Genomic DNA, 243,352 nt, shown 5'->3' on the forward strand with positions numbered 1-243,352 from the left:
GACATTTTCATAAGGCTACTGACACCCCCCAATTATCCCCTAAGCAATGCTCCAAAAACTATCAGTAAATTAGGTCAGCTCCAGAGTGCAGAGAAATGGGAACTCTCAAATAGTGTGATGACAGTATAAATTGGGAAAAAAACAACTTAGTAGATGGCAGCTTGGCTTTTAAAATATCTGAAGGAAGGTAATTCTCCATCCATATTCCCATTTCCACATTCCCTAAACATCTTAATCATCCTTTGCCTCTGAAAGGTTGCAAACCACCAGGGGCATTACACTTACTCTGGTGTAATAACTATGTGTTGTGTGTCTCCCTTGTGTTGACATGGTGCTGGAAGCCATGGGATCCAAACATCCTGCAGTGTATGTCCCTGCCCATCAGTTCTTATAATCTGGTCAAGGAGAAAATACACACCCGCTGAACAGTCGGTGACAGTATTGGGCACATAAGACTATCTATTGACTGCCAAAGTACAGAAATACGAGTACAGGAAAACCTTTCTTTCTTCCTTCCCTACCTCTAGCCATTTAACAAACATCTATTGAGCAATTACCATGTGCCAAGTTCTGTACTAAGTCCTGGGGAAAAAAAGTTAGCAAAAACCCTGGCATTCAATTATGTTGATGTAGATTGGGGAGACAGATGAAATAATCATACAAATAAATATGAAATTATATAAAGTGAGGAAGAAAAACAACATGGTGCTTTGAAAATACATAACAATATGTATGGATGATAACATGATGTAGTAGAATGACTATGGGCTTTGCAGCCTGGAAGACCTGGCTTAAATCATTATTTCTCTACCTGGGGCAAAGGGCCATTTTTGTTCCCTGGGGACACTGGGCAATGTTGGGTACAGTTTTGATCATCTCAATTGGAGTTTGGGGTGGGGTGGGGGGATGCTACCAACATCTATTGGGATGCTGCTAAACATCCTACAAGGCATACAATGCTGTACTCCCTAACAAATATTATCTGTCCCAAAACGTCAATAGTGCTCAGATTGAGAAACCTTGGTTTAGACCCTTGAATATGAGATTCAAGTCTAGTTTGACTCCAAATTCCCCGCTCCTCTTACCAACCACCCTTTGCCTCCTACTAAGTAGCCAAAAGATGATATTGCTCATCTTGCTTCTAGTATTTCCTTTACTTCCTTGAACCTGTTAGGCTAGGTCTGGATTTGCATCACAGTTGTCATTGCTGTGGTATAGCAGCATGAGGTCAGACTTCAGATTCCAAGAGCCCCTGTTTCAAACTTACTTTGTCACTTTCTGTCTCTGTAGTATTGGGCAAGTCATTAGACCTCTCTGAGCCTCAGGGTTCTCAACAGTAAGATGAAAATGATGGCACACGTCAAGCATGTGGGCATAATACACACGCAAGAAAGGGTTGCTGTTATGATTATTTACAGCAGAGAATGGCATTGCCTGTAAATATGGGCTCCTAGATCCAGGGAAATAGGATAGTTTGTCCAGAATTAGAACCATATCTGACATGTAAATTAGAGTTTTATACTTTCGTTCACAAAATCTTTTTGAGATATGAAATAAATGTTGTACGTTTGAAGAGAGAAAAGCATTGGACATATATATCTGTAAAAGAAAAAGACAGGACCTTTGGTGTTTGTGTATACAGAGCCTTGTTTTCTGTTGAAGGAATCTATCTGAGTAAGAAGCTTCCAGCTAAAGCACTTTAGCTGTAACTTTTGGCAGCAGTGGTGTTGGGACTCTTAAACACCCTGTGTTTCTGGAAAGCTGGAGTCAGGGCTTTTGTTCCTGGAAGCAACATTAAATTGTCCATTTACATCCAGTAAGTCTATTAACCACTGATTGTAATGCATCCCAGCACTTTGGAGATATTTGGGCATCAATTCTATCGTATTCTTTCCTCCTGGCTACCACCTTTTTTGACACTTTATCCAGATGAGCAAGTTGTTGTCAATGGATCTGCATAACTCTGAGCAGCTCTGTGCAAGGAGGCCATGGAAGGGCAAGTGACCCCTCCAACTGAATGGTCAAGGGAGCCGTAGACCCCTCAAGCTGGAGGCTCAGAGGCACGTAAAGGATTGTGTTTGGACTAGTTTGTAATCCTGCTCAGCCACTCACTAGTGGTGCAACTTGAGTTCACCAACCTTTCTGAACTTTAGCCTCCTTATTTTGGTTTCCTGTGCCTGACCCATTGTGAGTACTTTTTAAAGTTTTAGGTATTACCACTGTGACATAAGTATTATTCTCCCAATTTTTATGTGGGAATATCGAGTGATATTCAGAAGAGTAAAGCTCAAAGCCATATATTTGGTTGGTGATGCAACCAGTATCTAAACCAAAGTTTCTCAATCTTGGCACTATTGACATTTTACACTGGAATGTCTCATTAATATATTTTCATTGGTTACATGTTGAAACAACAACATTTTAGGAACATGGTATAAAAGAAAATATGTTTTGGCTGGGCGGGGTGGCTCATGCCTATAATCCCAGCACTTTGGGAGACTGAGGCAGGTGGATCACCTGAGGTCAGGAGTTCGAGACCAGCCTGGCCAACATGGTGAAACCCTCATCTCTACTAATAATACAAAAATTAGCTGGGCATGGTGGCGCACACCTGTAATCCCAGCTACTTGGGAGGCTGAGGCAGGAGAATTGCTTGAACCTAGGAGGCGGAGATCGCAGTGAGCCAAGATTGCACCACTGCACTCCAGCCTGGGCAGCAAGAGTGAAACTCCATCTCCAATCCAAAATAAATAAATAAATAAATAAATAAATAAAAATAAAACCAAAAACCATAGTGAATACACAGATTCATTTTTATTTGATTGGGCCAAGGCCTCACTGACATGTCTTTGACACATTTTGAGCAGCCCTAGAAAGGTTTCCACACCAGCTCCCTCAGTCTAACTATACCCATGTCCCAACAAAACATCGCTTCATTCCTGAAAGAAGCCATGTGGGTCTTGCCATGAATACACAGCCAAGACTATAAAGAGGTCCTTGAAAGTGCACTGCTCAGTCTGCTCTTGAGAAAGAAAGAATGAAATTTGTTAATTCAGTGGGATTAGCATGTAGACAAGCCACAGTTGGAGTGTAGAGAAGAGGTGCAGAACAGATTTAATTGCAGGCCTAAGACGGCTGTCCTTAGAAAACGCCTGCTTGCAAGGTTAGCCCTAGGGTGGCATCTGGGAACTCAGATGTAGGGAGGATTCCCACAATTCCTTAACTGGTAAAAGTAGCCTGAAGTGTCTGCATAAACAGTGTGGTTGGTGCTGTACACCTGCCTTCCTCTGGAAGTCTGGTATTTTAGTATGTGTCAGGCAAAGGGTGCCTATGTCACCATCCCCCAACAAAAACTCTGAGCCCTTGGCCTTCTTGGTTGGTAGATCTTCACGTGTGTTGTCACAACTTGATGCTGGAGAAATCAAGTGTGTCCTGTATGACTCCACTGGGAGAGGACTCTTCGTTGTTTGTGCCTAGTTTCCTTGAGACATCATCACCCCATGTGTATTTTCTCTTTATTGGTTTTGCTTTGTGTTGTTTTGCTGAAATAAATCATACCCATGCAGATGACTATACACTGAGTCCTGTGATTCCTCCTAGAAAATCCTCCAACCTGGGGATGGTCTTGGAGATCCTTGATGCAGAAGAGCAGCTGTTAGCAGAAATAAAAGACCTTTTAAGCTAAATACTTACAAAAACTTGACACTTGACATCATTGGTACTTTTAAATTATTAAAGCAATAGCACTCCAGTTGAGATTACTATAGCATACAATTGAGTACATAAACAACAATTTTCTGGATTACAAGCAGCCCAAGGCAATCAAACATGTGGTAGGTTGTTTTTACCTTTTATATAAGACTCTCCTGAGAAAACCATGAGAGAGCTGGAAGCAGGGCCCAACCAGCTGAAAATTAATTAGAAACTTTTTTCTTCCTCCTAAACTGTTAAAAGTCACTCAATCTCAGGACATAACTTACTTGGAAAATTCAAATTTCTCTTGAAGATTTAGATTCAGCCCTTCTTTACTGGAGTAACAGCTACTGAAGAAATATGTACAAATGTTGTTATCTGAGGCTTGAATGCAGTCTCTGGAAAAAACTTTAGAGTAATGTCATCTTAAAGAACAGTCCAAAGCACTTTATGAAAGGGAAATAAAAATGAATAGTGAATAATGAGTATGCAGGAAACTGAGGATGACTGTCCTCAGGGAATTATTTACTGATTCTCTGATTTTTAATGTATGGTTCCCAGAGACTCTTTAGAATTGAGAGTTTCATCCAGCCTTGGTGTTTTAGGACTTGGAACTCTGCACCAAACCCTGGAATTTCTCAGTGCACCTTCTCACCAGTTAGATCATACTCAGAGCGCTTAGAAGGGATGCAGAAGCCAAATGGTCTGCAGTCAGATATGTTAATGGAGTGATCCACACTTCTCCGATTTCCTCTCTTCTGCGGGGAGAGCCACATGACAAAAAGCATGTCAGTTATAGGCACCAAGGATAATTCTCTACTGTCCAACTTTGGGCATAAAAAGTCCAGGATGTTTCTGGTGACTCTTGTGGAGCTGGAATACGTGACTGACAGTTTTTTGTGCCCCATTTGCTTTCTCTGGAGAACAGAGAGCTGTCTGGAGTTGCACTGGCTAGGAGAGCAGAGCCAACTGTAAGCAATGGGAACACATTGCTGAGAGCCTTTCATGTATACAGCATGACCTGGGGAAGCAGGAACTTGATGAAGATAGAGGAACCATTCTTGGCCTTAAAGCTGTGTGTAATCTGACATGTGTATCATACCAACAGGATAAAAGGAATTAATCAAGAAGCATGAACTCGTTATTGAAAGATTGGTTATCCAACAATCTCAACTTTCTGGAACCCAGATAAAACTTAGAAATTAAACACAAAATGGAGTCTGTTCCAAGATGGCCAAATAGGAACTGCTCTGGTCTGCAGTTCCCAGTGTGATCAATGCAGAAGATGGGTGATTTCTGCATTTCCAACTGAGGTACCTGGTTCATCTCATTGGGACTGGTTGGACAGTGGGTGCAGCCCATGAAGGGTGAGCTGAAGCATGGTGGGGCATCACCTCACCCTGGAAGTGCAAGGGGTCAGGGCATTTCGCTTTCCTAGCCAAGGGAAGCCATGACAGACTGTACCTGGAAAAACGGGACACTTTCGCCCAAATACTGCACTTTTCCCATGATCTTAGCAACTGGCAGACCAGGAGATTCTCTCCCGTGCCTGGCTCGGCAGGTCCTATGCCCACAGAGCCTTGCTCACTGCTAGCAATCTGAGATCAACCTATGAGGCTGCAGCCTGGCAGGCGGAGGGGCATCTGCCATTGATGAGGCTAGAGTAAGTAAACAAAGCAGCTGAGAAGCTCAAACTGCACAGAGCCCATCGCAGCTCAGCAAGGCCTACTGCCTCTACAGAATCCACCTCTGTGGGCAGGCCATAGCTGAACAAAAGGCAGCAGACAACTTCTGCAGACTTAAACGTCCCTGTCTGACATCTCTGAAGAGAGCAGTGGTTCTCCCAGCATGGTGTTTGAGCTCTGAGAACAGACAGACTGCCTCCTCAAGTGGGTCCCTGATCCCCATGTAGCCTAACTGGGAGACACCTCCCAGTAGGGGCCAACAGACACCTCATACAGGCAGGTGCCCCTCTGGGATGAAGCTTCCAGAGGAAGGATCAGGGCGCAATATTTGCTGTTCTGCAAAACTTGCTGTTCTGCAACCTCTGCTGGTGATACCCAGGCACACAGCATCTGGAGTGGACCTCCAGCAAACTCCAACAGACCTGCAGCTGAGGCTCCTGACTGTTAGAAGGAAAACTAACAAACAGAAAGGAATAGCATCAACATCAACAAAAAGGACATCCACACCAAAACCCCATCTGTAAGTCACCGACATCAAAGACCAAAGATAGATAAAACCACAAAGATGGGGAGAAACCAGAGCAGAAAAGCTGAAAATTCTAAAAACCGGAGTGCCTCTTCTCCTCCAAAGGATCACATCTCCTCACCAGCAACAGAGCAAAACTAGACAGAGAATGACTTTGACAAGCTGACAGAAGTAGGCTTCAGAAGGTTGGTAATAACAAACTTCTCCAAGCTAAAGGAGCATATTCTAACCCATTGCAAGGAAGCTAAAAACCTTGAAAAAAGGTCAGATGAATGGCTAACTAGAATAAACAGTGCAGAGAAGACATTAAATGACGTGATGGAGCTGAAAACCATGGCACAAGAACTTCGTGATGGAGGCACAAGCTTCAATAGCCTATTCGATCAAGTGGAAGAAAGGATATCAGTGATTGAAAAACAAATTGATGAAATAAAGCAAGAAGACAAGATTAGAGAAAAAAGAGTAAAAAGAAATGAACAAAGCCTCCAAGAAATATGGGATTATGTGAAAAGACCAAATCTACATTTGACTGGTATACCTGAAAGTGACAGGGAGAATGGAACCAGGTTAGAAAACACTCTTCAGGATATTATCCAGGAGAACTTCCCCAACCTAGCAAGGCAGGCCAACATTCAAATTCAGGAACTACAGAGAACACCACAAAGATACTCCTCGAGAAGAGCAACCCCAAGACACATAATTGTCAGATTCACCAAGGTTGAAATGAAGGAAACAGTGTTAAGGGGAGCCAGAGAGAAAGGTCGGGTTACCCACAAAGGGAAGCACATCAGACTAACAGCGGATTTCTTGGCAGAAACCCTATAAGCCAGAAGAGAGTGGGAGCCAATATTCAACATTCTTAAAGAAAATAATTTTCAATCCAGAATTTCATATCCAGCCAAACTAAGCTTCATAAATGAAGGAGAAATAAAATCCTTTACAGACAAGCAAATGCTGAGAGATTTTGTCATCACCAGGCCTGCCTTACAAGAGCTCCTGAAGGAAGCACTAAACATGGAAAGAAACAACCGGTACCAGCCACTGCAAAAACATGCCCAATTGTAAAGACCATCAACGCTATGAAGAAACTGCATCAGGCCGGGCGCGGTGGCTCAAGCCTGTAATCCCAGCACTTTGGGAGGCCGAGACGGGCAGATCACGAGGTCAGGAGATCGAGACCATCCTGGCTAACACGGTGAAACCCCGTCTCTACTAAAAATACAAAAAAAAAAAAAAAATACAAAAAAAAAAAAAAAAGAAACTGCATCAATTAATGGCAAAATAACCAGGTAACATCATAATGACAGGATTAAATTCATGCATAACAATATTAACCTTAAATGTAAATGGGCTAAATGCCCCAATTAAAAGACACAGACTGGCAAATTGGATAAAGAGTCAAGACCCATCAGTATGCTGTATTCAGGAGACCCATCTCACAGGCAGAGGCACACATAGCCTGAACTAAAGGGATGGAGGAAGATCTACCAAGCAAATGGAAAGCAAAAAAAAGCAGGGGTTGCAATCCTAGGCTGGGATAAAACAGACTTAAACCAACAAAGATCAAAAGAGACAAGGTCATTACATAATGGTAAAGGGATCAATTCAACAAGAAGAGCTAACTATCCTAAATATATATGCACCCAATACAGGAGCACCCAGATTCATAAAGCAAGTCCTTAGAGACTTACAAAGAGACTTAGACTCCCACACCATAATTATGGGAGACTTTAACACCCCACTGTCAATATCAGACAGATCAACGAGACAGAAAGTTAACAAGGATATCCAGGACTTGAACTCAGCTCTGCACCAAGTGGACCTAATAGACATCTACAGAACTCTCCACCCCAAATCAACAGAATATACATTCTTCTCAGCACCACATTGCACTTATTCTAAAATTGCCCACATAATTGGAAGTAAAGCACTCCCCAGCAAATGTAAAAGAACAGAAATCACAACAAACTGTCTCTCAGACCACAGTGCAATCAAATTAAAACTCAGGATTAAGAAACTCACTCGAAACTGCACAACTACATGGAAACTGAACAATCTGCTCCTGAATGACTACTGGGTACATAACGAAATGAAGGCAGAAATAAAGATGTTCTTTGAAACCAATGAGAACAAAGACACAATGTGCCAGAATCTCTGGAACTCATTTAAAGCAGTGTGTAGAGGGAAATTTATAGCACTAAAGGCCCACAAGAGAAAGCAGGAAAGATCTAAAATTGACACCCTAACATCACAATTAAAAGAACTAGAGAAGCAAGAGCAAACACATTAAAAAGCTAGCAGAAGGCAAGAAATAATTAAGATCAGAGCAGAACTGAAGGAGATGGAGACACAAAAAACCCTTCAAAAATTCAATGAATCCAGGAGTCGGTTGTTTGAAAAGATCAACAAAATTGATAGACCACTAGCAAGACTAATAAAGAAGAAAAGAGAGAAGAATCAAATAGACGCAATAAAAAATGATAAAGGGGATATCACCACCGACCCCACAGAAATACAAACTACCATCAGAGAATACTATAAACACCTCTATGCAAATAAAATAGAAAACCTAGAAGAAATGGATAAATTTCTGGACACATACACCCTCCCAAGACTAAACCAGGAAGAAGCTGAATCTCTAAATACACCAGTAACAGGCTTTGTGTAGGACCTAATGGGATCTCTCCTTATCTATTAAACCCCACCCAGCCCCGGAATGTCTACTTGACAGTGTCTTCTCTGCTTATACAATGGTTAGATTCCAAAAGTATTTATTAATCTAAAATTATACAACATCAGTAATTGCAATTCTTCCTGTAGAGTTCATGCATTTATTTATTATTTATTTATTATTTATTGAGGCAATAATTAATAGTCTACCAACCAAAAAAAGTCTAGGACCAGACAGATTCACAGCCAAATTCTACCAGAGGTATAAAGAAGAGCTTTTACCACTCCTTCTGAAACTATGCCAATCAATAGAAAAAGAGGGAATTCTCCCTAATTCATTTTATGAGGCCAGCATAATCCTGATACCAAAGCCTGGCAGAGAACCACTAAAATCAGAGAATTTTAGACCAATATCCCTGATGAACATCGATGCAAAAATCCTCAAAATACTGGCAAACTGAATCCAGCAGCACATCAAAAAGCTTATCCACCATGATCAAGTGGGCTTCATCCCTGGGATGCAAGGCTGGTTCAACATATGCAAATCAATAAATAATCCATTACATAAACAGAACCAATGAAAAAAACCACATGATTATCTCAACAGATGCAGAAAAGGCCTTCAACAAAATTCAACAGCCCTTCATGCTAACAACTCTCAATAAACTAGGTATAATAAGAGCTATTTATGACAAACCCATGGCCAATATCACACTGAATGGGCAAAAACTGGAAGCATTCCCTTTGACAACCAGTACAAGACAAGGATGCCCTCTCTCACCACTCCTATTCAACATAGTGTTGGAAGTTCTGGCCAGGTCAATCAGGCAAGAGAAAGAAATAAAGGGTATTCAATTAGGAAAAGAGGAAGTCAAATTGTCCCTGTTTGCAGATGACATGATTGTATATTTAGAAAACCCCATCATCTCACCCCAAAATCTCAAGCTGATAAGCAACTTCAGCAAAGTCTCAAGATACAAAATCAATGTGCAAAAATCACAAGTATTCCTATACATCAATAACAGACAGAGAGTCAAATCATGAGTGAACTCCCATTCACAATTGCTACAAAGAGAATAAAATACCTAGGAATTCAACTTACAAGGGATGTGAAGGACCTCTTCAAGCAGAACTACAAACCACTGCTCAACGAAATAAAAGAGGAAACAAACAAATGGAAGAGCATTCCATGCTCATGGATAGGAAGAATCAATATTGTGAAAATGCCCATACTGCCCAAGGTAATTTAAAATAGCCTGCATTGCGAAGACAATCCTAAGCCAAAAGAACAAAGCTGGAGGCATCACACTACCTGACTTCAAACTATACTACAAGGCTACAGTAACCAAAACAGCATGGTACTGGTACCAAAACAGATATATAGACCAATGGAACAGAACAGAGGCCTTAGAAATAACACCACACATCTACAACCATCTGATCTTTGACAAACCTGACAAAAACAAGAAATGAGGAAAGGATTCCCTGTTTAATAAATGGTTCTGGGAAAACTGGCTAGCCATATGGAGAAAGGTGAAACTTGATCCCTTCCTTACATCTTATACAAATATTAATTCAAGATAGAGTAAAGACTTAAATGTTAGACCTAAAACCATAAAAACCCTAGAAGAAAACCTAGGCAATACCATTCAGGACATAGGTATGGGCAAGGACTTCATACCAAAGTACCAAAAGCAATGGTAACAAAAGCCAAAATAGACAAATGGGATCTAATTAAACTAAAGAGTTTCTGCACAGCAAAAGAAACTACCATCAGAGTGAACAGGCAACCTACAGAATGGGAGAAAAATTTTGCAATCTACCCATCTGACAAAGGGCTAATATCCAGAATCTACAAAGAACTTAAACAAATTTACAAGAAAAAATCAAATAACCCCATCAAAAAGTGGCCAAAGGATATGAAGAGACAGTTTTCAAAAGAAGACATTTATGCAGCCAACAGACACATGAAAAAGTGCTCATCATCACTGGTCATCAGAGAAATGCAAATCAAAACCACAATGAAATACCATCTCATGCCAGTTAGAATGGCGATCATTAAAAAGTCAGGAAACAATAGGCTCTGGAGAGGATGTGGAGAAATAGGAATGCTTTTACACTGTTGGTGGGAGTGTAAATTAGTTCAACCATTGTGGAAGACAGTGTAGCGATTCCTCAAGGATCTAGAACTAGAAATACCATTTCACCCAGTGATCCCATTACTTGGTGTATACCCAAAGGATTATAAATTATGCTACTATAAAGACACATGCACACGTATGTTTATTGCGACACTATTCACAATAGCAAAGACTTGGAACCAACCCAAATGTCCATCAATGATAGACTGGATTAAGAAAATGTGGCACATATACACCATGGAATACTATGCAGCATAAAAAAGGATGAGTTCATGTCCTTTACCGGGGCATGGATGAAGCTGGAAACCATCATTCTGAGCAAACGATCACAAGACAGAAAACCAAGCACCCATGTTCTCGCTCATAGGTGGGAACTGAACAATGAGAACACTTGGACACAGGGTGGGGAACATCACAGACTGAGGCCTGTCGGGGTGAGGGACTGGGGGAGGCATAGCATTAGGAGAAATTCCTAATGCAAATGACGAGTTGATGGGTGCAGGAAACCAACATGGCACATGTACACATATGTAAGAAACGTGCACATTGTGCACATGTACCCTAGATCATAAAGTATAATAAAAAACAACAATGACAACAACAAAAAAACAAGGTATTATTTGGAAACCTTGTATTTTGGATATTAAAATTCTACTTTTACTCTATTTTTCAAGGTATGAAATACACTTAAAAACTTTCAGTTTATAAAATGGTATAGATAAGAGGAAATCTATACAAGTGACTTAAATGTATCAACTCTATGTGAAGATGTGCAATTACTGATATTGTATAATTTTAGATTGATAAACACTTTTGGAATCTAACCATTGTATAAGCAGAGAAGACACTGTCAAGTAGACATTCCGGGAATGGGTGGGGTTTAATAGATAAGGAGAGATCCCATTAGGTCCTACACAGTCAAATTTGAGAAAAGCACTTGCAATTAGGTTTTAGACTTGCCCTTCTTCTGTTAGCTTGTGTTTTTATTTTATTGAACTGCATCATAGAACCCAATCAAAAAGAGAATAGAGCCAAAGGAAATTCAATTCTTATTTGATAATTCATTTCTCAGAGAATTAAATCATGTCTTTTTAAGGCAGCTCAGATGAAACTGGAGGCCAGTATCTTAAGTGAAACAACTCAGAAACAGAAAACAAATACCACATGTTCTCACCTATAAGTGGAAGCTAAATAATGTGTACACAAGAACATAGAGTGTGGAATGATAGACACTAGACTCAGAAAGGTGAGGAGTGGGACTTAAGTGGAGGATGAGAAATTAATCGGTACAATTGTACTTCGTTCTGATAATAGATACCCTAAAAGCCCTGACTTTACCACTACACAATATATCTATGTAACAAAATTACATCTGTATCTCAGAAATTTATATAAGATGAAAACATGAAATTCATATGTAAGCATGATTTCTTATTTAAAAAAATGAGACAGCAAACAATATAAGGACTAAACAAGATAGAAAATTGAAAATATAAACAAAAGCAAAAAACTAAAAAGAGAAACATCTTTCTGAAGACTGAGAGTAGGAAAACACCTCATAAAATTATTTGATTCTTAAATTATGTGTCAGAATATATTATTTGAAAACTCTTCAGCAGTTCAAAGTAAGAAAGTATAAATTCAATAAAGTTAAACAATTTGAAGGCATTAACAACTGAGCTAAAATGTAGCCGGGTAAAATGTATAATGATACAAATGAGATAAATACATGATACAAAAAAAGCATTAAAGTACTTAATAGGGAAAACAGGATTGAGAGTAAAATAAGTCAAATGAAAATGTGAAGGTCAAGTTTATAAAGTTTTCTCAAAATATATAAGAAAATAACTAGATGAAAATACACAGATGTTACAATTTAAGAAACCAAATACAAAAATTTTTAAAAACCAATCATTAACATGTTCTGCAATATTTAAAAGTGAAACTATAAATTAAAAAATAATACAAACACCAAGTCAATTGATTAACATTGTTTTCCAAAGAATGCCATTTTAAAATTGTAATAAATCCAATCCACAAATATTTCTTTTCTTTACTGAAAACTTTTTGCTTACTTTATTTCCATTTTTTCTAATTTTCATGATTTATTGTAACATATTAAGAAAATCGAACATATTTATAATAGGTGCTTCTTATGTATCCTTGCTTCCTAACTCTAATTTTCTGTCATTTCTGGCTCTTTAAAAACACACATTTTTATAATTCTGGAACATAATTTCCTGTTTGGGAAAATGTGTGTTAATATTTTATTAGATGATAGAATTTGCTTTTACACATGGTTCAATGCAGAATTTTGCTATATTTTAAAAACGATGTTGGACATTCTTTTAATCACAACTTTCAGAGGACAGCCATAATCTAATGAAATTTTATGAAATCCTTATTGCGCAAGAGTACATAATAAAGCTGCTAGTTGTAAACTTTTACTTATTTTCAATGTTTTCATGTATTTTTAGGAGAACAATTAAAATCTTGTGTGGAAAAAAGAAGAAGTTAAACACAAAATACTTCTTAACAGTCAGAAAGAATGTCAAAAAGTTCATATTATTTCCTCAAAAGCGTTGCTGCTTTGGTCCTCACCTAGAGCACATTTATTCTTATTTTATGGGGGAAAAATCTGACTTCAGTCTCCACTAAAATTGCTGTAAGTGGACATCAGTGCCTTCCTTGAGAAAATAATGTGCTTTCACTTATGAACTGATTCTCTTGGCAGCATTTTTAATGTTGAATCCTTTCTCCTTTTCTTATGACTTTTAATCAATTAAATAATAGGATAGAGAAAATGTGGTACTGGTACATGTACACCACAGAATACTTACCTGCCATAAGAAAAGAATGAAATCATGTATTTTGCAGCAACACGGATGAAGCTGGAGGCCATTTTCCTAAGTGAACAAACTCAGAAAACAGAAAATCAAATACTGCATGGCCTCGCTTACACATGGGGGCTAAACAATGGGTACACATGGACATAAAGGTGGATATAATGGACACTGGGGATTCCAAAAGGCGAGAGGGTGGCAAGGGGGCAAGGGTTGAAAAATTACCTGTTGGGTACAAAGTTCACTGTTTGGGTGATGGGTATGCTAGGAGCCCAGACCTCACCATATCTCCATGTGATATATCCATGTAATAAACCTGCACATGTACCTTCTAAATCTACAATTTCTCAAAAGAAAAATGAATAATAAGTTAAAGTAAAATTTTAAAAATTAGGCCGGGCACAGTGGCTCATGCCTGTAATCCCAGCACTTTGGGAGGCCGAGGCAGGTGGATTGCCTGAGGTCAGGAGTTGGAGATCAGCCTGGCCAACAAGGTGAAACCCTGTCTCTACTAAAAATACAAAAATTAGCTGGGCGTGGTGGCACATGCCTGTAGTCCCAGCTACTCGGGAGGGTGAGGCAGGAGAATCACTTGAACCCAGGAGGCGGAGGTTGTGGTGAGTCAAGATAGTGCCACTGCACTCCAGCCTGGGTGACAGAGTGAGACTCCGTCTCAAAAAAACAAAAAACCAAAACAAAACAAAAAAATAAATTAACCATTTTAAAGTGTACAGTTCAGTGGCATTTAGAACATTCAATGTTGTGCAGTGACCACCTCTATCTAATTCTTAAACATTGCTGTCATTCCAAAGTAAAACCCTGAACCCATTATGCAGTTTCCCCCATTCTTAGCCCCACACAGTCACAAATCTCCACTTATCCCTATGGATTTATTTATTCTGGACATTTTCTATAAATGAAATCATACAGTATGTGGTCTTATGTATCTGGCTTCTTTCACTTAGCACAAAGTTTTAAGGTTCATCCATGTTGTAGCATGCATCAGTACTTCATTCCATTTTATGGCTATATTTTATGGAATAGTATTTATGCATAATGTTCCATTTTATGGATATGCCAAATTGTATTTATTCATTCTTCACTTGATGTACACGTGAGGTGTTCCCACTTTTTTGCTGTTACGAGCAATGCTGTTATGCACATTTGTGGTGTTCCTAACTTTTCCACCTCAGTTTTCTCATCTCTAAAACTGAGTTGATAATGGTAATTACCTCATGAAATTGTTAGGATTAAATGAGGCTTAAGCACTTAGAATCGTGCCCAGAACATGGGAAAGGCTCAGCAAATCTTTATTATTTTCTTAATACATAAGCACTCAAAAAGTATCAGAAGTTGGTTTGTGGTAGGACAAATGACTTTAAATATCTCAATTCTTGAAGTCATCATTATCTTACTTTAATAATTAATGTAAGAAATAGTGACCCTGAATTATACGTGAAAGGTTAACATTTCAACTATGGTCAGCATTTTTAGGAGGTAAAAAGGCAGGGATGAGTATGACACCATCTTGATGGATTTCCATCAAAACCTAGCGTTAGGGGAAATAAATAAGGCCTTACAGAGAGAGCCAAATGCCTTTTTAAAAGTAATAAGTTATGAGTTTGAAGAGGTAGCGTGAAGATTAGCTCAAAGGGCCTTTGAGTGCCATATCTCAAGGAGTAGAATTATGTGATGAAAATTATAAGTGAAGAAGAGCACCCTGGAACTTCTGAGCCCAGCAGATGTGAGATGTGAGTGGGAGTAGGAGGACCAGATGGATAGCTGTACAGAGGTTGGGGGACTGTCCTGGAGAGGTGACTGGGCATATGAAGAAGAAACAATGTACCCGAGAGCCACCTTGTATGAAAAATTGATAGAAAATGGGAAGAGACCAGCAGGAGAAGGGAAGATTCAGAACAAATGTTCTAAGCTTATGTGAGGGAAGGGCAGGAATGTCACATATGGGAATTAGAGAGTTGGAAAGGGCAGGAAGGACTGCTTTGATACCTGTCTTCCCACACGTTTTACTTTCTATTTAGGATTAAAAGGAGATAGAGCAACACTCTTGGCTGCATTCGTGAGATATCCATTTCCCATTTCCCCCTTGCTGTATCAGTCACAATGGGTTGAGGCCTCACTAACGCGGCTTAGCACCCTTTGAGCAGCCCTAGAAAGGTTTCCACACCAGTTCCCTCATTCGAACCTGCATTTCCTAATGAAACGTCATTTCATTTCCTAAAAGAAGCCGTGTGGGTCTTGCCAAGAATACACAGCCAAGACCGTGAAGAAATACTTGAAAATGCACTTGCTCAGCCTGCTCTTGAGAAGGAAAGAATGAAGTTCTTTCCTTCTTCAATGGGGCTCACGGAGCTTGGCTTGTGGACAAGCCACACTTCAAATGTAGAAATGTGCAGAAAAAAAATGAATGGCAGGCCTAAGACTGCTTCCTTAGAAAGGCCTGCTCGCAAGGCTGGCCCTTGACTGGCCTCTGGGAACCTAGATGTAGGGAGGGTTCCCACAATTCCTTAACTCGTAAGAATGGCGTGAAGTGTCTGTGCAAACTGTGTGGTTTATGCTGCACACCTGCCTTCCTTCTACATTTACTAATTGAACTCCAGTTTTTTGTTTTGTTTTTCAGGTATGAACCCTATGGTCTAAATCAGTCATGGCAGAAATTGTGTCTTGTCTAATGACTGCTTTCAGTATGGATGCGCATGGGCACCATTTCTGACCAATGATACACAAAGGTAACTCAGCTGGGGGCTTCTGGGAGAGGTTTTCATACTTATAGAATGTGCTCAAGGAAGGTATATTCTTTTCTGCCTCTGGACATGAGTATTTCTGGACATGATATTGATAACTGCTATGTACATCTAGGCTGAGGAGGAAATCTTTTACTGACATGTTTGAACTACTGAATGAACCCAGGCCGAAGTCACCATATCTCCAGACTTTTTGCTGTGTGATAATACATCTTGTTTAAGTGATCTTTAATTGAATTTCTCTTATTTGGAGCTAAAGTATCCTAGCAGACAATTAAAATATAATTCCACTACCTTGTTAAGTAGATTTAGATTGTAGTGTTTTGTTGTTGTTATTGTTTCGTAGAGAAGAGGCTCTTGCTATGTTGCCTAGGCTAATCTGAAACTCCTGGACTCAAGCAGTCCTCCTGCTTTGGCCTTCCAAAGTGCTGGGATTACAGGTGTGAGCCACTCCACTGCACCTGGCCTAGACTGTAGTTTTTGAACAAAACGTATTTACGTATTTGTTTAACCAACAGTTTATGGAATGTCTTTTGTGTGCTATGTGAATGGAGGACATCCAAGAAGGATAAGAAAAAGAGCTTACAATTCAGAAGGGAATATAAATTCCCACATTTATATTCCCTAATATAAATAAGTATATAATTGTTTACCCAAATAAATATATAATAAATATCATATGAGGCATCTTAAGTCACATGAGGTACTACAACATAATGCTGGTGTTATGTAAGTTGTTTCATACCAACATTGTTCTGAGTTCATGTTATTCAGGACACAAGTTATTCCAAAGCTCTGAGCAGAGCTATCTTCCTGTCTTGTTGTCCAGAATTGGGGCATAAGCCCATTCATGCTTACAGCAGTCACTGACAAGTAAATGCCCACCATGACAGATTGAGTCTCTGGGAGTGATCAGGACAGAACTTGTAAAGTTGAGGTCTTTTTGGTCTGCTTCCTCCGGTAAGAAGAGTACCCGCGTGAGGTACTCCCCTGGTTTCAAGCTCCTTAAAGTGACAGTTGCTTGTGGTTCAAGCACACACTAGCTAGCCTTCAGCTAAACACAAATGGTCAATCCAGCGAAGAATGTTCAGCCTCCCAGAGCTCAGGCTCCTTCATCGTATCGAGCTATTAGGATTTTCTATTTCTCTTAGTTGGGAAGAGGTTGCCCAGGTACGATCCTATTCAAGGGATACATGGTTCAGCTTACTGGATAAACAAGCAGTCTGACTCTTATTTGTTCAATGTATACTTATTGTCCACTTCCCTTAGAAATGTGGCTCTATAACGTGGGAGAGGATGGGGTGAGAGCGACAGGCTCCAGCATCGCCACAGCAACACCAGCTAGCACAGGCTTGAGGAAAGCAATTTTCAGAGCCATATTCATGGCACATCTTTTAACCCAGTAAATCCACTCTAGAAATTTCCCTAAGAAGGAACTAGTGGGCAAATAGGTACTTCATTATGACATGATTGAAAGAGAGATCAGTTAGGTTTCTTTGTGAAAGGAAGGTTTATTAAAAATGAAATTACTAAAAAATAAATTTTTATAAATATCTTCCTTTCCTTAAGGACCTATCTCAGCTGATTACGTTATTGCTTTCAATCCCTGTAATCAACTACGAGGCAACTATTAGGAACTTCATTTTTAAAATGAAGAGGCAAAAATGGAGAAGGGTTAAATTACTTGCCCAAGATGAAAGAACTACTAAATTGAAAAAGTAGTACTTAAATCTAGTTTTTTTGTATTCAAACCAGTTATTTCTGTTATGGTACAAGTTAAATTGATATTATACATATTTTTCAGGGCTTTTTATAGTCTTCATAATGATCATTTGAATGAATATATAATATTTTGTTGATAATCATGACATAACAATTAGGAAAACATACATAATATTAAATAAAAAATATAACTTGTGTGTATTTACCCTAAAAATACAACTACATGAAAAAATATTACAAGGAAACATTGAACAATAAAAACAGCTTTTTTTTTTTTTAAGGTAGCATTATAGGCAATTTTATTCATTTTCTTTAACTTCTATTACTATTATTATTAATATTATTTTAGAGACAGGGTCTTTTTATAATGCCCAGGCTTGTGTGTAGTGACTTTTCACAGGCATGATCATAGCCCACTATAGCCTTGAGCTTCTAGGCTCAAGTGCTCCTCCTACCTCACTCAGACTCCCAAGTAGTTGGGACTACAGGTATGTGCCACCATGCTTGTCTAACTTCTATTATTTTTTGTTTTTGCTATTCTTTTGATGTTATTTTGTACAGTTGCTTTTGCAAGAAATACTGGGGTAAAGCAAACACTGAAAGATCATTCTTTTGGAATCATCAGACTTTCTTCCCCATCTCATAGTCCCAGCAAGTTGCACTCACTTTGAGGAAGGAAAAAAAAAAGAATTATATAGGTATTGATATGTCTAATTCTAAGCATATACTCTTCATAGACAAGTTTATTTTTGGTTCCAGGAATTCAGTTTATTATCTTAACAGTCTGTAAGAGTAAGAGCAAGATAGTCACAGTTTCCTCCCTGAAGTACTAATTTCATCTGAGTGTGATATTCCAACTGCTGTGGATCAGTAGGGAATTGCGTGTAAGAAATAAGCATCAGGGAATAGGGCACTTTCTTTAGATGAAACCACAGGTTGAAAAAAGTTTTTCACCTTTGTGCTAGCCTTTTCATATCTCCACAGTGTTGTTTAACCAGCAATATATGAATGTCTTTTATGTGCTATGTGAAGAGAGGACACCCAAGAAGAATAAGAAAAAGAGCTTATAATTTAGAAAGAAATATAAAATGGGCACCCAAATAAATATATAATAAATATAATATGAGGCATCTTAAGTCACATGAGATACCACAACATAATGTGAAAACACAATTTTCACCTTTGTGAAATACTCTCAAGAGTTATCGTGAAATGACTTACACACAATTCCCTACTACTCCACAGCAATGGGAATATCATGCTCCACAGTATTGTGGAGTTGAGAAGAGGCTAACACAAAGGTGAAGAATGTACTTCAAGTAAAGGTAACACTATACACAGACATGGAGGATTCCTAGTTTTCATTTCTGTAAATGGGAAAGGTCTATGTGAATCCGGCTATGGCAGGACGGAGGCAGCCAAACTAAGCCTACTTCTGCCATTTCTTTTGATACATTTGGCAGAGTTGATGTGGACATTTTAAGGAATAGGGAAATATATTGAAGAGGAAAGGGATAAAATAAAAATCAGTTAACTTATGACCTTGGCAAAATAGCCACTTTAAAGGAGGCAGCATCTTTCTGTTGTCAAGTTGCTACAAAATCATCTCTATGACCTTAGCACGAGCATGTTATCTCCAATAACATCTCTGCTCACTGGGCCTGGGGTGGGCATCCCCCTCCCATCTCCCCAGCTCCAGCCACCATTCAAGTTTATTCTTTGGGATTCTGTTTATTCAACGAATATTTGAATGCTTACTAGGTGCTAGGTATTGAGACAGGCACTGAGAGTGTGAAAGTTGTCAGAATCAAAATGGAGTAATTTGTGTTAAAAACTCTGACAAATAGAGGTGGGGAAAGCCATGAAGGGAGAGTTCCCAGGCTTGTATGCTTGATACCCAGAACTATCCCCAAAGACTGCAGAAACCACAACCTTGCACAAAAAAATACTTCTGCAAGGGCGTCTACCCAGCAACTGCCTGTCCAACCTCAAACTGGCGCCACCTTTGTTATTGATCCTTGAAGCCAAGGATAATTATCTCAGAAACAATTAATGTAATTCTCTTCACTTTTCCCTTAAAAGCCTTTACCTCCCTGAATACACATATAGGTGACTATGGCACACATAGTCCCATTGGAATGCCCTGTCCACGAATAAATATCATTTTCTTTTAGAGAGCCTCTCTCTGTTTGTTATTTAGGTTGGCAGAAGATTAAACATATACATGATCTTTGACTTATGGAGCCTACAATCCAGCTAAAAGACAGAAATTAATCAGAAAAATCACAAAAAATAAACATAATTTCAACGGTGATAGGTGCTACCAAAACAAACAACTCCTCCTCACCACTCTAAAAAAACACACAACTTAGTTTCAACCAGAGCAATGATAGGCTGAGTTGACCTGATTGTGAACATCAAGGAGGACTTCCCTGAGGAACAGATGACTGAAGGAGCTCTGAGGGAAGTCTGCATTAACTAAATGGAGAGAAAGAAACAGCATATTCCAGCAGAGAGTGGGAAACGTCTGTCCAAGTGCCTCATGCCAGGAAGGAACAAAGTCCTGGAAGCAGATCAATGTGGAGAAAGGGAAAGGAAGAAGGGGCAAGTTGACACAGGATGAAGCTGGTTGGATGTCAGACCACATGGAACGTTGAAAACCATGTAAATAGTTTAGTCTTTATGCTAAGAGCAATGGGAGACTGTGGAGGATGTTCATGATCAGATTTGGGTTTTAAAAAAATCACTCTGGGCCAGGTATGGTGGCTTATTATCTGTAATCCCAGCATCTTGGGAGGCTGACGTGGGCTGACAGCTTGAGCCCTGGAGTTTGAGACCATTCTAAGCAACATGGTGAAACCCCATCTCTAGCAAAAAATGCAAAAATAAGCTGGGCATGGTGGTGTGTGCCTGTAGTCTCAGATACTCGGGAGGCTGAGGCATGAGTATTGCTTGAGCCTAGGAGTTTGAGGCTGCAGTGAGCCATGATTCTGCCTGCCATTTCACTCCAGCTTGGGAGGTGGAGTGAGACCCAGCTTCAAAAACAAACAAACAAACAAACAACAACAAAAAAAAACCCCAAAACTCTGGCTTCAGAGTAGAGAAGGGATTATAGTAAGAGCAATGGTGGCTCCTGGTCTGTTGTAATTTTCCAGGCAAGAAATGATGGTGGTTTATACTACAGTGGTGATGTTAGTGGATATGGAGATGGGAAATGAGGAGGAATTCACAAAGGTTTTCTGGGTTACTCAATAAAAAAGGAAACATACCACAAAGCATAACATATAAAACTTTTTCTGCCAACATATTTGTTGGAGATTTGGAGGAAAAGATGGTGAATGCTGGGGCTTGGATCACTCAAATTCTAACCCAATTTCCTTCTAATGTGCTTTTCTATAGTGGAGAGGCCAGAGAGAGAAAATTGCATTGCAAATCCCCTGCAGTTAGATTTGCAGATGTGGTTTAGAAGGTACTAACCCAATGCACTTACGTAAGACATGAATTCGGGAAAGAGGTAATAAGGGAAGAAGCAGGATTCAAGGCATACTTTTTGCTGGTGTGGCTTGTAACAGAAGGAGTAGGGTTCTGGCAATTCTGCCAAATCTTTCCGATTTGATAGGCGGCCTCCTAATGGTGGCAGGAGCTATGGCAATTGGCAGCCCAGTTTGGCAGTGCCTGGCACATAAATGCTTAAAACTCATGGGCTACTATTATTACACTTAGGATATACAGCAGATAATAATATAGGATGTCTATGTGCTACAGAGACAGAAACTAAAGGATAATTAAATGCCCACCCCAACTTCTGAGGTAGTTCAGTCCTGAAGGGAATATTGTTTCATGGTTTAATAAAGTGTATGACATTGGTGTCCCTAAGCCTGTGTTATATTCCTTTTTATAAGTAGCCTACGCGCCACAGTATAACATGCTAAAAAACCTGATTATGTCAAATGCTTGGAAGAAAGCTAGTCTGTTGAAACTAAAGGAGGGCTGGGGGCAGTAGCTCATGCCTGTAATCCCAGCACTTTGGGAAGGCAAGGCGGGCAGATTGCTTGAGCCATGGAGTTTGAGACTAGCCTGGGCAACATGGCGAAACCCCATCTCCACAAAAAATACAAAAGTTAGCCAGGTGTGGTTAGTGGTGGTGTGTGCCCATAGTGCCAGCTACTAGGGAGGCTGAGGCATGAGAATCACTTGAACCCAGGAGTCAGAGGTTGCGGCAAACTGAGATCACACTGTGGCAGGCCAGGTCTCACTCATGCAGGCCTCCATAACAACTGTGTCAGTACCGACTGAGTGGGTAAGTTCAATATTAAAAGCCAGTGTAAGAAAAGCCCACCAGGAGTTTTGCCTAGGCCTTTCTTCGGTCTTCAAGCATGACAAAATAATGAAGGAATTCTTAACAGCACTCATTTAGGATTAAACAAGTTTTATTGTGGGTCTGAAGAAACGCCCCAGGCTTCCACAAACAAGCTTATTGTGGGGGTTGGAAGGAACTCACCAAACCTCCATGATTTAGCAGGAGACAAGATAAGGGTAATCATTCCAGCACCTGGACCCATTCAGATTAAGTAAATTTACTTAGGCTCCAGAGGAAGGTCTTCAGGACTCAGACTTTAGTTATAGATTAAAAGAAGTTAATTACTTATGTCTTAGATGAATGTACACTTACATGTAGACATATAACTTAGAAAGTAGATAAGCTCTGGAAAACTTTGTAATTTGGAGTTGGTCTGGCGATGATTTCCAAGCCTTCTCCCTGTAACCAGTTGCAAAAATAAAAACTCTCTTCATCCTGAGTTCATCTGCATCTCACTATTGGGCCACGAGAAACAGCAGCCCAACACTTAGTTGGGCCTGGGAACAACACCACCACACTCCAGCCTGGGCAACAGTGACAGCTTGTCTCAAAAAAAAAAAAAAAAAAAAAAAAAGAAAGGAAACTAAAGGTGAGCAAGCCTCCTCTAGAATAGCCCAGAAATCCCAGAAATTGTAAACAGCTGATGAAAACCAATTTAGAATTAGAATAATCTGTGACTTTTAGTTGCACTGATCATGTTGACTTAAACTAAGCAGGAAATGTATCTGAACCAGGAAAACTAACAATGTTGCAACTTCCTCTACAAGGATAACTTTACTGTAATAAATAAGAATTTTTTTTTTTTCCAAAAGTTAAAAATGTTAACAAAGACATGCAGGAAATGGCTCTAGCTCCTAATTCCCAAAATAATTTCTCTCTTCTCTGAACACATTTTTGGTACCTCTCAGGACATTTTCCATTTTTTAGCTTGTGTTGTAGTTATTTATGTCCACATCTGATCTGCCCAATATAGAAAACTATAAAAGCACTGAAGGGACACTCACTGATTCATTTTTATTCACTTTGAAGTGCTTGCTAAGAATGATCTCTTATACAAAGCAGGCAATCTAATAAAGGAATTGGTGAATTTTTGAACAATCCTTGTCAAGAATTATACTAACAGTTGTAAAAGAATGCTTACAAGGTGTTCATATGCAACTAAATACTTTGATTCATTTTTCAGATGAAAGTGAAGGAGGAAGAAGATGAGTAGGGCTGTACAGGTTGGAGAGGATGGCAACTCAGATTTAGACAAGTGTTTTTCCCACTTTCCATAGGCGGTAGATGTGGCAAAAAGATGGCCGTTTAAGAGGGTTGGAGACAGCCTCTGACCACTCATAGACTGTATGATTATGGTCAAGACACTGGGAACTTTCTGGGCGTTGCTCCACCACCCCTTCATAAAAGAAGTTGATGAAGTGATAAACAATAGTTCCTCCTCACTTGTAATTGTATCAGAAAACTGAAGCTATTAGGGATCTTAAAGTTCATCTAGCCCCAGAATGGCAATTCAGCATTATCTTAGATACTGATCTTGGCCTATCAGTGGCAGCTTCTTGCAGTGTTGAGAAGGATTCTGAGGCTCTATTTGGACTCAGTGGAAAAGGCAACCTTGACTTAATAATGATGTCTGATACAAGGCAGGAGGAAAGTGGCAGCAAATAAGTCAAGATGTGTCATCCCCAATTTAGCCCAATGCCGTCTCTTCACAGGAAACAAATGAGACCAGAAGCTCATATTTTGAGTTTACCATGTGCCAGGCACTGTGCAAATTGCTTTTACATTCACAATTGTATTTAATCCTTAGACAACTTTAAGAAGTTAGCATTATTATCATTCCCATTTTACAGATGAGGCTTAAGGAAACAAAATTTGCCTGAGGTTCACACCTTAGAAACCCATATCCATAAGCATTTCCCTATATCGCCTCCTGTAGGCACTTACTATGTGTTATGCCAGTGGTTCTCATCGGGGGGATTTTGCTCTCCAGAGGACTTCTGGCAAAAGTCTGGAGATTTTTTGTTGTTACAACTGGGGAGGACAGGGTGTTCCTTGAATCTAGTAGGTGGAGGCCAGAAATGCTGCTAAATGCACAAGACAGCACCCCTCCCCACCCCTTACCTCCAGCAGGAAAGAATTATCTTTACCTAAAATGTTAATAGTGCTGAGGTTGAGAACTCTGTATGCAGGAACTGTTTGCAAATGGATGATCAAACTCTTCCTGTAGTCCAGCAGGTACTTAATTATCTCCATTTTACAGACAAGGAAAGGTGATCACAGAATGAGGTGGTCATCATAAGACAGGAACTGAGGTAGTCTGATTCTAGAGGTCCTCAGTTTCCTTTACTATCAAAACATGCAAACTCAGGTAGCACCCGCTTACCTATTACCGATTTCAGAAGCTAAGACCACTGTGCCAAATGTGAAAAATTCCCACTGTGGTGGGCGTGTCTCCAAAGAGAAAAAGTATTTGTTCAACAGTTCAAAGAAGAGGGTCTCTAGGAACTCTTAATATGGAACCACTGATCTTTATTAGACATTCAAATCGTTATTTTAAAATAAGACTGAGAAGAAAGCTAATTTTAGAACATTAACAAGCTTTTTCAAGAATAATTAGCTCCGCGTGGGTTTCAACTTTTTTTTTTTTTTTCCTTTAGATTTTAGGAGCTGGAGAGCCTGGAAGCTTATTTAGGAGTAGAAGAGGAAATGAAACTATGAAAAGCCACAGTACAATTCCTCCTTTACATGGGGACAAGGCACAATGTGAATAATTCTCTCATCCTGTCCAATTAACGCCTCAAGTACACACACACACACACACACACAAAGAGAGAGAATGTACACTCTATTATGATTTGATTTGGAAGACATTAATGAAAAAGCCCAGAACGGGATGCTAGTGTAAACAACAAAGCCCTATGCAAATAACTTCCTTTCCGATTGAAGGTTGGTCTCCTACAGAAAAACTAATGCTAAAGAAACAGGCGGAGAGGCTGAAGGTGGAGAGCAAAAGAAAAAGAAATAGCTTGAACGAGGAAGGGGATTGGCAGGAGGAGGGGAGAGCAAGCCTCTCTCAGAGAGGAATTATAGAAAAATGGAAGGAGGTTTAGGAAAACCCAGTCTAAGCTGCTCCGGCGGCGGGGCTGGGCGTGGGCAAGGTGCCTCCTTGGACTGTCCGCGCGCCTGCCAGACACGTCCTTCCACTACCCATCGAGCCACCTGGCGCTGGTCGGGCTTTGCGAGGTTGTTTAGGAACCGCGGAGTCATTCGATTTGAAATCTTCTCCAATAAGCTTTTCCGTGTGCCGACGCAGGCGGCATGACAGTCGGTTTGCTCGGCAGCATCTCTGGCGCCTCCCGCCCTCGCCCGCCGCCTGCCAGATCCGAAACAGACAGTCCCAGACATTTCGCGAGGGGGATGGTTCCAGAAAGCAGAGATCTGAACGTGGTGAATGAAATGTGAACAGAATAGCTCCGGAAAGAGTCTCAGAAACCTTGAATTGGGGTCAGTTTGGAGACTGGAAATGCGACGAGCGCCTCAGGTGGTGGTTGGCAGGGGGATTTAACACTGTGGAGCCCTTTGTGCCAGGCGCCGAGCCCAGCGAGCCACGCGCGGTGCCCAGCTGGGTGAGGTCGGTCATTTGGGTCTTCAGGGAGGCTAAATACCTTGTCTTTGCTATTCCCTTCGCCTGGAACGCTCTTAGCGAGACTGGGTGTGGCAGCTCCTTTCCCATGCTCAGGAATCTGGGTAAAAGTCACCCTCGCCTAGAGGCCCCTCAGGGTGAGCGCGCCATCACGCACTAAACCACTTTCGAAAGCTGGGCTTGGCTCTCCTCTCAGTACTAACAGTTCGTCAGCCTTTTATTTTGTGCATGGATATGTATATTCTCTTCTTTATTGTCTGCCTTTCCACAAAAATGCAAGACCCGTGAGTACAGGAGCCTGGTACGCCTTTCTCACAGTTGCAAGCTCGCAACTGCTCCTGGCACATATTAGGTGCTCAGTAAATGCTCACGCCCTTCCCACCCGCCACCTGCGGCACTCGACACATTTGCAGTCTGCAAACTGACCCCAAATCATCAGCTGCTTGCATTCATGCTAGGATCAAAGAAGGCCATTGGGCTAGTGGGAAGTCAAGTCGGGTAGACTTTCCCGTCTTTCAGGGAGATTTAATAGTAACGACGGTGCTCTCCCGACCCCCTACGCCCTTGCACATAAACTGCAGAGAACAAAATCACTCCGGCACGTATCTGCACGGCTGCCTCTGGAGGTAGGGTCACGGTCTCCGAGCCCCGGGTCTCACAATGATACTGTCCTTTGTCATCTCGTGCCTAGAGTGCTGCCTCCCCACGTATTTCCTCCGTTTTCGACGACTCTGCCTCAGTCTGACTTCCTCGGGAGGTAGAGTTCTCCTAGCCTGTGCGAACGCAAGGGTCCCCTGGAGCCTTCTTCGTAAACCTGCCCCTCCCACTCTGCCTTCACTTCTTCCTCCTTCCCTGGCCAGGAAGAGCCACTCGAGGAACATTTACCGAACGCCTACAGCTAGCAGGCACCCAGCTGGACCGCCGGGAGCCTCACTCCGTGCCACGCCGCAGCACTCGCCTACCTCCGCCCTCCCAACCCGTCCGAAATCCGGGATCCCTAGTCCCCCGGCTGCGTCATGGAATCCGCGGGCTTCTTCCGAGGGCATCGCCCCACCTCCTTCCCCAAAGGCGACTTATGATTGGTGGGAACGTGTGTCACTCTGCCGCCCTCCCGCCCCCTCGGGGCCCCGCCCCCGGGCCTTGCAGGCCCCTCCCCTGCGCTCCCGCCCCTGCGCCGCTCCTCTGGCTAATCGCCGGGCGGCGCGCGCCGAGAAGTTCTGGGCAAAGTACTCAGAACTGGCCGCGTGCTGGTGGCGCCCGCCAGCCGGCCCGGGAGAAGGGACCAGAGCGCGACGCGGCCGGTGCGCAGCGCGGCTCCGGCCCCGTCTGTCCGCGAGTGGCCATCCCCGCCCCCGACTCCTGCGGCCGGTGCGAGAGCTGTCAGCTGCACGTTGCGGGGAGACCGGAGAAGCCGGGTTGCCTTCTCCCGGGTCTGTGCGCTAACCCCCGAGCCCTGCACCGGGGAACTAGGGAGTGTCTCCGGCTGCACAGCGCTCAGGTGAGTGGCGGGGCGCCTGCCTAAATGGGGCCGAGGTGTCGGGGGGCCAGGCGGCGGCGCGGGCTCGGAAGGGCTGCGGTTTGGGGGGCGCCGCGGGTCTCTGCAGAACCGGGGTCTGCCCGTGTCGGCCGGGGAGGATCCGGCCCTGGGGCAGACCGAAGCTTGGGAGCTCGCCCTCGGTGCCGGCTGAAGCTCCCGGGGAGGGAGGACCCGGGTCTCACCCACCCTAGGGCTCCGTCCCTCGAGGGACGACTCAGAGGATTGACCGCCAGGAGGAACCGAGCGCAGGGGCTGGAGCGCAGGTGCGGGAGGACGCGGCGCGCGGAGCTGTCCTGGGCAGCGGGGAGGCTCTGCGCCGGGGCTGGAGGCTCAGGAAGCCTGGTTAATTGGGCGGAGCGCGACGCTTTACCACATCCGCGGGATGGGGCGCGCCGGTGAGACTGAGACAACGCTCTCGGGGCAGGCGCTCGGCTCGCCCGCCTTCCCAACCGCGGCTTGCCCAGATCCCCCGTGCCGGGCTGGAGGCCCAGGGCACGTTCCTTTCCTTTCTAAATTTACGTATTCATCAGCTTTCTGGCCCCTTCTGGAATTTTTTTCTTTTGACTTTCCAATTACTACTGGTCAGATCACCTTTAGGCTCACCCTAACTCTTATCTCAGTGTCTTTCACATTGGTCCTTTCCCGGAGGCCCTGCAGCAGAATCTTAGTTCAGGGTCTTAGGGACTTAATGTACTCTTTCTGAACATTGTCTGCAGTTGGGTTTTCCTATCTCTGTCTCTGTTTATTCCATGGTCAGGTAAATTCTTTAAGTACTGTCATCATAAGCCAGATACTCCCAGGCAGCCCCTTAGCACTGCCCAGCTTCCCGGGGAGCGTTCCTAGCCTCTGGAGTCGCTGATGGGCACTGTCGTAGGTCGTCCAGATACTTCTTAAGCCGGGGCGCGCCGCCCCTCCTTCGGCAACGCAACTTGCTTGCTGCCTCCTGCACACTTGTGCTTGTCCTTCTCCATCTCACAAGCCACCAGTCTCCTCAGACGGGACTCTTGGAGCTGAAGGGACTGTGAAGTTGTCGGTTTCCATGTGTCTGCGTACTGCGCAGAGGTGCTTGAGACCCTTCGGGGTTGCTCAGACCCTCAGAGTCTGAGTATTGGGATGAGGGCATTTAGAAATGTTTTAAACTACAGCTGCAAAAGAGATACTTCCACAGATAGGTGAAAGCGAAGGCCTGGTTTCTCATCATCTACACTGTACCCCGCAAGTATCATACAAGGTGAGGTTCTCCTGGCTAAAGGAGGTCAGGCAGGCCTGGGCTTGTATGCATCCAAGCTAAATGACCCTCCCGTCTAGCCAAGCCACGTCACCTGTTTGCTGTTGCTCATAGAACTTAAATTTCTCCCTGAAATTGTCTCCTTGGATTATTGTGTTCTCTCTCTTCCCTCATTAGGATGTAAGTACCAGGAACGCAGAGATCTTGTCTGTCTTGTTCATCACTTGATCCCCTGTGTCAAGAACACACAGTAGGTTTGCAATAAACATTTATAGAATGAATAAATGAAACCTTCTCTGTAAATATGAGGAATGAGGATTTCATAGCTGATTTTGATTTTCATCTTTATTCTTAATTTACTATTGGGAAAATTAACAAATAGCAATACTAGGAACTTTTGTAGATTACCTCATTAAATTTACAGAAGTCTGTTAGCTAGGTATATTTAACCAGATGGGAAATTGAGGGTCCAGCAGGTTAACCAGTGTTGCCAAGGTTATCCTGGCAGAACTAGGATTCCAGCTCATTTTGTCTCTTGTGCTGGACCTCTTCCAATAAACTAAAATGTGGTTTCCACCATTACAGCTAATAGACATTTAGCTTTATTTGTATCAAAAGCTATGGCTTAGCCAAAAGATTTACTGTTTTCTTATTGAGATATATTTTCAGTAATCGCTAATAGTTACATCATAAGCCACATATTCCCAGGCTGCTGCCATAAGCTGTAGTTTTCTTTCCTTCTCTCTTTCTTTTTTTTAAGACGGAGTCTTGCTCTGTCGCCCTGGCTAGAGTACAGTGGCATGATCTCGACTCACTGCAAGCTCCGCCTCCCGGGTTCACGCCGTTCTCTTGCCTTAGCCTCGTGAGTAGCTGGGACTACAGGCGCCCGCCACCACGCCCAGCTAGTTTTTTGTATTTTTTTTTTTTTTTTTTTGAGACGGAGTCTCGCTCTGCCGCCCAGGCTGGAGTGCAGTGGCCGGATCTCAGCTCACTGCAAGCTCCGCCTCCTGGGTTCACGCCATTCTCCTGCCTCAGCCTCCCGAGTAGCTGGGACTACAGGTGCCTGCCACCTCGCCCGGCTAGTTTTTTTTTTTTTGTATTTTTAAAGTAGAAACGGGGTTTCACGGTGTCAGCCAGGATGGTCTCGATCTCCTGACCTCGTGATCCGCCCGTCTCGGCCTCCCAAAGTGCTGGGATTACAGGCTTGAGCCACCGCGCCCGGCCGTTTTTTGTATTTTTAATAGAGACAGGGTTTCACTGTGTTAGCCAGAATGGTCTCCATCTCCTGACCTCGTGATCTGCCCGCCTTGGCCTCCCAAAGTGCTGGGATTACAGGTGTGAGCTACCGTGCCCTGCCGGTAAGCTGTAATTTTCACCATCTTGCTGGGCAGTATTGTGAGGTTATCTCCATTTTTCAGGTGAAGAATTGGAAACCGAGGTTTAGGAACTTGCCTAAGGTCACCAATAAATTGCTGAGCTAGATTTTTTAATAGTCTGACTTCAATTCTTGCCCCATTATTTAATTAGATGTTAACTCATGATAAAGTCCAATGATACAAATATTAAAACCATCTGAGATTGGGCTGTAAACTTTCTGGTGCCAATATCAAGTGTCTAGTTGTACTGTTTTCAGAATCCTTGAGACTCTTACTGCCATTGATTTTTGTGGTTGCGTTTATGGTTTGTGGGCTTGGTAGATCGGGGACTTTTAATCCAGAAGGAAAGGAAATCCTCCTTTCATCTATTCTAAAGAGATATCTGATTGGTTTTACTCACTGTGGTAAGTGAACTCTGAAGTAATGCTTTATACCTCTTAAAGAAAGTGCTGGGAAACCAGCTAGTTCCTCTGTTGTCTAATGCAGATTGGAGAGTTAGAAACTGCTACTAATTCCAAAAGCTTCTGCAGTAGGCTTTCAGTAAAACAACTACATTTCAACTCTCCACTCTTGCACTGACACTGAGGGTGAAAAGTTGGGGAGGAGTGGCATGGGTACCACCTAAAGGGCTCATGGCAAAATGGGATGGGGAAGGAATTAGTGATTCCTTCTTTCTTCTACTTTATTCCAGTTTGGGTGCTGGTGTAACATTTCCCCCGCATAAGGGTCTAGATAATGCAGTTTTATTTATAATGTAGTTCTCAGCAGTACTGTATTTTCCTATTTGTTAATTCTATTTCAAGAGTACTCCAGGAAGGGTTGGAGAACCCTGCAACCTAGAATGCCTGAGGAAGAGATTGAGGTGTAGGATACTAGGGAAGATGGAAACTGTTAGGTGGAAAAAGTCTTCCATGCATAATTGAGAGTTGTTTATGGTTCTCTGCACATTCCTTTCCTGTCTAAATTTACATATTTATCAGCTTTCTGGCCCCTTCTGGAAATTTTTTTGTTTTGTTTTGTTTTTTTTTTTTTTTTTCCAGTTACTACGGTTCAGATCACCTTCAGGCTCACCCTAACTGTTGTCTCAGTGTCTCTCACATTGGTCCTTTCCTGGAGGCCTTGTAGCATCTTAGTTCAGGATCTTAGGGACTTGTGCATTCTGTCCTAACATTGTCTACAGGTGGGTTTTCCTACCTCTGTTTTCCTGTCTCTGTTTTCTTTTTTTTTTTTTTTTTGAGATAGAGTCTCGCTCTGTCACCCAGGCTGGAGTGCAGTGGCCGGATCTCAGCTCACTGCAAGCTCCGCCTCCCGGGTTTACGCCATTCTCCTGCCTCAGCCTCCCGAGTAGCTGGAACTACAGGCGCCCGCCACCTCGCCCGGCTAATTTTTTGTATTTTTTTAGTAGAGACGGGGTTTCATCCTGTCTCTGTTTTCATGGTCAGGTAAATTCTTTAAGTACTGTAATTATGTTGTTAAAAATTATTGGGTGGCTTATATAGTGAATAACATTAATAATAGTAGTAACAGCTGCTGAACTTTTATGTGCTGGGTGCTGTCATACGTTCCTGTACGTGCATTATTGCATTTATTCCTCAGGGCAGCATCAAAGCAGGCATTGTTATTATACCTCCAGTCTCCAGATGAGGCTAGGAAAAGTTAAGTTCACAACTGCTTTGCAACTAACATATGGTGGATCTCAGACTCAATCCCCAAGTTATTTTCTCTACTTACTTGCACATAGATTCCTTAGCCGGAAGTCACGATCCAGCAGACTGGGCTCAGCTTTGGCCTCATCCCATCATTCCCCAACCCTGTGAACTGGTAGTCTGAGTTTTATTAATCAACAAAGGATTTTGCCTTTGTCCCTGCACTCCTGTTGCCTAGAAACCTCTCTGGTCTCTCCGTGTGAAAACCTAAGTCTTTCAAAGCTGGACTCATAAACTACTTTTGTCAGCATAATCTCTCTAAACCCAATTTCCCAGAGCATTTGTTTTTTTAAAATATGAGAAACTTCCCAGTTCAGTTTCTGATCACAAAGTATGTTGCTGGTGTCCTTCCTTCCTTCCTTCAGCACTTCTTACCTTTTATCTTCCTCTATTCCTCTCACCCTGTTGCCTCCTGTGCTAGTAATTTATTCAAACTTACTGCTTCCTTTACTAGATTTTAAATGCCTTGAAGGCAGGGTGAATGTGTGTTCCTTAGGTTTCTATTCCTCATGTCACTAAACATGGTGTCCTATCTATAGTAACTGTTCAATTGAAAAAAATATTAATTATATTTGCTTGCATTTTGTTAGAATATTCTGTGAAAAGGTAATTGGAATGTGACATTTTGTTTTCTAGTTTTCTAATTTGTTTTGATCCACAGTATTTTATGCCATCATCATTTTATGATGAAGCAATAGAATATGCCATCATCATTTTATGATGAAGTAATAGAATTTCTAGTTAAATCCATGAAAAGCACCTGTCCTGGTTGCTCTCATCTTTGGACCAAGGAGATATTGCAAGGAGATCTCAGATTCACACATATAATAATCATTGTCTGTAGAATAAATATTTTGCCTATGTTATGTACTATTTTTTCATATCTATGGTAATGCTGTTAATAAAAATGTACTAAAATTGTTATGGAATTCAAATGGAATTTTTGTGAATATTTTATGGATCAATGAATATTTCACATTTTAAAGCAGATTTGCAAGGCCCTCTCTGAATCAGCTCCTGCTTCCCTGTCTAGACTCATAGCTCACCACTCACTATTGAGACACAATTCACATATTATACAGTTCATCCGTTTAAAGGTACAACATTTAATGGATTTTAGTATATTCAGAGTTGTGCAACCATCACCATCATTTTAAAACATTTATCACCCGCTAAAAAACATTTGCACCCATTACCAGTCATTCCCCATACTGCCCGTCCATTCCCCCAGTCCCCACCCACTAATCTACTTTATGCCTGTATGGATTTGCCTATTCCGGACATTTCATATAAGGGGAGTCATATAGTATGTGGCCTTTTGTGTCTGGCTCCTTTCACCTGGTATGTTGTTTTCAAGGTTAATTTCTGTTGTAGTGTGTATCAGTACTTCATTCCTTTTGATTGCCTAGTAATACCCCATTATATGTATATACCATGGTTTTATTTATCTATTTGCTAGCTGATGGGACTGGCATTTCTAAAAAAAAGTTTGATTCTAATGCGACCCTAATGTGTAGTCCAGAAGTTCCTTCGAGCCCTGTTCGCTATTTTATCGTGGAGCTAGAACAGAACCTGGCACAAGATAGATGCGTAATAAACATTCAAATGACTGCAGCATTTTACTAAAAGTGTAACTCCTATTATGTTGCAGTCAGCAGAACGTCTCGTCGTTAAAAAGAGGTCCCCATAGTTGATTTTTTAGATACTGATTTGAACAAACCAACTGTTAAAAAGAGTCAAGGAACTTTGAACATGGCTGCAATGCTACAGTTTTTAGGATTTGCTTTGAAATAATCTGGGGGTGAGGAGGGGGAGTACGGAGGAAGCAAGGCTGTCCGTGAGCTGATATCAGATCAGTTGAGGCTGGGTGATGAATTCTCTATCTGTGGTGTCTGCTGAGCAGCCATTGGTCGCATGTGGCTATTCAGCCTTTAAAATGTGGCTAGTCCTTACTGAGAAGTGCTGTAAGTATAACACACACACTGAATTTCAAAGACTTAGTATGAAAAATAAAGTAAAAATACCTCAATTTTTAAACATCACATGTTGAAATAATATTTTGAATATATTGTAATAATGTGTAATTAAAACTAACTTGTTTTCTTTTACTCTTGGTCTACTTAAGAAATTAAAATTACATCTATGGCTCCTATTACATTTCAGCTGGGCAGTACAATGCTATACTTTTGTATATATTTGAAATTTTTCATAATAAAAAGTTTAGAAATATCAAAGGCATCTTTTAAAAGTCTAGAGTATAATATTTTTATAAAGAATTCCTCTGGTATGAAAGGATTGGAATATACTGATTTTTTTCAAAGATGCTTCTTTGCAGAAGCTTATAGCAGGCAGGCTATAGCCTTCCAATATCATTCCTGGACTTATTTAAGCTATGTGAACATTTAAAAATTCTTTTATAATAATAAATGGAATAGCAGTGTGACGAATTGCTTCTTTGGTTATTAATCTAAATGATTTTGTCGTGAAGTTGATGAAATATTTCCTTCATCTTGGAAAAATACAGAAGACTCAGTGGTGATTTCCTTGTTCTTAGTCACATTGTTTGTACCCCTGAAATTGAATTTTCTCTGGACTTGGTTTATAACCGCCTCTCCCTAAGTCTGTTGTTTGAGAGCTAGAATGTGGTTGTTTCTAGATGCTCCAAGGCCCCTTGAGTAAGAGTGGAATATGATTCTTAGGGAACAATAATAATCATGTGTGGGTTTAAAGCCAAGAAGCAAATTTCTTTCATAAAAATTTCTTTAGATGAAAATTATGTTGCTGTCTATATGTCTGTGTTTACTTATGAAAAAAATATCTGAGGTAATCAACCCAGTTCTCTGAGCAAGTGTGGGCTGGATGAACAATCTTAGCGGAATCCTCATCTGTGATTTCTTAGATTGCGTGAGAGTAGATCTGAGTTAAAAAATAGCTTAAATGTAAAGCAGAACAGAATCAAATTGCACTGAGCAATCCAGTGCGGGATTGGCAGAGGATCCCTGAACAGTTACTATAAATAAAGTTTGCTATTTTGTTTACCCTCTACAGTTAAAATACTAAAATCTTTATTTTTAGTATTCTGTGGGTCATATGCTTTCCTTAATGTAACATTTCTCCAAACATGTATTAAAATGTAATATTTGTAAAGATTTCCACCTCCACTTTTAAAGGTTTTCTGTCTTGATATAAAATATCGTAATGGTTACAAGAACTTTAAAATTATAGTTTACATCTTATAAAATATTTTTCCATGGCCGGGCGCGGTGGCTCAAGCCTGTAATCCCAGCACTTTGCGAGGCCGAGACGGGCGGATCACGAGGTCAGGAGATCGAGACCATCCTGGCTAACACGGTGAAACCCCGTCTCTACTAAAAAATACAAAAAACTAGCCGGGCGAGGTGGCGGGCGTCTGTGTTCCCAGCTACTCGGGAGGCTGAGGCAGGAGAATGGCGTGAACCCGGAAGGCGGAGCTTGCAGTGAGCTGAGATCCGGCCACTGCACTCCAGCCTGGGCCACAGAGCCAGACTCCTTCTCAAAAAAAAAAAAAAAAAAAAAAATTTTTCCCTCCCCAAGTAACTTGTGGTGGACAGTCATCTGAAATGTTTAGAAGCTAAAGCTAATATATATATTTTAATCTACATATATGTATACATATGTGTGTAGATATTTATGTATGTATATATATTTTAATCTCAGCAACTCCTATTAAATTTGAAACAGATGCCTCCCTAGAATTACAGCATGCACTAAGATTTTTGCTCATACATTTCACAAATATTTATTAAGCACATGCCATGTGCCAGACACCAGGCTAGGTGCAGGGGATGTGGTGATGAATTGAACAGATGTGGAAACCTCCCTTCAAGGAGCTTACAGACTAGAAGGGGGTGTAGACATTAAAGAGTTGCAGAGAGTTCATTAATTACAGTGGGGAGATGTGGCTCAAAGGGAGTGAGTCTGGCTTTTAATTGGGACCCTGGAGAGAAAAGTTTCATTGTTTTTGTAAGTTGTGATTCAGGCTGCTGAAGGAGGAGAAAAGAGAATGTGGCTGGGGAATCCTCAAAGGAGGATGAGAGGAGCAGAGTCCTGCCCTTTTGTGTCTGTCTGCCATTGCTAGAGGCCATGTAGAACTGAGTGGGAGGAGGCCTTAACTCCTCTTTTGAGGTTTTGAATTTCTCTCTCTGGTGCGACACACCGGTTTGTTTATTTGCTAATGGGAGTTGAATCCAAAGTTGAGTTTTTAACACCTTTGTAGCAGAAACAGAATGATACCTAACAACCTGCCCTCCAGCATAGCCCTGCATGTAGCTTAAAATAACTTGCCGGCTGGTTTCTAGTGTAGCTCAGTTGTCTGGCATCTGAGGCAAAGTGGGTTAGCGGTATGTGAAGCCTAAAAGAATACAGGGAAGCCCACTTGAGTTTTTCTCAGGTGTAGGGCTGCTTCGTGCAAATTCCTGGTGTATACAGAATTAACCGAGGTTTCCTTCAGAGCTTGTTGGAGTTATTAGGGAAGGGGAAACCATCCTTCCTTTGAAGATGGAGGTAATTATGAATAACAGTGATAACAGTGGCAGCCAGTAGCTGTTGGGCGCTCCCCATGTGCCAGGCTAAGTGCTTTACTTACACTACCTCTTTAGATCTTACAACTTGGGAGGTGGTTACTATCATTCCAATTTACCAGTGTTAAAACAGAGGCTGGGGAGCAGTCACTTGCTCTTTCATTTTTCCAACATCCCTTTACCCTTCCTGATTTCCATTCGATAAATCACTTCTTGCCTCTGGATATAGTCTGCTGGGACCAGAAGGAGGGGCCCCATTCCCCTCAGCTGTGGCCCTGTGAGCCAGGTCAGTCACATGCCTCTCTCTGGACTCTGGGTGTGGGAGGGTCATGGAGAGTCTGCTGCGAGATGTGTCATGGCCAGACCATCTGTGCATACAGCTTTGTTGTGGTGTAGCTTTCCATCCCACAGAGCTGTGCCCGGGCTTGCCTCTCCAGCCTCCTCTTAGTTCCTTGAACTGGTTTTTTTTCTAATACATGTTCTTTGGCTTCATTTACCAAATTGTTTTCTGTTGCTTCCACCCAAAGAACCCTGGCTATCCAGTCTTAAAGAGGGTGAAGTAGTTTTCCTGTGGTCACACAGAGAGCAAGCAGCAGAACTGGGGTACAGTTAGGTCATTCAGCCTCTACTGCCAAGCCCTTGACCAGAGACCTCCTCTGTGTGCTGAATAGCATTGGACTGGCAGTCTGAGGAACAGAGGATGGATGTAGTTCCTGTGATACCTGCCTCTGGGGCCTTGGGCCACTGCCTCTTTGAGCTGGACAGGGTAGATGGGATGAAATCTATACATATCTAAGTGACACCCAGTTTGAGAGGATTTTCCTGTCCATGAGACTTTTGGACACATTTTGTCCCGGTTTTCTAAAGGCTTTTACTTTGAGGTTTGAGGAACGGTCTAAGGCAGTGGTTTTCAAAGTATGACTCCAGGAGATGGATCAGTGTCACCTGGGAACTTGTTAGCAGAACTTAGGTGGGGCCCAAACCCATAGAATTGGAAACTCTGGGGGTGGAGTCCAGAAAACTGGTTTTAGCCCTTCAGGTGATTATGATGCACACTAATGTTTTAAGCCCCAGACATTTTCGTTTATTAAAAACAATTTGTTATGTACAAGGTGCTACCTAGAAGCAGGGAGCAGGCAAAGTTAATTAACCAACAGCCCCTGACCTCAAAGAATATTCACTTCAGTTCGGGGTATATACATTTATAGCACTCCTCCTTCTCCCTACAATTGTGTTTTTTATATTTACATATCTGTCTGTATCTCTATATATCGATCCATCTTTTCTCTACTTATATAAACAAGATACTAAAGTGCCATAGGAGCTCAGGAGGAGTTAGGGAGATACTTTTGCAGAGAAGTGAGTGTTTGAGACACGTCTTGAAGAGCACATAGAATTGAGATAAAGAAAGGGATGAAGGGGCCGAGTGCGATGGCTCATGCCTGTAATCCCAGTACTTTGAGAGGCTGAGGCAGGCAGATCACCTGAGGTCAGGAGTTTGAGACCAGCTTGCCAACATGGTGCAACCCGGTCTCCACTAAAAATACAAAAATTAGCTGGGCATGATGGTGGGCACCTGTAATCTCAGCTACTCGGGAGGCTGAGGCAGGAGGATCACTTGAACCTGGGAGGTGGAGGTTGCAGTCAGCCGAGATGGTGCCACTGCACTCCCTGGACGACAAGAGTGAGACTCCATCTCAAAAAAAAAAAGGATGAAGGGAAAGGTAGGAAGGATGTTCTAGGCAGAGGTGGTAGGTAGGATGAGCCAAGGCATAACATTTTGAGAGTTGATGGACTATCCAGTTTGATGAAGAGAAGGACTGTGTAATGGTGAAAAGTAAGAGCATACAGAAATGGAGAGGTAGATTAGGGCCCAACTGGTGTAAGTCCTAAATCCTATAGTAAGTCCAAAGACTATTCTGTAAACAGCGAACAAGGAGGTGACATGGTAAGAGCTATCTTAGTGGAAAGTGTTCTGGTGGTGACAGAGAAGGGCAGAGGCTGGGAGTACAGGCACAAAGTGATGAGACCTGAACTGGGATGGTCACAGTGAGAGGAGGAAAAAGACAGATAATATCAAAATACTGGAAAGTTACAATGATAGCCCCTAGAAACTAGGGGTTGGGAGTAGGGTTGAGGGAGAAAGCAAAGATGATTCCACAAGGGATAATAAGTGGTGTTGGTACAATCAGGCAAAAAATAAAATAAATTCCACATGGATCAAAACTTTAAAACAATTAGAAGTACGAAAAAATACAATACACGTTTAATAATAAGATGAAAAATCCTTTCTAGATAGGACACAAAATCCAGAAGCTATAAAATAAAAGATTGATTTATTTGATTACATATCATTTTTGCAGGGTCAGTTTTCAAAAATGATGTCAAAAGGCAATCAACACATTTAGGAAAGTAATTGCAATTCATATCACAAAGACCTACTTTTATCAGTATATAAAGAACTCCAACAAATCTGTACGAGAAAGGCCAGTTACTGTAAAGGCAAAGAGTTTGAACACATAGTTCACGAAATGGCATGCAGATGATTCTTAAACATATGAAAACTTTAACCTCACTCATAAAAAGAGAAAATGCAAATGAAAACTTCATTGAAATACTATTTTTCACCTATCGGGTTGGCAAACATCACAAAATGTGATAATAGTGTTGGCAAAGGTTTGAAGAAACAGGTATTCTGTATACATTGTGGATGGAAATGTAAGTCGGTCCAAACTAGCGAGCCATTGGCAGTATCTGTCAAAATTGCAAATGCATGCACTCTTTGACTCAGCAATAACAGTCCTAAGAACTTTATCCTACAGATATGCAAAATTCACAAAATGATATATATGCAAAATTGTTTCTTGCAGTATTTGAATAAATACCAGATTGCAAGTAACTTAATTTTCATCAGTAAGTACTGATTAAAAAATAATGGAGCTGTTAAAAATGAGGCAGCTCTACATTTTCTGATACGGAATGATATGTGAGATTTATTGTGAAGTTAAGAAAGTATAGAATATCCATATATATATTTTATATGTGTATATACATATACACATGGACATATATATTCATACATATATGCACACATAGCTAAAACTGGTGGGCTGAGGCTGGTACTGTGGCTCACACCTGTAATCCTAGCACTTTGGGAGGCCCAGGTGGGCAAATCAGCTGAGGTCAGGAGTTCAAGACCAGCCTGGCCAACATGGTGAAACGCTGTCTCTACTAAAGATACAGAAATTAGCTGGGCGTGTTGGTATGTGCCTGTAATCCCAGTTACCCCGGAAGTGGAGGCAGGAGAATCACTGGAACCCGGGAGGCAGTGTCTGCAGTGAGCCAAGATCATGCAACTGCACTCCAGTCTGGGTGACAGAGGGAGACTCCGACTCAAAAAAAGCAAAAAACCTGGTGTGCTGAAGCCAGTATACACCGGCATGTGGGAACCAACTGTACCTGACTTCCCAAGCCCTTGGCTGATTACTTCATGTTGGTAATTTGAAGCCAGCCACAGTGGGGTATTTACACCATGTAAATACAAGAAACGCAAGACATGAGAACATTTTTGTTTTTGTTTTTCCAGAGAGCTGGTTGATAAATGTTTAATTGTACTCACTGTATATATATAAATATAAAATATCTTTTGAAGGTTATAAAAGAGGTTGCTGTAACATCAGACTCTCCTAGGAAGGAGTAACGGAAGGCAGGATAGTTATGAAGTTGAACTTATACCTTTTGAATATTGTTCCATGTAAATGTGTTACTTACTTGGAAGTAAATGTATAAAGCAAACCAAAAAGTAACTGCAGAGTGTCAGGCCTATGTGACTGTGTTATTTCTGGTGCCATTGACTACTGCTGGGGAAAATAGGAAGATGAGTAGATCTTAGAGAAAGAGAATGCTTTTGGTTTTGAATATGCTGAGCTTTAAGTGTGTGGGTGGTATCAGTACAGACATGTCCAGCAATAGCTCAAGAGAGAGGGCAGAGCTGTTGATCAGTTCTAGGAGTCAGCAGTTTAGTTAAAATTGTGACACTTAAGGCAGCCCTTATCTGCAGAACCTTTGAGGCAGGTCCCAGGAGAGAAAGGGGGAAGCATGTGGTACCTTGGGGAAGGTAAACCAAGAGATAGGTAAGGAAAGGGTAACTAGTCACAAAGATTGGAGGACCATAAAATAATAATGGTAGTTTCTTAAATGAAGTATTTGCTGGAAGTGAGACACTATTCTCTGTACTTTTTGAAAGAACATCATCTGATTTAATTCTCACAATCATTCTGTGGGGTGGGTACTTTTTCCATGATAACCGTTGAGTTGGGGAGGGTAATTTCAAAGAATAAACCAGGAGACATATCATGGGAAGGGTGTTAATAGAGCAGGACCTTGAAGTGTGATACAATTTCAAAAGGTAGAGAAATGGGAGAGAAGGACATTTCAGGTAGAGGGGAGTGATGAGCAAAGGTGGAAACAGGGTTACCGCTTGCAGCTGTAGGGTAAGAATTCATGGGCACCCAAGGGTGGTACATGGCTACTTCATCCTGTGGTCATTGGAGAGCCACAGAATGTTTTGAGCAAGGTAGTATGTGTTAATCTATTCAACTGGTAGTCAAATACAAATGTTAAGTGTTGTATGATTGGAAGATTTCTGTGTGTACATTGTGGGAAGGAGGGATGATAGGAAACATGAAAAATTACCATAAAAATTTGAGATAATGTAGATGGCCTGTGAATATAGATTTAGACTGTCTGCGAACAGGCATTGTGATGGTCTCTCAAGCTGAATTTGCCTGTATGGCAGTGTATTGCTTATCTTATGTATTAGTCACTTAGGGGATGTTTTTCATATATTTTCCAGAAGACTGTGAATGGGGAATAAGCAAAGGGGCGGTAAATAAAGAAATGATTATTTGTTGACATACATTTGTATGTATGTGATTTATATATGAGTTTTGCCTGGGAAGTAATGATCAGCCTCATGAGGCACACACAAGCCCAACCTCTTTAGAGAGGCACTGTGTTTGTACTAGCAGTTCTTTTACCTTATAAACATACATATACACAAACATAGTGTAAAATTCCACCCTAATTAGGTTTTCAGCTTAGTCTTTCTCTGGGCCAATGTCTTCTTTAAGTTTGTTTTGTATATGTGTCATTAAGGAATGATACAAATAATAGGGTGTCAAAAAGGAAAGTCTTTGGCCTAAACATCGCTCAGAAAAACGATTGCCTGGCCTTCTTCATGCACACCTGCCAATGCATCATACTTCTGACTTGTAATTCCTGTTTTTCTAGTCTTTCATCCTGTGGGGCAAAATAGCATTCCAGCTTGTTTGTTACTTTCAGTTCTGCATCGTTTGTTCCTTGATTAAGGGCCTGGAAGCCCCGCTTGTTTGTGGCATCCAGAGGTCTTATTTTCCTGCGTGTGTCTAGTTAGGTGTAGATAGATCTTGATATTAGATGACTGCCTTTTCCGACCCACAGATAAGATGCCTTTGTCTGACGGATGCTAGGGGCCAGAAGGGCAGGATGTGGGAGTTTGGTTTCTTTTGTAAAATGTGCAGTGTGTGGTCTCCACAGGTGCTGGATTTCTCTTCGTGATTAAGAACTTCCCAGTCTGGGGAAAATACCCATGTTGTAGGAAGTGAGATCTGTGGGTCTTGCTGTAGCTAGTTAACTCAGGCTGAGGTTATAGCAAGTCATGGACCTCCCACATCCTTTTGAACAGTACTGTTTCTCCTTCTCTTTCTCAGAGGACTTGTGTGAGACTTAGCCAGGTGTCCATGGATGTGAAGGGGGTTTGGAGGAAACAAGGGCAAGGCAACATTCTGGCTGGGCAGGGAGCCAGCTAGAGGGGTGGGGCCACATGAATGGGACACACCATTGAGGGCAATGGTTCTGAACCTCAGCAGTGTCAGAGTGTCCTGGAGGGACTGTAAAACACTGAGTTGAGTCTGTCGCAGTGGCTCCTGCCTATAATCCCAATACTTTGGGAGGCTGAGGTGGGAAGATCGCTTGAGGTTAGGAGTTCAAAACCAGCCTGGTCAGAATAATGATACTCAGTCTCTACAAAAACAAACAAACAAATTAATTATTTAATAAAACAAATTGCTGGTCCCCACCCCCAACAGTTTCTGATTTAGTGGGTTTCTGATTTAGTGGGACCTGAGATTCTGCAATTCTAATAAGTTATTAGGAGATACTGACTCTGGTTCACGGACCCCTTAGCAAATCCAAGCATTGGTTCAGTAGGCAAAAGACCAAGTCTTAACCAGCCTGGAGTCCATTCTGATTCCGAGAAGAATGAGAGAATTCTGGTTATTAGATTGTCATAACCCCCTTATTTTATATAACACTTCCACAATTGTAAATCACTTTAATATATGTTGCTTCTCACAGCAAAATAACCTTTTGAGGTAGGCAGGGCAGGTATTAACCTTGTGGGATGACTAAGGAAAATCAGATTGAAGACAGATGACTGACTTACCCTGGGGGCAAAAATAGCTTAGCTCATACTTATATCTAGATTTTCTTACTGTAGATTTATTGCTCCTTCTACATTGTCTTTTTTCCTTGGAAAATACTACATTTTATTCAAATGATTTTTAGACAAAACAAAATTAGGGAGATGTAGAATCCTTTCCCTCATGCATTCACAGTAAATATTTTTTGAAGACATAATACAGAGCACATACTTATTGTTGAATAAATGAATGAATGGTTTCCATAACTCACTAACTCTACTTCTGAACTCATGCACTTTAATGGCCCAGTAGTATCAATTACAAGTAATAAGAAAAGCACAATAAATTAATTAATACAACATGCGTATTAAAAATACTTCCCAAAACATTGCCTTTAAAGCTAGTAAAAGCTTAGAGATCATCTGCTCAGGTATTGCTCAATGTTTGTCCAACTTTACTTGTTTTAATCACAGCCCCCAACACAAAACAACTTTTAAGTTTAGAATAGTTTTAGAGGTAGAGAAAAGATGGGAAGATAGTACAAAGAATTCCCATATGCCCCCAGTGGTTTTCCCATTGTCAACATCTTACCTTAGTATGATACTTTTGTCACAATCAATAGACCAGTACTGTTGCAGTATTAATAACTAAAGTCTATACTTTATTCAGATTTCCTTAGCTTTTCCTTTGTGTCCTTTTGCCGTTCCAGGACTCCATGTAGGGTTCTACGTTATCTTAGTTGCCATGTCTCCTTAGACTCCTCTTGGCTGTAATAGTTTCTCAGGCTTTCCTTGCGTTTGATGACCTCGAGAGCTTTGAGGAGTATGGTAAAGTATTCTGTAGAGTATGTCTCCATTGGAATTGGTCTGATGATTTTCTTGTATTGGACTGGGGCTATGGGTTTGGGGGAAGAAGATTACAGAGGTAAAATGCAATTCTCATCACATCATATCAAGAGTATATGTTTTCAGAATGATTTATAGTTTTGGTCATGTTGACCTTGCTCATCTGGCTGAGGTAGTGTCTGTCAGGCTTTACCATATGGTTATTTTTTTCTCCCCCTTTCCATACTATACTCTTTGGAAGTAAGTTGTTATGCATAGCTCATACCTAAGGAGTGGGGAGTTACACTGCACTTTCTTGAGGGCAGTGTAGCTACATAAATTATTTGGCATTCTTCTGTGAGTTGGATTTGTCTCTTCTCCATTAGTTTATTCAATCAGTTTTTTTAATCAGTGTGGATCCATTGATCTTTATTCTATACTTTGGATTATAATTTAGTAGTACTTTATTTTGTTGCTCAAGGTCATCCAGCTTTAGCTATTAGGAGTACTTTCGGTTGGCTCCTGTATCACTTTGACATAAGTCCATCATTGTGGATTTTTTTTAGCATGTCCTTACTTTTTGGCACTACAAGGTACTCAGGCTAATCTTGTATAGTCCTTGTCCCTCCTCTGCAATCATTTTTTTGTATGGGTAGTGTTGGTCTTGATCCACTAAATTGATTTCATCACCCACTACATGGTTTATTACCCACAGTGAAAAACACTGATCTGTTTCCACTCCTCACATGTTAAAGATAAGAAAATAGACACCTCAGAAGGTGAAATGGTTTATCTAAGGTTACGCCTCTTTGGTAGCAAATCCCAGGCTAGGACAAGGTCCTCTGAACTTGTAGTCCTGCCCCTTTTTTACCACTCCGTGCTGGCAGATTCCACCACTCAGAGTCTGATTCAGTGTACTTCCGTCTCACCCAGGTCATTTTGCATAGGCAGTCAGATGTGCACTCAGCTGGATGTGCTGCTGTCTGCCCTGGGCAGATATCAGCAAAAAGGGGAAAGTGGGCTGGCCGGATTCTTGGTGGAGGTTGCCATGGTGAGTCTGTGTTGCCTGGTTGGAATGGAGTTTTGTCATGGTGAAACAATTACAGACGCCCAGAGTGGCACTGCTGACATCAGCATTTTGCAGTTGTGGTTTGACCACATGACTGGCCTCTGTGTTCTGGGGAAGTTGGCAGAAGAGAGGCTTTTAGAATCCAACACCCGCTTCTTTGGGTTCTCTTCCTTTCCATGGGGGAGGATGAATTCAAGAAAGAAGTGAATTCAAGCAGCAAACCCCTCAGATTTCACTTTATCCTGTGAACTCCTGACATCCACAAAAATAGAACTAAGCAGACAGGTTTTTGGTGTTCTAAAAGCCCAAACAGTCTGGTATTAGGATCGGGTGTGAAACATCAGTTATGCCAAGAAGCTTATTTTCTTTTGTGAGCGGAAATAATTCAGTCATCAAAAAGTTCTGAAGATGCAGGGAATAATAAGGGACAACCTTAGTTCATATTCATTTCTCAGAGTGTTACATTTCAAAAATATTTAAAAACGTTTTATTATAATTGAGGGTGGGCACTCTGGCTGAAGAATTATTCCTATTAAGGGTTTTAAAAGAATTCAGCAATGGTGCTGTATTAGGGCATTTGTCTGCAAGTGACAGAAACTCATCCAGCATAAGGACAATGTAAAAGAAAATTTATTGGCTTATGTTGCTGAAACGTCCAAGAGTAGTGCTAACTTCAGGCACAGCTGGACCTAGGGGCTCAAGTCATGCCGTTAGAGCCCTGTTTCTTGCCATGTCTTAGCCTGTTTTCATGTGACTTCGTTCTCAAGCAGGCTTTCTCTGTGTGTCTCTTAGCAGCTACAGGCTTGTTTCCTATATGCCCAGCAACTCTTAATTCTACAGATGCTTCTTGGCTCTGGTTGTTTCCACCTGGGTCATGTGTCTGATCCTGAACCAGCTACTGGGGCCAGAGTTGTCAGGGCTGTTACTGGCCAGGCATGGGCCAAGCATTTTGTTTTGTTTTGTTTTGTTTTGTTTTCTCTTCTCTTTTCTTTTTCTTTTCTTTTTCCTTTCTTTTCTGTCTTTCTTGTCTTATCTTTCTTGTCTTTCTGTCTTTCTTTATTTCTGACAGAGTTTCACTCTTGTCGCCCAGGCTGGAGTATAATGGCATGATCTCGGCTCACTGCAACCTCCGCCTCCCAGGTTCAAGTGGTTCTCCTGCCTCAGCCTCCCAAGTAGCTGGGATTACAGGCATGCCCTACCACACCTGGCTAATTTTTTATAGTTAATAGAGATGGTGTTTCACCATGTTGGCCAGGCTGTTCTCAAACTCCTGACCTCAAGTATTCCACCCGCCTCAGCCTCCCAAAGTGCTGGGATTACAGGTGTGAGCCACCGAATGTCTGTTTGTTAAACAATAGAAAGGTTGATGTGCTGGTACCAAAATGGGGAGTTGGCTGGCCAGACAAAAATAATGTATGTCTGTCTTTTATGATGTTGTGAATAGTGAGGATAAATGCTTGATGAATGAGTAAATGGCCAGCTCAATGCTATCCATACATTTGTTTATTTAGTCCTTTACCAAGTTATACTCATATATTGTATGGACTTTTGAGCCCTTTTAGAGAGATCTCCTTGTTTAATGCACTATGCTGACTACCAGTCCTTGGTGGGCCCTGTCTTAGTGTGTTCAGACCGCTATAATAAAATGCCAGAAATGGGGAAGTTTATAAACAATAGAAATTTGTTTCATTCAGTTCTGGAGGCTGGGAAGTCCAGTATCAAGGCACCAGCAGATTTGGTGTCTGGAGAGGGCCTGCGTTCTCATAGATGGCACCTTCTAGTTATGTCCTCTAAATGGTGGATGGGGCAAGGCAGCTCTCTGGGAGCTTTTCTGTGGGAACGCTAATGCCATACAGGAGGACTCCATTCTTAAATCACCTCTCAAAGGCCACATCTCTGAATACCATCACCTTGGGGGTAAGAATCTTAACGTATGATTTTTGTGGCGTACATAGACATTCAGACCATAGCAGGACCTCAGCAAATGCTTCTTCTTGTTTATTTCAAGTAGACTTGGCTAGATCATGGTGAGCCTCTCTTCCTTGAACCTAGTCAGATACTGTTCTAATACTAACCAGGTCAGTATTAGACAGTTTATGATTGGTTTTGGCTGAATGGATAGCCAAAAGACCATCTTTATTTTTTTTTTTTTTTTTTTTTTTTTTTTTTTTTTTTTTTTTTTTTTTGAGACGGAGTCTCGCTCTGTTGCCCAGGCTGGAGTGCAGTGGCCAGATCTCAGCTCACTGCAAGCTCCGCCTCCCGGGTTCCCGCCATTCTCCTGCCTCAGCCTCCCGAGTAGCTGGGACCACAGGCGCCGCCACCTCGCCCGGCTAATTTTTTGTGTTTTTAGTAGAGACGGGGTTTCGCCGTGTTAGCCAGGATGGTCTCGATCTCCTGACCTTGTGATCCGCCCGTCTCGGCCTCCCAAAGTGCTGGGATTACAGGCTTGAGCCACCGCGCCCGGCCAAGACCATCTTTATTAAAGACATAGATGTCCTTAATACATCTGCTTTACTGTTGGGGGAAAGAAGGTATCTTCCTTTTTCCCTTCGTGCCATTCTTGGCTCAGATTATTAGTAGTTAATTCGAATCCTTCCTTTTGTAAGGGGGAGAAGAATTAAAAAAAAAAAATTACATGAACAAAGAATTGTTCCAGGTTTAAAAAAATTATTTCGAAGTTTAATTATTCAGATCCCTTGCTGGTTTTCCTTGTTGCTACCTGCCTTCTGCAAATTTCGCTGCTTATTAGTACCACTTCCCAAAGGTGGGCAAGGTAAGATTGAGGGGTGTAATTAAAACCTTGATAGCATCCTATCTTTTTTCTTATTTCTTTTTGGAGGGACTGTGTACTTGGTGATACTTCTGTGCAAAACCAGTCTTGTACATTGACCAAGATGAACTGTGATGGATTATCTGTGAAATTCAGTTAATTATCTTTTTGCGTTTCCTTTTACAACAGGAAGTTTAAAGTTGGCTGTGAAGTCACCCCTGGTGACTGGTGGTCACCTAGACTTCACATCTTTTTCCTTTTCTTTCCTTTTGAGTTTTGTTGGGATCAAATTAAAAATGAATTAATGCCAGGTTCAGAAGAGGGTAAGTGTTTGGGACTGTTCATCCGTCTCGGAGTGCCTCTTCTATATTTTACAGCCCAATAGAAAAGATTTTTAAAAATCTGCCTCCATTAGCACAGATAATTGAGTTTACTATATTTTGATTTTGTGTTGTCCAGCTTCCGCATTTATTTCTGCTCTACTTGACTAGCTTAGCACCATCAATTTTTTTTCCTGTTTTTAATCTCCAAAGTATTTGTATGTGGGTTGTGGTCAAGATTCATAAAAAACATTTTGATTAGGTTTCTCATTCATTTATATACCACACAAGCGGGGCATGCCTTTGTATTATGAGAATATTTTTAGAAGACTAATGAGGTGGAAGGATCTGTGTTTCATTTCCCTTAGTTTTCCTCTATCCAGACACCTGCAGTTGCCATTAATTACTCCTCCTGTGGTACTCTCACACTCTCTTTGTCTGTTGTGCAGTGTTTTAAAATAACATTGGGAGGGAAGCTGGGTGCTGAGGCATATATCTGCATTGGAATAAGTAATCGTTTTTTGTCTTAGTAGTTCAACAGAAGGTTCATTTAAGAGTAATAGCTATTTTGGTACTATTTAAGGAAATTCTTTTCTTTTATCTTTCTCTGCAATCTTTGCCTGCTCTCAGTAGCTGATCTCCGTTGGTCACCTCACTATATTCTTAATCAAAAAATTGTAATACCATTTGTGACTCATGCATTGTTTCGGAAATAGAAAAAAATTTTTTGTCCAAGTTCTCTTTTCAGTGATAGGCTCTTTGGTCAAACCAGTGCAAGTCAGTTGGGTTTTACAAGTGGCTGATAAGCATTTAGAAAAGCATTTATTCATGAAAGGTATTTTAAAAGGAATATATTTTCTTTTGGAAGTTTCACCTATTGATTTATTTTAGGAACATTTTTATTAAAGTATAATATGCCTGCAGAAAAGTGTACAAAGCATCAACATATAATCTAATGAGTTTTCAGAAGGTAAATAACCTGTGTAAGCAGCATCCAGAACAAGAAACAAATTATTACCAGCTCTTCCGAAGTCCCTTTAATATAGCCCCTAGTCCCTATCCCTACCCGCAATGGGTAATTTCCATCCTGATTTGTAACACCATAAGATTAGCTTTGCTTGTTTTTGTAACTTACGTAAATGAACCCATGTGGACGCTTTAGGTCTGTGAGAGTCACTTATATTTTGATAGGTGTTTTTAGTTTATTTATTCCCATTGCTGTTAGAATCGCATTGTGTTAATATGCCAAAATTTATTTATCCATTCTGTTATTGATAAACATTTGTTTTTTTTTTCTGTTTGGGGTTTTTATGATTAATGCTGCTAGGAATATTCTCATATATAACTTCTGGTGAACAAATGTGTGCATTTTTATTGAGTATATACCAAGGAGTAGAATTGCTGGGTCACAGTTAATATATGTTTAGCTTCAATTGATTCCCGCAAACAGTTTTCCAAAATGGTTGTGCCCATTTACGTTTCTTCCAGCTGTATATTCTAGTTGCTCTACGTCCGTACTTGTTCTTTTCTTTTTTATTTTAGCCATTCTAGTGAATGTTTAAAAATTAAAATTCATGGATTATAGAAGTCTGTAATCCCCTTTAATACTTTGATCTTAGTTATGTCCTTTAGTCATTCAAGTCACAGCCAGAATTTCAGTGTTAAAACAAACATTAAACAAAAAAAACTTAGAGAAAAGATGATCAGCATTTAAGTGGTGATATGGATGTCTAGGCCAAAGAAGAAGTCTGCGGATCTTCACTTTATTCTGTTATCCCCATCACTAGATTTACAACATTGGTTTGGAAGTTGAAAACCACATATGCAGTTAAAATGCAGTCTTTTTAATTCAGTCTTCCATGCCACATTGAGTGAATGTGCTGAATATCACAGGGAATGCTAAGATGAAGAATATAATCTGGACCTTCAAGAAGTTCATACGTGTACATGGCAGAGTGAAGTGATGCTATTATGAAGCGTTAAAAATGCTCCCTGGGCACTCTGAGGAAGGAGTGATTAAGTCCTATGAGAGGAATACAGGAACACTTCATAAACATTGAAATGCCTTTGAACTTGACTGTCAGTTTTGTAGGTGAAGTTGGAAGTAATGGGCATTTCCCAAAATGTAGCCCATTTGGGGCATAGCAGATAGCTCAGAGTAGTTGGATCATAGAATGTGCAGAGTAATACAAACGGAGAAAGTTAAAGGGCGTGAAATAATTTTTTTTAATATTCAAAGAGAGACTGTCAATAAAAAAAAAGCCAAAAAAAAAAAAACCTCATTAGAAAAAGCAATTAAAACACATGGAGATAGCATTTTTTACTATCCTATTGACTGAGATTTAACAACAGTGTTTGATGAGAGATTTATATTGATCAGCATGTGGAGAAATGGTCTTCATTTATGGCTGGCAGGGGAGCAAATTGCTCTAAACCTCTATGGTGGACAATCTGGCGGTCTTTTTGAAAATTGAAAACGTGTATACTTTTTGACCGAACAATTCTCCTTTTAGAAGTGTACCTTACAAATATGCTTATATGTGAGCAAAAGATTATGACAGTAAAAGACTGGAAATAACCTAAATGTGGGAGAATTTAAGTAAATAATGGCTTATATAGAGAATGGGGGAGCTTCCTCTTTATTGATATGGAACAGTCTCCAAAATTTATTGTTAAATGGAAAAAAGAATGTGTAAAACAGTATATGATGGCATTTATGCAAAAATTGGGAAATGAACATTTTTCTGAAAAAATAAGTATGGAATTGAGTATATTAATTGCTTCCTGAGAGAACAAGATCATGAGGACTTTGAATTCTAGTCTAACAGTTATATTTCTTTAGGTTTTATAAAATTCATCTAAGTGCAGTCCCTCTTTTTTGGTTACTGTTCTTACAGTAACCAAGTGAGGAAGCAGTTTTTATTTGTGTTTTACAGATGAGGAAGCTGAGACTCAGGAATTTAAGCAAAATAATTCAGTGGTTGATATTAGAGAACATTAAGTATATTATTTAAGAAATCACTTATATTTACTATATTTTGTTACTAAAAAGACAAAAAACAAAATACTAGAGTGTTTTTAGAATGAATGTGTACTGAATAACAGCAGTTGAAGCTTAGTGATTTGAGACATGTTTATTAGTAATTTTATCTGGATCCTTACCTGAGTACCCTATTACCATGATCAAATTTCAGCTGTTCAACCTAGATTAAAGCTTGGTTTCATACTCTCTATCCCTAGGTGGAAACGTTGGAATTCATTAGGAAGGAAGTAATTGAGGCCTTGGTAAGTTTTTGCTTAATGCAACCTGAGGATTTGTTTGTTAGGGGCATTTGGAACTGTAATCCTGTTTTTTGTTTTTTGCTTTTTTAATTGACCGGAAGGCAGGTTTTGGATTTGAGGGTGAGTTTTTTTTTTTTTTTTGGTCTTTTTTTTTTGTCTGTTCTGCCATGTCTCAGCAAAGTGTGGATTAATGTGACTTTAATAGTATTGGCCCCCTTCTTTTAGAGTATTAAATTCCTCTCTTATTAGAAGCAATGGGCCTATTCAATTACAGAGACTGAAACTTTCTAGAGTGGCTTAAATAGCAGTTCTACCTACTTAGTCTTACACCTGCATAGCACCAGGCAAGGCAGATAGCATGACTTATTCTAGTAATATTGATGAGCAGACAGAACTCATGGTTGTAAAGGGATGTGCCCAGAATCTTACCACTTTAATTGATGGAAGAGACAATGAATTAAAAAACTAGAAATTCAGTAAAACAAAGAGAAAGCATTTTAAAAAGGAATTTCAACGGACTAAAAAAACTTCATGAGAAGAAAGTAATAATGGTTGAAGAGTAAAAGCATTAAAAAAGGATAAAACTTGAATTTTTCTTATAAAGAAACAAAACAGTATATCTCCATTGAAAAATAAAATTGTATTAAGATAACACAAGTATCTAAAAGACAGATGAGAAAAACCACAAACTATAGAAAAAGGCCTGTTTTACAAGGAAGAATACAAAGAATCAAAAAGTTTTAGGTCTAACAGTGAGACTAACTTTATAAACAGAAAACCTTCCCTGATAAATGTATATATGCCTCATGTGCATAAGACAAAGGAAGATGGCCATTTGATAGTGAAAATATGAAAATGGTAATTCTAGTGCTTTACGTGTTTTACTCTTCAGTTCTTCATAACAACAAATACATGGAATGGGTAGGTGGGACATAAAGCCAGAGTAGAGAAAACTAATGCAAGATTGGTTTTTAAAAATTAGGTGTATTCTATTCTGAGTGCCCTCATTCCGTAATGAATAAAACAGTTCTATCCACTGGCATCCTTTGCACGTGTGGAAATATCTCAGAACAGGGAAGAGTTGGTTAACTGGGAGCCAGGTGGCACCTTTGAGGCTGAGTCAGGGGCAGGCTTTTCAGTATTTCAGTCACAGAGCAGTTTTATTGAAGCCTTCATGGCTAAGTGGGTTCATGCCTGATGGGAATCAGCACTGAGTTCACATCCAGATGTTGACTGTGGGTCACTTTCATCCTGGGAGAAGTCAGTGAGTATTTTCCTTGGAGACTGATCCAGGGCCTGATGGAAATGGGCATTTTCATTAGTGATATAGAATATAAAGTGGAAATTATACTCTTAGGGTTTGCATAATCTCATAGCTACAAATGCAGGGTTTTCTCAGCAGGACCAAGAACTAGTTTGAGTGAAAAAGATCTGAAAGATGAGTGACTAAACTGCACAGCAGTGGCTGTGCTGAAGAAGCTCAATGATTGTATGTTTTTAAAAAACATTCATTCTGTAGATATTTATTGAATGCCTACTAATGTGTCAGGCCCCCTTGTGGGTCCAGGGGATACAACAACAAAGTCTCTGTCCTCATGGAGTTTGCATCATAAGCAAATAAATATATATGTCAGGTGATAGTAAGTGCTGTGGAGAACAGTAAAGCAGGGATAAGTAGGTTAGAGTGTTTAGGGGACGGGGTGCTGCTATTTGATTTTACATAGAAATGGCTAAAGGCCTCTCTGATAAGGTGACATTTGAACAGAAACCTAAAGAAAGAGGGGAAGCACAGATTTCACAAACATCTACTTAGAGAAAACAGGAAGTGCAAACGCCCTGAGGCCACCCCAGTAGTCTCTCCTCCAAAAACAGCCAGGGAGAATCACTAGAATGGAAGCTCTATGAGGGCAGGAACAACATGTGTCTTGTCTACCGCTGTGTTCCCAGCACTGGAAAAATTCCCAGCACATTGTAAGTGCTCAGTATATTTTTGTTGTTGGGATAGATTAATTGCTAAATGACATGGTAGCCCCCAAACTCATTATGGGAAAAATTTGCTTTTTTCCTTATTGGTGGGGAATTAACTGGTAAATTAACCTGCTACAGGCTTTCAGCAAATTCATGAATGATTGAACTCTTAACAGTTTATTAATTCAAAAATAATTTTGTGGAATTCTGTTATGTGTCAGACACTGTTCAAGTGTTGGTAATATGTATAGTAGTGAACAAAATAAAATCTTTGCTTTCATGAAACTTGAAATAAGGCTAACTCCCTGGCAGAGTTGACAAATGGTCAGATATTGAGAATCAAGAAGTAACCAAGGCACATTATGGATCTTTGAGGCCATGATTATGGAGGGCATGTTCACATTTCCCTTGCCTGCCCTGTTGCCACACCCTCTACTCCATCCTTAGATCCATTCCTTTAGTACTGTTAGCAAGAACCCTTGGCCAAAAGGACCACTTATCAGACCCCATGGGATACTTTTTATGCTCTTTCCAAAAAACCTTTCAAAGTGTCTTCCACCTTTATAATTTCTAGGTAATGTAGTTTGGTCATCATATTCCTGCTAAAAATTTCCAGGTTTGAAATTAAAGAGAGGTTCAGTGCAAAATGACTTTTTTTGTTTGTTTGTTTAGGGTCCACATCTTTAATTCTTTTCAGTGTACTGTTGGAAGAACCTAAGTTTATTTGTAGGAGATGGGGTCAGGAGGATTGCAGACTTGCCTTTTTACATCTTGGCCCCCTCTGTCCCCCCACCTTTTTTTTTTCTGATTTGTGTGAGAATTGGCCAGGCAGCCCTGAGTAACATGGTTGGGATAGAGAGAGTGCTATTTGTCTAAACACTTTGTTTGCAGCAGAAATGCCAAGGTTAACTGGGTCTCTCGCGGATATGATTATATGAATTCAAGCAGTGTAGATGATTCTTGGCATGAGAGTAGCTGTAAAAATATTCATAATCATATAGAACTTTTAAAGCTATTTTGGTCTGATGCCTTACCTTGGGACTGAAAGATTTTGACATCCTTATGGAGAAAGGATTAAAAAGTAAGTCTCTCTTGGTGCAGAGAATAAATAACTTCATGTCTAAAAATATCTTAATGTGCAAAAAAAAATTAATCCAAAGTGTTTGGACAGACTTTGCAGCGCAGCCAGATGATTCCTGGTGCTCAGGAGAGTATTTTGGCTTGAGTGATTCTGTGTTTGGACATTATCACTACTTTGTTTGCCTACATGAAAACGGTAGTTTTGGGAGAAAGTAGAAGAATGGAATACCGTGAAAGAGGAAGGAAAGTCTTGGATGAAGAAGAGCTTTGCAGGGCCTGTTTGGAGCTGCCACTTCCAGTGTACCTAGACCCCTTTCTCTGAGTTTGTTCTAAGGTTCATCTGGTGACTGAGGAAGTGTTCCAGACTATTGATCATCATTGTGATGATTACCATGAAGATTATTTTCTTCATGAGTTGTTTTGTCTCGCATTTTGTAGCAAAAGCTATTCCTGGGATACATGCTGCCTCCTTCTAGTTCATGCCGTTGAACATTTAATGGAGAGTTAGACGGCATTGACCAATTATTAAATGGAGTTCCAGTTGTGCCTTGATCTAAGTGACTTGGAGTTCTATTTTCATTCATTTGTTCAGCATTTATTGGGCACCTACTGTACCAGGATCTGAAATAGCTAGTGGGTACAAATCTGCAGCTTCTGTTTAGAGTAAGCTTCCTTCCCTGGCTATGAACTCTTTGATCACTGATACAATCTGACTGCTTCCTAATGTGCCTAATTCTTTTTCTGATGATCTATTTAGTTTTCATACTGAGAATAATAAGGAATGCTCAATTAATAAACCATTTTTTAAGATGAATATTCAAGTTCGGTTGCAATTCAGCAGACATGTAATACTTTTCTTTTTTTTAACACAATACTTTTATGAGACACATTTAAACTCAACTTCTGAGCAGCCTTTCTGGCAGAGATAGGAAATTAGAACCTGCTGGTATAATTTTGTTTGAAAGAAACTCAAGGGAAGAGTTGCTTGGTTGGGAAAGATTGGGCTTACTCCTTGGCAGAGCTGACAAATGATGGCATATTGAGAATTGAGCTATAGATGGGTTGCCAGAATAATTAAAGTGATGAAGCAAAATTACTCAAGTGAAGGCTTTAATCTTTTAAGATAGTATTATTAGCAAAAGCCCAGAGTATGTATTTATTTACTTTTAGAGACATGGTCTCACTCTGTTGTCCAGGCTGGTACACAGTGGTGTGATCATGTCTCACTGCAACCTTGAAATCCTAGGCTCAAGTGACCCTCCTACCCCAGTCTCTCAAGTAGGTGGAACTACAAGCATGCACCACCATGCCTGGCTAATTTTTAGATATTTTGTAGAGACAGTGTCTTGCTGTATTGCCCAGGCTGGTCTTGAACTCCTGGTCTCCAGGGATCTTACCACCTCTGCCCCGCAAAGTGCTGAGATTACAGGCATTGGCCATCCCAGAGTTATTTTAAATGAGACTGGGGAGGGGGAGCAGGGTTGGTAGGGAATTGGATAGGGAACTATTTTAAATCTGGGAACCTTGATGGTACTCTTGTTTATAGATTCAGCGGATGGTTTGCATATTGGTAGAGCAGGCCTAGAATCCTGGAAATAACCTTACCATAATCCTATAGAGTTGATGTAATGCACAGTTAAGAATGTTGCAAGATTTTGCCTGTGAATATACATATGCCTGGCATGAACTGTACTGAGATACATGAAAAATTTGAGTACCTAGTCTCCAAAGGTGGCTCATATGAGGATCTTTCCATATTTATAGAGCGACATCTAAAATTTCATCCAGTTTTAGAATATTCCTTAAGGGCATTAAAAATAATATTTTAGACATGTTAGATTAGATCATATCTTCTGAGGTTTCTGAGGTTTCAGTTTGCTATAGGGCATTGTATTGAATGTCAGGAGACCTAGATAACCAGGTATATGATTAGTGATTACATGACATTGGGCAAAACTTGAGCCTTGTGGGCCTCAGTTTCTCTGTCCTTAAAAAGTTGGACTACTTATGTTCTGCTTAGCTTCTTAATTTTTTTCTTAATTCTGTTTCGATTACAGATCCTAACCCACATGAAGTATTAGCCTGTTGAACAGAATTTTGTGCATCATTTCAGTGTCTGGGTAGTTCAAGTGCCTCCTGCCTATTGCATTCGAAGACTAAGACTTAAAGTCTGAGCTCCTTTTCTGAAGCTTGAAAGAATGGCTGGTGGGGAGGCCCCTCTACATTCATCCCTGTCCTTCCTTTTAGTTATTAGATGTTATAATCCAGTTAATAATATCCCCAAGAAGTGTTGCTGTCAACAGTACTAGAGCTCTCTACAGTCTCATTCATGTTGGAATAAAATGATTCCTTTTTATGTTTTTAAAAAATGAAAACATTTGAGGTCTCACTGGAAGTGTTTATTCATTCGAGCTGAAAGATGTACCGTGGGTGTTATGATTTTGGAGAGCTTCTGCAGCAGTTTATGTCTAGAGTGTTTTGTCCCTGTTTGTGTTTGTTTAGACTGAAATTAATAGTTTTTCTTGCAAGCTATGAGGATCATTAATACAGGTTTCTCCCCCGTGGTGTGTTTGTCAGGCCTTACATGGAAGAGCAAAATGAAATAATATTTTTTCTTTTAAGCTCAAAGCTTATGTCTTTACCATTAAATTGGGGAACTTGGGAAAAAAAAAAATCCTGTGTGTGTGAGTAGGGGGAAAGGATTTGTGTGTATGCACAATAATAAAGTTTAAGTCATAAATACTAATAGTCTTCTGGCTTTTGTAAACCAGATTTCTTTCTTGGATCTAAAATTTTTTTATTTTTTGTGCCCACATCCGTAGTCATGGATTTGATGTATATATTTACAGTGATTTATTTTTTGGTTCACCTTTGTTTTTCATTTTTCCCCTTTCTTTTTACCAGAAGAAATATGAAGTTACATATCAATTCTATATAATTGAAAAAGTGATTTTGATTTACTTTTTACTTGAGCAAGGAGTTGCTTTTACTTAAAGACATTTCTATTTTTAAGAAATTTGAAAAAACCCCACTTAAGGATCCACTTACATTAGGCCACTAGCAAATATTTTTAGATAAGATTTTGATTGATTTCTTTCAGTCTAATTCCATAATCTCAAATTTCTTCATTTCTTTTCTCCTACTTTCCATCCTCTTGATGTTACAATAATCAATAATTTGATTTAGGAGATTCTTTCTTTTTGTTGGGGCTGGTGGTGGGGAAGGAGATTGTTGTTTTGAATATTAAATGATAATTTAATGGGGCTTTGATACAATATCATATAAATGCAACTTTAATCCATTAATTCAGATTTAAGGCTTAGCTTTATATAAATATGAAGCTTAATTTTTTTTTCAACTCAAGTTCGGTCTCCTCTGATTTTGTACCAGACTTCTAACTGTTGAGCATTGACTTTAAGACAGTCCTCTGTGGTGACTTGAGTTCCAAATTACAGAATGACTTTAATTCTGCACTGATTTGTTCTGAATGACCCTCTTTCTTTCATTTTACTCTTATCATCTTTGGCTAAGAAATTTTACACGTTTTGTGTATTGAACTAAATAGTTTCCCTTTTGAGAGCTTTGATAAGTTTAACTTTTTCTATATTTCTTGGATTTCAAGTTGTAAGCCCTAGTTATAAGGACTTAAATGAATATTGATACAGGCATTTCGATTCTCTAGAAATCTGCTTTCACCAATGTGTGTGTGTGTGTGTGTGTGTGTGTGTCTGTATTTTTGTATGTACATGTCAACGTGGATGGATATTTGCTCCTGGAGCCTTAATTGCATTACTAATGTTTTTTTCTGGTAAAGAAAGGCAGTATGGCAAAATGACATGTTTCCTTAGGAGCTTTTGTGCTGGCACTCCATGCTGCTACAAATACTTTTTATGACCTGGCTTGCGAATCTAATCATTTATAATAGCATTTCTGTGGGGAAAAAAAACGGATTGCAAATTCCAAGCAGTTGACATATAAATGTATTTTTGAAGCATGAAGTATCGGTAAATTGGAGACTGTTGAAGTAGGTCCATAAGGTCTGGGCTTAGTTTGGGTTCCCATGAAAGCAGAACCTGAAGCAAGGAGCTGGGTGCAAATAATTTATTTGGGAGGCGATCTTAGGAAGCGGCGCTGAGGGAGCAGGGAGAGAGGCAGGGAAGGAGGAAGTCAATAATAACAGAGTGTGTTATAGTTAGAGCATTTACACAGCCATCCCTGTACCCCTCTGCTTGAGGTTGTGCACTGGGCCATTTGTACTTCTGTTTTTCTGGATCACTCTTGCCTTCAGGCTGAGTTGATGCTGCCCAGCTTCAAAGAAGGCTCTGGGGACAAAAGAGACACTTACGCTGTCTTTAGTGGGAGGTGTCAGCTTGAGGCCACCCTACTCTGAACTCCCCACCATGGCGATGGCTGAAATCAGAGGTGGGCGGAGGGAATACGACAAGGGGACATCAGGAGTATCTGCTGCTGACATCTAAAATGGATTGATTATATACAGTTCAGCTAACCTACTTCATTGAATCAAAGACTGTGTCAATTGTAAGATCCCCCATTAATTTATGTACCACTAAGAAAGAAAATGTCCCACTGAGGAAAGAAACTATGCTGCCAGGTAAACTATGATGGCTGTTAAGTGTGAGACACACCCAATATCAGAGATATTAAAATATGAGAAAGAGTGTGTTCCAGAATTGGTGGAACACAGTATGTGATGAGTACTGTGAAGCTATGCTGTAGGTCTGTATGTCATATTATAGGAAGATGCAGGAATACATTGTTAAATGAAAATGGCAGGTTATACAATGTGTAAAATGTGGTTCCATTAATGTGAATAAGCAGATTGATAAATTCTAGGCGAATTTACACTGAACTACTAATATGAATTCTCCCCAGTGTGGTGAGATTACTCACTATGTTTTCATGGTGAGATGTGCATGGTGTGACATAGTTTACAAAGAAAAAATAAAGATGTAGAAGTCCAGAGAAATCATGATATGCAGACTCTTCTGGTAAATCATTAACATCATAAAAGCCAGATCTAAAACCTCCTCTTGGAAATTGTTTAATTAATTTCTGTTTCTGTTGACTAGGAGCAGTGTTGTCATTAGGAACAACTGATTTCCTGTGATGACTCATAACTCAGCCACATACTTTGTATCCACCCCTTGGAAGAGCTTGTCCTGAGAGAGCCCCATCTACCCTCTCAGTTAAGATACTTCGGATCTCTTTCTTCACTGTTGATGACAGAGGGCTTAGTGAGATTAGCTGGCTTCATATTAGCCTAGGTAGACAAATACCAAATCAAGATGTAAAATTGAGGATCCTGAGATCTTTAAAAGATGATTTGGGAATTATTTACTCAAAGAAAAGATGGAGACTTCCTCTTCCATAGAATGGATAATAGAATAGGGCTGGAGGAAGGTATCGTAATATCACTCATTCCAGTACACCATCTGATTCTGTAATCTACGCAACTTTGCTGATGGACATCATTTAGCCTCTGAAAGCTTTTGCATTGACTCAGTATCATTGCATGAAACCCATTCCAGCTGTGAGCTATCAAATTGTTAGAAGGGTCTTTTTTTTTTTTTTTTTTTAAAGATGAGGTAAATCTGCTTGCTTTGACTTCCACCCGTAAGCCGTAGGTCTGCCTTCTGAAGTATTAATAGAAAAGTCTAATGTCTTCTGTATGGAAGTACTTCAGCTATTTCCTCTGAAGTAGAATAAGTCTGATGTCTTCTGTACAACAATGCTTCAAATATTTGAAAATACCTATCTGTCTTTTAAGACTCTTTTTAGGCTATTGTTCCCAGACTTGAAACCACTTGGGAATCTTCTCTCTCTCTCTCTGTCTTCCGTAGCCAAGGGAGACTGTTTCTCTGTGATCTGTCCTTGTTAGCTCCAGCTCAAGGGATTTCTGTATAGGTCTGTGAGCTTGCTGTATGGCATATGATAGGTTGTCTTAGTTTGATTTTTTTATTTCTTGTAAAAGATTTAGAAATGAACATTGGATTTTAAAAAAATCATTCTTTAAGCTTAATCTGTGATATAATCTCTGCATCTTTGGGACACAGTGGATGGATGGAGCTCTCTGGGGACATTATATTGTCCCCCTGTACAGTGTCAAACCACCAACACTGATCACAGAATCTGGCACATGAGTAGTATGCAATGAATGTGTGTGTGTGTGTGTGTTGTGTGTGATTTAATTGGATATGTATGTATACATATATATATATACACATGCATATATTACTTGTGTTCAGATTATAGTTTAGTTTGTAGCATATTTCTAATGTTCAAATTTCAATAAATACTGTGCTCTCTACTCTGAAATAGTGATTCCTAGATATTTTTGGCAATATTTGGCTTCCTCCTTACCCACATAGATAAGTTGCTGGTATAGTGTTAGGGATTAAACATTATGCTAAAAATGTTACTTTGAAATTCATTTCTTGATAGGGACTGAGGAAAGGTAGTTTCTGTGAAATAAAGATATGCAGCTTTCAGGGGTAGTCACCAGGGGAGCAGAAGCAACAGTTGGGAGTGATGCTCTGGAGGTTTCTGGTGCCTGGGTAAAGCCAGGCTGCATACATGCTGTGGGCTGATTCCTTCTGTAGCCATTGAACTCTACCTGGAAGAGCTTTATTCAGAGAATTTCCTAGTTGTCTTTTTTCTATGTTAATACATTTTTGGCAGGAGGATAGTGAATAGTGACATCGCACACATTTATAGGAACTCAGTTTTGCTTTTATTTTCTAAATCCTTTGTTATGGAATTGTAAAGTCTTTCTTAGAAGGAACCTTGGAAACTTAGGACCTCCATCTGATGTTTTACTCCTCTCTACATCACCTTGACTTGACCATCATCAAGGATGGGGCACTCCTGACTTTCTTTTTTGTTTTTTTTGAGACGGAGTCTCGCTCTGTCACCCAGGCTGGAGTGCAGTGGCGCAGTCTCGGCTCACCGCAAGCTCCGCCTCCCGGGTTCATGCCATTCTCCTGCCTCAGCCTCTGGAGTAGCTGGGATTACAGGCGCCCGCCACCATGCCCGGCTAATTTTTTGTAGTTTTAGTAGAGACGGGGTTTCACCATGTTAGCCAGGATGGTCTTGATCTCCTGACCACGTGATCCGCCCGCCTTGGCTTCCCAAAGTCCTGGGATTACAGGAGTGAGCCACCGCGCCCGGCCCTGACTTTGTTTTTAGACAGCTCCACGCCTTGCTAGAACTCAGCAGTCCAGCCTCCTGTGGTACAGATTGTTTTCTTTGTTTTACAATTTAAAGACATGAAAGGGGCGAGAATAATGAACAATAATGCTTATCCTTTTCATTTTGAGCCCAAGTCAAACAGCAAACCTTTATTGGATGCCTGCTGGGTGTTGTGTTAGAAAAAGAGTTAAGGCTGTTCTTATCCTCACAAAGCAAATGATATAGATGGAGTCAATTTCTCTCTCTCTCCTCACTCTCCTCTTTCTCTTTCTCACACACATCCCTGCTACTTCAGCTTATGAATCCAGAGCATATGATAAAAAATGATGTGAGCCGAGGAGGGAGAAATGTTTGCCACATGGAGTGGATAAGGTGGACCTGAGCCTGCCCTTCTTAATGGCAGGACTCTGGTCGTGTGGCCTTTTGTTGCTTAAGAGTCCAAAGTCCAAAAGCAGCTCTATAACCCTCTTGTTAGTCTAATCATTCAGTTAAGCTTAGCGTATTCAACAAAACAAGATACTTGTACTGAGGAAAATAACAGATAATGTCTGTTATTTCCTGTTAATGTCTCATATCTAAAATATAATCTTCTACCTAAACACATTTATTAACTAATGGAAACTTACCCCTTTAAAGTACTGTGGAAGTTTTAAAAACTGACCAGAAGTTCTTTCATTGATAGGTGAGGTCTGTGTTCCCTTCTCTTAAATACGAGTTGGTTTGTGTCTGCTCCAACTAATAAAAGTACGGCAAAAATAACACTATATGACAACTTGGTAGTCGAGGTTGTAAAAGGCTGTGCAATTTCTCCTTACTTCTCTTGGGACATTAGTTCTGACCATGCTAACTGCCAAGTCGAAGTATGGCTACTCTGAGATTCCATGCTGGGGAAACCATGTGTAGGTGACCCAATCAGCAACCCCAGCTGAGCTCCCAGCTGACAGCCAGCATTGACTACCAGCCTTGGGAGGGAGCCTCCTAAGACACCTACCCAGCTGAGCCTTCAGATGACTCTCGCCCACCTAGCTCCAGCCCCACCTGGCATCTGATTGCCATCAAATGAGAGACCCTGAGCCAGAGCTGCCCAGCCCAGCCTTTCCCGAACTCTTCACCATTTAAATTATGAGCCAGATAAAATAGTGGTTTGAAGCTGCTAAGTTTTGGGGTACTTTGTTACTTAACAATACTAACTGGAACAAGTACTAAGAAATAAAAATGTTTAAAATCAACTGTTTATACATTGCTCTAAAATGTATTCTCCACTCTACTGTTTCTTTGAACAGAGCCTTGACATAATTCGAACCTCTTATGAACAATGAGCATCTTACCTCTTACATTGTGATTAATGTAGTTATATCCTCAAGGTATAAAATGAGTTGCAAAGGGACTCTAGACTGCTCATCTTTTCAGAGTCTTACGTGTAGTAGCTTTTCTTTTCCTTGCTGCCAGTAATCATTTCACCGTATCAGAGTGTGCCACTTTCAACATGTTGAACCACATTTGGAATCATTGTGTTCAAATTCAGATACTGCCCTTCATGCAGGATGTTTTCAACAAGTATTTAGTGAGTGCTTGCCTTGTGTCTGGCCTTGTTCTAGGTGCTAGATGAGATGTTAAGCTTTAAGATAGCAGTGATTTTTGTCACTGATACATTTCCAATTCCTAGAATAATATTAATACTTCATTTCACTAAGTCTTTGCTGAATGAATAAATATACAGGACACTGCTTTAGGTTGTCAGAGCACATACTCATGATGGATTCTGCCCTTAGAAGAATGAAAAGGATGGAGAAGGAACTGGAAACTGTTTTCTGAGAGAATAAATGAATTAAATGGAGATGTTTAGACTAGAAAAAAGAAGGGTTGATTGAAGGAGGGAAGTATTATGTGGAAGAGGAATGGTACTAGATTTGAAATAAAGTGTTTTTCTTTTTTATTTGTTCCTTTGTTATCAAGTGATAATATGATTTAATATAGGTGGTAAACTCCACCCAAGACTTGATACTCAAGTAATCAAATCTTGAATAGGGTTTGCCACCAAATGACGTGGCAGTGACAGTTCCGGTATAAGAATGCTGCTTTCTCAAATACGAGGAAAAATCTCATCATGGAATCCATTGGGAAAAGCAAGTCAGATGTTAACTCCATTGGGCCAGAATGATTGTTTCCTGTTTTCTGGTTTCTAAAGTATTTTTTGAGAATGATGTCATTGCTCATTCATTTAAAATGTCACTATTAAAGCAAATGAGAAGGGCGTTATAGAGGAGTTATGTACTTTGCTAGGTAAGAAAAATACAAATACTATATTGTGGTACAAGCCTTTGGATAAAATAGTGCATACAGGAGAACCTTTGGCATTCCTTTTCTTTTGAAAGAGGGAGGATGATTGGGTTTATTGAGATTTTATATTTTTAAACATCACCATGGCATTTTTTTTTTTCGGAGTCTCGCTCTGTCACCCAAGATGGAGTGCAGTGGCGCAATCTCAGCTTACTGCAACCTCCGCCTCCTGGGTTCAAGTGATTCTCCTGCCTCAGCCTCCTGAGTAGTTGGGATTACAGGTGCGTGCCACCATGACTAGCTAACATTTTTTGTATTTTTAGTAGAGACAGGGTTTCGCCATGTTGGTTGGGCTGGTCTCGAACTCCTGACCTCCTGATCAGCCCGCCTTGGCCTCCCAAAGTGCTGGGATTACAGGCGTGAGCCACTGCACCCGGCCACCGTGGCACTTTTAACATTTGGAGTTTCTTCTTATTAACATCACCACCATAGTCCCAGTAATGATCAGGTAAGTTTAATGCAAATGAGAAAGTAAAAGCCTTTGCTCAAAGTCTCACAATAACTTTAGGAGGTGTTACAGCCGCTGTTGTAACCAGACATCTTATTTTAGAGTACAAAGAATCCAGTAATCTCTTCAAGTCAAGATAACTTTTAATCTTTGGTTTCTCCCTAATAAAAATGTTTCCTTAAATATTTTTCTTTTATTTTAGACTGGAAAATTTTAAATTTATTCCTTGGTTTTTCTATGCCTGTGAAAGGAAATAATTGACTACTTATAGTCTCCTGTCCATGCTAGGAAGACAGATTAAGTAAAGGATTCTTAATTCAACTATTATTGTCTCTTTCAATTTGTGTTTAATATGAAACATAAGTAAATTTCACAAATTGACTTATCTGGTGGAGTACAATGATAAATATCAAGATTCAAAATGGAGCAACCAAAGGCACATCTGTTTATGATATTTACTCTGGATAATGACATCTTCAGCAGTCTGTCCCAATTTAGTCTTGTCATAGTGAAGATATAGTCCGCACCAGGGAACGTGAAAGCTTTTCTTAGAGTCACATTTCCATTTTAGTAAATTCCACTTGCTGATCTGTTTCAAAATTGAATCTGTTTCTTAGCGTGACTCTAATAGTATATGGGTTTCCTTGGAGATATGTAGAGATAACAGAGTTATAGTGTTAACTCTGATCTTATCTAGTTTAATGGAACTCTTCTTAGAAAGGTATGCTGTTATTTCAGTCATTAAAATATCCCACCAAAGCAAATATAGAAACTATGCAGGTAAGATTTGAGGTGATAAACTTCAGTTTATGAATATGGTGCTTGATTGCTTTTCATATTGCAATGAAATAACTAAATGAACAGACTGAAATGTGTTTTGTCCTTCCTTTAAGCCTCTAAGGTACAAGCACATATGTACAGGCTGCCTCATAGCTTGAGTATCCTTGTCTCAGTCACTGTGTCATGATTTGCTGTGGTGTGACCTAGACTATTGGAGAGTGAGAGAGTCAGATTTAAAAGTATGAATCTAGCCAGTGTGCTGGGCATGGCACTGCACCAGGGCAACCATAGAAGGGACATAAATTAGTGAATTCGTGAACCCCTGGGCTGCCATAGCCAGGAGAGACTATAGTACTTAATGATCTACAGCATAACGTGGGAAACCTTTCTGAGGCTCCGTTTGACCTGGGCATTTCTTCTAGCCCTGGGTTGGTGTTCTGTTTGGAGCCAGAGAGAGGACGGCCTTTGCAGGTCGGCATTGCCATAGCATCTTACCTTTGCAGAAGAAGCAATAGCACTGCTCAACTCCTTAAGTTCCAGCGTCACACAGTTGTTTGTAATGTAGTTTCTTAATCACAATTGTGAGATCTGAATAGTGACAGGTTTTGGGCTTTTTGTGGAGTTCATTTGATGGCATAGTCTGCCCTGCCCTGCCATGAGGCTATTCATGATCATTATCCCACTTAATAGGGATGTTCATACATGCAAAAATATCAGTGTTTCTGACTGTGAGGTGCTGCTGTAGGCCCTGCTGGAGGTGTTATAAAATACAAGACAGATGTATTGTGTTACCTTAAAGCCATTTTGAATATTCCTAGCCTTGAAGGTTTCAGAAAAGGAACTGAAGACTTGCACCTAACAGGAAGAAAAATGGCCATCACCATAGAAACACAGAAGCTTTCATACTTTGCATTTGTCCTAATATTTCAGGGACTCTAAATTCTGTATGGTTGAGTAGATGAGACCTGATAGCAGGATTCCCGATTCTGTTGGTGATCAGCGTGGAATGCATAGATTACCATGGGACAGAGAAGAGGCCTGTGAAGGATCTAAATCCAGGAAACAACGGAAGCAGTGTCTGGAAAGGCACCAGACAGACATGGCTTCAGGCACTCCTGGCTACAAGTGCACTTAGTGCTGTGGTTAGGCGTGGGGGCCCTTAGCTGTATTTAGAACTACAGGTTCATTATATTAGTTGTATAAAAGAATGCCTATGTTTAGATTGACTATTTAGTAAATTTGGTTTAGTTCATTCCATATTGTATGAATTTCATTCTTTTCAAATAGCCCCTTTGTTTTCTTAAAAAGTTCTGAGGTTAAAAAAAAAAAGCATCTTGAGATATTGTTAAGGGAAGGCTTCTTGAGTCAGTTGGACACAACATACATTTCTGGTGGTGCCCAAAGTACTTGGAGCAGATGGGCAACAAGCCTTACAGAACAAAGTTTATTCTTTTCTGTTGTGTTATGTGTTACAAAGAGAGATGTGAGCAAAACACAGCCCTGGGTCCTTGGAATGACACTGAAGTGTGGACACTGATATCTATACAGCTTGCCTGGCTTGCCTTGCATTTAGGATACGTGGAGTAAAATGTGAGTGATAAAGGGGGAAAGGAAGGTTGAGTTGGCGCTTGGGAGGCCTTCAGTACCACCACTGTACAGTTGGACTTCATTTTATACAACATTTGTTCACAAGTTTTGCATTTAGAATTCCATGCAATGATGTATTACACTTCAGATAACTAAATGTGTTACTTTATGCTAAATTAGAGAGCTCTTCTATTAGGTGTGATTATGGTCAGGTGGGAGAACAGATTGTCATTACTTGATTTTTGTGGTGGGAATACTGTGACCTGTCTTACGGGATGCAGGTGCTGTAAGAGCTTGAAAGCCAGTGTTCTGGGTGAAGAGGAGTCATTGCAGGTCTTTGCATAGAGAGGAGTATTCAAAGAGATGCTTTAGGAGAATTCGGTTGGCAATTCTATGTGGCATCATTTAGTGGGGAGAGCTCACTACACCTTGGAAAGCTACATAGGAGCTATTGTAGTCATGTAGGCAAGAGATGATAATTGCTACCTGAACCTGGCAGGTAGCAGCAGGAGTAGAAAGAGGGGAAATGTTGGGAGTAGAGACTTTAAGAAATATCCTAGATGCATCAGATTCATCTCCGCTTTTCTCATTTTATTCCTCCAGGGTTTTTCTAAATTGATAAGAAGAAAGAACCATTTAGGAGGAGTTATCTGATAATACACTGGAATCTTTAGGATTTTCCCAGGGTTCAGGGCAACATTTCTTATACATATGTGAAAGATCATCTACCTGAAACTATTGCTAAGGCAAATAGATTTCTCCTTAAAAGAAAGAAATGTTGGCCGGGAGCAGTGGTTCACACCTGTAATCCCAGCACTTTGGGAGGCCAAGACAGGCAGATCACAAGGTCAGGAGATTGAGACCATCCTGGCTAACATGGTGAAACCCCGTCTCTACTAAAAATACAAAAAATTAGCTGGATGTAGTGGCAGGAGCCTGTAGTCCCAGCTACTTGGGAGGCTGGGGCAGGAGAATGGCGTTTACCCGGGAGGTGGAGGTTACAGAGAGCTGAGATCGCGCCACCGTACACCAGCCTGGGCGACAGAGCGAGACTCCATCACAAAAAATAAAAAATAAAAAAAAGAAGAAAGAAATGTTAAGAAGAGCGATGTGGGAAGTGTGAGCTTTGGTTTGTAGCTGTCTCCTGTTTGCCTTTGAGCTCCTGTCCTGTTGTTATCCTCCGCTGTGCTTATATTGAGGACTTACCTGACATCTTCATTCACTATTCCTCTTCTCCTTGGTTTTAGAGACATCCCACACCACCTCAGCAGCCCACTCCAGTGGCCAAACCCTGCTGCTCTCACTTTGAGATGGTTATCTCTGAAATACCCTTTCCTCCATCACAGCCCCTGTCTTTCCTGTCTGCTTTCTGTCACTAAACCTTTTCTTCAGACTCATTGTGAATTTATTCCCTGATCTGCACCCTGTTTGTTCAGCCTGTCCGGTCTTTACTATTTCACACCCTTTACTTCTCCCCGGTGTACCTGGACTATATAGTCAACCCTTTTGATGATCTGTCATTGGTACCAGTAATTTCTACACCTCCTGATCTTCTATAGGATTTATTTCTTTCTCCAACTCTGATTCAACACAACAGTCTACTTCTGTCCTTGTACTCAGTTTACCACTCTGCTTATTGGCTTTCTTACAAATTTATGATTTTGATGTTAACAGAGCCTTTTGATATTTTGATCTGAATATATATTTTCAGATCCAAAGTTCACACCCTTTCCCCTTTTTTTTGTAGCAGCTATTCCAAACCTTTATTATTTTCTTCAAGAATACAACTTTCAGGCCGGGCGCGGTGGCTCAAGCCTGTAATCCCAGCACTTTGGGAGGCCGAGACGGGCGGATCACGAGGTCAGGAGATCGAGACCATCCTGGCTGACATGGTGAAACCCTGTCTCTACTTTAAAAAATACAAGAAACTAGCCGGGCGAGGTGGCGGTGCCTGTAGTCCCAGCTACTCGGGAGGCTGAGGCAGGAGAATGGCGTGAACCCGGGAGGCGGAGCTTGCAGTGAGCTGAGATCCCGCCACTGCACTCCAGCCTGGGCGGCAAAGCGAGACTCCGTCTCAAAAAAAAAAAAAAAAAAAAAAAAAAAAAGAATACAACTTTCTTTCACAATCTCATTCTCAGCATTTGACCTTGTTTTCATTTCATCTAAAAACAGAAGTCAATAGGAAGAAATTCTCCCAACTTTATTTTTATTTATTTATTTTTCTTTCTTTCTTTTAGTTCTGGGATACATGTACAGAACATGCAGGTTTGTTACATAGGTATACATGTGCCATGGTGATTTGCTGCACCTGTCAACCCGTCATCTAGGTTTTAAGCCCTGCATGCACTATGTATTTGTCCTAATGCTCTCCCTCCCCTTTTCCCCCACCCTCCTAACTTTAGTTATAGCCCCGTTACTGATTTTTTCCCCCTTCTCAGTGACTGAACTGGGCCATTCCATTCTAAATCTTCACTGTCTCCCAAGGCCTCTTGATAACATTTTGGCCTGTCTGTTAATGTTTGAAACTGTTGACTATTAGGATGATTTTGGCTGCAAGTAATGGAAAACCCAAATAGAAGAAACTACATTTAAAAAGCCTGAAATTAGGGCAGTTCCAAAGTTGCTTAATTCAGTGGGTTGACCGTGTCCTCAAGGACCCAGTTTCTTTGGTCTTTTCTTCCTGCGTGTTTAATTTTTTAAAATATGCAACATGTTAACTTTTTGTCTCCCATACTTTCCTTAGGGTTCCATTGGCCAGGATTGTTTCAGATGCACTTGCCTAAGCCAATCAATAGCAAGGGGAAATGGGATTACCTGATAGGTTTAGAATTGTCAGGGTTTACAGCTGGGGTTGGGGAGGAGCCCAAGCTCTCCTCAAGCACCTAGCTTCCTAATAGCTGAACAAAGTTGGAATTCTTATTCGTCACAAAGAAGCACAGGAGAGTGGCTGCTGGGCAGACAATTACCAGTAGCTTATACCTCCTCCATGCTCAAAGACCTTGGTCCTTTGGACTATGGACAGTGTTGTTCTTCCTTCTCTGAATGTTCTTGATGTCTTAGTTTTCTTCATTTATCTTTTCTCTTTCTTTCTCTTAAGTACTGCATTTCCTGGGATGCTTACCTCACTGTCTCTTCTTGCCCAATGCTGATTCCTTGGGCTATCTTAACTATTCCTATGATTTCATCTGATATCTCTATGCTAAAAATTCTTAAATCTTTATTTCTACACCAGTTCCTATCCCTTGTACTCTGTTTCCTTTCATTTGTTCTTGTGTTCTGCATCTTAATTAATCACATCATTTATTGTGTCAAATAATGTTGCCTTCCATTATATACTTTTCCTTAATAACAGAATCTTTTTTTTTTTTTTTCTTTTTTGGCCACATTAGTTCTGCTCTCAAAACAAAAACAAAAACACACACACACATCAAAACAAAACCTCATTATTCAGTTTTCCTTGCAGCTAGGTATGGCCGTGTGAGTATACCTAGGTATGGCCGTCTTGCCTGTGTATGTTATTTAGGAGTATTGTATGGGACTTCCAGGAAGCCTTAAAAAAACGAAAACAAAACTGTTCAGCTGGGAGGTATGCCCTTTTACCCATCAACTTTTCCTTCTTCTGGCCTTCTGGCCTTCAAATTTGAGTGATGACTAGAGTTTCAGAAGCCATCTTGGTCCCTAAGGAGACCTTGAAAATTGAAGCTGGGAGAGAAGATATTGGGTCATTATAACCATGAAGCTGCCATATCAGCTTTGGAATGCCTACCTGTGGATTTTTATGTGGCAATGTATTAGTTCAGGCTGCTATAACAAATACTATAAACTGGGTAATTTATAAACAGTAGAAATGGATTGCTTACAGTTCTGGAGACTGTGAAGTCCATGATCAAGGTGCTGGCAGATTCAGTGTCTGGTGAGGGCTGCCTGCATCATAGATGATGCCTTCTTTGTGTCCTCATGTGATGGAAGGCAAGACGGCTCTCTGGGCTCTCTTTCATAAGGGCATTAATCCCATGCAAGCGGGGAGCCCTCATGACCTAATCACCCCCCAAAGACTCCACCTCCTAATACCATCAGGTTGGTGATTAGGTTTCAACATACCAGTTTGGTCAGTACAAAAACATTCAGCCCATAGCAAATAAGCCCTTGTTTAGTTAGGCCAGCATTTGGAGATAAGGAGGAAGTATCTTGTTGGTTGCAATTAAATGTAGTTCCGAACAGATATTTCTACTTTTGTTACCCAAGCAGAACACTCCATAGTTTTCTTCTCTGTCCTTCACTGTCCTCATCCTAATTCATGGATTATACTTTGGAAATATCTTTTGATTCTGGAAGCATAATATAAAACCAGAAGAAGAATATCATTTCTACACTCACAAATTTGTTCAAATTAAATAGTTTGGCTATACCAAGTATGGGCAAAGATATGTGAGGTGGAAACTCATGTTTTATTAATGACAATATCATTTGGAACAACCAGCTTGGAGAATGCTTTGGTAATAAGTAATTAGTTAGGCTTAAGGTGTTTTATGTTTTATGCCTTATAGCACCATAAACCTCCAGTTTTACATATCTATTTCCAGATATGTAAAAGTGTGGCACATGTATTGGGACATCTTATGTATGCTCTGTCCACTGCTATATTGTTAGTTAGAACAAAACATTGGAAGCAACCTAAATGTCCATGAGTAAGATGGATGAATATAGTGGATTCAGTAAATTAAATTCTATAAAGCAGAAAGAACTAAAACTATATGTATCCTTATGGGTAGGTAAATCTCAAGAATAATGTTGAACCAAATATCAAATTGGGGATTATATACAGAATGAGGCCATTCATAATAGTTAAACAATTGAAATAAAAATTTACTGATATGGTTTGACTGTGTCCCCACGCAAAGCTGCTACAAAACTTGAATTGTAGTTCCCATAATCCCCACGTGTTGTGGGAGGGACCTGGTGGGAGAAAGTTGAATTATGGAGGAGGTTCCCCCGATCCTGTTCTCATGATAGTAAGTTAGTTCTCACTACATCTGATGGTTTTATAATCTAAGGGCCTTTTCCCCCTTTTGCTCGGCATTTCTCCTGCTGCCATGTGAAGAAGGACATGTTTGCTTCCCCTTCTGCCATGATTGTAAGTTTCCCGAGGCTTCCCCAGCCATGCTGAACTGTGAGTCAGTTAAACCTCTTTCCTTTATAAATTACCCAGTCTTGGGTATGTCTTTATTAGCAGCATGAGAATGGACTAATACAGTATCCTTTTCTATGACAACTGCTGTTGCTGCCCTAGTCAGGACCTCATTGCTTTTCACCTGGTATATAGTTTTAAGAGCTCAATAATTTTTCTTCCTATTCCATTCTCATTCCAACTCACTTTTGATACTGATACCAGTCTAGTCCTCTGTTTAAAAGCCTTTGAGTTTTCTACTGCATACAGGGTAATGCAGGCATACTTTTATCATAGTATTCACGATCATTTCCAGAATCATATCCCTTCACATCTTCCCTAACTTGTACATATCTGTTCTACAGCAGGCCCCCAAAATGTTCGTGCCTGCAGGCAGTCTCTGTGACTAGAGTGACTCTTTCCCCTATTTTCATTTTCTCTTTGCCACCTGGCAGAAGCCCAAGTAGAAGGTTTCAAGGCCCACAGCTAGGGTCCTTCCTTTCTCAGTCATTCTGCTTTCCCGCTCCTAGACAGAATTGGCTGTTTACTTCACCATATACTCCCAGCACTTTATTCTCATCGGTGGTGTAAGAACTTGGCCCATTGTGTTGCATTGCAGTTTTGACTTTCTCAGTCATTCTGCTTTCTCAGTCATTCTGCTTTCCCGCTCCTAGACAGAATTGGCTGTTTACTTCACCATATACTCCCAGCACTTTATTCTCATCGGTGGTGTAAGAACTTGGCCCATTGTGTTGCATTGCAGTTTTGACCTTGTTAAGAGCACAATCTTTGTCTTGTACATGTTGAGGTCTTGGATAACCTTTGCATAATTTCAGTACATATTCTGTGGTCATTAAAGGTTATATTGAAAGAATGTATTCATGTTTGTGGATTGTGAGAGGAAAAGTTAGCTCTAAGTAACAGCCTGTATTCAGTGTCTCAGTTTCCTTTGAAATTTTCACATATGTTCTTACATACTCACTGAGCTTCATGGGGAAGAACTTTTCAAGTTTATCTTTTACTGGAACCGGTAACTTAAGGCCCCTTCATTATGAAGTTGATAGAGGTTGTGTTTTAGGGGAGTGGTACAAAGGATGGTAGTTTTCAACCAGAAGAAATCTTAAGAATGAATTAAATGGTGATAAAAAAAGATTCCTTCTTCAAGAATATACAGTACATACCTTTTTTTTTTTGGTCTTTTTCTCTGCTTTATTAAAGCAACTCATACTCTCTGCAAAATAAATGCCAGAATACATAAAATAGAATTTGTAGAAGAAAATTAAATGTTGGTGTTCCCCCATCCCACCCCCAGGCACATAGAGACACATTATGTGAGAATTGAATCATATATAAACATTATTTTGTGACTTTTAAAAAAACCTAATGTGTCATCAATCAAAGAACTTTTCCTCATTCTTTTAAAGTATAATCATACTTTATAATCTAAATTGTATAAATCTGAAGTATATGGCCTAACCACCACCTAGGTCAAGATATAGACCCTTTCTATTACTGTAAAAAGTTGCCTTGTAGTTTTCTTTCTGGTGATGGACAATCTGTATCTTGTTTGTGGTGGCGATTACATAAATATAGATAACATTTTATGGAAATATATACAATACAGATATATACACATGCACACAAAGTGAGTACATGTAAAAATTGGTAAGTTTCTGAGTAAGTTCTGTAGCTTACCATAATCTGAGTAAACGGTGTAGCCTAATTGTATTGTGCCAATATTAATTTCCTGTTTTTGATTGTAGTTATATATAAGATGTTACCACTGGTGAGTGCCGAGTGAAGGGTACACTGGACCACTCTGCAGTATTTTTGCAACTTCTTGTGAATCTACAATTATTTCTTTTATTAAAAAGCCTCCCTCATGCCTGTTTTATCATTTTAATGGATGTCTTGCAGGTTATTATGTAGTTGTACTACAAATTATCCAATTTTCTATGCATTATTATGTTTGCCTTTTTTTTTTTTACTAGTACAAACAACCTTGTGATGAGCAACCCTGTCCATATTTTTTGAAAGGGGGCTTAAAGGAAAAGCCACTAAAGGTTCTTGTGAGTCATTTTCTTTTTTTTTTTTTTTTTTTTTTGAGACGGAGTCTCGCTCTGTCTCCAGGGCTGGAGTGCGGAGGCCAGATCTCAGCTCACTGCAAGCTCCGCCTCCCGGGTTCACACCATTCTTCTGCCTCAGCCTCCCGAGTAGCGGGGACTACAGGCGCCTGCCACCTCGCCCGGCTAGTTTTTTGTATTTTTTAGTAGAGACGGGGTTTCACCGTGTTAGCCAGGATGGTCTCGATCTCCTGACCTCGTGATCCACCCGTCTCGGCCTCCCAAAGTGCAGGGATTACAGGCTTGTGCCACCGCACCCGGCCCTTGTGAGTCATTTTCAATATCTGCATACAATTTTTAAGAAAATGCCTTATGTAAAATGAAACAAACCCATGCAGTAGAAATAATTAAGTCCTCTAGAAAGAAAGCATTTCATCAAAATTATAATTTCTGGCATTTCCATCTGCCTGTTGCCAAAAGTCCAAGAGTGTTGAATCCCAAGCCAAGGAATAGAAGACATAACTGAAAATTGGCCCAATTCAAACCTGTGTCATTACATTGCTTCTGAAGGCTGAAATATTTTCAGAAAAGATCCATTCAAAAGTAAGCTGTATGGCAAACTCTATTTTACAGTATTTATTTAAAGGATAAAGCCATCTAAGTAGTTATGCTGAGTTTCAGCCTGATATCTAAGCCGGTTTTGAGAAGATCAGCTTGCATGACAGACTTCTTGACACCCTAATGTATTTTGTGCTACTCCCTAGTGGTTGGGGACCAAAAGATAGATATGTTTTTGATAACACATACATTATATGAGGGTTGTTTTCCATTTGGGCACAGCAGGTACTCTATTACTCTAGCAGTAAATGAAGGTGTTTTGTTTGTGTTGTTGACAGTGTTCAATTCACTTATGTTCTATTCCTGGCTTTTACTGTGTCTTTGATCTGAGGAGCTTGGTTATCTGTCATTAAAGCTTAAAACTAAGACACAAGAAAGGATTATAATAAAAAGGTTATTGCTTCTGAGACATCCAGCAAAGCAGGCTTACACTTGTCAATAAGATCAGTGTTGAACATGCCATATCTGTGTAATATTTGAATAAAAATTTGTTGAGATGATTAATACTGGTGTTTTTTTTTGTTTTTGTTTTGTTTTTTTGTTTTTTTGAGACGGAGTCTTGCTCTGTCACCCAGGCTGGAGTGCAGTGGCCGGATCTCAGCTCACTGCAAGCTCCGCCTCCCGGGTTTACGCCGTTCTCCTGCCTCAGCCTCCCGAGTAGCTGGGACTACAGGCGCCCGCCACCTCGCCCGGCTAGTTTTTTTGTATTTTTTAGTAGAGACGGGGTTTCACCGTGTTAGCCGGGATCGTCTCTCGATCTCCTGGCCTCGTGATCCGCCTTAAAATGAGGCCTGTATTGAAGTGGTGAGATTTAATTTTTCACGTAAAAGACTGCTCCAATATGACCTTATTTTCCATCAGTTACAAGCTTTAACTCTTGGCTCCAGCTGAGAAAATTAACTTTCTCTGAGATTCCCATTTTAGAGCAGTTAAACACATGATCTATCTGCATTCTTAAGCTTTGCTTTTCTCTTGTCATCTATAAAGGTATTTATAGACTAAACTGATTTAATGCTAACAAATCTTAGTATTTGTTGTTTTACTCTATTTATGCTAAGTGGCATAGCTCTTGTGTATATATGTTTCACTGTATATTTGACTGAAATTCCAAATTTTGATAGCAAAAGCAGATAGTAACTTTGGGAAATACCCATTGGTTTGCTTTTCTCATAGCTAATTATTTAAATATCAACTAATTATTTAAATATCAACTTCTCATCAGAACTGAGAGCATAGGCAAATATTTGCCTCAACTGGAGTTTAAGATAAATAAATAATAGAAATGCAACATTTATTTTTTACACAAGCTTAAAGTTTGCTCAATTCCTAGTTTTTCTTGGGAATGGAAGCATAATCAGAAATATTAATGATTTGAGTGTTTTGCATGGTAGGGTGAATCTTGTTTGGATTTTAGACTAGCTTGTGACTATTAGTAAAGTTTTCTGGATGCTTTTCTGGATTTTTTTTGTTCTCCTGATGTTGGGCATCTTTTTAAATATTCATAAACTTAAGATATTTTTATGCACGTGAAATTATTCAGTGACAAATCAGAGTCCATTGAGAGAGAAAATGTTCTAAAGGGTCTATGTTGGCAAGGTTGCTTTTTACCTTCATGGGTTGGTTCTTTTTTTGACTCTAGAACAGTGTTAATAAATAGTCAAGCTGAAATGCCTCGTATTTGACTGCCTTTTTGGGAGTTTGCAGGTGGTACTAATGATCTTTTCTCCCTTGAACACGTGTAATTGAATGTCCCTGTCCTCTTTATCCCCCATTTAACCTTGAGCAATGAACCCCCCTCTCAACTGGGTCCCAGTTCTGCAGGCGTCTGAGTGCGTGGCCTGTTATTTACTCTCTGAATCACTGCTGGCCTTATTAAACTATTTTGGGCAGCAGCCCTTCCATTCTCCTCCTGTGAACGGTGAAGACTGGAGTTGCTGCAGCAGCATCAGGTTCAGTGTGGAATTTGAATATGGAGGAAAAACGGTTCACTGGTTTGTAACATGGCATTCTGCCTTACAGAACAGTGGGAGTCTGCCCATGGGGACCACTTTGAGTCTTGAAAGTTTTCGTTTGTTTTAAAAAGTGATCTTAGAAAGATCGTTCCTGAATGCCCAACTTTTAAAATGCTTGAATATAAGGCAGTTTGGTCTTTGCCCCTGTCTTAGTCCATTTGGGCTGCTCTAAGAAAATAGCATAAATCGAGTGGCTTATAAACATCAGAAATTTACTTCTCATAGTTCTGGAGGCTGGAAAATGCAAGATCGAAGTACTGTTGGATTTCGTGTCTTGGGAGGCTCGTGTTTTGGTTGGTAGACAGTGCCTTTTTGCTGTGTCCTCACAGGGTGGAAGGGACAATGCAGCTCTGTGGGGCCTCTTTAAAAGGGCACTAGTCCCATTCATGAGGGCTCTGCCTTCATGACCTACTCACCTCCCAAAGACCCCACATCCCAATGCCATCAAATTGGTGACTAGGTTTTAATGTATGAATTTCAGGGGAATATAAACATTCTCACCAGAGCACCCCCTTTTCCCTTTCATTTTCTCTAGGATGCTTATGATCGTGGTTTGTGTTGGTGGTGTTCTCTTGCCCTTGCATTCTAACCTATCTCAGACCCCTGGGCGCACAGCTTGAAACTTTACCAGAGAATGCTGCAAGTACACTGGATAAAAAGGCGATCTCCAGTCCAAAATGCCTGCATTCAAATTCCAGTGATGGTGGACAGATTTGACCTTGTTAAGCCTCAGTTGCTGAAGCTTTAAACTGGGACAGATGTGCCCATTCAATTCTTATTAATTAAATAAGACATGGTTTATGGGAACTGGTTTATGGGAAAACTGACCACTGGTTTGAGCTAGTCTGTAGGAAAAGCCCTCCGGCCTTTGTTAAGGAGAGGTTATCATTCATCTAGTCTACGTGTTTTGTTTTATAGATTAGTCACTGAGACGCGAAGGGGTTGTGCTTGTGCAGTGACACAGCCGTATGTGGGAGAGTGAGGACGAGAGCCCAGGTTTTTCCATTAAGCCCCAGCTTCCCCATATATATTGCTGGCTCAGGGCCACATTTGAGACAGTATCAGTCTTGTTGATGGAAGTGTTTGTTGTTTATCAGAAAATGCTTTTTCATATGCTGTTTCACACTTCTCTTTATTTCCTTACATCCCCTTCCTTTTTTTTTTTTCTTTTAGGAAAGACTGTATTGGTTGCCTATTACTGCTATAGCAAATTATGTTGCTTTAAGCTTAAGTTGTTTAAGTTTATGGCTTAAACCAACACAATTTTGTTTTCTTTCAGTTCTGGAGGTCAGAAAACTAAAATCAGGTGTCAACGGGCATTGTTCCTTTGGGAGGCTTTTGTGGAGAATTCACTTCCTTGCTTTTTCTGTCTTTTAGAGGCTGCTTGCGTTCCTTGGCTCATGGCTTCACATCACATCTCCTTCCTCTGTTTCCATCATCACATTGCCTTCTGCATCTCCTGACGCCCTCTTATAAGGGCACTTGTGTTTAGATCAGACCTCTCAGGACAATCCAGGATAATCTTCCCATCATATCTGCAAAGTCCCTTTTGCCATATAAGATACATTCAGTGCTTCTGGGGATTAGAACATGGACGTATTTGGGGACCATTATATTATTCTGCCTACCACAGACAGACACCTGCCTTATAACCCAGAGTTCCCAAATTATCTCTTTTCTTCTGAATTCTTTCCAAATTAAATAACATTTATCAGTTTGCTCACAAACATTTTTTCTAGCTATTCATACTCCTCCCTCTGTGCCCCACAGTGAATACCTTCTTCTAGAAAAAACCTGTTCTAGAAATGGAGGGAACTGACAGCACCCCTCAAATCACCGTTCAGACTTGTTGGCTTACCTTGATGTTCAGGAAGCAATGGTTGGGAAATGGATGTCGGGGAGCATCTGTCTTCCCACAGCTCACTTTTTGCCTCTGAACGTGTACTTCCTGTGAGAATGTTAAATAATTTTTGGCATTAAAAAAATCATCTTCACATTCTACCATGTATGTATTTGGCATTTGGATTGGAGAGAGGTTTGCCTTCTTGTTTTTGGATATAGGTCAAGTTTGAGTGACAAAATCTCACTGATGAATTCATTTAATCAGAAGTCCTTCATCTCAACCTAGGTTCTCAAACCCTTAAAGACTCCACAGAAGGCTTTCAGAGAGCCAGACCCTTTGGGACCGTGCAAAACCATGTAATCCTTTCTGGAAAGACTGGACCATAACTTTCATTCAACTTTTTAAGAGGTTAACCTGGAAAGGTTAATGACCAACTAATTGATGGCTTTATTCTTCATTTCCCCCTTAGGTAAGAGGCCGTTTGAAGTACACTGCATATGTATTTTTAATAAGTGATCTTTTGTTAGCTGCAACTCAGCATCCCCTGTTCATATTGAAATAGGCCTCCCACCGAAACCCATGTCTTTTTTGCTGTCAGCAATAAAAAGTTTACTTTCTTTTTTTTTTTTTTTTGGCATTTTTTGAGGTATCTTTAGAACAAGAGATGGGACACCTTTGTTAAGTGTAATCTTAATCTTGGATAGGTAATATGTAACTTGTTTAGATAGGAATTGATGATAAAAAGTGTTGAGTTTTTCCCCCATATTCCAACAAGCACCAGATATTTTATTTGCACATTTTTTTCTTTTAGTGCATATTTCCTTGGAACTGAAAAAACTAATTTCCTTCAGTTATGCCATGCATTTCTCCCTCACCTTTGATCATTAGTTACCCTTTCTTCTAACTGCTAAAGTTTCCTCATAAAGAATGTATGATGTTTTCCTTCCTTTATCATTAACAATGCCTTCACCTTTACTTTACCCTGACCTTGCTTTATGAGAACCCAGAGAGGTGAAGACTAACTTTAGGGATTTGGTTGGCTTTTTTTACATTGCTAGATATACAAGGCTGAACAATAGTAAAGAGATATTGTATAAGCATACGGCAGAATATCAGATGAAGTGCAAAGATTTGCCAGTTGATTCACTCCACTATTTAAAGCTTAGTGAGCAAAACATACATGACCAAGGATGATTACTTATGCTTTTTGAATCAGAAACGTTTTTAAAAACAGGTACAGTTTGGAATGAAGCTCAGATGACTGTGAAAAGGAATGCGTTAATGTTCACATGAAAGTTCATGATTTGGCAAATTAGCTTGGAAGCAGCAGGCAAGGAGGGAGCCTTCCATTGAATGGAACTCCTTTGTTGATTTATTCTTATTCCTTGAAACAAAGTGTGGTGTTTGGGAGATAATTATAGCATGAAATAGAATGTATTAATATACAAATTCTCTTTGAAAACTGTGGGACAGTCTGTAAAAAAAAGTGCTTAACTGTTATGAAAGTACTGTGATATTTTTGGTAAAACTTATTTATGTTCATTTTTACTTAGTGCAAGAATTTAAGCCTCATTTGGCCCAATTGACTATTTTATCAATAGGGGAAGAAATGAGGTGGGATAGATGGTCTTTATGGCGTTATGCAACTATTTAATGACAAAGTCGGTGATAAAATTTAGGACAACGATCCTGATCCAGCGACCTTTCAGTATACCACATTGCCTGTGTTCCTTAGAAAGAGGAAAAAGTTAAACACTGAATGAAACAGATTTCAGACCTTCTAAATTAAACTACAGTAAGGCACACCTGCACACCCATCAGCATGACTAAATGTAAAAGACTGACGATAGCAAATGTTGGCTGGGATGTGGAGCAACCAGGGCTGTCAGGCATGGCTGGTGGGAGTATAAAGAGGTGCAGCCACTTTGGAGAGCAGTTTGGCAAATCTAAAGCTAAACATGCTTACCCTCTGGCTCGTCATACTGCTTTTTATGTTTACCCAAGAGAAAGACCTGTAACACAAATGTTAAAAGCAGCTTGATCGTAACAGCTAAAAACTGGAAACAACTCAAATGTTCATCAGCTGGTGAACAGATAAATTGTGGTATATTTATACAACAAAATGCTGCTCAGCAGCAAAACAGAAGGGACCACTGATATTAGCAACAACATGGCTGAAACTCAGAAACATCATATTGAGGCAAGGAAGCCATAAAAGAAAAGAGCATATTCTGTATGATTCCATTAATACAAAGTCCTCGAACAGGTAAAACCAGATGGTAGTGATAGAAATCAGAGATATCAGGGTCAGACTTGACTGCAAAAGGGCATTAGGGAGCTCTTTGATTGAGGAAATGTTCTTTGAGGTGTTGATCGAAGTGATGTTTACATAGGCATATACATTTGCTCCAAACTCGTCAATCTGTACACTTAAAAGGGGAGCTGTATTATCCCGTTCTCTTACTGCTATAAAGAAATACCCTGAGACTGGGTAGTTTATAAAGAAAAGAGGTTTAATTGGCTCACGGTTCTGCAGTCTGTACAGGACGCATTGTTGGGGAGGCCTCAGGAAACTTACAATCATGGCAGAAGACAAAGGGGAAGCAGGCATGTCTTACATGGCCTGAGCAGGAGGAAGGGAGGGAGGAGGAGGTGCTACACACTTTTAAACAACAAGATCTCACAATAGTCACTATCATGAGAATAGCACCAAAGGGGAAATTTGTCTCCATGAGTCAATCACCTCCCACCAGGCCTCACCTCCAATGTTGGAGACTACAATTTGGCATGATATTTGAGCAGGGACACAGACCCAAACCATATCAAGTGCACATAAATGATACCTCAAGAAGCATTTTTTTCTTTACGAAAAGAGATAAGGTAGTGAGAAGCTCAGGTGTTGAACAGCAAAGCACAGTTGGTATAAAGTGTAAAATATTTTTATCATGCCAATGAATTTTCTGTGGTCCTATTTTCTCTCTCAAAATGGTAAACCTTATGTTATTATGCCCTTACCACTTGTCTGAGAATGCAGACATAACTGGAAGCAAGTGTATCACTGTGAAAAAAACTGAACAATCCACCCATACACATTTTCATCAGCAAGTTTCTTCTGTGCCTAAGGATATTTTGCCAACTTAAGCAGTAATCATGGGAATCATTGAGAGCTTCAGTTATTAATTCTTCTTTAGTCACCAAAATTTTACTAGCATAACTATATATGCAAGTAAAATAATACCCCAAGAAATGCCAAGTGCTATTCTGTTCTCTAGGAGGAAGTTTAGAGGATTTGTAGACTGAGTAGCTTGGAGTTATTGCCATATTCTCTGCTAAAAAGTCTAAAAATAAAAACGTTGGCATCACAGTTGGTGTTCTGAGTCATATTTTAAGGTCTGCAAGCTTGTAGCTTAGAAAAATGCTATTCAGAAAACTCTAGACTGCACATAAAATATATCTTCGTTTTTGTCAATTCCCCTGCTGGCTTCTTTCTTTTGGGTTTTCTTTCAGAGATATCTAGGACTAGAATTGAAGACATACAAATCTTCTTGAAATGAGTTCCAGACATACGATGGAAGCAGCACTGGTTCTAACTGAGTCAAAGATCCCCAAACGTTTTCTCTTGTGGCACGCTTGAGGATGATTAAGTAACTCTTGGAACCCAAAGCTCACTACAAAAAAATCTATTTGAATAAAAATTCGTGATTATATCCATTCAAATTTTCTTCTGTTCAATTCAAAATAATGCCAGCACTCTGTTTCTTACAACATTGACTACATTGGTTTTATTTGCATGGATGCAATTATTAGTTCATCGAAAATTTTTTGAGTACCTGTCATGTGACAGGTATTTTGCTAGGCAGCAGGACATAAGAATCACAGAGACCAGGTCCTCCAGGAGCTTACAGTTCAGGTAGGAGAGAAGCAGGTACATATCTTTATTGTAATAGTGTTGTATATACAAGGTATATGCAAGGGCAGCCTGGTGCATGCCAGCCTGCGAATGTTAGGCAGAAATGGACAAGAAGGCCTCATTTGAGCTACGACCTTATACAGTGGCCACTCTGCTGTGCCCACAGTAAGGGTGAGCATGGCTGCTACAAAGGTTCAGAGATAGTCTGTAGAGAACTGCAGGTAGATTTGCGTGGCTGGAAGGGGGAATGTCAGCTGAAAAGTGGTGGGAACTGAACCTTGTATGTAACACAGAGACTTCCTCTTGCAAGCCAGTAGTCCTCAATCCTGTACATTTCAATCATCTGGAAAACTTTTTTTAAAAAAATGTTTATACCTGGATCCTGGGACCATTGAATTAGAATCTTCAGGTAGAGCATGTCCTGAGCATGTATTTTTCTTTACATTGTTCGTGGATGATTCTGATTTGCAGCTAGATGACCTCTTATTTGTTGTAGGTAATGAATATCCACTGAAGAAACTTGATCAGGGGCGTGGCATGACCCTACACGTTCAAACTGAAAACTGGAAAACTTTGTATGAAACGGAGTCCATCTTATAAACACTACTTCTATAGGTGCAAATAGGTCACTATCATCCCTAGTTCAGTACACCTAAGGGGTAATTGTTCTAGACACAAAGAAATAATAGGATCCAATTACCATGGCATACCAAGCCCTGTTATGGGAACTGCCTGATAGTAGTGTCTGCCTCTTCATCACACCATTGCAAAACTGAAGGCTCATAAGATTTCAATCTCTAGCTATTTAAGGATCCTTTTAATGAAACTTTAGATTTCTAATTCCAGTTATATCATCTTGTCTTAATAGTGATCCGTGGAAACTAAAACTGATATTCTGTTCAACCTTTTCCATATCACAAATCTGGGTAAAATAAATATAGCTAGCCAGCCAACTCTCTTCACTCTAGCAACATTGAGATTTAAAGGAGAAAGCTTGCTTTAAATACACCATCAGTCAAACCTATGCCTATTCCTGCTTTTCTCTTGTATACAATTCAGTGATTCTGTCTGCTACAGTGATAGAGAAAAGCAGTGAAATGTTCCAATCATAATAGGAACTGCTGAATGCATGTTTAGCCCTGAAAAACTAGAGAATGCTCTTGCAGAGAAGGATTTATTCCTTAGGAGTTAAACTTGAAAGGAAAGCCATCTTTGTAGAATTCCTTTGAGACATTTCAGTGCCTCTTGCCTCAAGCAGGCCTGTCCACTGGCTGCTCAAAAGGAAGACAAATTTTATTATGAAATAAGAACTAGCAAGGAAAGATGGGGAAACTGTATTGGGTCTTTGAGTATTTGGGCTGGAATTGGGATATTTCTTTTCTTGAAAAGGCATCTGGCCACATTATAGGCAGACATCACCCCCAAGTGTTCCAAAAACTCAGACGACAATAACAAAGTCAGATGTACATGCCCATGTCAGCCCGGAAGGCTAACCACCCACCCTCTACATGTGCTTCTGGGGTTGATGTTGAAGGGGCTGAGGGAGGTTTGTTATCACAGCTGTAGGCCTGTAAACAGTCTACCAGGATAATTTCTGTTTCAGCTATTGGCTTTTTAAATCCAACTCTGTGCTAATATACATGGTATTTAAAACACCTAATTCTGTGGTCATGTCATTTAGAAATCTTTAGTAACATTTTTTGAATGTTAATTGTATGTATAGTTCCACTGTGCTCTTACAAAGAGCAGAAAGACATATAAAAATGATGAATTGCTATGCCTTCTCCGTTGTCTCTGTTGTGTATAAATACAAAAAAGAAATGAAAAAGAGTAACAGCTATATATCGTTGACTCTTATTCTCTCTAAAGAAGGGAAGACAGGCAGACCACCTGAGCTGGGACAAATCTGACTGCTAGGCAGAACTGTGAGCATCTATAGGTCCAAGTATCTCGAGAATAAGGGGAACTTGTTAGTCATCTAACAGCCTTCTGATTACTGTCAGATCGGTGAGCTGCTTATACAGGCCTCAGGGCACCTGATTAAGTTGGAGATAATCGATGTCACCCAAACATTTAAAAATGGAATTGGCTGTCTCAGAAAGAATGAGTAGTGAGTTGCCCATCAGAGTATCAGCAGCCGTTAAACTCAACCTTGTACAAAGTGGGAAGGCATTGAGGAAATGTTTACTAAGTTAAGGTTACCATAACGATACTGGGAAGAAGCTTAGCCAGATGATGGCCATTCTTAGAGCCAGTTCTGTGTAGGAATCCATACTGGGTATTGTAGCAATACAAAAGTCACAAGTACAAAAGTGTATCGGTGTTAGACTCTTACTACTTTTCCCCTTTTTATTTTAATTTTTTTACATAATTAAATATATCATTTTGAATATATTCTCGTTATAAAAATGTTGAAAATACAGACAACATATAGAGGAACAAAAAATCTCTTAGCATTGCCACCCAAATGTAGCCTCCTGTCATCTCCCTGGGTATTTTCTTGTGATCTTTATTTTCAATGTACATTTTTACATAGTTCTATGTACTTTTATATTCAACATTTTTCTCTTAACCATAAATATTTTTTTTTTTTTTTTTTTTTTTTTTTTTTTTTTTTGAGACGGAGTCTCGCTCTGTCGCCCAGGCTGGAGTGCAGTGGCCAGATCTCAGCTCACTGCAAGCTCCGCCTCCCGGGTTTACGCCATTCTCCTGCCTCAGCCTCCCGAGTAGCTGGGACTACAGGCGCCCGCCACCTCGCTCGGCTAGTTTTTTGTATTTTTTTAGTAGAGATGGGGTTTCATGGTGTTAGCCAGGATGGTCTCGATCTCCTGACCTCGTGATCCGCCCGTCTCGGCCTCCCAAAGTGCTGGGATTACAGGCTTGAGCCACCGCGCCCGGCCAACCATAAATATTTTTAAAGGTGATATTATTCACTGCATGAAATAAATGTATTCTAGTCTTAATTTGCTTAACTTTTCTTCTACTCTTGGGCATTGAGGTTATATACACTTTTTTCTATTATGAATATTTAGTTCAAAGGTATGAATATTTTATAGAATTTTATTAGTGATAGCTAAGTAGGTTTCCCAGATATTTTAACTTATTTATCCACAGCATGTGTCAAAATTGCCAATGCTGCTTCTCATTAGGTGTTGATATTTGAAATTGTTTTTCTAGCTTTCATAAGTGAGAAATAGACTGGATCAGGTAAGAGAAGGTTTATTGGAGTGGTGCAAGCGGGCAGCTCTCAGAGCCCCTGGCAGGCAGCAGGAAGCACTGCTGTGACGTGGGAGGGCCTCCCACTTGGTGGACAGAGCCCCATGAGGATCTCCCTTGTCCCCAACTGGCCGCCCGCCCTGCTGCAGCTGCCATCTTCCTGGTCTCCTTTGGGTTTCTGTTTGCCTGCCCCTGTGTCGTTGCATGCTCATGCTGTCTATCTGCCTGTCTCTGTGCCTCACACTCTGCATTTCTCTGGGACTCTTATCTGTCAGCCTCTCTTCTCTTTTAGTCTCTGCCTCCCTCTGTCTGCCCCACTGTCTCATAATCACCCCTGCTTGCTCCTCTCATGGTTAAAAATGCCCTGGCAGTCCTACTCATCTACTGAGTCCTACTCATGGCATGCCCTGGCAGTCCTACTCATCTACTGAGTTCAGTGGTCTTCAGAGTCTGCCTAGGTCACTGTGTGTCTAACTTCCAAATTCTTCCACGTTCTGAGGAAGGGAATCAGGTTGGCTCAGCTAGGTCAGCACAGTGGCTGCTCTTGGTTGAGGTCACTCTAGTGGCCAGGGAGACATGAGGCACAGACCCGGATACTGACTCACCCTGAGAGTGGAAGAGGCTGGTTTTAGGAGCAGGTTGCTGAGGAGTGGAGATGCTCCTTTAGCCCTGACTTCCCAGTCCTGAGGAGCTCCACTCTGTAGAGATAGGTCAGCAGGCGTTCTTGGGCTCCTCTGTGGGCCTAGTGATGGACCTTTCTAGATAGATAATCTATCTTGATTGATGGAAACTATCTTCTAGGATTAGATTTGCTGTTCTAAACTGAGGAAGATTTGCTTAATTGGTTCCACCTCTGATTCTGGGTGTGTGTTGGGGTGGGGGAGGTATGTGGTGGTTATAGTGTAGAGTATCTCTGATGGTCTTGTTTATATGTTTTTTTCTTTTTCTTATTCTTTTCCTTTTTTTCTTCGACTCCCAAAACTGTAAGCAAACTTGCTTTTTTGTTTGTTTGCTGCATCGACCCTAAGGTAATAAGCTTACTTTGGAATCAGAATTAGCCCTGTGGTTCTCCCTGAGAGGGTGGCCCATCATTTTCACCAAGAGGTTGGGTCGGGGGGACAGGGTTGGACAGAGATCCTTGACCTGAAAACCTGAAGCAGGACTGGGGGATTACAGAGTTCATAGCAAGACTGTGAGTCAGAAGCAGGTGGTCAGGCTAGAATGAGGTCAGACTGAGGACCAGGGCAGAGCTGGCAGTTCTGTGGAAGTCACAGGAGAACCAGGAGAGGGCATAAGGAAATGGGGGAAGGGCTAGGGAGATTAGCCTGCCATTTTACACACTTCCCTTGGGTTTTACTGTAACGATGAATCACATAGTGCATTTTATGTATTTAATTGTTTAATGAGAAAGTCATGTTTGTAGAACCAGACTCTAAAAGCACCACAGTATCCACTGAAAACTTAATTTCCCTCCCACCCTGGTCACTCAGCCATACAATTCCCTTGAGAGGGAATTGTTCCCTGGTTGAGAATATCAAGGCACAAGGAAGCAGATTTGCTCAAGGTCACATTGCTGGCAAGGACAAGCCACCTTTCTAACACCAAAGTTTGTGCTCTGCCCAGTCCACTTCACTGTGCCCTACTAGGACTTTTTGTAACACAGTCCAGACAGTACGGTGTTTGTAGATAGTTTGTATTTTTTAACCTTCTATTTTCTATTTCTCACCTAAATAATGTCTTTTCTGAGGCCAAGCCAATCCTGTTAATCCCCATTGCACTGTATGTAAATTACTTTGCAGTAGTTAAAAAGTAAATAGCATTCACAATACTAATGATGTTAGAAGTATAGAGATTCTGGCCAACTAGGTGGCTCACGCCTGTAATCCCAGCACTTTGGGAGGCCGGGGTGGGTAGATCACGAGGTCAGGAGATCGAGACCATCCTGGCTAACACCGTGAAACCCTGTCTCTACTAAAAGTAAAAAAAATTAGCCAGGCGTGGTGGTGGGCGCCTGTAGTCCCAGCTACTCGGGAGGCTGAGGCAGGAGAATGGCATGAACCTGGGAGGCAGAGCTTGCAGTGAGCCGAGATCGCACCACTGTACTCCGACCTGGGAGACGCGAGACTCATCTCAAAAAAAAAAAAAAGTGTAGAGATTCCATAAGCATTTTTGAGGTGGCTGCTATGTGCCAGCCTCTCAGCTGGGTGCGAGACATAGAGGTGGTGAAAAATTGAATCTGTATTGATCATAGATGTTGAGAAACTGCCAAAAGTCATGAATCTACTTTTACTAATCTACTTTTCATGTATCTTCCTTATAAAATACATTTTTGAAAAATCCAGCAATTTGGCTTTCTGTAAGAATGGCAAGTTCTTAAAAATTCCATAATGTGAACTCATGTTTGTTTTCATTTCCAAATTAGCAGAATTGTACTGAGGTTAGAACTCTGGGATAGTAGCTTAAGGAAGCCATAGGTCCTTCCTTCCCTCAGGCTTTAGAGATCCCTTGTGAAGGATTTGTATGTCTCAGTGGAAGTAGGATGGAATTCTCAATGTGGACCATGCCCTGTATTTGCTCCCCAGTTTAGGGTACCTGAGAGGTACCCTAGAGGGTACACTGTTTCTATTTCCTGCTGCTGCAGCCAGGATGCTTCCACTTTGGAGCCACATTCTGGAGTTGACCTTGGAAGGCGTGATTAGCTTGAAGTGCATTGCATAGGCCTCTCTGGGCTGGCCTAGGCACATGACCAAACATCTGTGAAAAAATGTGTTTTGAGTAGTGTCAAAGAGCTGATTTACAATTACCTTTTGGAGCTCAACCTCTCAAAAGTTGGGATTGTCTGTGCTTGCCCTGTTCATGTTGTTCATTTGACTGCAGACAGAGCAATTCAGGCTTTTCATTAGCCTGTGTCATTCTTTGGATTCGTGATGGGTTGATTTGTGTGAATATGGGTGTACATATGTGTATCTATTTTAGCCTACATCATGATATTTCTGAGAATTAGAGTTGTTGTAACTTTTTTTTAAAAATGTGGGCTTGAGTCACTACTAAATGTAAAGCAAGCATGTAGAGCAAAGATCAACCAATTGTTTCAGAGTTTGAAAGTCATTTTCATGTCACATCCAGATTAGACTTTTAGTCACTCTGTAAAGATTTTCATTAGACCTTGGATTACACATAAATAGATGCTCAGAGATCTAAGCTGGTGCTGCCTCCTGGGATAGAAGAAAGCCTTTGAGATCTTAGAAGACCCCAGGTACATTACTGGATATAGTTGTCAACAACTTCTCAGGTGAGTTCTAGGATGACTAATGTGGCAGCAGAATTGACAAGTCTTGTCATAATTTGTACAGGTGTTTCAATGTGTAGAGGTTGAATTTGACCTCTGACTTTTGCTATTTCATTCTTTCATTTCCATGAGTTCCTAGATGGTATAGATTTAATAGGCTTTATGTAGACTGATCCAAAATCACAGGGTTGATTTTATTTTATTTTGATTTTATTTGGTCATTTGTTTTCAACTGAGCTTGCTATCTTAAAGCAGTCTTGGTGGGGTTTTCATAACGTTCTTATTGGAGTTTTCAAGGGAGTTTTCCATTTAGATATAATTCACATACCACAAAATTTACTCTTCTGGAATATATGTTGGTAATTTTTTTAGTATATTCACAAAGTCTTGTTACCATCACCACTATGTAATGAATCTCTATCACTCAAAAAGAAACTCCATATTACTTTGTTTCCTTCAGCCTCTAGCCAGTCCCTGGCAAACATTAATCTATTTTCTGTCTCTATAGATTTGCTTATTCTGGACATTTTATATAAGTGGAATCATATAATATATGGCCTTTAAAAAAAATCTGTCCTCATTCACTTAGTGTAATGTTTTACATGTTCATACATGTTGTAGCATGACTCACTATTTAATTTCTTTTTATGAATTAAATAATATTTCATTGTGTGGATATTCTACTTTTTATTTATGCATTCAGTTAATAGACATTTAGCTTTTTCTACTTTTTGACTATTATAAATAATGCTACTGTGAACATTCCTGTGTAAGATGTCGTGTAGACATACATTTTCATATGTCTGGGTTTATACCCGGCAGTGGAATTGCTGGGTCACGTGGTAACTCCATGTTGAACTGCCAGAAGGTTTTCCAAAGTTTACGTTCCCATCAAACTGTATAAGGTCCCAGTTTCTCCACATCCTTGATAACACTTGTTATTGTCTGTTAATTAATTTTATATAAACATTTTAGTGGTATCTCATTTTGGTTTTGATTTGCATTTCCTTAATGGTTAATGACATTGAGCATCTTTTCATGTGCTTATTGGCCATTTTTTGTGGCTTCTTTGGAGGAGAAATATTTACTGTAGTTATTTGCCCATTTAAAATATTGGGTTATTTGTTTTTTTATTATTGAGTTGTAAGAGTTCTTTATTCTGCATATTAGACCTGTATCAGATGGTCAGCAAATATTATCTCTCATTCTGTGGATTGTCTTTTTATTTTCTTAATATTGCCCTTTGAAGTGCAAAATGTTTTAATTTTGATAAAGTCTAGTTTATCACTTTTTCCCCCCTTAGTTGCTTGTGTTTCAAGTGCCATATATCAGAAACCGTCACCTAATCTGAGGTCAGGAAGAGTTACCCCTGTGTTTTCTTCTTAGAGTTTTATAGATTTAGCTCTTGCATTTATGTCTTTGGTCCATTTTGAGTTAATTTTTGTACATAGTGTGAGGTAGAGGGCTCAGCTTTATGCTTTTGCATGTAGATATCAAGTTCCAGCACCAGCACCATTTGTTTTAAAGGCCTTTATTCCCCCTTTGGATTATCTAGGCCGTTTTGTCAAAAATGAATTGACCATAAATGTGAGGGTTTAATGTCTACATTCTCAATCTTATTCCACTGATCTGTATGTCTGTGTTTATGCTAGGACACGTTGTCTTGGTGCCTGTAGCTTTGTAGTAATTCCAAATCACAGTGTGACTCCTCCAACTTTGAAAATACTATTTTTTGATGTGTTGCTGATGTCTGTCCTTCTCCCACACGTATTTTGAGATATCTTTTCTTTGTCATCATGAAGTCATATTGGAAATGCTATTTGAAGTGGCCATGAATTCATTTTCAGATCTAACCTCGGTATTTATATAAAAGGTGTGGATTTGGATGGAATCAGACATACTCCAAAAATTTGGCCGCTGGCTCTGTTTCTTAACTATAAAATGAAACTCTACCAAATCAAAGGGTAATTCTGGGAATTAAATATGTGACATACGTAAGAGCATCTAGCATTGTACCTGGGAAATATGAGGTACAAAATTTGTGTCTGTTGCCTTTTCTAACCCCTTCTCATGGATGCAGAAGCTTTCTTGGTGCCTTGTAATACAATTCTAAATTCTTCCTTAAAATCATTCTTCTTCCATTTAGAAACTGTTTTCTCCAGGGTCATCATAGGAATTGGAATTACTGAATTTTCTAGTCTGTGCTGAAATATTTGTATAATGTTTCAGACTAAGTTCACTGCTTTATCTCCAGTGTCTAAAACTGTGCCTGACCAATAGTAAGTGATCAGTGAACATTTGTTAAGTGAATACTAAATGTTGATCCCATTTTCTTATTTGCTTGGATAAATATAAAGTTAATTGCTTGTATATATGTTTCTAAGTGAGCCCACATAACAGTTGTGTGAATGTTTAATTACTGAGGTATTTTCCACAAGATTTTTATGAGTAGTTTATCCAGCTGACCTAGTATTTTAACTTTCTTGAGTGGCACTTCTTTCTTCCAAATACTCACATGTTCCCATCTAGATATTTTCTCTGTGGGGTAATTCCAGACCAAAATAGGAAGGATTGAGTCTGGGTAGTAAAGTTTAAACAGCAAGTGGAGAGGGGAGTGGGATATTGGGGATGGTAAAGACATGTGGTCATGAGAACCAAGGAGGGAAACTTAGGGAGGATAGGGTCAAGTAGGAAAGCACACTGCCAGCTTCTGACCATTGCCATGTTGTTTATGTGACAGTCAGTTTCTCATGACTCTGTTGACCTCTCAGGTCTATACATGAAACTATAAACAGAGAGTTTCCAGTTATCATTACTGGCTGCTGTGAGCCTGATACACACTGAGAAATGGCACCTGTCTTGTTATTATGTGCATCGAGAATAAGCCAACCTTTATAGGTAAGAGTGCAAGTCATTTTGTGGGCTTGTAGGATCCTGTCTAGGATCAGCCTAGACAGGATCATCAGGCTGAAGGAATGTTGGTAAATGGGAAAGTGTTGCCTCAGAGAATGGATTCCATTATCAAATAGGTTTGGAATGAGTTCAACCAAGTTAACAGGTTTGGGTTTTGTTGTTGTTGTTTTTGTTGTTTAACTTCAGAATTTCTCAGAGCCAGTAATGTGCCAACATATGTTACATGGTGTCTTTAAGAGTGAATGTAAGAGCAGGACTTCCCAAAGATGACTAAAAGGCTCCCACAGAGAACCTTCGGGGACTGGTACTTGCCAGGGCATATTTTGCATAGTTATGGTTCAGGGTAATGCCTTTATTTCTCAGACATGAAGTCTTATTCTTTAGTCTTTTTCAGTTGCTGTTTCTAAGAACGGTCATGTCTGCTGATACATAACATAGAAGCTGACTGTGTCTGTTCTCTTACTAAGAACTGTCACAAAAATGAGAGCTTAAATTAGGAATTACAAAAAAATTGATGAAACTGTCTGTATAAGTGTATATATATAAGTTACAAAATATCCTATGCTCCAGGATATCAATATTTGGGTTTTTAAAATCTGTTACTTGTATTGCTCAGTCTGTGTGGTGCCTGATAATCCTTGATATAGCAAACTTGAAAATTCGATTTCTGTGAATTTTGTTCTAATGCACACTCCTTAAGATGGAGAACAAGGAAGAGGCAGGAGGACAAACTATGGAAAACATGACCACTGACTTCTGCTATAGAATAAACACAATATGGACCACTATCATGGTGCTGTGGTAGTAGATAAGCTTGTCACTGGAATGCATTCTTGGAGTTCTGTGGTAGAGCAAATTGTATATAGTTACAAACGTGGGTGCAGCCCTCTCTATTCCTAGGAATTCTTTTTCCTTCCCTCTCTCTACCCACACACTCATCCTTCCTTCCTTCTTCTAAGTCATCAAATAGGAGTTATTTATTTAATTCTCTAAAAAGAGAGAGAGAAATGGGAGAAAATGGAAGATGTCTTAGTGGCTGCTAGTAAACCTGGTTTGTGTGTGTTGGTGTGTGTCACCATTGTGGTGTAACAGCAGCACAGCTGGGAATCCCAGCATGGGTAATTTCCGTTGACATCTCTAGTGAAAATACCCAAACACCACGTTTTTCTTATCTGCATTGTCAGGGGGTTTCTACACTTCCCTACTAGATGATGGTGTTGGGAGGAGTGATATTAGGCAGATTCTTTCACCTGAGAGCATGGCACATAATGTATCTCCAACAATTGAGACACAGCCAGAGAAGAGGGTCAGGGAATGAAGAAGACTGATGGAGGTATATGAGTCAGAATCTGAGGTTGGGGAGTGTTGGGGGAAATGAGAGAAACACAGATCGGGTGAACAAATGGAAAAAGAACCATGCAAGCTAGAAAGGTAATTGCTGTTTTATTTTTACTTCAGTGATGTTTCCCTAATTTTAAAAAATTAGGCAAAAGAAAAAAAAAGTTCAAAGGAGAAAGTAAAAAAGCTCAAGCAGAAGATAACAAATGTTAACATTTATTTCAGCCATGCCTTTGTACAAACAGTGAGAGAGGAACAGAAGGATGGATAAATGATGGGCAGAAATAATTGTGTAAGACTGGGTTCAAACAAAACATGGCTTTAAAAGTAAAACATTCAATTTGATGTTACTTGAATTTAACAAAAGGGAAATAAATTGTCCATTTTCTGAAAAGTAATTCTGTAGCATAAGAGTATTTGTTCTCAGGTTCAGAAAAGAGATGAAAACCGTCACGAGGTTGGGAGTCAGGATGGATTGAGAATAACAGGAAAACATGATAAACATTGAGTGCCTTCTTCCTCCGTCCCTGCCTGGCTTTCTGATGTATGCTGCTTGTTTTATTTTTGTTTTGTTAGGCTTTATAGTTTTAACACTCTGTAGCTCTAATTTCCCCTGGGTATCCCTCTACCTATTTATTCCTAATCAATGTACTGTTAACCATTGGTCTTTTTACTATGGCTTTTCATTCTTAAAAATTTAATGGGCTGGGCATGGTGGCTTACGCCTGTAATCCTAGCACTTTGAGATGCCGAGGTGGGTGGAACGCTAGGTCAGGAGTTTGAGACCAGTCCGGCCAACATCATGGTGAAACCCCATCTCTACTAAAAATACAAAAATTAGCTGGGTGTGGTGGCAGGCGCCTGTAATCCTAGCTACTTGGGAGGCTGAAGCAGGAGAATAACTTGAACGCAGGAGGCAGAGGCTGCAATAAGCCGAGATCGCACCACTGCACTCCAGCCTGGGCAATGGAGCGAGACTCCGTCAAAAAAATTAAATAAATAAATAAAATTAGTGTTTGGTGAGCAACAGGGTGATTTTTTTTTTTTTTCCTTTCAGAAAGGGGTTTTGGGTGCCATATTCCTTGAATTTGGAAATATTTCATGTTTGAGGATTATTATGTTTGGAATAATCTGTTGCCTTTATTTTTGAAAGACAACTTTTCTATTGCCAAACTGTCTTCTAAAGAGGTTGCTCACATTTCTAGTCTACTAGCAATTTATGAGAATGCCTACTTTGCATGGGAGAACTTTAAAGACTTTGCCTGAAATGATAGAACTCTATTGGGTAGTGGCTGAAGTAAGTTCGAGTTGGTAAATCAGTGGCCAGATTATGGAAAAACTTACATGTTGGAGAATCAGCTATTTTCTTGGTGAGTTTCTCCTTTGTTTCACTGATTAACAACTTTCCAGCAGGTCAAATGAGAGCTATTGGGCAGCTTTGTGGAGCTGTTTACAGACTTTGTAAATTGTGTGGGAACTCTCTTAAAAGATTTCTCATTCTGTCTGCCTGCCCACTGTGGAAAGGCACCTCTCTGGCTGATGGTAGATTTTGGTTGCCATCTGAAGATAGTAGAAAGTGGTAAATAATTTCATCTACTAAAAAAATTGGCATCTGATTTTTTTTAACTGATAACTTTTTTGGTTATGAAGTATGGTCTTTTGCCTTGCCTGACAGCCTGTTGTCTTGATACTGAGCAGTCCTTATGAGCCATTGCTAAATGATTTCCATTTGAAGCTGTATAAGCTGGAGGGTCTGGGCCTGTAGGGCAACTCATCTCTTGTAGTGACACAGTTTGAAGTACCTGTAAGTTTACACTGGGCTTTTTACTAAAAAACCTTGCTGATCTCATGTAGAAAACCAATAGCCTGTTTCATCCTTTGTTTCATTTTATCCAGACAGTAGAGGAAATGGGAAAGAAAATTGCCCAGATGTGATTTCATACACTTAAGTTTTGGCCATCATACTTTGTGGTGACTCAGATGTACACCAGCCATTGACTTTTTTAGAGGAGGTGAGCAGGACACTCCTGGAAGATTTCAGGAGGCAGAAATGTGTCTAAGTTTGCCCATTTTGTGCTACAGAAAAAGGGGAGAAGATAGGTGGTTTGGAAGGGTATGGCCTAAAACTGGGCTCTCCAGTATGGTAGATGCCAGTCATCTGTGGCTATGCAAATTTCAATAATTTAAAATGAAATAAAATTTAAAATTTAGTTTCTTAGTTGCACTGGCCACATTTCATGCACTCACTGGGGCAAGTGGCTGGAAGCTACAATATTGGACAGCATCAAGTTCTACCGGCTAGTAGATGCTACTGGCTAGTAGAACCTGATGCTGTCCAATACTGGCTGTGCTGTCCAATGGCTGGCTCTGGTCTGCGTGCTGATCTTTTCTTTCCCTGATCCTGCGGGGTTCATTCCAGCCTTAAGAGTTGGGCTCTTGTCTCTTCTCCCTTGTTACCTCTACTTTCTATCTTGAGCTTACTCACATCGTGGTGGCTGAGTTGAAGGGCAACACCCTGAGACAACAGAACAAGCGTAAGTTACATTGCCATTTCTAATGCAACCTCAGAAGTCACGTAGCATCATTTCTGCCATAATTAGAAGCCACTCAAATTGGAAGGATGGGAATATAGAAGCCACCTGTTGATGAAGAAGTGTCACTGTCACTTTGTTAGAGGAGCATGTGGGATGGGATGTACATTGGTGTGGTCATCTTTGAAAAATACATCTTCCACACCCAGTAATGAATCAGAACTGGCATCAGCTTGCTGTAAGCCATAAATAAGCCTTGACGTCTGCCTTGGGTCTGGAGACTGGGTGCTTCTCATTTTCGGGAGCTATGATGGTCATTGTTCTGTGCTAGGGCTGTTCTGTCTTTGGGTGTGAGGATGGGAGAGTTGCCTTTTGCATAGTACTCGGAGTTCTTTCATGAAAAACGGTAAGCACAGAATGGTTTATTAGAATGCCCTTAATGTGCTAAACTCCCTAAATCAATGGATGTCTGCAATGAATCTGCAACATAGGGGAATATGCAAGGAAGATCAGGGCCCTGGTTGCTGGATTTGATTTTTAAAATTAATTTGATGGAAGCCAGCTTAGAGTTTTAACACATTACTTATATCCCACATTTTGACTTACATTTTCTTATTTGTAATTCCTATGAACTATTATTTTTTGGTAACATTCTCACTAGATGTAAACTCCTAAATAATTAAGATCCATCTTTCCACAAATTTTTAAAGTTTGATAAATGGATACTTGAGAATGTTTTCTTACTTCTGAGATAAAATAAGTTTAGTAAAATTCTTCTGGCAGCTAGTGTGAAGGAGAGGGAACACAGGTTATCAATTTGATAAACAAATAACGTGCCACCTACCGTGTCAATTAAGAAAAAACAAAAACAAGAATGGGACAGAGTCTTCAAATTGCTTTTAGTCTATACACTCTACTGAAGAGAATAAAATAGCCATGCCATTGTTAGCACTGGGAACAGAGGTGCTTTTAGATTTTTCTTGCCTTTTTAGCTCTAGTCTACCAGTAACCACCCCACCTTTTTAAAACCTGTTTTCTCTGCCTTTTCCTTTTATGTCTCTCTTTTTACCAGTTTGTACTAGTTTAAAAGTGTCTCAGGTTAAATTTTTTGCAGTAATCTTTCTTTCCCCTAGAAGTGAGTAAAACTTCCTGTATCCCTTTTTCTCCCTACCTACGTTCCCTAAATTAGTGATTCTCTTACAAGGAATTGCTTATTATTGCCCCTGCAGTTTTGGAAGAATATCTCCAAAATATATCTTGGGGACTTAGATTTATAGAATTTGGTTTAAGCTTAAATTCTCAGTCCCAGGGTTATTTTTAGTTAAGTGGACAAACAAACTTGAAGTGTGTACATCTCATACATGACCCACTAGGGTATTTTGTTTCTCGTTATTTGAGAGTGTTCAGTTAGCACTTATAGAGCATTGCCCATTGTTAGCTGGCTGTTTACATTTCTGAAAAGATGATAAGTAGATTTTTATAGGAAATAGGGAAGTTTTAAAACTTCACATTCACATTTCATAGTAACTCAATTGATAGTCTTTTTAGATAAGTAATGAAATGCTGTCTGTGGTTGCCAATTGTTAAAACTCTACCAAGCTTCCGCAAGCAGTTGTCAGTTAAGGGAGTGTAACAACACCCACTGATAAAATTCAAACCACCAGATGTTATTTTAAGTTCTTGGGTGGTGCTATCTTTTCTTACCCTTTAAACTGCTAAGTCACATCCTGCTTTGCATTTCAATTTGGTATAAATTGGATGCAGCAGACATAGGCCTGGCATAAGATGCTCAAACAAAATTAAATACCAAAATTAAAGAAGGCAGTTCTGTGGAGTTAATCTGTCATTTCTGGATGCAAGATTATGTTACAGCAGTGGCTTAACTCTTGCTGTTTATCCAAATCACCTGGGAGCGTCTCAGGATGCCCTTGCCCTGGCCTCATCCCCAATATCTGGACCAGTTGGTATGAAATGGCACCAGGCTTTGGGATTTTGTAGAAGCTTCCCAGGGTGATCCTGTCATGCAGCCAGGGTTGGGGTTGAGAAATGTTGTAGGAGGTGCCCCTCCCTGCCCAGCTCACAGCTTTGTCCTCCATGCTTCTCTCTACCTAGTCAAGCCCTAGCCACATCTTCATGGCTCCCTGCAGGCCACCTCTTCCCAAGCTTTTTCTCACAACTACAGCCCCACCGACCTCTTCCCTTGTGACTGCCCACAGCACCTACCAGATGGCCCACCGTGGGGTGTATTCTGGCTTATTTCATTTGTGACATCTTCTTGCTCTGATCACAGTGGTTTTCCTCCTTGGATTAAGCTTCTTTCACTTAGTTTCCGTCACTGAAGGGTTAGCACAGCAGTGGACACATAGTAGTTACTTTATAGGATGTATACTGAATTGAGTTTTCATCAGTGTGCCTGTCTTCTTTTGGCCACCTGTTTTTCCACTTGTAGCTTCCTTTATTAGCCCACATTTACTCATAAGTATTTCTTCCTTGTAAGGTGTGGAAGGACACATAAGAGTAACTAAACTACAGAAGGAGGAGGAAAACTCAGCCCATTTCTGATTTCTCCATTCAGGAATGGAGGAGTTGTCATAGGACCTATGGACTTATCTCTCTCCATTCAGAACATTGATTCATCCTGATCTGTAGTGACTCTTGGGACCACATGGGTGACAAATGCAACATGAAAGGGGCTGGTTTGCTGGAGAAGGTGAAAATTATTTGAGGATTGGATCTTTACCGTCTATCCTATTTTGAGAATTTGAGATTATTTTAGGCCAGGATAATATACACCTTCAAATTGAAAATAGTAGCTTTTGGCTGAGTGTGATGGCTCACACCTGTAGTCTCAGCACTTTGGGAGGCCGAGGCAGGTGGATCACCTGAAGTCAAGAGTTTGAGACCAGCCTGACTGACATAGCGAAACCCTGTCTCTACTAAAAAGTACAAAAGTTAGCCAGGCATGGTGGCATGCGCCTGTAATCCCGGCTACTCAGGAGGCTGAGGCAGAAGAATTGCTTGAACCCGGGAGGTGGAGGTTGCAGTGAGCTGAGATTGCATCACTGCGCTCCAGCCTGGGCGACCAAAGGGAGACTCCGTCTTAAAAAAGAAAAAGAAAAAGAAAGTAGTAGCTTTCCTTATTTTGTCAAACAATGAAAAGGATTCTTATTGCCAGAGGTTCCTGTTTCTGGCACAGAAAGCTGGCCAGGACAGAGGTGATTGGCAGCTTTCTGTGAAGACGTACAGAGGTGACCTAAAGTTCCTAATTTTAAGGCATGCCAGCTTCTTAGGGCCAACGTTATTTGTACTATACCTGTGTAACTGAGAGATCCAAAAATTAAGTGACTTTAACAAGATTAAAGTTTATTTCTGTCTCATGTAACTGTTCAGATATTGTTATTCCTTAGCTGGCATGGTGACACTACGGTCTTCAACTAGTGGCTTTCATTTCTGGGTCCAGCTATCAGCACCTCACAGCCCTCAGAAATGGGGAAAGGGCAGGGAACATGTGCATGTCTTTTAGGATCATGACCTGGAAGACAAACAGCTCTGCTCACATCTCATTGGCAGCCCTTAGTCACAAGCCCCCACCAAGCTGCAAAGAATGCTAGAAGTGTAAGCCTCTTATTAGATGCCCATGAACCAGACTAAAACTCGAGAGTTCTATTATTAAAGAAGGAGAGAGTGGATATTGCTGGATAATAAGCCATGGCATGCATGCTAACTTGCCAAAATATCGGATCTTATCAGTTATCACCCCTGTTCACTGGTAAAAATACACTAAATGTCAAAAGAAACCTCGAATGTATTAAGAGTTCTATGAAGTCATGGTAGGAAAGTAAAGAACTTGAGGGGGATGTGTGATATCTCTACCTTTTGGGGAAAGGTAGACCACGAGCTTGAAGAGGACGTGGAAAGTATACATGTAACTACAGCACAGATAGTGTTGACAAGCAGAGTTTGGTTTGTGGAGCAGGCTCTTGCCATCTTTTGAGGACAAGTGTGTTTGGCAAGAGATTTGCTAACCCGTTTAAGAGAGTTGAACTGAAATTTGATGGGAAGGAAAAATGTCAAAACTTGATTGGCTGGCCAGGTGTGGTGGCTCACGCCTATAATCCCAGCACTTTGGGAGGCTGAGGCGAGCGGATCACAAGGGCAGGAGATGGAGACCATCCTGGCTAACACAGTGAAACCCCATCTCTACTAAAAATACAAAAAATTAGCCGGGCGTAGTGGCGGGCGCCTGTAGACCCAGCTACTTGGGAGGCTGGGGCAGGAGAATGGCGTGAACCTGGGAGGCGGAGCTTGCAGTGAGCCAAGATAGTGCCATTGCACTCCAGCGTGGGCGATAGCGACACTGTGTCTCAAAAAACAACAACAAAAAAAACTTGATGGGCTGGAGAACAATAGGCAGAGCAAAGATAAGAAGACCAATAACAGGAGGAGAATGTCAGTAATTTCTTTTTTAAAAAGCCTGGGCAACTGGTTGGTTATAATACCTGCAGCTCTTTGCCATTGCGCAGCCTATGAGAATGAAGCAAAATAAACTTGAAACACTAAAACTTGAATATAGATAGCATCACTGGATCTGTCTCACCATGGTTAGCATGATTCTCATGACTAGAATATGATTTTAGAAGGGGATGTTTTACTGTAAAGAAGCAGTTTTCAGGAAATCTAGACCTTAATGATGAATCCCTGGGTAAGGGGGCATGGTAAGGAAGAAAGATTGTAATAGGATCAGTATTATGGATGGCCAGATGGAGTCTATGGAGGGCGCTCTCTTCTCAGAAACTGAAACTTTAGAATGAATACCACATGTGCTGATAAAAAGGAGATTCAGTCAGATAATCACCCACTGGATGTTTCATTCTGCTAACTTCTGATAAACTCTTGACTTGTTTTTCCGATTATTTAATTTTTAAGAAGACTGAAAAGATAATGCAGAGATTGATAGCTCTGGGTTTCTTTCTGAGCCAACAAAGAGGCATTAGCCAGTGATGGAAAGTGGCAGGAATCAGGAATTGAAATCACCAAAGAAGGATGCCTTGGGCATAACATCTCTATGATACTAGAAATATCTGAAACAAGTCAGAGAAAAGAGAGAAATGATGTCTCTTGTGGCCAAAGACTTAAACTGGCAAGGAGATCTCACAAGGAAGGAATAGCTAAAATATTCTGAGATACCTAAGTAATCCCAAGTGATTCCAGTGAACAGTAAAGACAGAAGGCTCCTATGGGAATAAATAAATGTGCTCACACAGAGAACTCTTTCCCTGGCTCAACAAAGATTGCTGCCAGTCTTTGTAAGTCACTTTTCCACAGACTGTAGAAATGTGAATAAAATCCAGTCCTTGAGTGAGATGTAGACCCAACATCTAGCAGTCAGGATATGAAGAGTGAGTCAGGGTACAGGAAACGTGACTAATACTTTCAGGTAGCACAAAAGTAAAGCAGAGTCCAAGAGGAAACAAACCCATTTGGAGTGGAAGAGAGGTTGAGAAAAGGCTTCATGGAGAAGGCAGTGCTGAAAGCCATCTTCAGAAGATGGAGGACTTTGCCACAGACAGAAGAGAGAAAGTGAGTTAGGAGGGTGCTCCGTGAAGAAGGACTCACTAGGACGAAGAGAGAGTACAGAATGCAGGGTTTGTATATGTGAGTTGTTAGAGATGAAGTTTGAGTAATAACAGCCAAAGTGTAACTGAGTGATGTCTGGCAAGGACTGTACTGAGTGTTTTACATGCATTATTTTAGTCAGTCTTCACAAAACCCTGTGAGGTTAGTACAGTTATTCATGCCTGCTTTTGCATGATGAAGCAACTCAGACATTTAGCCACAGAGTGAGTGAGAGGTAGAGCCAGAATCCAAAGCCAGTAAAATGCAACTGTATAGTGGAGGGTTTTGCCTGCCAGGCCTTGCTATTTTACTTAAGCCTGTAGGCATTGGGAATTTGGAGCAGGGGAGAGCCTGGAGATAAATTGAACTAGGGAGTGAATATAGGGATTGAAGTGCTGGGAGAGAAAATGTGGAGTCAACTGCAGGGCCTAATGGTGGTCTAAAATGGATCAGTTGTTTTGAGAATAGAAGAATATAAAACACATTGAGGGGTGATGAGGTCAGTGTCAGGGAGAGATAGAATCTACGCTACTGGGTGCTCTGGGAGAGGGAGTTTGGTTGGATTAGTAGAGGGTGGGTGTCTTAATCAGAGTCAGGAAAGCCAGTGGCAGGTGTTAATATCAGCATGAGGGAGTAATGAGCATAAGCTTGCTGTTCCAGTGATGAATCCAGGGCCAACACCAGGCTGGGGACTGGAGTGGGGGTAGCTGTGTAGAGACTTTACTAAAGTCGGGGGCCTGTAAGGTGATCAAGAGCTCAAGTGCATAGAGAGAAATGGATGAGGGACCAAACTTTGGTGAGTGCCCGTGGAACTGGGAGAGGAAAAGAGGAGCCAGTAAGCAATGCTTTAAAGACAAGAAGCATCAGCACTCGTATGTTCACAGAAGCACTGTTGATGATAGCCAAGATGTGGACACATCCTAAATGCCCATCAACAGATGAATGTGTGAAGACACTGTGGTAGGAACAGAGTGGTCAGTGGCCTGGAGAGCAACATGCCCATGTATGCTTGTGACTACTGCAATAAATACCTCACTCATGACTCTTCATCTGTGAAAAAGATATTCTACAGTGGTATCTACAAAGAGAATATGAAAGACTGCTGTCAGAATGGGGTGGAAGAGCAGGCTCAGAGCCTGATGGACGAAACATGGCTGCACTTCAACAAGGAAAGTTTCCTCCTACTCCATTCTCTGCCCCTCTCCAGCAGGGGCAATGATCCCACCTTCCCCCAAGTCTCCCTGCTCCTCTTTGCCCTGGTATGATGCCAGCACCTCCTATAAGGGGCCCTCTCGTGATGTCAATGATGGGTTCTCCTCCTCCTGGGATGATGACAGTGGGACCTGCTCCTGGAATGAGGCTGCCATGGGAGGTCATATGCCAATGATGCCTAGGCCCCCAGTGATGGAACCTCCCACCTGCTCCATGATGATGCCTGCTGAGCCCAGAATGACTCACTATGCAGATGAGAACAGCAGGGAGGCCTCTTTATATCAGTTTCCTGTTACTTCTTCTGCTTCACCAGGAGATCATGGTGCTGTGACTCTGGGTGATTTCTCTTTTTTTTGAGATAGACTCTGACCCAGGCTAGAGTACAGTGGCGCAATCTTGGCTCACGGCAACATCCGCCTCCCAGGTTCAAGCAATTCTCCTGCCTCGGCCTCCCAATAGCTGGGATTACAGGTCCCCGCCACCATGCTTGGCTAACTTTTGTATTTTTAGTAGAGACAGGGTTTCAACCATGTTGGCCACGCTAGTCTTGCACTCCTGACCTCAAGTGATCCGCTCACCTCGGCCTCCCAAAGTGCTGAGATTACAGGCATGAGCCACCGCACCTGGCCACTGGATGTTTTCTTAACAGCATGGCAAGGAAGACTTATGCCTTCTTCCTATCAAAGAGAGTAGTTTTGGAGCCCATACTCATCAGTATGGAGTCATGACTCTTAGCCCTGGACGCCTGTGAGAATGTCCTAAGGAGCTTATTCCGCCTCAGTCACGGACTCTGGGCTGGGGCCTGGGCCTCAGTATTTTGTAAAAGCTCTTCACTAGTTTGCAGCCAGGGTTGATAACAATTGGTCTAGACTTTTCTGAAATTTCCTTTCTGTTTCTAATAATCTTCACAGGATCTACCCAATTTTCATTTTCCGATACCTATCTCACTCTCCCTCATCCGGCATAGCTTACTGTCAAGTCCCATGAAGACTGAAGTCATTCAGTTCCTTCATCTGTTTGGGCTAAATTGGTATCCAGAACCCATTTAGCAGAGCTGGGTGCACATTTCCTATCTCTTCTCTGTCGTGGGTTTCAAGTTTGTCTTCTCTGTGGTTATTCTATTCTTTCCCGTTAGTACTTCTCCTTTAAGAAAAAAGATCGAAAACAAGTGGGATTGGAGCAATCCTCTTGGCCTCGGATGCTTTGTGCAGAGAGTTTCCCCACCCAGAAGCTTATCTTCTATTTGTGCATCTGGCTCTGGCTATGTGTCCACAAAGCCCTTTAGTTTTCACCACTGCTGTTTGCAAGCCTTGGCTTGCTCCTGATACCAGTCCTGCAGGCATTATTCCAGCATGGTTGTGCAATACTCTTGATTATGAGCCTGGCAGTACGCTGTTCTAGTTCCTCTTAACTTTACACACACACACACACACACACACACATGTTTATTATGATCAGAACACTTAACTGAAACTCTGTATCCATTAAACAATAACTGGCATTCTCCCTTCCCCCCAGCCCCTGACAGCCACCATTCTCCTTTCTGTTTCTATGAATTTGATTGTTTTAAATATCTCATTTCTTCTGGTATTACATCGATAGTATTACATTTGCATAAAAATCATTTGGAAATTATCTTTCCCTCCTTCTCCCAATCTGCCTGCAAGTGCCCTCTCCCAAGAATCCTACCAGCTTTGAATTGTCCATCGATGAACTTCAAAAGGCTAGTAGTAAGCAACAATGGCCACTTGGGTCTCTCTTGATCTCTTCCTTTCTTCACTGGCAAGTATCTTTGATATGTGGCTTTCTGATTCTGTGAGCTAGAGGCTATTATTTGTGTCTACTCTTTCCTCATTTTTCACTTGTTCTAAGGACATTTGTGGCCATAGGAACTGTCAAGTTGAGGCTGGGAGCCGTAGGGCTCACCCAGAAGATGAAATGGAAGGCATCTTAGTGTTGGAAGCCAAGTATTAGGTTAGTACACAAGTCATTGCGGTTTTTGCCAATGAGAAAACCACCAGTACCAGAACATCTTGCCAACAGCCCAGCAGCACCTTATCTTACTTTCTAACTTAAGAAAAAAAGGTAATTTATTTACACATTGTCATATTCCACAGAGTTTTCACTGCACATGGAAACCGTCCGTAGTTGAGAGAATTGGAGCACAGTGATGATAGAGGGAAGCCAAGCACAGAGAAATACTCATCTCTTGCTACTGAGGATTATCAGTGGTGAGCCATCAATTTGACCCTCTGTCCATCCTAGTGCCTCAGACAAAGAGGGACGTGCTCCGTTCACAGTCTCTGAAAGCCAAGAATAAGCCAGTCGTTTAGGCGTGGAATTCGAGAGTCCTTTCTTTATTATTATTATTTTTTCTTTTCTCTTGTAAATGACCATAGAAGAGACTTTTAAAAAAAAGAAGCCTCTGTACAGTGTTAGTTGGTGTGACCATTTTGAATAGCAATTTGGATTATCCAGTAAAACTAAAACTAGTCCTACCTTAAGATGCAGCAGTTCCACTTGCTTTAGAAAATTACCATCACAGCCTCACGGGGAGCAGATACAAGTTGTTCATTGCATCACCATTTTTAATAGGAGAGAGTCAGAAACATCTGAACGAGTAAGTTCAAGGCATAGTTATGTTGCAGGAGTGGAATAGAACGTGTGTTTTTGTGTGTGCAATAATTTTCAGTGAAAATAAGCCAGCTGCAGAAAGAAGTTAAGTTTAAGAAAACCCAGAAAAATGGTGAGTATGTATGTGTGGAGACCTATTAATTTTGGATGATAGTAATATGGATATTTGTATATATCCTTTGCGTTTTTCTGATTAAAAGAGTAAAATACCCATTGTGATGTTGTGCAGGATGGTGACCAGTACATCCTACACTACCTAACTTACAGCAACGTGATTGCCTTCTGCTAAATGGTCTTATATGGATTAGCTCATCTAATCACCTCAACAACCCCTTTCAGGGAGATCCTTTAATTATTCCCATTTTGCAAATGAAAAATTGAGATCTAGAGAGACTAAAAGCTTAACCTAAAGCAACTTAGTAAGGCTGGCCTTGAACCTGGGCAGTTAAAGTCCACAGCTTTTAGTCTTTATTATACTGCTCTACAAAATTTTCTAGTATCGTACAGTGGGTTGGTTATTTATTTATTGGCAGCAATCATCTCATTGTACGGGCATACTCCTAGAAGACAATGCAGGGAAAGCAGTTCTTAGAGATCAGAATAGGGTAGTTCCATTATCAGATGATATGGCTTGAGCTTGGTGCACACACTGTCTTGTCCTTTTGGATCATTTAATGGTGGCTCACAGCCCAGAAGCACCTTGTCAACCCTGGTCCTACACCAGAAATACCTGTGGAGGTTTAGGAATACCAAAGCCTGGCCCCACCAGAAATTTCAACATAATAGACCTAGGATAGGGTCTGTTTATTAGCATTTTTAAAAGTTTCTCACATAATTTTAGTATGCACTCCGAGTGTGATCCACTGAATGATACAGTCTGGACAGTACAGAGTTCAAAGTTATAATGTTTGGCAAGAACCTGGTGCATGGGTGTTTTGTGTTGAGGATCAAGGACAGGTCCATATGTGTTGATCTTGATGACCAGATTGCAGCTAATGTCCTGTGAAATCATGGCTCTTAATCAGGATAAGGCAATGCATCTTAGCAGGATAGATCTGTCTTACCAACTCGGTCTCTCTCTCTCTCTCTCTTTTTTTTTTTTCTTTTTTTTCCTAGATGTAGTCTTGCTCTGTCACCCAGGCTGGAGTACAGTGGCGCCATCATGGCTCACTGCAACCTCCACCTCCTGGGTTCAAGCAGTTCTCCTGCCTCAGCCTCCCAAGTAGCTGGGATTACAGGAGCCTGCCACCACACCCAGCTAATTTTTATATTTTTAGTAGAGACGGGGTTTCTCCATGTTGGCCAGGCTGTCTTGAACTCCTGACCTCGTGATCCGCCCACCTTAGCCTCCCAAAGCGCTGGGATTACAGGCATGAGCCACTGCACCTGGCCATCTCTCTCTATTTTTTTTTTTTTTTTGAGACAAGATCCGACTCTGTCGCCCAGGCTGGAATGCAGTGCAGTGGCAAAATCTCGGCTCACTGCAACCTCCGCTTCCCAGACTCAAGTCATCCTCCCACTTCAGCCTCCCCAGTAGCTGGTACTACAGATGTGTGCAAGCATGCCCAGCTAATTTTTGTATTAGGTTGGTGCCAATGGCAAAATCCGCACTTACTTTCACACCAACCTACTACTTTTTGTAAAGACGGGAGTTTCACCATGTTGCCCAGGCTGGTATTGAACTCGTGAGCTCAAGCGATATACCTACCTTGGCCTCCCAAAGTACTGGGAGTACAGGCATGAGCCACCATGCCCGGCTGGCCAACTCTGTCTTTTAGTTTTCTGGAGAGCTGTTTGAGGAATTTTGCCATGATGACGAAGTGTGGCAGTGGAGACTGGAAGCACATGTATCTGGTACTTGCTATCCCTTGATTAAGGAGTAGCTAAGCAGTCGGACAAAATTTTTGTCAGAAAAGAACTCAGGGTCTACTCCAATCACTGACAGATTTACAGTAAGTCCTCATGTATCTTCATTGATAAGTTCTTGGAAACTGTGACTTCAAGTGAAACAATATATATGAAGCTAATTTTACCATAGGCTAATTGATAAAAACAATGGCATATTTCCTGTGGCATATTTCTGGTCACAAAAAACATCACCAAACTTCTAAATAACAAAGTTAAATAAAGCAACATTACTCGAGGACCTTCTGTATACCAGAGGCCTAAACATTCTATGCCGTGGATGTAATATTAGCCTGTGGCAGTGGTTCTTGGACTTGTGCATTCAGGTCACCTGGAGAACTTGTGAAAAACAGATCCCTGGGTCCCACTCTCAGTTCCTGATTTTGTAGGTCTGTGGTAGGGTCGGAGATTTTGCATTCCTAACAAGGTCCCAGGTGATACTGATGCTGCAAGTCTGAGGACCACTCTTTAAAAACCACAGGACTACGATGATGATAATAAAAGAGGGTTTTAGCTTCCTACCCTCTGCCATATCACATGTACACAAATAGAAGGATTGGCTCGGAGTCAAATAAGATGGGTTGAAAGCTACAGGCTAAGTCAGTTATGTTCTCAAAGTTTAATGTAAGCAAAAAACACCCAGGGTATGTGTTAAACATGGAGATTATCAGGCCCGTCCCTAGATAGACATTCTGGTTCAACTCATCTAAAATGGAGCAAAATCTGCATTGTAAGTAAGATCCAGAAGACTTTGAAAAAGGTGGATCTGGACACTGAGAAATTGTAGGTGATTGTACAGTTATGGGTATTCACAGTGGGTTGGCAAATTCGTATGCAGAAATGCTAATTAACAAGCAAATTAATGTCAGGCTGCAGAGACCTCCATGTCCTTGGTGCTCTTCTTGTTAGTAAATCTCCAAGTATAATTTACTTGGGTGAGTATAGAATTCATATGCCTGTGCAATCTATGTATGCCATGACAAAGAAGTCAGCCAATGACCACTGGTCTCCAGAAATATCTTGACATGGGCCAAAATTAACATGAGATAATTTAGTAATGAATTATAATGTTGGTAATAATAATAGAACAGTCAAGTCCTGAATTTTAGTTAAAGGAAGTAGAGGAGTCCACTTCAGAAAGAAGGAAGCCCAACTTCTCAGAAATCCCTATGACCTAACAGTCCCAGTAAGAACACTGAGAGCTGGAAAGAGATGCAGGTTCCCCTAAAGCTAAGGCAAATCCAGCAGTATTAACAGTTGCAGTGTGGTTGAGGCCAGGAAGGTTGTCATTGCCTTCTCTTCTGCTCTGTCCAGACCACACCTGGAGCTTGTCTTTAAATCTGGGCATCATTGTGAGAGAAGCACAAATTGAAGGGTGATCAGAGTTGAACATCTGGGATCCCAAGGGTTCTTGATCCTTGTCCCATTAGAAATGGATGATGATGACAATGAGGCTGTTTAGTCAAGAGAAGAAAAGATTTGCTGGGTGGGATGTGGGGATGGTAGGTTATGGTTAAAAAAATGTTCTGTCTTGTTTTATGTAGTTACCAAGGGCAAATCTAGGAGCAGTGTGTGAAATTATAGTGAGTCATTATTTCAGCTCTAAATAATGACAAACTGTCTAGAATAGATTAAAAAAGAAAGAATGAAATGGAGTGCCTTGTTTCTGTCACAGAAAGTGGTCAAGCAGTGATGATCTCGCTGTGTTATAGGAGTTCTTGCTTTGTTTAAGCCAGAGGTTGGGCTAGAATTCATTGTTAGGCTCCATAATTCTGTCTAATGACTGATGTTATAGCGCTTGTTGTTTTGCTTACTCAGTGATGACAAATAAATGTTTCCAGCGTAAACTGACAGCCAGATACCATTATCCAGCTTTTTGTCTCATGGAAGCTGCACACTTCAAATATGCATCCAGGTGCATTTCATTTGCTGGATTGGGCTCTGAGCAATCTGATCTCCCCTGAAGAAGTAGATTGTGAAGGCCATGGATGGAGCAGGGAATAGAAATGGATACTCTGTTTGAATGTGCCAGAGTAAGCATTTGAGTCTTTAGGCCTCTTGACTCCTGTCTTGCCAAAAGTCAGAATAAGATACCAAAATAAAAAAAAAAAAAGGTTTGTGGAGGAATGTTTGACTTTAAGGAAGTGACTTGTGTGGACACTGAGCCTTAGTACTCATCTCCCAGAAACAGTCAGGTATTGGTGCCCTTGGATCAGACCAGCGGTTCAGATAGTTCGGACACACGGGCAGCACTTTAGAGGTCCAGGATCACCAATTGGTATCTGAAGTTGTTGTGATTAGAACCTGCTTCCAGAAACTTCTGATGCTGAATCTCTGGTCTGTTGTGCTTAAAGCCAAGTAACCAAAGCCCTGCTTTTGACCATGTAACATTTTTGAAATCAGGATGTTTCAGAGGGTACCATTTGTAAAAAGATGCATATCTAGGATTTGAATAATTTTATTTTACTGAAGACCAGAAATAGATATCTCACTTAAAAAATTCCTAGTATTAATTCAGGACATAATTTCTTTATATATTTTACTGGGAAATTGCAAACTATTTGGAATTACATGCCATCTGGCCTTCGTGAAAGTCGTTTCCAACTATGGAAGCAAAATCTGTTTCTCAAGCAAAACATGGCCAAGTGTCTGAGTGCAGGCCCCCAGGCCTAATGGATTAATAAGTAGCTGTGTTATATGCCCCTCTTTGCAATCTACCAGATAATATTGCTTTTTTGGAGAGCTAGTGGTGATGAATTCTGTGGCTTTTATCTTTCTGCATTTATGTCTTCTTCCAAAGTAAGCACACTGCTTTAATGATTTAACACTAGTCTGTTCACACTCGCGTTACGGATTTTGGGAGATGTTAATATGTTGAAGGACACACGTTTTAAGATTCTGTCATCTTTATTTGTTTGTAGTTGAAGGAGGGGTAGAGCTTCTTACCTTGTGCTGCACCTGCCACTTTCAGGAAGCCAGGAGAGAGGAGGCAATGAGCCTTTACATCTGCTGAGTGTCTATTCTATTCTAAAGCCAGACATTGTATCCTCATTTTCTTATTTAATCCTTCTAATTTTCCTTCCTTCTCTCCTTCCCTCCATCCCTTCCTTCCACCCTTCCCTCCTTTCCCTCTCTCCTCTCAGGCTGGAGTGCAGTGGTGCAATCTCAGTTCACTGCAACCTCTGCCTCCCAGGTTCAAGCAGTTCTCCTGCCTCAGCCTCCTGAGTAGCTGAGACTACAGGCATGCACCACCATGCTCTGCTAATTTTGGTATTTTTAGTAGAGATGGGGTTTTACCATGTTGGCCAGGCTGGTCTTGAACTCCTGACCTCAAGTAATCCAGTCGCGTCCATCTCCTAAATTGCTGCGATTATAGGTGTGAGCCACTGCATGTGGCCAAATCCTTCTAATTTTCTGAGGTGGCTATTATTATTCCTCATTTTATACAAGAAAAAATAGAAATCAGAGAGCTTAATACATTTGTCAAGGTGTACAGAGTTTGTAATAAGGAAAACCAATTCAAACCTAGGTCTGATTCCTTCCAGCGCACGTATATTGTATGTAATGTCACCTTTACGTCTTTTCCCAAATTGTGTCATCTTTTCTAAGTCAAACCTACTAACATGAGTCTTAAAATCAGCCTTTGTTGCCAAAATACTTGACAGTACATTGGTCATTTATTCTTCCCCATTCTGGGTAGAAATCAGAGTTCTCTTTTCCTAATGGAAGCCCCAGGACAGCTTATGTTTGCATGTCATATGTCCATTTGACTTTTCACCAAAACACTAGTGTTTCACACAGTCCTGACCCATCGGCTTCTCAAAGGTGGGTGTCAGTGGTGAGAGACGATGAAGCTCATCTCAGAGGCACAAACAGGGCATTTTTGAACTGACCCAAGTGCATCTGGTATTTGACACCTGTTGGATTTGGTGGCCTCTGTGATTTAGATGAAGGGGAGGGCCATAAGTTCTCTCCTCCTCAACCTCACCACCAGGTAGTTTGTTGAAACAAAAGCAGATCCCAGACTGAATTCTGTCACACATCAAATACTGACATTAGGCAGAATGTACCAAAGTAGCCATAAAACCTGTTCCTGTAAGCTGAGGAAGTCCTAGCTCTCCATCCTTAAGGTATGTTGACAAGTACTTGCAGGAGAGATTTACTCAGGGACAGCAGTCTGCAAAAAGATCAGCTCCAGGGGACCAAGAAGCCTTCTTGGCAGGCTGTAAATGTTCTATTTTTTTTTATCCAGCTGATGATTATTTGAGTATTTGCAAGCATAACATTCTGTATGTGCACTTAAGATTTGTGCCCTTTAGTATATCTGTTATTTCTCAATACAAAATAAAGTGGAAATAAATGTTTGCCCTTAAATTATTCACAGTCTGTGAGCAGGGAAATTATCATATATTGTTCAAACCCATAAACCCTTTGAATTAGAGGTTTTCCATGGAAGGGTCTCCCGGGGGGAGTGAAAGCACTCAGGGGTCTTTCATATGCACCGTCCTGCCGAGGCCTCCTCTCTGGTGACCCCAGCCCATCCCTGTGGTATCCCCTAGAGTGGACACAGTAGTTGCCTCCATTCAAGTGACCATCTTGGCACCTGGGATACTTTAGTCTTGGGCTACTGCTGCCTTCTTTCTTTATTCTTCCCTGTTTTAAGTAGAGTCATGCATCGCTTATGATAGGAAACACTGTGAGAAATGTGACAGGCAATTTCATCTTTGTTGTGGGAACATCATAGAGTATACCTAGCAAACCTGGATAGCAGAGCCTGCTACACACCTGGGCTATGTGGTACGGCTTACTGCTTCCAGGCTACAAACCTGTACAGCGTGATACTGTCCTGAATACTGCAGGCAGCAGTAATACAATCTAAGGACTTGTGTAATAAACATAGAGAAAGTACAGGGAATTATATTCTTACGGGACCACCAGCGTATATGTGGGCTGTCACTGACTGAAACCCTATGATGTGGTATGCGACTATATATCCTTCTCTTGGAATTTGACTTCTTTTACTTTTTAGGCCGCTTTTGGTGGCTTTAACCAAATTCCTGATGAGGCTAGGCAGGAAGGTTCTGGGGATGAAATAGATGTATTTCCCTGGGCAACAATCCCAGACTCCACCCTGGGGCAGGGCATGGGAGGGGCTGCGGGTCCCCTCTCTTTCTTTCCCAGAAGGGGAAAGGAGACAGGGGTAAGGATCACCAGGGGGTCGTGCTGGCAGAGCCCTTAGCTCTAAGTGCCAACTTTGATAACTATTGGATTTGGCCTAGTAAGCCCTGGCTGTTGCCTCCCAGGTAAAATTCTGCAGGACAAAGAGATAAAGATGACTCGGTATCAGCTGCCTCTAGGACAGGGTTGTGGTGTTTCTGCTTTGGCCGTTGTAGAATTCCTGTGACTTTCATTTATTGCCCACGTTTCTTTCCCTTTACATTGCACACACATCCCTCTCATCCCGGACTCTCGTTTAACAGAACCTCAGCCTTAAAGAAAAAACAAAAACAAAGCTTGTACACACACACACAAACCCTCCGCTAGTATTCCTAATCTACTGTGGAATCTGTTGCCATAGCAGCAGGGAGCGGCTGCCCCCTCCCCTCCCCAAGCACAGACACACACTTCATCATGGGGCTCCCATCACGTTTTTAATTTTTTTTCTCTTTCTCAAACAGCAACAGCCAACACTGCTTTTCCACAAACTATTAATATATCTTTATAGTACTCTCTTGGTACTTTTTAGACTGCATTTGCTTCTAACTTCAGGTACACCTAGTCATGCGCCCATAAGTAAGGCTAATTTTATGAAGAGGCTGGTGCTGGTTTGCTTTTAGTCTTACTTATTATTGGATCCAATACTAAATGAATAAAGAGCTTTTGGGAGTTATCTAAAAGTAACATGGAATTGAGCTCTATGGCTCTGGGCACCTTAATTTCATTTTCTGAGATTTTGTATTTTCATTGTTTTGATTTTAGCTTATTGCTTTAACATACTCTTTTTTATTTTTAAAGAACTAAGTGTTAATGAAGGCATAGGAAAGAGTATATGATAATTAGCCAAGTTTGATATCATAGTTAACTAGCAGGTTCCTAGACAAATATATGATACTCTTCTTTTTATAATTAGACCATGTGAACATTAATAACGGAATGGGTTGGATTTTTTTTTTTTAATGTTAACATGCTTAGGAAAGCTGTAGAATTTACTTGAACTTAGTGTGTTAAATAAAGTCCTGGTTTTCTGAAGCCAAAACCAAACATGTTAGTTACTCTTAACCCAGGGCTGTGGGAGAAGCCAGTGATTCTAGGCCCACATTTCTCCTCTTTGAGAACTAGAAACCCCTCCATCAGGGCAAGACTCCCAAAGAGCTGCAGGTGGCAGTCCAGCTGAGTGCTTGTAGAGGGCGCCCCCCCACCCCGCCCCCCACCACCCTGCACCCCACCACCCTTCTCAGTCTCCTTCCCCATCACAGACACTGTGCCATCTTGGAAATGGATACTGTGCTATAGGAGGGAATGAGATTTTTGCCTCTTCAGAGCTTGATACCTCCCTCCTGATTCTTTTTAGTCCAGCTCCCCAGGTCTCTTAGGTCTCAGAGATGGAGCAACAGCTGTTATCCTCAGACCTGGTCACCAGGGAGGGATGTGCTCATTTCCAGCAACGTAGTTAAGGGGCTGGGAAAAACTAATTAAGCCTCTTGGCAGCTATGTGATTGGGCAAGTTCCCTAACCTCTTAGAGACTCAGTTTTCTTCTCCATAAAATAGTGATGATACTCCACTTCCGTCAGGCTGTTGATTAAATGAGACAATGCTTGTGGGAATCCTTACTATAGTGCTGGGCAGTAATTTGTATATACTCAATGAATGATCATCCCTTTTCTTTAAATATGCTCATAGATGATATGGAAAATTCTACTTTACCCTCCACGGTTATTTGTCATATCATGTTGTAGTTTTTAAAGATTTTTTCCAAAAACCTTTGAGAGAACAAATCCTCTACCCCACTCCCAAAAAACCAGGAAGAACTTTTAAAAAGTTGTAATAAAATATACATAAAATTCACATTTTTAACCATCTTCAAATGTACAATTTAGTGACATTTAGTACATTCACAGTGTTGTACACCCATCACTGCTAGCTGGTTCCAGAACTTTCTTCTTCTTCTTTTTTTTTTCCTTTTGAGTCAAGAGTTCCTCTGTCACCCAGGCTGGAGTGGAGTGGCGTGATTTTCGCTTACTGCAGCCTCCACCCACCCAGGTTCAAGCGATTCTCCTACCTCAGCCTCCTGAGTAGCTGGGATTATAGGCACCCACTACCATGCCTGGCTAATTTTTGTATTTTTAATAGAGACAGAGTTTCGCCATGTTGGCCAGGCTGATTTCGAAATCCTGACCTCAGGTAATCCGCCCACCTCAGCCTCCCAAAGCGTTGGGATTACAGGCATGAGCCCCTGAGCCTGGCCTAGTTCCAGAACATTCTTATCACACCAAAAAGAAACTCTGTAGCCCTTAAGCAATCGCCCTACTCTCCCCCTAGTAACCACTAATTACTGGCCTTCTGTCTCTATGGATTTGCCAACTTTGGATATTTCATATGGAAACATACAATGTTTGTTTTTTTTGTGTCTGGGTTATTTGACTTAGCCTAATGTTGTCAAGGTTCATTGATGTTATAGCATGTATCAGTACTTCATTCCTTTTAATATCTGGATAATATTCCATTGTATGTATATACCAGATTTTGTTTATCCATTCATCAGTTGATGGACATTTGGGTTCTTTCCACCTTTGACTATCATGAATAACATTGCTATGAACATGGGTCTACAACTTTTTGAGCACCTGTTTTCACTTCTTTTGGATCTATACCTAGGATTGGAATTACTGGATCATATGATAATTCTGTGTTTAAATTTTTGAGAAATAGAACAGCTACCAAACTGTTTTCCACCATGGCTATGCCATTTTACATTTCCACCAGCAATGTCTGAGGGTTCCAATTTCTCCGCACTCTTTCCAACACTAGTTATTTCCCATTAAAAAAATTATTATTATAGCTATCACAGTGGGTGTGAACTGGTGTCTTACTGTGTTTTAAGATTTTTTTATAGTACTGATTTTGTATGTGTCTGGACTCAAATTTCTATATCGATGTTCTTAAGCCTGCCATATTGCAAAGCTACATGAAAAACCACCTATACAAAATTCCGAACAAGAGAATGGTGTAAAGCTTCTTTTCCTTCTTGGCCCCTGCTATAGCTAAACATCATGACTCTGTAATCTGTAGTATGTTTAAGCCACTTGCAGACAATTTGTGGCAAATTAGAGATGATATCTGATGCCTCTGACCTTCTTTCTAATTTCTCTTTTTTAGGTTTTAGGGTTTCCTTTGGGTCACCCGAAATGTTTTTTAAACACTTTGGATAAGAACTAAACCACCTGCCACTGGGGACTTCCATACTCTCGGCTCCCTTATCATCTGATGGCATTTTGACTGTCTTGAGGCCAAGTGACTTGCTGTCCATGATGAGTGATGAGAAGAACCTTGGTGTGTCCCAAAAGTTGGTGTCACCTTCAAGGAGCACAAGTAGCTGCTCTTCCAAGCAAGGAAGTCGACAGGTAAAGTTTAACTCATGCAAATTTTAATATGCAAATATAAGCCATCAAGTTTGCTGGTTAAAATGCACACATTTACTTGGGAAATCCTACTTCTCAGTTTAAGAGCATTTACTTTTGGTTATCTCTTGACTGTGTGAGGAGAGTAAATTCTGTATAATTTTAATAATGTGTGCCTACCAGGTGGGAAGAACTGCATTTGGTTCTTCGTATAATTTTGTTTAATTCTTGCAACTGTCCTCCAGTGTAGATATTAACATCTCCATTTTCCCCATGAGGAAGCTGACTCAGACTGACCAGGTTACTTGCCCAAGGACACACGGCTAGTAAGGAGCAAACAAAGAACCAAAGCTCAGTCTGTTTGGCTTCAGAGCCCACACTTTGCTTTATATCCTGCTAAGCAAAACAAAAAAACCATCCATCATTTTTCAAGTAATTATAATATCCACCCCAACTTTCTTCCCTTCATCACACCTTTTGTGGCAGCTTGTAACCACAGATTGCCCTGCTAGTAGCTTCGAGTCTCACTTGCTTTAATATCTGTAATGGATGAGGGAACCTAATCTACAGAAAAATTGTCCAAAGGAATTAAGTAGGAGGAAGAAAGAATTGAAACAAAGGACTGAATAATTAACTCCTAAATAACTGTTGGGTAATTATATATTGTTTCTTGGTTTCCTTTCTAATGAATCTTTGTTGGCAGAATTTGCTGGTTTTAGATCAGTGGCAGTAAATGCACATTAATCATTATAATTCTTCCCCCAGCAGTTAGGTGGTGAGAGAATGAGCTGTCAGAAAGCTGAATTTATGACCAAAGTGGTCTGTGAGCCTTTTCAGCACCTGCTGGCTCTGTTGGCATTTCCTTTTCCTCATGGGAAGTGCTGGCCTGAGAAATCACCCAGAGTCTTTGGTTCCAGAATTGGAAGCAACAATTAAATAACTCCCACCTCAGTCACATCTACACATTTGGGGTCTCTCAGACTGAGCGTTGCCTGGGATAAGGAGCTTTGCCACCCATGAATCTGTGATGCCAGGAAAATTAGATTTTGCCACAGGTCTGACATTTGGGAAGCCTTCCAGGATCTCCCCTGAGGGGTTAAGAAGGAGAATTTTGTCAGCACTGTCATCGGTTCCTTCTGGGATTAAAAAAAAAAAAAAGAAAAGACTAAAATTAGTCATTGGCTAATGCATCATGGCTCCCTGGAGTTCTGTTTCATGAGGTTCACTCTTTGTCAGCTTTCCACAGGAGTATTTTTCTCCCTAAGCCAAAACTCTGGTTGGGGTTAAAACAGCATGTGGTATATCCCCTACCTGTGCCATCTTCCTTACACCCAGGGATTGTTATGTCCTTCTTTGATAAAGGGGGAGAACATGATTCCTTTAAGTAGCAGGTGGTGATTACACCATAGGAATTGGAACAGTACAATGAAATTCTCAGATCAAATACTACGGAAACTTTTTTCAGTGTGTTATTTGGAATTGACTGGGTTTTCACAAAGCTTTTTTGGAAGTTACATCATAAAGGGTAAGAGGAATGTGCTTCATGCCTCAACTTTTTTCTGACTTGGAATGCTTGGTCAATCAGTCAGTCATTCATCAAATGGTCATCTTTTATATTTAGGGTCTCCTGCTTTAATATGCATATAATGTGGCTTTATAAATGGAGACACTTCTATTTCCTCTGTGGCAAAGAAGGTGGAGAATTTAATAAGTTTATTTCAACTTCAGCCTGTGGTTATAAAGCCCCTGTTTTATTTCCAGAGGTCATTTTCTTAGTCCATCTGCTTTCTCATCCTTCTGTCGAAGAAAGGTGTTCTGTCCCAGGGTATGCGTTTCCATTCATGTGGTCCACTTTGGCCCCCCATACCCACTCTGCCTTCGCAAACTGGCCCAAGATTGTGCTTCAGTCTTTAAAGGTGCTACAGAGGTGCAGGAACCTTTGAAGCTCTCCTCCCTTAGGGCACACAGCCATCTCTGATGGTCTGTCAGTTGCTAAATATAAGGATGACACTGTGTTTCTAGTCACGTCACTGAAGAGTACCAGTTAAACACTTAAAACTTCAAGATTTACATAGTAAGAAATTTAATTAGAGGAATAAGAAATATAACTAAAGATAATCTGTGCCAATACCTACTTGTATTTCAAACACTAGTTTAAAGTCATTTTCAAATTGCTCTCTTCCTTTCATCTTAAGGGGATACATCTGATGTTGATTTTATTGGTCATTTTTCTTAGTGCTAGTTTTTCTCATGTGCTTTGGAATTGCAGCTTAGAGCTTCATCTAGAGATTGCTTCCCGTGTATTCTTTCTCTGCGCTCACCCTGACCCATCTAGGGATTTGCTATTGCCAACTTTCCACCTCTCAGGACTCCAGTGCAGAGTCAAGTCTAATATTTGCAGCAGGGGCCTGCTGTTCCATGATGATGATGGAATACCTGGGACCCGGCACCAAGCCCCAGACAGCATAGCCCAGTGCCTGGCTGTGAGGCTATGTCTCCCTCCTCACCTCTCCCTGGGCAAGCAGAGTTTTAAAGCTCTCTTTCATTGTGGTGTGGGGGCTTCCCCCTCCACAGTTTCAGATTTCCAGCAGCGAGCCTGGCTCAAGTCCCAGCCTTTTCCTGATGACATTTTTCACCCCATTATAATGCCCACAGAAACAGGCTAATGGACACCTCTGTCTACAGTATACTTTACATTTCTGTTTGGTTCTGATCCATGGAGATACTTAATCTTTTTTTGCCACATTATTCTTTTTTTTCAGGTTTGTTGAGGTAATAAATGACAAATGAAAGTTGTATATATTTATGGTGTATAATGTGATGTTTTGATACATGTACGCATTCGGAAGTGATTACCCATTATCAAGCTAATTAATATACCCATCACCCCCCATAGTTATTTTTGTGTGTATGTGTGGTAAGAACATTTAAGATCTACTCTTATAGCCAATTTCAAGTAAATAATGCAGTATTATTAACTATAGTCACCATGGTGTTACATTAGATCCCCAGAACTTACCATTCTATCATCTGTTTCTATAAGTTTGACTTTTTTAGATTCCACATGTAAGTGAAATCATGCAGTATTTTTCTTTCTGTGCTTGGTTTATTTCACTTAGCATAATGTCCTCCGGGTTCATCCATGTGATTGCAAATGACAAGATTTCTTTCTTTTTTAAGGCTGAATAGTAGTCCACTGCATAAGTATATATACCACATTTTCTTTGGAAATATTTAATCTTGTTTTTTATCGCACAGACAAAAAAGAGCCCTACGTGTTTATAACTTTGTATATTTTTGCCATATTTGGAGTAAGGGTGGCATTTTGTATATTTTTGCCATATTTGGAGTGAGGGTGGCATTTTGTATGTTTTTGCCGTATTTGGAGAGTGGCAATAGGGAAGGGGCACTAAATGCATGAACTTAAAACACCATCTTAGCTGGAAGACATGGTTTTTTAAAGTCATTTTTACTTAAATTCTCATCCAGTATTGCCAGGTGACCTTGAGAGAGTCTGTACTCCAGCCACACTAGCTTGCTTTCTCTTTCTGGAGCTGAATTTTCTCTTGTCCTTGTTTCTTGAACTGAGCTTAAACTTGAACCTGGTCTTCCTATCTCAGACCTATTCATATAAAATCTCATGGAGCTATATGTTTATGTATTGATATTCTCCTACCTATATATCTATGTTGAAAGAGCTTGCTTCCTTGAAGGAGAAAATGATTGAGAACTAGGTGTTTTCATTTTTATATCTGACCTAAGACAAAATGTACAACTTAGGGCCATAAAAACCCTAGGAGGAGGGTTCTATCATCTTTTAACTTAAGTGTTGGGGCTCCTGAGATTTTAAAAACAGTAAGCCTCACTTTGCCAGTACGAAAACAACCTGTCAATAAAATCTCTTCAAGATAATTTGAGGAGAAAGGTATGCATAGTGATTAGAACATTAACTCTCCAATCTTGGGTCTACCCATTAATTGGTTCTATGACCTTAAACTCTCCAAGCCTCAGTTTTTTCATCAATAAAATTGGAATAATAATAGTTCTTTTCTCATAGCATTGTGGTAAGGATGAAAAATAAGTACTTATTCCAGGGTCAGACTCAGGATAGGTGCTGAGTAAATGTAAACGTTTGTATGTTTTTATCATTATAGTTAACATTAGTTTGACCTTCATTCTTATTTGTGAAAGTCCTAAATGCTCATAGTGAATAGTTCTAGCTTTTTTTCTCCCAGGAACTTTTACAGAATCATACATGTATCCACTCATACCTTTTTAGTGTTATACAAAAGCCCACTAAAATATACACTGTACATGTGAATATATACTTTTAAAATAAAAAGTGCCTTACTCCACGCATTAACAAAATGCTTTTGTGAAGAATACAATAGAATGTTTAATAATTGGGCTACATTTGACATCTTTAGGCATAACCTATACCTAAAACAAGTGAAAACAGTTGATGAATTCTTACCCCATTCTGCTAAGCCATGCCCTTGCTTGGGTGGTAAGTGATTTTCCCCTCTCGCCCCCTATGCCAGCGTCTATCTCTTGGTAGTAGCTGCACAGAGCATTGTGTTAAGAAGGACTTTGCAGCTGAGTCTGCATTCAGGGGAAAGATTACCATATTTTTAGCTGTGACTTCTGGGCATAAGGCAGGGAGAGCACAGCATGGGCCCTGTGTTTGTCACCCCTTAGTGACAGAGAAGAGTTGAAATCAAGAGCTCTCTGTTGCAATCTTTATAATGTGTTATTGGATGAACTTCAGGTAACCGTAGGTTGTCTCAGTTCTCCATTCATAAAAAGGAGGAAAAACTCTCCTCCCGCCTTTTCCCCTGGAATGCAGTAAGAGAACATTGAGTGTTTTCAGTGGCTAAAAGACATTGAAAGTCTTTGGAGAAAAGTCCTCTGTAAATTCAAGAAACTGGTATAATTACAGATAAGCTGCCTTTACTTTGGCCAGTTCTGGAAGCAGAACTCACATGACCTTGTTTTAAGAACCCTGACACTCTGCAGAATTGGTTCTTTTTGAAGTAGATCACTTTTCAGATATCATGCCTTCACTATAGAGGAATCTCCTTTTCTTGTAGGAACTAAAGGCACCCTGCTTATTTGAAAAAAAAAAAAAAAAAGGTTGTTGGTCCCTCCTGACTTTCTTAATCATACCCTATTATTTGTAGAGTTCTAAGTGGATCTTCAATGTTCTTCCTCATCCCAGGTTTTGGCTCCACTATTCCTTTAGCTAGAATGATCATATGAAACCTTACTACCCTTTTGAATTATGTCATTTCCTTAGCAATAATTTTTATTTATTGCTTTAAGATTTTTAAATGATTTTTATAAAAACAAGATTTGCTCATTGTAGATTATTTACAAAGTAAATGTGAATTGCTATGCTTTAATTAACTTATTTTTAAATGGCTGCTGATAGGTCACATAAAATGCCTGAAAATGACCGTGGTTTGTGGAAGTCATTGGTGTCATTGTCAGATGGTTTCCTTGCAGTCCTGGGGGTGAAAGGCTGATTAGTGTTGATTCATGAGAGACTAGGAACAGAGGAGTAGAACAGCCCAGTTCTACCAGGCCCCTCGACAGGATTTGAGAGAGGCCGTCACACATGTTCTGGTTTGGAACCTTGAGCTTGGCTAATACCATGCTTAACACTGCCATTGTCTCTCCTCTTTCAGTTGCTTCATTGGTTAAAAAAGTGTATGGTTCTTTAAGTACTGGGTCCTGTGTATACATCCTTTTATTTCTCATAGCACCTAGGACAGGGCTTTGCACGTAGAAGATACAAATCGTCGGACTGAATTTATTGAAAACCAGCAACAAATATCCTTTTATTGGGGCAGGTGAGAATGTATGGCCAGGTATACATGGAGAACATGCGGGAGCAAAAAGCCCACAGATTCTTAAGCTCCCTACTCCAGTGACAGTTGTGAGGATCTATAATAAAATAAAGAAGGGCTTCCCCATTGATTTTATTCTGGCAAATGATAGCATCCATAAATGTTCTTCTATACCTGCGGTCTGTGAAGGAACTACTCTATTGAACGTCTGGAACAAAAGTAAAGATGCTGGCTCTAGAAACTGATGCGTGTTCTCACCGGCTTTGCTTTTTGCCTGCTGGATAACCTTGCCATGTTTTTTAACACATTCTGGGTCTCAGCTTTTTAGCTGTTAAGTTTGGATAATTTTGCTTACTTTTGAGAACTAAATGAAACAGTAAATAAGCATCTAGACTAGCACATGGGAAACATTCAGTAAATGTAGATTAAATTAATGAATGAATTTAATCATTCATTCATGCAGTTGCTCAGTAGAATTAGGTTAGGGTTAGAATTAATCATTCATTCATGCAGTTGCTCAGGAGAAAGATTACCATTCACAAAGTCTTGTAGATACATTAAGTGGGTTAAGGAATATCTAAGTGGGAGAGAGAATTGCTATTTTAAAATGTGTAAAATATGAGTAGTTGCAATTTCCTCTTATCTTTTTCCCACTGCCCCCTTATATTTCCTTTCTAGAACTTTCAAAGTAACACATTCCAGAGACCAGATTAGCTTGATAAAGATGACTGAATATGCTTTGTCTTTATCAAAAGAGTCCTATAGCCTTGAATTTTATTTCTTCAACCAATATCTATTGAGAGCCTGTTACAAAAAGGCCCTGAGCAGGGATATATGAAGCTATGAAGGACAGGACAGCTGAACAGTTCAGCATAAATAAGAGATCAACTCTGACTGGAAAGACTATGGGTTGTAAAGAGAGCACAGCCTCTATTCATTTTTAAAGTGTATTGTTAGCATTTGGCATAGAAGTTAGCAGTAGAGAGTAAATCCTGTCAAAATAATTGACAAGTGCTTCACTCATGATTGCAGGGGTTTTGAAATGGAGAGATCTATTGCTAGGTAAGTTTCCATACAATTATGCAATTCACTCGTGTCACCCTGCTAATCTACAGTGACTTGAACTCTCCTAGGGTCACCCAATGAGAGCTTATTTATGCAGGGTATTAGATTATGCTGCACTCCAGGGAGCCCAGCCTGGCTGGGCTCAGGGCTGGAACTCATGAAACAGGTGAGTGGAATAGGGAAGAATTTGCCAAGGAGGGAAAAGAGAATTAACACTTTAATGTCCAGGTGTTATTTCAGCTGTCTGGGTATTAAAAATGCTTAGTCCCATTTCTTTCTCTTTTTTTGAGACGGAGAATACAGTGCCGCAATCTCGGCTCACTGCAACCTCTGCCTCCTGGGTTCAAGCGATTCTCCTGCCTCAGCCTCCTGAGTAACTGGGACTACAGGTGTGCTCCTGTAGTGCCACCATGCCTTCAGGTGATCCGCCCTCTTTGGCCTCCCAAAGTGCTAGGATTACAAGTGTGAGCTACTGCGCCCGGCCCCATTTATTTCTTTTAATTTCATAATGTCTTTAGAGATACTAAGATTTAGTATCTCTAAATTTATTTCAGTATTCAGTACAGGCTGAATAAACACCACAAGACAGTCCAGTCAAGGAGGAGGGACCTTGGAAGCATCGTGGTTGTCTCACATTGTTCTGTGATGATCATAGAAGAGGAGAGGCAGTGAGCATGAACTCTGGAGCCAGATGGCCAGTGTTTGAATCTCCAGCTGTTTATAAGCTGTTTGATCTCAAAGTTAATACCCTCTCTGTGCCTTGTTTTCTTATTAGGTGTAAATTGCTTAGTTTGAGGAGAGCATGTAGTAGGAAGTGCTATGTAAGTGTTTGACAAATAAACATAGCCTTTTGTGAGCAGTGGAGTCCTGGGAGCCCTTAGGCAGTGTCACAGCTGCTTCCCTGCTTCTTTCCAGCTGGGAGGCGGGTGGCACAGTACAGGGACAGGCAGCTTGGCTTGTGTCTAGGCTGCTCTCAGAGGAAGACTCAGCATGGGACACTCCAAGTGAAAACTCTCCGATAGCATCTTCACAGCTCATAATATCCTTTCATGCTACCCTTTGGAGTCTCAGCACAACTCAGTGAGGTCTGTAATGTTTCCCCCACTGTGGAAAGGAAATACGGCCCAGAGATATTAACTGATTTGTTTGGAGTCCCATGGCTAATAAATGGTAGGGGACCAGGCAACCAACTATTTGGAGAGCACTGGGTTTCTTTAGATGGTAGAAGGCTTCTTCAGAAGTTTATTCAAGTTCCATGCCTTATGTACAAATGGTTGTTATTTAAACAAGCCTCCATCAGCGCACATCTTTATGAATGCAGGGCCAAGAGGAACGTGGATGATTGAAGTAGCCTTAGGGTCGCCGTTTGCCTGGAGCTGTTTTGTTTTTTTTTTTTTCTTTTTCTTTTTCTAGTGGACCCCACTGAGAGAAATAATTAACTGTATATTTCTTATAGTTTTCTAGATTCTCATTTTCTGGGCCTTTTACTTCTCCTCCTTACTGCTGACCTTTTAGCCACCCCTATGGTTATGACATACCTCAAAGGTAGGAAGGCTGAAGAAATAAGACTGAGTTCTCAATATATTCCCACTCAGAGTAAGTCTTATAAGAAACAAACAAACATTTGATATCAGAAGAGGTTAAAGTATCAGCTCAAATGACATATTTGAGTTGTCAGGACTTCTTTGTTCCTCTCCACACCCACAGATGACAGACTGTCAGCTGCATTCCACACTCTGAAGATCACGAGAAACTGTACTCTTAAAACACTTCTGGAAAGTTGCTGAACCGTCTGTATTCTGCAATTCTGGAATAATCACAGCAAATATATTTGGGTGAGATTTAGAAATATTACTTTGATGAAAACTACATGGAATGCCTTAAGAAAATAAATATATTTATTCATGGTTGGGAGTGGGCACATTTAAGATGCAGGAAGGCAGAACCCTGGCCCACATGCTCCGGTTGAGAGCACGGCGTAGCAGCTGTACAAGGTAATGGAATGTTCTCAAGAAGCTGTTGATGCAAATGTAAACTAAACTGACCGATTCAACAGCTCTTTCCTGGGGAGGGGAAAGTCTACTTCAGTAATTTGATAGTATGAAAAAACTAAAGGTCCAGAAGTGACAGTGTGAGAAGTAGGACAGAGGCACAACAGAATACTTCGCTAGTGTCATCTGACATCGCTCTAAAACCTACACCCTGGCCCTACCATCGAGTTCAGCTGTGTTTTCCACTGCATCTGTACACAAGCCCACATCACCATCTAAATCACCTCCTCTCTGTTCCTACTTCAGATGAATCACATTCCTGGCACATCTTGGCCCAGTGGTCCCTGGTGCCCTGTGTAGTGAGTTGAATCATCAAAAAACATGTTCACTTCCTACTTAATTAAACTAAAGTTACTGCACAGCAAAAGAAATAATAAATAGTGAACAGACAACCTGCAAAATGGGAGAAAATATTTGCAAACTATGCATCCAACAGGGAACTAATATCCAAAATATACAAGAAACTCAAACAGCTCAACCACAACAACAAAAAACAAATAATCTCATTAAAAAACAAGCAAAGAACATGAGTAGACATTTTTCAAAAGAAGACATGCAAGTGGCCAACAGGTATATGAAAAAATGTTCAACATAATCATCAGGGAAATGCAAATCAAAACCACAATGAGATACTATCTTGTATCAGTCAAATGACTATTAATACAAAGACAAAGAACAGCATGGTGGTGAAGATGCAGAAGAAAGGGAATTCTTTCACATTGTCAATGGGAATGTAAATTAGTACAGCCTCATCAGAAAACAGTATGGAAATTTCTCAAAGAACTGAAAGAAGAACTACCATATGATCTACTGGGTATCTAACCAAAGGAAAAGAAATAAATATATCTAAAAGTTACCTGCACTCATATTTTTATTGTGGCAGTATTTACAATATCAGAGATATAAAATTAACCTGTTTCCATCAAGGATTGAATGGATAAGGAAAATATGATATGTACACACAATGGAATACTGTTGAGCCATCAAAAAGAGTGAAATCATGTATTTTGCAGCAACACGGATGGAACTGGACCAGGTCATTATCTTAAGTGAAGTAAGCCAGGCACAGAAAGACAAATATGACATGTTCTCATAAGTGCATGCTAAAAAATGTGTTTGGGCGGACATAGAAAGTGGAATGATCTAGATAACGGAGACGCAGAGGGTGAGGGTGGGGGAGGGAGGAGGAGGACGAGAAATTAGGTAATGAATACAATGTACATGGTGATGGATACCCTAAAAACCCTGACTTGACCACTATGCAAACTGTGTATGTAAGAAAATTGCACATATACCCTATAGATATGTACATTGTTTTAAAAGAACAAGATGTGTCCACATCCTAATGCTGGAACCTATGAATGTTACCACATTTGGAAAAAGGATCTTTACAGATGTAATTAATTTAAAGATTTGAGATGAGGAGGGCATCTCAGATTATCCAGGTGGGCCCTAAATTCACTGACAGATGTCATTATAAGAAACACGTTGGGGAGAAGACAGACATAGAGGAAAAGGTGATGTGATGGTGGAGGCAGAGATTGGAGTGATGCAGCTACAAGCCAAGGTATGCCATGGAATGCTGGCAGCCCCCAGAAACTGGGAGAGGCAAGGAATGAATGAATCCCCCTGAGATCCTCCAGAGGGAGCGTGGACCTGCCAACACTTTGATCTTGGACCTCTGGCCTCCAGAACTGCTAGAAAATAAATATCTGTTTATTTAAGCCACCAAAGTTTGTGACTGCTCATCAAGTTGGCCTCAAGAATCTAAGACACCCTGCTGCTTACTGTGTGTCAATTTTTCTGGGAGTCCCAGCTCAAGTAGATCTAGGCCTTGGAGATTATGTCTGTCTGAGCTCCTGCAGCAGGTTTGTGTGAATCTCCCATTTGACATTTACAAATTTTCAACATTGTGGTATCCCTTTTATTAACATTTGTAATGTAAGTTAGATTCTTGAGAGCCAGCACTTGATTTTACATCTTTGTATCTCTAGTTCCTGATAATGAGCTTTGGACCTTTGAGCAGGGACCACCCTATTAAAGAGAAGCTCCATTACAAACTGGACTATAACATACTTAGCACTAAAGTCATTCCTTCTTTGATTTGTAAAGTTCTCTGAGATCTTAGCATTGTCTCTAGGTTCTCATTATGAGAACCAGTTGTTGTGTAGCACTGTGAAAATAATACACTTCTGATTAGGATCAAGATAAAGAACAGTTTATTGTGCTAAACTTCTGCCACTTACTCCTGTGATTCTAAGTCATGTGTGTGTTGATTAGTCAGAATGTATCTCTACTTTGATTGCAAATTTCAGTTAGCTCTGAAAAAATAGTTTTGAGCACTCTGTGAGAGAGAACACTGTTCTCAGCTGGTGCTGTCCAGCAAAGCAGTGGGTCTTCTTGAAGAGTCATGAATGCCCTGTAGTTGGCATACAAAAGTATTATATCTGAGTGTAGAGTCTGTGATTCTCTTCTGTGCTCAGACACCAAAGGGCAGGGCTCTGTGACATGTCACTGAAAGTTTTTTTTTAATTAAAAGGTAATAAAGGTAAAATATTAAAACAGTCCTGGGTGATATAAAAGGGAAAAATGTCTCGCCTCTGGCCCCAGTCCCATTCACACAGAAGCCTGCTTTGGAGTTTTTCTCCCCTCCACACATGGTATGTGCTCATGAGTTGGAGTCAGAAGACCTGGGTCCTGGTCCTCAGAAGCCCCTCACTCATTTTTGTGGCCCCAAACAAATCACTCAGCGTAGATTTCTCATCTCTAAATGAAAGAGCTGGGTAAATGACTTCCTCATTCTTTGTCACACGCTGAGACTTAAATATTCCATGATGGTACAGGAAAGCCAATCGTCATGGTATACTCTGAAGGGAAGAGAAAAGCCCAGAAGAGACCCGTGAGTCACTTGGGTGGACAGAGCTATCTTGTCTTTATTGACTAAGCCGCAAGCATATGGAGGGCAGAAACATGCCCCTGGAGCAAAAGATAGACTCGTTCCGCTAGGGGAGAGAGTAGTGGGGGTGAGAGGCAGGAGTGGTAGGGGAGGGTCAGTAGGTGGCCCTGGATGGACTCAGCTAAGTGCTAGTGTGCTTCTAGGTGATCCTGTCCAAAGTGGACACTCAGCTGCGAGGTTCTGCGTGGGATCTCCAGACTCAGTCTGCAAATGGGTTCTGCCTCTTAATAGTTTGCGATCTTGCACAAACTAATTTGGAGTTTCAATTTTCTCGTCTGTGAAATGAGGATAATAATAGTTTCATTACAGAATCACCACAAGGTACATCATATTAAGAAAATAGTAGTTGTCACTTTTATAACTATAATCACTACCACAATAGCAACTATAAAAACCCCATCACCACCGCAGTGGGCTGCATGGCCAGAGAGGAATGACATTTATGGGCTGGGTGTTTTCATCTTTAATAGTCCAAGAGACCCTGCTTACCGAACAGAGCATTAGGAGGAGAGAAAAATGCATAGAAGATGCTGTTTGTAGCTTTAAGGGGCTTGATACAATTAGGGGAATATTTAACAAATATTAATGATTTCCAAATATATCTGAGGGGCCTAAAAACATGCCAAAGTAATTGTAGCCATAAATGCTGAGTGAGTGATCAACAGCGTGGAAAAAGTCATATGTGCACTGAAGTGTTTTTGTTAATGCTGTTTTAACTATAAATCCATCTGTGGTCAATACAGTTGGAACGCGTTTTTCTCTTTGGAAACTCAGGATGGGAAGGACCTCAGGTGGAGCCACTGACAGAACTGGCAGCCCACAGGGTTTTGTCTCCCTGTTGTCAGTATCAGCTGCTGGCAAGGACTGCTTTTCCTTCGCTTTCTCAAGGGTTCACCACAAAGACTGTGTGAATATTCTCCCATTATCCAAGTAATGAAGGCACCAGTGTTTTTGGTCTGTGGCTAGCCAGGTTATAAGACTCGAAACATTCTGGGGCCTGAATCATCTGGATATTCATTTCCCTAGCCCTGGCATGAGATTGGAGAGCTACATCTCTGTGTGAAGGGAAAGAAGGGACGGTGACAGTGGCAGGTAGTGACTGCTACTCCCAAGTAGCCGTCAGAACCCAAGTGGGAGCTTCATTGCTCTGTCTCCTGCTTTCTTTAATCTTCTCACTTAGATCCCAAAGTCAGGAATTGTACCCGAGGTTATAGGGCTAACGCAAATGCTGCTGTTTAGTCTGACATGAGTTTATGATAGAAGATTTAGAAAGGATCTCATAGCTCACTTGTTCTAAACTCCCTGCCAGTCTTGGAACCTTCTCTGCGGTGCCTCTGCCAAGTGGCCACAGCCTCTGACGGAACACTCCAGAGACTTTCATAGAGCAGCCATGGCGTTTTTGTTATTTTTCATAGCACTCATTAGATAGTAAGACAACCCATCCTTTTAGGCAGAGCTGGAATCCAGGGCTTTGTAGTTCCCACCCATTAGTCCTGGTTTTGCCCTCAGAGTCTATCAAGTCAAATCCCAATTCTTCGAGACAGCCTGGTGTCCTGGAATGTGGCTACTCAAGTTGGGCTTATGGTCCAGCAGCAGTGATAGCCTCAACTGTGCAAGTGCAGAATATCAGGCCTCCCCCAGACCTACTGAATTTAAATCTGCATTTTAAACAAGATCTCCAAGTGATTGACATGCAAATTACAGTTTGAGAAGCACTGAGTGAGAGCTCATACACTACCTTTCTCCCAACTAATTTTTTCTTTTCTTAAAAATTGCCATTGCTATCAGACCTGCTGGTGCTAAACAAATAAACAAACAACCATAGCTGAGAAACATCTAACAAGAAACAACAACTCCAGCTCTCAGTGATTGAAATGTGAGTACAGTTTTGGTCTAGCATCAGTTAAAGCTGTCATTCTATTAATTGAAAATCTATTGACAAGTATTGTCAGTGTTCATAAAACAATCATAAAAGGTAATACTGATGATCGTTAGCCTTTCTTAATAGGCTGTAGAAGATCCTGAATGCCTTTAAAATCATTAAAGACAGATTAAATTATATGATTTAAGGCTGGGTATTACCTTGTGATTTTTAAAAAATTGATAAACAGATTAAACAAGTAATCAGGACACCCATTTTCCAACCATGCCTGAGAGAGGCAACCACAAAACTTTCTTCCCCAACACTCTTCAGCTGCAAGAAGAATAAAAGTTTAAATTGTTTTCTATTTCTGACATCACTGCAAGGGTAGTGACTGAGGATTCAGCATTTGAAAGGTGCCTATGGAAACAGCTGTGCTGGAGGGAAGTGCTTTCAATTCGTGCACTCAGCAATATGGAAATTAACTTGGCCAGCACATGAGCATGAATAAACGCTTAGCTGCCTTTGCAATCACAAAGCAGCTTTCTATCTTTGGCACTTTTCAGACATTCAGTAAAACAGACTAAATTTAGTGCCAGATGACAGCGCCAGACTGCCTTCAGTGAAACTCAAGCAAAAACCTTAAGAGGCCACATCCCCCAACCCCTCCCAAGTTTCTCTCTCCATCTGGTCTTCATGGTGACCTTTAAGCTTGACACCCCACAGGACGAGACATCAGTGCAGCCATGTTGGGCTAAGTCAGCAGGGCCTTGATTTCCCCAAGGGCCCAAGTCTACCCTGTACTGTGTCTCAGGATATGCAGCTCAAGATGCGTGCCCTACTCTTGGGTCACCAGGAGACACTCCTAAGTCCTGGTTCCTTTAGCCAAAAGAAATCAACATCCCTCTTGTTTTCTGTCCTGAGTGCCAACTCACTCTAATCCAGCACACATTATTAAAGTCCCATGTCCTGAAGGTTCTCAGGGATTCTTTTGATACCCCCCTTGCTTTGCAGACTCATTCAGTAAATATTTATTTCGGCCCCTATTTCCCAGGTAGTAGTATTGTAATAAATAAGACACAGTCCCTGTCCTCACTGAACCCATGTTCTAGCTAGGGAGGCTGATAGTGCAAGGTGACTGTCATCCAGGGAGGAGGTTTGGGCCTAAATGAGAATTTACCAGGCTAAGAGGTAGATGGGGCAGGCTTTCCAGATATGAAAAAAATGAATGGCAAAGACTCGGCAGCCTTAAAATGCACAGGCTAGTTTCCCTTCCCTGTTTGGTGGGACTACAGAATAGGGAAAATGGTAGCTCTGAGCAGGGTTGAAGACCTAACTTGCCTCCATCCATACTGCACTGTTTCTTAACTCCTTCCAATTGTCTCAAGGTCTCGACCCTCCACTGTTCTTCTACCCAATGGGATTTACTCCTTTTTCTTCATCAGAATTTTCATATTTAAACTACAGTAAAAATGCAGTATGCTATAATACGATTTACTCCTTTTTCTTCATCAGAATTTTCATACTTAAACTACAGTAAAAATGCAGTATGCTATAATACTTAAAAATGTAAGTTCTGCAGTCAGGTGGCTTCATCATTTGGTTTTATAACATCAGGGAAGTTATCTAATTCTCTCTCCCTCAGTTTCCACATGCAAAAAAATAAAGAATAATAAATCCAATCTCAAAGGTTGTGCAGGAATTAAACATGATCATGTAAGTATGGTGTTTAGCACATTATCTGAAATATAGAAGATGCTTAATAAGTGTTAGCTATTGTAATTGCTCTATTCTTTCAACTTATTTATTAATATCTACTATGCACTATTTTAAGTAGTGAACAAGACAGAAAAGGTTCCTACTTTCGTGGAGCTAGAAAGTGTTCTCCAATTATTTTATATTATTATTGCTTATATTGTTATGTTTATGTATTATTTCAGCCGACCCCACTGTATATTTAAATGGCATGCTGTGCAGAATTGTGGATACAGCTTAATATTTCTTTGTAAGCCAGCTACTCAGTGCCATTTACTTGGTTTGAGAACTTATTTTCTCAGTTTGAGACCCCAACAATGAATAAACCAGGAGAAATATTTTAGTTCCTACTAAATATATACTTAGTACTTTACTAGGATTCTAAGCAGGTTGAAAAGATGGTCACTGCGATAGTGTGGGAAGAAAAGATGAAAGCACTGGAGATAAAAATGGAAGGGAAGAAAAAAAAACCTTACAAGTTAATTAATTGCTAAATTATTTGGTAATGGGCAGTAATAATAATGTGATTTATAGGAATATGTGACTGATGTGGTTTGGGTAATTTAGGAATTTCATGGAAGGAGATAGAAACCAAACTAAAATCCTGAAGAGTGAGTTTGGTTGGTAAAGATCAAGAGAAGATTCTGGGAGGCCAAAATATAAGTAAATCGCCAAAGTGGAAATAAAGACAACCATTTTGTCATACTTATTTTTATATTGCATGAAGGACAGGACACAACGAGGCCCCAGAAGTGGTTGTTGACTTTAGTACAAGTGAGGAATTAATGGAATGGATGAGAGCCGAGGTTAGGATGGTGGCTGGGGAATCGAGAGGAAGGAAGTAGAAAATACACATTTTGAAGATGGAACCAACAGGACTTACTTACAAGAAAATATTAAAGCCTTTACAATTTTCAAAGTGATTTCACATATGCTGTGTCCTGGCCTAGTATTCTTTCTTACAGCAGCACACAGAATTTGCACCAAGTTCATTAGTGGTTCTTACCCTGTCATCCACGTAACCAATGTCCTCTTATTATGACCAGTATTTTAATGATTGCTTTACTCTCCTATAAATTTGTGTGTGTGTGTATATATATAATTTGTAAATATATATAATGTATATAATTTTTATATATTAAGAATTACATATATATATACACACACACACACACACACACACATATATATATACACACACATTTTTTAAGAGACAAGGTCTCACTCTTTCACCCGGGCTGGAGTGCAGTGGTGTGCTCATAGCTCTCTGTAGCCTTACACTCTGGGGCTCAAGCGTTCGTCCTGCTTCAGCCTCCCAAAGTCCTGGGATTACAGGCATGCGCCACTATGTCCAGCTGAAATTCATTATTAATGTAACCTACTTGAATACATAATTTTGAAAATGTCAGCATCATGCTTTACTGTAATATAAAGCAAAATTCAACGAATGTGGTTAATGTTAAAACATACATTTCAATATGTAAAAGCCCAGGCATGACCACACCAGAAGACATAATGAAGTGATCAGATATACCTATACATAGAAAGGGACTGCTGCAAATGGAGAGGATACAGGTATGCTGTATTAATAACTCAAATAGCATGGCCTTCAGCAACGTCATTCTCTAAAATAGTGGGAGACACTTGGCAAAGTTCCAACAAGAACAAAATACAGTCTTCCCTCAGTTACTCAGCACTTACATCCCAAGAGTGCATGAAAACCATGCAAAAATACTTTGATGTATGTGTGAAACAGAGTTCGGCTCCATGCTCAAGTGATTTTAAGTCATTTCACCTACAGAAATGGCTAATGGCACTTTGGGAAGTCTTTGGGGTGTGGGACAGCGTTTTCATTGTGCAAGACCAAGGCATTGTGGGACATCTAACATTCCTGGCTCCTAGCCATTCCATGCCAGAGGCATCTCCTTATCATTGTCACAACCAAAAGTGGTTCCAGGATTCCACAGTGGTCCTGAGGGAGCACTCGCAACCTCATTGAGGACCACCAGGCTAGATGTTGGCCTCATGCATGGACGGTGACAGGCGAGTTGGCGGTGGGGCGGGGGGGCAGATTTGGATGTCGACTCCAGAAAAGGAGTTGGTTGCATTGCTTTTTTAGCCAAGGAGAGTCTTCACTTTCTTAAATATTTCAAATCTGGCTTTTCCAACCTGGTAACAGTTTCAAGTTCTGACCCTAAGTGGAAGATAAAATGAAGAAAGCACAATATTTTGTAGGAAAAAAAATCAACTCCTATTTTTGTTTGTTTATTTATGTTAAGGGCCAACAGATGTGCTTTAATTCCCTGCCCTCCTTGGTGGCTCACTGATAGGAATGCACTCTGTCTCAGGAGGAGGAACAATCCAGTTCTAACAGGAATTTTTGAAATAGTTCTCAGATTTAATTTTTGTTTTCCTTTAAACTTACAGGTATGATCTTATCTCCTCTGTTTTTTCAGTTTTGTAAAGGATGCCATAACGTCCGATTCCTCTTGGTATTTGCATTGTGCACAATCAAATGTTTTGAGCAGATGTGCATGATTGTTTAGTATTAGTGCTCTGCAGGTTGCTTCTGCCTGGGAGTCTTAAAATAAACAAATCAAAAGGACTTGATCCACTTAGAGTACTTCCAGAGGATTTTAAGTCTTGGATTTTTATTTAACAATGACAACAACACCCACACCCCCTTCTTTAACAAATGTGGATGCATTGTATCTCATTTGTAAATAGTCATTCGGCTCAAAGATACTGGGCATACTTCAAACGCATACTAATTTATGACATTCCAAGAAGATAAATCTGTTTGCAGACTTATTCCAAGACTAAGTTTATTCATTTGCCAATCAGGTGCATACTATTCACAGGACAGCAGGTTAGGCATTGTGGGGAAATCAGAAATACTCTGGACCCTTTATGCCCTCAAGGAGCCTACTGTCCAGCAGGGATGATAAAACCTCATGTACATACTATCATAAGTAAGTGGTGAACCTCTGGAAAAGTAAGATGGAGTCCTTATGGAGTCTCTAGGGATTAAATGATATTTTCCACCGGAGGGGGTGAAATTTGAGGTGGAAGTTTTAACTTGACAACCTTAAAGGTTCATTAACATTTAGACAGGTAAAGTGTGTTAAATTTTGAGGAATGACTTTCTGAGCTAAAATAAATTCAAGTAAGATTTTTTTTTGGTGTTTTTAAGTAATAGGAAATCTGACTTCCCATCACTTATTTGTATGCATTTATTGTCTGAGTGTAATTAAGTGACTTGGAATAATTGGTAATAATTGCTATGAAGAAATCTCATTCAACATTGCTACCTTCCTTAAAAAAAAATCATCTAATTTAAAAGCTGGATCTTTTTTCGAAGCTTTGCTTTTTTCCATTGAGGAAGTCTCTTTCACAACTCCAGATCTCGGGAATACCACTGTGATATTTTAAAACTCTGGAATGTACCTTTAATTGGATTCACAGTAAAGTGCCATCAGATAGGAGACAGACCCGTCACGATCGTGATGTAAAGAGTTCCGTTGCTAACGTAGGAAAGGGTTCTCATTACCAGGTGGGTCCCATGTATTGAACTTGAAGACAACACAGAAACTGAGCCAGAGCCACTCAGGACCCTGTGTGGTTTCTGTGCCCTCCCTATTAGACCACTTGTGTCCCAGGACTTGAATCTAACTGCCTCCTGCTCCCTGGTGCTGGTTCAGACTCACTGTCCATCTCCCAGTGCCCTTGGCTTCTGTCTGTAGCACCTGCTTGTGGGCTGGAGATTTGACTCAGAGCAAGTTAGTCCAGGTGAAATCTTGGCTGAAGTGTCATGCTTGTCAAAACTTAATTACTCTGTGTTGGAAATATTTTCTGTTGGATCTGGCTGGCAGTTACTAAGTATATGTATAAATGTATAAATTTATCAAGGCATACTCTTTAAGATTCGTGCATTTCATGTAAATTATATCCCAATAAAAAATTTTAAAAAAATAATAAAAATAAACTCTCCCAGTCACTGAACTATTGCCACTTTTGGTTTATCTTCAGGTGATTAGCAATGATGTATTCATTTTTAAGTATTTAAAAGTAAATTTTCAGAACTTTTAGTGTTTTTCTTTTTATTTCTTTTAAAATTCTTTTTCAATTAGTTGAAATAACCTAAATAGCCAATAGTGGAAGATTAGTTGTAAAAACTGTTTGTAATAATTGGCCAAAGAAAGAAAAGTTTTTGAAACAAAAAAAGATGGAAAAAACAAATTTCTGGGAAAAAAGAGTGAAAGTTCTTGTTGCAAAAATATACTTTTAATGCATCTAGATTTCCAGTACATTTAAATACCTAGAATTTGTGGATGCTGATTTTCAACAAAATAATTATTTCAACCAAGTTGTCATATTTACTGATTTGCATTGTCTCATACTTTTCAGCCAATTCTTAAACCAACTTCCTTCCCCCAACAACACACCACACACACACACTCTCTTTTGGTTAAAATTCAGACCGAAGTCTAGTGCTGAGCAAACAGTAATTGCATGGTAATGTCAAAGTGAACAAAAATAGAACTTACAGGAAAATCTTTACATTTAACTGTGCCTATTAAGGTTCAAACACCGAAAGAAACATTCTCTTCTCAAAAAAGAGCTTTAAAAAAACTGAAATTCGATGCCACTAAATTATAGAATTAAATCTATGAAGCCCAGGGACTGTATGGAAATTAAATTTGGATTTCTTCTCCCCAACAAACCCAGCCAGCCTCCCCATCTAGAATAAATTTACTGATAGGATGCAGTACTTTTTACCATTATTATTTTTCAAAAACGTAGACATTTAACATCAACTCTTTTGTTGGAACAGGACAGCTGGGAAGTGGTGGAAGGACTGAGGGGGGAGATGAATTACACCCAGGAGCCACCAGTTCAGAAAGGATTTTTGCTAAAAAAGAGGAAATGGCCCTTAAAAGGCTGGCACAAGGTAAGGTTGTTCTTGGCCTCCCCTTTATTTGCATTCACACTGCCCCACTCAGCACCTGGTTCTTAGGCACTCATATTTAATTTCTAGTTGTAATTTGAGACCAAGAAAAGGGCACCTAAATTGAATGTCTTAATTAATAATACTTTCTTCCCCACAGAGATTCTTCTATCTGGACAAAGGAATCTTGAAATATGCCAAGAGCCAAACCGATGTAAGTCTTTTCGTGGGCCCAGTGTGGTATTGGAGAATCCTAAAGGGGTAACCATCAGCTCAGAGATGAGAGTGCGTATAGTTGAGGATAGCTCTTCTCAGAACTGGAAATCATAGAGGGGAGTCACTTCTGTCTGAGCTCTGGGTTCCAGGCAGGCTCAGTTCCTCCACCAGGTCCAGGTGCAGGGGCTCCCCCAACACTCTCAGGGCATGCAAAGGTCTGTTCTGGTCTTAAGGTTGTGCTAAGGAGTTCCCCGGGTGGGAGAATACATCCTCGCAGCTAGATAACAGGAACAAAACATAGGGCGTCCCTCTTTCTTGTACTGTGACCAAGGGGTTCGGGGAGAAGGCCCTGGGTGAAGAAGTTCCTTTTCAAATTAATCCCAGGCAGTTGGTGTGTGAGGGCTCTGAATGACCATTTGTTCTGCCCCTTGAAGGAGTCCTGCTCTTCTCCCTTCTTCCTCTCCTGTCCTCTCAGCTTCCTGCTCTCACTTCTTTTATTAATACATCACTTCTAAATGAATGTAGACACCAGAAACTAATTCAGCGGGAGGCAGGGCAGTTGACAGGTGAATTCACTGCTATGGGAGTCAACCCACAGTGTTTACTCTTTTGCTTCCTCACATCCTGACTGTGTAAACTGCTTGTTACTTAACCCCTCTGTACCCCAGTTTCTTCATCTGTAAAATGGGGAGAGTACTTCCTACCTCAGAGATTCAGGAAGACAGTGCATGTCCAGCACGTAACTCAGCACTGGCTCACGCTAAGTGCTTGAGGAGTCGCAGTGGTTGTGATTTTACTGTCAGTGGGTGTGGAAGGGTGTGTCAGGGTTGTGACTACTGCTTTTAACACCATGGTTCCCAAGTGACCCTCTTGGTGCCTCTGCAGATAGAGAGAGAGAAGCTGCATGGCTGCATTGACGTGGGGCTCTCAGTGATGTCTGTAAAGAAGTCATCAAAATGCATAGACCTTGACACCGAGGAGCACATCTACCATCTGAAGGTGAGGCTGCTTCCCACTGTGCAGAGTTGACTTATGTTGGGGAAGGATTGTCAGTTATTATACTGTTGGTGATGCCTTTTGGGTATTCAGCCAACATGTAGAAGACCTTCGTTACCAAAGTGTTTCTCATGGACAGTGTTGGTGTTTGAATGGGATGTCATTGTGCAGGACTGTCAGCACTGCTTGAAGGTTTAGCCTCCTGGTCACCTCATCCCCTAGATACCAGCCTGCCCCCAGTGATTGTGACAACAGTCAACAATGAAAAATGTTGTTTGCAAACCATCTCCACTCAGGCAGTAACATCTTTAGTGAAGAACCATTTACTATAGGTTAACATGTGTTCCTGAAATATATATAACATTTAGGCCGTGGAGCCCTGTTTTATCACTTTGGCTAATTTTATAGGAATCCCACCAAAATTCTAATATTGTAGTGAAATGTCAGGAATTTTTCCCCTAAAGCGTGGATTCCCAAATAGTACTTCAAAGCTGCTTACCCTCTTGTGCTGTCTCTCCTGCAGGTGGTAGAGATAGTCAAAACATGAAGCGTGAGATCTAGATCTGGTTCAGATCTTGATGTGGCTACTCACTAGCCCTTGAACTTTGGCAAATTACTTATCTCTGAAAGTCTCAGTTTTTTCACCTAAAACAAAATGAAAATTATTATAACACTCATCTTGTCGGGCTGCATGTAGAAAACTTGGCCTAGTGCCTGGCCCAGTGTAAACTCAGGAAGTGTAGTTATTGTATGTGCTTGTTGGATGGTACCCGAATGTTAGAAATTAATTGAGAAAATACTAAGACTGTTTTCTTACTTGGGAAAATTACTTGAGATATTGGGAATGGGGCCCCAGGATTAGGAAAACGAAAGCATGAGATCATGAGCTCCTTGTCTCAGTGTGTCCCTGTCCTCTCTATGGCATGTGTGTGGTGACTGAGCCATGTGGACCACATACCTGTGGTTGGTTGAATGGGCAAGACAGTCAAATCTTCACTATTTCCTAGCCTAACTGTATCTCTGGGTGTAGCTAATTGTGTAAAGCAAGGTTTTTCAGCCTCAGCACCATTGACATTGTGAGCTGGATAATGCTTTGTTGTGGGAGGCTGACTTTGTATAGCAGGATGTTGAGCAGTGTCCCTGCCCCCTGCCCTCTCTCTAGATGCCAATAGCATCCTTCTCCAGTTATGACAACCAAAAATATCTCCAGACATTGCCAGGTGTTCCCTAGAGGCTAAAACCACCCCTGGCTGCAAATGACTGGTGTGAAGTATGGGAGGGAAAAGCCTATATCTTAAGAGAAAAAAGAAATTTAAGAAAGAATACTATCCTTTATTCTGTTTCAGTGATCGGTCTCCACTAGAATAGTTTAGGTTATTTCTTCAGGTACTTCCAATGAATCTTGGCTCTGTATTTTGACATGGTCAGGAATTAATAGGTTCTTATTTGCCCACTATTCTGGTTAACAAAATAAAAGTAATTATGAATTAATAATTTTTAAAGGGTTAGAATACCTTAAAATATATTGAATGCTAATATTGTGATAAACGCAGTTTAATATTTCTCTGTGATTTGCTTTAAGTTCTGTTTGGTTTCTTGTTCGTTCTTTTGAACATCAGCTCTGATTCTTAGCGTAGGCAAGTGTAGTTATTTGAGGGTTCTAGTTAATAGACTCAGTCAGGCAGTTTTAAATTGTGGGCTGTTTGATCCCATTTATTTTATAGATAAGGGATCCTGGATAGCAGAGAGATTAAGCGGCTGTTCACCCACGACCCTAGAACTACTTGAGAGACTGGAACAGGACCCTGGACAGTTATTTAATAAAGTGCTCTTATTCTTCTACCTTGTTTAACTGATAAAAAAAGTGAGTCCAGATGAGTGCTTGGGCACTGACTTCTAAGGGCCTCTGAGAATAGATCAGAGCAAAGGATGACACAAGATTCCTGTAAAATTCCTTTTAACCACATCTGGGAAATGAAATACATTTCAAGAACATAATTTAGGGGAGACAAATAGGTGTGAGTCTGTTTGTATTGCTTCTTCCTGTAAATGACACATTAAAAAGCCCCTGCAGGTGCTTCCAGTCTTATAGGTACTTCTAACAATCAACACTAGAGCCAACCTAACAGTTCCTCAGTGAGTGATATTGCTGGCATTTATTTGCATATCCTAGCTCTCATCTCTGGCATTAGTAAAGATTTTCACAGTTTGACCTGAACTTTTCATCTTGGAAGTTATCCTACTGTGCATCCTTTTGGATTATCTTAAATTACAGCTTCATAAGTCTCAGTGTTCTAATATATGGGTATCTATCATTTTTTTACTTTGAAAATATCAATACATTGACACACACACACACACACACACACACACACACAATGACTTTTTTTTTTTTTAAGACCAAGTCTCGCTGTGTCACCCAGGCTGGAGTATAGTGGCGCGATCTCGTCTTATTGCAACCTCTCTCGCCCAGGTTCAGGCGATTCTCCTGCCTCAGACTCCTGAGTAGCTGGGACTACAGGCGCATACCACCACACCCAGCTAATTTTTGTATTTTTAGTAGAGATGGGGTTTCACCATGTTGGCCAGGATGGTCTCGATCTCCTGACCTCGTGATCCACCCTCCTTAGCCTCCTAAAGTGCTGGGATTACAGGCGTGAGCCACAGTGCCCGGCCAAAATTGACTTTTAAGAAATATCTGTGGTATATAGGTGCTTGTTATATTCTTTTTATATATATCACATATATTTTTATAAACGTTTGAAATATCTTTAAATAAAAACTACTAGTTACAAACAGTATTCTTCATGGAAATTAGAAATTGATAATTGCTCATTTATGGAGAGAATGGCTAAAGGTTTGTGAGTATGAGAGTAAAAAAAGTTGGAAAAATAATATTGCTGTACAGTGCTTTATTTCTGAGAGTGGGAGAAATGTTCTTTTAAATAACCTTCACGTTCATTAACATATTGTATTGGTTCATTTTCACACTGCTGATAAAGACATACCCAAGACTGGGCAATTTACAAAAGAAAGAGGTGAATAGACTTACAGTTCCACATGGCTGGGGAGGTCTCACAATCATGGCGGAAGGCAAGGAGGAGCAAGTCACATCTTCTGTGGATGGTGGCAGGCAAAAAGAAAGAGTTTGTGCAGGGAAACCCTGCTTTATAATACCCCCAGATCTTGTGAGACCCACTCACCACCACGAGAACACTATGGGAAAGACCTGCCCCCATGATCCAGTTCTCTCTCACTGACCAGGTCCCTCCCACAAAATGTGGGAATTCAAGATGAGATTTGGGTGGGGACACGGAACACAGCCAAACCATATCACATATACTCCTCAGCAATGTATTCTTTGTTGGAGAGATGAACAAGGTTAAATATTTTAGGAAGAATTTACTAATTCATTCCAGTTCAGAAAAGATTGATCTGAAAAGTCTGAATTAGAAAAGAGTTTAAAAAGAAAAATGATGCTCATATTTTCAGTAGGGATAGAGAAGCTGGGATTAGAGAACTTAGAAATGCTTTAAGAGGCAGATAAATATAAATATCAATTTATTTGTTGCTTAATATGATTGGCAGTGTTCTGGTTTCTTAAAAATAGCATTACAGGCGGTGGTTCACGCCTGTAATCCCAGCACTTTGGGAGGCCGAGGCAGGCAGATCACAAGGTCAGGAGTTCGAGACCAGCCTGGCCAACATGATGAAACCCTGTCTTTAGTAAGATACAAAAAATTGGCTGGGCGTGATGCTGCATGCCTGTAATCCCAGCTACTCGGGAGGTTGAGGTGGGAGAATTGCTTGAACCTGGGAGGTGGAGGTTGCAGTGAGCCAAGATCGGGCCATTGCACTCCAGCCTTGGGCAACAGGGCAAGACTCCATCTCAAATAAGTAAATAAATAAATAACAGTTGGATTCACTCATAGAAAGCCAAAATACATACTTTGTAAAGATCATTTTTACTCTGCATTTCTTTCTCAAACTTGTTCCTGTAGACCACATCAATGTAAACAATCAATGAGAGGCTACTTCTCCATTCCTTTTCTTTCTTATTTATGTATTTTTTTTTGATGCAGAGTCGCCCTCTGCCACCCAGGCTGGAGTGCAGTGGCTCAATCTCGGTTCACTGCAGCCTCAACCTCCCAGGCCCAAGTGATCCTCCCACCTCAGCCTCCCGAGTAGCTCAGATCACAGGCTTGTGCCACCATGTCTGGCTAATTTTTTTGGTATTTTTTGTAGACACAGGGTTTCACCATGTTGCCCAGAGTGGTGTCAAACTCCTGGGCTCAAGTGGTCCTACCTCCTCGGCCTTCCAAATTGCTGGGATTACAGGCATCAGCCACTGCGCCTGGCTGTTGAAATTATGTGCCAACTGAAAAAGCGGATTTCGGGAGTGGCCTCAATTTGATGAGTAATTGTTCCTTCCCGTGAGTGATTCTCTTCTTGTCCTTTTTTCAATTGAATACATCATAGGTCAAATCAGAAGAAGTCTTTGATGAGTGGGTATCGAAACTTCGCCATCACAGAATGTATCGTCAGAATGAAATTGCCATGTTTCCACATGAAGTTAATCACTTTTTCTCAGGGTCCACCGTCACAGACTCTACATCTGGGGTGTTTGACTCCATTTCAAGTAGGAAGGTAATGAGTGTTTTGCCAATAATGAATCTGAGAACGGGGTGGCTTTTTTTTCATGGAGTCCTATCTTGGGAGCTGAGTCTGAAGAAGGAGAGGTTTTCAGGGACAAGCAGGTAGGCTTGGGGTGGTATTTAATTAGTCTGTTTGCCCACTGAGTCAGAAGCAAGACCAGACGAGCATCTATTATTTGAGGGGGACAGTGACTGAAGAATGAGGAGGAATTTAGCATCTCGGAATGAACTAGCTTTGTCCTGACTGGTTTGAGTTTGGTTTCCTTTTCTGGTTGTAAACTACAGTAGGTATGCATATAGCTATGCAGGATTGCAAAATAGTTCCAAACATTTATTATTTTGGTGTTATTATTAATATGTGATAAAAGAAGAAAATAAGGTCCACCATTCAAGCATGCCATATCATAGCATGGTATGGCCAAGCCAGGGTGATAGTCAGAGGTCTTAGTACTTAGCTAGAAGCTTCTTCCTCGTTATAGGCAAATGGTGTCCATTAGTGACTAACCCACTCTGTTATCCTTTACCTTAACATGTCTCTGCTGGGCTCTGTTTCCGTTTACAATGTGCTTTTGTCATCTGTGGAACAGCGTAGCAGTATATCAAAGCAGAATTTATTTCAAACTGGAAGCAATGTATCATTTTCTTGCGGTGGAGAGACACGAGTTCCATTATGGTTACAGTCTTCAGAGGACATGGAAAAATGCTCCAAAGGTAGAGTGACTTGAAACCTCTGCTTTCTGTCGTGGCTGTTAGATGATACTGGTTTGATGTTTACACTTCAGGTGCATTTGTGTCCTTCCCCTTTCTTGTCCACATTCCCTTCCATATTTTGCTTGTAAAAGTTGCACCCATCATCAACAAGAGACACTCTCCTTGCAGATCTTTGCATCTTCACCTGGCTGTACATGCAGACAGGTTTCTTCTTCTGTTCCTTCAGTATTGATGCCTGATACTGATGCCTGATTTCCACATGGGCCTCTAAGTCAGTCTCCAAGGGCAGAGTCTGACACACATCCAAGATTGAGAATCATTGTGCTGGAGGTGAGGGGGTGATCAGATGGAGATCTTCACGACTTAGGTGTTCTCTACCCTGACTGCACATTAGAATCACCCAGAGGGCTTTTAAAATGCAGTAATACCCATTCCCAGTCCTCTGTCTCAAATGATCTCTTTAAATTGGTCTGAGGTAGGGCCCGGGTATCACTAATTTTCCAGAGTTCCCCAAGTGATTTTGATAAGGCGCCTGCCATAAGGAAGCTCAGCATTCTCAACCTTAATTAGCTAAGACTGACTTAGGGAACTAAAAACCGAAAAGATCCACAGTGGGATTGGGAGTGCTCTGATTGAATTGTCTGGGGTGGGATTTAGGCATATATAATTTAGAAGATTTCTCCAATTGATTTAAAAGTGTAGCCATGATTGAGAGCCACTGTTGGAGAAAGATACCAGGTGGCAGCCTTGAAAATTGCATTATCTCTTGTTGAATGTAGGTAGTATCACCCTTGGGACCATGTAGGCTTTGCCCCTCCAATAAACATCACTTTTGAGCTTTACTGAGTGACAGCTTGTCAAAGCAGTCCCTGGAGCCTTGTCTCTGGAGCAGCAGCATCCACCCGGGAACTTACCAGAAATGCACATTTTCAGGCTCAACCCGGATGTACTGAATCAGAAACTAGGGGTGGAGCCCAGTGAGCTATGGTTTAACAAGGTCTCCGGGTGATCCCGATGATATGAAAGTGTGAGAGCCTCTAGCTTAAGGCATTTGGGCCTGTATTCTTTAGCAGAAACATCCATCAGCATCCAGCGAATCGCAAATTATGGACTATCTTTTGAGTTAGCAACTGGGATCTGGTTGGAGAGTCCTCTTATGTCCTCTCAGGTCCATCTACAGAGGCTCATTATGATCCTCAGGCAGGTCCATGATTGACAAAGTTTTCCTTAGAGACTGGTACAACTTTCATTTTAGTTTTATTAATGTGCATTAGGTCCTGACAAGTGGATAGCGTCAGCATATTACTACAGGATTAAACTTAATGATGATGATGATGTTGGCTGATTTATTTAGTTTTTACTCTGTGCCAAACACTCTTCTAAGAACTCTGTAACATCAACTCATTTAATTCTCACAACTGTCTTGTGATCTACGTGTATAATTATCCCCATCTTTGTGATGAGGAAGCTGAGGCATGCAGTTTTGCAATTTTCTCAATAGTTACAGTTCATTAAGTGGATTCAAACTGAGGCAGCCTGGTTCTCAAGATTTGTGCCCTTAACCACTAGAGTCTACAGCCTTTCCTGTAAAAAGGGAAGTAAAATTTCCGATCCTTACAGATTAAAAAAAAAATCAACTACAGATAAATAAGGAAAAGTAGCTGGCATGGGGACAGCAGTGATCCCCCTTGCTGGTGGAGCATTGTGAGCACTATCCTCTTTTCCCCCACAGATCTGGCGCACTGTCATGCCTACCTGGTAGAAATGAGCCAGCTCCTGCAAAGCATGGATGTCCTGCATCGGACATACTCGGCACCAGCTATCAACGCCATCCAGGTGAGCCCGACTCCTCTTCTGTTGACATTCTGGCCCTCTTCTGCTTTCCTTTCTCCTCCCAGCCTTTCACTAACAGTGGGATGCTGTGGTCAGTTGCTTCAGCCAAAGTCAAGGGGATGGAGGTAGTCACCTTGCTAAGCATTTATCCTTATCGGTTTGGTGGACTTTACTGTCTGTGCTCTCTTTCCTGTTTTGAAACAAAGGGTGGAGCTTTTGAAAGTCCCAAAAAGGAAAAAAGATCACAAAGGAGGTGGCGGTCCAGAGCTATTGGCAAAGATGCTAAAGGAACGCTGCAGGTAACCATTGCTTCCCCCGACAGACTGGTTTCTTCATTGGCCCTGCTCTGCATGCCATGTGCCGGGAGCTGCCTTGACTCAGCTAGGAGAATAGATGAGTGAATATTCTGTAGTTGTTCTTTCCAATGTCCTCTGCAGAGAGATGAATTGAATCGCTTAGACTGTTTGGGTGCTAGGATATGCACATAATGGATCGTGGGCAAGGGAGAGAATATTTTCTAAGGGAAAAAGGGTGTGAGGTTGCAGGGACTGCTGCCATTTCTAGGGCTTTTGGTTTCCCCATCTTCACTGTTGAGCCTGCCTGTGCTCTTCCCTGCTTGTGTTTGTGCCTTGTTTTGTGGCTGCAGTTACTGTGTGCTCTGACCTATGTCTTCTGCTCATGCTCCATGGATTTGTCATCCCTCTAAGCCCACAGGCATGATTCTCTGGGCACAGGACATGGTGTAGATTCTCCTTGGCCTCTTATCTCCAAACTCCCAATCCCTCATCCAGGATTCACTGTGTCATGCATGCGAGGAGCTTTCCCAGTGCACAGCTAAGCCACAGGCCAAGATTTGCAGCTTAACTGTTGCATATTAAATTGCAACATTTTTAGAATCAACATAAATCTCAAGCTTCTGGTTAGGTCACCTGATACACTCTTGTATACTCTTTGGTTCAAAGCAGTTTATGGACCGAAGATAAGCACTTTGGAAGTAAAGAATGTTCCATGTACAAATGAAGGTCATTTGTTTTGTAGAAGCCCTAGGTGCAAAGGAAAGCGTTTTAAACCTATCCATTACTAACTGCCTGGATACATGGATGATGATTGCCAGGAGGAAGGAATTGAGTATACATGAGAAAGCCTGGCAGCTTTAGCTGTCATTTTCAACCTAAAGCTTTAATGCTTCTATCGTTCCCAAAAGAATATGTGATTTCTCACCCATTTTTAGCTCACAAGAAGCAAGTTGCTGTGGAAAGTGTTGTCTTGAGTTCTCATTTTTAAAAATAAGTTATCACTCAGTAGAAAGACCTACCTATAAAATGTTTTATGTTACTGTATTTCAATCTTAGAATCAAGTAAATATTCTAAGCAATCTGCATCTGAAAAGAAATATCTCCCTTTGGTGTTACTTCAGGTCCCCAAACCTTTTTCTGGCCCAGTAAGACTACACTCCTCCAATCCTAATTTGTCAACACTAGATTTTGGAGAAGAGAAAAATTATTCTGATGGCTCTGAAACCTCATCAGAGTTTTCTAAAATGCAAGAAGACCTGTGTCATATTGCCCATAAAGGTAAATGAGTTTTCTTTCTTCCTAATGTGTTTGGTGAAAATGTTAAATGCATGTCTGAATGTGAGATGTCCTTAGAGAGGGTATCTTAGTTGGTTCATTTTCGGCTCTATTAAGATTTAGGGAAACTGAATTTTTATTTTATTTCCCTGGTAGTGGAGAATGTATTGGCAAGAACTGTCTTTTTAACCTTGTAGGGGAGACAATGAGAGAGAGTTAGTACTTTCAAAGCTGAGCAGTTCATGTGATGCTGATGGGAGTGTAAATTGGTAATTTTCTGGAGGGCAATATGATATTATTTTCCCACTGTTTTAAAAATCTGCCTATCTAGTAATTCCACTTTGAAGAATTCATTGTAGGAATTAACTTAGGATTTATCCAAACAAAGTATCCATTTTGCATTGTCACATCAGAAATTAGAAATAGGTATTCAACATCATTAGCCATTAGGAAAATGCAAATTAAAGCCATGATGAGATATCACTACACACCTATTAGAAAGAGCCAAAGTTAAAAGAAAATATAGTATCAAATGCCAGTGAAAATGCATATGAATTTAATCTATCATACATTTCTTGTAGCTATGTAAAATGGTGTAGCCACTCTGGAAAACAGTTTGGCAGTGTTATATAAAACTAAACATGCATTTACCATGCAACCCAACACTCATTTCTGAGCATTTGTTCCAGATAAATGAAAATTTATGTCCACACACAAATCGATACCCATGTTCAGAGCAAGTTTATTTGTATTGGCCAAAGACTGGAAACAAACTCAAGTGGTTTTCAACAGATGAATGGTTAAACAAACTGTGGTACATCCATACAATCGAATACTACTCAGCAATACCAAGGAACAAACTATTGATATACATAGCAACTTGGATGGATCTCAAGGACATTATGCTGAGAGAAAATAGCCAATCTCAAAACATTACATAGTATAGGTGTATTACTCCATGTTCATGCTGCTGATAAAGACATACCCGAGACTGGGTAATTTATAAAGAAAAAGAGGTTTAATGGACTCACAGTTCCATGTGACTGGGGAGGCCTCACAATCATGGCAGATGACAAAAAGCTTGTCTTACATGGTGGCAGTCAAGAGAGAATTAAAGCTCAGTGAAAAGGGAAACCCCTTATAAAACCATCAGATCTCATGAGACGTATTTACTACCACAAGAACGGTATGGGGAAAACCGCCCCCATGATTCAATTATCTTTCACTGAGCCCCTCCCATAACACATGGGAATTATGGGAGCTACAATTCAAGATAAGATTCCCGGGGGGGACACAGCCAAACCGTATCCATAGGGTTCCACTTACATAAACATTTTGAAATGATATAATTATGGAGATGGAGGAAGTAAAGGGGAGTGTGATTATAAAGGGGTAGCACAGGGGATCTTGTGGTGATGAAAAGTTCCATACCCTGATTGTGGTGCTGGTTACAGGAATGTGGACATGTGATAAAACTGCATTTACTTATACCCACACACATATAAATGGATCAGTGCATGTAAATCTGGTGAAATCTGAATAAAATCTGTAGATTATACTAATGTCAACTCCCACATTTTTACATTGTATCATAGATGTGTAAGACGTTAACTACTGGGAAAAACTGGGTATAGGGTATGTGGGACTTTACTGTTTTTGCAAGTACCTGTAAGTCAATAATGATTTCAAAATAAAAGGTTAAAAAAATAGAAATAATCTAAATGCCAAACAATAGAAGATTGAGTTTTTTCAAAAATGTAATATAATAGAATATTCACTACTGCTAATAATGATAGCTACTTAACATCGAGCACATAACTGTCATGTCAGGTATTTGCTAATTACTTTACATGCATTATTTTAATTCTAGCTGTAGCCTGTGAAGTAGGTATCATTGTGATCTCTATTGCATAAATACTTGAGACTTAGACAAAATAACAGCTTTCTGAGGGTCACATAGTTATAAAGCAGCCAACATGAGACTTGAATTCTCACCTGTTTGACCCCAGAGTCCGTATTCCTTACCTGGTATTTCTCTGCTCTTACAGATGGAATGGCCAGGATTATTTTTTATAGACATAGAAAGATGTCCTCAGCATAAAATGTAAAGTAAAAATGTAAGATTACAAAGCAATATATAGATATGATTCTATTTCGGGCACATATAGGTATACTAAAAAGTCTGGAAGGATATATACCAACATTTTAGTGATGGAGGCTGGAGTTATAAGTTCTTATTTATCTTTCTGCTTAACTTTGTTTTCAATTTTCATCTATTATTTCTTAAAGAGAAAATGGATTTAAAATGTTTCAGTAGGAGGGCAGTGTGTAATGTGGGAAGAGAAAAGATATTCCCTCTATTGCCTTCCTTTCCTACTTCATATTTTTCTTTCGTACATTACTGATTATTTCAGCTCTCTCTTCCCTTACATATTGGATATAAGGTGGGTTAGAAGGAAACCATTTCATCCTTTATACAGATTGCCACCTTGAATACTTGTCCTAATTACCGTTAGAATGTTGCCAGTATTTTGCTGTGCTATTGTACAGTCCGTCTGTGAAATGGCAAGAGTTACCTGGCCCACCCTTAAAGGCTCTTCAAAGAATTTGAAGAATTAAAATGATCAGCTGCAGTTAGGGCATCTTAAATTTTGTGGGAGGAAATTCCTATAAAACATTGTTACTTTTTAATAATATGAACTTTAAAAAAAATGAGAAGATAATGCCTCCCTACACAGAGGAAATGTCCTGAGTTTCACCTACATTGAAGAAGCTCCCTCCTCAGTGGGACAGAGGTCGCCATATTGAGTGGATCCATTGATCCAGTCCTCCTGCAGAGGCCTCCACCTTGTTGAAAGTCTGTAATGGTCCCCAGCCAGCAGTTCTGTCTTTCCCACTTTGTGAAAACCTGCTGGCTGCAGAGCTGCCACATACCTAGCCTGGGCCAAGGTTTGTCCTGGAGAAAGGTCCAACGCAGTTATTCAACGGTCGTCTGAGCCCTGTGGGCTTACAGACAGCAAATTCCGCAGGGAGCCTAACAAGCTGTTTCATTCCTGTGGTTTTACAGTACACTTGCAGAGATGGAAAGATCTTCCTTTTCCTGGTTCAGGGAGTCTCTTACACAGATGGTAATGTGGGGGCCTCAGAGAATAAAGACAGCTCTCAGGTTTGTGCTAAGTCCTGTGACCTTGCATGGCTTCTCACTTCCATACATTCAGACTCGAAGCATCTTGACCTTTTTTCTTGTGTAAACCTCGTTTTGTTACTGACAGTATCTGTTGTACTTTCTCAACTGCATCACTATTCTGTTGACTACAACTCCAAAGCAGCTGAACTAAAGGCAAGAATCCCAGTGATGTAACATAGTCTCTGTGACCTTCAACTTGTTAAATGCATCTGAATTCTCCTGGTTTTGTAGATCAAATGGTAGGGAACCAATATACACCCATCCTAGTTTTGAAGTCCTTATTCTATATTATAGACTGTGAGTTTGATTTTTATGGCATATTGTTGAACCAGTTGTTGGCTTATGTTTCTGTCTTTGTGTGGATGTTCACACACATAGAAGCAGAGAATGAAATGTATTGAAACCTAAAAGTCTTAAGTAATTTTTGTTGCATATATTAGTTTTTATGTTTCCCAAAATACATTTTATGGATCGCTTTGCACGTACAGTACTTCTAAAAACGAAACAAAAACTTCATGATTAAAAATGTTTGGAAAGCACTGCTGACTATGGTCTCCTTTTGGATTTACATAAGAACAGTAAATAATAAAGGCCCTGAGAAGTCCTGCAGCAAACAACAACAACAACAACAAAATCTGTTGGCTTTGTTTAACTCAGTGACTTTCAGTGTTATTTGGGAATCTTCCCCCCTATTCCCAACAGCTATTAACATCCTGGAATTTAAGTTTCTGAGAAACATACTTTAAGAAACAATGTAAATAATAAGCCTTTTTTGGAGCTCCCTCTATACTGGCTAAGTAGGCTACCTCTGTTACTGACTAGCTGTGGAACTTCGACTTCATTTATTAACCTCTCTGGCCCTTGATAACCTGTTAAATGTCATATAGTAGTTGTCCTGACTCTTTTGATTCTCAAATTCTGTAGTTATTTTCTTTGATTATTTTACACTGAATAGAGTCCATACTATTGCTTATTGTTACCAGAAAGTTTTCTGAGAGAGTGCTCTGTTAGCAGAAACAGAAATGATCAAACTTGGTGAGTAGATTTAGGATGGCAAAGCAAGGAACAAGACAGGACTAGGGTCAGGTGTTCCAAATGGAAGCGGATATCTGTGTTCTCTGACTTGGAAGGGAAGCAAATGATGTTTTAGGGACACTTTTCCTACAATTGAAGGAAATCATTATTCACAAATGTGAAAGCTAAATAGAACAAAATCACAATTGTATTTACCTATTCTTTTCTTCCTGGATTATTTCTCTGTGTTTGAGTAGTAATTATTGAGTGGTCATTTTATGAACCATTTTCAGCTTATGGAAGCATTGAATAAAAAGCCAATTGTGTTACAATGATACCTCTTGCATAGATTAAAAAGCTAGAACAGATATATGACTCAACAAAAAAAGCCAAATAATTTATTGTTCATAAATTAGAATTCAGCATAAATGTGCTGAGCAATTAGATTCATAAGTAGGACCATTTGGTAAAGTTACCTAATGTATCTAAATCAATTCAGATGGAATATGGGTTGAAAAGTATTGTAAAATCATGGGCATCCTGTGAGGTTTGAAACTTCTGCAGATTACAGAAGATCAGAGTTTCCCAGATATATTAGGAATGTTAACATTTTAAAGAAAATTCACCTAAAATTTGGTTTCCAATTAAAAAGGGGGGAAAATGAGTCTCACTGTTTGTTAGGTGCTCTGTGATAGTAGGTTTTCTCCTTGCTTAAAGCACTCCTCAGATGTGCCCATTATCTACATGTACAGATGTAGAAACCAAGGATTTGTCCAAAATATAAATGGCAACTGCAACTAAGTGTTAGAGGTAGGATTTAACTTCTGGCTGGCCTTATTAGAGAATTTCTTTCTCCTGTACCACACTGCTTTCTAGAGCAGTGCCCATGACATTCATAACTGCTTTCTCCAAGATCTTATTCTTTCCTGATGCTGAGAAACTGCTAAAGAAGGAGCATATTAAGAAGTAGAGCTCAGATAAATTGAGTCCACCTGTCCTTCAGTATTGACTCTCACTATCCAAACATTCCATCTACTTTAGTCTCACCATACTAACTCAATAAAAGAACAGCTTGGAAGCCTTAGAAACAGAAAAGTAGTGACCACCAAGAGTCACTTGTGCGATGCTTATGATGTTCCATTCTGTAGATGCAACTCAAGACTTCTTATAATCAAAGACTCAACCTGTGCCTGCCTCTCGTAGTCCAGGAAGGGTATCTGAGAAGTGGCTAATGACAATTTGGGAAAGAGATAAATAAACATAGATGCCACAGTTGCCTTCCGACATTTGAACACCCAATGAAAGAGGAAATACCTCCTGTTTGACAGTGAAGAGACACTGAGGCAAATGTCTTAGCAGCAGGAAGGACTTTCTAAGTCCCAGAGCACAATGTACCATTTTAGGAGATAGCAAGTGCTCTGACAAGCATGAGCCAACAGACCATTTGGCAGGGAAGCTGGAGATGTGAAGAGTTGGTCGTGTTGTGGGTAGGTGGCTTTGATAATCTATGAGGTCCTTCATACCTCCGAGCAGCTAAGATTTTCTGTGTGGCTTTATTTATTGTCAGGTAACCATAGATGTGATGCATTCATTTGAATCTTCTATTTTTTAAGGCTGTTTATTTGTCTTTAGTAAACTTAGATTCGTGTTAGAAATAAGTAAGAAAACACTCCTGTCACAGAGAGTGTTCCTGACTTTTGGGATCCGGTGTCTTAATTAATGTAAATGTGGGGTCTCTCATGAGCAACCTCTGATCGTTGCCCTGTGTGTGGCGGATCGTTAGGTGGCTGTGAATGACTATTTTAACATCCCGAGTGGGCCTTAATAGTCGTTTAAGAAATTTAGTACACGGGGATCTAGTCTTCCAAACCCTTTTTTCAGATGATTTAGGAAGCGTTTTATACCTTACAATAAAATATAATGACTGTATGAGTTTCTTTCTGCTTATCTTACACCTGCTGCAATCTTGTCAGCTGTACCTTTTGAACCAAATATTGTATATTCTGCCAGTTTTAAAAATTTATATAGGACTCTTCTCATTTGGTGGAAAGCCTTGCTTTTCTGTGGGTCACCTGGAAGCCAGAGGAATTGATTTGGAAAAGTGGCAGCCAGCTGAGTGCCACATTTATTTTATTTGGAGCAATAAACAGGACAGTGGAGAGGTAGCTCCCTGGGGGATCCGCTGAGATGGCCATGGGCATCTTGTGTGTGTGGCAGGCAGGGGAGGGGCATAGTGCCTATCTAATAGGACACAGGATGTAGTCCGTAACTGTGTGGCTTCTGCGCTCCTCCTGTGGCTGTTCTCCTACGACTCCATGGATTCTGGCCAACCCCTCATTCCTAGAATTTCTACCCTGTGTGCAATTATTTACAAGCTTTGTCCTGGCAAAAGATTAAAGCGTCCTCTAGAGCTGCTGCCAACGTTTCAAGAGACTGCAGTCACCATCACTTTCATCCTCATGTGTTTCCTTCATTGGTATCACTATGATTATTGCAGTAACACTTGTTATTTATTACATACCATGCATTGTGTTATGTGCTTTACCTGCATTCTCTCTCTCATTCAATCCTCATGACAACCATTTAAAGTAAAAGTTATTATCCCCATTTACAAATGTGGAAACTGGAGTTCAGGCACATCATTTACTCATCCAAGGTCATGGAGTGAATAGATGATGGAGTAGGGAAGAATCCAGGGCTGATGGTGGAGCCCCAGCTGTTGGTCACTCTGTTGTCCTGCCTATTATTTTGCTCAATTAAATTGTTTAAAGCAAAGAGCTAAGTGTGTTTCATAGGCATTGCTAGAAAATTTTAGTTCCATTTGACCCCCATCTTCTCTTGGCAGAGGCAGCACCATTGTGTGTGTGTGTGTGTGTGTGTGTGTGTGTGTACACAAATTGTGACTTTGTTAAGATGTTTCATGTCCATCACTAAATGCCACAACCTCAGGCAAGTTCAGCAACAACATATAGAGAGGTTTAGTTGTCCTCTTTGCTATTAAATGAAGTAAGTCAATAATGCCTATTTAGTTTCTGTGTTACTAAATAGGCCACTCTTGAATAACAATACCTCTAAAAATGCAGCCCTGTGGAATTCAGTAATGTGCTAGGTCATTTGAGAAGACATGTGTCTGAGTCTCTTCCGTCTTCCTGCTCTTCTAAAACAAAATATAATCAAGGAGATTGGAAAGATAATATTGAAATGTGATAGCCACGATCAGTAATTTAGATAACAGCTTCCTCATCTCTAGGAAGTAATTTGTACATGATGTGATCAAAACCTAATGAATAATGATTTTTTTTTTTTTTTTTTTTGCTGTATGTGTTAATGTTTTTTAAAACTTCAGTTCAGGCATTGGAGGCCATAGTGGCTAAGCCCTCATTGTACCTGAGTGCTCACTCAGGAACAGAGTAGCTGAATGCCAGGGTTAGAGCTGGGGGATTCTGGCTCCTGCAGCTGGAAGGGCTAACAAGCAAGAAGGTAGACAATAAGACCTTGTTTTGAAACAATGACAAACTTATAGAAAAGTTGCAAGAATTATACAGAGAACTTCTGTATACCCTTTACCCAAATACTTCATTTTAAATATTTGCCACATTTATTTTATCACTCTCTCTACATACACACTTTCACTTTTCAGAACCATTTGAGAGTAGGATTCATACACCACGTTGTTCTTCATGGCTTTATACTGTAGTATATAAAATAGGAATACTCTGTTATATAACCACAGTATAGTAATCAAATTCAGGAAATACAGCATTGAAACAATTTTATCTATTCTACCTTCCATATTCAAATGCTGTCAGTTATCCCAATAATGCCTTTAGTATCATGTTGCCCCTTGAGTCAATTTCATTGTCATATCTCTTTTGCCTCCTTTAATTGGGAACAGTTCCTCAGCCTTTCTTTCTGTTTCATAAAATTGACACTTCTGAATAGTATAGGCCAACTTTTAAAAATAAAACACTTCTCATTCTGGGGTTGTCTGATGTTTCCTCATGATCAAATTCGGATTACATAGCCCTGGCTGGTATGCACCAAAGGAGATGTTGTATCTTTTTCAGCGTACTTTACCTGGAGGCACATGGTCCACCTGAGTCTCACCGATAGTTAATATTAATCACCTGATTAAGGTGCTAATTTTTCTGCTGCAGTGTTAACATTTCCCCTGAAAAACCAATAAGCTTTGTTTTTAACCCTTTCCAGTCTTTGGGGATACAAACAAAACAAAACACAGATCATTGACGATCCAGAAGCAAAGTCCAAATGTCAAAATATCCTGATGATAAGTCATAAAGTCATGAGACGTTATAGTGGATAGGGGCCTTAGAATTGCCAGATGTGTGTCAATGGGAGTTAGTTTTAATAGACTTAATTTTTTTCGAGCAATTTTAGGTCCACAGCAAAATTGAACCAAAAGTGCATAGCCTTTATAAGCCCCCTGCTCCCATGTAGGCACAGTGCCCCTGCCATCAGCATCCCACACCAGAGTACTGCATCTCTTACAGTCGATGAACCTACGTGGACACATCATCATCCAGAGGCCTTAGTTTACATTAGAGTGTTTTACATGGCAAATGTGTTTTTCAAAAGTCAAGGTAGAGTGTGCATTTGCTACACTCAAAATATTCAGGGCTGTTACTTTGCTTATTTCTTTTAAAAGAGATAGTTTTTTTACGGTATTTTGTTTTTAATTATGCCTCCTTATTCCTTTTTATAATGATTATATCTCTATAGTTTACTTCACTTTAAGGTCAGCTTTTAATATCATGTCAGCGGAGAGAGAGAAACTGAAGCAGCTGATGGAGCAGGATGCCTCCTCCTCCCCATCTGCTCAGGTCATTGGTCTGAAGAATGCCCTGTCATCTGTAAGTTACATGTCTGCATCCAGGAATGCCTGAGATGTGTCCAGGCTCATGAATGTTTTGTAATTTCTATTTCCATGGTTGTGTTGAAAATTCAGGAGAAAACCAAATTATCCGAATTATATTGTAACCTTTCATCAAATCTGTTTATACACCAAAACTTGCCTATCCAATTCTTAATAGCTAGTATTTTATTAAGTGATACCTTCTTTAAGTTTGGTTTCCTCTGACTGATCTAAATTTTTTTGTTTCTCTAACATTTTTATTGTACGTTTTTGTGTGTATGTGTGCATGTCTTACAGACATTTTTCTGTTAATGCTTACAAAATCTGACAGTTTGGAGGAAATTTTATTGGCATGAGACACCACAAGTTTAGCCTTACTTTCCAAATGACAGGTGGCAGAGTGAAATTTCCAGATCATGCTCTTACCTTCTCTATTGCAAAGCACTGATCCTGTTTACTACTCTTTGAAAGACATGAGAGCTATTTTGTTTGATTGGATAGTACAAGGCATTTAGCTTCCCCACCCCGCCCCACCTGCTGTGGCTACAAAGAGATGAGTCACATGAAAGTGCCTGTCAGGCAATCACTATACCTTCATAGTAACAGGAAAATCACTGACATGGTCCCAAATGATTCTCAGCCATTCTGTCACTCATTCTCTCTTTTTTTTTCATCAGTTTCAATTAATTCTTCAGAATAGTTAGGCTCCATTAAAGTGCCATGTCCTACCTCGATTTGAATAAAGTTATCTGGATTTTTTTTTTTTTTTTTACCCTACATCTATTAGGAGGCTAGAGAACTTTTGAAATATCATACTGATTTGGTTTTACTCTTTTCCTGTACTTTGGTATTACTACTTTAGAAAAAGAAAGAATGTGTGCACATATGAAATCACCATCTGAAGCAATACTGAATTTTCTATTTCAGGTCAGGTAGGGGAGATGAATTTTAGGATCTTGTAACCAGAAGCCAACACAGGCATTGAGAGAACTAGAAAATGTTGATTCATATTTTCTATTCATCGTATTGCTAAGAAAAGTGATGCTTTTGATATAATGTTAGTGATAAATCCTTTGCCAGTAGCACATATAGTTGTTGTAGAATATGTAAGGAATATTCACTCATGGACCATTCCAAGTATGCTATCTTCAAAAGAAATTAAAAATAACATTGGCTTGCTCCATATATAAAAAGAGTCTTAATGTTGTCTTAAGGTCACAGATAGAATCGCCCCCTTTTTATTGTAGCAGACAGCCATACACTGGGTGCGTGCCATTTTGGTTTGACAGAAGCAGAAGCAAAGTGTTTTTGGTTTTTTTTCCTGAGTTTCTTATTGTTCCCATTAAGCTAGCTTTTAGTGTATTTACAAAAGGTACCTCTGATGGGCTTCCAAGGCCCCTTTCCCCGTGATCTTCCTCTCCCTGCTTCCTCCCACAGAAGCCTGGCCTCATCTTGTCAATCTGCCTGTCTGGCCACTGAGACCTATTTGGCTGTGGTATCCTAGGCCAAGGCTCTTCTCACCCTCACTAAGGAATTCATTCTCACCCATATTCATGATTTTGGAAATCTCGGATAAAACTGAATGATCCTTTCTTTCCTTTTTGGCTTGGATTCACAATTGGGTTTAAGACTTGTTTTTTGAAAATAAAACTTTTAGAACCACATACGAGCTATCAGAATGGGTATGTCAGTGCTGTATGTACAGTGTTGCTATGTTTTCTTCTTCTGCCTGTGGCTTACAAAGGAAAGAAAAACTAATAAAATAGCACAATTTTCAGGCTGTACTAAGATTCTAGCCTCCGTACCACTGACACATTGGCCAGAATAAAGTGAGTACTCCAGAGAGATTGTTACATGTGGTTGTGTGATCTTAGCTCTTGTACAGTGCTTCTTAAGTGGTCCTCAAGGATTTTCAAATAACCCATATGTTCTGCGGGGACTGAAAAATAAAGCCAGCATCCCTGCTGGAGATCCAGGTAGAGGATTAGGCAGTGCCACATCCTTCTGTGCTTTCAGCAGGTCAGTCCTGCAGGCCCTGGTGGATGGAAAAGGCTCAGAGCTTCTTAGAAAAGAGTCAGGAACACAGACACATAGGCTGAATCTGCATGCAAGCACCCATGGAGCTGATCCTGTGAGTGTCTGGGAAGACAGTCAGGAGAACTTATCCCCTTCCACAGACAGACCATTGGAGAACAGTTGGTCATGAAGTGCACAGGAGTATCAACGTGAAAGAAGTAGCTTCCTTTACCTTTCAGTCACTTTCCTCCTAGTTGAGAGGTTGAGATAAGGAATGGGGCCTGCCCAGGGAAATACAAAGGAGACCTGGGGTAGTCTCAGATGCGCTTTTTATCTCACATTTACCCATTCCCAGAGCCATGGTCCTTAAGCCCTTATGCAGGTAAGTGAGGTTTACTCATTTCTTTTTTGAAATAAATTGCCTTGGTCCTGAAGAATGAATAGAACAATCAATACTCATATTGGAAAAGAATAAAAATCTTTCACAAAGTCCTACTTCCCAGCACACAGCACACTTTCTTTCTTTCTTTTTTTTTTTTTTTTGAGACAGGGTCTCACTCTGTCACCCAGGCCGTGATCTCAGCTCACTGCAACGTCTGTGAGCCTCCCAGGTTCAAGCAATTCTCCCACCTCAGCCTCCCCAGTAGCTGGGACTGCAGGCATGCGCCACTACGCCCAGCTAATTTTTGTATGTTTTGGTAGAGATGGGGTTTCACCATGTTGGCCAGGCTGTTCTCGAACTCCCGACCTCAAGTAATCTGCCTGCCTCCACCTCCCAAAGTGCTGGGATTACAAGTGTGAGCCACCATGCCCGGCCTCCAGCACACTTTCTAATATCTGATTCAATGGGTATGATAATTAAGTAACATTGAAATATGTCCAATCATAAGGGGTGGGGACAGCGTATTCTTCAAAGCTGATAGAAGCCTGGATTCCTTAGGAAGGGATTTGACCAAAGAGACTCCAGACCACCGGTCTTACCAGAAGCTGACAGTGTCTGTGACTTCCCTCTCTGTCACGCTTACCAACCCTCCTTCCACGTCTGGAATGAGAAAAGAGAAGGAGCATCATTTCCAGAACCTCCAGTGTGTCATCTCCCAGGCATCTCAGAACCAGTATCCTCTTGGAGAGCATTCAAGGAAAAAGTCCAGAAAGTGTGCTCTCAGACCACATCACCTGGAATTTCATCAAGCTCTTAGAGATTGCTCCTGCAGGGCCCACTGCTGTGCTTTTCTGAAACATCCCCATTTATTAACAGAGCCCCACTATTTTAACATGTTCCAGGCCCTAGCACAAAACACAGATCTTAAAGAACGCTTACGCAGAATCCATGCCGAGTCTCTGCTCCTCGACTCCCCCGCTGTTGCCAAGTCGGGTGACAATCTGGCAGAGGTGGGTAGGTTTCTTGTCTGGTAATGTCTCCTCAGCTGCCACCCGCTCCTGTGATACCATCTGTCCAGTTGCACGGCCTCCCTGCTTCCCCTCGTGGGTGCTGTTCACCTCTCTGCCCTCCTCCTCTGGGTGCTGGCCGCAGCTGGCTCATGGATTGGGGTCTCGGGCTCAAACGCTTTCTTGAGCGTATGCTGCTAATTGCATTTTTAAACTGCTCCCTACCCCTGAACTCTTCTTTCTTTTGTATTTCTTCACCCTGTTTCGCTCCTAAATGTCACTCCTTTCACTAAGTGGTACTGGAGTGGGAACTATAGAGAGAGAAACATTTTCTCTTGTTACTACTGAAGAAACCTGCATTACTCTGACCTGCAGTATCTTGGTTCCCTGCCAGCCTCCTCCCCCTCTAGCCCTTTCTCTGTGGCCGTTCCCGTCTCCCTTTTCTGCAATTTTATTTTTCTTTTATAGAATGCGGCTGTACACTCTGAGGGAAAAACATACTTCATTACAATTAAAGTGTCTCTTGGTCAGTTAAAAGTATGTTAAAAAGTTCTTTCCTCAAGACTAGGGATGTTTATCCAAAATAGTCTTTGCATGTTTAAAATGAGAAATTTCAGAAAAGTACAAGTAGGTTACTCAAAAAATAAGTAGGAAAGAGTAATGAAAATAAAAACTGTTTTTAAGCTATTTTTTATATTATATGCCTGCTTCAGATATGCTAAATTTTTATTAAGAAATGAATTAGACTGAGTACACTTAAAATAAAAAATATAAGGCAGGTAATAGACAAGAGGTGTGTGTTTATATTTTTTTAAAGAAGTTTGTAATGTTTAATCATAATCCTTCATCCTTCTTTTCCTGTCCTCAGAAAAAAACCAAACCCCTCACACACCTTCACTCCTTGGAAAGCCATTGTGCTGGGTGGTGAGGCGAGTTGAGGCTGAAGTCAGTCAGTATATGGACTGTAGGGCCCCGGGCACCAAACCCATTTGGAGACCATATGGTGCCATGTGTGAACAGGCCCATCCGCTCTCATGAGCCTCACCCTCTGTCTGACAGAAGCTCATGGGGCTCTACTACTTCTGAGGCACATGCTAGTGGTTAAGTATGACATTCCTTTATAGAAATGCTACCCCCCAAGAGGTCACTTTTCAGATATTTTAGCCCAGACCTAAACTGTCACCTGCAGCATTGAGCACCTAAACATTACTTACGGCGCCTTGACTTTAGGCCTGGGCAGGCCCTCTTTTGAATCTGCACATTTTCTAAAAGCAGGACCCAGTCATGGCCAGGATCAGCCATTACTGACCAGCTGCCACTTACTATAGTATTCTCTGGAGTTTGTGCATGTTTTCAGACAGTTATTTACCTTTTTAATAGTATTATCACAATTTACTTATTGAACAGGTAATTAAATACATAACCTTCATTTATTCTTTTATGAATTTATGCTTGACATGTCTACTTGGAACTGTTTGTGTTTTGGAAAGGAAACCAAAATCACAAGTCTTTTAAAATACATGTTTTTAAACTATATATTTAAAATGCATATTTTAAAACTGATCTTAAAAGTAACATACCTGAACTGAAATGCTGTACACTGTCCTTGAGAGGTAACAATAACATTCTTCAAACATACACCTTCCAAAACAGCCTTCTTGAGTCTAGATGCAGTTGTCATCTGTATCTATTTCCTCATTCAGAAATTTTCTGTTTCCCTTATTTTTATCCCTTTTATCGTGGAGTGACTCAGGCTAACTTTCCCAGCAAAGGTAAAGTTATTGTTGCCTTCAGGACATAAGTAGGAAAGTAAGTGAAAATGGCCTCCTAGACTGAAAACTTGACTCCAGTTAACTTTTTTTCAGTAACTCTGTTACCTCTGATACTCTATTGGGAAATGACAGTCTCCAACAATGGGGTCAGCCCAAGGTGCTCTCTTTTTAGAACTCTCACTTTCTTTGCTCACTTTGTTACCTTTTCTTTAGCCGCATATATTACCCATCTTTGGTGTTGGGCCTGGCTAATTGAATTCTAAAATGCCCACCTTTTTAAAAATCAAATTACTCCACAACCTCTAAATTTCTCCTGTTTTATATTCCTGAATGTGAAGATTTAATATTATCAAGTTATCAGTTCTCAGATTATTTTAGATTCCAAATGAAAGGGCAAGTGACTTTGGGAGGTAATACCATACTATATCCAATGTCCATTTAAGAGACTAAAAAAGGCCAAAACTTTTAAAGAAAAGTCTGGAAGAGAAGGGAACTTAATTCTTTTAATTGTCTGCTTGCTATATCAGTATGCACTTGAATGTGTTACCTCACAGAATCCTAACCATGACTCTGTGAGGTGGGTGGTGGTGGTTTCATTTGAGAAACAACAGAACTAAAACTCAGAGAGGTTAAATAACTTCCTCCAGACACACAGCTTGTAACAGACAGAGCTGGGATTTAAATTCACATCTAATGAGGCCAAAGCAATTCCTTTCTCAATAGTATACACTGCTAGATAATGAAGAACAGTATGCCAAGCCAGAAAATAAAATACTCATTGAAGGTCCAGCAGTTAAAATAAGGTGATGATGGGTAAGAATGGGACGGAGTAACTCTCTTAGGCATAAACATTATTTTGTATATAAAAGAAATAAAGATTATGGTTCGAAAAGGCATCAAAACCAATGGCAAAGAGATGGATTATTTAATAAATTAGGTTGGCACAGCTCAAAGAAGTTTATTACGTTATTATTATTAATTACCATTATTTTGGAGTTGCCCAGCCTGACCTTGAACTCTTGGACTCAAGCAATCCTCCTGCCTTGGCCTCCCAAGTAGCTGGGATTATAGGCACTCACCACCCACCATGCCCTGCTCAAAGCAATTTAAAAAGAAGTTTAAATCTTCATTGCATGCTAAAATGAATCAAAAGCAAATTCAAGTTAAATATAAAAATTCAAACTGAAAAATAATTAATGTAAATATCAAACTGCTAGAATAGAGAAGATTTTCTAAATTGGGGTACAATAGAAAAAAATTGCAAAAGAAATGTTGATTAGATCTGTCTTTTAGGAAAAAGTAATGTGTGTCAAAAAAAAAGACAAATAATAGATTGGGAAAAATATTTTCAGTGAAATTGACAGACTGAGATAGTGCTAAATCAGTGATAATGTTTTTCATATGTAACCAATGAACAAATAATATCAAGTAACTTAAAACTTTAATAAGTAAATGGAAAAAGGCCATAATTCTCTGTCTCTCTCTCTCTCACACACACACACACACACACAGAGAGGGGGGAGAGAGAGAGAGAGAGAGAGAGAGAGAGGGAGATAGGTATGGGTTTTCTTTTTTTTCTTTTTCTTTTTCTTTCTTTTTTTTTTTTTTTTACTTATTTTGCAATATTTGTAAATTCACAGGGAAGTACGAAGAAATGCAGAGGGAGGTCCCATGAACCCTTCATCCAGCCTCTCCCTACATTAACATCTCTACAAGCTTGTTTTTTAAAAAGGAGTAACTATTCAGCTTAATGAAAATTAAAACAGATTAGCTCAAAAGTTTTCTAAATTATGGTATGTAGTGCCTTTAATATAGAAAAAACAGAGGTTTCCTTACTTGTTGATGTGATTAGGTAATATATATTTTGCCTTAAAGGTTATTAATAATTCTACTTCCAAAACTTGATTCTAAGAAATAACATGATACAAGCAAAGATATATTTACAAACATACTAAACCATTTTTGCAAATCTGTAAACATCCCTGATTTTATTACTCTGTGACACAAATATATAATAAAATATTTATCAATTAAAGTTCATTGTCTCAAAGAATTTTGAATGGTCTGGGAAATGTTCACAATATAATGGTTAGTGAATGAAGCAAACAATATGTAAACTGTCTATCCCAGTTTTTCAAAATAAAATTTGTACACAAATATTTTAATATGAAAATACCAGCAAGTTAATAGGGGCCACATCCACTCTCACATTCATACAATGGGACTTGAAGTGATATTTATTTGCATTTTTTAATTTTCTGTTTTGAATACATATTTTTGTTTTCAGAATGCATTTTAATTTTGAAAAAAACTATCTTGCAATGTTGTTTGGGCAAACTTTGTAAAATTACATATATAGAGATATGAAAATAGCATGATTATTTCACAAGAAAATGTATCAAAATGCTTGTAGTGGTTGTTATAGTGTGAACTGTGAATTTTCCTTTCCCTCCTTTCTCTCTGTTTATGTAACTTAGTGGTGTCCAATCTTTTGGCTTCTCTAGGCCACATTGGAAGAAGAAGAATTGTCGTGGGTTACACATAAGATACACTAACTAACAACAGCTGATGAGCCAGGAAAAAAAAATTCACAAAAAAATCTCATAGTGTTTTAACAAAGTTTACAAATTTGTGTTGGGCCACATTCAAAGCCGTCCTGGGCCGTACGTGGCCCCCAGGCTGTGGGTTGGACATCCTTGATTTAACTTTTTGTAATGTAAGCAATAGATAAGCAACCAGTCATGCATTACATATGTGAAAGGAAATTATTGAATTGAACTGACTGGGTTAATATTTTAACAAATGAGGTCCTGAGTTGTTTAAGACACCAAGCTGGAGACTTGGAGCTGCAGCAGTGCTGATGAGTTTTCAGTACATACAGGAAGACACCAGAAAGGGCTAGGGGCTAGGAGTATTATTTTCAGTGTTGGTCAGCCAGTAAATCCTTCGGACCCATCAGTCTAGGAGGAGGAAGATACAGAGAGAGCGGGAGTGACTAGTAATAAATTAATGAGTAGAACAAGTAAATAAATCATGAGCATCTCTTGTGACAGGAGCACACAGAAGACATAGGACAATTCTGTTGTTTGAGTGAGTGTTACAGAAGCTGTTCCTTATGATGTTTTCAAACTCGATAGCTTTATGTCTGGCTCTTTTGCGGAGAGAGACCTTTTCCTTGAAGTTAACAGCTGTGATACAGATTCTAAAGTGATCTCTTTGTTAGGGTAGAGAAGAGGCTAGGTTTTCAGAAGGCTACATGGGTATTAAAATGGGTAGGATCATTAATACTTTGGGCAGATGCCTTATTTAGGAAAAGGATATATATTTCAACAGTTTGTAGATACATATTTACAAACAGAAGCAATCAATTTGTAAAGGGACCTTTTATTACGAAAATCTGCTCTGGCCCTCCTGTGCGTGGCATCCCCTCCCTGTGAGACTGAGGGGTGTGTCCTGAATTCAGACAATTTCTGGGCAAGATATAATCTGCCTTTTCCCGCAATTATTCTGGATGACATGGAAGCAACTCCTTTGTTATCCCAATAAAAAATGTGAGTGGTTTTACTACTACCTGTCTACTCTGAAAGAAATCAAATCATCCTGTCCTGAATCTGTTCTTTTTCCTCAACTGCCAGCTCTGTGAAGCCCTGCCCAAACAAAATCTCTCTAATCAGAATCAATCTCTCCACTTTGCCAGCACTTTGTCTATTCTACAGGCCTGGTCTGATATGTGTTGGATGCATTTTCTCACCACTCATTCAGTCCACAAACGTTGTCTGGTTCATTGTTATATCCTGCCATGGCCAGCTCAGCACTTTAGTCCTCCCCAGAGGGAAAGTCCAGACCCAGCGGAGTGGAGAATGGAGGGTCATGCGAGATGAGAAAACAATGATATTCTGTTGTGTTATTTGTACAGAGGCTTATAAAGAGGACTGGGGACTTCCTTTCCTTGCAGAGTCATTGTGGGTGGAAAGAGACAGACAAAGAGAACTTATATCATTCATCCATGAATAATAAATTATCTGCTACCAGGGTGCTTCTGGACCAAAACACACTGTGTATTTGTCAAGGGACACCTTGACAAAAGTCAAAGCAGCATATTGTTCCTTCAGAGAGCATAGAGGCAGAAGAAAGCAATGTTGCTGTGAACCAGCCATGCAAGGACATGCATTCAGTGCAATGCAGAGGAGATTTTAGTATAAAAAGAAACATCCAGCAGTGGTAGCGAATAAGAGGATATGATTCAGAGAGCATTGGAATTTTTCCCTTTTTAAATGGAACAAAGAGTGACCTGGACAGTTGTTTTTTGCCTTGTGATTTGTTGCATGTGTGTGAGAAGTGATAGTGCCTGTAAGTGAGGTGCCCATACTGGGGGAGAACTTTGTGTTTTGCATGAGGCTCACTTCTCAGTGTTGGAGCTGACCTCTGCTTTGAGTTGCTTATTTGCATGGGCCTGTGACCTTGTGTATTGTGCAACTAAATCACTTATTTTCTTTTTCTTGAGAATGTTTCTAAATGTATACATTTTTGGTTTTGTTTTTCAAATAGGAAAACTCCCGAGATGAAAACCGAGCTCTAGTTCATCAGCTTTCTAATGAAAGTAGACTCTCCATCACTGACTCCCTTTCCGAGTTTTTTGATGCTCAGGAAGTTCTGTTATCTCCAAGCTCTTCAGAAAATGAGGTTTGAGCAATGTTTACAGTTAGGTGCCTCAAAAATCTCTCTTGTTGCTTTGCTGGTTAATCTGTTCAGTAAACAGTCCATAATCAGAAACACTAAACTCAGTGGCCCTTTTTAGTCATTGTATTCTGAGAGTTCTATCATAACTCATACCCAAAAATGATACTGTATGTGAGAAGAAAAAGTAAAAGTAGAGAGCATTGGATATTTTCTCATTTCTGTAACTTGATGTGTTAAATTTGTTATACTTTTTTTTTTTTTTTTTTTTTTAAACGGAGCCTTGTTCTGTTGCCCAGGCTGAAGTGCAGTGACGCAATCTCAGCTCACTGCAACTTGCGCCTCCCAGGTTCAAGTGATTCTCCAGCCTCAGCATCCCAAGTAGCTGGGACTACAGGCATGCACCACTGCGTCTGGCTAATTTTTGTATTTTTAGTAGAGACTGGGGTTTCACCATGTTGGCCAGGCTGGTCTCAAACGCATACTCCTAACCTCAGGTGATCCGCCTGCCTCAGCCTCCCAAAGTGCTGGGATTACAGGTGTGAGCCACTGTGCTTGGCCTCTTTTTTTTTTTTTTTTTTTGAGACACAGTCTCACTCTATTAGCCAGGCTGGAGTGCAGTGGTGTGATCTCTGCTCACTGCAACCTCTGCTTCCCAGGTTCAAGCAATTCTCGCACTTCAGCCGCCCAAGTAGCTGGGGATACAGGCGTGCACCCCATGCCCAGCCAATTTTTGTATTTTTAGTAGAGACAGGCTTCCTCATATTGTCCAGGCTGGCCTCGAACTCCTAGCCTTAAGTGATCCACCCGCCTCAGCCTCTCGAAGTGCTATATTTCTTTTCAAGTACAGGTTAATAATTTTGACTTCTACCTATTTAATAATGTAATATGTCTACTGCAGAGAAGGAAATTAGCATCCTGTATGTTTCTTAATCATGAAATTTAACCTACATTGATTTATAATATATAATAATTATATTTTTTTCATAGTGTGGTTATTGTAATATTGGTTTATAGCATTATTTGTTTTAAATTGATGCATAACAATTATACTTTCCTGAATAGCAGTTATTATAGTATTATAGTTAATATTGCTTTGTGTCAGTGTGTACTAGTAATGTTACCCCTTAAATATAGACATAGTCATCTTGTTTATGTATTAATTCCCATAGAAGATACTTTTTACACCAATAGCTCAAAGACAAATTGTAACTCCTTCTACTCAAACACTAATAAATTCTAAAAATACAGTCAGAATAAGAATCTTTATAATAACAGTCTTGAGCTTGCTTGCTGTTCTTGTGAGAACTAATTCAGAATGTATAAGAATTTTAAGAACAGGTATTTGTTGTGAACACCTCCTTGGCAGATTGGTATATGGACCTTTATGAAAACAGTACCCAAGAGTATTTATAGTGTGGGACTCATCATGTCTGATCATTTTTAAGGGTTTTATGAAAATCTGGCTCTTGTTTATTCTAACTCTAATGAATGTTATTTCTTCTTTCCCATAGATTTCTGATGATGACTCGTACGTCAGTGACATAAGTGATAATCTTTCCTTAGATAATCTCAGTAATGATTTAGATAATGAGAGACAGACTTTGGGTAAGATTTACATTATTTAATCTCTGAAAAGTTTGGATTTTCATAGAATACTAATATGTTGTATAGTTAACTCTTGAACAATATGGGGGTTCAGGGGTATATGCTGATACCCCACACAGATGAAAATCCATGTATAACTTTTGACTCCCCAAAGATTTAACTACTAACACTCAATTAACACATATTTTGTGTGTTATGTGTATTTGAGACTGTACTCTTACAATAAAGTAAGCTAGAGGAAAAAAATGTTATTTAGAAAGTCATTAGGAACAGAAAAGGTACTTACAATTCATTAAGGGGATCATCATAAAGGTCATCATCCTGGTCATCTTCATGTTGAGTAGGCTGAGGAGGAGGAAGAAGAGAAGGGGTTGGCCTTGCCTTCTCAGGGGTGGCAGAGGCAGAAGAACACCTGTATACAAGTGGACTGATGCAGTTCAAATCTGTGTTGTTCAAGGGTGAATGGTGTAGAGGACCTGCTACAAGCAAAGAGCTCTAGCAAGTACTATGTAAGAAAACTAAGACATGGACCCCACCCCCTAGGATTTTATAATCTAGGAGAGGAGACATGTGAAAGATGTATTAATTCAAATAAATTTGTCTGCTTGTACAAATTTTTATTTTTATAAAGTGAGTGTATGCCAATTATATGAATATAAAAAACGTAACAGATACTTTTTTTTTTTTTTTTTGAGATGGAGTCTCGCTCTGTCACCCAGGCTGGAGAGTACAATGGCACGATCTTGGCTCACTGCAACCTCTGCCTCCCGGGTTAAAGCAATTCTCCTGCCTCAGCCTCTGGAGTAACTGGAGAATACAGGCACGCACCACTATACCTAGCTAATTTTTGTATTTTTTGGTGGAGATGAGGTTTTACCATGTTACCCAGGCTGGTCTCGAACTGCTGACCTCAAGTGATCTGCCTGCCTCGGCCTCCCAGACTGCTGGGATTACAGGCGTGAGCCACCGTGCCTGGCCCAGATATCCCTTTTGCAGTCTAATGTTCTCTCTGTGGACATGTTAGAATATGGTTTTTTGCCCTTAGATATCAGGGAGGTTTTATAATTTAGGAATGTGATAGGACTTATATAATAAAAGATATTATCCAAGTCGTCATTTAGCTTCAGATTCTTCAAAACAACACATTTGAAAGTAACAAATGGCTACCTCTTGGATGGACCCCTCAGGGTATCCTAAGATGACCCTTTATTACTGCTTGATCCCAAGAAGGGAAATGATGGGCAGGAAAGATATTTCATAATGCTAGTTCGAACTGTGGAATATCTGGAGTGTCTGGCTAGCCCCCTAAACTTTAGCTCTGATTTAGGACTTTAGTAAGCAGACTGGCCTGTTTAGGAAGGTGCCCTTAAAAAGAATCTGCCCACCTGGACAGTTCCCTGCGTGGGTCCTTGTAGCATCAAACACTTACCAGTGTTGGTACTCAGTTTGCCTTGGAGTCTCTAGGTTTGTCTGCACTATGCATCGGATACTCAAAGCACCACCTATTTTCATATCTACACGGAGGAGAGGGACCATGCCAGGCACCTTTTTGATATTTCAGTGTTCTTCAATTCATTGTGTATGTGTGAACTGATGAATTGTTACCTGAATGCTTAAGAGCTACCTTTTGGGGGACCGCAGTATAGGGGAAGAAAGCAGGTAGTTTTACCATGCTTTGGAAGAGTATCCTTTCCGTATCACACCTGCTAGAAGTGAGATGCTCATCATGGTTGGTGTTTTGTTTGAAATGTTTCTTGGGAGATGAACCCCTTAGTGGAAAAGTCTAAGAACCAGTGGGTTGGAAGAAGAAGGCCAAAAACACCGGAGCAAATTTGTGTGCTACTTATTTTTCTAGAAAAACAAGGAGGCAAGTTGAAAGAGAAATGAAGAAACATCACTCCCTTGGCAAACAGCACGCACACTAAAGTGGTGCTCCCACCGTAGATGAGGAGGATTGACAAATGTGGAAGCCCTCCATTTCTTTGAGTCTTATAGAGAGGGAGCCATAGGGAGTACAGAGTTAATGGAGTGTTCAGAGGTCAAAGATAAAGAGAGGACATGGTTCAGAACCTAAGACCACAGCTATGCTGTGTTGACACCAGCCAGGAAAAGCTTAGAGGTTAGAGCTGGTTCTATCGTACTCTACAGCCATGTTGCTAGAATGCTAACTAACATTGCCTTTTTGTGTGTGTGAAGACAGATTCTCACTCTGTCACCCAGGCTGGAGTGCAGTGGTGTGATCTCGGTTTACTGCAACCTCTGTCTCCCGGGTTCAAGCAATTCTCGTGCCTCAGCATCCCGAGTAGCTAGAATTACAGGCACACACCATCATGCCCAGTTAATTTTTTTGTATTTTAATAGAAATAGGGTTTCACCATGTTGGCCAGGCTGGTCTTGAACTCCTGGCCTCAAGTAATCCACCCGCCTCAGCCTCTGAAATTGCTGGGATTACAGGTGTGAGCCACCATGCCTGGCCTACATTGCCTTTCTTGAACAAGCACTGGGCAAAACCCAGCTTTCTTCTTTGTCAGTGTTTGAATACTAGAAATGTGTGTCCCCCAGTTCTTTACAGACATTCCCAGGGTTTGGGGGAGATTATATTTCTAAGCATCAATACTCTACTGAAAAGATTGGATACAGAAATTTCATAGCATTCTTTACATTTCATAGCATCATTTTGCCTACGTTAGGACCAAGGTCTTGATACACTATTATTGTTTGAGTTTATAGTAAACATGAGATTTTTAGACTATTTCCTATAAATTTCTTCCCCACAATGCTGCTGGGCACATATTAGGATCTGTCTCTATGCTGGGTACTTTGGGGAAGTTAAGTGGTTAAGAATGTGGATTAAGGGACCAGACTTCCTTGGTTAGCCCCAGCTCTGCCACTCAGTGGTTGTGTGTTCTGGGACCAGATACTTACTTCCTCTATGCCTTATTTTCTTCATCTGTGAAATGGGGATAATAATACTGTTTACCACAAGTGGTAGTTACAAAGGATAAGTGGGAATAATGCATGTAAAATGCTTAGAAGACTGCCTGTCGCAGAATAAAATGCCAGATACGTGTTAGCTGTTAGTAGTATTGGTGGTTATGATGGTGGTGGAATAACACTCTTTCAAAATTTAGATTAGTGTAATCAAAGAAAATTTTTTGAGACTACATGAAAAACTGTTTTCAAAAATGACTGTAGGCAAGGCACAGTGGCTCACACCTATAATCCCAACACTTTGGGAGGCTGAGGCAGGAGGATTGCTTTAGGCCAGGAGTTTGAGACCAGCCTACGCAACATAGCAAGATCCTATCTCTAAAAAAAGATACAAAAACTAGCCAGGAGTGATGTAGCATGTCTGTAGTCCAAGCTACTCAGGAGACTGACGTGGCACGATTGTTTAGGCCCAGGAGGTCAAGGTTACAGTGAGCTATGATCACACCACTGCACTTCGGCCTGAGTGAGCCTGTTGAGAAGGACCCTATCTCAATAATTAATTAATTAAATTTAAAACTGCCATTTGCAGCTATTTACCTATGTTGTATTTACCCGTATTAAGCAACTAAAACAGGCTGGGCATGGTGGCTCACGCCTGTAATCCCAGGACTTTGGAGGCTGAGGTGGGTGGATCACTTGAGCTCAGGAGTTTGAGATCAGCCTTGGCAACATAGTAAAATCTCATATCTACAAAAATACAAAAAATTAGCCAGGCATGTTGGCATGCGTCTGTGGTCCCAGCTACTTGGGAGGCTGAGGCAGGAAGATTGCTTGAGCTGGTGAGGCAGAGGTTGCAGTGAGTTGAGATTATGCCACTGTACTCCAGCCTGGGCAACAGACCAAAACCCTGTCTCAAAAAACATTTAATTTAATTTTAAAAAAGCAAAACAAATTCAAAAGCTAAATGGATGATTAGATTAACATGAAATGCACAGTGTGGCCCTGTTTTCATGTGTTTCTGTTCATCAGAGCAGCCCCTTTATTCAGTGATTGGCTTTATAATTAGTAAATGTTAAATATGTATGTTTAATAAAATATATATCAATAAAGTATGTTTATTGATATATAAATAAAAAACAAAATGCAAGAGATTTCATTTGAAAATAGGTACAATGGAGGATAGGAAATTCAGTGCATGAAACGAAGGAAAAGATTGATAGATTGACATACCTAAAATGGGTGTCATTCATCAAAATACTCCATGGAGCAAATTTAAAGGTAAATGCCAAGTGGGGATTAAATTGTAAAACAAATATAAAAACAAAAGAGTATGGTCTTAATACATAAATAGGAAGGCAGGCAATTCAGCAAAGCAAAAGTGCTCGTGAAAGCACTCCAAACCACACAGGAAATCTTTTAAATGTAAGCTAAAACAAGCAGGTTACACCGTCCACCTGACCATCTGACAGAAATTAAAAATGAAAATGACAAGCCTCAAGAGTCCTCAGGAGATGGATGCTCACATCTGCTGCTGATAAATGGGGAAGTTGGGGGCAGCCTTTTTGAAAAGCAGTCTGATTATGTGAATCAAAAGTCTTAACAACATTCAGAGTTATTGACAGAGTAATCCCACTTCTTTGTATCCTAAGAAAATAATCAAAGATACAGGCAAAAAATATTTTTACCGTCATTAAAAATGATGTTAAAAGAAAACTCTTAGGTTCCGGGGTACATGTGCAGGTTTGTTATGCAGGTAAACTGCATATCACGGTGGTTTACTCTACAGATTATGTCATCACCAAGGTCATAAGCATAGCACCCAAATAGGTAGGTTTTTGATCCTCACCCTCTATCCACCCTCCACCCACCCTCCACATTCCAGCAGGCCCTGGTGTCTATGGTTCCCTTCTTTATTCATGTGAACCAACGTTTAACACCCCTTAACAAGTGAGAACATGCATTTGGTTTTCTCTTCCTGTGTTAGTTTGCTTAGGATAACGGCCTCCAGCTCCATCTATGTTGCTGCAAAGAATATGATCCCATTCTTTTTTATGGCTGCACAGTATTCCATGGTGTATATGTATCACATTTTCTTTACTTAGTCTACTGTTGATGGACATTGAAACTGATTCCATGTCTTTGCTGTTGGGAATAGCGCTGTGATGAACATACACGTGCATGTGTCTTTATGGTAGAACAATATATGTTCCTTTGGGTATATAGTCAGTAATGGGATTGCTGAGTTGAATGGCAGTTCTGTTTTAAGTTCTTTGAGAAATCGCCAAACTGCTTTCCACAATGACTGAGCTAACTTACATTCCCACCAGTAGCGTATAAGTGTTCCCTTTTCTCTGCAACCTCACCAGCATATTATTTTTTGACTTTTTAATAATTGCCATTCTGACTGATATGAGATGATATTTCATTGTGGTTTTGATTTGCATTTCCCTAATGATTACTGATATTGAGCAAAAACTGATGTTTCAGAAAAATTTTAAATAATATGGAAAAATACTCTGTTAGCTGAACAAGCAGAATATAAAATATGCTTACAGTATGAACAACACAGATGGAGAAAACATGAAATGAAGATACTCTAATATATAAATGGCTGCTATTTTGGGATGGTGGAGCAATGAAATGACCATTATTTCCTGTATTACTTTCCTGTAATAAACACAATTATTTTACCAGAATTTAAAGTGATTTTTTAAAAACTTTACAAGTTTTTATAAACAGTAAGCAGCTATAGGCATAGAAATCCAATTTCCAGTTTTATTCTAAGTGTGTATGAGCTACGAGGAACTAGATTTTGAGGAGCAATTCAAGGTCTTCCCTGTGAATAAAGTCGATGGGTTCTAGTGTGTGTCAGTTTGAGTATTTAATTGCTCAGAATTCTTTTGCCGATTTTCATACTCTGGACAACTGAGTTTAATAGTAACATTGAGTACTTGCTAGGTAAGGTTTTTTTCGTGGATTAAAAATAATAGAATAAAATGAAAAGCTTTATAGGGACAACCAGGCCTCTTTCCCTTTCAGGGCCTGTCCTTGAAAGTGGTGGGGAAGCGAAGTCCCGGAGAAGAACGTGCCTGCCGGCACCCTGCCCCAGCAGCAGTAACATCAGCCTGTGGAACATCCTGAGGAACAACATCGGGAAGGACCTGTCCAAGGTGGCCATGCCGGTGGAACTGAACGAGCCCCTGAACACACTGCAGAGGCTCTGCGAGGAGCTGGAGTACAGCGAGCTCCTGGACAAGGCCGCGCAGATTCCCAACCCCCTGGAAAGAATGGTGAGGAGTCAGCCTTCCCTTGTCACTGTCCAGCCTCAATCCCCGAGCCACGAGGCCATTCACGGGGCCCATCAGAGAGACAGCCCCTGTTCCCTCCGGTTTCATTTTGATTGTTCTATAGACAGGTTCATTACTCAGAGCTGTCTGGCTTCCTCCGCCTGGCTGTTTCCAGTCACCTTGTCAGGATTTGGAGGCAGGGTTGGGGTGCTTCTCTGTGGCACTTGGTGCCTGGGGTAGTTCTGTTCTGTGGGTTCGTGCTTCCTCTTTCTCCAGAAGCCTTCTAGCTGATTGTTCCAATGTGCCCGGCTGGAAAACATGTCTTTAGGGCTGTCTGCATGTTTATTTTTACTTCCCTGGGTGGACAGAATTTAATTTCTCGAGCTGTTTTTCTCATCCAGTGTAAGTTTCCCCTGAGAATGTTTGTTTTTATTTCTGGAATTGTCCCATCGGCTCCTCGGTTTTTGGAAAATAAAGTTCACTAGAGGAGGTTTTCACATCAGAAATATTCTTTTTTTCTCTCTCCCTCTTATTTTATAGAGTACTTAAAAAAAAATCTTAGAAAAGCCCATCTTCTCTACTCGGCATCAGCTCCAGTCACAGCATGCTGGCTTTTAAAAGGACTTCCAAGTATTTCTCATCTTTCCCCCGTCTCATGGGTAGGGAGATTGGGAATGGAGTACTCAAAGGGCAAGACTCGGGCAGATCAGCCTTCTCTATGACTGTGACTGACTTTGTTCTTGAACATGGGTGTCTGTACCTCTTTTTGCTTCTTCATATTCAGTGCCCTTAGAGCAGTAAGGTCATTGTCTCTACTGGATGCTGGGACATCAATGTCCCCCAAATGCAGAGTCTCTCTCCTGGGCGTTTGCCAGTTGGCTACACTGGAATTGGAGTGCCCCCTCGGCTTCACAGACCTAGCCGTGCCGACACCCCCCATTGATGGAGGATGCTATTCTTTTCTACATTCTAAGTATTCTGCAGTCTTAGCGCTTATTAAAACATTATTACTTCTATGATTTGAAGATTAAGGGGAAATCTTACCTGCTGTCTGAGAGGGATATCCCATCGTCATTCTGCCCAGTCTCCAGGGCCTCCCCTATCAAAGAGACTTCCTTTTTTTGAGTCAGGGTCTTTGTCGCCCAGGCTGGATTACAGTGGTGCAGTCCTACCTCACTGCAACCTGGAACTCCTAGGCCCAAGCAACCCTCCTGCCCTGGCGCCCAAAGTGCCGGGATTACAGGCATGAGTCACTGTACTTGGCCCAAAAGACTTTCTTTCTTGTTACTGATAATCAGGGTAGGAGACAAAAACAAGCTGTATTTTTTAAACTGTTCTTGGTTACTTGTCCCCAGATAATTTTTGCTGAATAAAAGGAAGGCAAAGCTTCTAGAAATAGCTTCTAAGGCAAGTGTTAAAAGTCAGCATTTGTGGGCAGCTCTTTTCTTTAAAGGAAATGATTGGCTTTGAGGGTGAAAGTTTCTTAAAGATGTTTCATCCTGTGGCAATTTAGAGACCCTTAGGATATTCAGATGATTGATTGGTGTAATTGCCCTTGAGCAGAGGTTTGAGGAGAGGCTTCTCATCCCCAGCATAACCACTAAGCAGGAGTCTTATTGCATGGGTTTTGTTTACTAACCTGCAGGTCTGCTTATGCCCCTGCCTGGACTCTCCCTCGTGCTGCCAACCCATAGGCAGAGTGCTTCCTTCTGCCTCCCCTTAGGTCTCTCTTCCCCACAGCATCATGCATGGCACTAGGTTCTTTCATCGGTTGTGTTCTATTTTACATGGTGAAGGTGACTAAGGGTTGATTCAGCATTCCATACACGGTGTGGCTGTACTGTTTCACAGGTTACCAATGTGGAGAAGCAGGGAGAGGAACACACACCCAGGTTTCAAGAACGCAGGCAGTCACAAGTAGGACTGACTTGAGTGTAGTTGATTTTTTCTTTTTTTTTTTTGAGACAGAGTCTCTCTCTGTCACCAGGCTGGAGTGCAGTGGCACAATCTCGGCTCACTGCAGCCTCTACCTCCCAGATTCAAGTAATTCTCCTACCTGAGCCTCCTGAGTAGCTGGGATTACAGGTGCGTGCCACCACATCCGGCTTGTTTTTGTATCTTTAGTAGTGATGGGTTTTTTTTTTTTTTTTGAGACTGAGTCTGGCTCTGTCACCCAGGCTGGAGCGCAGTGGCTGGATCTCAGCTCACTGCAAGCTCCGCCTCCCGGGTTTACCCCATTCTCCTGCCTCAGTCTCCAGAGTAGCTGGGACCACAGGCGCCCGCCACCTCGCCCGGCTAGTTTTTTGTATTTTTTAGTAGAGACGGGGTTTCACTGTGTTAGCCAGGATGGTCTCAATCTCCTGACCTAGTGATCCACCCGTCTCGGCCTCCCAAAGTGCTGGGATTACAGGCTTGAGCCACCGTGCCTGGCCAGTAGTGATGGGTTTCACCATGTTGGTTAGGCTGGTCTCGAACTCCTGACCTCATGATCCACCCACCTTGGCCTCCCAAAGTGCTGGGATTATAGGTGTGAGCCACCGTTCCCGGCCCTTTTTTTTTTTTTTGAGACAGGGTCTTGCTCTGTTACCCAGGCTGGAGTGAGTGCAGTGGTGCAGTCACGGCTCACTGTAGCCTTGACCTCCTGGGCTCAATCAATCCTCCCACTTCTGCCTCCCAAGTAGCTGGGACCACAAGCATGTGCCACCACACCCAGCTACGTCTGTTGTATCTTTTCTGTAGAGAAGAGGTTTCGCCATGTTGTCCAGGCTGGTCTTGAGCTCCTGGACTCAAGCGGATCTGCCTGCCTTGGTCTCCCAAAGTGCTGGGATTACAGGCATGAGTCACTGCACCCAGCCAAGTATAGCTGATTTTTATAAGCCATCCAGCTGCTCTAGAGAATTCTATAGCATGAGGTGGTGAGGTGGCCCCTATTATAGGCAGCACCAAAAATTTAGCAGAAGGTTATAAAGGAAGGTTATGTGACTAGTGAGCATTTATGAAAGGCACTCAGCTCTTCTTCAGTATAAGAAACTGCATGAAATGTGCTGGGAAGAAGAAATCTTGAGATTGTTACTAGCCGACATTAGAAAGGAAAATTTGCCATCACTGCTTAGGCTTAACTGTTTTCACACACATGGAAAAAAAGACAAAGAAGGTAATGTGCCCCCCCCGGTGCCCTGACGGGGAACCGCTGCTGATGCCAAGACCTCACAGTGAGGGCCGCCCAGAGACTTTGTTCACTTCGTGTTCACGTAAAGTTTTTCTTCCTTCCGCTCTTTATTTTAATTTTTTTTTTTTTTTAATGTTTCACTTTTCCTCCCAAAAAAGCAGAACTTTAAAGTCACTATATCCTGTGGCTTGTTTCCCAGGCTTAGGAAATGACTCAGATTTTCTTTGGTCAAAATGAATGTTTTGGTTTCTATAATATCACATTTTGAATGGTTAAATTTATGATGCTGATTCCTGAGTTTTGGAGGGATGTTTTAACACTCCTTTTTTAATAGTCTTTCCCCACTCTACCCCTAAAGCCTTAGCATCTTATCAAGATCCTCAGATACTGTCAGGCTTAAAAGTACTGGCCTCAGCTTACCAGTTTCCAGAAACAGCGTAGTCCAGTTTAGAAATGTCATCGTCTTGATAGCGTCTCCCAACTTTTAGGCATCAAGATAAACGGACAGCTTGAAAACATTGGATTAATTTGTTTGGGGGCCCAAATAAACATTATTTAAACCTACAATTTTAAACCTATGTTGGTTTGGTTGTTTTTAAACAACCAAAGACAAATCTTTGGCTTTCTGAAAGAAAATCATAGAGGTTTTATTTTGTTAAGTTCTTTGTGAACAATAAAGCTCTTGGTGACACAGAAGTGACAACGTTCTTTTCTCTTGTCCTTAGGTGTATGTGGCAGCCTTTGCCATATCAGCGTATGCATCTAGCTACTACCGAGCTGGGAGCAAGCCATTTAATCCAGTTCTTGGAGAAACATATGAATGTATTCGGGAGGACAAGGGCTTCCAGTTTTTCTCAGAACAGGTATATACACCCTTTTGTGCTTGTTGGGAGGGGTTGCTTATGTCTCCCGTTCATTGTGCTTCTGAAATATTTATTTCCTACCTTTCACTGGCTTCAAAGCAGCCGAGATAATTACAGTGCTTTTCAACATAAAGGGAGGGATCGATTTCCCTTCCACTGAAGCCAAGCCACCACCCAGGGGCATAAAGGTACCACCAGTAATTCTGCACACTTGCTTGGCTACATGCATTGCCGGGGTCCTTTCTCTTTAAAATCGTTAGCACAAAGAATTTTGAAAGGATGAACATTGGCCCAACCTTCAATTTAGAGGTTTAACATTGCTCCCTAACACACTGACATCGTTATTCCAGAGCATGAATGCCCCCAGCAGAATGGGTAGCACCAGATAAATGTGTTATTCTCAATTTTGATTTGAGAGGAATCATTCATTGATGTATTTATTCATTCATATCAATAAATTATTTCTAGAACATATACCATGTGCCTGCCACTGTTCCAGGTGCTAGGATATCACAGTGGGGTGGGGGTGAGGGATCCGGATAGGAGTCCTTGCCCTCATCTGATGGATGCACAACCTTGTACTCATGCAGCCTAAAGTTCCATCACATTCTTGCCATAGAAGTAGCATACAGTAATACTCAGACATCAGACAGCCTAGGATCCATCCTATCTCATTTCTACCTCTTACTAGCATTATAACCCAGGGCAAGTTACATAGCTTCTCTGTGCTTTAGTTTGCTCTCGAGAGTGGAGATGATGACAGTTGTATGTACCTCACATGATTTTGTGATGATTCTGCGAGACACTGTCTGCAAAGCACTTGGAGCAGTATCTGAGACATGAAGATACATGTTATATGAGTGTTTGCTGTCATTATTGATGCATGCCAGCATGCATCAATAATATGGGGTGGGAACATCTAAAATACTTGTCAATAGGGAATTATTTACCTAAAATGGAGTGTACACATATTGAAAATTTTAAAAAACCTTCTTTTACTAAGATACACAGAAAGAAATTTTTTAAAAATTATAACAAATTTAAAAAATAAAATATACCCTCTCCCACCTTGTTAAGGTAGCAATCTCACGTTCACTCTCTGTATATCCCTAAATCCCTAGGAACATTAAACATCATTGTTTCTGTACATTTCTCAGCCCCCAGTTCTTAGAGAACTAAGGAGAAAGGGGGGGTGGATTGCTAAAATATTCTTTTATCTTGCTGCTCTCTTTATCAATGGATTTGCACTACAGAGAGAGGAAGGGAAGCGTGGGTTGGCTGAGAGACTTATGATGATAGTGCTTATCTTAACTGTAAATGATAAGGAGTGTTCTCTGGAACTTGAAGGAAAATGAATATACAGTAACCCAAAGCACACTGTCAGTAGCTTGCCAGTTAGAAGCTAAAACAAGAAATTAAACATGGACTGATACTGGGGAAGTAGGGAGCTAAATCAGTAGTTAAAGGGGATAAGATAATCTGTGTGATTCAAAATTCATCTGGGTTATTTAAATACTGAACCTAAAATAGAATGAGAATAAATGAAAATATAATTTGGTTTCCATGGTATCATATGCACTCTTGTGAAAAAATAAAGGCCAAAAATAGCCTCAAACTACAGCAGACAATCAGGACAGGATGAATAGCTATAAGAAAAGAATAGTAACGTGAACTGTGTAAAGTTGAGCTTCAGTCCTCTGAGCCCTGGTGGGACAGGGCCCAAAACAAGATCTGTTTGTGTGTTTCCCATGATGGCACAGTGGGGAGAAATCAGAGCTCCTGGGCACCTGTGCACAAAGACAGAAAGAGGGTTACATAACTTAGCATTTAGTTCCATGAAATAAGCAAGAAAGAGAAGTGGTTATTGTTAGTAGTTTAGGATGTGCTGGGTGTAGGATGTGCAGACCTGCCTGCTTCCAATCTTAACTCCACAGTTTGTTCCATGCGTGACCTTATGTAAGTTCCTTCAACTTTCTGAGCCTCCCTTTTTTTTTTTAATCTATAAATTAGGAATGATAATGTTTGACTAATAGGTTGTAGTAAGGCTTAAACAAAATAATACACTGATGGAAATATTCAGTAAATGGCTATTGCTCTTATATTTACTGGGAACTTCTACAATGCCTTTTTTTTTTTTTTTTTTTTTGAGACAGAGTCTCACTTTGTTGCCCAGGCGGGCTTCCAATGGCACAATCTCAGTTTACTGCAACCTCTGCCTCCCAGTTCAAGTGATCCTTGCACCTCAGCCTCCCAAGTAGCTGGGACTACAGGCTTGTGCCACCATGCCCAGCTAAGTTTCGTATTTTTAATAGAGATGGTGTTTCACCATATTGGCCAGGCTGGTCATAAACTCACTTCATGGGATTCGCCTGCCTTGGCCTACCAAAGTGCTGGGATTACAGTCTTGAGCCACCACGCCTGGCCTACAATGCCTTTTAATATAAAGTGTTAAGAATAGTAAGAATGACTGGGCGCAGTGGCTCATGCCTGTAATCCCAGCACTTTGGGAGGCTGAGGCGGGTGGATCACAAGGTCAGGAGATCGAGGTCCATATTGGCTAACACGGTGAAACCCTGTCTTTACTAAAAATACAAAAAATTAGCTGGGCGTGGTGGCGGGCGCCTGTAGTCCCAGCTGCTCAGGAGGCTGAGGCAGGAGAATAGTGCGAACCTGGGAGGCGGAGCTTGCAGTGAGCCGAGATCACGCCACTGCACTCCAGCCTGGGCGACAGAGCGAGACTCCGTCTCAAAAAAAAAAAAAAAACAAATAGTAATAAGAGTTTGGGAGGCTGAGGTAGGTGAATCACTTGAGGTCAGGAATTCCAGACAAGCCTGGCTAACATGGTGAAACCCCATCTCTACTAAGAATCCAAAAAATTAGCCAGGTGTGGTATCACATGCCTATAATCCCAGTTACTCAGGAGACTGAGGCAGGAGAATCACTTGAACCTGGGAGGCAGAGGATGCAGTGAGCCATGATTGCACCACTGCACTCCAGCCTGGGCAACAGAGCAAGACTCCGTTTCACAAAAAAGGGAAAAGAATAGTAAGAGGAGTGTTGACAAGGCAGAGAGGAGCCTGAGGAATGACTTGATGAAAGAAAACTAGAAGGGCATGTATCTATAATACATATGTTCAAATAAGATATGCTATATCTCCACTTCTAGTACAAGTGGTTTGAAGGGGCCTTAATGTCGCTGGTGAGTCTCTGATGGAAGATGGCTATCAGGCAGCCAGGAGTGCTCACAGCTGGCTTCACCATGGTCATACCACCAGTCCTGATCATCATGGAGCTGCTTCATCTGTCTGGAATTTAGCCTGATGGCCGCAGATAGTTGGTTATTTTAATATACCTAAGAATGGATGAGTATCTCAGGGATAAATTCACACTAAGCGTACAAGAGTCTGATGTGTAAACTAGAATGCTACTATATGCATTTACTGTGAAAAATAGACCTGCTCTGGGGATCAGAGAGCATTGTCCAGTGTGACTAGGTATGATTTTCCCATAGGCAGATTACTTGGGAAACCACCGAGAATCCTGAGTGAGTATCAGTGTGAAGAGGCACTTGTGTGATTCAGTGCGCCAGGCAGCCCTCTGCCTTAGGAGTGGGAAGGGTGTAGGGTCGGAGCCTCCCTTTTCCTGGCCAACAGGAACCTATCAACTCAGTGCCCCTCTTTCCCTCTCCTGACCTTGTCTATTCTAATTTAACACGTCTGAAGAGAGTGCCAGAGCATTTATTCTGTTTCCCACTGGTACCTGGTATGGCTCTTTCTGCCTCCAGCCCAGCAGACAGTCTACCTTGATGGAGGCAGCATGACTCTGCCCTTGCCCATTCTGTGTCATTGATACACTTAAGCTCTCATGGCTTAGAGGTTTGTTTTCTTGCGCCTCTCTACAGTGAGTACAGGTTTCTGGATGACTAATATAATAAACTGGGCAAGCCCCCTGAATTAATATTTTGGGTGGAATTTTTTTTTAAGGAGGATGTTGATGGAAATTATATCTCGAAGCTTAAGGACCTGGCAAGAAACAACTTGGCTTTTCTTCTGAGTTTCCTAGACAACGGTCTGATTTGGAAAGCGATGGCGGTCTCTCCCTCAAAGCCCCTCGATTTTGTTATCCTGTGGATTTGCTGGGTATGTGGATGTTCCAGGTGGGGAGCAGCCAGGCAAGTGGAAGTCGTTGCTGCTTGAGAGTTCGACTCCGTTGAAACTTGCCTCTCTATTGTTTCTCATCGAAAAGACCCAAAACCACAATATCAAAATGACTCATGTGGTCAGAAACCAGAGAAAGCATTTCTTGTTAAAAACTTTTCTTATAACAAGTATTAGATGTGTAGAGTGCTCCGTGCATTCATGATCTTACTTGATCTCCAAAATGGCGCTCTGTGGAAGGTGAGGCAGGGATCAGTTACAGGCGAGGAAACCAAGGCCTAGAGGATTTGAGCTTCCCAGTGCCCCTCAGCAAATGCTAGATCTCACCCAGCCCCTCTGTTTCCATCGCTGCGTCCTTTTCCCCTCACCCTTTGTGGGGTCTCTCGTGTGGACTCAGTGACTGTGCTCAGAGCTACTGGAGTCTGCGGTGGATGTGAAAGCAGCCCTTCGTGTATGCTGTTCATTCTTGCCCTGAAGAGTCTCTCCAGACTCACATAGGACTTTGTTTTCAGCTCCCTTGGTAGACTGGGGTGTGGCCTTTGTGAAAGAGGAACGATCAGGAGTGAGTCATAGACATTCCTGTCCCGGGTTCTGACCCTCTGGCTCTTCCACCTTCTCAGAGGTTTCCTTTGTGCCAAAAAATCCAATTCAACCTTGGCTTTCTACACAAACCCACAAAAGGAGGAATTCAGAGAGGAAGGACTTCCCTTCTTTCCTTATTGGTCAGGGACTGAGTATCTTCTGGCAGGTGATTCCCTGCTTGCTGTGTCCTCCTGCTGCCCGGCAGAGCTAACACACTGTTTTTGAGCTGCATCAAGGGAATAGATGGGTCAGAAAACTTATTTCAGTTGACTACATTCCTTTTTTCATACCTTTGGGAAAGGTTTGCTGTTGAAAGGATATGCAATTAAGCTATAGTCTAAAAGTAGCTTTTCCTAATTACATGAAACATGTCCAGATCATTGTTTATTTTAACCATTTACCCACCCACCTGCATACCCTTGAGAGTGTCAGAAAAGGTGAGTGCAGTTATTAAAAGTTACTAAAATATAAGAGATTGAAAAGAAGATATTTTCCTTTGCTCTACAGGCTCAGCTTTTCTTCCTTTTCTGTTATTTATTGGAAGACTCTGAATCCATACATTCTTGGACAGACTTATACTTGCCACACCCATCACTTCCTCCTTGCACACTCATGTAACTTCTCTGAATAGTCCTTGTATCTACTAGTAAGCAGTTATTTATTACCTATTAAATAAGTAAATACCATCTTAAAGACACTGTCAAAGGGTAAATTCATTCAAATAAAACCAGCAATAAATCAAAGATGAGACAACTAAACCATTGCTTTGTGGTTTTCTACATTTCTAGGTCAAGTCAGCACTTAATGTGTTTTTGTTTTTTAATTTTTTGCTAGAAGCCATGTGTTTATGAGATAAGTGATTCACTCTGAACATGGGAGAAGGGAAAATAATTGACATCTGCATTCTCCCCAGAATCAGGTCAGAATTCTTGGCATCATCCTTAATAGCTCTTTCTCTAATAACTCACATCCTCTCATCAGCAAATCCTGGGGTCTTCCTTCAGAAGCCTGCCTTCTACAGCCAGCCATTTTCACTCTCTCTCCCATTTGGTGCTGGTCACCTAGCTCAGGCCACTAAAATCAGTGACTGGGATTATTGCAGTTGGACTCACTACTGGTCTCCTGTTTCCAGAGCCAGTTAATTCCTTATCCAGCAGCCAGAGTGACTGCTTAAAACAGAAGTAGCAGCTGCTCTAAACCCTCCACCAACTTCCCAAGTCACTTGGAATAAAATCCAGAGTCCTGGCCATGATCCACAACGCCCTCGAAAATCTCACCCTCAGACACTTCTCCTACTTTCCCCGCCTGGTCATTTAGCTCTGCCACACTGGCTTTGCTTCTTCTGCTTCGTACCAAGCATTTTCCAGCCATTGGCCTTGGCTGTGTCCTCTACCTGGGACGTGCTTCTCTCAGATATCTGCGTGGTTAACTTCCGAACTTCTCTCAGCCCCACAGGTTTCCATTATTAGAGTCCTGCCCCGCCACCCTGTCTAACCAGCCCTCCTACTCACTGTCCCCACATCCCCATGCCCTGCTTTATTTTCCTCAACACACATTACTACTGACAAATTATGTGCTTCTTATGTGTCGTTTGTCTTACCCACTTCCATACTAAAATACAACTTCCATCAGGGTAAGAATTTTTGTTTCTTTAGCTTATCATTTTACCCTTGGTGACTAGGACAGTGCCTGACACATCGGAGGCAATCAGTAAGTGCTTGATGAGTGACCTGGAAAGAATGGCCACTTGGTCCCCCTCTCCAGATGACTTCTTCACCTGACACTTGCCCTCTTTTTCATTATTGCCCTGTATTGCCACAGGGAAGTCAGGACCTGGGAGTACTGGATAGTTATGCCTTGGAGCAGTTGCAGGGGAGAACTGATGGTATTGAAGGGCTACTTTTCTAAATCTGAAAAATAAAAGCTTACAAAGTACAAAAATACTGAAAATACATCCTTTCCCTATCTGCTTCTCCCTTGACCTCTTATATAAAGTGCATTCAAAGCATAAATTAAAAATGATTAGGTCAAGGTAAAGAAAGTCCTCAGATATATAAATAAATTATAAATTACCAGAATTCTTAACTGCCAGGGGAACTGTATTGGGACTTGTAGAAAGAAAGATAGATACATGTGTTATCATATGAATACTTGCATAATAAAAACCATGTGTAGTAATTCCTTGAATGCTTGGGCATCCTTACCAATCAAGAATTGTTCTTCTTTGATTGGAGAGGAAGTGATAGGGAAGAATGCTTAAAAATAAAAAGTCTAAATTGGGTTTATTCAACAGGCTAACAGAGAGCATCTCTTCCAGGGCTGGGTCAATTCAGACAAATGCATCTACTGCCTTTTTTTGCCTGAGTTAAAATGTTAGGAGAATACAGACTCAACCAAAATCCTACAATAACATAGACAGGTTAGATTCTGCTCATTATTCTCTAATAGATTTTAGAAGGATTGCCATCAACAAAGATTAGTGATTAAGTGTGAATTACCTTTTTCCATGGGCATTGAAGTTAATCAAAGCCTTTGTATAATATTTTCAAGTTGGCCAGCATCCGCTGCCACCTTTGATGCTAAGATTTGAAGAAGACATTAACATCAGATGTTAGAATCAGAGCATTTTGAAGCCAAGAGGGATCCTCACACCTCATTTTACAAAGAAATATGCGAGACTCAGGTTGGAAAGGTCAAATTCAAAAGGTTTTTTCTCCAAATGTCCATGAGAAGGAACCTTAACGATGTGTCCTGGCTTTGGGGAGGGACACGAGCCCTGGATCTGGAAGAGGATGATATAGGTTTGGAGTGCTACCTTGATCACTCATTAATGGTGTGGCATTGGGGAAGCTCTTTGCTGGACAGAACCCCTGTTTCCTAATTTATAAAATCAGGCTAACAAAGATAGTAAGAACCAAGTGAAAATACACTCATTAAAAAAAAATCAAAATATAGTCTCTGCCTAATCCACATCAGCGTACGATCCTGGACAGTTTGTATGTGTTCTCTTTTAGTTGGCCAAGTCAGTGGAATCAGCCTTATTTCACAGATGAGGTGACAGAGGCTGAGGGGATGGAAAAGCTGTGAAGGTCAAACAGCCAGCAGATGATGTTGCAGTCAGGGCTCAGGTCCGTGGAACAGCAAAAACCTTTCCCTCATTCCCGGACACTAGTGCAGCACATGGCAGATGCTCCAGAAATAGGAGAAAATATACAAAATAATAATAATAATAATAAGCTATCAATGTAAATCTCCCCAGAAAGCTTTGTAAAACTCTTAAAAGCAATGTGGGCCAAATAAACCATTCCCAAAAGCCTGTGTAAGCCATAAAGAAATAAGCAAAGTTACTGATATTTGAAGGTTGAGACTTAATTCAGAAAATGTGTTGAACCCATCTAAACTTAATCTGCTAAACATTCATTCATTATCTAACACAATAGTTTAAAACAAGTTTGCGTTTTTATGAGATGTGTGTATACAGTAGGGGTTCTTTTATAGTTCATATGGATAGGATATTTATCCCTGTTTTATGGTGTTTAAAATTATTACAAAAGAGGTGTATGGTTTTTATATACTGTGTTTGGCTTTGATGTTTACATTCGGCCATACCTGTAAAGATGCCAAATTCTTCATCAAAGCTGTAGTGCTCCTCTCCCACATTGCTACATTGTTTTTGTGGGATGAATGTAATCTCCTTCATAATAATCCACTTTAAAATATGTCTCCATTATGAGGGAGAGGAACATTTCATAGCTGTCCTTCCACTCCGTAGTGGGTCATGCCAGGTGGGGTGGAGAAGTGGGGAGTGGCGATTGTCTTGAGCTGATTTCTGGTTGTTTTTAATTATTATTATTATTATAGATAGGGTCTCACTGTGTTGCCCAGGCTGATCTTGAATTCCTGGACCCTGGGCTCAAGGGATCCTTCTGCCTCAGCCTCCCAAGTAGCTTACAGGGCTGTGCCACTGCACCCTGATTTTGTTTTATATGATCCCATGGTTTCAAAGCTAGCTCCACTGTTTTCATTGAGAGACAGCTAGTGAAGAAAAGGAGAAGAATGTAGCATTTTTTGATATAAAGTATCTCCAAGTGGTAGGATTTTTTAAAAAAAGACAACTGGATATGGTGGCTCACACCTGTAATCCCAGCACTTTGAGAGGCAGAGGTGGGAAGATCACTTGAGGCCAAGAGTTCCAGACCCATCTGGGCGACACAGCATGACCGCATCCCTACAAAAAGTGAAAAAATTAGCCAGGCATGGTGGCACACACCTTTAGTGCCAGCAACTTGAGAGGCTGAGACAGGAGGATCACTTGAGCCCTGGAGGGCGAGGCTGTAGTGGGCTGATTGTGCCACTGCACTCCAGCCTGGGTGGCAGAGTGAGACCCTGTCTCAAGAAAAAAGACAACATCAAAGGAAATATGAGAGAGTTACATTATGGGATTAGGTTTCTAAGTCAGTGCTTGAAGTGAAAATTGCCCTTGAAAATCCCACAGGCACAGAAGGGCTCACGTTCTTAGGAGGCACATGGGAACTAAGACAAACCAAAGAGCAGCAAATCTGAGTCTCCTGCTTTGTATTGCAACTGGCATTTATGTTCATTGAAGAATCTGAAAGATACCTACATGATTTACATCTTTGTCTCTACCTTTCTTTGGCCCACATGGCTGTAATCCCATGAGTCATATGTGGGTGTGGTGTGTGTGACCGCATCTTCCCAGCCCTGCAGTCCTCCAGCTGGAGGCCTGGCTCACAGAAGTAGTTTTCAAACCATGTTCCTCAGCCGAGAGTCCTAGGAAGGTGAACAGCTGTGCATTTGTTATCCACTGCCCTCCCTTCCTCCCCACCTGTTTTCTCAAGCAAGGGCTCAGTATTCTGGGTTCTTGATAAGATGGGTTTGAAAACCGTGCAGCTGCTCAAAACATTTTTTTTTCCTTTTTGTGCAAAGTTTGAAAACCAGTGAGGTAAACCAAAACTGCTGGGTCTTTCCTCTGACTATCAGTGTGGCTTGGGAAACGTTACTTAATCTTTCTGGTTTCAGCCTCTTTGTTTATAAAGTGCAGGCTTTGAGCTAGATACTCTCAATGTAAGACACCTCTGCCAGGAATCAGCTACATCAGAGAACTTTCTGGAAACAACCCTGAAAGCATTACTGTGGTTTCACCAGTACTGAATTAGAATAACAGCATGTACACCTCTCAACGTTCCCTGAGTGCAACTGAGATAATGAGGAAATAAAGGGAGGAGCCATTTTCTCTTCAGCCTCTTCATTACTGAATAAAATGAGTAATGACTCCTTGCCAAAAAGCAGTCTCTGCTCCAGGGAATTCTCTTTTCTGGAATGAGGTTACTTATTTGCTCAAGATAGTTTTTATCTTGACAAAAAAATAAATAAAATGTTCTTAACAGTTGACTAACATTTCCTCAACAATTGTGTGTCCCCCCCCCCTTTTTTTTTAATAGAAACATTCTTTTTAAAAAAATTACCTTGCATCGGTCTTCTTGTAGGTGATTTGAAAAGGGGCTGGCCTTTATTACGCAGAGTTTTCAAGAGTTAAGTTGGCTGAGCCTGAGGAAGAGCATTTGGGTTGCATGTTAGAATACTTGTTACTTGATATCTTAATTAAAACATCTGCAGCTACTTTCAGAACAGCTGACAGAGATGTTGACACATTGGTAGCCAATGTCAGATTATATGTTATGGATGAGCAATCCTCACATGTCCCTGTTTTTATTTTTATGTCTTTCAAAATGCGCCTCTATCCTCATCACTCACCACCTGGCCGCCCTCCCACAGAGGCTTCTGGAGGCTTCCATTCAAGGGCCTTCCCCTCACCCTTGACCAACCTGAGCAAGTGGGAGCTGACTGTATCAGGAGCGCCCTCTTGAGGACAGACTTGTTGAGGGAAACTAAAGTTTTTCCTTCAGTTCAGCACTGCACACTGTGTTACATCTCAGTGCAGGGGAGAAAGAATGGATTTCATGAGACGCAAAAGTTCATTTTTTGTTTTTCTGTCCTTTGTTTCCATCAGGTCAGCCACCATCCGCCTATCTCTGCATGCCATGCTGAGTCTAGAAATTTTGTTTTCTGGCAAGGTAATGTGCTAATACATTTTACTTCCATCATATTGTGTAATATGTTATCTATTTACTTTATCCAAGAATTGCTATCAATTCTTACTGAGATCAAAAGTGGTTCCTGGATTTGGGTCTGGTTGGAAGGATCTGCGTCACCTGTTCTTGCCGCTCATCTCTCACTTAGTTTACCTGAGCCTCCTCCATTTATTTCTGTAACTTTATCTTATTTAAAAATCATTTGAAATGCCTCACATATTTCAAGAGACGCTAAATATTTACAGTCGTTTATCAGAGTGTAGACAGCAGAGGGGTTTTCTGCTTTGCCAGACTTAAATTTTATTTCCGAAGTCGTGTTTTACATTGCTTTCTTCTTTTCAGTTTTGAGATGATTGTTCCTAAAATTTTGTTCAGTTTATATTTTGAGTTGGGGGTGGGTGGGTAAATCTTCTGAAGAATAAATAAGGCTATAGCCATTTCCTAGATGGATTAATTTTGTTAACCTCTCAATTTATTTAAAAAAAATGTACTGTAGAAGGAAAATATAAGCATCCTAAGTTTTTAGACAGTAAGCACATATACATTTTAAAAATATTTTTCTCTGCTACCACTGATATCACATGTTGCCTTTACACACACACACACACACACACACACACACACACACACGCAGTCTATTAAACTTTAAAAGTACAAAACAGTACACTGTAACCCTCTTCTCCAGCCACTCAGTTTCCCTCCCTGGAGGCAATCAGTATTTCCAGCTTAAAGTGACAAGTACCATGGTTTTCTTTCTTCACCTTTGCTATTAAAGTTTAAAATTGAAACTGCTCTCTCACCAAAACCCTCTGGAAATATTCTCATAAGGTTCCTAGCCTCCTAATTGATAAATCTCACTCATGCTATAAGCACCTCTTCTTTGTTGTTTCAAACGTTGGAATTTTTTTTTTTTTTTGAGATGGAATCTCGGTCTGTTGCCAGGCTGGAGTGCAGTGGCACAATCTCAGCTCACTGCAACCTCTGTCTCCCATGTTCAATCATTCTCCTGCCTCAGCCTCCCAACTAGCTGGGACTACAGGCATGAGCCACCATGCCCAGCTAATTTTTGTATTTTTAGTAGAGATGGGGTTTCACCATGCTGGCCAGGATGATCTTGATCTCTTGACCTTGTGATCTGTCTGCCTTGGCCTCCCAAAGTGCTGAGATTATGGGCGTAAGCCACCTCGCCCGGCCAAAAGTTGGATTTTTTTTTTTTTTTAAATGAGAGGGGTCTTCTCAAAATAGTTCTATGTACTTCCTACATTACATCCTTCCCTTTCCTGAGCATCCTTCTCCTAGGCCATCCTTCCTCATCAGCCTTTTCCTGAGCAATCCACCTATTTCCATGGGCCTAGGATTCCCAAATCTTGGTTTGTAACCCAGCCTGACATTTCTCTGCCTTTTATGTAGGTTGTGTAAACCATTTCCGTTTGTTGTGATTGTAGATGTAGCTGGGCTTAAATCTGCCCTCATGATGTTTCTTTTCTGTTTGTCACATCTGTTCTTTGTTCTCCTTTTCCTCTTTCTCTGCCTTTTGGATTGAATAATTTCTATCATTCTCTTTCATCTCCCCTGTTAGCTTATTAGCTATACTTACCTGTTTTGTTTCTTGTTAAAGTTGTTACTTTAGGATTTATGTTATATATTTTTAATATCATCAAAAAATATTATGCCAGTTTCACATATAGTGATATTTACAGAAGTATACTTCCATTTTCCCCTCCCAACCTCTCTACCTTTTTTTTTTTTTTTTTTTTTTTGAGACGGAGTCTTGCTCTGTCGCCCGGGCTGGAGTGCAGTGGCCGGATCTCAGCTCACTGCAAGCTCCGCCTCCCGGGTTTACGCCATTCTCCTGCCTCAGCCTCCCGAGTAGCTGGGACTACAGGCACCCGCCACCTCGCCCGGCTAGTTTTTTGTATTTTTTGTAGAGACGGGGTTTCACCGTGTTAGCCAGGATGGTCTCGATCTCCTGAACTCGTGATCCGCCCGTCTCGGCCTCCCAAAGTGCTGGGATTATAGGCTTGAGCCACTGCGCCCGGCCTCTCTACCATTTTTGACGTACATCTTACTTCTGCATACCATAAATCATGTAGTACATTGTTACTACTCTTGCTTTAAACAGTCAGCTATCTTTTTTTTTTCTCTTGGTAACAATTTTATGAACATACAACTTATATACCATATCATTCACCCGTGTAAAGTGTACAATTCAATAGTTTTTATTCACAGAATTGTGAATTTTATAAACTGTGCAGTTATCAGCACAGTTAATTTTAGAACATTCTCATCACTCTAGAAAGAATCCTCTTTAGGAAATATTACCCTGCCCCTTTTCTCTCAACATTCCCCAGCCTGTAAATGTGCCTGTTTGGGGCATTTTATGTAAATACGATTATACAATATGAGGCCCACTGTGCTTGCTGGTCCCAGCCCCACCTCCACCTCTCTCACCTGGACCCCAGCCAGGGCTCCCCACTGTCCCCTCTGCTCCCACCCTGTAGTCTGTCTATCCTCAGTGCAGCAGCCAGATGGGATCCTCTTGCTGTTCTTTTTCTATTCCCTGGCTTCTCTGTTGGTACCATCATTCACACAAGTTAGAGAAATCTGACATTGTTCATAAATTCTTTTTCAGTCTGTATCTAATTTGTCACCTAGTTGTGCCTATTTCTTCTTTTTTAGCATTTCTGGGCTCACTCGCTTCCCCATGTCTGTTGTCTTGGTTCCCTTCATCCCCATTTGTTATCCCCTGGGCAACTGCAGTAGCCTCTTAACTTGTCGTCTTGCTTCTCCTCTCTCCTACTCCTGTTCCATTCTCCGTATGGCTTCCAATTGCCTTTGCAAGGTCCATGTCTAATCACATCAGTGGTCTGATTGTTTCCACTCATTGCACACAAACCAGACTCTTAGCCAGGCTTGGAGAGCCCGTTGTTTTTCGTTTTCAGTTTTTTTTCTTTGTTTGGTTGTTTGTTTTTGAGACAGAATCTCACTCCGTCACCCAGGCTGGAGTGCAATGGCACAGTCTTGGCTCACTGCAACCTCCACTCTGGGTTCCTGCCTCAGCCTCCCGAGCAGCTGGGACTGTAGGCACCCACCACAATGCCCAACTAATTTTTGTATTTTTAGTAGAGAAGGGGTTTCGCCATGTTGGCCATGCTGGTCTCGAACTCCTGACCTCAAGTGATCCACCCACCTCTGCCTCCCAAAGTGCTGGGATTACAGGCATGAGCCACTGCACCTGGTTTTGTTCTCAACCTTTCTACTCTTCTCTAGATAAGACAGTCTGAGACCTGTAGGATAGAACCATACTATGTGACTATGTTTTCCTATACTTCTGTCCCCTTGGACAAGCTATTTAGCCTTAAATTGCTTTTTGTCTGCCCAGTGAACTCCTGCTTTTTCCTCAAAGCCCCATTTAGATAGCCCTTTCTGACAAGGCTCTTCTGATGCTTTCTCTAAGCATGTTCGTCACTCCTTCTTCTCAGGTTTCATTTTACCTTATAACACACTTAGTTATAACCTGGGCCTCTCTGTGTGCTAACTACTTGTTTTCACTTCTGTCTGCCTGTCATGCTGTTAACGCATTCATGGAAAGGACTTTATCTTATCATTTCAGTTTCCCTGATTCTGCGCCAGGGGTCCATGGGGTTGGTACTTATATTTTATGAAAAGTTATCCTATATAATAATTGACTTGATTGTGAAGAGATTGTACTATATAGTGATTGATCATTTATCTAGCTTAGGAACTATTTCATCTACCTAACTCTTCTGCTAAAAATGTAATATTTGGTATTTCATTTCAGATGTGAGATGGAAAAACAAATTCTGGGGCAAATCCATGGAAATTGTTCCAATTGGCACAACCCATGTGACTCTGCCAGCGTAAGTTCTTCTTCTGTGGTTAAGGAGCTTTATGGAATTTAGGGCCGAGATTTTGCTTTGGGAACCGGATGCCCACCCCCCCGCCAGTTGCATTGAGTGTGTGTTTTTTCTTGTAATCTGTCTGACAGTAGGTTTAAATGTTCCTCCTTTTGGCAAGCTCACTTTTAAAAAATGTTTCTCTCTCAAATGGAAATGCCTCCTGGAGACCAAAGTTCCCCGAATAGATGCTTATTAAAAACTCATTTCCACTTCCTAACAAGATTAAGAATGGTGGTTTTGGCTGGGCGTGGTGGCTCACATCTGTAATCCCTGCACTTTGGGAGGCCAAAGTGGGCGGATTGCTTAAGTCCAGGAGTTTGAGACTAGTATGGGTAACATGACAAGACCCTGTCTCTAAAAAACATACAAAAACTAGCCAGGCATAGTGGTGGCACGCACCCATAGTCCCATCTACTCAGGAGGCTGAGGTGGGAGGATCCCTTGAGCCTGGGAAGGTTGAGGCTACAGTGAGCTGTGATCATGCCACTGCACTTCAGCCAGGGTGACACCCTGTCTCAAATTTTTTTTTTTTTTAAAAAGTGTTTTTCCTTTATTGTGCTGCTTTGCTGTCAAAATCCCTTTTAAGAAAGGTATGGCCTTGATCTGACAGGGGTGATTGATACTTATTTATTAAGCAAGATGCTTGTGAGCAGGGGCTCTGGAGCTGGACTGCCGAGATTCACCTGCTCACTCTGGCACTTACTGACAGCGAATCGCTGGACAGTTTACTTCACCTTTCTCGTCACCAGTTTCCCCGTCTAGAAGGAGAGAATAATAAACCACCTACTTCCTAGGGCTGTTGTGAAGATTAAACCGATAATATACTTAAAACACCTAAAATAGTACTTAGCACACTGCATATGTTTTGTAAGTATCTGGTCATATTATTAATACCATTTTCCTCATAATTACTGAATTCCATAAGTAATATCTGAATACTTTCTCATCATAAAGGATGCAGGCAATATATGTTCAGCAAATTGTATAAAATCTTCATCCCTTCCTCAAGCCTCCCTTTCCTAGTTCAGCAACATTAGACAAGCCCCTCTGGCTCTGAACTGCCTCCTCTGTCAAAGGAGGGGGTGGACTGTTCCAAGAGACCACCAGCTTCTAGTGAAGCCTCTGGTAGCTTCCAGAGTGCAGAGTCTGAATGCTGTCATTCTCTGTGGCATGCACGCCTCCTTGGAGAGTGGAGGCTCCTAGAACATCCAGCGTGGCGTGGACACTCAGCCAGTGTTGCTTCTGTGAATAAAGGGATGAGTAATGCATGACATGACTTATTTTATAAAAGAGCAGAGTTTGTTTGCATTTGCTGCTGGCTCTTCTGGAAATTGGTACTTCTACTTTTTCCTTCTTTTTAGTTTCGGGGATCATTTTGAGTGGAACAAAGTGACCTCTTGCATCCATAACATCTTAAGTGGGCAGAGGTGGATTGAGCACTATGGAGAGATTGTCATCAAGAATCTGAATGATGATTCCTGCTACTGCAAAGTGAATTTTATAAAGGTAACTCCAGTGACTCTCTGAGCTCTGTCCCTGGAAAGGCTGTGGCAGAGCCAGGGCCCCAGAGCACAGGGCATTTGAGAGATTTTTCACCTTCACCTTTATGCCAGCAGGCAAGCAATGCTGGAACTCCTTGGTCCCAGCTGCAGTTCTGTCACCTAGACCAGGGCAGTGGCCCCTCCTGGGGGCCACTAGGGTCTGTCCTCAGTACAGCAGCCAGAGAGACCCTTTTAAAACATAAATCACCATGCTGCAGTATGGATGCACCTTGAAGCCCCAAAAGGACGAATATTACATGATTCCACTTCTGCAAGATCCCCAGAGGAATCCAGTTCACAGAGAAAGAAAGCAGAATGGTGGTCACCCGGGGCTGCAGGAGGGAGGAAGGGGGAATTAGTGTTGAATGGGTATAGAACTTCAGTTTGGGAAGATGAAAAAGTTCTAGAAATAGATAGTGGTGATGGTTGCACAGCATTGTGAATGTATTTAATGCCACTGAATTGTACCCTTAGAAATGGTTAAAATGGTCAATGTTACATTAGGTATGGTTTACCACAGACTTAAAAAAAAAAAAAAATCTCATGCTGTATCATTCCTTTGAGCAAAGTCCCCCAACAGCTTCCATCTTTCTCAGAATTGAAGCCTGCATCCTTATGGTGACCCGCCAGGCCCTGCACAGGCTACACTCCCCATCCCCACTGTTTCACACACATACTTGTACACTTGCAGATACACACACACCACCTCTTTCCCCTCCAACCTGAACTTCTCTTTTTCCTCCCTCTTTTTCCCCACTGTCCTCTGGCCACACCGGCCTTCTTTCTCTTTCTTCATTTCCTTCTGCTTGGGGAGCTGTTCCCAGATCTTTCCATCACTAGCCCCATCCTGTCATTCGCTCCCTATCCTGTCCCATTTTCTTCAGAGTGCTTATCACCATCTGAGGTCAGCCTGCTCATCGTTGCTGTGTGTGTTTATTTTCTGCTCTCCATACCCTCCTCCTCATCCTTGACTCCAGAAGAGCAAAACCTAGTCTATCTTGCTCACTTCTGTAGCCCTGATACCTGAAATGGTATCTGGCACACATGAGAGACTCATAAACATTCAGAGAAGAAATGGAAAGATTGGCCAGAGGCAAAAAGTATGGAATAGTCTCTTTATCATTTTAACAGCCTTGCTGGGCAGCCCTCCCTGCTTTCTCTCTCTCCTAGATTCCTTCATGCTCTTAAAAATTGTATGTAGTTAAAATAGCTTTAAAACATGATCCTCCTCAAGGAATATTTGCATTTAAGAAAGATGGAAATAATAAGCAGAGAGTTGAGGTTTTATTGTGGAACTTCATGCAATGCCTCTCTGCACCACCTGTAACCTATAGGGAATACTTAGGAAGAGGTGGATTGGGGTCTTTATTATAACCTCAAACTGGTTTATAGACCGACATAAAGCCCATAATGACCTTACATTTGGGACAAAATAAAAATGACCCTACCTTGAAAGCTTTGTCTGAGCTCTCTGCAAACAGAAACAAAAGGCAGCCTGAAGCAGAGATATATTACCTGTGTCCCAGGTGAAAGCCACATTGCTCTCAACGTTTTCTCCAAGGACACATGCTCCACTCCCGTATCTACCACGTACCTGGTTCTCATCCACTTACATGCAGAAAATGGGTTTTATAGTTATGAGAGATGAACACTGGGCATGTCTGGTGTTGAAAGAAATGCTGCAAGCGGATGCCACACTCGCGTGTGGAAGGTGACAGTGTCCCTTGGTGGCTTCCAGCAAATTCTCAGCACTGGATTTGTTGGCAGATATCTCTAAGGGAAAATCTGACACCTGATTCAGAATAAAATTAAGAGCCCGGGTGCCATGGCTCACACCTGTAATCCCAGCACTTTGGGAGGCTGAAGCAGGAGGCTCACTTGAGGCCTGAAATTTGAGACCAGCCTGGGCAACATGACAAGACCCTATCTCTATAAAGAAATTTAAAAATTAACCAAACATGGTGGCATGCACCTGTAGTCCCAGCTGCTGGAGAGGCTGAGGCAGAAGGAGCACTTGAGCTCAGAAATGTGAGACTGCAGTGAGCTATGATTTCACCACTGCACTCTACCCTGGGGAACATAGTAAGACCCTGTATCATCAAAAAATAAATAAACAAACTTAAGATCTTTTTGCTTTTCCCTCATTATTACATGGCTGGAGAACTTAACTTTAAATTTTTAATTCAGCTCTGAGACACTTCCGTGCCCCACCATTTTTACCACCGCCTTGAAATGCAGAAGCTGAACGACCAGAATCTGACCTGAAAATGCCATTCAACATTATTGGTTTCCAAATATGGATTCTGTTTAAGCTGAAAATAGTACTAGGGTTTTTTGATTTATGGAGAAATGCCTTTGCCGTTCTTTCATAGAAACTTTTAGGGCAGCCAGGTAATTTGGAAAAAAAAAAAAAAAAAAAAAAAAAAAAAAAAAATCAACTCTAGGGCGCTAGAGCTCCCTCTGCTGGCTGCAGTGTGGAACTGTATAAAATCCTCTGGACTGGGCTGGCCTGAGCTGAGCTGAACTGAGCAGAATAGAGTGCAAGGTAGCCTCGCAGACCAGGACCAATACATAGTGAGAATACCCATGCTACTCGCTTGATGTATAGAAACTGAACCTTTTCTTTTCTTGTTTTTGTTCTTTTTTTGTTTTGTTTTGATATGGAGTCTCACTCTCACCCAGTCTGAAGTGCAGTGGTGCAGTCTGAGTTCACAGCAACCTCCACCTCCCGGGATCAAGTGATTCTCATGCCTCAGCCTCCCAGGTAGCTGAGATTACAGGCACCCACTACCACAGCCGGCTTATTTTTGTATTTTTAGTAGAAATGGGGTTTCACCATGTTGGATAGGCTGGTCTCAAACTCCTGACCTCAAGTGATCCACCCACTTCGGCCTCCCAAACTGCTGGGATTACAGGCATGAGGCACTGGACCCGGCCGAGAACTGAGCCTTCTTTTACATTGTATGTAGCAAAGGTAGTAATACAAATGTATCTTACACAAATACGAGTTGAGTTACAAACTGCGGATAGTTAACCATTCATTTTTATTAAATAACTAAAGGTATGAGTTTTTTAAAGCCAAAGTCCAAGCATAAAAACAAATACATAGACCAATGGAACAAATAGAGAACTCAGAAATAAATCCATGCATTTATAATTAATTGGTTTTTGACAAAGGTGCCAGGAACTCACAATGGGGAAAGGACAGTCTCTTCAATAAATGGTGCTGGAAAATCTGAATATCCACATGCTAAAGAATGAAATTAGAACTTTATACTGTATACAAAAATCAACTGAAAAAGACTAAAGACTTGCAGCAAGACCTGAAACTGTAGAACTACTAAAACAAAAACAAAAGGAGAAAAACTTCATGACGTTGGTCAGGGCAGTTATTATTTTTGGATATGACCCCAAAAGCACAACAAAAGCAAACATAGACAAATGGGATTATATCAAACTAAACAGCAAAGGAAACAATCAATACAGTAAAGAAACAACCTATAGAACAGGAGAAAATATTTGTAAACTATACATCCCCTAAGAGGTTGATATAAAAAATGTATAGAGAGCTCAACAGCAAGAAAACAATCTGATTTAAAAATGGACAAAGGACCTGAAGAGACGTTTCTCAAAAGAAGACATATAAGTGGCCAATAGATATATGAGGAAAAAATGATGAACATCAGTAATCATCAGGGAAATGCAAATTAAAACCACAGTGAGATATCACCTCATATCTGTTAGAATGGCTATTATCAAAAAGATGAAAAATAACATGTTCAGGAGGATATGGAGAAGAAGAAACCCACACTATTCATGGAAATGTAAATTAGCACAGCTATTATGGAAAACAGAATGGAAGTTCCTAAAAAAAATTAGAAATGGAATTACCATATGATCTAGCAATCCCACTACTGGGTGTATATCCATAGGAAATGAAATCAGTATGTGAGAGAGATATCTGCATCTCCATGTTCATTGCAGCAATATTCATAATGACCAAGATAGAGAAACAGCCTAAGTGTCCAACAATGGATGAATGGAGAAAGAAAATATGGTACATACAACATATAACAGTGGAATACTGTTCAGCCTTTAAGAAGAAGGAAACCCTGTCATTTGTGACAACATAGATGAACCTGGAGGATAAGTGAAATAAGCCAGACACAGACAGATGCCACATAATCTTACTTATATTTGGAATCTAAAAGAGTCAGTCTCATAGAAGCAGAGGGTAGAATGATGGTTGACATGGGTTTGCCAGGGGCAGAGGGGAGGATTGAGAAATATTGGCCAAAGGATCCAAAATTTCAGACAGGAAGAATTAGTTCAAGAAATCTGTTGTACAACATGATGATTATAGTTAATAACAATGTGTTGTATACTTGAAAATTGCTGAGAGAGTTTTTGTTTTTGTTTTTGTTTTGTTTTGTTTTGTTTTTTGAGACGGAGCTTCACTCTTGTTGCCCAGGCTGGAGTGCAATGGTGCGATCTCGGCTCACCACAATCTCCACCTCCTGGGTTCAAACGATTCTCCTGCCTCAGCCTCCCGAGTAGCTGGGATTACAGGCATGTGCTACCACACCCAGCTAATTTTGTATTTTTAGTAGAGATGGAATTTCTCCATGTTGGTCAGCCTGGTCTCGAACTCCCGACCTCAGGTGATCCACCCACCTCGGCCTCCAAAGTGCTGGGATTACAGGCGTGAGCCACCGTACGCGGCCACTGAGAGAGTTAAGTGTTATCATAAGTAAGTATGTAAGGTAATACATATGTTAATCAGCTGATTTAGCCATTCCACAAGGTACACATGTTTCAAGACACTATGTTGTACGTGATAAATATATAAATTTTTAATTTGTCGGTTAAAAGAACAGAACCCAGAGCTAGCAAACTAATGTGTAGTATGGAACCACTCTTACAGTTCTTTCTCTAGCTTTTCCCTTTTTCTTTCCTTAATATCTGTAATAAGCTGATGCTAAAGGACTAAGCCGACAACTCTCATTTGAATCCTAGGCAAAATACTGGAGCACTAATGCCCATGAGATTGAAGGCACAGTGTTTGACAGGAGTGGAAACGCAGTTCATCGGCTGTTTGGGAAATGGCATGAAAGCATCTACTGCGGTGGCTCCTCCTCTTCTGCCTGTGTGTGGAGAGCAAGTGAGTGTCTGGGTTTGTGGACCCCAGGCTGCGAGTGGGTGCATGAGTGGGCATGGCAAAAGAAGCCACAGAGGACAGGAGCGGTGTCTGTTCAGCATCTCCAGCCTCTTCTGCTTTGAACTCAGTTAGAGGTGTTGGCCCTCTTCCTTCATCCAGTCTTTACCGACTTGTCATGCTTACTTATAGCAACACCTCTGTTGGGCTGCTGGGTCCCGGGTTCTTAACCCCAGAATAAGCATTGCTAATCCGTGGGCATTCTCCGAGGGAATCTTGCAGTCTGCATGCATAACTATACTGGGTACTATGAAAGAATATCAGTGAGATGCAAGAAGTCATTTTGCAGCAAGGACAAAGAGGAAAGTGTTCCTGGAAAAGCAGTGACCCAGGAGACCTACAAAAGTTAGCTATCCCCAGGCTGAGCCATCCTCGTCACTCCTGTGATTCCAGAGGGTGCTGAGCTCTTGGAGCAGATACGGGCAGAAGAGCTAGGGAACCCCAGCTTTCATCAGCATGTCCCCACCACACTTCAACATCTTACTCCCTCTTCTCAGTCCAAAAATTATGTTGTTTCCAAGTCACAGCCATATTGTAAACCATTGTTTGTTAGGATGCTTTAGGTTGGTGAAAAACCAAACAGAAAACCATTTGACTGGTGGCTTCAACTGTTAGGCTATGTGCTATTACGTAACAGTAAGTGAGGCGGTGGGTGGCCCCAGGGTTCTTACATAGGCAACTTACCTGTGTCAAGGGCACACGGATCAGTGCGAATACATTCTGCCACTCCCAGTGTGCTGTGCTGTTTCCCCTAATGGATGCAAAATGGTTGTTACCATTCAGCGTCATACCCCTGCATGACAGCATACCAAGCACGTATTGAGAGGACAAAAGAGCTTTTCTCTCTTGTGCCTCTCTTTTCTCAGGAACATTTCCTAGGATCCCCCAGCAAATAGGACTTGACATCATGTCAGCCTGCAGTGGGTTCAGACCCATCCATGAACCAGTCATGGGCAACAGGGTAGGCAAGAGAGATTTAGATGTCTTGGAGTAATCGCCAGTAAGGGAACAATGCCATTTGAACAGAATCAGTATCCTGTTAGCAAGCAGGAAAGAGAAATGATGGTCAAGTAGGCAGCCAGCAGTGGCTCTTTCGATGGGTAGCTGCCACATCTCCCACCATTGCAGAGGTTGCCATGAAGTTAGAATGAACTGGCACCAGTGGAAGCCTTCCTAGCTTCAGAGGCACACATGAGATTCTGCAAATGGCACAATCTGTCTCCTTTGCTTAAAGTATGCATCACAGATGAGAACTACCATCCTGTCTCAATGTTAAAGTACCACCTTGATAAAGCGACACTGTTTAAATTTTTGTTACTGTCATTATTCCTTGACTTTATGTCTCTCTAATGGCAATGAGCATCTCTGGCCCATCTTTAAGAAAAAGCACCTTTACTCCCTGGTTACTGGGTTGCTGACCAAGACACCACAGGAAACTTTGCTACTATTTTTATGCTTAGGATACACAGAGAATTGACTAGTTACAAGGAGGACTTCTGAAGATTCAAAAAATTGGTCCCGGTTGGGCATGGTGGCTCACGCCTGTAATCCCAGCACTGTGGGAAGCCAAGGCGGCAGATTGCTTAAGGCCAGGAGTTCGAGACCGCTCTGGACAACATGGCGAAATCTCATCTCTACTAAAAATACAAAGATTAGCCAGGCATGGTGGTGTGCATCTACTGTAGTCCCAGCTACTCGGGAGGGTGAGGCATGAGAATCACTGAAACCCTGGAAGTAGAGGTTTCAGTGAGCCGAGATCCTGTCGCTGTACTCCAACCGGGGTGAACTGAGACCCTTTAATTTAAAAGAAAAGGTCTGCAGAAGAGTTCTTGGAAAGCATTTCTCTTGTTATGTGTGAAGAGCTTAGACTATAAGTAGATCTTAGTAGTCTACATTGGATTTATTCAATATATAAATTTGAGTATGTTTAGCTTGAAAAGCTGGAATTCCAGTTAGGGCAATGCACCTAATGGTTTAAAGATGTAAGATTAGGGGGAGGCAAGAATTGGTAAAAAGGGCAGGAATGGAAGAAAAGAATAACATTTATTAACCACTTGCTATGTGTTCAGCACTGTTGTAGGTACTAAACAGAGTTTCAGGATAATTTGACATCACTTAAAAACAGATTCTCTAGAGTGAGAATCAGGAAAAATGGACCCAGAGCTTATATTAGTATGTTTATTTATTATTTTTATTTTATTTTTGAGACAGAGTTTCTCTCTTGTCACCCAGGCTGGAATGCAATGGTGCAATCTTGGCTCACTGCAGCCTCTGCCTCCCAGGTTCAAGTGATTCTCCTGCCTCAGCCTCCCAAGTAGCTGGAATTACAGGCACCCGCCACCATGCCTGGCTGAGTTTTGTATTTTTAGTAGAGACAGTGTTTTGCCATGTTGGCCAGGCTGATCTCAAACTCCTGACCTCAGGTGATCGGCCTGCCTTGGCCTCCCAAACTGCTGTGATTACAGGCGTGAGCCACTGCGCCCAGCCTAGCATATTTATTTTAAAATCAAACTATTTTCATAGCTTAAGCACTACAGAAACTTCACAGCATTGTATAAATTTGCTTTCTGAACACACTTAGCTACATCCCTGTAGACAGAAGAAAAATTATAGAAAAGAAAATGTGTAGAGAAATGTTCAGCGCCTGTTCATTAGTCAGAATATTTTAACAGAAATGGAAGGGAGCTGAGAGAGAAAAATTGTAGCGAGGCTGAGATGAAAAAGGTGAAGGAATTAAAATGTAACATAAGCGACATGCAAGTTAGGGGTGAATGATTTATTTTCTTCTTAGATCCCATGCCGAAAGGCTATGAGCAATACTATGGCTTCACACAGTTTGCGCTGGAATTAAATGAAATGGATCCATCGTCAAAGTCTTTATTACCACCTACTGACACTCGATTTAGGCCAGACCAGAGGTAAGGATTTTTTTAAAGATTTTTCTCTCCAGAGATGTAAAACCCTTTACAAAAAGTCTTACTAGCAATCCTTGGGCCACCAGAGGCACCTGAGAAAGGTGGAAAATGTCATCAGGAGTTGAGAGGTGGGGACGCTTTAAACAATTGTGTCACGGAGGAGCTGGGGCCCAACTCGAATCCATGTGTGGCATGACCTTTGTTATCCGTAAAGCCCCATTTCCATTGAAATGCCAAAAAAAAGGTGTTTATTTTGAAGAGTTTTACTGCATGCAATCATAAAGAACTTAGTGTGTATTTGAAAGGGTGGAAACATCCAGCTCCCCGAGCCCTCAGATTTAAATGATTTTGGTACACTGAGATCTAACTACTGCTTTCTAGGTTGCTGCTCACATGGTGTGCGATATATGGTAGGTCTTTTCATCTTTCCCAGCCTCAGTTTCCTACTCTGTAAAATGGAAATAATAATGTCTCCCCTAAGGTCTTTCTAATTAAGACTGAAAATCTAGAAGCCCAAGGAAAGAAAAGATTGTTACATTTGGCTTTAATAAAAACAAACACCACTTTGGGATGCCGAAGCGGGTGAATCACTAGAAGTCAGGAGTTTGAGACCAGCCTGGCCAATATGATGAAACTCCGTCTCTACTAAAAATACAAAAATTAGCCAGGGCCAGTGGCACATGCTTGTAGTCCCAACTACTTGGGAGGCTGAGGCATGAGAATTGCTTGAATCCAACAGGAGGAAGTTGCAGTGAGCCAAGACCACACCACTGTACTCCAGCCTGGGTGTCTCAATGAGACCCCGTCTCCCCCCCCCAAAAAAAAACAAACATAAGCCCTTCTTTATGGCAAAATAAATAAAACTATATAAGGTCAAAAGGTAAATGATAAACAGAGAAGTCCATATCTGCAACTCGTATCATGAATTGCCTCTAGAAATCTAGTAATAGATCGGAGGTAAATTCATTTTGCAGGGATTGGACACTGGTTAGCAAGTGCCTAAAAAAGATGTGAAACCATTTACATATGTCAGCTGTAACAGTAGCTCCCAAATGGGCCCATTCCCCTAATTTATTTTAAAGAAAGCCACACACAGAATGCTTCAAGCTATCTTGCTATGCACATTATGCTTATACTGTTTCATGCAGTTTGTCTACTTTTTTAGGGAAGTATTGTTTTGTATAAAATCTGTTACAATTGTGTTTCTTAAATCAAACCTAAGAATGGAGTTAATTTGAAATATACACTATATATTAATAACGTATATGGTGTTTAAAGAATGGTAAGCATTGTTAATGTCTATAATGAACATTTTCAATTAAATTTATCTTAAGCTTGTGTTAACAAAAAAAAAGAAAAAATGGACGTAGGAAAATGAACAGTCCACAAAATAGGAAATGCAGCTATCCCTTAAACATCTGAAAAGATTCTCAGCCTTAGTCATAATAAGAAAAATGCAAATTTAAAAATCATGTTGACATCCCATTTTTTAACCTATCAGATTGACAAAAATTCAGAAGTTTTATACATTCTGAGGTGATGGGAGAAAAGGGCACTCTCAGCATTGCTGATGGGAATATAAATTGCTGTAATCCCCACAAAGGGCCGTTCAGTAATATATAAATTAAACACTCACCCTTTCACCCAGCAGTTTCACTTCTAGAAATTTCTCCTGCAGATTTTTCCTACTTACTCATGTAAAATGGTGGATATTTAAGGTCATTTATTGCGACATTGTCACATTAAAAAATTGGGAACGATTCAAATGTCTATCCATAGGAAATTGTCTAAATTCAGATACATCCACACAACTGGATATTATGTGGCTATTAAAAAATAAAGATGTCTATGTATGTCCATGGAAAGATCTCTAAGATATATTGTTAAATAAAAAGTAAACCAAAACAAAAAATCAAGGAATACATAGCATGCTACCATTTATATTTTTTAAATGGAGGGAAGGGTAAGAATATGTATTAATATTTGTTTATATACACATGAAGAATCTCTAGAAAGATGCAGAGGAAAATAATAAAGTGGGTTTTCTAGGGTGGTAGGGTAAAGGTGGCTGGAATTAGAGACCAGGAAGAAAGGAAGACTTTGCCCCAAATTCTTTTTTGTAGATATAATTTTTGAATTATGTAAATATCACCAATTCAAAAAATGTCTTCTCTGACTACTTCAAGATACTGATTAAAGGGTTGGGGGCAGGGTCTTACGTATAGGAACGGATTTTGAATATCCAGTTGTGGACACATACAAGTTGCGTAGTAATGATTGTTTTGTTTTCTTGAATTCATATCCTTTCATTTTTTTTTTTTCCTCAATGCCTCAGGTTTCTAGAAGAAGGGAGCTTAGAAGAAGCTGAAATACAAAAGCAGAGGATTGAACAACTACAGAGAGAAAGGCGGCGGGTCTTAGAAGAAAATCACGTGGAGCACCAGCCTCGGTTTTTCAGGTTTGTGCCCGGATTGAGTAGGTTTTTGGTTGATAGGTGGTGCCAGCACGTTATGCTTCTGGTTCACAGCAAGTAAACAGCGCTGTCCCCAGATGAGAGCATTCTCCAGGCTTTTCCTACTTCCACCTGGGGGAACTGCTCCTCTGTGCCAGGCCCTTCCCTGGCACTTGCCTTCAGGGCCTCCCTCTTTCTGATGTCAGGCAGGACGAGGGCCTGTGTTTTTGCATTCCTTGAGCTTTCCCAGTGTCTCAATCAGTGAGTTTGCAGAGGAGGTCCTCAGTCAGGGAGCCTGCCAGAGCTGGGTGCCAGTGCCAGGCCAGCTTATTAAATTCACAGCTAAGGTTGGTCACCCCCATAGGCACATTTTACACTATGACAGAGATCATTCACGATCACTCCACAGGTAAGCAGTATGGAAATTCCAAGCAGTCTGTTTCTTGCATTGTAGAAGTTCCAATACACTTGGGCTTGCATTTATTGTTATCTTTAAAATAACTTGCCAAGAAGGTCTTGTTAAAATAGATTTAATTTTTTTTTTTTTTTTTTTGAATACAGAATCTTGCCCTGTTGCCCAGGCTGGAGTGCAGTGGTGCCATCTTGGCTCACTGCAGCCTCCACCTCCTGGGTACAAGCCATTCTCCTGCCTCAACCTCCCGAGTAGCTGGGACTACAGGTGCACGCCACCATGCCTGGCTAATTTTTGTATTTTTAGTAGAGACGGGTTTCACCATGTTGGCCAAGATGGTCTCAATCTCCTGACCTCGTGATCCACCCGTCTCGGCCTCCCGAAGTGCTGGGATTACAGGTGTGAGCCACCGCGCCCGGCCAATAGATTTAAATTTTTTAAGGAGGTATGAGGGATCTTCAACCATTCACCTCCCCATCTCCTCCTGTAACTGAGTAGAAGAGAAAGCCTAAGGCAGGGAGGGGATCTGTTGAAGGACTTGGTATAATACCCCGGAATGGGGCCTGACTCTCCTCACTACGAGGCCAGGGCCTATATCATTTTAGTTTTTCTGTTTGTTCTTTTTTTAAAAAAGTTAAATAGGCATATGTGAAAAAGCAGCAAGTTCCTGCTCTGCTCCATCTGCCCAAGTCCTTCCAGAGCCACCAGTGTCTTTTCATTGTTTGGGGATGTTTTTTGTGTTTTTGTTTGTTTTTAGTGGACAACAGAAGTACTTTTATGAGGATTTAGTTATTAATAACAGCAGCAGTAATAAAATATGTATTCCAAAACATCAAAATAGTAACAAATAAGGTTTTGTCTCGAAGAATATGATGCTCTTTTCCCTAAAGTTGATGTAGATTCTACTAGATCCCTTCTGATCATTTCCACAAATTCACGATATCAGTGATTGAAACTCAACTGGCCAAAATTTCATCCTGAAATATTCAGGCTTCATTTAAACATTTAAAGAATAAGATGGAAATGTTACATTCTTTTTTGAAAAAGGCAAGAAATAGAAAAATGGATAGATTAACAGACTGATCAGTTGATTTACTGATCAGTTAATAGATAAACACATTACACCCTTAAATAGGTTGGTTCTTTTTCTTTCATATGTTGTCTATTTTCATTTTTAAAAAAACTACAATTATAAAGATGTTCATTACAGTACTTTTTAGGATCATTAAAAATAGTAGGTAACCAAACTGTCTCAAGGACTAGTTAAGGAGATTCACCAACTCGATCCAACATGAGACATTAAGGATGACCTTAGGAAGCCTGCGGAACTCTGCTGGAAACACATTACCATGTAAATGCAAGATACAGAATGGGATTATGCTGTCATTGCAATCAGGAAGGAATTATGTCTGGAATGAAATAGGGCAGCCGCTTCAGCTGGGCAGCCATCGCTCTCTTTTTGACTGTCTATAAAATTATCATAGTATTAGATGAGGAAATATTTTTAAATTGGAGAAGGAGTGAGAGTTGTTTAGCAGTAGCAGTCCTCCATGGGACTGTTCAAATTAGAAACCTGGCAAAGAGATTTTGGAGAGGAATATGGGGACTTGGATGTTGTCATTAACACTTACTGAGGAACAACAACAAAATCACTGAAAATTCTAAGTGGAAACTGTAGCTCAGACCAAACTGAGCCTCTTTGTTTTAAAATAGTGAACTGTCTGATACACAGATTGACTCATTTTTAAACACATAGTGTTACTGGAATAGGAAAACAAGTGTGATAAAAATCTACATTCCTGAGAGTGTGGGGAAACAGGCACGCTCCACTTTGCTTCTAAACCATATGGTAATATCAGTCAGAATCACAAATGCACATACTCTTTGACCCAGCCATGCTAATTACAGGAATTGTTAATGTAACTATATGCACACACATACAAAATAACATGTGCTGAGCTAGAGTTTGGAAATAACCTAAGTACCCATCAGTAGGGTACCTGTTAGGTAAATTGTGGTCCATCCATACAATGGAATATCATACAACTGTGTAAAAAGAAAATGAGGAATCCTTTATTGCTGGAGTCACCAAACTTTTCCTATAAAGAGCAAATGATAAATATTGTTGGTTTTACGGGCCATCAGGTTCAATTCATTTAGTAGCAATTATGCAGCCCCGCTGTTCAGCATTGAAAGCAGCCATAAACAGTATTTAAACAAATGGACATGGCCATGTTCCAATAAAACAGATTTCAGAGACATGCAGAAGGCTGGATTCGACCCTTGGGCCATAGTTTGCTGACCCTTGCCTTGTTGTACTAATCGGAAATGATCTCCAATATATTTCATTATGTCAAAGCTGAAAGAGTAGAACAGTGTCTGGTGCAACATTATGTCAGAATGAGAAGGGATAGAGTACGTGTTCACACACACACACACACACACACACACACACACACACACACGGAATTTCCCGGAAAGAATGAAGCCGATAACATCACTACCTCTGAGAAGAATCAGGAGGCTGGCAGAGAGGGGGAAGATAAAAACTTGAAGCTGTATACCCTTTTGTGCCCTTTGAATTTTGGTCTGTGTCATATATTCTCTATTCAAAGAATAAAAAATCAGGACTAATCTTTCCAGACTTTCTTATGGCTTCCAATTACTTTTTTTTTTTGGGATGGAGTCTCGCTCTTGTTGCCCAGGTTGGAGTGCAGTGCTGTGATCTCAGCTCACTGCAACCTCCGCCTTCTGGTTTCAAGCGATTCTCCTGCCTCAACCTCTCGAGTAGCTGGGATTACAGGTGTCCGCCACCATGCCCAGCTAATTTTTGTATTTTTAGTAGGGACGGGGTTTCACCATGTTGGTCAAGCTGGTCTCGAACTCCTGACCTTGTGATGTGCCCGCTTCGGCCTCCCAAAGTACTGAGATTACAGGCGTGAGCCACCACACCCAGCCTCCTTTAAAAATAAATAAATAAATGTTAACCACTTCCTATGCACAACTTGGTTGATGTGTAGCTTTTGTGCAGTCATTCCCAAGGTGCTGACAGTCATACAAGTCATGTTTTGTATATGACAGACTCTCCCTGCACCCTCCTTCTGTCAGAAGCACCACTTTTCACAGCCTCTAAGTTTGAGAAGTTAAAGTCAAGAGTAACAAAATGGGCTGGCGTGGTGGCTCATGCCTGTAATCCCAGCACTTTGGGAGTCCGTGGCGGGTGGATCACCTGAGGTCAGGAGTTCGAGACCAGCCTGGCCAACATAGTGAAACCATGTCTCTACTAAAAATACAAAAGTTAGTTGGGCGTGGTTGCACATGGCTGCAGTCCCAGCTACTCAGGAGGCTGAGGCAGGAGAATCGATTGAACCTGGGAAGCAGAGGTTGCAGTGAGCCGAGATCATGCCACTACACTCCAGCCTGGATGACAGAGCAAGACTCCATCTCAAAAAAAAAAAAAAAAAAAAAAAAAAGTAACAAAATTATTTGTGGACTTCTAATTCCCAGAATTCCCAGTCCCAACACTCTGGGACGCTGAATGCATGTGCAAATGAGGATGGGGAAAGCAGGGAGGTTAGGAAGGAAAAAGACTTGAGAACATGACGCTGGTTTCAAGAGTCTGCAAGAAATTGTTTCTTTTTTCACAGGAAATCCGATGATGACTCGTGGTTGAGCAACGGTACCTATTTGGAACTTAGAAAAGATCTTGGTTTTTCCAAACTGGACCATCCTGTCTTATGGTGAAAAAGTAAAGAAGAAAGATAACGTTAGTGTATTTCTCCCATGCTTGCTTTCTGAAGTGGCACAAACTTGTGTTTATATATTTAAACAGTACTCTAGGATGATCACTTGTGCTTAGCTTAGCATTGTAACTCATTAATTCTATATTTTCCTCAGTGCGTTTCTTTACAATTTCAAATGTTACCCTGATTGTTTATATGAATGTAGAACACCTTGACATTTCTTTTTATATATAAACTATTTAATAAAAATGAAAGATTGAATGTTCATGTGTGGGTTAAAAAAAGAAGCTTTAGCACTAATTTTCCAAAGTTTAGGGAAGATTCCAATTAAATTTATGCCTTATAAAATTATGTTGTAGAAAAAAAAAATCAGCCTCTCCCAGGTGCATTAAGAAGTGAGAATACCCGGGGTTACTCACCCACGCGTAAGCTACCCAAGTTTAATTTGGTAGCTGAGATATCTTTTTGCTTCAGACAGCTCTTGAATTGCTTATACAGAACAATTCTGCTGGTGCTGGAGTCTGAAGAATATCTTCATTTGCATTTTAGTGGTTAGGGAGAGGATATAAGATTAATGGAATGTATATTTTTATATAAGATGAATATGGCACCTTCTTGAAAAGGAAACATTTGAACTTGTTTCTCCCTATAGTTCTATTGCCTTGTGTGCAAAATTGTACCCTCTTGCTCAGAGAAATTATCATTAATAAGAGAAAAAATTCCAGTTAATTAAATATCACAGTAGCATCCCAAAGAGACAGTAGGAAATTTCTTCTTAGTGAGAGCTGAGTCCTTGAGAAGTTAAGAGACTGTTTTCTGCTTCCCACCCTACTCCTAGTTTTTTGACCCTCCGTTTGATCACCTCCCTTATGAGTATGGAATGTCCCAGTTTAATATAAAACATATAGTTTATTCCACACAGCAGTTTGACTTTGTAAAAGTTTAGTAAAGTAACTGATTGTTTTGGATAACTCAACACGTTTTTCTTAAATGCTGTTTTAGTATTTTCTACCTCTTAATAAGCACCATATTTTAGATCTTGTATAAAAAGTTTGCCATCTGCCTTATAGACAAATGTAGAGAATTGATGTTCTTGCTTTGTGTTGTGTTCTGGTAAAGCTTTAAGTAAGTGTCTTACCCCTTTCCTATACTTTCTTGTTATCCGTATCATTCTTTTGTGAGTTTTGCAGCAGTCTTGAATAATACAGATTATAACTACTGAAAGGGGAACCTTTGTCTTTTTAAATGTGTTATTTCACATTACAATAATATGTGTAGTAGTTGAATTGTGTTATCAAAGCAATTCCAACTTCTGCCCAGTTAACATTAAAACCAAAGCCTGATTGTTAAGCCTTTTATTCTAAAGTCCATAGCAATCCTATGGAATATCAAGTATAATGATGTAGTAAAAAGATTTCTCCAGAAAACACTTTTACTTAAAGAAATTCAGAGCATATCGAATGTTATGAATGAAGAGTAAAATAATTACAGGAAAAGAATGCGTGATTTTTCATTGTCATACCAAATAACCAGTTGGACAATATTGCATTTTCAAAATGGAGAGTTATTTAAAGTGGATCTGTAGCCTTCTGGAATCTGCACGTGACTGGCACTTTAAAACAACTCATTAAATATGGGATTCATTTTATCGAGATGCCAAGATGAACACAATGTGAATATCATTTCCATTTCTAAGCAGTTGAATGACACAGTCAGATTCTTTGGTGTGTGCTTTGTTCTTTCCATTTCAAGCATTTATCCAAATTCTGCTCACAGGCATGAGGAAGCAGGCTGTAGATTTAAGGGCACTCAAGGGGAAAACAAATGTAGTTTCCACAGTGTGAGGGTAAATGTAGAATCTTAGAAATATTGGCTGTTAAACTGGCCTGCTCCAGAGACTGGCTCAAAAAAGAAAGAAGCAATGAAAGCAAAATGTACAGGCTGAATGGATGTAGCACTGTCATGCAGCATTTGGAAATTCTTTAATTATCCTAATGTTGTTATTTCACTTGCCCTCATGCTTTGTTTTAGAGTCCCAAGGACAACTGGAAGAAACATCACCTCTGTAGTCATCTTATTTGAGATGGGGGTGGGAATGAATTAAAATATGATACAGAATTATATGCAGATTTTAAAATCTAGTCAGTACTAGCATCTATAAAGGGCTTTTCTGAAATTTAAACAGCTTGGTGATGATCCTGATACTATAAGCTTAAAACTCTCTTGAGGGGAAAATGACTTCTTTTTTCCTTCTGTCCATTTTCTCAAAAGCATCTTTCCCCCGAATGTTATGTCTCTAGGACATTTTATAGTTTTAAGAGGAAGAAAACAGAAACATGGCATCATTTGGGAAGAACCAAGGTAGAATTTAATTTTCTGGACTTTAAATCTCCTGGTTAAATAATGCTAATCACTGTACCATTTGAGTTACATGTTTTAACTTCTCCCGCCCCCCCTAATTATTCCATCCAAAAGTTCTGGTGAATTACACAGAAATTCTTGGAAATGGGACTTTGTGCAGGTAACCACCCTGCACTTCAGGTGATGTTCCTGTCACAGCTGTTGACTACCCCATGCTGCAGGAAATCCATTCAGAAATGAGCTAACAGTCTCCAGTGTAGCAGGAGAGCCAATCAGTTCCCTCCCCAGGCCCCAAAGCACCCCAAGGCTGGTATTCCCCTGAGTCAAAGGTATTAATAATAAAAGCCTCAATGCAGCTTCTCCATGTAGTTCCTCTCCTAGAAGCCAGGTGGATTCTGCTCCTAACTAAAGAGATGGGAGTTCGCTTGAGGGCAAGAGGTACCCAGGATGCCCAAACAGCCACACAGGTGTCCTGTGCTTCCTGTGAGACCTCTGGGGGCAGTATACAAACTAATTTTTTAAAAAATGTTTACTTCATTTACGCTGCTGCTTTTCTCATATTCTGCTTTTAATTACTTGCAGTAAATCATTTGCTTGGGCTTCAAGCACTGTCCTCCATCTACATCTTCCAGATTTATCATGAGTGGTCTTGTTCTACTGTTAAAGATGTCAAGCCTAAAATAAAAATAATAAAGTTTTTATTTGGCTGTTGAACCTTGATGTAGCCCCTACTACATACACTACAAGTTATGCCTTCTGGCTACCACAGAATCTCTGCAGACCTTTTGGTTATGAGTAGAAGCAATAAGAAGTTGTCCTTATAGTCTTAGGAATAATGGTTCCAATGTATTGGCATAATTTGTTTGAATGTCTTTAATTTTGATATTAACACCGGCATAAATCTATTTTTGTTACCAGATGATAGCTATTTTTATTTGCTCTATTTTCCTCTGCATTGTACTAATCTGTTACTCAGTCTTCATTTTTCTATGTTGGAAACCTGTGTCATGTAAATATCTGCAAATCATGACGGTCTAAAGTGCAAACCATTTTCAGAGACTTTGGGGAAATGCAGTGATCAGAAGTGGCTAATTTATTTTATTTCTGATTATTTTATCCAGAAGATACTTTTTAAATAGATATTTGTAAATCTTCCACTTAACCACTGAAAATTATTTTGTTTTAATCCCACCCTTCCATCCGTACCTCTGTGCCTCCCCAAAAAGCTCCTGTTAATTTGCTCATCCCCCTCATGTAGCTAGTTGAATGTGAATAAATAACATGCAAAAGAGGCCACTTTTGTCTTTGTTTTTCCAGGTTAATGGGAAGGTTATTTGGCTGCTAAAAGGGAACAGAACAGGACCCTTGCCTGAACTCTTTCGAGGAGGAACACATCAGGTTACTGGAAGTGATGGGGGTTAGAGATAAGAATATCCTGGGACACAAAACACTTGGAACCCATAGAGTCACCATACCTTTCCCCTAACATTCCCAAGGCATGCCACAATTGTAGATCCCCCTCAGCCCATGGAAGAGAGAACTGAGGCAACTGGAGCCCCAGACAGGACACCTCCAGCCCCAGGAGCCCCTCTGTCAATTCCAGAGTGCTATGAAAATATTACAGTTGATTCTTGAACAATACAGGGCTGGAGCCAATACCCCATACAGTTAAAATCCACATATAACTTGACTCCCCCAAATCTTACCTACTAATAGCCTACTGTTGACCAGAAGCCTTCCCAACAACACAGATAATTAACAGATCTGTTGTACGATATATGTAATATAGACTGTATTCTTATAATAAATTAAGTAAGTGGAATAAAGGTCACAATAAAGGTCTTTGTCTTCATCGGCTTCACGTTGAGTAGGCTGAGGAGAAGGAAGAGGAGGGGTTGCTCTTACTGTTTCAGGGTTGGCACAGGCAGGAGAAAATCTGAGTATAATTGAACCCACACAGCTCAAACCTGTCTTGTTCATAAGGGAGGAGACCACCCCTCATATTGTCTTGTGCCCAATTTCTGCCTCCAAAGAAAGAAGCAGCAAAAACTAAAAGGCAGAAATGAAATCCACAGGCAGACAGCCTGGCGTGCGCCCTGGGCCTGGTAGTTAAAGATCGACCCCTGACCTCACTGCTTGTGTTTTCTATAGATTCCAGACACTGTATGGGAAAGCACTGTGAACATCCCTGTCCTCTTCTGTTCCGTTCTGATTATTGCTGCATGCAGCCCCCAGTCACGTACCCGCTACTTGCTCAATTGATCTCGATCCTCTCACGTGGACCCCCTTAGAGTTGTAAGCCCTTAAAAGGGACAGGAATTGCTCACTCGGGGAGCTCAGTTTTGTAAGTCTGCTGATGCTCCTGGCCAAATAAAGCCCCTTCTTTCCTCAACTCGGTGTCTGAGGGGTTTTGTCTGCGGCTTGTCCTGCTACATTTCTCGGTTCCCTGATGGGCAATGAGGTGATTAGCAGGAGGTCGAGGCAGCCCTTTAGGTGGCTTAGGCCTGTGTTGTGGAGCATCCCTGCAGGGGACTCCAGCCGGCTTTAGTGACGCAAATCCTGAGAGCACTCCTGGGTGGACAGTTGCCCTGGTGGAACACCTCGCCACAGCAGCTCATGGTAGGCCCCCACGGAGGATTAACACAGCAGCTGAACACCAGCAAGGAATTGGCTCTTGGAGTCCAGACATCTGCAACAGGTAAGACCGGTCTTGGAACTTGCCCACTCCATCTGAGTGGAAGCCTGGCCTGATGACCCACGGCATGCCTTTATCGGCGCCTTGGTTTTGGTTTTGATTTTGACTAGGTTTGCACTGTTTTGGTTTAGATTTCGGCATTGACTTTTGGATTTGAACTGTTTGGCTTTGATTTTGGTTCTGACTTGGCTCAAATTGCTTGATGAATGAGTAACTCCTTATCCAGACTTTGGTTTTAGTGTGAATTGCTTGGGGAGTGAGTGACTGTTTGCCCCCTTTTCCCTTCCCTCTTTGTGGTAAGAGTGTTGTTTTGTCTCCTGAGAGAGGACAATGAGTAAAACACAAGGTAAGTCTACCCCATTAGGGGCTATGTTAAAGAATTTCAAGAAAGGATTCAGTGGGAACTATGGAATCACTATGACACCTGGAAAGCTTAAGGCTTTGTGTGAGATAGATTGGCCGGCATTAGAGGTGGCATGGCCATCAGAAGGAAGCCTAGACAGGTCCCTAGTTTCAAAGGTATGGCACAAAGTAACTGGTAAATCAGGACACCCAGATCAGTTTCCATACCTAGATACTTGGTTGCAGCTAGTTTTAGACCCCCCACAGTGGTTAAGAGGACAGGCAGCAGTAGTACTAGCAGCAAAGGGACAGACAGCCAAGGAAGAAAGACTAGCTCCACTCCCGCCGGTCCCTCCCTTAGGGGAAGAGGAAGGAGAGAGGAGAACAGCAGCAGAAGCGGCTGGCAGAGGCAAGGAAAGACCAGCAGAGAGAGAAAAGAGAGGGGAAAAGAGGCAAAGGGGGAAGAGAGAGAGAGGAAAACAGGCAAAGAGAAAAGAGAGAGGAAGAGACAAAGAGGGAGTCAAAGAGAAAGAGGCGGAGAGAGAGGAAGACACAGAGACAGAAGAAAGAAAGAGAAAGATATACAAGTAGTTAAGAAAAAAAGAGTGTATGCTATTTCTTTAAAAGCCAAGGTAAATTTAGAACCTATAATTGATAATTAAAGGTCTTCTCCATGACCATATAACACCCCAATACCACTTTGTCGTCAGTGTAAACAAGGGCGTAGCCCAATAGCACTGAGGCCACTGACAACCCATAGCCTTCCTATCAAAATTCCTTAACCCAGTAACCCAGGATGGCCCAAATACATTCAATCTGTAGCGGCAACAGCTTTGCTAACAGAAAAAAGTAGAAAAATAACTTTTAAAGGAAACCTCATTGTGAGCACACCTCACCAGTTCAGAACTATCCTAAGTTAAAAAAAAAGAGAGAGAAAAGGGGGGTAGAATTTATGTAAAAAGAATGTTATATAGTAAATTCTTGTCCTAAAATAAATTAACTGGTTGTTTAAAGAAAGGGATGTTTGCATAAGTCAGAAAGTTGAGACATGTCGAAGAATTGTCTGTGAAAGTAGTGAAACAAGAAAAAAAAAACTTGTGTTATAAAAAAGGAATTTATGCAAGAAATGTTGTATAATTTAAAAGTAATTAGGCCTCCTGAATGTAAAACTATTGAAGAAACAGTTTATATGCAAGGTATATAAGAAAAGTAAAATATACTTTTAGTAAAAGGATTATAAAGAGGCATAAAAATGTGGATTTTTACCTACATTAAAAGGTTAATGGCCGGGCGCAGTGGCTCAAGCCTGTAATCTCAGCACTTTGGGAGGCCGAGACAGGTGGATCACGAGGTCAGGAGATCGAGACCATCCTGGCTAACACGGTGAAACCCCATCGCTACTAAAAAAATACAAAAAAACTAGCCGGGCGAGGTGGCGGGCGCCTGTAGTCCCAGTTACTCGGGAGGCTGAGGCAGGAGAATGGCGTCAACCCGGGAGGCGGAGCTTGCAGTGAGCTGAGATCCGGCCACTGTACTCCAGCCTGGGCGACAGAGCGAGACTCCGTCTCAAAAAAAAAAAAAAAAAAAAAAAAAAGGTTAAAAAATGTTTGAAGGTTTAAGCAAGTTTTAAAACGTTAACTATAAAGAAAATTCTGTGTGTAAACATGAGCTAAAGTTAAAGCGGTATCATCCAGTTTCTCAGTGAACTGGACATTAAAGTTAAAACACAATGGGTTTTTTTTAAAGCACTAACCTGCTCTTTTACAAAAATTATAAAAGGTTAAAAAGAGTCTATAAAAATCTTACCTTATGGTCAGACATTAAAAATTAAATAAATATGTCTACAAAGTTTTATTAAAACTAAGTTTAACATTAATAACACACTAATATAAAGGTGAAATTTAGCTTATCTGGTATAAAAGTCATACAGAAAGCATTGTCAAATATAAAATGGTGTTTGGCTTTCTTTGGTCTAAAAACTAATAAAAATAGTTGCTAAAGGAAATTTCTCAGTAAGATGACACCAAGGTACTATAAAGTCCGCTGCTGATGTCCCCACATTTAAAACCAAAGATCAATTTCTTAGAAATTATATACTTGGTTTATCTTGCACTTTCCTTTCCCTCAAAACTAAGTCTTTTAGCACTGTACCACCCCTAGAATTTCTGTTAAACCAGCACCAGCCTGAAAATTACGTTCTCATCGAAGGGTGGAAAAAAGAAAAACTTGAGCCAGCCTGAGAAGGACCCTACCTTGTGCTGCCAACCACCGAGACTGCTGTTTGTACAGCAGAAAAGGGATGGACTCATCACACCCGAGTCAAGAAAGCGCCACCGCTCGAGAGTCATGGACCATAGTCCTGGGGAAAACCCTACCAAACTAAAGCTAAGAAAAATTTAACTCTTTCATCTATTCTATTACTCATCTTCTTTCCTCGCTCTGTTGCTGACCATCTAGTTATTAACATAACCAAGTCAATTTCGCCTCAAACTATCGCATTTAATGCTTGCCTTATACCTTGTGGGGACTTGCCAAGTCAAAGACAGCCCTCTACTTCAGAAAAGTACCTCTGTTCCTCCTGACTCTCCTCAGACTAGGCATTAGTACATTAGGACCATTTTATCTGAGGAGATTTCAACAAAGACCCCAGTGTCAACCAGGAGTCTCGCTCCCCAGTGTAGAACTTTCATGCCGTAGTTGGTCCAACATTCTGTGGGCCACTAAAGAGCAAGGATGGACCGCCCCAACCAGTTTTTGTAATTTCCTAAAATCATACATTCATTTTATTAGAGGATCATAGAAGTTAAAGACTTAAAACAAACGTTGACAATTAAGACAGGATACCAAGATGCAAATGCCTGGTTGGAATGAATCAAATATACCATTGGCCTGTTAAACAAAAGCAATTGTTATGCTTGTGCACATGGCAGGCCAGAGGCCCAGATCGTCCCCTTTCCACTAAGGTGGTCCTTCAGTCGACCAGGCGTGGACTTCATGGTAGCTCTTTTCCAGGATTCGATAGCCTGGAGTAATAGGTTGTGCCAAACTCTCTCTGCTATATCCCAAAGTCAGGCACCCTGCGGGTCAGCCCCTGAGGGCCATCCAGCTTCCGTCTTCCAACACTAAGTTCACTTCGTCTCTCTCACGACAGGGAGGAAACTTAGCGTTCCTTGGAGACCTGAAGGGATGCAGTGAGCTTAAGAATTTTTAAGAGCTTACCAGTAAGTCAGCCCTTGTTCATCCCCAAGCAGGTGTGTGGTGGTATTGTGATGGACCTTTACTGGACATTCTGCCAAATAACTAGAGTGGAATGTGTGCTTTAGTCCAATTGACTATCCCTTTCACCCTGGCATTTTATCAACCAGAGCAGGGGTAGGTGATAGAAGAGGGATGGATCCGGTTATCAGATGGAAGAGTAGCTATGCCACAACTGCTAGGAGCTGTAGTCATACTGGCTGTACATGAGACCACCCACCTAGGCCAAGAGTCACTTGAAAAGTTGTTAGGCCAGTACTTCTACATCTCGCATCTGTCAGCCCTTGCCAAAACAGTGGCACAGCAGTGTGTCACCACCTGGCAGCACAATACTAGGCAAGGTCTAACTGTCCTGCCCGGCATACAGGCTTATGGAGCAGCCCCCTTTGAAGATCTTCAAGTAGACTTCACCAAGATGCCCAAATGTGGAGATCTCATCCCTAGGTTTGGACTGCCCTTGTGAATCGGCTTGGACAATGGGCTGACGTTTGTGGCTGCCTTGGTACAGAAGACAGCAAGGGTGATCAGGTGTAGATCAAGGATTAGAACATAGCCCTCTTGTGGCCACGGTGAAAAGAACCCCAGACTGTCGTCTTGACCACTCCCACAGCCGTGAAAGTAGAATAAATCCCAGCCTGGATCCACCCTCGCTGTGTGAAACCCGAAGCACCTGAGATCTGGGAGGTGAGACCAAGCCCGGACAATCCCTGCAAAGTGACTCTGAAGAAGACGACAAGCCCTGGTCCAGTCACACCCGGAAGCTGACTGGTCCATGTATGGCTGAAGCATGAAGAAACTCACCATGGGACTTATTTTCCTTAAATTTTGGACTTGGTACAGTAGGGACTTCAACTGACCTTCCTCAAACTAAGGACTGTTATCAGTGTATACATCAGGTCACTAAGGTAGGGCAAAAAGTTTTTTGTTCTATAGTTATTTTAAGTGTGCTGGAACTCTAAAAGGGACATGTTTGCATAATGCCACCCAGTACAAGGTATGTAGCCCAGGAAGGGACCAGCGTGATGTGTTTTATAACCCATCTGAGCTGAGCCCCCTGTGGTTACAGTTTTTTAAATAAAATTAAGAACAGTCACCTGGTGGGGTTTAAACCATACTAAAAAGAATCCATTTAGTAAATTCCCAAAGTTGCAAACCATGTGGACCCACCCGGAGTTCCACCGGGACCGGACAGCTCCCACTGGATTATACTGGATATGCGGGCATAGAGCTTACACCAGATTACCCAACCAGTGGGCAGGTAGTTGTGTTACTGGCACTATTAAATCATCCTTCTTCCCACTGCCCATAAAAACAGGCGAACTCCTGGGCTTTCCTGTCTATGCTTCCCGCGAAAAGAGAAGCAAAGCTATAGGAAATTGGAAAGATGATGAATGGCCCCCTGGGAGAATCATACAGCACTGTGAGCCTGCTACTTGGGCACAAGATGGCTTGTGGGGATACAGGACCCCCATTTACATGCTCACCTGAATCATACGGTTACAAGCTGTCTTAGAAATAATCACTAATAAAACTAGCAGAGCCTTGACTAGTCTGGCCCACCAGGAAACTCAGATGAGAAATGCTATCTATCAAAATAGATTGGCTCTCAACTACCTGCTAGCAGCTGGGGGAGGGGTCTGTGGGAAATTTAACCTTACTAATTGCTGTCTACACATAGATGATCAAGGGCAAGTAGTTGAAGACATCGTTAGAGATATGACAAAACTGGCACATGTGCCTGTGCAAGTGTGGCATGGATTTGATTCTGGGACCATATTTGGAAAATGGTTCTCAGCACTAGGAGAACCTGCTTACTACTCCCTTGTTTGCTACCTGTACTTCTTCAAATGATAAAAAGCTTCATCGCTACCTTAGTTCATCAAAATACTTCAGCACAAGTGTACTATATGAATCACTATTGATCTGTCCTACAACAAGACATGGGTAGTGAGGATGAAAGTGAGAACTCCCACTAACGAGTGAAGTTCTCAAAGGGGAAAATAATGGAGGAGACCACCCCTCATATTGTCTTATGCCCAATTTCTGCCTCCAAAGAAAGAAGAAGCAACAACTAAAAGGCAGAAATGGAATCCACAGGCAGACAGCCCGGAGCGCACCCTGGACCTGGTAGTTAAAGATCGACCCCTGACCTCACTGCTTGTGTTTTCTATAGATTCCAGACACTGTATGGGAAAGCACTGTGAACATCCCTGTCCTCTTCTGTTCCGTTCTGATTATAGCTGCATGCAGCCCCCAGTCACGTACCCGCTACTTGCTCAATTGGTCTTGACCCTCTCACGCGGACCCCCGTGTAAGCTCTTAAAAGGGACAGGAATTGTTCACTCAGGGAGCTTGGTTTTTGAGACATAAGTCTGGTGATGCCCCCAGCTGAATAAAGCCCTTCCTTCCTCAACTCGATGTCTGAGGGGTTTTGTCTGTGGCTCGTCCTGCTGCATTCACAGGTGTGTGTGTGTGTGTGTGTGTCCTAATGTGAAAAAGGAAAATGCTTACTACTCAAACCAACATAATTGCCCTTATAAATAATTAACTCATCTCCCATACCTGAGTTGTGTCTTTTGCAATACCAGAAACACCCTTAGTTCCATTTGCTTCCACTGATATATTAATGGTGTTACACCATGCACTATACCCCAGAGTTACTGACATAAAGTCACATCTCTGCATCCCTGAAAACACTTAAAAGAGACATCCAAAAGCAATTCATGAACCTTGATCCTGGCTTAAAAGAAAAGGAAAAACAAGCTATAAAAGACATTTGGATAACAGTGGAATTTGCATATGAACATAATGAAATTATTGCCAATTTTCCTATGCATATTGTGATATTGCCTGTTGAACTGAATCAAATCTGCCATTAAAGGAGGGCTGTTTTTCACCATTATTCAAAATAATGTGTTATGGGCACTAAAGAATGTCTTTAAAGGCAGCCTCAGAATATTTTAACATGATGGTATTGAAACATCCTAAGGTGTCAGCTTTGAGAAGGCAATACAATTTGAAGGTATAAGTTCCAAACCATTAGTTTAGAAATTGAGTCATACCAGTGAAATACTAGCATTATCACAGTTAATGTCCATCAGTGATTAGCACATCAGGACATCACTGTCCCCTTACATGATAGCAGTAAAGGATTTCTTTTTATGGGCTTATTAGTTGGTGCCCCTGCAGGAAACAGAATCCAACTCAGATGGTTTGAGAGACTTAAATGAAGGGACTACTTACAAGGCTGTGAGCAGGCTGAAGTCACCGAGAGATTAGCAACAGTGGAAAGTGGGTACTGCCCAGCAGTAGCTGGGGCTCCTGAGGAGGGGACAGCCATCGGGAGCTGCAGCTGTAGAGAGACATGTGGAGTCTGCCAGAAAAATTCAGCCCAGAGTGAGGAAGAACTATCCCAGGCCCTGTCTCCTCGGGGCATCACTCTTATTGCAGTGCCCCCTAGTGGCTGAACCCGAGAGAGCTCCAGAGCCCCAGGATGCAATTCTTAGGGCTCAGTCCCTGGGGCAGGGGAAGAGCCAGGGCAAATAGAAAAATAAGCTCTTTATATTCACCAGAATAGTTCATGTCTGAGCATTTGGAGGCATTTTCAATAAGTAGATACGCATAAGAGCCTTGGAGAGGATAGAATTTGTTCAGTGCTTTCGGCTCCCATTTATTTTACCAAAGGCGAATTATGATCAACTGTGCTTTTAGAAAACTCTTTGGGTGGGGCACGGTGGCTCACGCCTGTAATCCCAGCAGTTTGGGAGGCCGAGGTGAGCAGATCACGAGGTCAGGAGTTCGAGACCAGCCTGGCTAACATGGTGAAACTCCGTCTCTACTAGAAATAAGAAAATTAGCCAGGCATGGTAGCACGTGCCTGTAATCCCAGTTACTCAGGAGGCTGAGGCAGGAGAATTGCTTGAACTCAGGAGGCAGAGGTTGCAGTGAGCCGAGATTGTGCCACTGCACCCCAGCCTGGGTGACAGAGCGAGACTCCATCTCAAATAAATAAATAAAAATAAACCCACAAAAAAACAAACAAAAAAAAACCCTCTCTGGTTCTCCATGGCACTATTACTGTTGTAATGGCTTTAATGAGCCAAGAGCATGCTGTCTTCTTTATTAACTGCCGCAATTTAAACAAATATTAGACTAGGAAATGTATATCGATGTAAGCAGTGATTCTCAGATTTGGCTAATCACCACTGCCACCACCAGTACTACCAAGTCCTGCCAGGTAGTTCAGACCCAGATAGCACCATACGGTTTGTGGATCAGCATTTGATCAGCACATAGCTGGGACACCACCTTCTAATCTCATGATTGTTCCAGGACCTCAAAAATGGCATGTAGTTTACAACGATGTGCTGCTTTTCATTGAGTTTCATTTATTGCTTTTGTAGTGTCTTTGAAATATGTGGGTAGGGGCCATGTTCCCTCCTTCCCCTGTGATGCCTGGTGGATACACACAAGAGGCATGTGTGACTCATGGTTCCTCTCCATGCTAAATAAGCCACAACGCTGCTGCCCAACTTAGGTCACAGTGAAATTTTTGATGTGTCACAATATCTGTTTCCTCAGCCCAGAGGCATGAGACAAAGGTCGGAGAGTAGATGCCAGCAGTACTTGGCTGGTTAAGGGAACCAGAGGAGGCCAAGGAAATCACGCCCAAGGCCTTCAGCTCTTCCCTGTGCCACAGATCACATAAGCCACCACCTCCAGTGCCCCCACCACATCCAAATACAATCTTAGGGAGGAACAATGAGGCCAGAACCCAGGAAATTAAGAGAGAGGTCATTTCTCCAGAAGCGACTGTGCATGACCACAGCCGACTGTCTACATGATCAGATTAGCTGCTTTTTTATTGTGATGAAATATACATAAATTTAGCGTTTTAACCATTTTTAAGTGTACAGTTCAGCAACATTAAACACATTCACATTGCCGTGCAGCCATCACCACTGTCCACCTCCAAAACTTTTTCACCATCCCAAACTGAAACTCTGTACCCATTTAGACTAAATGTTAAACAAAGTTCGAACTTCAGTTCACTTCTTCTTGCTCACCAATATGTGAAGGGCTCATGAGGACCAGGTCGGTCACTGACAAGATGACAGAATATTTTTCTCAATTCTGTGTTGTAGTGTGAGTTTTGCAACCCCACTCTAAAAGCCTCACAACAACCCCCTTTAGACAATCCCCGTTTGTCAGAAGCATTCAGTAAGGACTGGAAGTTAAGTAACTTGACCAAACTCTCACAACTCATTGCTGGTGGTGAAGGCTGTGAGTGTGTCTGCGTGTTTCCAAGGGCACCTCCTTGTGCTGCAACACAAGATATAAGCAGCATGATTCCAATACCCCTTTCCCTTCCAAGTTTAAATGTTTGTTCTTTAATCTTAATTCCAAAGTTTTCCTTGGGTCTTTGAAGTAGACACAGGCAACCCGGTGCACAGAAAAGAACCCCGGGATAGGACTTGGGGAACCTATCTCTAGTTAGTGGGGAGACTTTGGGTAGGCCACTTAGCTCTGCAAATCTCATGTACCCCAACAGCAGATGGACAGATTATCATTAAAGCTCTAGACTGCCACTCTATGACCGAGAATAGGTAGAAATGTTCTGCAGTCAATCAACAACTATTCGTGACCACCAGACATGTGCCAGACACTGCCCTGCCTTCATGGAGCTTACCTATAGATTGCAAGATCTACCCTCAATTATTCTTTTCTTTTTAATCCTAAAAGAGAAATTATTTGGCCATCTGGAAGAATTATATTGTATATGTATATTGAGGGATTGTGAGATGGCAGAATCAATAGATTGCAGATAGTCCTGGGGCTGAAGAATTGCTGGAGACAGAGGGCTAGAAGGAAGGAACTGGAAAGATAGGAAGTGGCAGCCTAAAAACAGGGTGCTTGACATGTTTAAAACAAGTGAATTGGCCAGACATGGTGGCTCACGCCTGTAATCCCAGCACTTTGGGAGGCCGAGGCAGGCGGATCATGAGGTCAGGAGATCGAGACCATCCTGGCCAACGTGGTGAAACCCCGTCTCCACTAAAATACAAAAAAAATTAACTGGGCATGGTGGCACACGCCTATAGTCCCAGCTACTCGGGAGGCTGAGGCAGGTTAATCACTTGAACCCATGAGGTGGAGGTTGCAGTGAGCCAAGATTGTGCCACTGCACTCCAGCCTGGTGACAGAACAAGACTCTGTCTCAAAAAAAAAAAAAAAAAAAAAAAAACCAAGTGATTTATGGATTAAATAAATATGAAACCCCTTTATGTTGAAAGAGAGATTGTGATAATTATTTAGTTGATATCTCTTTAGTATTTTCTGGTCAGGAACTATGCTGTTAGCACTTTATGAAATAAATAGTGAAATTGCAACTCAAGGTACAGTGCTGTATCCCAAGGATCTGCAATTTTTTTTAAGTCAGGTAGTACATATCTTAGGCTCTGCAGACCACATGGTCTCTGTCACACTGAACTCTGTTGTTGTAGCCCAAAGCAGCCAGAGGCAATAAGTACATGAATGGGCATAGCTGTGTTCCAACAAAAGTTTATTTTTAAAACGCAGGCGTCAGGCGAGACTCAAACTGCAGACTACAGTTTGCTGACACCTACTCCACCCAAAGCACCATGTATAGGTGCCTGTGATGGTTACTAGTGTCAACTTGATTGGATGGAAAGGTGCAAAGTATTGTCCCTGCGTGTGTCTGTGAGGATGTTGCCAGAGGAGATTAACATTTGAGTCAGTGGACTGAGAGAGGAAGACTCACCCTCAGTGTGGGTGGGCACCATCCAATCGGCTGCCAGCGAGGCTAGAAAAAGGCAGTCTGGGCGCAGTGGCTCACACCTGTAAGCCCAGCACTTTTAGAGGCCAAGGCTGGTGGATCACTTTAGGTCAGGAGTTCAAGACCAGCCTGGCCAACATGGTGAAATGCCATCTCTACTAAAAATACAAAAATTAGCCGGGAGTGGTGGCAGGCACCTGTAGTCCCAGCTACTCGAGAGGCTGAAGCAAGAGAATTGCTTGAGACTCTGCGATTGAGAAAAAAAAAGAAAAAGACAGAAAAAGAAAAAGCAGGGGGAAGAGGGTGGGAACAACTGGCTTGCTAAGTCTTTCACTTTCATCTTTCTCTTGTGCTGGATGCTTGAATGCTTCCTTCTCTTGAACCTCAGATTCCAGGTTCTGCAGCCTTTGGACTCTTGGACTTAGACCAGTGGTTTGCCAGGGAATCTCAGATCTCCAGCCATATACTGAAGCCTGCACTACTGGCTTCCCTACTTTTGAGGCTTTGGGACTCTGAGCAACTGCTGGCTTACTTGCTCCTCAGCTTGTAGGTGGCCTATCGTGGGACTTCACCTTGTGATCGCGTGAGTCAATTCTCCTTAACAAACTCCCTTTTATATATAGCCTGTTAGTTCTGATAACATATATCCTATTAGCGCTGTCCCTCTGGAGAACCCTGACTAATACAGCGCCCATGGATAAGTCCTCTCTCAAGCCATCATAGAAGAAAGTCACATTTCCAAGAAACACACACCTGAAATTTAACCAAAGTAAAGAAAGGCAAACTACTCTTTGGATCTTAGGCTCATAGAATCTTGGCAATGAGAGCACCGGAAAAGCAAACACCTTGGCCAGGCTTATCCAAAATCATGGCTTTTCCTCCACAGAGAATGCACGCCAGTGTCTGCTGCAGCCTCTCCACGCCTGACCTCTCCTGACCTCACCATCCACATTCCCATTGCCTGTGGAAATCCCCTGGGGCATCTCACACTCAACACATCCAAGAATGAAATCATCTTCCCCATGCCCAACCCATTCCTCTCTTCTGTCTCAGCAAATGTCACCACCACCCATAAGCTCACACAAGGAGCCTGGGAGTAATTCTAGACTCCTCCCCTCCCTCATCCCCAGGTTCATGGGGACTAAGTCCTGCCCACCCAACCTATGAAGTTCCTCTTCCTCAGCCCCAGAACCCCTTCCTCAGGTCAAACTTTTAGAATGGAGCCCCCATCTGCAGTCCCAACTCCCACCCGTTCATACTCTTGGCTGCCACCGGAGTCATTTTTCTAAAATCAGGTCTTATCATTAATCTGCTTATAATCCTTCTCTGCTCTAAACACTTCAGCGTGATGTGTGTATAATACTGCAGTCACAAGCTTGGCCTTTGAATGAGAGAAATCGCATTGGAATCTCAGCTCAGCTGTTCTGAGCCTCCATGTCCTCAGTTCTAAACTGGGGCAAACCCCCGAGGGTAGTTGTGGGCATCGCTGGTTGCTGCCATTTCTGGAGCATTCACTCCATAAATGTGTGAGACACTGTTCTAAGGCTCCCTTACTGTCCCCATTTTATACTGGAAGAAATTGAGCCCTGGGTTAGGTAACTTGCTTACAGCTACAATCTTGTACTTGATAAAGCCAGGATGTGAATGCTCTGACCCTCTAAGCCAGCAGTTCTCAGAGTGTGGCCTTGGAAATCTCAAGACCCATGCATGAGGTATGCAAAGCCTCAGGTGTTTTCATAAAAAATATTAAGACACTGTTTACCTTTTCCTCTTTCATTCTCCATGAGTGTACAGTGGAGTTTTCCAGAAGCTACATGACATGTGAGAGCACAACAGGTTAATGCAGAAGCAAGTATGAGAATCCCACTGTCTTCTTTTAAGCTACACATCAATTAGATTTGCGAAAATATAAAGCAAAGCTATTCTTCCCTCTTTTTTTTTTTTTTTTTTGGTGACTCTAGCTATATTTCATTAAAAGTATGTTTTTGGGCTGGGTGCAGTGGCTCATTTCTGTAACCCCAGCCATTTGGATGGCTAAAGTGGGAGGATTGCTTGAGGCCAGGAGTTTCAGACCAGCCTGGGCAACACGGCAAGATGTCATTTCTACAGAAAACAAAAAATAACTAGGTGTGGTGGCACACACCTGTAGTTCCAACTACTTGCTAGGCTGAGGTGGTTGGATTGCTTGAGCCCGGGATTCAAGACCATAGTGAGCTATGTATGATCAAGCCACTGAACTCCAGCCTGGACAACAGAGTGAAACCTTGTCCCCACCCCCTACCCCCCAAAAGAGTTTTTTCATTAACATGTAATATGTTATTATTGATATTTTACATGAATTAATATTTTTAAATTTCTGTTTGATTTTCTAAAATGATAAATATCAATAGATTTAACCCACATAAACAACGCTCTTTGGGGTTCTTAATAGTTTTTGAAAGCATAAGGGTGCCTTAAGATCAAATAGTTCGAGAAACACAGACCTAACCTATACATACTATATGAAATGTATAGTCCTCAGCTGTACATAATATACGTAAAATGCTTATCATGCTCCTAGTGGAGAATGAGGTGGTTTTTACTCTTTTATGAGGTGCTGTGTCATGAATATAAATTCACCGGCCGTGAGTATTGTAAGCTGCACGTCTCACGGCTTCCCCGTGGGGGAAGAACTGCTCTTCTGTGTTAGACTGAACTACTCTCAGCCCAGATCTCCATGCCTTTGTGCACGCTGTTCCTCTCTGAGAAGTGTCTCCTCCCACATCTGCTTCCCCTTAAGACTCAGCTCCAGCACCCACACCTTCTAGATGCCTGTCTGGAGTTAGGCTGTACACCTCTCCTGCCTGTCTGTAGTCACGCTGACTTGGGCAGGAGGTCATGTTGATCTCCTTGGAAAGGGACCAGAGAGGAAGATTTTGTCACTACCCATTCAGTGCATCTGAGAAAGATGCCCTTTTCATGGTACATAACAATTTCCCCATCAGTAGACCAATGTGTGCAAGAGCTGAAGAAACATCATGGACCAGGCCAATGTTTCCCAAAATGGGGCCTAAGTCCTTGAGTCAAGGTCACTTGCGTGCATGTTAAAATGCAGAGTCCTGGGTGAGTTAGGCCTTCTGAGGGTAGGGGCTGGAAATAGGATTTTTTAAACCAAATTCTTGAGGCAATTGGGTGATTCTTACACACACCAAACTCAGAACCAATCTTCTAGATCCTACTAGGCTCCAGAAGAGGCAGTATGCCATCCACTGGGTAGACAAAGGTCACTAAGACCCTGCTCTGCCCCTTGCGGAGTTCATGCTCTCTGGGAGAATTATACCGGTTTGGGAGAGGGTGTAACCACCCGTGAATATTTACAACGCATGGAAACTTAACAAAGGGAGGAGTTAGTTCCATTTCAGGGAGGGTTTCACAGAAGACATGACATTCGAGTTGGTCTGAATGGGCATTTTTCAGGCAGAGCAGGGCCACAAGGTATCCAGGCAAGAAGCGTATGTACAAAGGGGTAGGAGTGTGAAAATGTGTGGCACCAACAGAGAAGGGCAGAAAACAGCTGAAATCCTTTGCTTGGATGTTATGTTTCTTGGTTATGCTCATCTAAGAAACTTCCTGAATATTAATTTGGTTTTTCAGCTGCTGTGTACCAGATGATAAACATGAGTTTTCTAGTCATTGGAGAGAGATTTGCACATCCTATGTTACAAATCAATAAACTGATATCCTGGTTTATAAGCTGACCTTTGGCTAGGGTGTATCAATACCCCAGAACTTAATCAGTGTATCAGATGGCAAAATTAAGTTTCTAATATGTAACTCTAGGCCCTGGCTGTGATTTCACAAGGCGGGAGCCTTTGCATGGGGCCTGCCAGAGGGGCCAGCCAACTTCTCGGACGTCCTGCCGGGGATCCTGGAGACGGCCTCAGCCATTTATTCATCCCCCTTCTTACTTACTTATTAGCAGAACTTTAATTCTCTTTGGATGTGGGCAGCCTTGTGCTTGAAGCAGGGCAGAGCCCCTTCCCAGCCCCAGCACCCTATCAGGCTGAGCCTAGACAGCATTCCTGCTCCTGCCAGCAGCTGCCTTCGGAATGCGCACAGGATACAGTTCTGGCCAATGAGATGAGGGTGAAATGTGCTGGCAGCTTTGAAAATATTTTCCACAATCTGAGAAAGGGGCTGAAGAGAGAAGCATCTCTTTTCCAGCCTTGGGATGCTGTTTGTGTGGACTGTTCTGCAGTCATCCTGAGGCCAAGAAGGGGCGAGCCTCAGGGCACTGAGGATGGCAGTGAGAGATGGTGGAAAGAGCCCAGGCCGCTGGCAATGTCGCCGAGCCTCCGAATCCACTCACCCCAGAACTGCTCTTCCTCTGCATGTCTTGATACGTGAAATGACAGATGTATGTCTTTTCTGGTTAGGCCATTTTTAGTGGGGTTTTCTGGTTTTTTTCCTGCTGAAAGCCCATTGATGGCACAACACACAGACACACAGACACACACACACATGCACACCATGTATCACTTCCCCACCCTGGGAACTGAGATTAAGGTGTAGGAATGTAGGAATAGCCATACTCCTGGGCCTCCAGAGACTCTAATACATTTATGAAGCCGGAGGATTATTCAGGAACCCACCCACTTCTATCAATAAGATTATCTTGTCCTTCTCAAGGACAAGTTAATCCTCTCCACAGGGCCTGGCTGCCTCTGCCTTTGCCATTCTGCAATTACTAACCACTTTCTTACCTGAACGTCTTTGCCCTACCTCATGGCTTCTACTTGCTCACAGCTTCTGCTGCCTAATTTCTTTCTGGATATCTTTCAGCTTCTGCAGCTGACTAACCAGTGTCCCGTATCTGCCTTTCAGTTGTTTTGGGAAAGAGTCACATCCTCGTGTGTTAAGGCTGTTGCATCAGGCTGTCTCATCAGCTGCTGGAAGCTGGCTGCACTTGAGTCATGGGATGAGCTCCAGTCCACTCAGCTGAGGCTTAGGTGGAGGTCACATGGGACCAGCATGACAATTATCCAGGGAGACCACTTAGGAGGGAGTTGTGGGGTATGGCAGGTGTTGTGAAGTTTATCTGTTCAGGACTGTGGCAGCTTGCTAGATGCCCTCCAAATTTATTTTCTTCTTAATCCAAAACAATAGATAGAGAAGCTTTGACTGGCTACATGGTTATCCAGCTAATGACAGCATTTCCCAGATTCCTGCTAGGAGTGGCCACGTAACTAGATTCTGACTAGAAAGTCAGGAGCTGCAGTGGTATGTGCAGCTTCTGTGTCGGCCCTTTAAAATGAAAGAGGCCACCCCTCCGTGCTCGCCCCCCTTTCCTGCTGGCTGGCCCATGGGCATAAGGATGGAAGCTGGAGCAGCTGTCTCATGCCCCAAGATGGAACCTGCACGTCCGCCAGCCAGCAAGGTCGATGGGCCCTGGGGCCCAACACCTGGAACAACCAATTTGTCCCGGACTTGCCCGATTCTAGCATTGGAAGTCCTGTGAACCAGGGACCTCCCCAGCCTCGGACACACTGGGACAAGAGTGCAACAAAACAAAATAAAGCAACAGTCTTCCATTTGTGATTTCTTTGTTTACTTCACACTAGCCTGTCTCTTAATAAAAATACATTTGTTCTAAAGATCTTTGATGACTACTTTTTTGTTGTTGCTCAGCCTCAGGTCTGATGCTGAGGTCTGAAGCTCCCTGACCAGGCTTCTAGGCCCCAGTGTCTGGTCTCTCCATGTCTGATTTCCAGCCTTTTGTTACAAAGGCCCCGGGAAGGCTGAGACCCGATTGCTAGCTCTAACCTGGTCCTTCTGCTTGGATCTCTCATTCCCTTTCTGAGCGAGAAGGGACTTTTTGAAATCTTTTGATAATCCATTCTAATGCCACTACAGACACATATGCACATACAGTCTCTCTCTCTCTCTCTCTCTCTCTCTCTCTGCCCCACCATTTTCTCTCTGTCTCTCTCTCTCTCTCTGTCTCTCTCTCTCTCTGTTCCTATTCCCAGCCTTTTAGAGGGAGGCTTTATGGGAAACAGATGGGAAGCTGGAGTGGATTCAAGGGTACAATATATTTGTTTTTCTTTTTTAAATTACACAATACATGTTCTTAGCAGAAAAATTGGAAGAAGAAGTATGGTTTCATAAACTTTGTTTTTGCTTTTGTTTTGGAGATGGGATCTCTCTCTGTTGCTCAGGCTGGCCTCAAACTCCTGGGCTCAAGCGATCCTCCTGCCTCTGACTCCTGAGTAGCTGGGACTGGGACTACAGGTGCGTGCCACTGTGCCTGGCTTTCATAAACTTTTTTTAAAAAGCAAAATAAATTGGAACTACAGGACATTAGGATTTAATCTCCTTTTGTCACACCATGAGACACTACGCTCACATCAGAGCCTGGAAGAACACTTGAGCTGAGCTAATGATCTGAGGTTAGGTGAGGGGTGCTTCTTGGAGGCAGAGGAATTCAGGCTCAGTCTTACTTAGGTGTGGGCTTGCTGTTCAATGATATCACCTGCAGGGTCGGCTCTGAAAAGAGCCAGTGACTTTCTGTATGTCTGCATTTTTCTAGAAGAGCTCTACTTTCAAATACCCTTTCTGCCCCTAAGAGCCATCTATCAAACCCCAAACTTCCAGTGGTTCGATTCCAAAACTTCATTTCCTACACCTCTTCTTGCATCCCAAAGCATCCCTAAAAGCCTTGGTCAGCCCATGGGTGTGGTCTCTGGTTCGGATAATATACGGGGCCAGATTTTGATTGATCCATAAGCACACTAGAGAATGGCCTATGTGGACAATTTCAGGGTGTCCAAATTGTGTTGATTAAAATACTTCTCCCATTTTAGATTTTTACTGAAGAGTTCAACCCGTGTAAAGGAAGCCAAGGTGTTATTTTCTCTACAAGATTCTTTCGAATTCATATATTTTTAATGGTGGGCATTTTTGTTCATTTTCTTAATCATAAAAGTAATTCATTACTTTTATAAATAGAGAACATGTAAACAATTATTAAAATAGAAAACAGTGAATATGACCTATTATTTATAGAACTAGAAACATTTTTAATAATTATAAGCTCAAAGGAAAGAATAAAATGAAAATTTCCTGGGTTCACACCACCCCAAGAAAACACTTAATATTTTGGTGCACGGTTTTTTACTTTTTGGCACCATTTCTATGACTATCTGTACACACACATATAAATGAATTTCCAGTCTTTTAAGAAATGAAAGGACATAATTTGCATCCAATTGCTTCAGAAAGTAAATCACCTTAAGAGCAGGAGGTGGGAATAGTGACCTAAGAAAGAAGAGAAAGAGGCTGACAGAGTGCCCTTTTGATCTTCATATTACCAGGCTCATTTGCTTAATAGAACTTCTGTCTGCTGTAGGAAGTTTTAATTAAGGCAATCCATTAAGGATTTAATTTTAATTGAATTTTTAAATGACATAAAAACAAACTCTGATCACATATCGAAGACCTGGTTATAAGACAAAACCTAGGATTTGCTTCAAAATAAAATAGTTGGGAATGGGGAGCTGGGTACAGATGAAACAAGATTGCTCATATGTTGATAATTATCGAGCAGGATGGTGGACACAGGGGAGTTTATTATACTGGTCTATCTTTTTGTATAGGTTTGATGATTTTCCAAAATAAAAAGTTAAAACAAGTGACAGTTAAACCCAGAACTGGCCTGGTGACAGACACAATCTGACTCAGGTCCCTGCATCTTCTCATTTTGAAGACTTCTCTTTTCTTAGAAGTACCGCCACCATGTCCACTGTGGCCTGGAGCGCAGGAGCTCTTCTGTATCACAACTCCTTCTTAGCAGAGATTCTTTCTTTTTTTTTTTTTTTTTTTTTGAGATGGAGTTTCACTTTTGTTGCCTAGGCTAGCTCACTGGCCTGGTCTCAGCTCACTGCAACCTCCGCCTCCTGGGTTCAAGCAATTATCCTGCCTCAGCCTTCCGAGTAGCTGGGATTACAGGCGCCCGCCACCACACCCGGCAATTTTTGTATTTTTAGTAGAGACGAGGTTTCACCATGTTGGTCAGGCTGGTCTGGAACTCCTGACCTCAGGCAATCAGCCTGCCTCAGCCTCCCAAAGTGTTGGGATTACAGGCGTAAGCCACCGTGCCTGGCCGTTTTTTTTGTTTGTTTGTTTGTTTTGTTTTTTTGAGATGGAGTCTCGCTCTGTCGCCCAGGCTGGAGTGCAGTGGCATGATCTTGGCTCACTGCAACTTGCATGGGTTCAAGTGATTTTCCCACCTCAGCCTCCCAAGTAGCTGGGATTACAGGTGCCTGCCACCATGCCCAGCGAATTTTTGTATTTTTAGTAGAGATGGGGTTTTACCATGTTAGCCAGGCTGGTCTCGAACTTCTGACCTCAAGCAATCCGCCCAGCCCCGGCCTCCCACCTCCCAAAGTGCTGGGATTACAGGCATGAGCCACTGCGCTGGCCCTTAGCAGAGATTCTGAGAGGCTGCTTAGGGCAGGTCTCTCAGAAAAAAAGGGAAGGAGGACAGCAACCTCAAGGCGTCCCCAGCAGCTCCTCGCAAGCTTGAAGGATCATCAAATCCTGTCACTTCACACGTTTGTGTTGATTTTGCATTCCAAACCATATGATTTGTAGGCAAATTTTAGAGTTAACATCTCTGAGCTTTAGCTTCCTGATTAGCTAAATGGATATCACACACTGATTTTATAGTACAGAAATTAATAAAATAACATATATTGAAAAATTATCTAGCAGTGGCTAGACATAGCAAATGATCAACATTCATCACCTTCCTGTGTTTTCTGAGTTACTAAGAAATCTGAAAGAAGGTCTTTGCTTTCCTAGACTTATGGTAGAGTTCAGAAGATAACGTGTCCATATAATATTTTGTAACAGCATGAGAAAAATATACCATAAGACTTGGTATTGGACTTCCTCTCGGGAAAGGAACTGTTTTTGTTGGGAAATTTAATTTGATGAAACACTGCGGGTGAAATATGACACCCCGAAGGTATGTATGGATCACCAGAAGACAAAGAAACCACAGAGATGGCAAAATCCCAGGGCCACCTACTATGCATTATTTAGTTGCTTGTTTTGCTTCCTTGCAAACTCCATTTCCCTTAGCATTCAGAAACATCCTCCATATACAAGTGCCTTGTGTGGGTAGTATTTGTGTAAATGAAAGACAGGGGCTGGGTTTCACATCTGGATCAACTCTAAAGAAAGGAATGTGTTATGGCCGGGTGCGGTGGCTCACGCCTGTAATCCCAACACTGGAAGGCCGAGGTGGGTGAATCACAAGGTCAGGAGTTCAAGACCAGCCTGACCAACACGGTGAACCCTCGTCTCTACTAAAAATACAAACATTAGCCAGGCATGGTGGCACGCGCCTGTAATCCCAGCTACTCAGGAAGCTGAGGCAGGAGAATTGCTTGAACCCGGGAGGCGGAGGTTGCAGCGAACAGATATCGTGCCACTGCACTCCAGCCTGGGTGACAGATTGAGATTCCATCTCAAATAAATAAATAAATAATTAAAAAAAATTTTTTTTTTAAAAGGAATTAGTTGGTAAGCATGAGTAAGTTTGCAGACCCAGGATCTTAAAGCCAGAAATGGGCACAACATTGAAGTTGTGGGAAAAGCATGATGTCTTTTGGGAGGTCGTGGGCCTTCTTTGAGGGCTTTAGGTAAAAGATGGACAGGAAGGAAGGAAAGGAGGGAGAAAGGGAGGAAGGGAAGAAGGGAGGGAGGGAGAGAGGGAAGACAGACCAATAAAGTGAACATGATACTGTTTATGTTAAGGGGCAAATGAGCGACACCAACAGGAAATGACTTGGAAAGAGATGACTTCTTTGGAGCAACCATGATGGAGTTAGAAAGGAGTTGGAGGATGAGCAGGGCCTGGGAGTCCCTCATCACTCAGACTGTACTGATACAGGAGTCTCTTAGAAAGACAGCATTTTCTCCTCCTAAAGGAAGCAGGATAATTTTTTGTACAGTCTAGATTTCACATACCTTCAAAAGACATTTGTGCATCGAAGAGACACACCTCTATGTAAACACAGGAAAATTTAAAAGAAATTGGAAATTGTGGAAAAGCAAGGATGTGGTTGTGCTGGGAACTAGGAAAGATGTGGTCGCAGCATTTGAGCTTTCTGGTAACCTCAGGAAGGAGGGGTCAAGAGCTTTCCATAGCAGACGAGTGGAGTTACACTAAGAAGGAGAGCACCAGATTCTAGAGAGAATTCTTTCAGGGGATGTGTTCATAGATTTATTTAAGCTCCCTCACTTGACAAAACCTAAGAGGCCATAGCATCACTATTTTAGAAGACACAGGCTCTTAGAAAGGTGGGGGAGAGGGGGAGCTATACTGACAAGTTACAACATGACTGTGTCTGTTAATTAGCCTTAAAAATTCGTTAGATCTGCATAATGTATCTGAAGCTGAGTCTCCATAAAACATACAAAAATAAGAACCGATAACAAATTGGTAGATGAAAGAAAATGAATTGCCATCAAATAGGAATACAATTAAAATGAATTAGTCATAAACCATATTAAAATGAAGGCTACAAATATTTGGATTTATGATTTGCACTAAAATGTAAAAGATTAATAATAGCACTTTATCCTAAGCTATGAAGTAATGTTTCTCAATGTGTTTCAGATGATGATGTATATAACATGAGATGTCTAAATCGTAAAACGGAATTAGAGCCCAAATGATTTAAACAGCCATGTAAGAGTAAATACTGAATTGGTTTACATACAAGGGCTTAAAGTGCCTAATGGAATTGAGTTTGTAAAGAAAAGAAGATGGAAAAAAAATTTTTTTATTGTCACTGACAAGTTTCCAGGAGACTAAAGACAGACTTTTCAGGGATGGAGGTGAGAAGAACAAGTTTACCTGTTGTTGAGTTTTGGCTTGCATCGCCCACCTTGGGTTAAGAGCATGGTATTCTACAACAATGCAATTCCCATTGTCTATAATCAGTAACTACTACATCTACCTCACCCCAACCCCATAGGTCCTTGAATGCTATTGGGTGTCTCGTTGGCTGTAATTGCCAAGTCCATAGCAATTAAAGTCTGTTAAGATCAAGTCTCATTGAACAGCCTCTTTTATAAATAAAAGATGTATTAGCACACAGAGGAAGAGGGAACCAGTCAGAAAGAAACACCTTTCTAAGTTCTACAACTAGATTTCCGAAATATTACTGAACTATATGGAAATCCATTCCTATAATCCCAACAGTCTTTGCAAAGATATAAAACCAAGTTAGTGATGGAAACTACTAGAATCTGATAAGAAATATGCCCATGAAATCAACAGCTATCATTTATTAGGCACCAAATGCATGCCAGGTACCATGCCAATGACTGAACCAAGAGTTATCTCTAACCCACAGCCACAGTTGATTGTTCATTCTTGATGCATTCAACAGTTATCTGTGGAGTGCCGGCTCTGTACTAGACATTGTGTGAGACACTGAGGACACAGCAGTGAGCAAAGACAGGCATCACTCTACCCTTTATGGAGCCTACATAAAACAGACAGTAAACAAACACACAACTAGTTCATTAATTACAATTAAGAAAATTATATGAGGAAAGCTATATTATATGAGGAAAATTATATGAGGAAAATTATATGAGAATAAGTAAATGAGACCTTAAACCTGTGGGTCAAAGAATGCTGTCTAGAGAAAGAGAAGTTTAAGCCGAGATGTGAAGATAAGCAAGAGGCAGCCACATGAAGAGCTGGGAACAGAAATAGTCCCTGCAGATTCAGCCCCTATGGAAGGCACTCAGCACTTCTGAGGAACTGAGGGTGGACCAGCGAGGCACCTTTCTCACAGAGTGAAGGGAGAGGTGGACAGAGGCCAGAGGATGCAAGGACTTGGATTCTGTATTTAGGAGCAATGGGAGAATTCCCATCCCAGGCATGGGATACCCAAAGCTCGTGTCACCAGCTCATTCTATGTCTGCCGGCAGCCCTCATGAACAAGGGGCTGTTGTGCGTGAACTGAAGACGAGGGGACTGCATCAGGTGAAGTTTTTCAAATGGGATGACAATAGCCAGGCCACTACCTCCATTTGCGTCAGGGATGCGCTCAGGTTGTCCAGTGGAGCTGGAACAGGATTGACTGGGACAGGACTTAGAGATTCTTCTTAGGAGTCCCTTGCCTCCCTTCCTCTTGGCCTTTCCTTTCTTTAGAAATGTTCCTGCAGCCAGGCAGGCACTGGAGCAGTTTTGCAGCCCTCTGGGACTTTTGCACATCAAGTGAGTGTGGAACATCCAAGTAAGCCCTCCCAGTACAGTCTTGACACTCTTTTCCAAGCTCTCTGGGGTACCCTTTTGTAACCTATAAATACCAACTAGGGGTACAATCTGTAGAAGTAGAATAGAGGCCCCAAAACTCAGGCAACTTGCTCAAGGTCACACAGCCAGTAAGTGGCAGAGCTAGGATGCAAGCCTGGTTACACTCCTACTGCACCAAAGGACCTATTTCAGACTCTAAATAAACAAAAACATGGCTGGGCGCAGTGGCTCACGCCTGTAATCCCAGTACTTTGGGAGGCTGAGGTGGGAGGATCACAAGGTCAGGAGATCGAGACCATGCTGGCTAATACGGTGAAACCCCGTCTCTACTAACAATACCAAAAAAAAAAAAAAAAAAAAAATTAGCCGGGTGAGGTGGCGGGCACCTGTAGTCCGGGCTGCTGGAGAGGCTGAGGCAGGAGAACAGCGTGAACCCGGGAGGTAGAGCTTGCAGTGAACCGAGATCGAGCCACTGTACTCCAGCCTGGGCGACAGAGCCAGACTCCGTCTCAAAAAAAGAAAAACAAACAAAAACATTAATGTGTCCACCACAAATTCAAGAGCTCATAATAATCTAACTGAAAGGTTTCCTTTCCAGGGACTCTTTCCTTGGCCACTGTATCAAAAATTCCAAAAGTTGCCCCCTGTAACTCTTTGGCCTTTTCTTTATTTTGTTCCTTTTAGCATTTACAGTTACCTGACATGCCTTGTATTTGATTTTTTCAAGAGGTTTTATCTTTGGCTTTCTGAAGTTTCAATACGATACGCCTAGCTTTAGTTTTTTATTATTTATCCTGCTTGGTGTTCTCTGAGGTTCCTGGGTCTGTGGTTTGCTGTCTGATGTTAATTTGGGGAAATTCTGTCATTGTTGCTCTAAATATTGCTCCTGGTTCTCTCTCTTCTTATATTTCCATTACACTAATGTTACACCTTTTGCAGCTGTCCCAGTTTGGGAATATTCAGTTCTTTTTTTTTTTTTTTTTTTTTTACAGCCTTATTTCTTTCTGCTTTTTGGTTTTGAAGTTTCTATTGATATATACTCAAGCTCAGAGGATTTCTTCTTTTCTCAGCAGTGTCCAGTCTACAAATGAGCCCATCAAAGTCATTCTTTATTTCTGTTACAGTGTTTTTGATCTCTCGCATTTTTTGGTTCTTTCATAGAATTCTCATCTCTCTGCTTATATTACTCTCAGTTTCCTCCTGGGGTGTTTTCTGGCACCAACCAGTTCTCTGATTCTGCAATTCTCTGACACCAGCTGGGCGTCCAACAATCCAATCCCATTCTGACATCAACTCCCAGAGTTAGCATAGACCCCACAGGTGAAGAGCTGAGTTTTACAAGTTGCAAGTATCAGGTTTCCAAGGAACCCACACTTCTGTGTAACTGGGCTGCAAATGTGGGGATTCTCACGACTTTCTCCTCAAGTTCAATAATTCTCTAGAATGACTCACAGAACTCAGGAAAGGGCTATGCTTACTATTACCAGTTTACCTTAAAGGATACAACTCAGGAACAGTCCAAAGAGATGCAAAGGGCAAGATATGGGTGGAGGGAGGAAGATGAAGCTTCCCTGCCCTCTCCAGGCACACCCAGTACCTCAATGTGTTCACCGATGTGGAAGCTCTGTGAACCTCATCATTTAGGAGTGTTTATGAAGGTTCAATGATGTAGGCATGGTTGATTAAGTCATCAGCCATTGATGATTGAATTCGGTCTCCAGCCCCTTCTCCCTCCCTGGGGCTCGGGTGTAGGGCTGAAAGTTCCAACCCTCTAATCACACGGTTTGGTCTTTCTGGGACAAGTCCCATTCTGAAGTCATCTATGGACCCTTAGCCAAGAGCCATGTCATTAAACACCAAAAACAAACTTATCATGCAGGAGTTCCAAGAGTTTTAGGAGTTCTGTGCCAGGAACTAGGGACGTAGACCAAATCTATTTTATTATGCCAAAATTACCCATCTGTTCTTGCATGTTGTCTACTTTTCCTGTATTAATTATAGTGAATTTTAAATTCCTGGGCTGATAATTTCAACATCCCTGCCGTATCTGTGTCTGGTGCTGATGCTTGCTTTGTCTTTTCAAATTGTGTGTGTGTGTTTTTGTTTTGTTTTGTTTTTTCCTTTTCAGCACGCCTGGTAATTTTTTTGTTGAAAGCTGAACATGATGTACTGAGAAAGAGGAACTGTGGAAAATAAGCTTTTAGTGATGTGGTGGTGAGGTATAGGGCTGGGGGAGGCGTTCTGTAGTCCTGTTAATCAGTCTTTAGTGAGCCTATGTCCTGGGCTGTGAAACTCAGTTCCCTCCACCCCTTATGTGGGGCAGAATCGCTAGAGGGGACTGGTGTTGAGTTAGGCTCTGATAAAACCCCAGTAGTTTAGGCTTTGGTGAAGCAGTTTCTCTTGAACACAGGCCTCATTAAGAACAGAATGCTCTGGCATGTTTCAAAATGGCTACGTTCCCCGCCTCCCGCTGCAAGAATGAAGGGAGTTTTTTTCTGATATTCCCTGTGAGAACCTGGTTAGAGCTCCTGGAGGTAAAACTCACAGAAGTGTGGAGAGTTTCTAACTCTCAGACTTGTCCACTCTGAGCTTCCAGCAGTTCATCAGTTACAGTTCAGGGTTTCCACTCAAGCAATGGTTCCTATAGTTTCTGCTTTGGTAAGTTGTGAGTCTCTGAATCTGTGTCTGTGTCTCTAAGACAGGGGTTTTTCTTGTGATCTCATTTCTCTGACAATTCTAAGAAGAGTTGTTGACTGAGTCTGTCCAGCTTTTTAACTTGTTAGGATTGAGTGACGACTTCTAGGTCCCTTTCAGGTTGTACCAGGAACAAGAAGTATATTTTTTGCCCATTAGAGAACGAGCTTTATGACAGCAGTCACTTAAGTCTGTTTGTGTCTGTTGTTCCCGGCTGTATCTCCAGTGCCTAGGACAGTGCCAAGCACATACCAGGGGCTCAGTGAATGTGTTGAGTGAATTTTCTCTCTTTATCTTCACTCATTCACTTAACTAACTTACCACAGTATGACAGAATAAAACAGTATAATACAATGTAATATAAATGCCATTTCTGCTGGAACTGCTGATGAAAGCCATTTCATAAGCAAATTAATTTGGTGAACCAGATTGCTTTAAGGTGGTGCTCCCAATCTTTGTCATAGCATGGCACACATAGAAAATAAAAGCGTTCACTCAGCAACCAGCCAGAGGCTCATGTTTCAAGGGTTGACATCTCAATCTCTAGTTCCACTTATCACTTGTGTGCTGTACCACTTGGGAAGCTCTGCTTTAAGGATAACACTTAACTTACTGAAGATACCAATCCATCTGGCTAGGCCCATTTGAATGGGTCCCAAGGACTAAAGAGAGCTTAGGGCAAGAAGGGAGAAAATGGTGTAGATAAAAGTTCTAAATGACACCTCCCCGTTGACATGCAGGGCCCTCCCCAGTCTGGTCTCACCTGATCTTTACAATCTCAGTTCCCTTCCCTCCCCTACACCTTCCATGGCGTTTCACCTGGCTCCCCTTATGTTGTTCCCTCTCCCTGTATGCTAAACCTTACCGTTCTTCTATTAGCTCCAGGCACAGCCCAGCAGGTGTTTCTCAGTCGTCCTAAGCAGTATCCCCTCCCCTACACACCAGAGTTTTTGGTCCACAGCACTGCAGTTGAGTTTTTTACTCCAAATTTTAAAGTTTGAGTAACCTCAGAGGCCGGGTTTAATCTTTAATTTTCAGATGAAACACAGGGGATCAGAGAAGTAGAGGAACTGTGCTGACCACAAAACCAGATGGGTGCAGCCTTGGGAGATGGGTGTCCTGCCCCTCTGCTCTTTGTTCTGCTCAGTTTAATTTCTTTTGCTAATGATGAAACTTGATAATTTATTAATGGGCGAGAACTGATTCACTGCAGAGTCTATATGATCAGTAGCAACAACCAGGTGACTCTTAATAAAACATTAATAAAGCAAAGGCAGATGGCACTTAATAAAGTATTACACAAACATGCCCGAGAGCCATCAAAAGCATTTTTTCTGCACTTTCTAATAATGGAGAATTATTAGAGAAGATATAAAAGGGGAAATTGGCCTCTAAACTATGATCTAGGAAAATGTCTTTATGTTTTTTGCAGATATTTTGGATAATACAAAATTTTTAATTTAACTTTATCCCAGATTTCTTAGCCCTACAACAACTGTGATTTATAACAAGTTTGTAAGAAATGACAAAAACTTTAGTAGAAACAAAAAAACAGTTCTACAACTCCATTTTCCTTTGAAAATCCAACCAAAGTCATGCTACCCAACTCTTCTCACTTTTTTAGAAACACAGACCCCTAGAATTCATAAAAATAACGTAAACATTCTAGATAGAGGTTTCCTCTTGCAGTGATGGGGGAGGGAGAGGGAGGATAATGAGACTGGACATGAATATACAGAAACTTCTGTACATTCTGTATAGTTTTATTTTTTAACTGGGTAGTGGGTACATGTGTTCATTATGTTATTCTTATATACCTTTATATGAGACAAATATTTCATCATAATTTTTTTTTTTTTAGATGGGGTCTAACTTTGTCACCCAGGCCAGAGTGCAGTGGCGCAATCTCAGCTCACTGAAACCTCTGCCTCCTAGGTTGAAGCTATTCTTCTGCCTCAGCCTCCTGAGTAGCTAGGATTACAGGTGCCCACCAGCACGCCTGGCTAATTTTTGTATTTTTAGTAGAGACGCGGTTTCACGATATTGGTCAGGCTGGTCTTGAACTCCTGACCTCAGGTGATCCACCCGCCTTGGCCTCCCAAAGTGCTGGGATTACAGGTGTGAGCCACTGTGCCCAGCCCATAATAATTTTTTAAATGTTAAAAATAACATTTCACACCAGTTAGAATGGTGATCATTAAAAAGTCAGGAAACAACAGATGCTGGAGAGGATGTGGAAAAACAGGAACGCTTTTACACTGTTGGTGGGAGTGTAAGTTAGTTCAACCTTTGTGGAAGACAGTGTAGCAATTCCTCAAGGATCTAGAACTAGAAATACCATTTGACCCAGCAATCCCATTACTGGGTGTATACCCAAAGGATTATAAATCATTCTACTATAAAGACACATGCACACGTATGTTTACTGTGGCACTGTTCACAATAGCAAAGGCTTGGAACCAACCCAAATGCCCATCAATGATAGACTGGATAAAGAAAATGTGGCACATATACACCATGGAATACTAAGCAGCCATAAAAAAGGATGTGTTCATGTCCTTTGCAGGGACATGGATGAAGCTGGAAACCATCATTCTCAGCAAACTAACACAGGAACAGAAAACCAAACACTGCATGTTCTCACTCAGAGGTGGGAGTTGAACAGTGAGAACACATGGACACAGGGAGGGGAACATCACACACTGAGGCCTGTCAGGGTCTGGGGTTCTAGGGGAGAGACAGCATTGGGAGAAATACCTAATGTAGATGATGGGTTGATGGGTGCAGCAAACCACCATGACACATGTATACCTATGTAACCTGCACATCTGCACATGTACCCCAGAACTTAAAGTATAATAAATAAATAAATAAATAAAGTGTTGTGCAGGATCTGGATTTTATTAAAAACAAAATGAATGAGTATAGGTTGATTGTGCAAATATGCAAACATACACACACACGCACACGCACACACACACAATGTAATTCAATATCATGGCCATAGAAATCACTAGACTGAACTACAGCAGTTGTTTTAGGAGTCACTAACCTGGAGAACATTTAAGAACAGAAGAAATAATCTGTTTTCAGTGAATGAATATTAATTTACCTAAAGGTAAAAATATGGACTTTGACGTTTATGTTTAAATGTTTGACATCTTCCCCAGATTTACCCATTAGGCAGTAGTCAAAAGTTAGAGTGTGGAACTCAGATCTGAGTTCAAATCCTCATATATATCGTGCCAGGTTTATAGGCTGCCTCTCTAGGATTCAGTTTTTTTCCATCTGTAAAATAGGGACAGTAATAATTTATAGAGTTGTACAAAGATCCAATGAAATGATATATATAAAGGATCATGCTGGACAAAAATAAGCAATCCAAAATGTGCGTATTATAGATATCTAACTTGGTGCTATTAAAAGAAAAACTTTAGATAAATGAACTTTAACAGAGTTTAATTGAGCAAAGAATGATTCTTGCCTCAGGCAGCTCCCAGAATCAGAGCAGGTTAGGAGCAACTCTGGGGCTGCCACGTGTCTGGATAACACTGAGGGACAGAAAAAGATAAGTGACGTACAGAAAAGGGGAGTGAGGTTCAGAAACAGCTGGTTTGGGCTCAGCTCCGCATCCACCTTATTTCAACACTGGGTTGAGCAGTTGGCCCTGTGATTGGCTGAATTGTAACCTAACACATCCAGTGAGGTTACAGTTCACTATACTCAGAGCAACCTTTAGGCTGAACTTGAAATACTAAGAAGGGAGCTTTAGGCTAAACAATTTAACAGTGCCCATTGTTCTAACTAAGCTAAAAATAGCAAGGCTGTAGAATAATTTCATATTAATCTTATTTTTGTAAACGTTTTGTGTATTTTCAACAAGAAAGGATCTGCATCGACATTTATAACTTAATGGTATTCTTTATCGCACTGTGACTCCTCTAGGGGCTATTTATACCTCCAATCTATTTCTAATTCTGGGATGTAAGGCTAATCATTCCTAGAGAGGAGGTCCAGTGTTACCCAGGGCCAGGCTTTTTGGTGAGGAAGGAGAGGTGAGAAATGGATTTGGGGAACTTTGAAGCATGCTTGCTCAGCCTTCTCTGTAAGGCCCTAATCAAAGGTTGGTCTTTCCATTGTACGTTTTCCCAAAACTCCCTCTCCCAAGTCAGAATTGCTGGGACCTTTTAAAGCTTTTTCATCACGTCACTCCTCTAGTGGTTGTAAGCTTCTTAAAGGCAGGAATCCAGATGTATTCAGGTACACACTAGGCACTCACCAATATGTGTAAAATGGAATGGAATTCCAAGGAGTCAGAAACTAATAATGATACCTACCATTTATCAAGTGTCTGCTGGTATACCTAATCACAGTAACTCAGTGAGCTAGGCGTGATTATTCCCACTTTCCAGATAAGGAAACAGAGGCTTGGAAAAGTGGTGACAGCAAGTAGGAGGCAGAGATGGAACTCAAATGTAGCATTTGCACCAACTCCAGAATCATCAAACAGCCATGTCTTAGTCGGCTGCCCACACTGACACTGGGATTTGCTTGGTTTGGGGTGGTGGTGATTTTTTTAAATTGCTTTTTAATATAAGAAAGTTAGCAAAAGAAGATGGATTTACTTGCAGAAAGCAAGCCGACTTGATTTCTGAAGTCCCTGTGTGCCCATTCCCACTGGATGTCTAGATTCCTTACAGAAATGGAGCCTCAGAGAGAAATGACAGGTACAGTTTTTTGGGAAAGAAAAAAAGAAGCTTGAAGGTTTCAACGTATAGTATTAGATAAAAAAATCCATTTCTACCAACAGTTTGAAACCAAAGCTTTCATGATATCACAGGTGCTTAAGGTGACAGAAGCTCTACTTCCAGAGCTGTTTCCTTTTCCATCATTCAGAACAACACATTTATTACACTGGTGCTTTTAGCAATCAGTCATGATTGAGTCAGATGCCAGGATAATTTTCCTTGCCAAATTGCTTTTTCCATTGCAATTAGCCTTTTTAAGGACCTTACCAAACAACAAATGTGTATGCAATTCCCATACTCCCCCTCCAATTATAACTCAGCTAAGAAGTTGTATCACTAATAAATTGTTATAGATGAAAAC

At 41.0% G+C, this 243,352-nt stretch overlaps 1 protein-coding gene across 9 annotated transcripts; it reads left to right on the top strand.

Moving 5' to 3' along the window:
* The first annotated feature begins 27,207 nt into the window (after positions 1–27,207).
* Positions 27,208–212,531, top strand: OSBPL3 (oxysterol binding protein like 3). 9 transcript variants are annotated; one of them, XR_013415907.1, is made up of 25 exons: positions 27,208–27,543; positions 115,234–115,478; positions 135,847–135,963; positions 136,121–136,174; positions 137,062–137,175; positions 141,652–141,819; positions 142,415–142,538; positions 144,271–144,374; positions 144,578–144,670; positions 145,789–145,945; positions 154,884–155,014; positions 158,317–158,424; positions 164,742–164,876; positions 166,385–166,478; positions 172,449–172,699; positions 176,591–176,728; positions 187,499–187,562; positions 191,383–191,461; positions 192,862–193,006; positions 198,058–198,202; positions 201,048–201,174; positions 203,507–203,629; positions 207,683–207,801; positions 211,457–211,537; positions 212,291–212,531. XR_013415907.1 is itself a non-coding variant. In XM_015133885.3 (24 exons), exons 2-23 carry the CDS (start codon positions 115,383–115,385, stop codon positions 207,777–207,779), a joined length of 2,664 nt encoding a protein of 887 aa, XP_014989371.3. In that variant the 5' UTR covers positions 27,208–27,543; positions 115,234–115,382; the 3' UTR covers positions 207,780–207,801; positions 211,457–212,531. The 9 variants fall into 9 exon arrangements, 8 of the variants coding, with proteins under 8 accessions (XP_014989371.3, XP_077854138.1, XP_014989370.3 ...); XM_015133885.3 differs by having other exon boundaries at positions 211,457–212,531; XM_077998012.1 differs by lacking the exon at positions 158,317–158,424 and having other exon boundaries at positions 211,457–212,531.
* The last annotated feature ends 30,821 nt before the right edge of the window (positions 212,532–243,352 follow it).

The sequence above is a fragment of the Macaca mulatta genome, chromosome 3 (assembly GCF_049350105.2).
Source record: "Macaca mulatta isolate MMU2019108-1 chromosome 3, T2T-MMU8v2.0, whole genome shotgun sequence".
NCBI lineage: Eukaryota > Metazoa > Chordata > Mammalia > Primates > Cercopithecidae > Macaca > Macaca mulatta.

Coding starts and splice junctions, on each gene's coding strand:
- OSBPL3 (XM_015133885.3), top strand. CDS start 115,383: ATGATGAGTGATGAGAAGAACCTTGGTGTGTCCCAAAAGTTGGTGTCA. Junction 145,946..154,883: donor GTGTCATATTGCCCATAAAG/GTAAATGAGTTT, acceptor ATATCTCTATAG/TTTACTTCACTTTAAGGTCA. Junction 155,015..158,316: donor TGAAGAATGCCCTGTCATCT/GTAAGTTACATG, acceptor AACATGTTCCAG/GCCCTAGCACAAAACACAGA.